This window comes from Camelus ferus, chromosome 7, assembly GCF_009834535.1.
Source record: "Camelus ferus isolate YT-003-E chromosome 7, BCGSAC_Cfer_1.0, whole genome shotgun sequence".
In the NCBI taxonomy this organism is placed as follows: Eukaryota; Metazoa; Chordata; class Mammalia; order Artiodactyla; family Camelidae; genus Camelus; species Camelus ferus.
Window position 1 is genome coordinate 54,544,770 of NC_045702.1, and position 288,358 is coordinate 54,833,127.

General features: G+C 36.2%; 3 protein-coding genes and 1 long non-coding RNA gene across 4 annotated transcripts in view; 1 reads left to right on the forward strand and 3 right to left on the reverse strand.

Moving 5' to 3' along the window:
- Positions 1–14,255: 14,255 nt before the first annotated feature.
- SCIN (scinderin) lies at positions 14,256–80,844 on the reverse strand. The gene is made up of 16 exons (XM_006194096.2): positions 80,513–80,844; positions 73,898–74,052; positions 69,633–69,794; positions 57,691–57,840; positions 39,472–39,564; positions 37,188–37,320; positions 36,694–36,782; positions 35,875–36,090; positions 33,578–33,699; positions 27,481–27,571; positions 25,121–25,291; positions 20,704–20,881; positions 20,282–20,403; positions 17,599–17,676; positions 15,859–15,919; positions 14,256–15,250 (listed from the first exon to the last, which is right to left on the reverse strand). The coding sequence occupies exons 1-16, from the start codon at positions 80,709–80,711 to the stop codon at positions 15,123–15,125; spliced, it is 2,148 nt and encodes a 715-aa protein (XP_006194158.1). The 5' UTR covers positions 80,712–80,844; the 3' UTR covers positions 14,256–15,122.
- A 5,861-nt stretch (positions 80,845–86,705) lies between these two features.
- Positions 86,706–140,882, reverse strand: LOC116664953. The gene is made up of 8 exons (XR_004321509.1): positions 140,697–140,882; positions 138,943–139,067; positions 126,029–126,215; positions 113,908–114,046; positions 108,055–108,206; positions 97,054–97,194; positions 87,905–88,125; positions 86,706–86,803 (listed from the first exon to the last, which is right to left on the reverse strand). It is a non-coding gene; the product is annotated as an uncharacterized LOC116664953 (long non-coding RNA).
- Positions 140,883–173,607: 32,725 nt separating this feature from the next.
- VWDE (von Willebrand factor D and EGF domains) lies at positions 173,608–230,753 on the forward strand. The gene is made up of 30 exons (XM_032483933.1): positions 173,608–173,929; positions 179,355–179,539; positions 180,667–180,898; positions 186,433–186,498; positions 189,655–189,902; positions 190,482–190,571; positions 192,183–192,327; positions 194,907–195,124; positions 195,382–195,455; positions 196,532–196,802; positions 198,889–199,097; positions 199,265–200,232; positions 202,499–202,635; positions 205,341–205,496; positions 205,625–205,729; positions 207,268–207,382; positions 209,017–209,267; positions 210,209–210,428; positions 211,754–211,891; positions 214,734–214,874; positions 217,443–217,997; positions 219,389–219,484; positions 219,566–219,661; positions 220,662–220,757; positions 221,346–221,441; positions 222,688–222,783; positions 225,960–226,055; positions 226,160–226,255; positions 226,994–227,089; positions 230,002–230,753. Exons 1-30 carry the CDS (start codon positions 173,794–173,796, stop codon positions 230,142–230,144), a joined length of 5,571 nt encoding a protein of 1,856 aa, XP_032339824.1. The 5' UTR covers positions 173,608–173,793; the 3' UTR covers positions 230,145–230,753.
- A 52,573-nt stretch (positions 230,754–283,326) lies between these two features.
- TMEM106B (transmembrane protein 106B) overlaps positions 283,327–288,358 on the reverse strand; it is a 20,651-nt gene continuing 15,619 nt past the window's right edge. The window contains exon 8 of the mRNA XM_006191163.3: positions 283,327–288,358. This exon is cut by the window's right edge and continues 918 nt beyond it. The gene's annotated coding sequence lies outside the window, so the exon portion shown is untranslated.

Genomic DNA, 288,358 nt, shown 5'->3' on the forward strand with positions numbered 1-288,358 from the left:
GGTAGCTACATCAAAATGGCACATGTTCCCTAGCACATGTCTTATCCTCACTCCAGACATTGCCAGTTCAGGGAATCTCCTGACTCTGTAGACAGGTCCAGCTACCTGACTTTTTGGCTCCTAATTTTTAAAGATGGTATTAAAATACAGCCAAGTCTGTATTTACCTTTCCATTGTTCACTATCCATAGAGAAGTAGATTAGTCCATCGAGAAATGGGTGATCCAATGTGCTCTCAAAAAACATAAGCAGTGGTGTCCTTCCCTCTGTTCACACAACTGAATTTAAAAATATGACAGCTCCAAGCAGAGTACTTCATACTCCGTGGCAACTACAATTTCTGTTCCTCATATTCCATGAGTTCCTAGACTTCACTGATACCCTTGAGACAATCTGTATCTAAAAGAAATGATGAGATGGATACAAACATTTCCAGGACTCCTTCCCACAGACAAAAGGCAGGATGTAGTGCCAAGCTAGAGAGAGACCATACCAGAGAGTCCTGGCATCACCCTTCATCACAGGCATCCTTGCCAAGCACGTGGCTCCTCTAAACTGACGGGGACAGTCAACCTTACCTCGGCTGCCCCACTTCCGTGTTTTACCTTATGCCCCATCCTCTATCTCCATGGACTCCATCATGCATGGCAAAACCTGAAGTGTGGAGCAAGGCTTTCCAAAAGGTGTTAGGTTACTGAGGACTCCATGCTTCGCTGCTGTTTCAGTTCAGAAAGGGAATGTGTCAGGAGGATTTTCTAGCTCCATAGCATCTTTGATGGGTCAATGGTCCAGCAAAAACTTGTCCACATTCATCTCTTCCTCTGACCTTTCTAAGGCATTACAGGCCATTCCCTGTCATTCTCACTCCATTCCAGCTAGGGCTCATCGGTCCTGCAGGAGAAAAGGTCTGACAAAACATATTCCAGCTGCAGACCTAGCACAAGCTAATACCAATGCCAGGTAATTAGAAAAACTAAAATTAGTTCATTCTTGTTTACTTGTTTACCGAGGAGTCAGCATTAGCCAGAATGACTGGAATAACATCAACATTAGTCTTAATTCATGAATTATTAAAGCCTTAAACTGAGTCATAGTAAATTTGCAGGAATAATGTTTTAATTTGGTACTGTTTGCAATCAGCACAGAAAGAATGGGAAAGCATTTTATGATCAAGCATTTGTAATAAAGGTGTCATTTTTATTTTAATAGCATTAAAAATAATCCCTCTAAATATGATGAAATGTGTCTTGTTAACTGAATTAAAAGACCCATTTTTCACAGGTAATAGAAAACATTATGACTACTGAATTCTTCTTGCACTAGAAGAAAACTATTTTACAAACCATCATTCTGAAGAGATGGAGACCTGATGAAATACATGCAAATATCACAGCCAATTATATGCTGAAAAGGACACCTTAATAGAGACTTATGTTTTCAAATAACAGTTGGCTGCTGTTCATGTTATTATGAAAGAGAGAAACACAGCACAAGTTGCAAAGCACAAGGGTAAATATTAATACCTCTGATTTGTCTTCCACTGATTGCTTTATACAAGGAAATTGCTAATCGGTATCTCCATTTCTTTGCCAATGCACAAAGAAATTTATCACTTAAAAATTCAGTGACTTTCTTTGATGCACTTTTGTATGCATTTCTGCAGGGTATTTATCATGGAGTGGAATTTCTGGGCCATAGGGCTTGTGTATGTTCATTTTAATAGAAAGTGAAAGTTTTTCAAAATCAATGTGTCAGTTTCTTACTTTGCCAGCCTTGGATGAGTGTTCCAGTTTCACTGTATCCTCACCAGTGTTTTCACTTGGTATTGCCACATAAAATATTTGATTTTGACCACTCCCCTATGAATACTTGGCTTGAACCACTTTTTATAGGTTTAACGGCTTTTTTATATCATTCTTTGTGAAGTGCATTTATACGTCTCCTCCCCACCCACCTCCCCCACGTGTCTGTCTTACGCGGGACAGCAGCAAACTGGAATGAATGATCATTCTATTTTTAGCACAGGCAGGCTTTAAAATTCAAACTCAGTTCAAATGCATAAAAAATACTTATTTTTTTTCCTTTTAACTCAAATAATCTTCCACTTATTTTTTTAGTAGAAGGGCCAGTTCCTCTATATGACGATGTATGTTGACAGTGTGTAGCTTTGGAAAATAACGGGTGTGAAAACTGCTGCACGACTGATGGTGAGCCCGGTGGACAGATGCTTAATGTTTAAAGCTAGAGAGGGTTCCTAACCATTCCTGGGGGCCGGGCATTACTACAAATTACAACATGGAGGCAGTTCTCTTTACCAGGACAGTTAGAAATATGTGGTGTGAAAATTTACTTGATAAGCTTGAGATAGGAGATGAGAATACCAGGAATTATGCTTATAGAAAGATAGATGATCTCTAAATGGCTCTCAAGGCAGAGGGTAACTGCAGGATTTTTGACTGATGGGGTAGGGTATGTACCTGTGGGATCAGAGAAGAGGTATGAGGAGAAAACAGTAGGTCTGGATCCCTGCGAGATCCAGGAAGAGGACCTGCCTTCCTTGCCTCTGATTATGTATCAGATAACTGTGCCAAAAAATCAGCTTGAAGGGATGTTACCCTATTAGCTTACTTAGGAACACATATGTTCCTCTCTCTTCCATGGGTACCCAGCCTAATGTCTTTGATTTTCAAGCGGTGCATAATTTGATAAATACAAAATTTTCAGGTATATTTTTTACAAAAATATTGCTGCACTATAGATCAAATGTTTTGACCAATTTATATACCCACTGGTAGTTCATTTGTGAATCTGTGTCCCTCTACTTTGCTGACCACTAACATTTTGATATTTTAACATTTGCTAATTTGGTAGATAAATAAAAATGTTTATTCTGTTTTATTTTGAATTTATTAAATTATGAGTGTCACAGAACATCTTTTCAATATTTATTGGTCATTTTCACTCTTTCCCATGAGCTGCCTCTTCATGGACTTTGACCATTTAGCTCTTGGACTGTTGACTCTCTGTTGATTGGTAAGCGTTCCTTTTCAGTGACACAAGTTAGTATTTGTGTAGCTATAATGTTCACTGTATGCATTACACATTAATTCCTGTTTCTTATCTGGTTTTGGTAGCATGTGTGTCATATTTTTATGTAGTAAAACATATCATTTCTGCCTTCTGAGTGCATGTATTTTTGCTGTGATTCATTCAGAAATTAGATAGCTCTGTTTTCTTCTCTTGCCTTCTCTTGGGCAGGTGAAGACTGTGACAAAACTGAATAATCATTTTAGTTCTCAAAACATTCTACCTTACCTTGCCACCTGTCCCATTTTTTAAATTGCAATTCAGTAAATATGAACTGAGACCCAACTACTTGCCTCAGTCCATGCAAATTAGAGATGAGAAGAGCCACTAGCAAGACAGTGTCAAATACAATCTCCAGCAACTTGCTCTTTACTAACTTCTTGATGTCTTTGAACATTTCCTTCTCACTAGCCTTAAACCGGTATAACATTAAGCTTGCCTCATAAGATACTTATAAATACATATTTCTGATTATTCTGTACTCCATTATTTTTCCTAGAAGTAGTTAAATGCCTTCCTCTATCACATTTGTTGAATGCAGGGGAAGGGCTACCTTTGTTAGCGTACAGCTTAAGCTGCTAGAGCAAGAAGATTACTTTTTAGGCAAATATCTTATTAGGTAAATATCAGCCCTGAGTCACATGGCCACAATCAGCTCCAAGTGAGGCTGAGAAATTTCACTTCTACTTGGACAGCCACATGTTTGCTCAGATTTTGGTGGGTTCTATGATTAGAAGGAATTAAGAGATAGTGAATACCAGGGGATGCTCAGCAGCTTCTTCCATAACCCATGTGTGTGGCCACTCAATTATCTCATTTCTTTCACCCCATGCAAAAGGACACAACTCTATTCCAAAGGTGAACAATGTAGAGGCCAACCCAGTTTCGCTCAAAGTCTAGAATCTTGCCTGATGCAAAATTCTTCCCATGAGTCCTGAGGATGCACCTTCTGGTTCTGTGACTGACAAACAAGTAGGTAATTTCACTGTCACTCCCCCAACCCCCATGTCCCCACACACAAACACGTAAATCCACTGATACACAGTAGTGGGAAGAACGAGGATAAAAATTCCTACTTGGAAACAGAAGAATGGGAATCACACAGAACCACTTGTCTACAGCAATGCTGAAATCTTGTTGGGCAGAAACCCCAAAGACTCCTCTCATTAGCAGTGGAGTGAGTTCCTTGATGAAATTCTGACTCTGCTCTCTGGGAAAGTCCCTTGTCTGTTGTCTTTTTGGTCTCCTGGCTTTGTCCTTTGAGAAATTCTCCCCTGCCTATGATCTCCTGGGACACATCTACAATGCACATTGGAAAGCTGACCCTCTGTTCCCTTTAGCCGTGATGCTGGACAAGGAGTTCTAGGTTTTAGGTTGAATGCAGCAAAAGTTTGTCAGCAGATGCAGGGTTAGGATCTCAGGAGGTGCTTTATGGTCAAACAATCTCAAACTTTTGTAGATTAGACTTGCAAGTTCTTCAGCAATATAATTTGCTGAAAAAAAAATAGTTGACTTCTTTTCTATTTGGTTCCAGGTAGTTGTATATAAAGAAACCACAGGCAAAGGCTTTATCTGGATGTAACTCTGACGATGCTATCATCTCTCTCTCCTTTGAATTAACAGCAGCTACACTGGGTATGAAAACAACACCCTTAATCAGATTTTGGGCTGACTCACATTCTTGGTCGAGAACACTTAAGGGAAGGCCCTTGAGGGAGGTCCTGGGTGACAATTTTATCTACTGTTATTTTGTTTACAGAAACAGTTGGCTTTTCCAAGTTACTAATCCCTGAGTCAGTTTAGATTAAAGGCCACCTGCCGAGAACAGAGCAGAGTTAGAGTCCCCCTTCATCTCTGCTTTAAACTGGTTAATTCTTGCCTGACTCATCTCTCTCTTTAGAGGGCGTTGCTAAAAGCTGCAAGGATCAGCCAACACACATTATCATTCTGAATTTTCCTAACCCCTTTCCAGGAGATACAGACTTGGTAGGCACATGATCTGCCTTCTTAGTTACCATGGGTAACAGTTTTATTTAATGTTTGCCATAAAAAGGATTACTGGCTTCCCAGCCTGCACTCTTTATTTACTCACTCTCAGCAAGCCTATCATTAAGGCAGGGCCACAGATATTAGAACATTTTTACAGTAAAACTCCTTTTCTGATACCGGTTTTTCTATTAATTAGGGTACAGGCTGAACTGCTCTAAAAAGGAGACTCAAAAATACAATGGCTCAGATAAGAATGTTCTTTCTATCTGCTAGTCTTAAATACGCAGATCGAGTCATAGCAGGGAAGCTCTACCAGCTGCTCCACGTGGCGTCCATCTCGGAGCCCAAGGTGGCTATTCAAGCCATTTCGCAGCCAGTGGAAAATGGAGTAGGACAGTGGAGGACAGAGAGCTTCCTTTTTAAGGAAATGACTGGGCACCTGCCTTTATAACTCAGTGAACTTCTGCTCACGTCATTGGCCTGAATTTAGTTCCGTGACCTTGCTGCTGGGGACACGGAGAGTGTGACCTGCTAAGTCACACAGGTGGGTTTCTATTACTAACAGAAAAAAGGGAAGGATGGATAACAGTGACCAGTCAGCAGATACAGATAGCACACTGATGTATTTTGCTCTCCCCTTGCTTGGTTTTTTGACATCGCTTTGGGGGAAAGAGCATGCATATTTAGCAACAATATTTTTAGCTTCCAAGTTACATATGAAATTACGTATTTTCAATCTGCCTTTTGAATATCTTTTAACATTCATATTACAGTCTTAATCTTTTAAAAATCTTTTTAATATTCAGGCTGTTAATCAACACCAAGTCACTAATCAATAAAAACATTTTTTTATCTGTGATATTTGCTGCTTTTTTTTTATTGGTCTTTGTCTTGTAGGTTATACTCTGTATTTTGTTTTTTGTTTTCCAAAGCTCTCTAAATTTCTACCTTCTGAAATGTTCCATAGAGCCGAAATTTCTTACTGATGTTTAATGGTCAGAGACTACATATGGCAAATGCAAAAGATGAGTGAATACATAAAAGAGTTGATGGTATTTATATAAGAGGTGGGTTTTTTCCTTCCAAAAAAGAAGGAATTTTGTCTACCTTCTGCGTAGGTATTGTTCATCTTAATTTTTACTTCTCACCTCCGTATATATAACTCATCTCATTGAGCACAAAGTACTGCAAGCTAGTAATACTAGTTTCTGGCATTCAGTTTTCTTCCCCATCATGCCACCCTCACCACCATTATTGTTTTATTTATTCTACTCAATCCTTGAGCTTTTCCCAATATTCCCTCCTCTTCTCCCAGTTTCCCGAAGTTCTTGAACAATTATGTTTACAATTCCCTTTCTCAGCATATCCAATTTTTGACATATCTGTTCATTTTGGCTTTGTTCAGAGTCTCTCTTCACCATCTTCTCCACGTCCAGGCACTGTGCCACACTCTCCTCCTCCTCCCTCTTTTCTCACTGGGCTTAACCTGGGGGAGCAGCTCAGCCTCCACCTCCTGACTTCCAGCAGCCATGCTGGTTTTTTTCCAGCACCCACACTAATTGGTGAAGACCATCAAATACGTGGATTGTAGGGTGAGTAGGCAGGCAGATGCATGCTTTACCCTTAGAGAAACTGAGGTTAAAAGACAATTAAGTGATTTACTTAATACACTTGGCTCAACTAGTAATGGTGGAGCCAGGATTCTTCCCATGGTCTTTTAATTAAAAGACCTATCAAGACACCACACAGTGTTCACTGTTGGTGGGAATGTATTTTGGTGCAGCCACTATGAAAAACAGTATAGAGGGTCCTTTAAAAAACTAAAAATCAAGTTACCCTGTGATCCAGCAATCCCACTCCTGGATATTTATCTGGGAAAAAATCTAATTGGAAAAGGCACATGCTCCCCAATGTTCATAACAGCACTATTTACAATAGCCAAGACATGGAAGCAACCTAATTGTCCATCAACAGATGACTGGATAAAGAAGATGAGGTATATACATATATAATACAATACGACTCAGCCATAAAAAAAAGAATTAAATAATGCCATTTGCAGCAACGTGGATGGACCTAGAGATTATCATACTAAATGAAATCAGACAGAGAAATACAAATATCATATGATATCATTTATATCTGGAATCTAAAACATGATACAAATGAACTTATTCACAAAACAGAAACAGACTCATAGACATAGAAAACAAACACATGGTTACCAGGGGGGAAAGGGGGTGGGAAGGGATAAATAGGGAGTTTGAGACATGCACATACTACCTACTATATATAAAATAGATAAACAACAAGGTCCTACTGTATAGCACAGAGAAGTATATTCAATATCTTGTAATAAGTTATAAGGGAAAAGAATCTGAAAAGATATATATAGATAGATAGACAGATATCTCTCTCTATATATATCTGATTCACTTTGCTGTACGCCATAAATTAACACAGCATTGTAAATCAACTATACTTCAACAAAAGTAAAAAATAATTTAAACAATTTTAAAGACACCATACAGTGTTTTTAAGCATTGCACTGTTACTGTAACCAACCGCACTGCTTTCAGACAAAGCACAGGAAGTGTGACAGCACCAGTAATCTGTCAGTTACATTTGGCTATTCCATGTCATAATGGGGAGGCCCCGGAGGGGGTCTGGTTCTGCCAAGACTGAATAGTTTACTTTCCAGGGGAAAAACTCCGCCTAGAAAATTGAATGAAATTACACCTTTTTATTTTGGGCCTCACTCAATAATCATCTTAAAAGCCAAAAGCACAAAACACGTTTTAAAAAACTCATATAGCTGGAAATCTTAGGATCAGAGAAGATTTTAACAAACTACAGGGTACCTATAATCCTTATTGGGAAATAGAACATAATTTCCATACTTTTTTGTTATGAACTCTTTTTTCATTAAAAATTGGAGAATCATTGTCCTGTGACTATTTTTCTGAGATGCTTCTGAGTTTGTGGTAGTTCTGGTGCTGGAATATGGAATGATTTGTCCTGTGTATCATTTATGAAATTCCTTGAGAAATAGATTGTGTTTATCTGTGACCTCTCCTCTTAGGGACCATCATCACGGGAACACAAAGAAGGAGGGTGTGTGGGGCCTACAGGGACAGTCGGGCATTATGCAAATGTTCTGCTTTGACTAACTGATAACCTCTTGGTGTCCGAAACATGACAAAGGGAAAAACAAAATGCAGACTCAAATAAGCAGTTGATTCAACTGATGTATAAATAAAGATGTTATCTGTGGTGCTCTCAATAAAAGTTCATGGAAAAATAACACTAGACCTTATAAAACAGGACCTTTTTTGAAACACGTTTATATTCAGAAGTTAAAAATCTCAAATAATGATGATTCTTCTCAGTCCAATATGGGTTGGATGTTATGGACCATTAGAAGACTGCTGGTTACCCTCACGGATGACCTGCTGAGAAGACTGTCATTCTAACAATGTCCCTCCTAGGTCTTCAGATACACGACTCACAGGGATCCTACGACTGGGAGTAGAAAAACTCCACTCAAACACCAAAGCTCAAAAATTATCTTATTTAATTAGCTGTTTAGTTGTTCAAAATATTTTGTTTCTGTTTCAAACAATCTGTCATACCAAATCCTTTGTTTCCAAGTTGGCCCATGTATACTTTTGCCTTTGCAGTAGTGTTACCGTTCCTGTGAAGACAGCAAATGCCTTATGCAAACCTAGCGTGGGAGATTTCTTTCTGCCTCTGTTTAGAAGATTGTCAGGTTGGGACAAAACTGTACCTTGCAAGGATTAGGAAGGAGATGAAATAAATGTTGGCCAGATTTCCCCTCAGCTACAATCACATTTATTTTCCACTTCAGGAATAAGGGTCTAGGCTGAAAGTGTAAATGACAGAACAAAGTGGAAAAATCTACTGGCTTTCCAGATTATCAGCTTTTATCCAGTACATCAACTGACTAGACTACTGGTTTCATTGTATACTTTTCTACCCAGTGTGGTGGGTGGAGAACCAACTCCCCAAAGATGGCTACACCCTGCCCAGAACCTGTGAACGTATTACCTTACAAGACAAAGGGACCCTGTAGATGTGATTAAATTAAGGATCCTGAGAAGGGGACATTACCCAGGATTATTCAGGTGGGTCCAAGGTAATTACAAGGGCCCTTATAGGTGAAGATGGGAAGCAAGAAATTCAGAGTCAGAGGAGATGTGACTGATGGTCACATAGCAAGGTCAGACAGGGAGACAGAGAGATTGCTGAAGAGGCTTCTAGCTTTAAAGATAGAAAGAGTGGCCGCAAGCCAAGGAATGCAGGAGGCCACGAGAAGCTGGGAAAGGCAAGCACAGAGATGCTTCCCCAGAGCCTCCGGAAGGAAGGCAACGCTGCTGGCCCACTCTAGGATTCTGAGCTCCAGAAGAGGAAGGCAGTATGTTTGTGCTGTTTTAAGCCACATCATTTGGGATCATTTGTTACAGCAGCAATGGGAAATGAATGTACTACAATTCAACGATACCCATTTTAAACATACAGTATCAAAACTGCAGCATTAAAATGTTTTTTTAAGTATTACCTTACACATATAACTGTATCCATATATTTTGTATCTGTTAAATAGTTAGGTCTTAATTGTAGGGTCGCTAATGTCATGATGACAAGAATATGGCAAATTTCATTCATTAATTAAGAGCTCTCATTTGGTCCTTTATGTGAAACATCATCTAAAAAAAAATGAAGCAGCTGTTCCACAACACGGTATTATCTCATTTTAGCTTGTTTCCTTAAAATTTCTCTGAAGTAACACATTACTTTATTTCCATTTTGAAATGCAGTTACTCCAGGTTAGGGATTCAGAGCCTTGGCACTACTGACAGTTTGGACGAGACAGGCCTCTGCTGCGAGGGGCGCTCCTGTGCCCTTACAGCGTTGGGCGGCACCCCTGGCCTCTGCCCACCAGATGCCAGTAGAACAAGATGTGCCCCAGCAGTGACAACCAAAACTGTCATCAGACATTGACAGGTATCCCCAGGGGAGCAAAATCCACCCTGGCTGAAAATCACTGCGTGAGGTCACGCACAGTTTGGGGAGAAATACCCCATAAGCATCCACTAGAACATTCACCAGAGTATTTGGTTATATTGTTAGGAAATCATCAGAAAGGCAAAGGTTGTTGCTTCCTTAAAATTCACGCTTGTCCCTAAAGGAGGTCGCCAACCTCAACAAAGCATTCTCTCAGGGACTCCCGTGGTCGTCTTCTTGCCTCACTGAGACCGTCGCATCCTCCTCGCCGGCTTCGCCTCACCTCCCGCATCCCTGTGTGGTGAGACATCCCCAGGAATCAGTCATCCTGTCAGATCTTCCGTATGTACACTCACATCCTAGGTCATCATGTTCATTCTTGTGTCTTTAAATGTATCTATATGCTGACCCAGAGCAAATATAGGTCCCTGGCCACGGACTCTCTGTGGAACTCGAACAGCTACTCGGTAACTTCAATTAACTGTCCAACAGGACGGGCACCTCAAAAATGAACATGTTTAGCTCCTGTTTCCCCAACCAAACCTTCTCCTTCCACAGCTTCCCAGCTCAGTAAACGGCAACTCCTCTGAGACTCGACTTCTCTCATTTTCTCACACCCTCCATCAAATGCACTGTCCTCCTGTGGGCTTCATACTCACAACACACAGGAATCCAGCCCCCTTCTGCCCCCGCCTCCACCAGTTCTGCCCCAGGTTATACGCAGAGCCTCCTAACTGGCCTCTCCTTCCTGGCTTGTCATCCTGTCGTTTCTGCTCAATTCAGGAGCCACAGTGAGCATTCCAAAACGTCAGACAAGTCATGTCACTCCACTAAAGCCCACCCAGAGAGGGAATGAAAATGCCACAAGTTCTGTGTGGTCTATGCTTCCAGGACCTTCCTGACCTCACCTCCCGCACGTCTCCATCTCTCTCTATCACTCTCACCAGGCTGGCTTCCTCACAGTCTCTTGAGAGAGACAACCAGCTTCTTAACCCTCTGCATGGAGGGCTCTGCTGTCCCACCCCCTCCCCAGAGATATGCCCAGGGCTCTGTCATTAGTCATGGTTCTCCAGAGAAACAAAAACCAAAAGGATGGAGAGGTAGATGGGGGGGGGGGGGTGGAGAGAGATCGCGGTATCTAGCTGTATCTATTTTTTTTAAATAAGATTAATCGTAAGAAATTGGCTCACGTAACCTTGGAGGCTGAGGAGGCCCACAATAAGCTGTCTCAAGCTGGAGACACAGGGAAGCTAGTGGTATAAATTCCAGTCTAAGTCCAAAGGCCTCAGAACAGGAGGTCTGATGGTATAAGTCAGTCCCAGGGCAGGAGCACACAGATGTCTCAGCTCAGGCAGGCAGAGAGAGCCAATTCAACCTTCCTCCACCTTTCGGTTCCATTCAGGCCCACAACAGACTGCATGCTGCCGGACCCCAAGGCCGTCTGCTGTAGTCAGTCTCTGAGAAACACCTTCACAGGCAGAGATAACGTTTAACCAGAGAGCCGGGCATCCCACGGCCCAGTCAAGGTGACACGTAATAGTAACCATCACAGACTCATCCCCTCACTTCCTGCAGATCTCTGTCCAAATGTCACCTTGGAGAGGCTTTGCCTGTTCACTCCACTTAACACAGAATCCCTCATCTCACAACCCCGATTTCTCCCCCTGGCCTTACTGTTCTTCCTGACACTTACTGTGAGATGGCAGACTATGGATGTTCATACTTATGTCTTTTCTGTCTCCACCCACTAGACTGTAGCTCCCTTGAGGGAGGGCATCCTTAACTCTCTGCTCTCTGCTGTATCGCCAGCACTAGGCTATGTACCAGGATATACAGAAAGAGACAGATACATACATAAGTATCTTTCTCTCTCTCTACATACATATCAGGATAACATGCCAGGATAGCGTAACAGGTTGCAAATACATTATAAGAGCAATATGTGATTGTATTCTTTTGACCCTCAAAATTGGAAAACAGTATAAAAATACTTCTCGACTAGGAACACAGCCACATTTGGCCTGCCTGGAAGCATTATTTGTTTCCAATCTAAAATAAAAGGAAATACGGCTGTATCGCTCGGCACTTTCAGGAACTAGCGAATGCTGTCACCATTAACAAGGACACAGAATGCCCTCTACTGTGCTGTTTGGATGTACCCATCTCTTTGAGGAAAATCAAAGACAAGAAAGCAATCTAATGTTTCATATTAAAAGTTAAAGCAATAGCACCATTCAAGAAAAATAGAAAATTAACTAGGAAACTTTTATATTTATTCATTAGGCTGTATGAAGCTGCATTTCAAATCCCAAAGACTAAACCTACATGGGTTTACATATAATTGGACTTGAAGACTCTAGAGTATCATAGAACAATGGCCCTTCTGTAATGCAGCCAATGTTCCCTTTTTACAAAGAGACTGGTTCCCCTCCCCAGCCTGGCAGCACAAGGGTCATAGGTGTTTCTTTGAGCCACACCAGCTGCGGGTGGAAGTGCAAACGGCAACTCCCTAGCTCACCCTTCCAGGTGATTTTTACAAACCCTCTTCAGCGCCTCTCTCCACCAGCTGCCCTTCAGTTTACTAGCCACAGGCCTCCTAGGTCTCCTTGGTACGGCTGCCGTTGCTGGGAATTTCCGGGACCACCCCCACGGCGTCGTCTTCCCCACACTGCTTGTGCTGGTGACGCAGCCATCTCCCCGGGTGTCGCCGTCCCTGCCTCTGAGTACGCGGGTGTGGGATGGGGGAAAGCAATCCGTCCACAGCTCAGACTTAAACAGCAGCTCTGCGTAAGGTGAAGGTTTTGGAGTCCAGCGGCGACAGGAGGAGAGAACCCCAGGGATCTCCCTGCTTCTTTAGACGTCAGTGTATGCGGCACGCTCTCACCTCCGGGGCCTCGGTTCTCGGCGTTCCCTCTGCCTGGGTGTGATCACAAGGTCCACTCCCTCCTCCTGTCCATTCTGTCTGACCATCACCTCCACCTGCACTGCACCTCACTCTTCACTGTTTCTTGTCCTCCCTCCCTCTTTTCCTCCACAGAACTTACCTTCTAATATATTTTTATAATATATCTACTAATTGATTTTGTTATTAGCCTCTTCGTGAAATGACAACTGGGATTGTCTGTTTCACTCACGTTGGAGCCTAAGTGCCCAGAACAGCACCTGACGCCAAGTAATGCCGCACAGATAATGAACAAATGAATGGCCCCTGGGAGTGAAGCTTCTCACTGCTTCTTCTCCACCCACATGAGCCCCAAGTCCGCAGCAGACCAGCTACCTTTAGGTCAGAACGGGCCTGGGCCCACGTCCCCAGGCCAGGACCGCGTCTGAAACACACAGCCCTTCCTGCCTCCAGCGAGAGGGTGCGAAGTCCTCAGACCGCTCCTCTCCTCTGATTCCCCTTTCCACCCACGTGTAGCTTTCCCTCCTCAACCAGCCATGCCCAGCTTACCTGCAAAGTTGGTTTCTACCTTACTGGAGCTCCATCTTCTGCCCCAACTCCTGTTTCCTGGGTGCTGTTAAGTTACTTAAAACAAAAAGGCCATTAGACTGCGATGGCTCTAATGCAGTGGCAGCCGATGTGAGCGAACCAAAATCTAAGCCTGTAAATGCCTCACGATTACAAAATCAGGGAAAATCAGTCACAAACAGCCAACGCAGCTTGAAGCTGTAGCCAATCAGTGATTTCCTTGCTTTGTTTCTGCCTTTTCTCGATGACCATCTCTCCCAAGTGCTCCATTTAATGCTGCCTGCCCTAAGTCGAGTTTTGCTCAGAAAAACTCTTAAAACTTTTCCTAAGCTTCCGTTTATCTTTTAACAGGGCCCAGGTTTCATCTGCACTATGATTTTTAAAATTGAAAATTATGGGTAAACACTAAATTCTTGAGCAAGGACACTAAATATCTGGCACTGAATTATTCTCTATTCGAACGGAGACCTACTATCTGTTAATGCGTTTTGAAATTGAAATTTCTATGTCCTGAGCATGAAGGGCTTAACAAAAAGGTACACACACACCATACACAACTGAGAGTGTCTAGCTGTTTTAAATTGAAATGTACAAATCTTATTTGGAACAGTAACTTTTTTTAGAACCTATCATATGCCTACTGTTCAAAAGAATAAAGTTCATAAACAGGAAAAAAAACCAGAAAATTTTGTAACCATGGAAACGTTTAATTTTGACTACTGAATATGGATGAATTAAGAAATATTAAATTCATATTTATTTATGCATAAAAATAATTTTAAAGTTAACCATGTAATTAACTCACATATCACATTTGAATAAAATGTCACAACCACCTTTCCAAAAAGAGATGCGTTTTAATGATGAAAGACAAGATAAGTGAATTTTTTGGTATGTATCTTTTGTGATAGTAAACATGTACTATCATATATAGAAACGTGGATAAGAACACAAATTATTTTGTCAGGAAAAAGCTGTGCTTTCAAAGTCTTTTTAAAAGGCCGAAAAGGTAAAGTTTCTCTTAAAAAATGACTCTTAGGAGTTAATGGTATCAAAGTCACATTGGCTAAAGAAGGAAAACAAACTTTCAAAGCCATCTTAACAGAAATCTTACTGCAAATATACGATTCTTTTGAACACAACACATAGAAAGGAGACTGACCTCAAAGGCATTTATAACTGTCTTCTCTGGTACATTAAAGAACAAGTTTGGCTTATGGGTCCTGAATTGTAAAACTTCCTGACAAACTCCCCTAGATTGTGCATAGCGTTTCTCCTTTAAAAGGTCATATGAAAAGATGTAAGTTAGCTTCCATCAGAGCTAATATTGGTCTAAACAGAAGTTTAAGTTATTTTAAAGTATTAACATAAGAAAATTCTAGTTTGAAACGAATTTCAAACCAATACTAGGCATTAAAGGATAGCCTTACAGCTGAGGTTAATTTTCTCAAGTCAAATAAACAAACAGACCCTCCCTTTTTTCCCCAAACACAGCAAGGGGACAACTGCCCCATAATGTTTGTTTGTTTGTTTGTTTTCCTACAAAAATCACTTTACCACCTGCTGGAATCCCAGCCCAGGAACCAGCCTGTGAATGTGGGTGGCTCATGGCCCTGTTTTATGATAACAATTGGTGTCCTCTTGTCTCTTCCAGAAGGGTCCGTCTCAAGGTACATTTTGGCTGAAAAGAGTTAAAAAGATGAATTCAGTTAGTTTCAATTACAGTAAAATAACCATAGAATGTAAAGTCTTCCAACAGAAGTAGTAAACCAAATTTTCCTTGCCCCAAAGGAGCCAATGTTACTCCATATGAACAATTCCTTATTGATTTCTCTCTTCTGCCACAGAATGTGCGGGAGAGTCTCATTATGCCCTGAAAAAATTCCAAACTTTATGGAATTATCCTGACAGCATAATTATTTTTCACTTTGCAATAACACACACACACAAAAAATTGTGCCAGAAAGAGCAGCGTTACTGAAAAGGAATTTTTTTAAAAGCTAGGTTATGACAGTTAGGGAGGTCTTACTATTTCCATAATAAAAAGTGTTTAAGTGAATTAAAAATTTTCAGAATAAATTGATATATTCTAAATTAGGCAACAAAACATATTTTTCTTATTCCTACTCTGAAATCCTTCAGTTAAAAAAAATTCCATTATTCTTTACTTCTGAGGATGAAAGCTAAGACTCGTAGTCAGTTGTGGAAGCTGTGGTGAGAAGGGCAGTCAGGAACTTGGGAACGACTACTCGGGGTTACCGGCATTGCTGCCCACGGGATCTAGCTTACCAGACTTCAGAGACTCTGTCTTCTCAACTTCATTGGCATCCTTGCCAATCCAAATAAAAATCTGAAAAATGAAACCATAATAATACGTATCGTTTGGGAGTGTTGACTCGGTGCAAGCCGTATGCAAAGAGCTTCTCACACGTTTTCATTGAATCTTCCAACAACCCCAGAGGTTAGGGATGTGGAGATGGAGGCGCAGAGAAAGCTGATCACCTTCCCAAAGTCTACACCTACTAGGAGACATGGAAATTTATATCCCACCAGTTTGCCTCCAGATTTCACATTCTGGTATTTTATGTTTATGCAGTATTTTCCAGTTGATAAAGTGAACTTTCCCCCAAACAACGTACTGGCTGGTTTCCTGCACCCACCCCTGGGGTGTATGAGCCAGTCAATATCCCCATATTATTATCCTACGTTGGGGCGGCCACACGTAGCTTGTTTGTGGGCACCCCAGACTCCCTTTAGGATCCCTAACGTAAACCTAGTGTTCCTCTCTGATGGCATTCTATCCTATAATACTCTGCTAAAAGTGCTATATTGATTTTTTAAAAACTGATGCATATTCTATATGTATCCTTCTTGTCAAATGTATAGGCTGGATACCTCAATGGCGAAAAATTCTCCTGAGTTACTTTATATTTAAATCACTTTAAGACGACTTGTTGGGAGAGAAATTTTGGTCAAATTAGTTTTGACTGTACTCTAATTCACATTGAAAGTGCTAGAGCATTTGCTTGCAGAGCACAGAAGCAACCACGACAGCAGTGCTAATGAAAATGAAAAAGCATGATTTACAAAAATGAAATGCAGCACAGGAAATATTCTAAAGTACGCATAAACACAGAAGCAAGAGTTAACCACTAACGGAAATACATTCTTCTGAATAAGGAAATGTCATTCTTATTTTATAAATTCTTAAATACACAAAGGTATTTTATCGACACGAGGTTTTACATATCATATCTAGAAATAAGTGACCTGTTCACCTGAGGAGAATCCGTGACTAGATCCCAAATTCAAATATGGTAATTCTAGACCAAGCTAAGGTATGATATAACTGAGTGACCTAGCAGTTAAGAACAGACCTAAGTAACACTCTCTGTGGTTGACTCTAAGACTAGGCCCACTTCAGATAACTGTTTCATAATTTTTCTGTATAATTTAGTTCCTAACATTTATTTTTCCCTTTCACTATTATTAGTTTACAGAGATTAAAAAAAAAACTATCAGATATAGTATGTCAAATCACCATTAATTTTCTACCAAATAAAGATATATATAACAATAGTAAATTGTACTGTGTAGATTCAAAACTATCCTGTGTCTGTTTCTTCCCCAGGGAAGGGGACCCCATGACTTCTTGTCAAATTTCAAGAGAAATTCTGAATATTTCAGCTTCCCCTGAGGCATTTACCCCCATGGTATTGTGCCCACTAATGCATTTATTACTTAAATGAGTGGATGGAGGAATGGATGAATAAATTAGGAATGAGTGAATTTTACAAATAAATAAAAAATCTATTCAAGATGGTAGCCATGGAACCATCTCCACCTTAAGAAGCCAACTTGCCACATGTATCAGGTTTACTTTTTGCCAAAACTGTGGTGAGTTTCTTTTAAATACAGCCGAAATCCATACATCTGTTTATTATTAGACTTGCCACTTCTCAAAGCAGGTTTTGTCAGCTCCCAACTGTAAGGACACTCTCTTGTTATGAACAAAAAAAAAAGTTTTACCTGTTCCCAAGCATCTAGTAACATGACATCATCTTCTGCTAAATCATCCTGGGTGAACTCTCCTGGAACCTCTTCAATCTGAAAGGGTATGAAAAAGCTTTGTGACCCAACAGCCAAGCGGTGATTTTTCTAATATATAGAATACCAAATGCCTTGTATTTGGAGCATAGCAAAAATAAAGTTTGGCAGTCATTTTTTCCTTCCTTTTGGGTAATAAAGATTTAAATAATTGTTTATCTGTTTAATGGTGTATCACAAACTGATGGTTTGTGCTTCACATACGTATTGTATCTGAATGCCTTAGGGAGGCCATATACAGTCGGTTCTGCCACAGCTGTCTCTACTTCCAGTTCTTTATGACAAGTTGCCTCACAGATTTATGTTGCCTTCTTAGTTCCTAAAGACATTTAAGTTTATGATCTGGGTATTAAATTGTCTTCCATTTAATAGGTCAAGATTATTTTAATAAAATCAATAGGTCTGGTCATTTTTATGAATCAACAATTTTCAATAAGATATTATAACACTATTCCATATGCAAAGCGTCATTATTGTTATTTTAAACAGGTTAAATTGTGTTCTATGTAGTTAACATTAAAGGGTAATGGAGAGGGTTTGTTTCATGCACCCAATAAATGGGTATACATTAATCTAAGTTCAAAACTTTTAAAGAATTCTGGATGAACCACCCCCTCCTCCCCGATCCTTAGGAAAGATTGGATTATGGATTATAGTCTGCAGTTCTTCACTCCTTCCCTCTGCTGTGTGACTCTGCAATACAGTGGAGCAGGTGAGGTTGACTGAGGCCTTGGCTGTGTCATATTAGCACATGGGACTCAGCGGGGCCCTCTTGTGCTGCTGGGCTCTGTCCTGGGAAAAACAGGCACGCACCTAACCTATAGCCCCCTGAGCATGGCAGTACATATGGTTGTAATTCAATGAGATTTTTAGACTGTTATACAGAAAACAAACACTAACATTTACAGAAGGCAAGAAACTGGTTTAGCTCATCTTTTTACAGAATAATTACCAATCACATAGTGATTTAAAAAAAGCAAAAAACCTTAATATCACTCAATCTATGCCAGGTACTATTCTAATCTTTTACATGCAACAACTAATTTAATATTCACAGGCCACTCTACAAAATAAGTACTAGAATTATCCCTATTTTTCAGATGAGAAAATTATAGCTCAGAGAGGGTAAGCAACCAGCCTAAGGTCACACAGCTAGAAAAATAATATCACCAAGTAAGTGATATCAGGCAGCCAGACTGGTTCTAAAAGGTTTGCTTTTAACCAACAGGTTCTGCTCTCTTGTATGAATCTATGTGTCTAAAGCCTGCTTTCTGTTGGTGGTAATAAAATCAAACAGTTGTTAGTAATACCCCTTTTCCTTAAAATGTGAAGGGATTAGAGTTCAAAATATCAAACAAGGAAATCAGTAGGTGCAAAGGGAAAGTAAATTTCTCTTAAATATATGCATGATAAAACCCCAAAATTAATAATTTTTTTTAAACCTAAGAACAAAGTCGAGGTATAATTTTTTGTAAAATATATCTTCATTGGAAACAAACATGTTATTTACATCAATATTAGCAAATAATACTAATAAGAAACTATAGGAGCATTGTGCTGAAAAAGAAGTTGTTTGGATGCAGTATCGAATTAACAGTCAAAAGAGTAAAACAACAGACTTTTCTGACAAGTATATAAAATACAGGGATTTCCTGCAAAGTAGGTGAACAATTGTGCCCAGCAACCTAATATTTATCACAATCTACCACTTAAATCTTTAATTTTTAGACCAAATCACTCATAAGCTTCAAAAGTGGTTCACCCATGAGCAGTTTCTTCTTCAAAGCATTTTACTTCTCGCACGCAATGTACCTGAAAAAACACTTCGGCAATTTTCATGTCTGTGTTGGAAAGCAAAACTGATATTTACCAAGACATGGTGACCAAACCTGCAGATCAAATTTTATAGGCAAGGAATTCACTCTTTAAGAGAAAAATTTACACAAAAGCCTCACATGTCAAACAGAGAAAGCCGAATTTTTGTGGTCAAACAGGACATATTTCAGAGCCCAGTAGAAAAATCCCTCTTGTACACAGGTATTTCTGCTTCGGATTGCCTGGAACTCCAAGCCTGCAAATGACTAGGAAATAAAATACTCCTGCTGATTTCAGTTCATTTGCAGGTGTGTATATAGCTTTCTGTGATTTTGCCCCATGAGCATAGTATTTCCATAATATTTTTTTATTCAGTCAACATGGTGAAACTTTTTATTCCCCTGGGAGACCAAAGTGCACAGTTTACCTAGTTTGATCAGAGGAACCACTACTGTTGCCCACAGAAAGTGTCACAGGTTTGCATTATCAAACCCAACCACACGCATATTCGTACAGCAGTGACCACATGCTGACACAGGTGCAAAGTGGCTGCTATTTCTAAGAGCAGCCTGAGTCACAGAGTACCTCACGGTACTCCCATGCTTTCCCAACCATTACGTTGTGGGCTCCTAAACCAACCCCGTGCAGAGCAAAGACTATCATCTGTGATTTTCGGGGAAACTAAAACTGAGACTTGGAGCAGGAACATGGCTGGAAAGAGCCAGAGCCAACACCAGAACACCTCTTCCAACGCGGCTCGGATCTGCCCAGTGTTTCCTGAGACACTCACAGTGAATCTTCCGGTCTTGTTGGAGCAGCCGTAAAGCCGAGGAGGGTGGTCTTCTGCCTGGGTTTCTAGCAGGGGAGAGGTCTGGTAGCCTTTTTTCCCTCCAAGGGAACTCCAGAACTCCTCTGTGGAAAACACACCGAGTTATCCAATGAATCTTCAGGAGCATGCGGTTGGAATTGCTTTACATCAATAAATAATAATATCTCACTTTGACTCCAGTGTTAAGAAGTTATTTAAATATAACAGGAGAAGTTACTCAAATCCAGCAGGTACTGTCACCCACTTTTGCAACTAATGAAAGGGTTCTTAAGGCCCTATAACCAATACAAAGTTCCCATTTCTGAAAAAATAAATAAATGGCAAGATTAGCAATTATCCCAAACCAAGTTCTAGTGAGTGTCCTTGGCCCCACCTGTACACACCTGGTTCCTTGCCTTCCTGAATCCTCGTGGTTTTGCATTTAAGGACATTTGCCACATACTCTGCTCCTTTCTCCTCCTCCCGGCTGGCACCCTTTCCGAGCCAGGTGTAGCCGTTGTTTTGCCGAAGTTTCAGCACAAAAACGTCATTGGAATTCAATGAATTTGCATCAACATCGACCTAGAGTATAAAGAAAAAGAACACAATGATTTAAATTCATTGCTGCTCCCTCAATAAACATGTCCAAGAAGCTGTGACAGTGCCAAGCCACCTACAGGCTTCTGTCCTGATCCCAGTGTGTTAAAGCAGGGCGGCACCAGGACCCCACAATGGCCTTAGTAGCATGAGAGCACGAGCACTTTTGCTCTGTGTCACTTTAACGCTCAACTGCCTGCAGACAGCAGCACAAGTCTCTAAGCATAAAATTAGCCCAGCTTAAGTGATAAGTAACAAAGATAATGTTCAAAGAAACCATGAGAACGAGGATGGGCTATAACACATGTTTGGAAAGAGGATGTAATATTCACAAATGATGCATGTAAAGCACAGAAGTTCAGCTTTTCTCTCTCCCACTGAAAAGGCTTAGCAAATCATTAAAGGTACACCTAAAAATCTTAAACAGGAACTGGGGTCCATTTTTGGTAAAAATATAGTAACACAGAATCACTAAAAAGTTCACCAGGTCATACTTGATATAGCTCAAATTATAAAAGACTATTTATGGGGGATTAAAAACACAGCACTGACACCACCCCTTCCTTTCAACCGAGAAGTTTGGACATCGCCTGCAATAGGCCAGGTGAGCAGTTCCAGTCTGTGTGGCCAGAGTGAGAGGCACCTGGATGAGACCAGACTGCAGCCTGAGGGTGAGGTTACAGGTGGAACCCTCTCTGGGCAGGGACAAGGCATGTGCTGCATCTTGGGCTTGAGTAAGCCTGAGGGCCAAGGATGGGCTTGTGTCTTGGACCGTATCTATGACCTTGTCATTGTGTGTCTCTGTGCCGGTCTTTGTGAGACCCTCTGTGTAGCCATATGACTGTGTGACTGTGACAGTATGTGCGTGACTTTCTGTGGGACCATGGGACTCAGTGTGATGGGTGCTAACAGGGAGATGAAGGAGAACCAGTAAGCAAGACAGTGACAGAGCAGCCACGAGAAGGAGGAAGAAAGCACGAGTGCAGCGTCCTGAGGCCAAGCGAGGGGGTGGGGGGCTTTACAAGCGGGCTGGTGATCAGCGGTGACAAATGACAGCGTTTGACCACCCGTGTGGAGCTAACAGATGGAGGCATCAACAGCATGGAGAGCTGGGTTTCACCACGTTCAGTGGGGACCCTGTCCCCAGAGGAGCAAGGAATGGCTGATGGAAATTTTGAAGATGTGTCCCAGGTGTTGGTAGCATTCTGGGATGTGGTTATCATCCTCGTCCAGTAGGAACGAGGCCCGTGGATCAAACTCAAAGGCATCTATCAGATGTGATGATGGAGATTTATAGGAACCATGACTTCCAGTTTCTAATCTAAAAGGAAAGAGCTTGGATGATGGTGAGACAGGTGAGAAGAGGCCCACACCCAGACTGCTGCGGGGTCAGGAAGACAGTTCCCGCAGAGCAGGACAAAGCTTTAGCCTCCCAGTAGATGAAAACAAAAGTCTTCCAATGTTTTGACTAGTGCATTTCAGAGAGGCTAGGAATGCGAAGGCTGGTTTGAGAGGCTGCAAGAAGATAAAGCATTTACATCGCAATCAGCTTACGATGCCCTATGAAGAAGCGCCCACTGGGAAGATACTGGGAATGTCATGATTCTTGGTGATTCCCACGTCTGAAATCAACTGAGACTGCCTATAGATGAGAGCGTAACTGTCACTTGATAGATTAAAAAAATCAGTCATAATCGAACACATGAGAATCCAGGTCCCAGAATGTTCTGGAAGCAATCAGTACATAATGGAATGTAAACTGTATGAATGAGATCACTCTGAAGAGGGCCAAGACCGAGCCTTGGCAGGGTCCAAGGGCTTCGAGGACAAGCAGAGGAGGAGGATCCAGCAAAACCGGACTGGAGTGAAAACACCTTCAGAAGAATGGCCCTGAAGTGTGGAAGAAATCCCGAGAAGTGTGGGCTTTCAGAAGAGGCCTAGTGAGAAAGAAAGAATGTTTCGAGAACAGAAAAGGACGACTGTGGCAAATACTAGCAGGAGGCTGAGCAAAGTGGGTGCACAGAAGAGAGTTTTGACGGCAGGCTATACGCAGGTCATTGGCAAACTAGGTGAAAACCATCCAGGTGGAGAGATGGGAATGGAGGGCTGAGGAGCGGCTCCTGGGAGAGTGGGCCTAGCAAGGGGGGGGGGGGGAGGCAGAGGGCGACTGAAGACAACTGTTTTGAAGATCCATACTCTTAATGGGGGGCAGAGAAGGGACGTGGTAGTTGGGAGGGTCAGGGTCAAGAGACAGTTTTTAAAGAAAGGAGGGGAGTGTTTAAAGGCACATGTGTATTTCAAAGGAAGTGATCCAGGATAGAAGATTAAATTGGTGATACAGAAGAGAAAGGAGATGACTGCCTGCAATACTGATAAACTGGAACTGCATAAGAACATGAGACAGAGACCCAGGAAAGTCCTTAAAAAGGCCAGGACAGGGGACCCTGGACAGAAGTTGGTGATGGTGTGGGGCCAAAGGAACTTGGCCTGAAACATGAGTCACATTTATTTATGTAATAAGTATATATTCATTTCTATCAATATATTACTTTATACAAATGCTATTATTTTTATTAATTTATGGACAAAAATACATTGACATTAATTCATAATTTAGTATGTATACATAAATAATGATTATAAAATATTTATTAAATGTTAAATACAAGTAAATTAACAACTTACATTTATTTCATAAAATAGGCAGGAAGGAGAATACACAAGTACAAATGCAGACAAGGGGGTGAGCTTGGAGGGGAGCAGATAAGGTGATTCCTGTATGATTATATCTGTGTTCTCCGTGAACTCAGAATCCGTGGTCAGTAGAGAGCAGAGATGTTGGAGATTTAGAGAGAGAGGAGGATGTGAAGCATATGACAGATGGAGAGGGTTCATGGACTCAGGTGTGAGACTGGAGAACTGCTGGAGTGTGAATCCTGGAGAAAAAGCGCTGACGGACAGGAGACGGTTGTCAGAGACGAGATGTTTGAGGTGCTAAAGTTACTGCCAATGGCAAAGTTTAGTACAGGACCACGTGAGTGTGAGAAGAAGTGGGGTCAAGGCGAGTCTGCTGGGTGAGAGAAGCCAGAGTGATGGGGAGAGTGAGGCAATGGCTGAAGGCCGCAGAGAACAAGACGGGAAGGACTAGCAACTCAGCAGATGACAGCACACGGGGGTGGGGGCGGGAGACTCCAGGAAGAGAGTAGTCAAAGGGGCCAGGGCGAGCAAGGAGGGGACCCCGCCACCCCATCCCTGGTAAGAGGACACTGAGGAGAAACACAGCTTGCACTGGAGAGGGCCGTGTGGGAGTCTGCGTCCTCAGAGGACAGCCACAGAGCAAGAAAGGAAGGCAGCTTAGAGAAGAGGCTGCAGGTGGAGGAATGTCACCTGGTTTTCAGGGCTCAGCGCAATGGTTGGGCAGATGGGTCCAGGTCTGGGGCTAGACAGAGAGGGCAGGGCAGTTTGGGGTGATGGGTTTCAATGGCAACTGAGGTGACTGGGTTATGAAGTATGAGGAATCCTCCTAGAGGTCAAAGCACTCAGCCATTTAAAAACCTGGGCCTTCCCGGTGGGGAGGGTATAGCTCAGTGGTAGAGTGCGTGCTTAGCACGGGCGAGGTCCCGGGTTCAGCCCCAGGTACGTCCATTTAAAAACAAAAAAGGTATAAAAAGCAAAACAAAACCTGGGCCTATTGGCCTTGCCCACACCTGGAGGTCTCGTCTTCCGACACTGTGATCTGGGGTTTGACTTTTTTCACAGCTCCTGTCCTGGAGACAGCTAGTTTGGCCTGCTGAGTTATGGTCTCGGCCCAGTGTGGCGAAGCTTGCTTTCCACGTTGGTTACACTTGTTCAAATAAGGGCCTTCCCTCTGGAACTTCACAGTGTGGTCACCTGACCACCACTTGCCCTCCACCTTCCCCCAGGCCTTTCAAGATAGAGCTTAAGCTGCCTCACATCTCTGACAGCTTGATTTGTTACATTATTGTTAAAATTAATTTGTTTCGGTACAAGGCAATTGAAAAACACGAGAGGCCTGGTATCTGGACTTCACTTTCTACTTGATTCTCCTGCTTTTAGTTTTTGTGTGTGTGTGTGAATGCTCGACTAATTATAGAAATGGAGGGGGTTGACTTGCCAGTTTTTTAAAGGCTAATATTTGTTAATGGCTCAGGTCCACTGGGAAGCCCATAGGCAGGGCAGGTTTCATTGAATATACGACGTTACCTCCAAGATTCTGGTGATGGATGCCAGGTTTCTCCGGACTTGAAAGAGGCGTGTAGGGGGGGCCGGCGCCTGACCTCCTTTCTTTGATGTTCCATTCTTGTAAATAATGAGCGGTTTATCTTTGAACAAACTCAGCAGGTGAGCAGGTTCTTTGCCTTGGGAGACTCGAACCTGGGAGCAGTGGGGATAAAAGAAGCATAATAAAGCGTGCGGGCAGGAAGGCTATATTTCCAAATGCGTTCTTATTTTTCTTTTTGAAAACAAAATTAGAAATAAAAAGTCAAGAGCAGAAGGAACGATGATTAACAGAAAATATAGGTTAATGATAATCAAGCAGCATCTCCTTGCTGACTTAGGAATTGTCTGGGTTACTGCAGACACAGCATCTTCTCAGGGGACCCGGCACCATACTGCACAACCCTCTGCTCCCAGAAAGCACCAAGATGTAAGTCTGTTCATCCACATCTCCAAAAGGGAAAAACAACAAAGTGCTGAAGTGTGCCATCTTTTATTTGATGACTAAAATTACTCTTTCCTCACGGGCACCAACACTTTCCAGATGCTCAGGGCTACACCTGTTGCTTACATGTTTCAGATCTTGTTCAGAGGGTGAGATGTGCATTCATTCAAATACTTCCAAAAGTAAGACAACAAAAAAGCATACTTGTTCTTTCTACATCTCTACCACTGTGAGATGAAAAAATGTAATCAAGTAATCATAATCTAGGGATGAACAAAGATTTCGATCCAAACATCAAACACTGGCAAAAATAAACAGAACAGACTTTCTACTTTTTAACTTATCTATGGAAATGGTAATAGTGGATTTGCTTAATATAACACTTTTAAAAATACAATATAAGGACTTTTCAAGATAAGGAAATTGAAAACAATAAATGGTAAATTACTTAATTTCACCTATTAGTTAGTTTAATATCAGATATTGGATTAAACATGAATTCCCTGTTTCTTCCATAAACTATTGAGGCATTAATTTACATGAAGAGTTCAAACTTTGTGTCAGTCCCCTATTTCTTCAATTATTTTGCCCTGTGCTAAAATTGAACTGTCTCAACTACCCTGGTCTGTCTTTTTCTAGAAGCCAAGTGAATGGCACATGCCATTGCGTAAGGAGGCTTAGGGAACGCTGAAAGTAACTAACTCCACAGGTATCTTTCACTTAGCAGACATATGAATAAGTGAGTAGCAAATTATAAAAATGTCTTCTGAGTCACAGCCCTGAGCTTGGGGTGAGGTTACCTGGGAGCACCTAAAATTGCTGTTGGATTCACATTTCACATAACATTGAGAAAATCTCAACTGTCAACTTGGGAGAAAGAAGGCCATTAACTAAGACCCATTCTCCACTGCAAAATGAAAATAAGACAGGGAAAAGTAAACTGAAAATCTTTCAGTACTGTAATATAGTCTACAAAGAAATTGCTTAAAACAGCAATTTAGGACTTTTGTTTTTTGCATTATTGTAAACTACTGCCATCTAGTGATGAAACTAAGCATTACCATTTCATTGTCAATTTAGGATTCAACTGGCTAACAGAATGGAAACTCATTCATTGGTTATATCAAATGTTTAACTATGAAATATAGAGTTTATAAGGCACAGATCATATCCTCAAAGTTCTTGCATGAATTGGTAAGAAACAGCTGAAAGATCAATTAAGTGACATAGATGATTTCAGTTCTTAGAAATATTTCATTCAAGAATGTAACAGTTTATGGGGAAATTCGTGGGGAAGTTCATGAGGAGTTAGCACATTTAAAGAATTCAATCATCTTGTTAATTTGTTAATTTACAATGAACAAAGTTGGTTTATTTTTTGAAAGTTAATCTGTACTTTTAAATTTAGGTCTGACCTGCTTTACATAGGTACTAAGTACTAAGATGGAAAGGAAACCAGCTGGAAGACCAAATTCAACCTCCACATCTTAGATTTTATGTACTAAAGTATCTGACTTACATTTCTACTTAACTGATACTTTTGAAGAAGCCATTACACTTTCATAAAGATTTGAAAACTGGAAAGTGATCAGCTGGAAGTGGTAACTCAGAATGGTTTTAATTGACATCTGATGTGATTCTAAATGAAAGATTGGGGGTGGGGCTCCTAAATGTGTTAATAGTTTATTTTTTAAATTCTGTTTGCTCCTTCTTTTCCAAAATCTAAGAAAATTAGTATGGCATGAGAATTGCAATAGTTAAGTTCCAAAATGAAAAATAAAAAAGGATAATATTTAGAAAATGACAAATTCCTATCCCAACTTGGGGGAAGGGTTTTAACTAGACACTGGGCTGGCAGAACTTTAGCGTGTGTGAGTTTTGGGGGTAAAAACATCCCAACCTGCACAGCCTGTCCTCCAAGGGACCTGTCCAACTGAACAGTCAGGAACGCCGATGTCGTCAGCTCATCCCCCGTGGCATTTGCTCCCTGCCTGGAGGAACCAAAGAAAAATAAATTAGCTTGTATTTAACTTTTAAGATCATCTAATGTAGGCATTTCAAGCAGAAATTTAATATCATGGAAGATCAAGAAGAAACTAGCTGTTTTGACACGATACAGCGACAAAAGCTATTGCTTTTGGAAAGTACCAACACTGAGCCATGAACTCTCCCGTGCACTGTCTAGAACTACACATGGGAGGTATTTTAATCTCTGTTTTCTAGGTCTATTTGCAGTTCTTTATGTAACTTAGCTAAGTAATCAAGTCTGTTTGATTTCACGTTGGAGCTGCCTATTTTGGGAAGCCATCTCCATAGTGAAAAATAATCCACTTGAGTAGAATATAAGCCAGATCTATTGGGTTGAGTATTAGAGGCATTTTATCTTTCCATGATTATTTGGTGAGCATGGTAACAAATGTCTGCACCCAGAAAAAGCAAGAAAATAATCATCAGAAGTGGGCAGTAGAGAGGCCCCATTCTGTCATTCTAGCCATTCTTTAAAGGAATTATTAATAACACGGTTAGAGTTTAGACTACCAGTCACCCAGATAAGAGACAATCAACCAATGCATCCCATTCATCTGCAACTTCCCTTCCTAGGGTAGCCTTTGTATCACTCCAGTCAGTAGCTTAACCTACAGAGCAACCTCTGGGAGATCTGCCTATTCGACGTGTTGTGGGAGGGCAAAGCCAGTCAAAGCACTGAGCATTGTTTGTTTCTAGCCAACCCTCCCATCCCTATCTGACTGGAGGTCAGCAGGAGGAACACTAATGCTGGGGCTGGATTTCAAAAGTTAGTTATATCTTTTCTTCTGCAGCTTTGGGAGAGACCTACTATTTCATATCCAGAGCAGACTAAAGACAGCCCCCCAGCCTGGGCAACACACCCAAACATGCACATATGCACACATGCCCCAAGACACTGGGTGCGGGGAGCAGGTCCTAATTATCTCAGCGTATTTCCTGCACAGAGTCAAAGGGTTGATACAGAAATGTCCTACAGTGGGGTGCCGAAAAAGAGAGAAAAAAAAGGAAGGACATACTCACGTCAGGCACAAGTCTAAAAAAATTAAAAATGCTTTCCATTATATATGGACGCTCGCAAAAATACAGTCTTTAATGCTAATTTTAAGCCTAAATTTTCCAGGAGCCTATCCCGCTAACAGTCACTTCCGGGAGCACCGGGTGAGGAGTAACACGGAGCTGAGGTAACAGCAGGAGTCTGTTCTCCCCCGTCCTTCCTTCCTCACATCTGTAAGTTCCTGGCTATTTTTCCATTTTCTTTTTTTCTGCACGAAAAAAAAAAATCCAACCAAGCAATAGACAACATCTCTGCACTACTGTTGCCATTTTACCTTTTTTCCCTGGTTTTCCCCTGGAATATTTCAACCAGCAAAACTGGAAAACCAAACTTCTGCCTTCCGGACACTCTTAATAAATATTTCACTGCTTGTCTCAAGCCCTTCTTCTTCTTCCTATAAAGTGACCTATGCTTCCATCCACGCAGATTCACGTTATTCTGTTTTACGGACCTATGACCCAGGCCGTCAAGGACCCCACTACAACAGCGGCAGGACGGGTGAGCCGGCCCGGGCCGCGCTGCGGGGGCGGGGGCGGGGGGGGGGGGTACTGCGGGGCTCTTTGGCACCGGCGGGCAGACAGGGCAGCGCGCGAGCGGGAGCCGTGCGGGGCGCCGACGCGGAGGGCGGGGGAGCGCGGCCGCCGCAGGCACGTGGCCCGGCGGGGGGTGGGGGGGGGCGCGGAGTGACCGTCCCGGAGTCCCCGGGGGACCCCGCGGGGGTTGCGGGGAGACGCTCCCCTGAGCGCGGGCGCGGGGCCTCGTTCCTCCGCGAAAACGCAGCCATCCGGACGCGCGTGTCCAAGTCTTAGTTGGTTTACGGGGAACTTGGAGGTTCGGACCCTGGGCCAAGGTGTGATGCCAAAGCCTACCGGCCTGTAGTCCAGGTGAGGCTACTGTCCGAGAAGACGTTAGAATACGGTTGAGTGTTTTCACGGGGGAACTAAGATCATTTTGATTTTTAGAAAAACAAATAAACAAAGGACACCACTACAATCAAGATATAATGAAGTTGCTCTTTGTCTCTAATTTTGAAATTCTATGCGTCGAAACAGTCTACTTTGGTATGACTTCTTCTTTATAAGTATGTGGTACTTGTTACTCATTAAAAATAAATACTGCATGAAAATGGAATTTACTGCTTCAAGGGACTCATCACTGCCACTGTCCAGAGTCTGTTCAATTTCAATTACTTGACATTTCGGAGAAAAGATCACTGCTGAAATTATTTTTCTCCTATCATTTTCGAATACAAGTGGTTTCAGAAATAAAAAGACAAATCTGGGTACTGAGTAGCTGATTGAATTCTAGTTTGTCACCTTTAACTCTGCCTCCTGGACTTAACCCATTTACACCCCTGCAGTGAAATGAGCACATAAACTGGAAAGCTGTTTAATTTGAAAGCCAGGCTTCAAGAGTTCTGCCTGTTTTCTAAATGTCCTCTTCACTACCTTTATGGAAGCTTTTGAAGTCCCACAAATCATACGACAATAACAAACTGACATATTTAACATCCATATTAAATGACAAAGACTCACAGAAGGACTCTGAAGTATCTAACTTGTATTCTTGATATCTCAAAAAGTCATACATTCTCATCATGGAAATCTTGAACACATCAAATTGAAAGGAGACAGTATGTCCCCTCCCCCACCCCCAGTGCTAGTCCAAAGGTAATACCTATTAACAGTGTGGCACAGTCTCATCTTCCTTTTCTCTTTCTTTACAGTGAGGGCCAAATTTATCCTCCCCGAGTTTCTTATTTCCACAAAAAAAACACTACCCACCTGTGCACAGATCAGAAATCTGGGGTCACCCTTGCCTTGGCCATCTTCTCCGTTCCCCGTAACCAGTCATTCAGATGTCAGCATCTTAATACACTGCAACTTGTCTCACCCTTTCCCTTCCCATTTCCCTTACACAGTTCTGGCCACATTATCATTCAGCTGGATTACTGCAACAAATCCCCCACAGCCTCTCTGCCACCAATCTCCTCCCACTAGTCCTTTCTTCACACGTCAACCAGAATAATTTCTCTAAGATGAAAACCAATCATGTCATTCCCCTATGCAAACTCTCTGACTGGCTTGCAATGCCCTGAAATAAGGTTCATCCTCCGCAGGATAGTAACAAAGCCGTTCACAGCCTGGCTCCTTCCAATTTCTCTGGTTTTATGTTTTGCTCCCTAACTTTGCTCTAGTGGTACCTCATTACTAGTAGGTCAGAGCACACTTTTCCCTGCCTTGCTTGGGATAGCGTCCATATTTGCTCGCCTTCCCAGCTCCAACTTCGATGTCCCTTCTAGGAGCTCATCACCAATAGCTTAGGAGTGGGCTTGGGTGACTGTCCCTAATTTCCCAAAGATCACTCAGCTTGGTCTTATCTTAAACGCTTCATACTTCATTGAAATGCCCGTTAATCATCTTCTTCTCTTTAAAGTGTAAGTTCTTCAGGACACAGGCTGTATTTTTTTCCCCTCACTGTATCTGTAGTATCGAGCACAGTGCTTGGCACATAGAAAGTGCTCAGTAAACATTTTCAAACAATTTAAGGAATAGCTACTGCATTTAAAATGTATAACCTGATTTCGTCTGTTTAGTTATATCCACATAGTCATTCATGTGGATTGTAAATTGATGATTCCTCAAAACATTCTTTTAAATTGCTCAGTCTTTCCTGTTTGGTCTAAGTGCCACAATCAATTGTAGTTTTTACATACAAAAGAGAATTAAGAGGAAGACAAGAAACAGTGTAAAAGAAAAGCTGGCTGGGAACAATGAATTTACCCCTATGAATGCCATGCTTTGCACAAACACTTTTCTGAATTAAACTTTAGGAAGGGAAATTGCAAAACAAGGACACAGCTTCTAGCAGGGCATAGCTGCACTCAAGCTGTAAAGAAAGCTGCCGATCAAGGTGTGAAATGTTACTTCACCAGTTACAACAGTTATGACTGTGGGTTCAATTACTTCATCTGCCTGATTCCCCCCTCCTTTTTTTTTTTCTTTTGAAAATAATCTGTTGGTGAGGAAGAAAGATAATTCATGGAAACATCCAGCTTTTTGCTAGTGCAAACATGCTGATCAAAAAAGTGGTTGCTCATAGATGGACAGGTGATCGTCATACTAAGTAGCCAGAAAGAGAAAGAAAAATACCATATGATATCACTGATATGTGGAATCTAAAAAAAAAAAGGACACAAATGAACTTATTTACAAAACAGAGACAGATTCACAGACAAACAAACTTATGGCTATGGGTGGATGGGGGAGGGATAAATTAGGAGTTAGGATTTGCAGATACTACTATATGTAAAATAGATAAACAACAAGGTCCCCCTGTACAGCACAGGCAACTACATTCAATACCTTGTAATATTCTATAATGAAAAAGAATAGCAAAAGGAATATATATATATGTATAGCTGAATCACTATGCTATACACCAGAAATTAACACAATATTGTCGAATTGACTTTACTTCAATTTAAAAAATGGTTGCCGTGAAGATGGCATCTTAAACACACAACTAAATCCGAAATACATTCATATTTGAAAGGGTATGATGTGACTGTGGGGTCAGAAACGTCCCTGGGCACAGTGGTTCTCATTAATACTATGGTGTATATTAGAATCTCAGGAGTCCCTGTGGGTCAGGCATTTGAATTTGTAAAAAATTGTCCAGGTAATTATGTGCACCTAGTGTTTAGAACCATTGCCTAAGGCAGTGCCTGTCAATCATTACAGCACATATGAATCATCCTGGGATCTTGCTGAAATGCAGGTTCTGCTTTAGTGGGTCAAAGGTGGGGCGTGACATTATTTCTAACCAGCTCCTGGGTGATGCCAATGCTTCCAGGTCCCAAATCACCCTATGGCACCAAGAACCTAGGGGACAGGGATAATCATCCCATCTCCTGAACTTGGTTAAGCTCAAGGCATTGGTGAGTGTAAGTGGTTACACTATGAGGACAGAGGTGGCTCTGTCATCTGGTGGGACGCTCACCACAGAGAAATGTCACCATCTCAGCAGAGACCTGAGGTACGTTCAACGTGCTCACTGAAGAGCACCATCACCAGGTGGGCAAAGTTAGGATCCTGCTTCACCCTTGCACCTTCCACCTACACGTCTCAGCTTTAAGATCTTTTTTAAAAATTATTTTCTTTTTCTCTGTCTTCCCAGAAATAGTCTATTTTACCTGATTTCACTTAATAAAGTTTGAGAATCCCACATGAGATGACTTGTTGCGGAATACTTGTCCTTTTGGAATAGTCCAATGGTAGCTACACCTAACTTATTTGCTGGACCTTCCCCATTGGCAGTGACTCTCTTTAAGTAAACTTAACCCTCAATTAACTAAAATCATTATTCAAAACCATACAAGATAGGCTACACTGGCATTTTCTCCATTATTGCTAAGAATTTCATGGGACCGGAGAGTAAGGATGCATCAATTTGAGGTCTCTGGAGTATGACATAGGATCATAAATTATACACCTGTGCCTTAGAGGGTTTGCCACCTTGCAGTGCTGCAGCTCCAATCAGGATGGACCACTGTGAATTTCAACGATACGAAGACATGGTGCCCACGATGCTGGCCAGATGGAGTGTTAGCTTGCATAGGAGATGAGATACTCAACTACATACCCACCAGGAGAACACTACCCTTTGGATACCAAAACCTTTTTCCTAGATTAAAAAGGATGGCTTTTATCTAACTCCTCCCTCTTGTGGATAGCAGCTACAGAATACAGTCAAAATCATATTGAAAGAAAATACTGCAGGCATGTTATACAAATCTCACTGGGGTAACTACAGGGTAATTCTACTCCACATTGCCTGGAATTCAATGAAATTTAACTCTGGAGCAGAACCTGGCCTCTGTGGAACTTGAGATCTTATGAAAGAGGGAACTTACCACGTGTAGATAATCTGTCCTCGGGGGTAAGTGTAGAGTATAATGTAGCAGTCACCGCCATAGAATTCACCGTATGAGTTCTGGTCAATTTCCACCCTACCATTGTGTTCTACCCGCCAGATCTGAAGGAAATAAAACATGCATACTGAAATTCAAATTTCCTTGATCTAATAACACTTCTCAGAGCTCTAAAAATTTTTTTTGGTTTAGATCTGTCATTAAACAACTTTTAAATTCCTTTTCCAAATCAAGCAACAGGAAGAAATTTTATCAATCTGGCAATTTGTTTACTGACTTTTTAAGCACTCACACTTCCTTTGTACCTTCATAGTACTTAGTTCAGAGACTGATGATTAATAAGTAACCGACCGTTTGATCAATATGTGAACATAACGGGACACTCAAGTGGAATAACAAACCACAACATTCAGCTCAGAGATACATCTCTTAACTTGTATAGAAGTTTTCGTCGGTTGGGAGGTAATTTTTCACAACTCTCTTTCCTGTCCTGTAAGGCGTGAGATAGATGACTATTTCCCAGGTTAAGTGGCAGACTGTGACCAAATAATAAAGATGCCCCTTGTGTGACCTCTATTTTCCAAAGGTGCCATCTAAGCATAAGACCGATAGATAAAAGCAGGCAGAACTGGTTCTTTTTTTTTCCTATTTCCTCATCCTCATCACAGATTAAAGACAGTTTAATTAATGATGAAAAGCTGGAGAGAGAAGAGCTGTAGATGAAACAGTAAAGTAACATATGAGTGAGAGACTGCCCAGCACTGTGAGCACACATGCCCTCCAGCCTGGGTCCTGGGGAGGCCCAGCACAGATGGGCCTTTTGCTTTGAGACTGGAGTTAAGCAAGTGGGGAGGAGCGGAGCAGTGCTGTCTGAGAGCAGCCCTCCCACGCCATCCCGGAGGAGCACAGCAGCACGGCCTGGCTAGACCCAAAACCTACAGCGAGCCCTGAAGTCAGCAGCCCTGGGGAGGACATCTTGGAGACACTGGGGCCTGACAGGGAGACTGCAGCCGGGACATCCTTGGTGCTGGGGAACCACGTCTTCACGGGGCTGTTTGGCTGTGCTGAGCTCCGGAAAAGGATGTCGGAGCAGCAGACAGACCCAGACCTGAAGCTGCTACCCTTCTGACCACCATCGTGGGAGGCACTTCCCCCTTTGCGGTTCCCACAACCCCCTGCACAGCTTAGATTCACACATCATGTCTTTGAAAAGAGGAAAAACTACTTCCTAAATCTCTTTACTAGATACTCCGGCCCAAACATTGTGGTATGCTCTGGGAGAACAGAGATAAATGATTTTAATTCCTTCCCTTGAGGAACTGACAAGAGGTCTAGGAGAACAAATCTGTAAGTAAATGAACAATTTTGTGGTACTTACATGGCAAATTCTGTGAAAAATATAACTTACGGTTTGAGCACAGAGAAAGGTCACTTTAGGGAGGAGGGAAGGCTTCATAGGAGAGGCAGCTTGTGACTTACTGAGTTACAAAGGGGGAGTGGGACTATCAACCAGATGGTGGAGGGGAAGCGGCCTCGGGGCAGTGGAAGGGTGAGGCACAGAGGAGAGGAAGGACCCACCACAGAGGGTCTGTGAGGCCCCGCTGAGGATGGACGTTCTCAGAAAGACCATGGAGAGCCATCAAAATATTCTAGAATAGGAGTGACATGACCCAGTTCCCCTTAAGTTAGATGATTCAATAGCAGATTGACTGAAAAGATTCTAGTTAGGGACAGTTCTTAGCTGGGAGTTAATAATTTTTGTCAGAAAAAAAGAAGCAAAAAAGAAAAAAAAATCAACAAACTCAATTTGAATGCTCTAAAAGTATTGGTGAGTTTGGCATATAACACATGCCTGATTTGCTTTCGTGAATGCCTCTGAGATGCAAGGGAAGCACCAACTTCCGGTGTCGGTGCTTTCAAAGCAACACACCCTCACTGGGCAATCCCAGGTCTGAGAGCAGGGGCAGTTCAGAGCCAGGAAACCAGATAGAGATGACTGGGTTCCTTGCAGGCCTCTAAGGTGACAATAAGGTAATCTCACACAAATCACTTAACTTCCTGGAATTCCAAAATATACATTATAAAACAGAACTAAAGGTCAGACAACATCTCTTCCAGCTTTAAATTCACTAATTAAATATATAGTTTGGGACCATCTTTGTTAATAATTAAAAATTCACGTTTTACAAAGTTTGCAATTTCTTGAAGTTGTATTTCCACTTATACTGGCATAAATGGGCTTGATAAAGACAAACAAATACACAAAAACATGCAAATACCTTCACTTTGCCAGAACCATCATCCACCATATTATGCTGGGCCGCCATTTGTGGAGAAGTGTGTAATTTGGAGGCATCGAATGGCACTTGTTTTATTCGAGCCACTTTCTCTGTGACATACACTTTCCCAAAGCCATCGCTCTGATCTTTATCTCTCCAGTCTTTAAAGAACTGTTTGAAGATTGGTGTTTCACCTCCTTCCGGAAGCACTTGAATCTGAAATTTAAAAACTAATAATCATTATAAACAGGAAAATAAGAGATCAAGGAAAAACATGAATCCAGTAGTACCATTACAGCCAAGTAAGTCTGAGTGTTTTTTCTACATTTGGTTCCTAAGAGGGCTGTGGCATGAAAGAAATGATCTCACTGTGTTACTTGCACCGGGACATACAAATGAAAAAATGAGGCTGAGAGATTCAGAAAGGAAGATTAACTAGCCAGTGTCTAAGCTGATCTCCATGAAGCCAAATATTCTCTGGTCATTCATCCATGTCTACACAGCTTGCTCTATGGTAAGTCTTCTTAGTTAATTCAACTATGGTTGATCATCTCGACTTAAAGTCTGGGAAGAAAGTGGATGGGCTCTAATTCCCAGCATGCAGCCCCATGGAAGGTCTGATCTCCAGTGTCTGAGAAATTCCATCTTCCACACAGATACAGTTCTAGGGACACATGACACAACACTGGACGCATGTAAGTGAAGAATGACTCCTATGCATATGTTGCTTGGGACCAAATTCTTTCATGAGATTTGTGGAGATGTCCTGAGCTCTCATGTTTAACAATGTTTTCCTAGCCAGTTCATTTCCACACATACTTGAGTATTTTTAGAATAATTCATTTGCTCCAGGAATTCTTCAGCTGTCTTCATGGCAGTCTTTCTCTCCTGGGGATTAGCAGCTTTACCTAACATGCAAGATAAATGAAAGAGACAGAATTTCAGAGAGACAAGATACTCCATGATTAAGAAATACTTGTGCACCAAAAAAATAAACCTAATTATAATTTAACTACAACACTGAGAGAATGACAAAAATTTCCTAGTACACTAAATACATTTAACAATATCATAATGAATGCTATAAGAAACAGATTCTTTTTATGGCAACCAAAGGCTTTCTCTCACCCCATCATCCCTGGCAAATGATGCTCTTAGAAAGAAAATATGGTTTGGATGTCTGCTTTTTACAGATCATGCATCATAAAGATAGGCTTTTTTTTTTTTTTAATCAGAAAAGATGTTTTATTTACCTTCCTGAAAAAAACTCTATAAATCTGAACAGCATCGACAATGTCAATGGCAGTTCTTACCTTTCCACACGAAAATTTGTTTGGCGGCTCCATGGTCCAAAATGAAGCATTCTTGGGAAAGCAGCATTGCCATGGAGAAGGGGTTTTCTTCTGCCACCACACTCACCTTCATGGACCCACTGGCATCTGAAACCTAACATACAAACCGGGAGCTCATTTGAGGATGATAAATATGTTGTAGACTCTGATCACAGTGATGGTCACACAACTCTATAAACGTTAATAGCAACCACTGAAGTGTACACTTAAATGGGTAAACTTTATGTTACATAAATTATATCTCAAGAAAGCTATTTCAAAGAAAACAAATGAGCAAACAACCCCATGAGCCCAATTACACCCTAAAAGGCTTTTATAAACTCCGTTGGAGTAAAAGTCTACTAGTAAAAAAAGTTAAGTTTCAACACAGAACATACCAGTGATAATAATAATGGATAAAGTTTGTTGATTTTTCATATCTACTAGGCACCATGTAACAAACTTCTCATGATTACTTCTTAATTTTTACAACAATCTTTTCAAACAGGTAATAATCTTACACTCATTGCACACACACAAAAAACTGAAGCTTAAATATTCATTCATTCATTCAACATTTACTGAGTACTACCACATGTAAGGCACTGTGCTAAGGAAGGCTTTGATACATTACAATTTATGCTTACAAATTTTCTTCAATATGGATCCTGTAAGTTAAGTGTATTTTGTGTAAATTATCAAAGTAGATTTCCTCTGTCATATATAAATTGTTATTTACCTAGACTCTTGAGGTTTGGAAATGACAACAGAACATTTTTCATAAGTTGGCAGAGGTCTTACAAAGTTAAAAGTATACTTAATGCCCAGGTTAGAATTCACTGTTTTTCAAATGCCAGCTTGTAGGCTGCAAGGTAATCACCTGGGCACTTGCTAAGTATGCAAATTTCAGGGCCCTCCCTAGACCAGTGGTGGAGCTTTCCTGCACTCTGGTGGGGCTTGAATTCTGTATTTTTAATTCTAAGTGACTCTGCCTTTCAGTTTTGTTCAGAAATCCCAAATTAAAATATTTTCAAACAGGACTTTAGACTTTAGATGTATGCGATATGTTACAGGTCCACTAGAGGGAGCAAGGATTCAGGATTAACAAAGTCACATTTTAAAATATTTCTTTAGACCTATAATGCTGTCCAAGAGGGAGAACAGATTCATTTGCTAATGTATCATAAAAAATATCTATTAAACTACTGAAATTGGGTTCTAGAAACAGTAATAAAAATAAGCAGCCACAGAATTATTTCTGTATGGTTTTATATTAAAATTACCAGTATTTAGGAGTGGTAATCACATTTTCCTTTACCATCTAAGAAGAAAAGAATCGAGTTCCCCTTTATAAAGAGGAAGTTATTCTACACAAATCAGTAACTCGATCTTCATTTGAAATCACAGAGTTTCTGAACTAGAAGGTCCTTTAGGAGCAGCAAATAGAACTCCTTCCTTTAAGAGATAAGAAAACCACTCAGTTCTGCAGAGAGATTAAGGTCTGTTCTAAATCACGTGCTTGGAAAGTTGTGAGGGCAGGGAATGCTTGAAGGATCCCATGTGAGCAGTTTCCTCATCTGATACATCTTGTCACCAGCAATAAACTCATAAAATCATAGAGCTGGGAGGAACCTGAGTAATCTTCTAATGTCATCTCATTCTCTCTGTTTCTCTCTCTCTCTCTTTCACATAAGGAAGTAAGACCCAGGATGGTCACATCTTGCGCAGGGTCACCCAGCCAGTCCTCCCCACAGAGCTGACATGGCACCAGGTCCTCCAATGCCCGGGACAGGGCTGTTATTACTCTGTCTCCTTCCAGCTGTTTGATTTGACAGCCTTGCCCTCCTGAATAAAGCAAGCCCTCATGATGGCTGAACAGGATATTTGAAATAAGGTGACAATGTTATAGCATCTCAAGATTTTATAAGAAAGAGTTTATAAAATCATTTTCCTCCAGGAAGGGAACGTTTTGCTGAAGGCACTATATCAAACCATATTGTTGCAAAGTAGAACAGCAACAACATGTAATTTTATTCAAATCACAGCAATAAGTTCACTTATTATTTTTTAATAAAAATTTTCAAAGTGATAGAAAGAGGAATTGTCATTAACTATACTAGAACAAAGAATGGACTCTGCCCACATACTTCTCTTTGAGGGCAATGAAGAGAATTATCAACTGTGGCGAAGAGAGTCCCCTCAGTGCAGGCCTCCCCGGAGCATCCAGTCCAGTAAAACAGTAGAACCCCCAACAGTGAAAACTCACCATGTAGAGCTTGGCCATTTTCCTGTTGGTTATGTCTGCTCTGGTGTCATCATCATCTTCTCCATCCCTAAGCTCTGGCTTTTTCCCTAACACCTGGAAAAAAATTGAACAGATAAAGGATAAAGACGTCTTATTAAAGAATGCAAAGTTAAAAAAAAAAAGTAAACCATCTTACATTTTGAAAGACACAGATTGTAAAACAGGAGCAACTGAAATGGCCAGGCTCAGACATTTCTCAGCCAATCACACTACATTGGCCTTTTTCCAGGGGTCAAATCAATCAAGGGCATTAAGTAAACAAACACCGCGTTCACTGGTGATGTGAACTTTCAAGGAAGAGAAATCCCAAACTTGAAAGTGTAGGTCTCCATATTATGGAAAATCAGCAGGAATTAATTAAAATATGAGTTCTAAGTTCAGTTCTGCAACAGAATTTCTTTCACAACAATCTATAGGTTTTATTAATTTATTACCACAAAGACCTGGCCAAATTGCTACTTAAGGGCAAGGTACTCTTATCATTACTGATATGAGCTAAAGTGCAAGTGAACCATATCCTGCTTTGTTTCCTGCTCTATTTTTGGCACAGAACAGAAGAATGTCAAATGAATGAACGAATGCATCTATTTATCCTTTGCATATCTGACGCAATCCAAAAGTTCAAGTAAAACACTCAATAGAAAATACATTTGAATCGGCTTTGAATTTCTGTGCACTAAAATCACAAAAAATATGTCTAAAGAGCACCTTAATTAATTAATTTAAATAACTGACACAAATATAGGATGTTAAGGACAGGGATCAAATATAAACATTCTAAACAATGTGAGTTTTATAACAACATAAATACAAACTCAAATTCAGAAAATGCAAAGAAGTTATTCATTTAGATTCCATAAATATTCAATATACAGGAAAATTCCTTGCATAATGTGTTTTATATTCGGTATCCCTTACAATATGGTGTGTGAAAATACATAACTGCTAAATACCAAACAACAATGAAAATGTATACAAATTCTAATCCTTGCATGAGTACAGCATAGGCTCGATTTAGAAATAATTTAAGACATTTCTTCTGGGAGCATGTCTACCTTTCTGTTTAAACAATGATCAATAAACCATTTTAATTATCGAACATACTACATGATTGTAATACAGTTTTTCTTTTCTGCTAAAAGTAGGATTAAGGCAAAAATTAAAACACTTGCAACCAAAAGCTTTTTTTTTTTCTTTAACAGTTTTACCTTGGTAGAAGTATGTTTATCTTATAAAAGCAGTAAAAGGTCTCATATACACTCTTGAAATTCTACTCCAACCAAGAGAGTAGTTTGGAATCAACAGTTTGGGTTAAGGCCATATTTAATACTGGGATGTCTCCCAGCGGACTAAGCGAGTCTGTGATTTGGGGCATACTCCAACTTTTAATTTTCAGATAATCATTCCCACATTAGCTAGGGATCTTATTTATCCTCTCAAAGGACTGTAGCATAGATGTGAAGTGAACCTGGGGGATTTACTAGAAACAGGCTTAACTCCAGGGATACAAGGATGCTATACATTGCCGGGTGTCATTTTAAAATTCAGTTCAACAACTAAGCATTTACCAAATACCTCACTGGGATATACAAAAGAGCGCCCCACCACCTCACATAACTCTTAGAAACTTTAAACCTTTCCTGGAAAGAGGAAAATAATTTAAGGTCTGCACTTCATCCACTATGCCATATATTTTGATCTTTGAAATAAACCATAAATACAGCTTTTCTTTTCTTTTTTTTTTTCTACAGGAAGGATAATGCCTAAATTTAAAACACACACTTTTAAGTTTCTCAAGTGATAAGCATTTAGCTCATATAATCCCTTGTGTGTGAAACAGTCTATATTTTGATAATTTAAAGAGGAAGGGAAACAGAGAAGACTCCTCTGAGGATGTTCCATAAAAGTTTCATCTATTGTTCTAGCCAAGACCTGTCTCTCAAGCTTGGAGCTCCCCTTTCCTTCAATTATTTTCTGTAAGTTTCCACTTAAAAGTATCATCGTCCTCTAACAGGTTCCAAACTTACCTTATCTTCCTACAAAACTGACCATTCTCGATTTTCCCCTTGTGTTGGTGAATCTCTACTCCTCTGCTCACCTGGACTTAAAATCACGCTGTCCGTTTTGAACACTCCCTGCCCTCCACTTTGAACCTCCCAGCTGCTTAGTCACTAAATTCTACTTCTTGATGCTGATGTTTAGAGTCCCCAACTCCCGTCTGCATTAATTCCCACCCTAGCAGAGTGCTCCATCACCCTAGCCGCGGGTTACACCTCCTCCTGGCAGTTCCCGTCTGCCCTCAGTCCCACCTTGTCTTTTCATCCAGAAAGTTATCCTGGGCACCGGCTGGAAGGCCCCTTATTTCACTTCACTCCAGTGTTTCAAGAATAGGACTCCAGGTAAAGATTTATATCTTTTATCAGCAGCCGTGATTCTTAGGGTTCATTGTGTCACACCTGGGTACCTTGAGAAAATACAGATTCCCCACCGCCAGCTATTAAGTCAGCAGGTCTGGGGTGAGGTCCAAGAATCTATGCTCCAGATGATTCTGAACTGGATGCTCATGGACACAGCCCACACTCTCCTGTGTGGGTGCCAAGGTCCCTTTAGAGGCTGGATGTGACCTACCTTGCATCATTTCCCAGCATCTTCTGCCGAGTAGCCTTCTCTAATCCGGCTAATGTTCTCGGTGTCCCCTGGGAGCCATGCACTTCCTTCCCCAGGGCTGCACCTAATGCTGCCTGTAACTGCTACCTAGGTGGACTGGGTGTGGCAGAAGCAAAACTAAGCAATTATTCCTTGGTTCAGCTAATTATAACGAGCACAGTAACAGTTACCACTTACTGAATGCCTACAGAGTCACACACTAGATCAGAAGCTTCAGACACATGTAACTTCAACCTTGCAAGAGCTCCCATGAACCAGATACTGTTACCATTATTTTACAGTGTTCAAAGAGGTGAAGCAAATGTTTCATATAGCTGCTAAGTGCTGAGGCTGAGATTCTGGCACAGGGTCCTTTAATGCCATTTCTGCAACTTTTAGAACAACTGGTTGCATACTTTCCTAAATCAAGGAAAGCTGGGCAAGGTTTTGAAATGGACAAAAAGATTTTTTCCATGGATGGTGCCTAGGGGACTGTTCTGATGTGATCTGATGTGACCTGATGTTATAGAGGTCTGCACCTTTCCTTTTTGCAGAGTTATTTTTTAATTCAGTAGAAGACTGATAGCAGTAAATGATTCAGTCCACAGAGATGCACAGGAATTCTGTCCGGTGGAGTTGAAAGTAATTTCTGTGGAAGAGGCCAGTTTTGCAGTTATTAGCAAATTCATTTCAACACCGACTGCCATACCTTTGTCTGTTCTTTGGATCCTTCTTTGAATTTGTTACAGTATCTTATTAGCAGTTCTTTTATTAATGAATACAAAATCTTTGACATGGGTGATTTTATATTTGCCTGAGATACATGATTTTACTTCTTTGAAAACCACTCTTTAACATATAGTGCCCCTTTGTCTAAACCTATTTATATATTTGTTGCCTTTTATTATGTTACATGCATTTAGCTAATACTTTTCAAGTGTTATTACCTGCCACGTTAAGAACTTTAAAAATATAATATAATCAATGCTCATATATCACTATGTACCAGACCCCATTCTAAGCCTTTTACATTTAATAAGTCATTTCCTCTTCATAACAACCCTTGGAGGTAGCACTGTTATGAGCCCATTTTAAGGCTTAAGAAACAGACTACCTACGTAGCTTGCCCGAGGTCATGCAGCTAGTAAGTGACAAAGTCGGTATCTGCCCCGGCTCCAGAGTGTGTTCTAAACTAGCAGCTGTGCGCCTCTTGGAGGTACTTCGGAAGATCTTCACTTAACTCTTTTAGCCTCATCCCTGGAGATGAAGCAGAAGTTGTCTCACAGCGGAGATTGTGCAGGGACCACTTCTATTCCCCCTGTTCTGATCGGAGCAATGGAAGCAACTACCCGACGCAGCCCACATCCTACACACTTTGGTTAGTGTTCTGCCTTCCTCTCCGTATAGCTCTGTTTCCATCTTTCTCCAGATCCCCTCTGTCTACTTTCCTTTCTTCTTGGTTCTGTCTACGCTGTGGGCATGAAAGGCTGAGAGACAGAAATTTTTTTATCATCTCATAGTGTTGTGGGAGCAAGAAGCCCTTAATAAAAAGATAAAACAGGATTCAATAAACAGGAAAGAGCTACCAAAAGAATGTAAAATAAAAAAAATAACTTTTTTTACTTGCAAAATTGTCAAAGGTTAGGAGAACACTGACAACATCCAGTGGTGGCAAAGATTCGGTATTCTGCCAGGCACTCTGGTGAGAAGCAACATTCTTGAAAATGATGAGAAGTAGGTAACAGAAACCTTAGAAGCACACCAATCATTTAGTCCAACAATTCTATTCTAATAGTTTAGTCTAAGGAAATAATTAAAATATATACAGAAAATTAATCTAATGAGCATTCATCACAGCATTTTATAATATTAAAAAACAGAAACCATCTCAATGCCCAAAATGGGAAGAACTGATTAAATAAATTAGGCTATATCCATACAATGGAAAACTATACAGTCGTTATAATATTATAAAAATTACTGAATGACCAAGAAAATGTTCATAACACTTCAACTAAAAATTTAGGCTGCAAAGCATTATTTACAGTATGAATTCTTTCTTGAAAAAGCACAGAGATATGTAGGTGAAAACAAAGATTAGAAAAAAATTGGTTACTTTTTTTCAAAGGTGGGACTTGGAGTGATACTTTTCTCTGTCATGATTATATTTTGTAAAGTTTCAACAATAAGCATTTATTTCTCTTAAATAAAGCTGTAAAATATTTTACTAAAAAAGGCTGACCTCCTGTACTTGTTCTCTGTCCTAGTGGTGTAAACAGTGATATTTTGTTACTTTCAATAGAGTAATTATTACTTCATTTTAACTTACATTGTATCGGGGGCTTCTGCCTCAGCTTTCTTCACTCAGTTCGTCAAAGGATACTAAATTTGCTTACTGGATTCCTACCTGCTCTAGGCATTTTGACCAGAGAAGCATTTGTTCATGCTTAGACCTAGAAGGCGCCACCACGGGTCTAGAGTTCTTGAGTTTTCAGCTAGGGGAATGAAGTGGTTCCAAAGATCACAGGTGCTTTTTTGCAACAGATGTGAAATGAATTCAAAAATGGGAGTATCTATCTCTTTTCCTCTCTGTCAGTAACAAATTGGAAATGTTTAATAACATCTTTTTTTTTTTTTTTTTTTTGAGTGAAGGTAGATTTATTTAGAGAGATACATACCGCATAGAGTGTAAGGCAACAGAAAGGCAAGGAAAGAGGTGTGGGAATTGGGTGCTCAGGTTAAAGTAAAAGTAGGTACGCACTCCATAGAGTGCGGGCCGTCTCCGCAGAGGAGGGAGTGAGAAAGGGCCGCTAGGCATGGTGTTGCCAGTTTTTATGGGCTCGGTAGCTTCACACACCTACAGGTGGGACCATTTTAACTACCCTGGGGAAGGGGCTGGGATTCCCAGGAACTGGGCCACCGTCCATTCTTTGAACTTTTGTGGTTTGCCTGTCGTGGTGCCTGTCAGTGGAATTGCTTAATAACATCTTAATGATGTAAGGCACTACTCCAAATACATGAAATGAAAGGTTGGAAATGTGTGGAAATACAATTGTTTTCTGCTTAAAGAGACCTCTTCTGCTGTTTGCTCTGCCTTCAACAGGAGTTCAACTGAAAAGAACTCAGAAGATATTTATATCAAATCATTAAAGCAAATACACAGTCTAGCTTTAGATTCACAGTCCCCTAGTTTCAGAATTTCTAGGTTTTCATGACCTGTGTCGAGATACCCTCTTATGTTTTTTCTGTGTGACCCACCGTGACTTTCTTTTAAAACATACGCTGGCCTATGTGTAAATTTGTTTTCTTAGAGAGAAGGACCAGGCAGTTAAGAGAAACGGAGGCTGTATTTTCATAATTCTTTCTGAATTTTCACATTTCCATCTGTCTTTATTTAGCTTGTACCTTTTAGCCAGCCCAGCCTACTCTGGATGTGAAACTGCGATACATACAATCTTGCTTACACAAGATGCAGTTAGCCTCCTTTACCTTTCTTCGGAAAAGTCAAGATGCTTGGACACTTTATAGTAAATATTTGAAGTGAATAGCAGGAAAAGAGGGGATAACACATGGTCTGGAGGAAGGACAGTGCGTAATTCTAAACTACAGATCACTTTGGATAAAAATGTTCTAAGTTGGTGTCAGGTCCTACTAAAAGCATTTAACATAGAGGATCTTATGTGCTTCTCAATGTGAGTTCAGCTTGATAGATTAGAAAAATGAGGCTGAGGGAGTCAGGAGTTTTGCCTGAGGCCCAAGCCTTGTAAATTCTGCCAAGGGTACGAACCCCAGGTCTTCCTCCTCCTGCTGCAGTGTTTCATACAGAAAATGAGACATGGCATTGTTCTCACTGTAACTATTTTAGCATAAATGGCTCTGCTTCTTTTTTTCCCCTAAGAACAGAATAAGCTCTCAGGTACTAAGAGCTAAAATTTTAACTGCTCAGTAATTTCTGTGTCTTGTTTCCTGTCTTATTTCCTTTCCCTAACTAGGGGAAAAAAAGTCAATACATTGCCAGCATCTGGTGAATAGAAATACATTATGAGGTATAGCCTCATCGTTGTTTACTTGCTTCAAGATATTTTATACATTTGGTAGGACAAATATTTGGTAACAGGGAAGAAACAGAGATATAAAATGACAGGCAATTCTGAGAAAAGCTGCGTCCTCATTTAACCAGCCCCGCCTCCCCTGGATATGTTTCTAACATCGCTCTTCTGCTCTCTCTTAGCGATGTGCCTCCCTGCCCCTAAACGACTTCATCTCCTTATTGACATATGGAATTAAGAGTAATTTAATATATCAAATAGTGGATAAGCTATTTTAGACCTGAGGAGAGCATGTGAAATACATGTTTGAATAAAAGGACAAAGTGAACCGAGTCCCTGCAAGAGAGGTTCCGCTACATCACCCAGCTCAGGGCTGTCCAGCACAACTTTCTGTGGCTGTAATATTCCGTATCCGTGTTGTCCAACACGGTAGTCACTGCTGAGCACCTGGAACGTGACTCGTGCGACCAAGTCCCTGAATTATTAATTAGATTAATTTTAATTACTTTAAATCAAATCCTAAATGGCCACACACATTTCACAGATGCTGTATGTGACAGTGCAGTTCCAGAGGACTCAGAGGATGCCGTGGCCTTACAGAACTCATCGTGATGCAGGCCCTAATCTCAGTATTACCGTAACGTCAACGTAGCAGAGATTAGGTTCACAGGGTCAAACTTATGAGAAAGTCAACTCATAAATTATTATAATATGGAAAGCTAATTCACGAGTTATTATTATGAAACACTAACTTTAATTTCTTCTGTATAGCACAGGGAACTAACTATATTCAATATCTTGCAATAACCTTTAATGAAAAGGAATATGAAAACGAAAATATGTTTGTGTATGCATGACTGGGATATTGTGCTGTACCCTAGAAATTGATACATTGTAACTGACTGTACTTCAATAAAAAATACAAAACAAAACAAAACAGAAACTCCAGTACAAAAAAAACCAAGTATGATAACGCGGAAAGTGAACTCACAAGTTATGAAAATGCATAAGCCAGAACGTCAGCTTATTACACTACAGCAGTTGTCTTCACCAGCTGCATATTAAACCTGCCTGGAAGTCAGGATAAAAGAACACTGAAGGCGGAGAATCCCAGCCCCAGAGAGTCTGACTGAAGCCCCTGCACTGTGTACTTTAGAAGCCCCCTGGGCCTGGTTTGGTGGTAGGATTTCGGCCTTGAGTGGCATTAGCTTTGTTAGTCTGGCTCATCCATTTCAACCATCAGGACGGGTCTGCCAAGCATTTCTGATTTTCATGTAGCTTCACATAAAGAATTTCTCCTGTGGACAAATGATCATGACCTGGAAAAGATTTGAGGCCATCTGCTTTTTCTGGGGATGATGAATCCCATTTCTGTTAGGTCTCAAACCCATCGGGACATGTCTACTTGGCCAGTGCTTGAATGGCACCTCCATCACTTGCCTTTGGGGTTCCTAATCTCTATGTACAACGATCAACCCCCTACTTTGCCTTTCTGATAATCCCTTCATTGCTAAGATCAAGCCATCTCAGCTGGATGGACCCACTACTCAGGGACTCCGTGACCTCGCTCCCATATTTAAAATGGTGTAATAATTAATACCACTCACAATTATGATGATGATTAAGTGAGGTAAATAAACCTGATTTACAGATAACATTTAATCAGATTAGGTGGAGTTTTACAGCAAGAGAGTTGTGAAAACTTCCTCTTTATCTACATAATTCAGAACATTTCCAAGCACCAAAATTTAATTGAGTGAACTCAAAATGGCTTTCATATACTCTGAAGGGCTTGAAAAACATTTGCATATATTTCATATTTCCACTAAAAGAATGTATTTTCTTTCAAAAAAGTCTGCCCAATAACCCTGCACCTAATGCCTCCACAGTATGGATAAAGGGTTGAAAAAGAGATATAAAACCAAGGGGCAGGCCAGCCCACTGAGCACAATATTACTTATGATATAGTGTACACAAAATAGGTATGACTGTCAAACATGTGGCAACATTTTAGAAGTTATAAAATAATTTCACAGCCTACAGGATTCCCATCTCCCTGCATGTTCACGCTTTACAAAGCTCCTGGAATGAAGACCGCCTGGCTGTGAACCACAGCCCTCCCACCCCACTCCCACCTGGGCAAGTTACTTGGTCTCTCTACAACTTACTGTCTTTGTGAAGTGAGGATGTAGAGATGCTATTGGGGCCCTGCCCATCTCACCTTGGTCCCCCTCAGAGGTCATCTGCAGACAATCCCTTGAATGTCAAGGCCTTCTGCTCCCTATCTGATGGCATTCTCTGGCCACTGAGCTGTACTGTACCCACACTCAAGGCAGGCTGGGGGTTCTGGGGAGTTAGCACTCAACAAGACTCTCAGCCAGGGCAGGATGGGAGTTATTGGCTAAATCCCGCAGCCACTTCAGCCTTCAGCGGGCTAGTCCTGAAGTGTTTTCCATACATTTTCTCAGAGGGGTCCTCTGGGATTAAGCCCCAGTTGCCTGCAGCAGGAAATGACTTATTAACAAACTATTGCCTCGTTTTACTCCTCCTCCCTGCTTCCAGGATCATCTTCCAAATAACAACCTGCTCCCAATCCTTGCCTCAGGGTTGTTTTTCAGAGGAACACAAATCAAGGCAGGGAATAATAAATGTATGTGCTTCACAGGGCTCTTGTAAGAATTAAATTAGCTCATCCACGTAAAGCCCACAGAAGAACACCCATCACATGGTAAACACTGGATGTTTGTCCTGGTTGGGCTTGTTGTTACCTCCTCTGCAGCAAATAATATCCATGACCAATTTGTTTCTCAGCGTATGGAATTTCTGTATTAATGATAAGAAGCACTTGTGTTACATATAGAAAAATGCAACTAGAGAGAGTGAACAGAAAATTCAGTGAGCCATCTGCCTTCAGCCTTGCAGAGCTTCACAAAATGAAATCATGTCTTCATCTAGCAGCAGAGCGCCACGCCAGTGAACATCACAGCGACCAACGTTCCATTGTAGCGCATTTGCTACTTGCTTCAGGATACTTTTTAATCCGCGTATTTGTCTTGTCCTTATGTCCTCTATCAGATTTCATGAAGATTTATTTTCAGTTTGGGTTTGCTTTTTCAGTCACTAGCATTCATTGAAATAGAGCATTGGTATTTAATTTCACAGCTGTGCTTGGTACAGGACTTCACTCCCCAGTATATTTGTACGGCTTCTTGTGTGTCTGCATACAGACACGAACGTAGTTTCTTTTTAACTGTATGTTAGTAATTTTTTCCTGATGAGTAAAATGTCATGGAATATCCAGAACTGAGAATTTCCTACTGGTTTCCACTGAGAGTATACGTGTTTACACGAATAAACCATGCTCTCCTGACAAAGTCACTTCAAATCCTTCTTATAAATGTGTATGTGTTATGTTATATATCTATGCATATGCAAAACAAGGTAACCATAAAGTTGTGATGCAATTGGGTACTCATGTGAACATAACAGCAATTCTAATAGCAATCACATCACTTTCTCATTTGCACAAGTACGGTCAGTATAACTCAATTCCACCACTTGGCTCTGGATAAACAGGACTTAAAAGCACAATCCACATGGCCTCCATTTTAGGGAGTTCTTACCAATATGTGAACACATTTCCTCATGATATTAAACAAATGTTAATTACAAAGCAAATACTAAGGAGCTGTGAATCACTGAATCTTGAAAAGTCAATTTTTTAATATTTGGGTTTGGCTTACTCTTAGCTCAAGATGTTAGGAAACATACAAAGTTAATATTACTGCTAATTATTATTATATATTTTATACTATTATGTATTTTTAAAACTACTTAATTTACAAAGTGGATGTCAAGGAATTGTGAGTCACTGACTCTTAGAGATCTGGCCCTTTGATATTTGAATTTAGCTAATTCCTGGCACAAGGAATAAGAACAAATTAACCTAAAATTGCCAAAAGAAAGTATAGTCTTACTCCTGCTTTTTAATTATATTTTGTCACTAATATTATAACAAACAGGAGGAGCAATATAAATAACAAAGAGACTAGAAGTCTGCCATTCTAGTTTAATATTTGTGTTAGTTTATCAATTCAGAGATAGATTTTGTGGGGCAAAGATCCACCCTTCCACACAGTCCGTCTGTTTTAGAATCACATTATCCTATTTACACTGTTCCTTCCCTCCAGCCACAAACTAAAGGATAAATTACGTCATTCAGAGACGCTTGCCAAGTAGTTATCAATTTGGACTGATTGTATAAAAGAGACACCTTATCAGTCAGGTCACAAGTCATCATGTGGAACTTTGGTGGACAAAGTGAAAGATTATCTTATTGTAGTATATGGCTAACTATACTGTTACTATATTTTGTATCTTTGTTCAGAATATTTCAACTTCACCCAGTGGATGAATTGATGAGGAGCAAAATGGGTATGTGCACTAAATACTAGAGATTCAAATAAAAGTTCCATTAAAATAAATGACAACAAGTGAACAGTGCCTCAAACAGTGTCTGGCACATAGTAAGCTACCAATAAATGGTAGACACAAGCAGCTGCAACCACAGTGCTCCTGAGAGCATCAAAACCTTGCAGCATGCACTGCCTGGCGCTATAAGTCTTTGGATTTGGGGTGTGTACAAAGTATCATTGCCAAAAAGCAGAATGGAGGAAATGATTTAATTACAGTGCAACAGAAAGAACAGGAAAGATTCGTATCTACTGGCACTTCTCTACTCCATATGTAATAAGGATTAATCTAGAGAGACTAGCAAATACTTTGGATCCCTTTAACTTGAAAATCTTTGAATGGTAAACTCAAACAAATCTTCTCTCTCCACGTGGCTACTGCCATGTCAATCAGACGACAAATCCTGGTGAACACCTCTGATGTGTCACACCTCACATGACATGAGTGGGAAATTCCAAAATATGTAAGACATTGCTCAATTTCCCAAGAACTTACAAAAAGACTCCGGAAAATAAAGGAGAGGTAAACAAGGAGCCTAAGCCAATTAGCACACAAAGAGAAGTGTGCCTCTCTGACAACACATTTTTTTGTTGTCTCTTAACGTTAAGTGTTTACTCTATTGGCCAAATTAATATCCCAGGCAACTCAAATTTCCAACTTTACAAAGTATAGAGTTTTAACAACAATGAAATAAATAAGAGGGCAACAGAAAGTAGTTTAATGAGTGATGTGTGTGTGTGTGTGTACGTGTATTACAAACAAACTCACAAAATAACTTTACATCTCATATTAAGGAATTCAAAACACCCATATTTGTTCCCTCATGCTAAAAAGCAATGTGATTTTAACTTTCATTTATTATTAACTTTCATTTCTTTATTAACTTTCATTTATTATTACTATTTATCCTATAAATCTTTAAACCTTTTAAAAATACTGTATACTCATTATTCCAAAATGGTCATGAGGAGGATTTTCAAAACAGCTCCCCATTTCTATTACTAGTACTTCTTTGGCTCATTCTACAAAGATAAATGGGGACTGATTTATCTAATCAAAAATCATCCCCAGAAAGTAACATTTCTGCCGTTCTCTATGACATCATTTTCAGACTGATCAAGCTTGATTTAAATATACAATGTTATTTTAGTTAAAAGATTAAAATATCCCACGTAAATCTGGTAAACTCAAGATTATGCTATGAAGCAAATGTTTCCACAGAGAAACTTTATGGAATGTTGACAAATTCTAAATTTCCAAATTCCAACTTGATCTCTTGATCTTTTACTTTACATGCTGACAATGTATGTCTACTCCAGTACTTACATTATTAAATGCTTAAAATCACTCTTGATTTTACTTTCTGTAAATTTAAATTATGTAAGACCTCGGGAAGCGTTAGCATATGCACAGCCCTCTGATGTTAAGTCTGGGGGAAGAATAAGACAAATATATTGGGTGATCTCAAAAATAAAGCTCTACATCTGTATAGTTCCTTGGTGTTCGTGGACCATGTTCACTTTTAACCCAGTGGTGAGGAGAGGCAGCTCCGGGACCATGGACAACAGCCAAGCAGAGGGGTCAAGGCCAATGGACAGCAGTGATGAGTGCTAGAGAGTGAGGGGAGTGGGCTTTTTGGACACTAAGTGGTCAAACATAGAAATGGTGACCAATTTTGCTGGACACTAAGTTGGCAGTGGCGGGAGGGGGGCGGTGACCTGATCTGGGAAGGAAGATTTTACAGATGGCAGAATCCAACTACAGCTCCTGGGGACATGTGCTTTTATTCACAGGAGGAATAGTTTTAGACATGAGCCATTTATTTCCTACTGTGCCAGGTACTTTCACCTGGAAGAAATGCAATTTACCTAACACATGGGAAGTAGATAAGCTCAAGACTCAGATATTACTTTCCAAGATGTCAGTTGGAACTCTCCATCTGTAGAAAGAAGACTAGCAGAATACATGAATCATCCTTATCTAAACACTAACTGCTCCTATACAAATGCAACTGGTTTTAAAAGTTAATCAACAGTATGGCTTTGTCAATATCTTTACCATCACTATCATCTAAAACACAAGGAAGTTTTTAAAGCAACGCTATTCTCTAGAAAACAGAAGAACAAATGTAATTGGTTTTCTGGCACCACAAAGGTCACAGTTAACTATATTAACTATAAAATATTTATGAGCATGAATTGGAACCTTATATCTTTATACACAAATATAAAGACGGTACCCGGCCTCAAGGAACTTGGAGTAACCCTGATAAGATATAAATTTTATTTGGCCAAATACTTCAGAGAAATATGACTAACGTCTTACTCTTTGCCTTAACAGACATCGCTAAAGGATAATTTAAGAAATGTGTGCACTATTCAACTCCAGATTTTACTTACAAGATACCCAGATGAGCACATCATAAATATCTGATCAACTCGTCAAGAGAATAATTAGATAAATTATTTTATTTTTGATTAGTCAATTATGACTTCCAAAAACAAGATGAATACAATTCTTATAGGGAGATTCTTTTGAGATTAATCTATCTTATATGCTATTATCATATAATCTAAAATATGTAAGTTTCATCATGAGAAGACTTCCAACCATTGGCAGTATCATTCCAGTCACACTGTCTGGCATTTGAAGACCCTCACAATCTGTTCCCACTCTTTGACTCTGCTTCAGAGCTAGTGCATGCTTATCTTCTCAATCAGACAATAAAATAAGCAGAGTCTTTGAACTTTATTGGGAACCAACTCAGCCATTTAAAAAATATGACATTCTCATTTTTCTTCCAATTTCCTTTTATTTCCTGTCCAAAGTCTAACATAACGATGGTGTATATGACTTTCTAGGGAGCCTTAGTGTTTTCCTAAAAGCAAGAAATCTAACAGTTCAGCAACATAGCATCTGCTTCCAATCTCCCTGTAGTACTTTTACTGCCGGTATTCCTCCATTAGCACTTGCAAATGATTATAGACTTAACAAGCTCATCAAATGATACTGAAAAAACTCTCTGGGTTAGAAAAATTAGTTATTTTGATGTTATTTCAAACAAGTTGTCACTTCTTCCTTCTCTCTTTGATGTCTACGTGATACTGCCTTTTTAAAAATGAAAGTCAATTAAACTGATTGATAAATTATTGACCTTAACAATTTCTCCTCACGGGACTTTTCAGACTCCCTTCCTAATGATTAGAGAAAGAATAGAGACAACAAAGAAAGTTTGGGAGCGTAGGGCTAGTGACATACTTTGTTTTCCTTCACATTCATTGATTATTTATTTTAAATAGGAAAAGAAGAAAGAACAAGAAAAAAGCTTTACATAATTTATATGCAGCTTTTCACACAAATATGTTTACAGTGAGGAGAAAACAGGCACAGGGTAAATGTGCCTTTAGTTACCGGCTTAGTTCTTCTTACAGATTACTTCCATATTTAGGCATATGAGCTTTTAAAAGTGCTGATGAGACAGATAAGAGGCTGCCCACACATCCTGTTTCCCCAGACGGTCTTGTTACTACATGCTGGGTCCTATCTGGTTAGTGCCCCCTATTACTCTCCAAAGTGTTTTAGGTTGGAAGGATAAGCTGCATTAAAATTGTGTGAAAATAATATTGTGATGATAGATAGCTGAATCACCTCAAAATAAAGATCAATTTTTCAAAAAATTCTCAGAATAATTATTTTTCAGTATTTTCAGTGTTGAGTACTTTAATGCATTATCAAGACATGTTCCAAAAATTCAGCACTGAATGTGAAGAAATGATAATATAATCATTTAACCAGTTGAAAAGTCCTTGGTCTCAAGCCGTTACCAACCTTTATATATAGACTTTCAAAGTTTTTGAAGATAAATAATTTTAAAAGATTCTCATTAAAAAAAATAAGTCAGTTAAAAGGTCTATTTTAAAAGACACTTTGAAAGAGTCTTAGATTTTTAGAATCCTTCAGTAGCAATGTTAACAGTTGCATCAGAGTCTCAGAAAAAGAAATGACATTCCATCATCTCAAATGAGGTAACCTTTTGTGTGTGCTCCATTGACCACTTTGGACCACTTTTGAGTATATGAACCCCAACTAAGAAAAATATTTTTACACATATAAAATAAAATACATAGTATTACAATAGAACCCAATTATATTAGAATACAGCTATCAAAATATCAAAATATATCCAAAAAACACTTGTGATAAAGTAATACATAAGCTTCTTAGTTAACTCATTAATATTACTGAATAGCAGGTCCAATAACTGTCCTAATTACCAAGTTGTGATGAACACAAATGATACTTCGAGGTTATGCATGATACAGTGTGATCTGAAAAGTCACAGGTACTGCTCATGTTACTGTGGTATGTCAACTACACTCACAATCAGAGAAAATTTCCATTAAGAGGTTAGTGAAAATGATGCTGCAATATCTTCCCAACCAAGGTCATGACCTCTTTGAATTTTACTGTTATAGGTACAACATTAAGAAAGCCTAGAGGTCAAACTAGTTTATCACAGGTGCATAAATAATTCATTAAACAACTACCTACCCTTGTAATCAGGCAGCAAAAGAACATTTATAAGAACAAAAATCCCCACTGAATGCTTTTTAAGAAAAAAAAAAAAATGAAGGCTTTCAGTGAAAACTTAGTTCAGTTCAACAGAGTGAGAGCTGTTCAACCATAATGCAATAAACACTGAATGTGCTGAATGGAAATAAAGTAGGTGTTTTCCAGGATAATTTAGAAACCAAAAAACTCAAAAAGCTCTAGAACACAGATACAGTGTTTTATATGAAACAGTATGTCCCTTATTCCTATTAACAATATTTTAAAATCAGTTATATTTTAACAAACTTTTTTCTTCTGGTTTGCATTCTCTCATTTTAATTTAACAGCATAATATAGTAATTGACTATTTAAACTTTTCTTTCTCAGATTATTGACTGAAATCCAGTAAGCAAGGACATCAGAAGTCTACATGCACAGTTAAGACCTCAGCCTCAGTGGCTTCATTTCCTGGAACAGACTACAAATGACTGATAGTTAAACACAGCTACTGCCTAAGTAAGGGACAAGGTTGAATCACAGATCACTGGAAACTAAAGGGACCAGGGAAGCCACTTCATCTAACCCCTCACTTTACAAATGAGGAACCAGAGACAATCAGAGGTTGAGGGATTTTCCAGGGTGACCGTGGTAGTTAACGCAACCTCACAGTTAATGCAACACATGAATAGTTAATTCCCTCCAGCTCCTGACAAAGGCAAATCCTGCTCCTGGGGCAACTTCTGTCAAAGCATAGCTATTGAGATGTGAGGTTACCGTCAGTTAGAAATACATCTCATCTTTGCTACCAAACATGAGAATTAGATGACTTAAATGGTGATCACATCTCTAGAACAGAGGCCTTCAAAAATACTGAAAAATTAAGAATTTGCTCTAAATAGTTTTTGAGGTCTAATTTATTAGCGATGTTATTCTGACTACTGAAAACCCAGTTAAGCCATCCCTAATTTTATTTTAGTTTTTCAGATGGCCTTTTTTTCTGATTATAAAAGGAATACACATTCATTATGATAAATTTTGAAAACACAGACAAATGAAGAAAATAACAAAAAGCCACATCCTCAGAGTCAACAATATTATTGGTAATAGTTCAGCACATTTCTTTCCAGATATAAAAGTACACATATATACATACATATGTACATATAAACATGTATTATTAATATAGTATATTAAAATTTTTATATCCTGCCTTTTCCCTTAGCATTATACTGTGAGGGTATTCCCACGGAATTAAAGTTGTTTCCAAAACATCATTAATGTGACAGTCTGTGTTCAGTGGTTATTAAAGTCATAAAGTTTAAAGACATTATAATCAATAAAATGATCTCATTATTATTTTTTGATTACTGGATTGTGTAGGTTTTCACTGGATCTGGTAACTCTAATGCATTAAATTGCTCTAAATCAAACAATTAAAAATATGTTTACAAGATAGCCTTTTGAAAATTTTAAGTGCAAATGGCTAAAATCATTGGGGAAAATGAACAATATCCCAGGAAATTAGAGAAATGAAAACTCAAGATACCACTGGCTACCATTAAATGCAGGAAGATTCAGAAAGGTATTACAACAGTAAGTCCTGACTGGACTCTGTAAAATCATGAAGGAACACAGGGCTTGTGCAAGGAAGCAGCAATTGGTAAAAGCACTAGGGCCTGGCTCACAGTAGGGGTTAAATAAATAGTTGTTGAATAAATAAATGGGAGTCAAATTTACCAACATGTACTGAGAAACCTGAATATGATTATACCCTTTGACTGATCATTTTACTTAAGGGAATATATACAATTTATAAACTCAGGTACTCACTGTAGTTTTCTTAAAGGGGAAAAACTGGTCACAGGACTTGTATATTTGTTAAGTGAAAAACATAGAGACAATTCAAATTAATTTAACAACTATAGTAAAATTATAAGTATTTTGCCTATACTATAATTCTTAGTTTAAAAATGATTGAAATATTTAAAATATTGGTTTATTTAATCTCTTGGAATAAGACTTTATTTCACAAAAACAATTTTTTAATAAAATTTTTTAAAAATTTTATTTCATTTCTTTCATGAACTAATTATTAATTTTAAAACTGAAGAAAACCACTGCATTAAAAAAAAAAGTTGAGAAGCCCAGATGAGGAAACTATTATTTTTCTTCTAAAATATTTTCTTATAGCCCATCTCAAAAGTATCGCCCACCTACGTGTCCTAGAAGAGCACAGAGGACAGGGACAAGGCTTCCTTTCACATCACACCAATGATGAGAGAAAACAGTCTTGATGTTCTATTTTCCTGGTACCATGACTCTGATGACTCTAATATTTTCTCTTATCTAATCTTAGCCTAAGTATTAGAGCATTTGTTAAAACTAACACACACAAACACACACACACACACTCACACACACACCTTAGAGCGGCAACCTTCTAAAAAGACAACTCACTTACCTCTATAAGCTCTGGCGGTTCGCTCCCTTCTTCCACCACAATGAGCTGAGCTCTTCCTTTCCTCTCATTGTCCCGAATGCCAACGGCAACCTGGCTGGCCTTCAGACGTTCATATTTGTTGCACGAGGATCCACACCACTGGTAAATTTCCTATAAGAAAGAAACAGGTCTTTTGACCACAGAAATATGTGGAGGACATTCAGCCCTGGTATACTACACACTGTGGCTAATTAGGAAAAAAACAAAAAGGCATAAAAAATAAAATTAAAGCTATCTATTGCTGAGGTATACATAATTTTACATATTTAAGTTATATCTCATTCTGTATCCTGTGGCTTTCTGTTAGCATTATAACGTAAGCATTTTTTTAAACATGGAAAATATGAAGACACATCTCACCATTTATTGTGTATATAATCCACTAAGCACAATTTATGAAAGTAACTTTATGTAGATTATTTAAATTCAGAATAAGTTCAATATTTCAGAAAGTTAGTCAAGAATCTGTTATAGTAACATGTTCTCAATGATCATAAAAAAATGATATATCTCTTTTGTAAGGCAATTTAACCATTCTTATCAAGAGCTATAAAAATAGCTTAAACCTTTGACCCAGTAATATCACTATCTGGAATTTATTTTAATAAATTATTCATAAAGAGAAGAAAAAAACACATGCATAGGGCTTGTCACTGCTGTGTGATTATGTTAGTGAGGCAGTGGGAAGACATTAAGTGTTCAACAATAGGATAATAGTTATATAAACTACAATACTTAGAAAAAATTACTAAATATCAAAGTTATACTTTAACAGAAATTTAGAAAAATAGAAGCAGAACAACAGTTTGATAAAGCTTTAAATTAAATAGATTGCATTAGTTGCCATTTAGATTATATAGTTTAGATTTAGGCACAGTGTTCAGAAGATACACAGCTACAAATGTAAAATAACAATAAAATATCATTGTCTCCAGTAAATGTGGTTTAACAAAAGAAAGAAAGAAAGTTCCTGGCACGGAGGCCTGGGGGGATGTGGGAGTGCACATCATCACACACCATGTGGGTCATATGTCCTGACACAGGCTTTTTCTGAGGGCAGTTTGACATCATATCAAAAAAAGTATATGTGCTTTTAGAAGGAGGAAGTTCCATTTTTAGGAATTTATCTTATAGAACTATTCAAGTGTGGGAGGCAAAGACAAAAAGAAACAAACAAAACAAAGTCAAATGGCCATCAGTAGGGAGATGGCCACATATATGTCCTTATTTGTGCACTGCAGACGATTCTTCGGTGGTTACAAATTGAGGAAGATGCTTAAATACTGACGTAGAAATATCATAAAGAATAAAGGAAAGCCACAGAACAATATAGTTCCCCTTTAAGTAGAAACAAAAATATAAGCTCTGTTTCTGCCTTTTCTGCATTAAAAGATTTTTCAAGATACACAGTTTTAATGCATGGGGAGGTGCACGTATTTGCAGAAAGAAAGCCTTCAGTTTTTACTATATCTAAATCAGTGTTTTTTCTTTTTTTTTTCCAAACGTAACTCACTTTTACTAGGTGCCTATTATGAGCTAGGCGCTGGGAACAGAAAGACAAATGAGGGAAAACTAACAAGGAGAGACTGACATGCAGACAACAACGCTAATACTGCCAGCTCTACACTTGGTTTTCAAAACATTTCCACACATCTGTATCTGGTCCATCTGGAGAGGCGGGGACATCGTGGTTAAGTGTGAAGGAGACAGACCGGCAGCCACTTACTGGCTATGTGACCTTGTGTTTGCACTTTTTAAAAGGGGAAATAAATCAGTAACAGCAAAATAAAAGAGCACCCCAAAATTCAGAGAGTCCGGCTCTTTCCTCTGATTATAAGACATTCTCAGTCCAGAGTCATTTCTTCATTCAAAAACTAGTTAATCGATTGCATGACAGTGGGCAGGTCCTGGAGGCACAACTTTGAAGCACAGAAGCCTGGGGCAGTTTCTCTGACCTCTCGTATCCCCTTGTTCCTGACCGACCTATTGCATATTCCTCTTTAAGAGCAAAATACAAGTTTTCAGAATTCAAGCCTTTATAAGAAATAAAATAAAAAGGACTTAGTTATTCAGTGTGGTCAAGGGGTGTTTCTTTCCTGCCTTTGAGAGAATTATGTGTTGCTATGGTTTCCTCTCTAAGCTCTTTTCTGCAGCTGGGCATCTGACTACAAGGCTCACATTTGGAGGCAAGTCTGAAGACCAGGCCCAGGTTAGCTGTTAGAAAGTGTGAAAACAACTGGTTCCCAATGATCACCCAATGCCTAATCACTGAGCATTAAAATCAGGTGGGGGAGCAGGGGGGTGACTTTTAAAAATACAGATACCTGAGGCTACCCTTAGGGACTCTTGGGTGTGTTCTGGGCAGCCGTGTTCATTGAACGCTCCCCAGATGATTCTAAACATTAAACCATCTGAGAACCCCTGCTGGTCCCTGGGCGCACACTGTACACGACAGGTGTTACAGGGACGCTGTAACTTCTAATTACCCACTTCAGCCAAGCCTGCTCCTCTGCTAGTACACTTAGGCTCTGAGCTTAGATTGCTTTTCTACTTTATTCCATGATATTGTGCAAACAATTCTTTTCTTAGTTGGTCTGAGAAAGCCAATATTGCACTACAGTGAAATACAGGATGTGGATCCAAAATTAGCTCTCTAGATTTCTCAGACTTGTCAGCAGCTTTTATTACTGGCTTGCTCCGTATTTTTATTTTCATCTGACAGATGTTTAGAGTCTCCCTACCTTAGTTGTATGAACGACCTCTCACCTACTTCAGAGAGATTATATAAAATCACGCTAAATTTTATTAGCACCTGTAAAGCATTATGGAAGCCTGGTAAAAGGTGTTTAAAAATGAATTATGGATAATGATAATTTTATGAACATAATTACTATTCAACATAGAATTTTATAATATTCTTTGGGTCCCAAAATATTTTCTACGATATTACTTTGGGTTGGGAGTTTTTATGTGCAGTATCAATTCACAAATAAATTTATTGTAGAAAATATTCCTCACCATTGCTTAGAGACCACAATTTCAATCTGTAAAGTAGCAAAAACATACCCAGTAAATACTTATAAAAATAATAAAACTTTTAAAAGTGAAATTTTCCTTTTAACTAAAAGATGACTAAATCACTAAAGAGAGTGTTACAAAAAATTTCTTACTGAGCATGAAAATGAATGTTTTGTGTTATGCTTACTCATTACTTTCACCTTATTTTATGCTAATATTTCTATAAGTGATATATAGTATCTTATGCACTAGAATTTTCAGTGTTTCACTCAGATAGGAAATATGATAAAATATGGACTTTAATTTTAAATTACTAAAAGCCAGAACTGTTTAAAAGTTAATTTAAAAACCTGTTTCATTCAATGCTAATTAACTTTTTATGCAAACAGTTTGATTATGGCAGCAGCACATTAAAACATGCTTTAAAATTTTAAACAGAATTTGAGCAATTCATTTAATTTGAGCCATTTATATACCATCACATGTAGACGATGTCTTTAAGACATCTCATTTTAACAGTGCTCTACCAGGATGAAATTAGTTTGTATAGTACTATTAATAAACTGTACAAGCCCAACACTTGCTCTGTTTAGAGGTAGTTGGTTAAGACTACTTCACCACTCTGTGCACAAGGAAACTTTGTACTCGGTTGGCCCTATGCTTGAAAAACTCTCCTGTAATTCAACTTTACTGTTTTTTAAAGGGAGTGGGCTAAAATAAAGAAATTCTGCATAGAGCTGAAAAAGCTGATAGATTTATATGTATTAAATTACAACAGAAAAGGTTTTATTGTTTTACTTGTAATACTTTAACTTGATTTAGATGAAAAACGCTTTGTAAATCTGGTTTATGTGTAATAGACACTGAAAGTTGTAAAGAAAACATGGTTTCAGAAGCAACTATTTTACCATCCAAGAGCCTAAGGAATTTAACAACTCAACACTATATGTTATATTTCTTTGGGGAAAGGATATATAAAACCCCCCTGTAAACACAGAAGCACCCATTCAATTCAGAAAACGTCCACTTAAATTTCGGCCAAAATTTGCCGATATGCATAATGCCCATGAACACCCTCTGGTAGAAGTCTGTGACACTATAATTAACTCAATATATAAACTATTAAAGGAAAACAAAATTACTCTGGATAGTTGGAAAAGGAAGAAATAAGGGAGTAAAGACAATCCATTACTGGCAATTAGTTTGGACCACTAGTAACAAGAAATAAAAGCAAGCAAGCGATATTTATAGAAACAACCACACTGGGCAAACCAGAGATTTCTAAAATTTCCCTTAAACTACATGGTCAGAGTTAACCAGTAAAACATCAAAGTACAGCCAAACTTCATTTGGGGACAGGAAATAAGAACAGAAAAAACAACAGTCAACAATGCCCTCGAAGGGAAGCAAGATTTCAGAAGCTGAGTTTAAAGGCAAGCCCCCAACAGCCATGTGATGCTGGCTCATACATAACATGTACAAAGAATTCAGTGTGGACTTGCTCCTCTTCTGTCCTTTTCTAAGTTATTTATTCTAAATACACCTAAGTTTACAAAAGGAGGAGGGGCAGACCTCCTCCCCTCCCTTGCTTCTGTTGGCTTTATTTTTACTCTGTTTAGTTTTAGATCTAGTTAACTAAACATAGAAGTTTATTCAGAGATCCCTTTGGGTGGAGGTTCTTTCAGCACTGCTTAAAAAATGATGACTTGTGTGATACTTCCAGGAGTCCACTTTTTTTAACTTTAAAACATGACTCTTTTTTTTAGCTTTTGGATACACAAATGTTTATTTATATTCTATTTCATTGTTGTTTAAAGCCAAGCCAACTCAACATCCTTCAATGACACATACACGTGTTTTAAAAAACATCTCTGACTGAAGGATGGAAGACGAACACAGTGAGCGTGGAAGGTCACTGAAGGCTTGGCACAGAAAGGGAGGAATCGCATGTGCGGTAGGGCAGAGCAGTGGTGATGGAGAAGCAGAGAAGACAGAGGGATATTTAGAAGGTTAGAGCCTACAGGGTTGGTAAACAATGCCTTTGGACGGATACTGGAGGACTAGGAAAGGGGGAAATGACTCGGACAGTTCCAGCTTGGCTGTGGCAATGACTTACTGGGTCCAGGTGATGGCTTCTGGAGCACTCCTTTGGTAGCAAGAGAAGATGAAATTGTGCTCCCTATATAATCAAAGTATTTGGCAAAGCAAGGACGTTTTACAGTCACATTTTATCAAAAAATAATTTCTGCCAGCCACATAAACTGGTGACTCAACTATTTTTTACTGACTTAACTGGTACTTCAGACATATGACCCTAAATTTTCCAGCACCTTTAGACATTTCCCATCCTGAAATGGTCCTCAACAGTCACTGTACAATGTAACAGCCTGGGGGTGGGGTTTAAAAACAATCTACCTCAAAGTTCCATCCCAAAAGCTTAAAATCAGAATCTTCAAGAGTCAAATCAAGGCACCAGTATTTTTAAAACCTCTTCTAAATGATTCTAATATGAAACCATGATAGAGAATTCAAGTATAAATCCGAACACAATGAGAGTTGTCTTCCTAGTGCCCTCGTCCGTTCTCCGGTTACAACGTGTGTGCAGTTCCATTCCAGCATCTCTCACGTTCTACCTGTCAAACTCCGCCTGGTGTATGCGTCTGTGTTCTCACCGCTTCACAGTGCCTAGAGGTCGAAGGCTATCTGGTTTTCATCCTTATACTCCATGCGTCCAGCACACACTAAGCACAAATGAAATGCCATTCACCCACACTTTCATTTTAAGGTAAATTTTAGAGATTGAAAATTAGGCTTATCTTTCTCATTATCTTTTCTTGTTGCCTGAAGGCTCTCTCCAATAAATCTAATGGAATGCATTACTTTGGGGCAAGGATAAGTTATCTAAAACACAGAAGATTTTGCTCAGTTTTTAGTTTAAAGTAAGCCTTTTTAAGTAACAGTAGAGACCAAGTCTGAAAGCCAACATAGCTTTAATTTAAAAGAACCTTGATTTTGCCAGAGTTACGTCTTTTGGGGAGAGGAGTGAGGATGCAGTCTAGAAAGCTGGTTTTGCATTTCAACAACCAAAAGTCTCGACCTTAGGGGCAGAGTATATTGCAGGAAGCACAGAGTAGGCAACAGTGTGAAACAGTGTTAAGACTAGTTAGGTCCAGAAAAAGTAGGTGATTACCAGGGAACTAGGAAACTTGATCAGATTGAATGAGTCTGTGAGAAGAGTTTGGTAAACTTCTACCTATTTGTCATACATTCATCCATGATCCTGAGCATTGGAGCACAAACAACTCTGGGCAGTGACTAGGCAGTTGGAGTAATGGGTGCTGGTACCATCTGGGTACAGTGTCCCCACAACTCCAGTGTGATGTGGGAAAAACAGAGCAGAGTTCCTGAGAGGGGTGCAGTAGAGGTTAACAGAACCAGCGAGGGTCTTGAAGCAGAAACATGGGTGCAGACATATGGGCATCTCAGAAGACCAAAGTGAAGCTATGGATATTTTCCAGCAACTGTCATGGGACAGAGGACAAAGCCCAAAGCTCAAGAATGAATGAAGTGACTTCGCCTCAATGAACGTTAGAGAGGAAGGAGGCTGCATGCTGCAAACCAGACTCACACTTCCATTCTTAAACCCGTCCCCTCTCCCACGCCATAATACTACAGATGCATCTCCTGGGATGGAAAAAGGGATGAATGGTGTAAGCTTGATTTGCTTTAATGACAAACAAAATCTACCTTCATAAGGCAAGATTATTTTATTATTAACTTTCCTGGGGAAATAGAAGAAATTTGATAAACAGATTGAATTATAGGTGAAAAAAATTGCATCTCTATACACATGACTGCGTGAGACTGCATGCTTTATATCGGACAGATATACATTTGCTGAAACTTTGTCAAGTGAGTCTAAGTTCTGTGCCTAATACTAGGAAAAAAAATGAGGGAGGGAGGTCAAGAAGTGGATGAACAGGCAGTGCGGAAAGTGCTGAGAGACAAGTCTCCACACCATGATAGGAAAGTGAAGGACCTGCCCAGCTCTTCAGGGTGAGACATGGAACAGGGCAAGGAGAGAAGGGGCGTCGGGGAACACATTATAAAGAAGGCACATCTGAGTTGAATTTGAGGATGAGATGATATGGTATGCTTGCCAGAGAAAGGTGACACAGAAAAGGAGAGTACTCTCAGCTAAAAAAAAAAAGTGCAAAAATGCAAAAGCGTGGCGTCTTGAAGGGAAGTGTGAGGCACAGGGCCCTGAGACAGTATTGTGCTGTTGAAGAGGACAGGAAGGATTCAGGAGACACTAGGAGGTAGAACAGACGGGGACAGTGACCAGCTGAATGGGCAGCACTTGGGACAAGCTGTCAGGATGACTCCCAGATGTGGGGTTTGAGGGCCTGAGTGATCAACGGTTCTATTCACAAGGAAAGGACAGTAAGAGGAGAAATCTTTTGGGAAAGAGAGGGTGAAGTTGATGAGTTCTGTGTAGAGACTTGTTGAATCTGAGGTTCTCATGATACACACACAAGCAGAACTACCTTGGAGGCAGTCTGAAATACTGACTAAGAGCTCAGGCAAGAGTTCTGAGCTAGACTGTAACACTGAGACTTACCAGTGGGTGAGCAGTTGAAGCTTTGGGTGAAGACGAGTTTAAGCAGGAGGAATCCATAAAGAAAAGACAACGATCAAAAGTAGAATCCTTAGAGAGGTGGGCAGACCAAGTGAAGAAGAATGAGAAAAAGTGGTTTGAAAGGGAGGAGAAACAGGAAGCCAGAAAAGGAGTGAGACTGAAGGAGAAGGGAGTAATCAAGAGTCAACTGTAGCACAGAGGTCAAGTGGAAAATGATCAAAGTGTCCACTGATCTAGCAGAAGGCAACGATGCTCATAGGAAGAACAGTTTGAAAGAAATGATGGGAGTCAAAGTCCAAAGAAGTGGGTTGAAGGCCAACTGGTCGATGAGGAAGTGTAGGCTGCCATTTCAAAGCAGCATGACTGACCACGAGAGAGGACATGACAGATTACAGATAGCCAAGGCAGTAGAGCAATGCTGTAAAACTGACCAAACAAGTTAGCGAGGAAAGAGACCATGCAGAACATCACGATTAATCACTCACCACAGACTCCTACCCCTGTGAAATCTAAATCTCCACCAGTGGATGGCTCTGACATATATTTCTAAAAGAGTTAACTCCAGACCCCAAACTGAGAATATGGGCTTTTTTTCATTATCATTCATATTCTGGAGTTACTGATGCTTTGTGGCAATATATTTAAATGTGATCTTATTAGTTGATTTCACAAATACCTCATGTCTTTAAAAATAATGGGAAAGTAATGATTTATAAATTCACCAACATTAAAATATATAGCTCAAAAGCCTAGTTCCAATGATCCAGTAAATTCCAAATTGCTGAAATCTAGCAATGTCCCTTATTATTTTCTGAAAACACATGAAATATAAGACAATTTATGCAAATTACCCTCAAGAATGTTGATGATTTTCTTCACTTTCAAAATGAGTAAGTGAGTAATTTAACAACCCCGTGCTTGAGACTGAAGCAGTTGCATTGTCACGTCTAGGGAGTATTTGCTGTAGTCTAAGATCCTATCACAGCAAATGTCTCTAAGCCATTTGGTGTATCATCTTCACAAAGGGACTGTTTACCCCACAAAGCTCACTTCTCTCAAACACAATCAAGATACGGGATTTAGGCTACACCCGTCACCTTAGTGTTGGTCAGCTGCCTTTAGCTGGGTGACACCTGTAGATGTCTAACCTACCTTTTCCATACCTGGGTAATAAAACAAACTTGAAGAAGTGACACTGGCTTCCCTTCGTGCCCTCTAAGCAGAAAGTGATCATGAAATAATTAACTCAGTAACTGCTATTAAAATACTATGGTAAAGAAAATTTTGACTCCATTCTTCTTTACTGTGACACACCCCAAAAATAAAGTTCCCAAGGTAACTGCAAGATCTTATCACCATCTAGAAACTTTTGGCGACATACCAACTGGTTAAAGGTTAGTAACATAAACACAGGTCACATGGGTATTTGCTCTAATGTATTCAGGAATCCAGGGCTTAAGTCCTGCCATGCTATCCCTTTAGGGTGTGGGAAATTTCAACAATATGAAAGATCATCCGCTTCAAGTGTCTCTGTAACAATACTATTCCAATATCCCTAACCAGGGCACATGAGCAAAAGACAACCTGAAAGTCATTAAAGATAATTAACGACATAGAATAAAGAAAATTTACTATTGAACAGGTTCACGTCCTTGAGCCTTATAATAGATGCTCTGTCCCTATTGTATGAGCCTGGATTTGTGGGTCACAGTCCTATGGGTAGATATTACCTGCGGGAAGAGAGCATATGCTACTAGCACTGCAAGCGATCTACCACCACATTCAACTGTCTAGCCCGTTGTGGAAACTCAGTACTTGCTCAAAAAAATAATAAATCACTTCAACAGTAATAATAATACCACTTTCAGTAGACTGTAAGCCAGATCAGACATAATCGATTCTGAAACTGCTGAAAGACACTGTTACAGAGCCATACCATCTTCTACGCTACCAAGTTCACCTATTGGAGTTAAAAGGATGTGAACCAGGAATAAACAGAAAAACCCCGGTCCGACCCCAGGTCACCACTCAACCTGCGCTGACGCCAGTGACCTGTTCACACCTCCTAAGGCTTTTTCCCTCCTGTGGAACTGGATGATCATTGCCGTTTCCAGATGTGACTGTGTGTCAGATGGGACTGAATCACAGCCAGCTGAGGTCCGTAGTGTCTCAAGAACCAGAGTTAAGATAAAAACAAAACAAAAAACCAAGGCAGTTAAGGCTCGAAAGGCTCTGAGAGGTTAATGACTTGCTCAAGATCAAAGGGTAGATAGTTGGAAAGTTGAACAGGGCATTGTTCATGACAACTAAATTGCATTTGTAGAGCATTTACATTACACATTAATAGATGTTTTTCCAAAAAGAAATACTTTCCAGGAATGGCAGTGATGAATCACATTAGCAGTGGGAAGTGTCTCTCTTGTTTAGGGGCCCCAGAGAATATCTAATCAAATACCTGACTTTTAGAGATGAGAACCTGAGGTTACACTAAACTTGGATGAAAACTGAGGTCTCCTTTTTCCATGAAAAGTACTACATTGTGTGTAAAGATAGTTTATAAATTACACAGGCATAAAGGGCTATACTGTAAGTGTTTGAGAAAGACAATTACCGTGCAAGGCTCTGAGAGACTGCAGTAACTGCTTCTGCAACCGTGCGGCTTCATATACTTGATTATCTATCTGGGTAAGTCATGGTTCTGGTTGTAGGGAAACGGAGGGATAGGACAGCATCTGCTTTCTGCCTAGATCTCTAAGTCAGGGACTTAAGCCTGTTTAGGGGAGCAGGTTAGTATTTCTAATTCAAAAGGACATTTCCATGAAATTCATTGCAAGACGCAGGGCAAGACCACTGCCATTTTGGGATGTCTAAGTGTGACACTGGGAATTGTACTTGGGGCATTAACGTTATGCTCTCAACTGTGCACACAAGCTGGTGTCATCCAAGACAGTCAGATTATTCATCAGCAGTAATAAAACCAGAGGTGTACCCTAACTTAGAGAAACCAGTGACGTTTCTAGCTTGGGTCATTTTCCAAACCATTCCTAACCTTAGCATATTTAATCTCTGTGCTGTTGCTAAATTAATATTGTTCAAACAGAACCTTGATTGTGGAGCTCCATTTTCCAAACCCTCAGTGTCCCTTCTCTATACATAAGGAATAAACGTGGCCTCCATCTGACACTCTTTCCCAAAATACTGCCCGCAGGGAGGCAGTAAAATGCTTAGGTGGGAATGTGACATCCATAGGGTGTAATCCTGACTTCACCACTTACTAGCTGTGCAACCTTAAGTAAGTTCTCCAGGCAGCCCAAGCCTCATGCTGACTGATGTAACACAGGTCAGGTCAAGTCCCTGAACAACTGCTGACCCAGAAGTGTGAGGGGTGGCAATTAGAATGCTGGTGGAAGTGGTGTGATGAGAATGACAAGCCGGAGAAGAAGGACATCATAATCGTGCTCTGTGAGTCCTTGCCTTCTCTATCTTTGCATGCAGGATTTCCATGCTTTTACATCCTTACAAAGTGTTAAAGACACAACTTAAATCCTACCTGCTAGAGTCTAGCACAAGACCTTGCAATAATACTTCTTCGTCATGACAAGAATAATAAGTATACCTGACATTAGAGAGGCCTCTTTTCTTGGGAGAAAACATAAATCAGATGCTGCCCATACCATTAAGACGAGACTCGTTACTTTGCACTTGTGCCTTTCCTTCTAATAATTCTGTGAGAATTAAAAAGTGTGGAATAATATGGTGTGTGTGGATGAAAGGGAAAAAATTAATATTTGTTCAAATATCTTCCCCAAATTCTTCAGGCAGGCTGTTTAGACTCAGCCTATGTCCATTTAAAATTCCAGAATCTTTGCTTCCTGGGGGAATCAATTTCCCCCTTGTGCAATGTTTTCCCACACATACTTTATGGACAAAAATAATTGGAGGAAGCTCTGTTCAGGGAGAAGGGGGAAATTATGAAAAATTATTCAATTTCTGTTCTATAGTAGGAAGAACTAAATCATGATTCCATTCTAAACCTATCAAAGAAAATAAAAACTTCAAAGTCCTACTTTATGTGTCATTTAATTCCTTGCCAATTATTCATACGGTGTGATTGCCTCTCACATACATAGACGTGACCTCTTTCTAGCGTGTAGAAAAGTGATTGTCTTCCGTGATGCGTGCATCTGATTTGAACTGAAGGCAGTTTACTTTCCTCTAGGGGTCTCCATGTGTGTATAAAACTTACAGAGCCAAGGTCAATGATGAAGCAGTCACCCCTGTTGAAACTGTCCCAGCTTAAGGGAACTTCCGTGGCCCTGACCACTCTCCGGCCCTTCACATGCAGGAGCTTCTGCGCAGTCAGGTCGTTAGTGAGAACGTGATTCAGTCCCGACGCCACACCTCCAGCCTGATGAGTGGGAGGAGGACAGAAAACGAAACAAAATGGATGAGGCTTCAGACTAGACACAGAAGCTTCTAAAACCACAGGTGCTGTTGCCAAAACGGCCTGCTGGGCCGAGATAAAATAGCTACCTAAGTGCATGTGGGAAATGAAACATGCAGAAGAGAAGTTCCCGGCAAATCAACAGGTTCCCGATTTGTCCTGTGTTGTTTTAGGCTCTTTGTCCTGTCTATTTTAACTATTCAGTTTAAGATTGCAAAAATGTATTGAGAGACTTCAGTGTGTAAAACGTGCGACATAAACAAAAAAGAGTTGTAGCTCCTGTCCTTTGGGAACTAATGATTCTCGACCACTGAGGGAGAAGGCAGACAAGGACTTCAGACAAGAGGGTGACAGGGGGTTACAGGGGAGTCACAAGCACAGCCAAGGAGGGCTCAGAACCGGGCAGCCGAAACTCACACCCTCAACAGCCTTAGGACCGAGAAGGAGCTGAGAGCCTGCATATGGTATGGGCTGCTCCTAATCATGGTGTGGTTTTTACATTAAAAACTCACCTGTCTGTCTGTCTGTCTGTCTTTCTGTCTTTCTGTCTGTCTGTCTGTATGTATGTAAGTAAAAGGAGTTTACAAAATATGCCAGGCCTAAATATTTATACTCTAAATTTGGTTGCATATCCCCAAATAAAGTACAATCACACTGAACTCAGAAATGCTGAAGAAAAAAAATTGACTGTATCAAGTATATTTAACTTCTTGCATTATTTGAAATAGGCTTTTACCTTTTTTCCCCGCTAATTAAATGGTAGATAATCTTGGGTTTACTTTCACAATTAATCACTAGGTAATGTGCATAATAAAGATGTGGTGTAAATAGATCTCTTATTTATTGATCAAAGGTCTCCCGCAATAAGCAAGTTAGCAGCATACGAAACTCTAAGCAAGTTAGCAGCATACGAAACCTGTAAAATAACCCAGCTCTCAAGTTACAGAAACATATACAATAAATGCAAAGAAAGAAGTCAGGCTGCCCATGTAGCAATCATTAACACATTCTTTACATTTCCACTGAGTTTAGATCGCCTCCCTTCTCCAAGAAAAGGCCCTCATGAGTAAAAAGGTTTTATTGGTATAGGCTAAATGCTGACTTGAGGACAATTATAACCACAAGTTTTTAGAAATATATAATAATTTCCCAGTTCATAATTTTACACAGGTTGCCATATTTCTGACTGCACAAACTCAGCATTATACAATAAAAATAAATACAAATTTTCCATCTATATACTACTGTTCTTGGCCATTTCAATTTTTTTTTTAAATAAGAAGTACACTGTGATCTGATTAAGAAAACAGCCTAAGAACACCGTGGTCTGAAGAAAAAGTTATAAAGCATAGAGTTGACTTAGACTGAGGAGCTATATATATAATACATAATACATATTTTTTATTATATATATATAAAACATTTAGGCTAATTTCATATAGTGAAGTATCAGAGTACCATGTAGTATGAGCATTTAATAGTATTTTAAAAATTAATTTGTCTGTAATATTTAATGCCAAAATGCACAAAAGAAAAACTTTGTTTCATATATGTCCCTATCAGACAGTAAGTCGTTCCTCTGTGAATACTGTTTAAATTAACCCTAGAAACTCCCTGCCTCTTTCCATCTATCCTACAGAATGAAAACCAGGTGGTAGATTCTCCAATCAAGGGCACCATAAATACACTTTTACTGGCTGACAGATGCCTGCCCGTCCCTATTTATAATCACGGCTGAGGGCTGGGTCTTGTTGAGCTTGGGAAAGCTGAGCTTAGCCCAGGATTTAAAATAAGGAAGTTGTGGTAAGTCCTCTAAAATCCTTCCCCAACTTCCTATAAAACCTCACAGAGTGAAAAACCTCAAGTCAACTAAATGAGATGGGAAGATGGTTTGAATGTTTCCCAGTTCTGTCTTTACATTACACCTGGCAACTAAATTTGGTTGTTGCTGGCTTGGTAATGGTAGGCTTCGCCAAGTTCTGGCATTCTAAATCAACACAATATCCTTTTCATAGAGTAATGTTAAATACAGAATTCATCCTCACATTTGAAACTTTACTTGCCTTGAGAATCATAGGATCATGGTCAGCAGCTCAGGTGCTGGAGTCAGATGGTCACCCCGTCACTTACCAGCTGGGAGACCTTGGCAAGTTCCATCGACTCTCTAAGCTTCCATTTACTTATCTTAATAGGATGATAATCATAGAACCTGCATACAGAGCTGGTGTTTGGCTTACACAAGATCAGATGTGGGGATGACTTAGTACATTAAGCAAGAACTGAAATATAACATCAGTCTTTGCTCTTCTGGGTGTTAATGATCTCTGCTTCCACATTTCCTATGAAGTACTGGTGCATCTGCACACACTGTCATCCACTCAAGGCCACTAACGATAAGATAGTAAACTGATTTTTTTGGCTGATAAATTTGACCTCCATGTACAAACATCCTCTTTCTAAAAAAGGCTGATTTGTGGTGGTTTGGAAGTTGATAATTTGAAGGGAATTATCCAATAATTCTAAAATTACTCTTATCAGGTCCACTTTTAAATATGTGCCCAGAAGTTTGATTTCAGAAGTCCTGCTTTATTAACCCAGAAGAATTAATAATAGCCTAAGTCCCAAATGACTGCATATGTACTACAAAATAGGTATTTTTATTGTAGTTATTTTATTATAATTTATTATAATTTAATCCTCAAGCCTCACGACACCTCTACAAGGAGGCGGTTGTTATACCCACCGCACCTGTGAGGAAACTGAGCCCAAAAAGCTTGTGTACTCGCCTGGAGGCAAACCAGTCACATGTGGCAGAAATGGGTTCATAGCCAGGATGACAGCACAGTATGTGCTTTTAGTAACGACAAGTCCCGGCTTATTCACAATGTTAGGTGCACTGCCATGAAGGATGTTTCAGGAGCATTTGACAAACTGTAGTAACTCGTGTGAATTAAATAAAATAAGAGGGACGAGTTTCATATGTAGGGTGGCTCCTAGTCTAGAGTCAAAAAATGACTTCAAGAGAGAAAAGAACTGGTAAGTGTTTTGTCCTGATCTCAACAGCATCACAAAATATTCAACTAAGACTCTGATCAGGAAAGAGTAGAAATAAACCCTAGCATCACAGTAGGCAAATCTAGTATATATTCAGAGTTCTAGTTTAGTTCTGAGATTTTGAGTCTCTACTGGGTTAATATGCTGGAGGGGTTGGGTGGTAGGGTCCGCAGAACCCCTGTGGAAGCACGTTTGATTTTGAAAAAAGTTGTTTCTGAAGTGTCTGTCTAGGGAAGGTATCCCTCACACTTTAACTGAACACTCCTGGGGGCAGAGGGGATACTGAAGGATGGCCAGTCTATAAAGGTCACAGAGAGTATTCCAGAAAAAAGCTACCCTTTACTGAAGGTTGCCTTCAAAGGATAGAACTATTTAACTATTTGGGTTTTTCATTTGTTTGAGAAGCAAAGCCATTTGATGATTAGAGCTTCAGGCCAAAACAGATAAACTCTGTGTGTATGTGTGTGTGTGTGTGTGCGTGTGCCAGTGTGTGTATATTTGAGTCTGTGAGGCTGAATCACACATATGTTCAACTCAATAGTTTCATTTGTATCATTTCCAATATCAAACCACATTATTTGGGAAATGTGTGTACAGTTCTTTGTATTAACTGAAGTTATAATTGTTATAAGTACTGGATTAATATATTCCAAAACAATTGAAATTCCCAAGTTGTGGGTTATTTGCAGCAAATTAAGAGATTCTTTAGAATAACCAAAAAAATTATTAATGCCCAAGTTGCCTGTATTTACTTAACTTTATTAAAAACTAATCTATCAAATGAAACTAAGTCTATTTTACATATTATATCATATATTCAACAAACATTTATTGAGCCCCTGTTGTGTGTCTAGAAAGTCCTGGGGATGTATCAATGAATATAGCAGATTAAAACAAAAACAAAACCAAACCGAAAGCCCTGTCTTCTATGAACTTTCCTTCTATAAATATGTGAAGTGTAGGGGGATCGGAAGAGAAAGGGGGTCATAAAACGGCTGCAGAGAGCTGCTTACCTTATACTTCAGACCTCCTTTGAAATAGCCAACAAAATCAGTGGACTCGTAGCCTTGAAGTTCTCTGTTCTGTACTGGCTCGCCACCCAAATAGTCATCCATCTGAACAGTAAAGATGGCAGCAGCTGTACTTTCATCCTGAGAGCACTCCTTCCCTGAAATAGCAAATGAAAGCAAGGGGAAGGAGTAAGGTAAATCTTCTAGTATGAAGAAATTCAGACTTTGAATTATATACCAACACAATAAATTGATATATATGAATTACTCATCTTCAACAGAGCAATCTTTTAGCAGAAATGGTGTAACATAAAACATTATTTTGCTAATAAATAAAAGAATTGTTTTGCTCCTGCTTTCCAATTCTCTCTCTCTCTTTTTTTTTTTTTTAATTTTAAAAGAAATAAAACTGTCTGAATAGGTTCAGGAAGATATGAAAATATTTTTCAATTTTTTTAGCCATTATCAGCATTAATCTCTAGGTTTCCAATAAATGAATATGTTAATATCTGCAAGGAATACAAACACCATAGGCCAGAGCTAAACAACACTCCTGAGAATGGGAAAATAAATGTACCTAGACCTTACCCCTATTTTTGAATCCCAGTGTCCCCACTTCACTATCTCACTGATATAAGGTAATATTCTCTGAAGGAAAAGGGGCGAGTAAAGGAACCTGCATGCTACATCTTTTGAATGTTAATGCATACAGGATTACCCCCAGGAAGTTAACACACAATACACATTTAATTTTCACAATTTGAATACAGATCCCATCCAGGCAACCTCACAGTGGTTGTGGCTGGAACATCAATTCTTAAGACCCAGTGTCTTCAATGTACACGAAGATCAGAGCCAGGACAGTCCTGTGGGAACCTCAAAATTTATAAGACATTTTTAAACTTTTACTACCTCTGACCTGTGTGAAAATCATTAATGATTCTAGAAATAATAATGTCTATTTCTATGTCTGCTACGGGCCAGACAATGTGCCAGTGTTTCATGTGGATGACCTCACTTAATCTTCAGGTGACCTAATGCAGCAGAAGCTATTTCCTTCCATGTTACAGCAGAGGCTTAGACAGGCTGGGTAACTTCCCTGAGGCCATAAACTTGGCCTTTGGTGGAACATTACCCAGAGACAGGTTTCTGTGACTTTGAAGTACAGGCTCTTAGAAACCATAACACTAGTAGGTATTTTTTGTACTCAGACTCTCATTAGCAGTAAAATTTTGCAGAAATTGACATATGTTCTTTTCCTCTAAGGATGACTGATGCATAAATGTTTAGAAGCCGTAACCATAACTATAGTTCACCTGGAACCTCAATTAAGAGTATCCGTTAAAGTTGAAGAAAGAAAACCAGTCAGATGTATTAAAGAACATATTGGATTTATTTACAACTCCTCTCTTACTCTCAAAGGGGACCTGCGTAGCAAGTGTGTTCTCAGCAATAAATTCAGTAGCTAGAAGAGTATTTGACATGATATCAGTTTTGCGAACTTGTTGTGGTCAAAGGAAATGATTCAACAGATGTGAAAAACACATGCAATTTTGCAGTCTGAAGGGGCTCTGGTGTCATTCTTCTGTCTACTTTCCCATCCATAAATGAGATTACTAATAAAGGCAAAGATGGAGATTTGTACAGAGATGCTTTAAGAGGGAAATTTAAATCAAGGTTAATATGAAAGGTGTTAAGGATGACATTTTTGATATAAACATTCTTACTTGAGTACGAGTTGAAATGTGAATCTCTTTAGGTAGATGCAAATGAACAGGCATGCAATTAATGAATGAACTAGAAGTAAGTTAATTAAAGTATGCTATCATTTTGATGCTTATGTTTTTGTGCTAGGCCAGGGAATGTCAGTATGAATTAACCAAAGTCCTTGCTCTAAAGAGGTTGAAAGGTCTTAATGAAGCCAATACTAGCTCTTGACTGTGAAAACTAGAATCAAATTCAGTTGTATCATGATGAAATTCTAGTAAGTGTTCGATAACTTATGAACTTTCTATATGAGTTCGGCCTACAACTTCATTTATTTTCCCCATGTTGATCTCCCCAATGCCTTCAGTATTAATATGTTGTTTTGTGTTATTTTATATTGTTACCTTGTTGTATTTGTATATAACCTGTAAACTTCCTAAGATTATTTGGAGGATGTGATTATTATATATATGAAACACAGATAAAAAGGGAGGTTTAATGACTAAGTTAGTTGAACATCCATTCACAAAAAAAAAAAAAAAAAAAACTCTCACCAACTTAGGAATACAGGGGAAAATCCTCAATTTGATAAACAACATCCACAAAAAACATACAACTAATACAACTCTTAATGATCAAAGAGAATGCTTTCCCCCTAAAATCAGCAAGGCAAGTGCCCCTACTCAGCACAACACAGGAAGTTCTAGTCACTGCAAAAAAGTTTCAAAAAGAAATAAAAAACATAAAGATTGGAAAGGAAGAAAAAAATATCTCTATTTAGAGGTAACAAGATGGTCTACATAGAAAATCCTAAGGTATCTACAAAAAACCTTCAGAATAAGTGCATTTAGCAAGATAGCAGGATAAAGATTAATCAGTAACAAAGAACAGTCTCATTTTTATATGGAAACAATGAACACGCAGAAATTGAAATTAAAAAGGCAATACCATTCACAGTCACTCCAAAGAAAATGAAATACTCAGGTAATATATTTAACAAAACAGTTACATGCTCTACATGCTAAAACTTACAAAACGGTGATAAAAAATAAAAAATCTTAACAAATATGAAGACATAGTGTTCATGGATTGTAAGACTCAATATAATAAAAATTATAATATATTTATGTATACAATATAATAAAGATGTCAATTTTCCCCAAACGCATCTAGAGGCTTAATGCTATTCCTATCAAAATCATAGCAAGGTTTATTGCAGATTGTATGAGTTTGTTATAAAATTTATATGAAAAGGCACACACCTTGGAATAGGTAAAACAATCCTGACAAAGAAAAATAAGGTAGGAGGACTACCTCTGTCTGATATTAAGGTTTACCCCACAGCCTCAGTCATTAAGACAGTATGATAGTGGTGGAACGACAGACATAGAGATCAATAGACCAAGTTTCCTCCAATGCAACATTTTGTAAAACTAGAATACGTATAGTTTGGTATACTACATAGCATACTGCAGAATAAGCACGTAAGTGTAAGACAGCACAAAATGCCGCAACCACGATATTGACATGGATACAATGCATTTATGTTTTTCAAATCTCCCCAATTTTACGTATACTCGTCTGCTTGTACTCATTTACTTGTACTTGTGTACATTTGATTCTACACATTTTATCACATGTGTAAATTTATATACCCACTATCATAGTCAAGATTCCATATAGTTTCATCACTAAGAAATCTCTTATGCTGTCCTTTTATAACTACACCCACCTGCATCACCCCCTCCCTATCTCATCTCTAACCTCTGATAACAATGAACGTTATATAAATGGAATCATATAGCATGGAACATTTTGGCTTTTTTTTTTTCACTCAGAATAATTCCCTAAGGGATTTATTTGAGTTGTTGTGTTTATTGATAGTTTGTTGCTTTCTGTTGCTTGATTAGTATCCCTTGGTGTAGATGTGTCACCTGCTTAACCAGTCACCTGTTGAAGGATATCTGGGCTGATTCAAGTTTTTATTTATTCATATAAAGCTGCAATGGACATTCATGTATACAGGTTCTGGCATGAATATAAAATTTCATTTCTCAGGAACAAATGCCCATCGGTGCAATTTCTGTGTCATATGGTAGTTGCACATTCAGTTTAGTAAGAAAGTAATAAACTCTCTTCCAAAATAGTCATACATTTTATATCCCCCCACCCAAAGCAATGTATAAAAATCCAGTTTGTCAGCATCCTCTCCAGCCCTTGTATAAGTTCCTTGTATTATATGCTGTATATTGTAATCCAATTCTGTGGGTTCCCAGTGCTTTGCATAGGGTTCAGCACAGACTAGTTGGTAGGTGTATTGAAACTGTTAGATATAAAGCTGAAATGTTTTTCAGGAAGGACCAATGCAACAAGTTTTAAGTTCTATGCAACAAGTTCTTACTTTGTAAAATGAATAAAAGAAAAAAAAATAAAATGAAAGAATCAGATCTGCAAGGAGATTATGCAAAGACACTGAGGGAAAGATGTCTTCCTCCGTTCTCCTCTTTTAGGTCCCATTTCTTGTTTCCCCTTTCTACCTTTTACTTGGCCTGTTTTGTCATTTCTACACTATGCACCTTTTTTCATCCTAGGATGATTTTAACTTCATTCTCTTTCATCTTCCTTCCAATTGATTTCCTTTAGTCAGACTTTGTTTTCCCTTGAACTTCTGGCTGGCCCTCTTTGAACTTTCTCTCAATCTGTCCCTCTGATTAATCCTCATGAACTCATCCAAATTTAGTTCTTAGAGCAGAATATTTAGAGTGAAATCCAGCTTGCTTCAGAGAACTGAAGTAGAAAGAGCTGCTAAGAATTCCATCCAAAGGTCTTGCGGACAACTGCACTCTAAACTTTTCCACGTTTCCCATGGTTTTCCCTTGGCACAAGATCCTTCCCTATTACCCTCATTCTCCCTTTTTCCATCAAGGCTTCTCTGCTTCCCCATAATCACAGACACTTTGCATCTCTTTCATGGTGCTTATCACATTTTACCTGTGCTATATCAATGTCTGTTTTATTGCACCTTTGAGACTGTAAACTGTTAAGGAAGGTTTATAAATTATTCACATGCAAAAATGCCTTACACAATGCTGGGCACATTGAAAACTACTGAATTAACCTATTAATTAACACACTATTAAGTTCAGTTTTAGTAGATCTTTAAGATCATACAATGTTTCTACCCAAAGTGTTTTCTATTATATTTTTTTTGAAATTGGTGACCACTAAACAAAATAATTAAGAGTTAAATCTGTAAACCCTACAAAACACAGTGCTTAAAGAGCTTATATGGATAAGAAAGAACTTATAGAATTAAAACAATTCTGTTCAAAGCCCCCTTGCAGTCCTTTGACAAAGTCAAAATCTATAGCAGGATATGAAGTTTTTTCACATTTTAATTCACCAAAAAACAAGTGTGGCACTTCAGACACTTTTACTCGTTCCTGATCCAAGTTCTGAATAGAAAGATAAGGTGAGGACATTACTATTCTATGTGGCATCATTCATTCATGAACATAATATGCATTAAGCTTTCAGACTATTTTGGTACAAAATATAAACAGGTAATGAGAGTAGTGATGTTACACTAGGAAAACAAAATGAATTTGGAATTCAGCCTCAGCCTCTTCAAGCAAGAAAGAACAACATTTCAGTATCAAATGCCGTAATGAAAACAGTCCTGTCTCCCTCTGGGTATTTCTCATTTGGAGTATTTGCTCCAGGTGTTCCCTAACACTGAGAATATCACTTCTCAATGTTTCCTACCATTTTGTTTCTTAAAATCTTTTAAGTGGGGGAAAAAATTACTTTCAGGGACTTCAAAATGTGTATGTGTGTGATTTTGTGTGTTTTCCCCATAAGCTTATGAATAAAACTAAAAATAAACCCAGTCTAGGGGAGGCAAGCTAGTTTTAAAAGCAGGCAGTAAGGCTCGGATAGTCAGTATGTTGTTAGACCGGGTGTGCCCACTGGCACTGGATCTCCCAGGGAGAGGTTAGACACTCAGGATGTTTACGAGTAAAAGTAGAAGGTGGAAAAAGTGGAACACACAAGACCCAGTGTCCTGAGAGCCGGACTCGGGTGCAGCCCAAAATAATTACTACTGATGAAGGAGCCGTTTTGTTCCAAACTGTGTCCTTGTTCAACTAGATCAATAATAAAATTTAAAAATAGCCATTATTATAAAGTAGTTCATCTAAATACAAAAATATGCCATATAGAACTGTTTACTTATATTGACAATATCTGTACTTTTTTCTCCTGCTTCCATCCGAGGCTGCCAGCGTCCTGATCCACAGGGAATTTCTGTTAGCCAAATCTAACAGGCAGGCTCCCAATATAAAGCGGCCCAGAACACTAATCGTCGCAACTAACAGAGAAATGTAAGCAGATGCCCATGGGCAAAAACACTTTTTTAAAAAATTTCAAGGCTTCTCGCCAGCTGCGGTGAATGCCCACAAACTTGTTTGACTTCATCTCCTCTCTGTCAAAGAAACCAGGACTGAACTTGTAGGAAGGTGAACGGAACTTGGCCAGCGCCAAGGTGCGGCGCGCAGCGGCCCTGGGCGGGCGTGGGGTGTGGAGACTGGAAGGCGAATAGGGAAGAGGCTAGAGGAACCAGTCCCATAGTCCGGGGAGATGGACACGACAAAGGCCAGTGGGGTAAGACTCTCAGGACTTCCCTGCGCCCCGGGTTCGCAGCCGCGTTTGCAGGAGCGAGCTCCGGCCTGGGGGAAGGTGCCCAGCCCCAAAGGGGAGGCCCGCGGCGCCGCAACGAGGCTGCCCGCCGGTCGGATCTGCACCGCCCTCCCAGCGAGCCCGCAAACCTCAGCCCCCTGCGGCCTCGCCCCTCCGCGACCTGCGCACGTCGGGACTTCAAAACGTGTATGCGTGTGGCCCTCCGCTCCTTACCCAGCCAGAAGTGCAGGCGGTAGGTGAAGCCCCGGCTGGCCTTGGCCGTGTGGAGTACCAGGTAGGCATCCCCGACGTAGAAGTCGCCGTAAACGTTCTCGGGCACGGGTACCAGCTCCAGCTTCTCGATCCTCCAGACCTGCAGCCCCGCCTGCTTGCCCGCGCGGGCGAATTCCTTGTGGTACAGCGCCTGGGCCATGGCTAGGGCACGCGATGCTTCGGGGAATTTGTACGAGACCTCGCAGACCTTGGGTCAGAGTGAACCGAGACCGGCGAGAAGAACACTGTTCGCCGCGGTTTTATAGGGTTTGCTCCGCGGAGAGGCGGGGCCCCCAAACGGGAGGGGCTAAGTGCCCGGGCAGCAGTTGCTTCGGAGTAGGCGATCCCTTCCCAGCCCGAGCGCAGCGCCTGGTACCCACCTCCTACGCGCTTCTGCGCAGCCCAAGGGGAATCGGGGTTTCAGAAATCGTGAGATCCTGAGGGAACTTACTGAAACTCATGGAAATTCCTCCTCCAAGGAAGGACATTATTACCTGGCAACCGATAGAGATCAACAATTAAAACTCTGGTTGGAGCATCTTTTTTTTTTTTTTAATGGCTGCCCAGGTAATAATCGTCAACTCCATCATTTTGTCAGCCAGTCTCTCCATTCCCAAAGACCAAAGTTCCTCTGTCTTATCTTCCCAATTTGAAAATGCCATGAGAAACAGCATGTCAGTTTTCTTGGAAAGAATAAAAACTTGGAAGGCTGGCGGTCTCACCCAGGGGAAAGAGCTCTGTTAATCCCCGGGGGGTTCAGGGAGCTGTGGTTAAGCTCTTTGCCACCTGCCTCCTTTGGCCAAGGAAGTTTTTGAAAACAAAAAACAAAAAAACAGCAGCAGTCTTCCTAGGGTATTTTCAGGCAGAGGTGTTTGTGACTATTATGCTTAGTCTTCCCTGTGAGTTACCTGTTACTTGGCTTCAAGGTGCTAATTTTCTCATTGTTGCATCATGGGCAAAGCCCCATAAGATACAAATGGAAATTTATTCCTTATTTTGCATTTATTTAACTGAAGCTGATCTGGCAAAGGATTTTCTTGTTTTTGAGAAAGCAAACCGATCATGGTGTAGAGTAAGCAAGTATGATTTTTATGCGTGTACATTTTCTGTCACTGTTTTCCAAATTACAGGAGTCCCTGGAAGGTCACTAATAATGTACAATTCAGCTTCTTCCTTAATTAATTTATGTTTTAAAATAGGTATTACATGGTACAAAATTCAAAAGTACAAGGTGTGCAATAAAAATGTATCTCCATTTCACCTGCTATCCAGTTGCTTTCCCTGGAGGCAACTGACTTAGCAGTTTCTTATGTTTTTTTCCAGACATATGTGATATTCTTTTATCTACAAGAATATAGATAACATAGTAATTTTTATCTTCTAGCAGGAATAGTAACATACACACTGTTCTGAACCAATATAGCAATAAATGTCACTACCCAGTACTCACAGAGCTGCCTTTTTACTGACCACATGGTATTCCATCTTATAAGTGTACTATAACTTATTAAATCTGTTCGTGTTCATAGGCATTTAAATTTTGTCTACATTTTGCTAATTTCTTGTTGCAAACAACTTTGACTGTAATTATGCTCATGCATTATAACTATGAGATAAATTCCTGGAAATAGAATTGCGAAAGGGTCTGGAATTCAAAGGTTTTGATGGCAGTGATAATCATGAAACCAGTCACTGCCATTTATTGCCATTTAGTGGGGTGTGGCACAGATTGCTTTCATCCAATTCCTCCATTCTTGGTTCTGAGGCTTTTGGCAAATCACCTAACTATACAGCAAGCCTTAGGTTCCTCATCTATAAAATGGGAAGATAATAGTTTTCACCTGGAAAGACTGTCATTTGAATTGAATGCACAAGTACTTGTGTCTGTTACAGGGGAAATGCTCAGGAATTATGAGCTATTATGATGTGGTGGTGGGCTTCCTTTTGCTCCTCTAGATCCCTTCTCTGTCCTTCTGCACCTTTTCCCTTCAGGCCAACCCACATGGGCTAAAGCAACTGGGCTTCAATGCCCTCTAGCTTAGGGTTTGGTTGGAAATCAGGGGGAGAGATGAGAGTAAGGTCAGAGTATTTATTTTTTCCCTCCACCAAAGGTCACTGTACTTTCAAAGACAAGTAACTCTATCTGCCCTTTTCTCTTCTTTGGATTAGGGCTGCTGTCCTCTCAGATGCACTGTCCCTTTTGCCTTCTCTGTTCTACTATATATAACCTCTAAAAAAAAAAAAAATCTCCTGAATTTTCCTGTTTGGTATGTGCCGTCTGTCAAAGGTTGAGATCCTAATTGATAAATATTATCAGCTACATTCTCTTTTTTCTTTCTAACTCAATGATAGGTAGGTATGAGACGGCTTATTTTATGAATGAGGAAACTGAGGCTTTGGAACTTGTCAAAGATCACCCAGCTAGTGAGAGTGAGTGGCCAAAGGAGAATTCAGGCTCACTGTGTCTAATTCACAAGCACATGTTCTTTATAAAATTTTATTCTTTCAATCCAAATTATCTGGCCAAGATTTGTTCATATAAGGATACTTTTTAAATTTTCTTGTTCTTCAAACTTGTCCCTAGAGAAGCTTCTGATCTAGTGTGCCCCATTCAGCACCAGGAAGTTTAGTTTTAACTGTGTCACTGAGCCATTACATGTCTTGGGTTTTTTTTTTTTTTTTTAATCTGTAAAGTAGAAATCATTTGTTCTCTTCCTTTCTCTAGGGGAAAAATATGAAACTGGTGATCTGGACTTAAGATAATTTAAAAATCAGAGTTATCACTTAAGTTCAGTTTCAGTTTTAGTGATAATTCCTTTCCTTTTAGTGAAGGAATTCCTTTTAGTGAATAAATAAAAAGAAATGGAAATAATTTCCTTTTAGGGAAGAAATAAAAAGGAACTTTGATAGATGAATGAAATTCCCTCTTGCTTAGGCCAAGACTAGCTGGAGGCAAGTGAGGAACCTGCCTGGGATGCAAAACTGACAAGGGCACTGGAAAGTTCAGTAACCAAGGTCAATACTATTTTAAGGCAGTATTTTTAAAAAAATCAACATTCCTGGAAAAAAATGATAAAAATAGCAAAATTTCTAATAAAGGCAGAATTGTTAACAATGCCTGATGGGGGGTGCATACTGGAGGCTGAAGCAAAGGAAAAATACTGATCTTCCTTTACTTAAAATTGTGATATTTTAGTTCATCATTGTCTGCATTACTTTTGCCATTTTAAAAAGTATCACATTAAAACCTTCTTGATCTTGACTACTGTTTTTGTTTTCCTTTTTTGGCCGTCTCTCTTAAACTGTGTTTTTGGCAAGTGCCTCACTTCTGTCATGCTAGTTCTGTCCTGGCTAAGTGGCCTCCAGACTCAAAGTTGAAACTTCCTGGTGGAGGTAACTAACTACTTGATCCCACCAAGGTCAAGTTCAGCATGTGCAAAATTATCTCATCATTCCTTCAAAACATTCCCTTCTCCTGTCTTCCTAATTTCATTACACATGATTTAGTTATGACTCAGCACTCTCACTTCATCTCCACATTCAATCAACTAGGCTGTCCAAAGTCTTTCTCATATCCAGCCCTCCGCTGCCCACTGGCCAGCCGTGACTCCGAGTCCCCCATCTTCAGCGAGGCAGGCAGTGGGGTGGAGTGGCCTAGCTGAGAGCGCGGCTTTGGCCTAGGTTGACTCCTGGCCCCTGCACTCCTCAGCTGATTAAACTTGGACAAGTTCCCTCACATTATTGTGTCTCATTTTTCTTATCTATGAATCGGGAATACTGACAGACATTACCCTTTCTAAGATTATCGTGAGTATTAAATGGATAAATAAATATAAACCTGGAATAGTGCCTGGCATAAACTCAGCTGAGACTGAGGGGTGGTTAACTCACTTCTCCAAATCCAGTCCTGTAAGAATCTTTCTAAGTCTAGTTCAGGTAAGGATTGCCCATTTCCTGTACAAAAAAGTTCTCTAAGACCAGAAGCCAGTTTCCTTTCCATGCCCTTTTTTTCTCTTTCTCATATCTGAAGTCCTTAAAAGTAGATTATTTTCTCTTCCGCATATTATTGCCTTGCTCCCAATATCTGTCTGTTGAAAAAGTTTTTACCACTGCTTTAAGGTTCAACTAAAAAGCTACACATCTTCATCATCGTCAGTCCCTTGGCTCCATCAAATGTCAGCATCCTCTGCTCCCACTCTTCTTGATGTGCCTTACATTACAGCAATCACCACACTCTGAAGTGTGTTTTCTCTCACAAGCCTGTAGACCCTCTCAGAGACTTAGGTCCCATTATTTTATTCCCTGAGCTTATGGCAACACATGCTGAAAAAGTGCGATTGAATAGTTGATTTTGAATTAAATTACATTTTGGGGAGGGGGGGAGGTGCAGAGCATAATTTACCAATCCTCTCTCAGTCCAGTTAGAAACAGTCAAGGTGAAAAAGTTTTGTTTTGTTTTGTTTTTTTAACCAAGAGTCTGGAGGTTTGCAGTGTGGGGCCTGTGGCTGAATTCAAGGTAGGTGTTCTTCTAGAATGTTAATGCCCAGGGGGAAATGCTACGTAGTTTAATACTGGAAATAAATAACAGCATTAAATAATGTAATTGATTCATTGTGCAATTCATTGGAATGAGTTATTAAAAAACAAAACAAAACAAAAAATTGGCTTCAAGTGGTCTACATTCCCCAAATCATAAAATTTTACATCCATTACTGCATCAGGACCACAGAATTGTTGAACTTAAATATATGTGAAAGACAGGAAGTACATTTGTTTTCCCAGAGAGGGGAATGCTTCAACTATGCTATTTATTTGGTTTCTTTTGATTATAAATAATGAAAGAATGTAATTAAAAATACATTTCTTTTCCTGGTTATCCTGCTAAATTATAATAACATGTTTGATTTACCGAATAATTTGAGGGTTTAAGCGTGGAACCTGGAGTCAGAAGACTTGAGTGCTGTGAGGATTAAAAGAGGTAATGTATGTTGAAGCCCTGGAAACACAGTCAATAAACATGGTTAATAATCAGCAAGAGCCCTTAACCCCAGTACTCATCAAAACCAGGTGATTATTAAAAGTGAAAATTCACTCTAAGGAAGTGTGTTTTCATCCCTCTTGTCCATACCAGACAAACTAGGACTTTTCTTTTAATTCACCTATTTTTTTTTTTAGATCAGCCAGGATCTAGGACTTTTTCTTTCACCAATTAGTTAGATTAAAATCGCACATAATATTATACCTATAAAGGCATGGTCATGGCTCAATACCACAGTGAAGGTTGTTTATTGGTCTTGAATGTCAGCTGTTGTGATAAATAATTCATTTCTTGTAAACCTTTTTAACACAGCAGGTTTATTCAGCACTTTCTTTTTAATAATTTTATCATATATAAAATCTATTATTATTGTTGTTGTTGTTGTTATTATTATTATTATATAGGAAATAGCTAGCTCCTATGAGATTACGGACAGAAGACATCATCATTGCTTTGGGAGTTTACATATTAGGGGATGCCTATGACCAAATGAAAGATTGAGGATCGAAGGTCTGAGAGATTTATGATCTAAAATGACAACTTTTGCTTCATGTTTATGCAAATAGAGATCTGAGGATAATTCTGGTTTTAAAGCTATGATGAAATTGAAGCTAACACTGCTTGAGACGATAGCAGGATTTTTTTGGCTGATTTTTCTAAATGTATCTATTTACTAATAATCACAATTGACATTTTATTCAATTTTTCTTGTTTGTAGCATTGACTTTAACAGCTTGTGAGAAATAACTTCAAATTTTCAAAGAATATGTCAACAATTACTTAGAACATTTGAATGTCAGAACTGTGTGACCATAGAAAAAAACGGAAATCAGACATGATCACATCATGGTTTTACTGTATAGGTAAAAGGTTAATTAATTCATCTAAACCAAATGGCAGTTTGTTGAAAAGAGTTAAGGCTTGAAGATATCCTTCTCACTGACCAGAAATCACTTCCTTTAGCAAATTAAATTCTTGACTCATTAGCTCTTTATATGATTTTAAATTAAGCAATTTGACTGACATTCCTTTTACCCTTAGGTTCCCCCGATCTCAGTATTTTGGAGCTTCCCTAAAATCACAAGGTTCTATAAACTATTCAAATTGATTCAAAGGTTTTTGTTAGATGTTTTATTTTACATACTTCAGAGAACACTGTATTCCAAACCTGGCACAGGGAGTTTCACGTCTTCCATGTCTACCCAGTCCGTCTCCTGAAATGACAAAAATTAAAAATAAGTCATTCAATAACTATCTCCTGTACACTTGGTTCCCATGCTTCTGGCCGAGGCTGAAGGAGGAAAAACGAAAAGGCAACTGGCCTCACCACAGAAATCGTGGGGCACTGAGATACTTGGGAGACTTTTAAAAAGATGCGTGAGAATTCTTTTAATTTTTTCCCACTATTTTTTATTTTAATATTTATTGTACATTTTCTGATTACATTAGTTACACATGTTCACTAAAGATGATTTTGAAAGTACCAGCTCTGAATGCGATTAAAATTATCCCTAAACACACCACCTACAGATAAGTTCTGATAATGTTTTAAACAAAATTAAGGTATTATATGAAACTACATTTTGATATGCAGTTTGTTTTATAATCTATAATACATGGATCTTTTCACTGGGTGGGTGGAGCTGAAGATAATGAGAATTTTCAGAAGTTCCATCCTCCCCTTGGAGAAACACTGGTTTGTTAGGCATGAACAAATCTGGTGTCATTTTATAATTTCTGAAAGTATAATTTTAACTTTTATTCTCATTTGAAAAATTATAAAGGAATTACACTCACCCATAATCATCACATCTATCTTGCTCTATTTTCACAAACATTATAATATTTAAGAAGTGAATCAGCTACACTTCAATAAAAAATAAGAATTAAAAAAGATTAAACTAAAAAGACATCAGGACCAAAATGGAGTCACTTCTGCTTAACCGCACATCGTAAAACCCAGACTTATATACAGTTTTGGCTCTCCCAGAAATGAAATCTTAAACCAGTCAATCAGGAAATCACCTGATCAGCAGTGGTTAGGTAATAAGCCTGAAAACCTGCTTCCATAATCAATCTGCTTTTTGGTCTAGTATTATTTTCCTTGTTCCTACTCCCTTCTGCCTGTAAGTCTCTCATTTTGTGCAGCTCCTCAGGGCTACTTTCTATTTGCTAGATCAGATGTTTCCCAATTCATGAATCACTGAGTAAAGCCAATAAGCTCTTAGGAAAAAAAACAAGAAAGAAGTGAATGCCCCTCTTGGCCCACTGAAGTCCACATCTCAGAGAACACATTTTAACAGTTTGATACATACCCTTTTCAAAGTTTTGCACTGTTACAGATATATCCATGCATCACTTTTCTGACTTTCGAGCTGTCCATTTCTGTTCATCCATCCATCCACCCATCTCTGTCCTTGCTAGCGGTTAAAGAGCACAGGCTTTGGAGCCAACTGTCCTGGGTTCAGTTCCTTGCTCTGCCAATTCTAGCTGTGTAACCAGTCGTGTGTTACTCTGCAGCTCAGGTTTTTCATGTCTAAAATGGGGGTACCACAAGATAGGATCGTTGTGTGGATTAAATGAGTTAATACAGATAAGGTTCTTGAAGAAATTCTTGCCAGATGGTAAACTCTCAATAAATACACATTATTATTTCATACACACACACACATACTCACACACATTTCAACCAAAATGGAGTATATATTCATATGCAGCTTGCTTTAAAAAAAACTATGAATAGATTATAAACATTCCTTCAGGTAAGGATATACGGAACCTCATTAAAAATAATACGAGCTCTGTGTTCCATTGTATTAATATGCCATTTTCCTAATTATATACTTTTAGTTACTTCCAAAAGCACCAATTCAAATATGTCAGTAAATAACCTTCCATACATATTATTCTTTATATGTACATGACACTATTTCTGTAGAACAGGTTTCAAAAGTGGAATTTCTGGGTCAGATGAAGTCTACCCATGTCTATGTACTGATTTGAAATATATTATTATACATAAAATTCTTATTTCTAGATTTCTACTCAATCTACTGATTTATGTATTCATTTATCTGTGGCATGCTTCTTTTATTACAATACTTATATTTTCCTTTAATTTCTGCTATGGCAGATCCTCACTATTTTTTTCAAAATTTTCTTATTAGTTCTTACATAATTTTCCATGTGAAATTAAGAATCAATTAAACATTAAACTTTGAAAGTGACATTTGTTTTCTTTCTAATATTACAAGAAATACATAAATGCATAGAGATCAACAATCACCCATAATCCCCACCCCACAGAGATAACCATCATTAACATTTTGATGCACTGACTCCCAGTGTCTACATTTTTTTTTAACTGAGGTATAATTGGCCTGCATCACTATGTTAGGCCCAGGTGCACAACATAGTGATTTGATATTTCTATATATTACAAATGATCACCATGATGTGTCTGGTTGCCATCTGTCACCATACAAAGATATTACAATAGAAGTGACTATATTCCTCATGCTATACATTTCATCCCCATGACTCATTTTTTTGGAATTCAATCTCCCTCACCTACTTCACTCATTCCCCCAAGCCCCATCCCCTCTGGCAATCACCTATTTGTTCTCTTAATTTATAAATTTGTTCTGTTTTGTTATGTTTGTTCATTTTTTTTTTAAGATTCCACATATAAGCGAAATCATACAGTATCTGTCTTCCTCTGTCTGACTTATTTCACTTAACATAATACCTTCTAGGTCCATCCATGTTGTTGCAAATGACAAGATTTCATTCTTTTTTTTTTTAAGGCTGAGTCATATTCCATTTTCTATATATACCATTTTATCCATTCAAGTATCAACAGACATACGTTGCTTCTTTATCTTGGCTATGGTGAACAAAAAGGTGCATATATCTTTTTGAATTAGTGTTTCTTCCTTTCTTCAGGAAAAAAACAGTTCTTCCAGAACTAATTGCTGGACTATATGGTAATTCCATTTTTAATTTTCTGAGGAAGCTCCATACTGTTTTCCACAGTGGCTGCACCAGTTTAAATTTCCACTAACAATGCACAAGGGTTCCCTTTTCTCCACATCCTCACCAACACTTGTTATTTTTTGTCTTCCTGATAATATCCATTCTGACAGGTACGAGATGATGTCTCATTGTGGTTTTGACTTGCATTTCCTTGATGATTAGTGATGTTGAGTATCTTTTCAGGTGTCTGTTGGCCATCTGTATGTCTTTATGGAAACATGTCTATTAATTTTAACATTAATCTACTATTTTGGGAACATGGTATAATCTTGGCATTTGGTCATGTCTTGGTTTTTAAAAGTCAATATTATTTCAGAATTTTTAAAAATTCTTATTCTTAGACTTTTTATAATTGAATATATGATACCTTTGTGTCTTTAACTATATACATATATCACTAAATATGTATATATTTAATTTTTATTTATGTTTGCTGCTATTCCAGTAATAGGTTCATCTTCAAAAATAAATGAGTAAAAACTATACAATTACATTAATAGATGATATAATAGGATTTGATAATGTTTAGAAGTTACTAAAAGTTATATTTAGAATAATATAGAGTGATTGGAAAGCTTTTCATAAAAAGTGAATGAAAGAAAAATAAAACAAGATACAAACTGGTAGGATCAGATTTGGCTTTAAATTTTAAATATACATATATTACTTTGAGTATTTTGAGTGCTATGTACTATTTAAATGTTTTTCCAAGCATTGCCAACTCAATCACACAACAATCATATCATGTGGGTGCTACTATTATCATCTCCCTTTTCATGAAGGGAAAACTGAGATGGGCTAAGAAACTTGTCCAAAGCCACATTTGTGCTCAGTGCTAAGTTGGCAGCTGAACCCAGGCAAGTGGAGTTGTGACTTCACCATCTCAACCACGAGGATCATGTCAACACCTGCTACAGTACTAACATATCTAGGCCCTAACCAGGTGACATAGCCTAATTCATGAGGAACAGTAAATTGATTTGACACGTATTTAACTTTACCTCAGCAAGACTATGTTTTTTTTTAATCTTAGAATCAAAGATAGAGATTGAAAGTTGATAGGACCTTGGGGAATATGCAGTTTTCAGTTCCAGTAAGTAAGATACAATTTGTAAAAGTAATGCTAAGTACAGAATAACATAAATTATTTTAAAAATCAAAAAATATTCTAAACAAATAAATATCAATAAATTTGAAATTCAAAAAGTAAAATCAGTGTATTTCTAGAAAATGTAAAATGCCAAAATTAACAAAAGAAGAAATAGAAAATCTTAATTGAATAATATATGTTAAGTAAGCAACACTCCTTAAAAGGGAAGAACTTTTCTTCAATAAAGTGCTGAGTCCAAGAAGTTTTATATGTGAGTTATTGTATATTTTCTATTGTATACAAATGTATCTGGAAAACAGAAATAAAGGAAAGCTGCTAAAACTATTTTCATGAAGCAATTATAACATATAAACCCCAACATGGGCAGTTCAAGAAAATAAAATTACATTTCAGTTTCATTTACGAAGATCAACACCAGTATCCTATCTAAAATTTTATCCAACCAATTAAAAAATGTGTTTTGTTTAAAGGGAAAAAATAAGGTAATCTCAATATATTAAAAAAAAAATAAAATCCCTTCTTGTCAACATTTTTAGAAAACTAGGTAGAAGGGAACTTTCTTAACTGAAAGACATAATGACAAATGACATCAGTAACACATCAAATGGAAACATTTTAGAAGGATTCATTTAAGATTGGGGAAAAAAACAGTAAGAAAAGAAAAAAGGAACCCCAATATCTCACTACTGTTCAACAGGGTACAGGAAGTTATGGACAGTACAGGATCAGAAAAAGAAATAAAAGATACTAGGAATTACTAGAAAGAATCTAAACTCATTATCTGCTGATAATGATCCGAATGTTGAAAGTCTAAGAATCCTCCTGACAAACTGACAGAACAAGAGAGTTCAACAGGATTATCAAATGATTAGAATACTGTGATGTAAAGTGAAACACAAATTCAAAAGAATTAAAATACACAAAATTGGGTGTGTCTGTGATTTCAGAGTAGAAAAAAATTTCTTAAAACAATGCCAAAAAAAATAGCATGAAATATGAAGGGAAGCGTGGATAGCTTTGACTGCATCAGACTAAAGATACGGCCTCCAAACAGGACAACAAAGACAAACTGAATGATGGGCGGTAGACTATGTTAAAATCTTTCAATGTCTATAATTAACCAAGGACATCCAAAATATGTACAACAAAAAGAATGCAGCAAGAATAAAGTCAAGGAACTTTATGGAAAAGCAATGTAAAGATACGGAGTCATCTGGCCACTAAACATACAGAGTCTTCATTGATTTGGGCCTCACTATTAATTGGAGGAATTAACATTGACAGCAGATACTTGAGTTCTTACTGTGGTCAGCCACTATTCTAAGTGCTTTTAAAGTATCACTGTTCTGTTCTGATCCTTACAGCAACTCTATGAACTAGGCAGCATCATTCTCATTTTACAAATTACGAAACCAGGAACAGAAAGTTACACAAGTATTGAGTGGTAGAGCTAAAATCTGAATCTAGATGGGGTGGCTTTGCGTCCACGCACCTTACCTCCATGACCACTATGGCCTACTGCTCTATTACACAATTTTATAGCCATCAGGCTGTTAAAAATTAGAAAGGTAACATCAAAGGCTGACAAGGATGTGGAGAAATAAGAAATTTCATATCATATTGAGAGGGGCAGCTCTACGACGGTGTAGCCATTTGGAGAGCAATCTGGCAGTGTTTAGTGAAAATTGTAGGCATACACTTTGTGCCTCCAAATTCCACTTTTGGGTGTGTATGCTAGAGATGTTCCTTCACAGATGCACAAGGAGGCATGTGCAATGATGCCCCCTAAAGCACATTGTGCTAGAAAGAAGTCGAAGGCAACCTAGGAGTTCAAAAATAGGTAAATGTATAAGCAACGTTTATTGTATGGATACGCAAGAGAGGAATACAAGTGTCAGAGGCAACGATCCACATGGAAAAGAGAGCAGTGCAGACAGATTTCAAAACTACAGAGTTGAATAAAATAGTAAGAAACAGAATGTGGTGCTATTTGTGCCATTAAAAGCATAGCTACATTAATAAAAATAAATTTCATCAATGAACATATTGCAAATGACCATGAACCATGTGAAATGTGGAAGAGCATATGTTAACTGCATGTCAGTGTGCCTGCTGGGGGTGGGAGGGAGATTGATGATGCAGGAACGAATGGGAAAAATCATAAAAATAAAACATAAAAGAGAGAAGGTGCACTGGTTGACAATAAAAATGTGCCAGGAAACAAGGAGTATAATCAATTCAATTCTGTGCACCTGAGATACAAAAGCCCAAAGCAAACAAAATTAAAGATACCAACAAAATTTTAGAAGTCTATCTATCCGTCCATCTAGCCATGTGATCGATTTTTTTAAAACATTGGTGTATCAGTATATAAAACTTAGACTTATTATAATAAAAAATTATGTAGGGATTTAAAGAAATTTGGGGCCATAAAGAATAGCACAGAGAAAATTACTGGGGATGAATACAGTGGTTTTAATTCCATTTTTACCGTATATTCTTTTAGCTTGTGTAACAAAAAGAAAAATCTTTAACACAGTAAGTGTTTCACATGACTTGTAAAACCTGGATTACTAATGTACTATCTTATTACTGTGTGATTTCAGAATGTGTAGAAAAATACTTGTTTCTATGACCTGAAATCTTGCATCCTTACAAACTACCATGACAAAAACGTCCAAATGATTAAGGATAATGTGCTTTGTACTGAATTTATGTTGGCCTTTCATTTTTTCTAGTTACAAAACTTTTAATGACCAGAAAACATATTTACTTAATGAATCAAGGAAATTGCAAGAAGGAAACAGGGTGCTGAGTACTTACAGAAAAGGCAGAAAAATGGGAAAAATTTTTCTTCTCTTTTAGCTACATTTTTTTCCAACAGTCTGAATTACTTTCCTCTTGTATTTATGGCCTACAGTAAGTATTGCAATATTTAATTATTTAAATAATGACCAAAAATGCAATGTATATATTCCTTAACAATAAGAGGTTAAAAGGTAAAAGCATCTCATTCTCACTTAGAGATATAGTAAAATATTCATGAATTAAATGACCCAATGTCTAGGATTTACCTTGAAGTACACCAGGAAAAACGCTGGGGAGGGACAGGTGAAATTGGCGAAGTGGTAACAATTGTTGTTGAGTGACAGGAATACAGAAGTTCATCCTTCTTTTGTATAAGATTAAAATTCTTCATTATAAGAAGTTTTTCTTAAGAAAATAATAAGCTTGGGCTTTGTGTGGTTTTAAAGATCATTTTGCTGTAACTGCTTTATGAAATATTTATGAAATGAACAAAGCTCTCCGAGCTGCATGGCTGGATTCACGTGGAAGAGTTTATGATGCCGGTCCAAAGGCCAGCCACATTCAGGGTGAGGTATATGGCCTGACACATGACTCCCTTTTCCAAGACAACTGGCAAGCGTGGGCTGCTTTTCCACATGTGTGGTAAGCACTGGCCAGATTTCTTCTCCAAGTTTGTGTGGGGCAGTTCCTGTCTAAGAACACTACTTTCCCTCTCGTTGAGCAGTTTAAAAATTAAGCTGTCAAGTAATGAACATTTATTATAATCAAGTAACTTTGCAAAGGAAGAGGAAGGTTTTTGTTTTGTTTTGTTGGTTTGTTTACAATTCCCAAAAGACAGTACAGAGATCAAGTCCCCAAAAGGAGACTGGTGAGTGAAATTGGTTAATGTTATTGACACAGTTTAAGCTTATGAGTAATTTGTTTTAGGGAGAATTTTCTATACTGAAATATCAGTTGAAAATTAATAACATTTAGTTTGAAAGTGCATGATAATTTAAATATTTTAAATTATGGGTACTAAAATCTGAAGGAAAATGTTGAAAGGCTGATGAAAACAACTCTGGAGGTTTCTGCCAAGCAGTCTATCTGATATGACTACATAACTAGTTGGCATTTTTCCCTTGTCATATCAAGTAAGTTAAGCTAATTTTTAGAGAAGTGTGAAATCTTTCCAAAGGGCACCAGGAGGTTAACTTTCTTTTGTCATTTGGATAACCAGGGCAGATTTTCGACTTATATAGCCTTCAACTTTCCTGTTTGAGATTAGGAGAATAAAAGTGAATCGTTTCTACAGAAAGTGCTCTGCCCATCTGCTAAAAGAAGTTTTCAAGTTTCATGATGAAATTAAAATAGAAAAAAAGCTTAAAGTTCTACCTCAATAAAAGAAAAAAAAAGGTTGAATTTTGAATATTTTAACTCTGTATTTCAACCAGTGAAATAATTGAATGTCCCCCCACAGTCATTAAGAAAAAAGACAGTTATATTTGCTTTGTTTTTTCCTTCTGTCCTAGAAAACACAGAAAAGGCATTCTTCAACTCAAAGAAAAGAGTGAAAACCCCTTTTCTGCATCAAATTTTGTAGACAAATGAATATGTCAAATACTTGGTAGTTCAGAAGATACAGTTTAGCTTGGTTTTCAGAATTGGTTTTCCACTGATAAAATTAGAGAGGAACAGACACTTGAAACCTGTTTCCCGCCCTTTGCATGCTCTATAGCTCTTAAAGGCTCTGAGCATAGCAGTTAGGAATCTGGACTTTGTGTTAAAAAAAAAAAATCCCCAAATGACCTGGGTTTGATTTCCACATGCTCCATTTATAAGCAAATTAGTAACCTCCTCAACCTCCATCTATAAATTGGTGATGATGAATATATACTGAATACATATACAGGAAAACAGCTATATTGTTGTAAAGGTTAAATTAGATTGTGCATAAAAGGTACATAACAAGTAACTAGAACATTCATAGACATGCTTAATAAATATTAAGCTATTATTTGCCCTGGGACAGCATTTATATTTAATTTAAAATATATAGTGATGTAGAGGTCATTATGCTAAGTGAAGTAAGTCAGACAGAGAAAGACAAATACTGTACAATTTCACATATGTGTGGAATCTAAAAAACAAAACAAATGAACAAACATAACCAAACAGAAACAGACTCATAGATGCAGAAAAACAAACAGGTGGTTGCAGAGGGAAGGAGATGAGAGGAGGAGAGAAACAGGTGAGGGACATAAAGGGGTACAAACTCTGAGTTACAAAATAAGTGAGTCATGGGTATGCAAAGTACAACGTGGAGAATATGGTCAATAATTATGTAATATCTTTGTATGATGACAGATGGTAACTAGACTTACGGTGATCACTTTGAAACAAATTGCTAACAAATTGCTACGTTGTGTACCAGGAACTAATATAGTGTTGTAGGTCAGTTATACTGCAAAAACAAACTAATAAACAAATTCATAGAAAAAATGATCGGATGTAGTTACCAGAGGCGGGGGGTAGGGGTGGAAGTGGGAATTGAACAAAGGTAGCCAAAAGGTACAAACTTCCAGTTATAAGATAAGTAAATACTAGGGATGTGATGTACAACATGGTAAATATAGTTAACACTGCTGTGTGCCATATATGAAAGTTAAGAGAGTAAGTCCAAAGAGTTCTCATCACAAGAAAACATTTTTTTCTACTTATTATTTTGTGTCTAAATGAGATGATGGATGTTCACTTAACTTACTGTGTAATCATTTCATGATGTTTGCAAGTCAAATCATTGTGCTGCACACTTTAAACTTATACAGCATTATATGTCAATTATACCTCAATAAAACTGGAAGAAAAAATCAAAATAAATAAATAAAACATAGAGCAATGAATATGTATGACTAACAAAATAACTCTTTTGAAAAGATTGAGAGGAAAATCCAGCATGTATCTGCACAGTTGAATGGTTCTAAAAGCTGACCTGAAATTTCCTGAAAGAGAAAAAGTCTTATTATTGGAAAATTACATTCTCTGAGTTTTAAACTACATCTGGTTTGAATTAGCCTTGGAAATCACTGCTTTGTTTTTCTAAAATAAGTGCTGGATAATCTCCACATAATCTTGATGACGGCATCACTTTGTTTTTTTGAACAGATACTTGATTTCTCAAAACTTTCACAAAGAGAACCATAAGTAGCAGGCTGTACCTGGGCCTTTCCCAATTGTCAGAGCAATTGTTTGTTGACTAGAAGCACGTGAACAGGTCCCTCTCTAGCTCACCACTGTTGTGTAACTGTATGCAAATGTAGAACATTTCTCCTCTCCGCTTTCAATTCTTCATTATCAGTATTCCCACCAACCTCAGAATTAAACGAAAAGCTTCACACAAGTGACAGTATTTTCTCCATATTTTCCCAGTATTTTCTCACCTAACAGAAACTTAATAGTTTAAATTCATTGACCTTCCATTTTACTTCATAGAGGTATTAACTGAGAAATCAAAGACAGGATTCAGCTTACCTGTTGTTGGAGAAGAAAAGGAGCACAAGCCTTTGAAACGTGCACACGAGCTCCCAGAATGCTCATGGAGAAGGGAGTCCAGAGTCCGAGGCGTCAACACTGACCAGGCTGTGTGGTCTGCTGTCCTGTTTCAGGCCAGACCTATTCAGGCAATTTTAATGAAAGGTTTAAGAGATGCAGGTCCTGCAGAACAACTGTTGAAATAAGTCCCAGCTCTGTCACCTGCTGTGTGACCTGGGCAAATTGTGGTCTCCTGAAAAAGGGAGAATACCAATCTCTAGCTCGTTGGGTAGTTCTGAGGATTAGTTAAATCAATCCATATAAAATGCTTAGGATAGTGCCTAGCACAAGGTAAGGGTCTATGAAATATTAGCTATCATCATTATAAACACGCAGGGTAAAGCATGTATAGATATATAAATATACATATGCACATATATGTAAATATGCCATATGCACCAGAATGGTAACCTTTTGGTTTTATCTTGCACTACTTACTTACCATAGACTACTTTTTCGGGTAAGTACATGTAGATTTATCCCATTAAAAAACTGCTGTCTTCTAGCACATTATATTGATGTAGTTCTCTTACACTGGTATACCTTTAGTTTTTTCTTTTTGCTTTACAAATAATACTTAAAGCTACAATGTTTCTATACATAACTTTGCATATGAATACCTCTCTTTCTAATGAATAGATTCCTAGAAATAAAACTGAGGGAACAAATTATATTTCTATTTTTTTAAAATTGATATTCTAAAGTATTCTCCAAGTATATTATGCTCATTTTATATTTCTAAAAACTATAGAAGACTATCCATTTCCACAGACCCTGCCAGCATTTAATGCTATTAATTTAATTACTGCAAATCCAATGGGTATGATATTGTGTTGCATTTGGTTTTAATTTGAATTTCCTTGCTAATAGTGAAGTTGAGCATTTTTCCTTATATTCATGGGCTGTCTATAGATATTCTATGACTTTTATGCTCATTATTTATATATTTATATATTATGTGGTTTCTTTTCCTGTATTTCTTTAATCATTGCATATACTAGAAATATTAACTCTTTGTCTCATATATGTGCTACAAATATTTTCTCCAAGTCTGTTGCTGGTTGCATCTAGACTTTTACCCTCTTTAAATAGGCCTTTCCACACTGGGCTTAAAATATTCTCTCGTATTGTCTTCTAGCAATTTTATAGCTTTGTTTTTGCTCTTTAGATATTGAATCTACATATAAAGTAACATTGCATATGGTGGCTGTAAATATATAGCTTTATATATTTTGGGCAGCAAACTTCCTCATAGTTAAATAAGTGTGAAATCAGGGCTAGAAACTGAGAGGTGGATGAGACTTTAAAGATTATTCAGTCCATAGTCCCATCTTGCTATTCTGATGACTCAGGCATAATAAGAGAAAACCAAGTCATTTACCCCAGTGCTTAGGGGAATCTGATGTGAACGTTAAGGCATGACGGCTGATCTGAAGTTGCTTCATCTGATCAGATCATCTCTTCTCACGACATTTCCTGCCACGTGGATCTGTATTAAGCAATTTGGCTAGTCCTACTTTCTTGTTCGGCTTCCCCTTCTAGATATTTTCGCCCTTTCCGGAAATCATAGGCCTTTATAGAAACAGTAGATTAGCAGTAGACAGTAGATAGATAGAAATGATTTTGAACCCCTTTTCTTTTTAAACTTTTTTTTCCCAAAGCTCTCACTGAGAGAGCCAACTTTTGGTTTGGTACAACCCCTCTTCTGAAAACAATCAAGTTTAATATTCCACCTATAAATATATCTACCTGACTTGAAAATATTCGCTTTTCTAGGCCAGACTCAGGTAGAAAACATACAATTTGATTCTTAAAATAGAGGAACGCTTGACAAAAAATTTAAGGGGTTAATTTGTGGTACAAGTTTATTTTGAGAGGGATGATTTTAATTTGGTCTTAATTTTCATATTAACATTATTTACTGGCATTTATTCTTTCTACTTGCTAAAGTAATACATATGAATTAAAGAAAATTTAGAAAATATATAAAAATAAAAAGAAAAATTCTATTCTGCATAATGACTTTAAATATTTTGATACATATTCTTTAATCTTTTATGTATACATATGTGAAATTTTAAACAAAATTGATATATATTGAACCTGATTTTTCTTTTTGAAGTTTACTTTCATTATTTAAAATAGTAGTCGAAAATTATGAGATTTAACATTAAAATCTGGGAAGATTTGTGTCAACTCAATTTATAATCTCCTGTTGTCCTTGGGGAGAATGTATTTCTTTTACATGATTTTAATTTTTAAAACTTTTCTCAATGCTTAACTTTTATATTTTGTGTCTCACATTTTGAGAAATCTAAGTACATACAAGAGCCAAATTGTCAAAGAAGGTCACACTCTAAAAGGGAACCATAGTATTTTGCTTCAACAGGAATCTGGGATGAAATGAAAACGCTGTATATCAAATCCAGCTTATTGAGCAATTTTCCCTGTGAGGGAAGTATTTGAAAAAAATGAAGAACACCAGACCAATGCAACAAGTAGAGCTAAGAAAATATAATGAGGTCTTGTAGAATGTGTGCTTTTCACTCTATGAGACAATTCAAAGCTAATACACCAGTGAACAGAGGTAAATATATGGTTTTGAAAACGTTAGAGAGTAAAAAAGAATATTAATTATCAAAGTCTTCAAATAAAGAAGATAAAAAAAGATTAACAGAATAAACAAGCAACAGCAAAAAAATGAAACAAAGGAATAATAAAGATAATGTCATTAAATGAAATGGAGACAGAGATATGATTTACAAAACTGAAAGCTATTTTTTCAAAAGATCAGTAAGTCAGACATACATTTCAAAAAATTGATCATCAGTAAAAGACTGTGAATGCAAACAAACAACACTCAGAAGTAAGTGAAGTAACTAGACATAAAAGACCCATTGAAAATAACACGTTGTAAATTATAATTATGTTGTAAATAATAATTTTAACCGTACATTAAAAAGCCAAATTAAATGGACAGTGTAAAAATGTAGTGACAAAATTATAAAAAATTAAAAAAGCAGCTTGCATAGCCACTAAATATATTAACTGTATTAACTAATTGAAAGTTTTCTCTCTTAGAAGACCCTAGCAAAGTTTATAGATAATTCCTACCACATATTCAAGGAACATTGCTAATCCTTATTTTATACAAACTGAACCAAAAAATAGGCAAAGAGGAAAAATGTCAAACGTTGTGAGGCCACATTAATTTTCCTTGGCCACATTTTCTCAAGAAGACATCTTTAAAAAATCATTAAGAAAGGAGCTTTTTCTAGGTCCATTTCAATATCAATGTTCTATTTCCATTTCATTCTAAAAGGTCTTTAAAATTGAACTTTGTGATAGTGAGAATTAGAACTAATCTTCTTCCTATCAAAAAAGAGCAGTTTACAAGCCAAACCTATAAAATAGAACTGAGACAGTCCTTAATTTTAATTTACATAATGATGTATAGTTATTTAGCAAATAAGGTTTGAAGGAGTTAATTCTGAAGTCATTTCTATATACTGCATATTAATACAATATGCAATTAATAGCTTAGGCTTTGTGGTTAGAAGCTTGGACCTTATTTCCAGTCCCTCCTTAAAAGCTGTGTGGTCTTTGGTAAGTTAATGTAAACACTCTTAGCTTCCCCATCTTGAAATGCTAGTAATATCTTAAGGAATTTTTGTGAGAATTAAATTAGATAATAAATATGAAGAGATTTAGAGTAGCCGACTCAGAGTAATTCTCAATATGTGTTAGTTACCATCTGTACTGTGATAGATCTTGTTAGAATAGTTCAATTACAATTTAAAATAAAGAGTATTTAACTAAAATCTTAAGCAAGATATGATTGACAGGAAATGTCTTTAAAATAACTTTAAAATACATTTATTGTACTAAATGAGGTAATGCTGTAGAAAGATGGTATTTGTTATCATTGACTGCCCTGAGTTCTAATAAAAAAGACTAAAATTCCTGGTGGAGAAGTATTCAGTAAAATAACTCAAAACTTGGAAATAAAGCCAAAGAAGTACAGGATGACCCTTCAACAGCACCCTAAAATAGTACTGTTTAACAAGCCCATCCAATGATTATTTAATCATCTAGAGTTACACTGTCCAACACAGTAGCCACTCTCCATATGTGTTTACTGAGCACCTGAAATGTGGCTTGTCAGAGTGGAGATGTGCTGGGAGCATAAAACAGACACTAGATTTTGAAGATTTGGTATGAAAAAAGAATGCAAAATATCTCACTAAAAATTTGTTACATTACATGTTAAATTGGTAATATTTGTGATGTACTTGGCTAAATAGAGTTTATTATTAAAATTATTTTTCTTTTTCTTTTCTACTAATGTGCCTACTGAAATTACATACATGGATGATATTTTATTTCTATTGGATGGTGTTGATCTAATGAGAATATAGCCTTGGATGATTCACCAATTACAATTAATAAAAGCCTGGAATCTATGAAGTTACATAGTAACTGGCAAATTTCTTTCCACTAGGGATGTAAATGATTTCCCTCTGATAGAAAAGATAGCCCTACAGGTTATAACTTCATTGTCCTGAAGGACAGAAAGCAGTTGTGTAAACAAGCTAGAAATCTTATTACAACATTTTAAAAATCATGTGTATAACTATCCAGAATCTCAAAATGACCTTTTAACCAGCTTTGCTATCTTCTTGACTCCCTCATTAATAAATTAGTAAACCTTTGCCAGGTGTTCACTCTAGAGGATTTAATAGATATGATTTAGAAGAGTTTATTTCCAACTAATAATATACATGAAAGAAAGCCTTTTTAATTTTCTGAAAAGCATACTTTAATGGAAAAAGTCCTTACTATGTTGTAAAATCTTTGAATTAGTTTGGCTTTTACTGCTTTTCTTCAGTAAACTTGATTGCATGATACTTTTCTTAAAATTCAACTATGACATGTGTAATCTAATATTTTCTGAAAAGTCACTTCACAATTCACAAATCACAAAAATTGACAAAGAGAAGTTCAACCAGTTTATAGTATAGCTTTTATCCACTGTCCACAAGGATGTGAACACAGATCTCATAGAACTTTATGTTAATTAGACCATTTCTGTCATTCAGTTTTGAGCAGTTAATCATTAATGTTCTCAGCAAGCCTTAATGGCAAGCCTGTCTATGGCGCTAATAAAAAGAATTACCAATCATTTAAGTGCAAGCATTTTCCCTAAAGGCTTCATTTCTTACCTCGTGGCATGGTATTTCCATTTCAGGTGCAATACACAAGAATCTTACAATTTTAACATTCCTGCCAGATACAAGACAGTGGATGTCTGTACTACTCTACATAGGTACTCTAATTTCACTTAGAAATCAAGGTTAGTTTCCACCTATTGTAAGCTGGAAGAGAGTGGTAAATAGAATATATACATATCCCAGTGCTCTTCAACTACTCGTGGATAACTTTAGCTTCACTGGCTCTGAAGAGAATCAATAATTTGGTCATCTGTGTATGCAGCTTCCAAATTATTCCAGCAAAGTTATTCATTCAGCAGATATTTAATAAGCTCCTACTCTGCTTGGCACTGGTATACAACAGTGAACACACCGACAGATTCTCTGTCTTCATGAAACTTCCCTATTAGTAGGAGGACCCCAGTGCTGGGGAAGAGGGCAGAGAAATAATCAGGACCAGACAGCAAAGGACCATGGAGGGTACTGAAAAGACTTTGGCTGAAGATGTAAAGATACTGGAGGGTTTTGAGAAGAGAAATGACATAATAGGAACTGCATTTTACAAGAGTCAAACAGCTCTGTCGTTGTGTTGAGAAGACTTAGGTGGGAGTGGGTCTGCAGGAGACTTCCCGATAGGAGGCTGCTGCAATATTTCAGGCAAGAAATGATGGGGATTTACATCAGTGTATTTACTAGACGTGGTTAAAGTAGACGGGGTCATGGTATAATGTGAAGTATAAAAATGACAAGATTTGCTGATATAGAATAAAGAACAGAGACAAGGATAAATCCATTTTATTTTTACTTTTTTCCTGAGCAAACGGAAGAACGGAGTTGCTCTTTAATGACATAGGCAAGATTGTGAGAGGACTGGGGAAGAATATCAGGGCTAAGTTTTAGATAAGGTACGTTGGAAGGGCTAGTAGACATGAGATGTCAAGCAGTCTGTCACGCGTAAGAGTCTAAGAGTCTGGAGTTCAGGAGAGACACAGGGCGAGGAATACCCATTAAGAAGTCCTAGGGATGTGGATGACATTTAAAGCAGCGAGAATGAAGGCAATCACTAAGGGAGTCTGTATAGATAGGAAACAGATGAGGGCCAAGAACTGAGCCCTGGAGCATTCTACTCTTTCTGTTCACATGTCCCAAGTAAATTCACCGTCTGATATCTTTAATTCACTATCTACATTTAAATTTTTCTAAAGAATACATTTCATTTTCATAAATCACCTATTAAAATTCCAAGAAACTTGAATTATGCAGATCATCCTCTGGGAAATGAAATAACTCATTGCTTCATCTTTCCACTTAATATTGCTTATGTAAACAGAGCTATCAAATCCTTCTTTGACTGTATTCCAATTAGTTTTGAAATTGGAAATTGGAAAGAAGGTAGGGTAATTCACTTGATAAAAATGCCAGTGACATGAGGTACTATCCCCTTTTTGTTTTTTATTTAAAATAATAATTATCAAATCTTGATCAGAAACAATGAAGAAATTTTAAGTCATTTGTTTTTTTTTTTCCTGCAAGATTTTTAAACAGAATTTTAGAAAATGATTTCAATATGTTAAAAGAAAGACGTTTTTTCCCCTCTGGAACTATCAATTCTCCAAGGCTGATGATCTTCAAGGTGGACATATTTTGTCTTTATTAGTTGAAGATCATCTGTCTTTCAATATATTTGAGTGTCTCAAGTAAACTTCAAAAAATGCATTGGAAAAAGTGAAAAATAAAGATTCAGATTTTGCCTCAATACGCAGTAAACATACAAAGTAAATTTTGACTGTCATAGCCTCTGTCACCTTTTAAACGTGAACAAAAAATTCATACACAAAACTTTTGAATTTTTTTTTGAGAAATAAATATTATCACAGATCACCTGGCATCCTAAGATTCCTGAAATAAAATCTGCTTCCAGGAACAACTTAAAAGTTTAGTAAAACATTGCTGTGCCACAAATTAAACTTCCTAATTTTTTGTCTTTGAATAATATCCCCCTTCAAAAGTGTCTTATTTATGTGTGAGTGACTTCAATTCTTATCTCTGTTACAACAAAGGACTTTCGAGTTAGGCAATTTTTTAGTTTGAAAATTTTGCTGGCTTAGAACTTTTTTGGGCCTCTGGGAGAGTGCATATTTCCCTAGAATCAAGGTTGATGCTAAACCATTAATTTTTCATAAGGGAGCACACAGAGGATGAATATTCAGGAGAGATTTCAGGAAGCCCTATGTCACTTTGTTCCATCAGCTATTGATTGAAATGAACAAAAGAGAAATGTGAGACCAGGATTTCCTGAATTAGCTTCTGTAAAGAGTGACACATGATGACCTGAGGCATCACTCCCGGAACCAGAAACTTTACTGCAAACGGAAGATGTCCTCTGTTCAGTCCTCTTATCTCCTTAAGGAGAAATCCATCTAAAACCAAGCTCATAACTCCATGATAACAAGAAGGAGTAGTTGAACAGGACTAAACTATGATGCGGAATGAGAACTATACTGTGCTAGCCAAACAAATTTATTTTGGGTTATTTAGCAGAACGTACACACGTGCCACTGTGATCTGCCTCTCATTGTGAGTGTTTTGGATTGACATCTTTAATAAGTGCTGTGAACACTCTATTTCTAATGAGGACTTCAGTTTCCTGGTTTATAAAATTGTAATAGTAACACTTAACTAAACATGGCATGCGCTGGAAAGAACTGAGTGAAGCTATGCCTATGAAAGGAACTGCACATTGCTGAATTTGATGTGTAAAAAGCTGACAAAAGGATGCACAAATCAAGGACTCCTAAATACATCCTGTCTCCCACAGTTAAATATTTCCTTCTCCATCAGCAACAGGATGATGGAAGAATGCTGAGGAGTGTTACAGTGGACCATTTTACGTCTAATTCCTGGGAATCTATATCAGTGAACCTCATCCAGTTTCCAGCATTCATTCAATAAGCAAAGATTCGAGTATCATATTCCACGCACTTACCTACAAAACAAAATCAGACAACACCATGTTTCTGAAGTTGTTTACTATCTAGCTGGAGAAAGAAGCAGTACATCACCTACAAGCATGTACATACCTGTCAGCATGACTATCATCAAAAAGAACACAAAAAATAAATGTTGGCGAAGATGTAGAAGAAAGGGAACCCTAGGAATGTAAACTGGTGCAGCTACTGTGGAAAACAGTATGGAGGTTTCTCAAAAAACTAAAAGTAGACTACCACATGACCCAGCAATTCCACTCATGGGTATATATATCCCCCCCAAACCCCAAAAACATTAATTCAAAAGATACATGCACCTCAATGTTCAGAGCAGCATGATTTACAATGGCCAAGATATGAAGCAACCTGAGTGTCTATCAAAAGATGAATGGATTAAGGAGATGTGGTATTTATATATATATATATACACACACACACACATACACACACAACAGAATACTACTCAGCCATAAAAAAGGATGCAATTTGACAATATATTTCACAGTAACATGGGTGGACTTGGAGGGTATTATGATAAATGAAATAAATCAGACAGAGAAAGACAAATACTGTATGATATCACTTATATATGGAAACTAAAAGACACAAGAAACTAGTGAATAGAACAAAAAAGAAACAGATTCATAGATACAGAAAGGGAAGGAGGAGGGGTAAGATGGGGGAGAGGATTAAGAGGTAGAAACTACAATGTATAAAATAAATAAGCTACAAAGATATATATTGTACAACAGGGGGACATAGACATTTTATAATAATTATAAATGGAATATAACCTTTAAAAATTGTGAATCACTATTTTGTACACCTGCAACTTATATGATACTACACATCAACTATACCTCAATTTAAAAGAAAAAAGAAAAAAAGCTATGCTAGAGGTATGCTCTGGATGGACAAGGGGTATTCAAGTAAAACTAGTGGGTGGGGAAAGCTAGCAGAAGGATGTTGGGAGAACAATTCCCAGGAAACTTCCAAAGGCACGTGAGGAGTTGAGAGCCAATGTGCCCAGACTTCTTAGGTGACAGGAGGTAGGAACTCACTGAGGCAAGGAATACAAGTGTTAATAGCATGTGGATATAGGATGTTTCCTGTTGTCTTGAAATGAGGCAAAAGTCCCAAAGCTGAGAACCCAAGGAAATAAGTACTCCTTGTAAGTTCCACAAAGAAGCTGCTAGAAAACTTACTCCTATTGGATTTTTTAAAAGGTGGGCAGGTCAGACCTGCTACTCTCACCCTCTACTGCATCCAGATTAAGCAAATGATTAAAATTCTGAAGGCTTTTTTTTTTTTTTTTTTTGAAGTAGGCAAGGTTATCCTTGGGGAGAAGCACTGCAGAGTACCCATTCTGGGTCCTCTGAGGAAGGAAAGAAGGGTGATCCCTGCCAAGCCAATTAGGAGGCACTCAGAATTACCCTTTGTAATTGGAGACTGGAGGTGCCTACAAGAGGAGGAAACTGGGAGAAGCAGACACTTAATAGGGGTTCTAGTGAAACCAGAGGTGATCCCCAAAATGAAGGTAAGAACTCAGGCTGGTGATAAAGGAAATGAGAAGAAGCCAACAAAAGGCAAATAACTAGTGAGACAACTGAAGTTAAACCCCCTTGGGGAGCCGGGGGAACACTGTAAAACAACCATCTCAGATACTGCTTCAGGGCAGCTGCTGGGAGACATCAGGCTGCTAGCCGCTAGCCCAGTGAGCCACCGGGGTCAACTCAGACAGCCAGAGAACCCCCTCTGGCAAGGAGATGCAGACGCTGGCTGTAGGAAGTTAAACAGAAATGCTCAGGAATAATGAAAGACTGAGGGGAGCTGGCTGGCACCAACCACGTCTGCGAAATTTGAAACTGTGACATGGTCACTAGCAGTTTTCCAGAATTCCGCTGAAACCTAGGAAAAATAGTACCTGACCATAAGACTGAACTCTTTCAGACTCCACTTAAAGTGGTTTAAATACCACACAAATACTTCATTTAAAATTCCTATGATAACAGTGCTTCTCCAGGATGAAGTATACAGTGTTGAAAACAGTCATTTGAGTAGTAAATCCATACTGAATGGCAATGTTCAGTGACAAATGTTAGAATTTTTGCCCACTGTTCTTGCACGTCTTAGTAAACTTTTCTTCCACATGGTCGATAAAGGCACCTTCTGTGTCTCTTAAGGAAGATGGTACAAAGGAATTAGTGAAAACAAATGTATTGACCTTAATTTTTGTTCATCTTTTTAAAACTGCTATTTAATAGTCTTTGCTTTAAAAGCTTGCTCTGTAGGTCAGATGCACATCTTGTTCTGCCTGGTCATGTAGGGCTATTCAGAGGAGCCTTATTTGTCCAGGGTAGAACTTGAGCCTTAAACTATGTGTTTCAGCATCTTTTTATGAGTGTATGGCAGAGTCTTCTCGTCCAGCCTTCTTACTCGAGTGCAATTCACTCAAAATGGGCTGCTCCAAACAAGGTGGGAATAAATTTGGGGGAAAATTCTTCACAATACTCAGGCCTCAATCCACCATACCAACTACCTTTGTAATAAGAAAAAATATCCAACATTCTGGATAATCTACTATTTGCATTTTAAGAAAAAGCAGAAATCTGCATGCTTTACTTTTAAGATTAGGAATATCTTTCACCATATACACTACAACAAATGAGAAACTCCTGCATTAAAGCAATCATTAACACTGCTGGAGGCAGACCCTAAGAGATACAGAGAAAGAGCAAACCCACCGTATATGAAGCAGATTTAACTGGCCACAGGGCTTTGGGTAAAATTAGCTTTGAATCCCACAGTTTTCATGAGGCTTGTAGGTGATAAATCTCTGCACTGTTCTTCTGTTGGCCATATTTCAGCAACGGACACCCATGTACTAGACTGTCGACTGAAATAAAATCACACAACGTGAGAGTTGTAGGTTAAGTTTTATTTGGGGCCAAATAAGGACAACAGCCTGGGAGCCAGCATCCCAGAAAGCTCTGAGAAACTGTTCCCATGAGGCAGGGGAAAACTCAGTATTATATATGATTTCAGTGAAGGGAACATGCAATAAACACATTTAGGCAGAGGCTGCTGCTAATCACGAGGAGCAGATGTCACCGTTCATGATTTTAGTGCTTCTCTAGATATGAGATGCAAGAACTGGGGTCATAAAATCTCCTGAGATAAGCTTCAGAAACAAGCTTAGAGTGTCTTCTTAATAATTCAGTTAAACTTACAATAATATAAGAAAATAATAAGAAACTATCTGGGAAGTGAGTCATAGGCTGTAAATACAGACCTCCATTAACAAATCTAGATTTAATTTTCACTGAAACATAATCTTTTTCTCTCTAAAGTTACCCTCATTTTTATCAAATATAGCAAAATCAAGGTAAATTTGTCCACAAATTAAGTCTGATTATTTGTCTTATAATAATAAATTAATATATAATCTATTATAATTTAATGTATTTATTATATAATTACATAATTTATAATTTAAATTATATATAACTTAATTTAATTTATAATTTAATTTATTACTTATATATAATAAATTAATATAATTTTAAAATTGGCTGTGCCAGAACTTTTCATGAGTCTCAGGTTGAAATTTTAAGGTCTCCTAAGACTAGGAAAGCCACATCAAAGGCATGTCACAGATTTTTGCCTTATGATTTAGGTGAATTCTTTTCTTTTCAAGGTCCCCAAAATACCTTGATTCCTATACCTGTTAGGAGGAGATCTTCCTAATTTATCTGATAAAGCCACTGGGAACCTAAGGGTTTCCAATCTCTGGAGGGATCACATAGAGAGAAAAGATAACCGTTCCAAGTCTGCTTACATAGGTATAATTAACCAAATTGCTGTGAGTCATAATTAGCTTAAGGAGAAAGGTTTCTTTCTATCTGGAAAACACAGATGAAAAGCCAGTAATGTTTCAGACAGGAACCATAAAAATTATAACGATTATTTCCCAGTTCACTCAGTCCTATGTAAATAATCCTTTCTGTTAATAGTTTTATGAAGCAATCAGGTTTTCCATTAGAATTCTTTAATTTCTTATCCAGTTCAACATATGGTCTGGAAGTTATCAGAAATCTGTATTTATCAAAGAAATCTTTTCTATAAACCTTCTTGAAGAGGAGGTATTTTGCAAAGACATCAGAGTAAACCATAACTATCTATAGAATGGTAAAAAACTTAGGGCACAGTTTAAAACCTTATTACAATGCAACTGATAAGAACTTAGGTACTGATGTGACATACAACATTTTAAGATAACCAGAATTATGATTGATAACATTTTACCAGGATATACCGGATTTTTTTTTAATTCCATATAATTTCTAGAATATCTGTATTAATAATGTTTTCTCATACAATATAAACCAAGAAGATTTATTATTCATTTGATAATACTTCCCATGTAGTTTAACATACCAAATGAACCTTACTGGTTTAAAATCTCTGTTTGGGATATTCAGGGGCCCTCTGAAATATCCCAGAATTAGCTGAAGGTCAGAAGAACTCTTATTAAAATTTGGTATTTGGGAAGCTTATTAAAAAGTTTCAAAACACTTGATCAGATAAAAGCATAGGTCACTGTGAAATAATACTTATTAACAATAAAATATTTTAAAGGTAAATACAGAACAGATCACTTAAGGGGTAAAAGAAACTTTACAATCTGTTGCTAAAGGCAGATTAACATTTTAAGAAACCTTTGTCCTCTTAACAGGGAGAAAGAGAACTAAATCTAGCCTTGTACCTTCTAACAGTCATTTACTCGACTAAATTTATTCTAAACTTAGCCAATCCCGACCATGTACAATACTATTTTCTCAGGGTTCCTCTTCCACAAACCTTCCACAACTTTCTATATCCGTATTATTTTGTCCCTTATTTTCTTTTCCATTCAGAAGCAACCAGCTTTAGGATAAAAATCACTCTTTTTCCATTAACAAAAGGTAATTCCATTCCTCATACCTTCTTTTACTAAAAACACATATCCTACTTTCCTGCTATATACTAAACGTTTCCTTTATGTTTCCTAGTAGCTTTAATTAAATTTTTAAAATAGAATCCTCAACTCTTAAAAATCTAATGAAAACTAAGAAGTAAGCAATTATGAGTTGCCTTTTACATTAGTATTCTGTAGATTGGCAAACAAATATCAATAATAATTTCTAAGAACCGTGTGCTTTCTTATAGACAGTATCACATTTTGGCAGTAAACATATTAATAGTCCTAGACACCTTTAGTTTCTCTGCAAAGGGAAGCCAATATTCAGTAATTAGTGATTCAGTATGTTACTATATTTGGGAATGACCTAGTTCCCACCATCACCAATAAACTTTCACCATTTAACTTAATTTAGCACAACTCTAAAATTTTAAGTTACCAAATATCTGGAGAATTTATTTTAAAGTAGACATCTTTAAAATATATCACTCCTAAAGAATTCATCCAAAGGCTCTTATCTCATTTGCATTCACCTCACTTTTAAAAATTTCACCATATCAAGTTACCTTCCTTGCTGACAAATTTGTAACAGATATAATAAGATCTTATTTGACTTCTATTAAACCTAGGTACAACAAAGGTATTATACTTAATGTTGATGACTCTAGGGACATGCCTATATTAATTAAATCAGCAAACTTTAATATCAGGTATTAATTTAATACTGAATATTGCCCAGTTCACGTGAACCTGAAATTCATTCTGGCCAGTTTCCTTTTATATTTCTGAGAATTTATATAAGAGCTTATTTTCCTTTAGGCCAACTCCGTAGAACTTATTTACAAATTAGTTTTTATAATACTATCCAAAATTAAAGGCATATGCAGTACACACACAGACATGTAGACAGACACAACCAGAGATCTCATAGTTTCATCTTCCAAACTTGGTCATGAATCAGGTATTACAATGTAAAACTCACTAGTTTTTTTTTTTTTTTTTAACTCACTAGTTTTAACAGTTGGAACAAGCTAAATTTAAAAGTCTTCATTCCCCCACCTCCCCACCCCCTACAATCTCAGGAATTAGAGATGGTCTACGTAAGATAGATGTTCCTGAGAGCCTGGTCTTAAGGCACAGGGAGAGAAAAAGCAAGTTCTCCTAGAAGGACTTGTTCCTTCTGTGTCAGAATTCTGAGGTGATTTTCTAGGTTGGCTTTCATATCTGGGAGAAGTAAGTGGGGCTTTCAGTTATAGCCCTGAGGCATTACAGCCCACGTATATTGCCTCTCATTCCAAGTAAAGGCAAAAAGACTGATCATCTGGATGTACAGGAATACTAAAAAAAAAAAAAAAAAAAAAAAGTGCTACAGAGCTCTATCACAGAAAAGAAGTCACTGTTCTTAGGAATATGGACAATGAGGTATGGGGGTTTGGCACTACAGAATGATGAGTATTTTAATGGGTGACGCAGAATGTGTTCTTCCAATGTCGGCAGAATCAAGTGCCCATAGTTCTTTAGGTGCTAAGCCTAACAGTTTGTCTTGTTCAGTGTCATCCTCATCATGAGTCACAAACATTATATGATGACCAAAGTCTGATTTGGTCTTTCAGATCTAGAAATATTTCTCCTTTAAGAATAAAGGAAATATGGACTTCATAAGTTTCCAGTAGATCTCTGCCTGTCAGGTGACTGGGAGTACTTTCTACTAGAAGAAAAAGGAGGGCCTTCCTTTATGTTCCCCTAAGTAGAATTCTAAAGGTAATGATTTAAAAGCCTTAATAAGTGCATAGAAACCCCTACCATCTGTACTGAGGTATTATTCCGAGGGAGAGAGCCTTTAATTTTGGCAGCGTTCAAAACTGGAAAGGTGGCTGGCGCCTGTATCTATGAGCGCTTTGATTGTTCTCCTTGTATAATCATTTCTCCTTCTCCTAGGGTGTTAGAGAGGGGAAGCGGAAAGAGTCCCCATGTTCCCCCGGAGCAGCCCTATTCTTGCTGAACTCATAATTCTGGTCTAAAACCCAGTTTTCCTTCTAGGCTTCTCCTTCTTAACTTAACATTTATTTTCTGATGCTCTGGTTTTCTGCAGTAAAAGTAAACTTTGGTTTTCTCTTTGCAGTTGTGGATTGAATGGGGATTGGTTAACCTTTGACTGGCATTGAGTACTTATTTAGTCAACTGACGGTTCATGATTTCTGTAGATATTCCCTGTTCTTTCTTTTTAACGGTCTTAAAAGTTGGTGAGCCAGTGTAACAAGGGCGTTTGTAGGTAGTGTGAACCAACCTAGATTGTCTTTTGACCAGAATAGTCAATTCCTCATTTAAGCCTTCTAAAAAGGCAGAGTTAATTAAAGGATCTTTTTGGTGATTAGAGAATGAATGAGTCAAGCCAGAATATTACTTAAAAGTTTTCTTTTAACCTTCCATAATAGTCCAGAATTGATTTATCAGGTCTTTGCTTGCACTGCTGGATCTCTGCCCAGTCTACAGTTTTTGGAAAAAGCTCTTGGATAAATTTGAGTAATTTTTGAGCTAATTCTTTGCATTCAGTGTGAGCCTGTGGATTATGTAATTCAAAGTCCATTAGAGGTCGTTTCCAACCTGCTTTCTCTGTCCATTCCCCCAGTTTGCTTTCAGAAACTAATTGATATAGACCTGAAAACCCAGGCTCGTAGATCCAGATGGTTAACTCAGACTCCTTAGCAAACCCCAATGGATCCTGACTTGGAGTGGGAAATTCCTTAGCCAAGGCTCTAAGTTCTGCTTGGGTCCAGGGTGTGTACATAAGTACTGAGGATGGTTCACATATCCCTGTAATAGGTTTCTCCTTAAGGAGAGCTATAATCACCTCTGATTTTTTTTTTAAATACTCCTTTACTGGGGAAGAGGGAATAGCAGGAGGTGGAAGAGGCAGAAAAGAAAAGGAGATTACCTGGACCAGACAGCTCGGGTAGGAGAGGATACATGGGAGGAGCAGAGGCAGAGACAGTGTCAGTGCTAGCGGCCTTTTCTAGTTCTGACATAGTTTCAAGCAACTTCTTGTTGGTTTCCTGCAAAGAAGTTATTTTATCATGTCCTCTTTTAGAAGCTTCTAAATACCAATCAAGTAAGCATTCCATTCAGTCTGTTTGCTCTTAAGGCCAGCTTTTTCTAACTGTACATGCAAAAATATCAATATTGGAATATCAAAAAGAACCCCAACTTGGCCATTTTAGATTGAGATCTCCTTTAGTATAATTTCCCCAATTAAGTAGGTACTTGCAAGTATGAGCTCCAAACATGGATCAGGCCAGGGTGTTAGTCCGAGGCTGGTGTTCTGATGCCCTTCGTCTCTGTTTGAAAGACTCTATTTTTCATTTTAAAGTTGAATTTGTCAGGAATAAAATTTTACATTTATCCTGACAAGTTCTATTGAGGTAGCCAAACTGAGGAAAAGCAGCAGCTCAGTCTCTTACCTAACCGCTCAGTCCAGACCCTGATATCTTTCAACCAGGCCCCACCCAGTAAGTCTCCACTAGGTGAGTATTTCCCCCCAGTATCTCTCTGCTAGAGGGCCAGGTACCTGGATACATTGCCAAACAAATCTCAGTGTCATCAACCAATATAGGAGATCCAAGAATCAGTAGAGACTCACCCAAATTCATCTGGACTCTCCAAGGAGGCGGATGGGTGCAGAGGGCCTCTGCTGGTATCAAGGCTCCAGTTCCTTGCAGAGTTCAGGCGAAGGAGAGAAGTCTGCTCGGGGTCCCTTTGTGGTCACCAAAAACTGTCAACTGAAATAAAATCACACAACGTGAGAGTTGTGGGTTAAGTTTTATTTGGGGCCAAATGAGGACTATAGCCTGGGAGACAGCATCCCAGAAAGCTCTGAGAAACTGTTCCCAAGAGGCAGGGGAAAACTCAGTATTATATATTTCAGTGAAGGGCGGACGTGTAGTCAAACACACATGTAGGCAGAGGCTGCTGCTAGTCACGAGGAGCAGACGTCACCATTAATGACTTTAGTGCTTTTCTAGAAATGAGAAGACGCAAGAATTAGGGCTCATAAAATCTTCTTCTGAAAATATCTAACTATTTGAAGGCCTGTACAGTCAGTCTTCCCAGAGCACAGAGCACCTCATTCCTGATCTCCATCCTGAATGCCTTTCAGGGTGTGTTGGAGGTCAGCAGCTGCAGCGGCTTGTGATTTAATCCGAGCAGAGGTAGATGGCAAGTGCCAACGTGATCCTATCCTTGTAGAGGGAGATGGCAAGTGCCAATTTTAAGTTAGCAAGACGTGAAGAAAAATGAGAATTTAACAATTTGTTCATGATGTCTCTCAGAACATGGTCTCATTTCTGAAGATCAGGATCCAGGAGTAGTAAATTGCTGAACAATTTATAAATGAGAATCTAAGTAAAATTTTGCTTAATCTCCCCACCATTTCTGCTTGAATTAATTTTGTCCTTCAAATTCCAACTCAAATCCTACTTTATTTCCCTGGAAGTGTCTTTTAAAACTTCTCATTAGCGCTTTGGAACTTGAATAGCACATTTTGTATTCTAGCCCATAGTTTACTTAGATGTTTCTTAACATCAAAGGGCTTGGTCTTACAAAATATTCTTGGCATCTTCTTCCATGGTGACTGACATGTGAGAAAATTTGACGGGTACCATTTTAATTACACACCTAGACAAGACCATTTAAATTTAATTCATGCTAAAATGTATACATTTTTTGCAAATAAATTATCTTAATTTACAATTATAAAATTATTTGCTTCTCATTGTGAAAAGACAATAAAACTCAATCATTATCCCACTATTGAGAAACAACCACTGTTAAAACCTTGTTTTGTTTATAATTGATATGTAATTATAATATGTAAATGTAATATGTATTATTCATCCTTATCCAAATAAAAAATGCTGGATTATACAAATTAACTCTGCATAAACACTATAAAAATGGCACCCTAATAATAATAACAGTGTGTGTGTATTGATCTTGTGCCAGAGAACATGTGCTTTACATAATTAACCAAGTGCTTTAATATGTGTAACAAATTTAATGCTCACAATAATTCTGTGATGTAGATTCAATTATTATCATTCCCATTTACAGCTGAGGAAACCAAGACAGAGACAGTTAAGGCGATTAAAGGCAGTAAAGCCAAGATTCAAAGCTACGCAGCTTGCTTCTGGAGTCTATATTTTAACCCACTGGCTCTCTACACAGAACACACTGAGTTACAAACTCAATCTTCAATAATATATTAAAAGTTATGAATAACAAAGCCATTCATTAACTGGGCATTTAAAAAATTTACTGTATCATTAAAGGTGACAGGTAAAAAAATACCTTTTATATTATTTGCATTTGCAAGTATTACTATTAAGATACAATGCATAAAGCTTATATTTTTGTCATATTCCTAACTTTAGAATAATAACTTACCTGTACTTAAGTGTCATGACTTGAATTTTAATCCAAAAGGGTCGTTTTCATAAGTTGTCTAGAAATTTGGCAGATTACATTGGTACCAGATATGCAATTATTATTATTAATTAATAATTATTAATTATAATACTGTTATTACTACTATTATTAATAAATATTGTTTCTTATTGCTAAACTTCTATTTGGAATTTGACTTTTCCAAATATTGAATAATTCACCAGTAAAATTCAATTTTGAGGGTTTTGCTACAGCATTTAAAACTTGCATATGAAAGCTTCATAGATTGAGCTAAGATTCAAGATACTGTATAGCCCATTCATTTTACAGTGGAGCGTAGGACTTCAACTACCCTTCCGTGAATAATTCAGAATGATATTTTAAACAGGATGAAATTAAAGCAATCTATTCAAAATTTGGCAACTTAATCATAAATGCAAATAGAGTTACATGTTTTATTTCTAGAGCTGAATTTACTTCACGCAATAGAAAAAATATTGAACAAAGCTAAAATAATTTGCTGAGGCTGGAATAGAATAAATATTGACTGTTGTTAGTAAACTATAAAACAAAGGTTTTTTTACATGGTTTAAATGAAGCAATATGAACTGAAATAGAATTTGTACACTTCCAGAAACTAAGCAAATAAAACACCGCAAATGTCTGCTTAAAAGCCGAATCAGTGTGGTACAAAAAGAGTGAACTTGGGGATATCAAACAAGTTAGACAGGGTTGTCTTCTTAGTGACTGATTCTAGGTCCTGCCACAAGCAGATAATAAAATATTAAAAGTACCAAAGGAAACTCCCTAATACAAGATTTTTCATCTTTAATCAAATCCAATGTGAGGCAAGTTAGTTTAGAAAATGCTTTAGTTGTTTCCATTTGTAACAATACTGACACCTGGTGGTTGTACAATTTATATCTTGCTGCCTCCAATTTACTCTTATTTAAAAAACAAATAGAGTTAAAATTAAAAAGTTCCCCATACCTTAAACTTTTACTTATCCATGTATTGTAATTATAACTGTAACTAACAAAATATTTAAATAAACCAACGGCATTTGATATTTAATTGACCTCTCCTCATCTCCAAAATGTAATATATTTCATTTACTACAAGTAGAAGTGCTTAGATGCCCTGAACAAGTAAAGAAGGTTACATATGAATCAAGGCCTCTTGAATTTCCCAATTTTATCCTAATAGCTCCTAAGAGTTCACATTTATTGAATATCTCGCTATTTCAGACCCTGTTTTAAGAACTTTTTATATAATTGTCTCCTTCATTACATAATATGTTAAGTAATGTAAAACCATTGTTATTCCAATGTATAAATTGTTATTCCAATGTATAAACAAGGAAAAAGGCTTGTCCTAAACTACTAAAAAGTAAGAAAACTGGGATCCCAGTGGCCATGCTGTTAACTGCTTTCCTATATTTTCCCACTGGAATAAACTTTTAACTTTTTCTAGATTTTTTTTGGTATTATCTCTCCTATTGCTCCTCTGTTTACCCAGCAAGAGTCACATTTATGTGTGAAGCTATAGACCTAAGTATAGGGTATATTCATATTCTATGGATTATATTTTGACTTCATTTTCATCTCCTTAAAAAATCCCCTCCCACCATTTTAAATTAGAAATCTAGTTCTTGCTCAAATATTATTTAAATTGTTAATCATTAGAAAATCTATTTTAAGCAATACAATATCCTCTCTCGGTCAGTTTTCACTCATTCATCCATTTGTTCCATGAACTGATTTCATTACTACTAGATTATAAACTCCTGGCAACTGAGCTCTGTTCTCCAATCACAGCTCAGTCCAAAGTCTTCTCTAACCGGAGAAAAGCCATCTCTGAGTTGGTCATTCCACCTGGCAGATAAAACTCCATCAGAAACATTAACCAGGATCTTACCTCTCCTTTGTCATTTATTGCTGATTTTGAATTGTACTGTTCCATGAGAAATAAAGATGCAACTTTGTACATATTATATCCACAAATACTTTTTTTGCTCATGTAATAGTTGTCATACTTAGGAAATGAATAAAAATAATACATATTTCCCCATATCTGTTTTAAGTTATTTAGAATCAAATGTTCTTTTTGTACCTGTCGAAAGTCATGTGGTTTTGGACTGAGGTATACACCATTTGGATATTTTCCACTCTCCACAAACATGAACTTCACCTTACGTGAATCCAGCTGTGGAAATGTAGTTATAAATTTAGGAGATACGGCCTTCTTGGGATGATTCCTTAAGCTCCAATCACTGTTCCTGGGAAACTGCTTTTTATTCTCCTTTCTCCTTCCTTAATGGTCCTTGATGGTTTTTCTGGAAGTCTCAAAGATGTATACAGTTTTTAACTAAAATCAGGAGGCTTTATTTCCCACATTTTGACTTTTATTTCAGATTGTGGTGGCTGCAGGACATTTTTTTCTATTTGGGGTTGTGATCTTAGGTTGAACACTCTCTTCTGCAATATCCCTGCCTCTCCTGCCTTTCTGGATCTCAAGGGCATTTTCCCATGTCAGAATCTGCAACAGATGTAGACATCGGTGGAAGATATGCCACTGTAGTAATGGTGCATCAAATATTATCCCTATGGGCCTGGGTGATCTCTGAAAGATTTACAAAGCAGGAAAAAAGCTCAGAAATGACAGGGTGTGTGTGGGGGGGAGGGGAGATGGAAGAAAGCATCATGGCTAGTACAAATATTCATTCAGCAACCTTGTCACCGCAGTCAGGGCACTAGAGGCCAGGAATTCTAAATGACTAACTTGAAATTCATGCCCCTAAGTAACAGAGCTATTGGGAGAAAGACATGAAAACAAAAAATAAAGCTTCATCTAAGGCAATGATATTACGATAGTGTTATGAGAAACAAGGAGAGGGCTCAGCTAACACTATCGGGAAAATAGAAGAGACATCAAAAGAAAAGTTATCATTCGAACTAATCTTGAAGGACAAGGAGAAATATGCCAGGGGGTAAAGGGAGGACACAACATGTCACCAAAGCACAGAAAGGACAGAAAATTTGTCATAAACTATTTCTAGGATTCTACGGCCACCTAAACTGTACTAAGTGTGCTGTAGCTCCTACTGCTGGGATCTGTGGACAAAAAGCATGGATTTGCTCTCTGCTGATCAATGACAAGGAAATGGCTGGCACACTTCTCGACTTTAAAGCATGTATCAATATGTTACTAGACAAAACCAATGAATGTGAAATCTCATTAGAAAGAGGGATAATTATCAATTAAAGTATATTTGGCTAAGTGGAAATGTAACAATCATGGTTCCTGGGAAATAAAGACCTGAGGTGGGGGTGAATTTCCTTGTTTTGTGTTAGAATTTTATGTTGTTTGATAATAGCATCAAAATAAAGGATCTTCAAGATTCTAAATGCGATTATGCAACAATTTCAAGTTGTGAATGAACAGAAACTACTCTGGAGAAACACTGAAAATGTCAACTTGAAAAGTTAACAATAAATATTTTGTAACATAAAATAAATTGTTGTCAACTTCTAATATAAATATATTTTTTTAAATTTTTTTAAATGACCATGGCCCATTGAGAGAAAAGCAAGAAGCACTCCTGGCAGGAGCACAGCATAGGTAGGTGAGCCGGCAGTGGAATACAGAGCTAGAAAAGTCAGTTGGGTGACATCAGCAAAGGTCTTTCATACCACACCAAGGAATTCTAACGAATCAAAGATACGGCAAAATTTCTTAACCAAGATAAGAAATACAAGAGGAGGAACAGTTTACAGGAAAACATCATAATAATAAGTAGATTTAAACAAAATATATGTCCATTATTTAATTGGAAGTGTAGGCTTGTCGCTAAGTCAGATTTTGCTGTAATAATGCTATCTAATAAACTGCCTACAAACTCAGCGCCTTAAAATAAATTTAAAAAAATTTTTGCAACAGAATGTGGGGAAGAGGGAATTTGGATTCTGCTAACAGGTATAAGATTTCTTTTTGGGGTGACAGACATGTTCTAGAATTATACAGAGATGAAAGTTGCATAAGATTGTAAATGTACTAAAAACCACCTAATTATACACTTTAAAATGGTAAGTAGTGAAATTATTTTATGTAAATTTAATTTCAATTGGAAAAAACCAAATTAATCATTAAATCATGTTGTATAAATTTCAATAAACATAAAAGACAAACTTTTTCTGGGAAATAGAAAGAACAAGTCTATAGGCATTATCTGAGTCTATTTAAATACTGCAAAAAAAATAGTCAAGGGACAGGAAAGCTGCACAACAAAAGAAGCAAACAAAGTGAAAAGGCAGCCTGTGGAATGGAAGAAAATATTTGCAAACCGTTTATCTGATATTTAAGAATTCCTTCAATACAATAGCAACAAAAACAAATAACCTGATTGAAAAATGAGCTAAAGACTTGAATAGACATTTCTCCCAACAAGATGTAAAAATGGTCAACAGGTAAATGAAACGATGCTCAAGTACATATGGCACTGACTACGTACAATTCCTCAACTTTCTCCAATGCTAAAAATCATCAGCCCAACATCATTAATCATCAGGGAAGCACAAATCAAAACCACAAGCTATCACCTTACACCTGTTTGATGTCTATAATCAAAACCACAAAAGACATTGCTGATGAGGATGTAGAAAAACCGGAACACTTGTACACTGTTGGTGAGAATGTAAACTGGTGCAGCCACTATGGAAAACAGTGTGGAAGTTCCTCAGAAAATTAAAAATAGAACTACCATATGATCCAGTAATCACACTTCTGGATATTTATCCAAAATAACTGGAAGTCAGAATCTTGAAGAGATATCTGAATTGCCACATTCATGCAGCATTATTCACGACAGTTAAGATATGAAAACAATATAAGCTTCCATTGCTGGATGAATGGGAAGAATGGTGCTGGAGGAGGTCATCATAAGGATGTGACCACCAGCTAACCCATGAGCTGGACTTGGGCAATCAGAGGTCTCTCACTGCCTCCCTTGTCCTGGGAATGTGGATTTCACTGGCATTTCCTACTCTAGAAGCTGCCCAATGACACAGCCTTGAGATAGGAACAGTATTCTCTTGAATGATATGTATGTAAAATTAGGCTTCTATAGTATATGAATTATGCATTAGTCATTGCAGTCCCAAGACACTCTGGCAGAAAGAAATCAACTGGAGATCTAGTTGAATGATTGAAGCCTGCGATGGCAATATCATATTATAATCCTCACTCTACATGGAAAAAACTAAGGTACAGAGAAACATAAAGTTATACGACGTATGGCTGAGAAAGTAAGGAAAAGTAAACTAGCAATAGTTTCATTCAGTCAGACTTTTAGTGGAAAATGTTATTATAGGAGCTATATTTTGGCGAAGATACCACATTGGAAATAAAAGAATGGCTTAATCTGCATTCAGGAAGCACAGTTATTCTCCATTTATGAAATTACACTGGTTTCAAGGACCCAGTTTAAATACTATCTCCAATAAAAGCATTCCCATTTTGCCCGATCAGGATTCACCCTTCCTTCTGAATACAGCAATGGAACGTGGAGCTACATTTCCCCTGTACCTGGTGTAAAGCTAATTATTTACAAGATCGGCCACTAAATTAGATTATAAAATTATTGAGAAAAAACTCCTATCTTTACAAAACTATGTAGGGTTCTGCATATTTTAGGTTAAGCCATATGAAATTCCTTTTATTCAATCATTTTTCAACTTTACAAAAATGTCAGTTTTATAAGGTTCAACAGTAAGAGAAATAATAGGAATTCTAAGTTTGCCAAATTCTGGAAATTACAGATCTCTCTGAAAATTATATCTAAAAGATGAAATATCTAATTATATTTTTCTAAATAATTAATCTTCTAATAGTGGCAATATAAAAAATAAATTTTCATCTAAATTCCTTCCTCAAATGTTTTCTACTGGAAAGACACAAAATATTTTTCTTACCTGCTTTTATAATCTGCTAATTAAAAATACATTTCCTCAGTTATCAAATCTATGCAAATATAAGCTTCTTCTGCTTACATATCTGAGTTTAATTTTGTAACTAATTATTTGGGAAGATAGATAGATAGACAGACAGACATAAATACACACCTGATATCTAAATGCTGACAACGTAAGAAAGAGCATTGTAAAATAGTCTGCTATTAAGATTACAGTAAACTCTTTAGATCACAAATTCATGCACATTTATAAGTTCATGAAGAAATCTAGCACCTTCCTTCAGCTGGGCTTTCTCCTTCTTAATACATTTTTCATGATATTATAGAGAAAGAAACTGTTTCTCTCATAAATGAATTCATCTCATGTCTAACTTACAAAACACCTAGATTCCAAAGAGCTAGTCAAATTGACAAACTAGAATAATTCAAAATAAAAACAAAAGCAGGAAGTATTCATTAGAAAATCGATAATTTCACTCACCATTTAAAACTGAGAGTTTTTATAAAAATGTCTAGGGAAATATGTCTCAACAAACCTTTTCTGCAAAGCCAGTAAGACTAAGCAAACAGTTTATAAGGGAAACATTCAGCCTTTGCTTTACAAAAGAATCCAAAGTATCCTTAAGTTTTATGCAGCTGGGTTGCTAAGAGACTGAATTAATTTTCTAAAGGACTCAAGTCAGAGTAGGAAAGCACAGTGAAAGCAAGACATTAATGTTGCCTAAAACCTAGCAACAAGGCAGTACGTCCTGAGCTCTTTTTTGAAAGGTTAGAAAATCAGCATACAATGAACTCAATACTCAATAAATATCAAGACAGAGAAAGATAATGAATAATTCCACTCCAGAGCAGTTTTACTAAATAACATCTTGATGATTCACCGTTTGTATTTTATTTAGTAATATCTTTTATAAGTCGACATGAGTTTGACATTTAATATAAACACGATTTGAGAAGCAGTTTCAACTTTTATTACCTTGGGGGTCAAGAAGTTTTGAGTTAATTTCCTCAGTGTTCATTTTATAAGGCAAATGAAGATTACAAGTTCTTCTTCCCTAGGGATGGCTTATCCTACTGATTTCTGCAAAATAATTGATGAAAAAAAGCTATCTGTTTTTACTGATCAAAACCTACACTCAATGATATCTCCTGGTGAGATTTAAAAAATTGTTGTAGAAAATTCCAAACATGTATAAAAGTAGAAATGTATAATGAATCCTCATGTAACCATTACCCAGCTTTAAAAATGATCGATTTACAGCTCAAATTGCTTTAAATATACCTCCAACTTATCTCCCTCCATTCCTAACATAATTTTGATGCGTCACATCAATTTATCAGTAATTATGTCAGAATGGTTCCACTAAAAGATAAAACATTTTTATTTTAAAAGCATAAGCATAGCACCACTATGACATCTAAAAAAATGAACATCAATTCATTGAAATTGAGTATCTTGGCAAAATTCAAGCTTCCAATTATCTCATAAAAGTCATAAATAATTTTGGTTTTTGCTTTTTTCTTTCCAGTTTGTTTGATTTGGGCTAGTTATTTACTCTCATTTGGTCCAAAATTTCCTATGACCTGAATATTAACTTCTCCTTTCCTCATATTTTTCTAATGAGGTAAAAAATTTCCTGAACAAATATCCTTAATGGTTAAAGTCTTTTGACTATTTTAACTAGTATTTTATTTGAAGTGAAAAGTTTGCCACTAGGTGGCAGTGCATTACTTATTTTATCCCAGTGTATAAACTGAGACTTAAAAGATAAATTTGCCTGTACTGTTTTCCCCAATATTCAATTTCAATTTCGTTGTGGTTTTTGCTCAGGGAAATGACAATGGCGTTGAGCTTACTCAATTTCTTACAGTTTTGGAAATAAAGTTAACCTATCTTTATGGTATCTGATTCTCTCTCTCTACATAGAGATGCATACAATTCTTTCTCAAAAGCATATGTTCAAGTGCCTATTTATGGTTGGTTCCATACTTGTTTGGAATGGCAAAATACAAATGATGTGGTCTCAGATTTCAAGAAAATTATAAATAATTGGCTAGAAAAGATACAAATCTATAAGAATACATTTCAAGACAAAGTATTAAATGACAAATGAACAATCCTGACAGTTACCTTCCTAGGAAATTAATGATGGGGTAGGTTGTTGAAGTGTTGAAGTTTGATAACATCTCTGAAGATTTCTCAGAGCAACTAAGATCAATTCTATTCCTTGACAACGGCACGGTTCTTAGTAAAAAAGAAGAAAGGAGGTGGTTTGGGTGGGTAACCAGAATAAAAGCTACCGGAATCCTCTTTAATGCCTGCATGAATGCTTTTCCAGAAGTTTCTGATAGGGAAATATCGTTTGATGGTTAAGTGACTCGAGTTTTATATCAAACCATCCAAATATCTACTCTTCAGTAGATTTTAGTAGGTATTTTGAGTGTACAATAACATTTTACCACACATGAATATCTATGGGATGAGCAAGGATCTGTTGCTCAGCTTCCACAAATTCAGGAAGGTAAACTGTTGTGGCAAATAAAAACCTCAACACTCTGACTTCTATGTCTCCATAAAAAGAACACGTGCATTTTTTAAAAAGCCACTTGAATAACATATGTTTACACAAATGAATTAACTTAAAATTTATTGTGTAATAATCTTATCATGTAACCAGTAATTGTAGTTTGAGATACTCCATAAATTAATAAGGAAGTGAAACAGGTTTTAAATTAGGCTCAGAATAAGAAAACAAGAATGAGGGAGTTTCTTGGGCAGAAGAGTAACATTAATGGATGCCATAACGTAGCCGTACAGCTTCGCTTCTATTTCATTTCCTTCTTTACAAAAGGGAGAAATTTCCACAATGAAAATAGCAAATATGAATAGGAACAAGTTGAAGCTTGAGTTAGATGAGGAGATAATAAAATAGCACAGTTATGTACATGAATTCAGGTCCAAAAACCATAGAGGGTACATTTCAGAACAACAAGAGAACTGGCAGTGGGAAATGAGGTGGTACTCTTTGAAAACTTGTTGAGAGGACAAGGTTGTATAAGGGTGGATACTGGAGGTCAGACACACCTGAGTTTACCCTTGACACAAAGTGGACAGGAAGCCTGCCTTATGAAAGGGAAGAAGTTCTTAATAAAATTTTGTAATTCTTATTCTTTCAGAAGTTTGGATAGATATGTATACATATGCAGGGAAGAAGTTTTCAATTTTTAAAAGATTTACTATTTAAGTCGTGTCACACAGAAGAAGCACAAAATTTCGGGCTTAACCTAGAGAGTTCTCTCTTTAGTAACTTAACCCAAATGGCTAAAACTAAAACTCTTTAGTGATTAATTAAATGTAAATTCAATGGTGTTGATATGAGGAAGAGGGAGCTGTGTCTACTGAGGAAGGAGTCAGAAGAAATAGAATACATATAGATGTCTTCAGACTCATTTTGGAGTTTGAATCAGCTATGACGTACCCAAAAGCTGGAAACACAAACATTCATACCTCTCAGTGCTTATTCAATGAAAGCTGCATATATGGTCTTCTACAGAAAAAATTTCATTTACATATACTACAAAGTCTTCTTGATACAAAATTACCTAGAACATATTGGAAAAGATAAGCCAATCTGCTATTTGTGGATTTCAAACTCCCAGTGCCATGAAAGGTCTTTATGGAATCCACGGGGACCTGTGGCCTTACCCAAGTCTTGAAAAAATCTCGTCTAGTGTTCCTGCTGTAAACCTCTTGCCACAAGCAGTTTTCGCGTACAACTAATTGGCCATGAGGCCATTTTGTCGTAAAAGATAAATCACTGGTTGACAGTTACACTACGCTAGAAATGATAACCTATCAGTCTTTGCAGATCCTTAGGTGAGCTAACCTAAGCCAGTTTCTGTTTAAATTTCACCGTTTTCATGAAGTTTATACTCATCTGGAATCAAATAATCATTTCTTTTTGAGAAGATAGGAGGAGCTTGATTCTTCTTTTGCCTCCAGCTTCTAATATTGTGATAAATTTGGTAAAAGAGAGCATCTGAGAACAAGTTGTGGCATCTAAGTTAGCTAACAAATAGATTCATTAATCTTGAGGACTCTCGAGGATTATTGTAAATTTGTAGCTGCCTCTTTTATATTTACAATTACTTTGGTAAATGTTCAGTTTTGATGGGTGGGAGCAATGACTGTGCTCACCAAAGGGTTTGCAAAAACAAACATGTTATCACACTGAGGTAGGCATTATCCTATGAGGAAAATATAATAGAGAAAAGGTATCTATAGAAAGTAGAGAATGATTATCTCTAGTGTGTAAGGAAAATAAATGTGCAGAGAGAAAGGCTGACTCACAGCAATGGATGAGCACTACAGAAGTTTCCAAAAATTGTGGCTGTTGACCACTACAGGGTTGCCTTTGATTCACCTGGTCTTGGCTTCTGTTTCTGGATTTCCATGACAGTATTTCTTCTTGATCATTCCATGTGCACTCCATATGTTGTTGCACTGGGTAATCAAACTATAAATCAGTTCCTTTGAGCTAAAAGAGTATAAATAAAAGGGTGAGTTACAACTTGAATGGTTTGTAATGGAAAATAATACTATTTAAATGCCATTAAAATTTCTCCTAAGAAAGACTTTATTTTGACATAAATATATTTCTTAGGCTCCCTTTAGTAGCATTAATATGCTGTAATGTAGTGAGTCACAAACCCTGGTCCCTAAAAAGTTGTATCAGAATTGCCTGGGAAGGTTATGATGTAGATTCCTGGGTTCCATTCCTAGAGACCATATTCAGCATGTCTAGGATAAGCCTAGGAATCTACAATTATAAAATGTTTCCCAGATGACTTTGACACACAATTAAATTTAGAAAAAAATACGGAATTTGGATTTAGAAGGCAAAACTCAGGTCTAGATAATTCTAGACCAATCCTGTTGTCTCTTCAAGTTTAGACTTCCTCATCTTTAACCTAGCCATATTCTCTTTCAGGGTTGTGAGGATTCCTGAGATAATATACACAAAAAAGTAAGGCAATTCTGGGATCTAAAATTAATTACCTAATTATTGAAATTTCTTCTAAAGGCATTGATGCCTTTTTATACAGACTTTATGAAATAATCTCAGAATGCTTGCCATTCTGCAGCCCATTCTAAGGAATTCCCAGCCTGAAGCCCATTTCAAGGAATTCCCAGCCCACAGCATCATTACAAAAGTTTCCCATGCCAATAGGCCCCATGCCAAGAGATTCCCATCCCAAAATCTTTCTAGGCATTAGTACCAATTTGGTTAGTCATTTATAAGTAGTATTAATCATAAAAGACTATCCTTCTTTAATTGTAAACTTTTATTTCATCTTTTATTTTGTTTAGGTGAGCTCCTTTTTTTTCTTCGATAATATAAACACAGTTTTCAACCATAATTCTTTTTGTTAATGGAGAGACAGGTTAACAATAGAAGAGTGGTTAAAAACCAAGTTAAACCATAAAATAAAATGTTATTAAGCTATTAAGATATGAGAAATTTCTCACATGTAACTTAAGTGCTAAGGTTGCATAAAGCATAAAGTATACATACATCAGCACCTTCATAATATAATAAATTACACTCATACACACATATACTTATATATGTCTGTATGTATGTATATATATGTTTCAAATCCTGAAAGAATGTATATGAAAATTTTACCTGTGATTATATCAGGTTCACTTCTAATATTTCTGTGTTTTCCCAATTTTTTACACTGTGTATTATTTTGCAAATTAAAAAACAATTACTAAAACTGTTTTTTAAAATTAAAAAATGAGCATACTAGAGGATATAAATGATCCAATGATATCAGACTTCACTATGGAAATATCTGCTGTGTAATTCATGACTCCCTGTGTAATTCATGTAATAGCATAAGTAAGACTTCCAGCCTGACCTAGGAGACCAGGGGGGTGTGGGATCCCCCAGGGTGACGCAAAAGCTTGTATGTCTGTTCTACACTCTGAGAGTAGGTTCCAGTTACACAATTATCTAAAGCTCGAGATGGAAACATAGCAAATACCAGTTTTTCCCAGCAGAGAGCTTAGTCTCATCTGACCTATGATAAGTGAGACTGGTCCAGCAGTTCCCCTACCATATAAGAGTCTAGTGATACTAAAACATAAATTGGGGCACCTATGTGTAGACAGCTTCAGACTATTAGTAAACCAAGTATGAGATGAAGTAGAAAACAAATAATTTGAACAAATAATAGAAGTAATTCAGAGATCTGTGAAATATTTTTTAATTGACTTTCTAGGGCCATAATACAGAAAGGTCATAGGATGTCATAGGTCATAGATGGAATGTCATTTCTTGTCGTGACTTTCAGAATCTAAAAGTTGATATGAAGAATAATGGAAAGAAAACCAGAGAGGGTGCTGACTTTAGAGACAGAAGAACCAGGTTTGAGTTTCAATTATACCACTTGAGTGCAGTTGACTGAACTTAGGCATGGATAGGGACCTCTCCAAACCTTCATTTCTCATTTGTAAAGCAGAGATAATTCTACTACCTACTTTACAAAGTGCCCTGAGAATGAAATAAACGATTGTGTATGAAAATGTTTTATAAAGAAAAAGTACTCACACATACATGTGCACATATTCATACACATATCTAGCTTTTTCCCCCACCCTAGAAAAGAAACAATCTACTTATATACAATTTATTTACAGTTAAAATGACTATTTATCTTTTTGTTTCTTTGTTTAAAAGCCAATAAGGATTTCACAGATTCAGAGATCCTGAGGTGTAATATATTACAAAAATATTTTCTTCCCCAAAGCAATACAACTCAAGATTTAAAAAGAGTAGAATCAATTCAAATCTAGCAACAGATTTCAAAGCTTTTAACTTAGAGCTTCAAGTCATTTACTGCAGCCATGCTCTAGAGAAGAGTCTCTGTTGGAGGGAAGTTAAAACACAAGTTGAACAATTTCCTGCTAGGACTTCATCGTCAGCAACTTCCCTCACATCCTATTTGGGCATGACTTTAACACTTCAGGGGGATGAAAAATATTTCTTCAACTTGTATAAATGGAGACCCTGGATTGTGTGTGTGTACGTACATATGCCAGTATATATATGTTTGCACCTTATCATTTACCATCCTGACCTAGTAACTGAAATTAGAAGCAGAATAAGACTTTAATCTGTATATCTGAATACATTTCCCTGACATACATACACTTTCAACATATAATTTACATTTAAAAATAATTACATTAATGACTCTCTTTGAAAAAAAAGAAAAATGTTATGCACAAATAGCCAAATTATTTATTGTTCCAAGTCTTAGACTAGATCAGTGTGATTTTGCTCATCTAAACCAGAAGATTCTCAATGACCTGGGAAGTCAGATAACAGAACTACTTTAGTCAGCCAAGGGAAGCCTTAGTATTTTTTTCAGATTTCTATCACAATAGGCACTCCAATACAAGTACTAGTTATTTAAATGTGTTAATATTTTTCACTACAGAAGTCCTGGAAGGAAGATATCTTATCCATCCAACATCAAAATTAGTGCTTTTGGGGGTGGGAGATGAGCAGGAACCTGCCAGAGAGAGAGAGAGAGAGCACACAAAACATGTAAGTAAACAAAAACAGAAGTCCATTGAATCCATGATAAGGACGTACAAAATATTTTACATTGGTCCTCCTCTTCTTTGATTCTTTTCAAGGCAGATAAGTCTCCTGAATGGTTGTTGAAACTTAGAATTACTCAAGATCATTATAATTGAGTGGCCAGAGGGATACGCTGCCATTATGTCCTTCACCACAAAGAACCACTGATTTCCGTGAGGAATATTGAATGTTACATTTGCCATGAAGGCAGCAAAATAAGAAACAAAGAAGCAGAAGAATGTTATCACTGTTCTTAATGCATTAATATGGGCTTCTGTGCTGGCATTTCTAAAACCATGAGATCCGTTTTGCATCCGATGAGTATGCTTGCAGAGAGAAATGAATAACGTAACAGTACACATCACAAATATGGCTAGAGGAAGTACTAATGCCAAGTTGACAAGAAACAGTTCATTAATTTGCTTTGTCTTGAGTTTAGTCCTCTTTAGCGTGGCATTCCTGAGGACATCACTATCCAAGTTTTTAGGGTAATCCACCTTGATGCACAGAGTTGCAATGCTCACAGACGACAGCAGACTTCCCAGAAGTAGCCAAGGCATTAACTTTGAGATCCTGAATTTCAGCCAAAGAAAATGGGACTGGGTGAAGCCTGATATCTTGAGGCAGTAAAATACAGAGAGACAGGTGGCAAACCAGAGACTGACAGAGCTAAAAAACATCCAAAAAAATATCATCGCTGTGCCATAAATTTTTACTTTATAAAAGAGTGGAAAGAACACAGAAAAAAAACTTTGTACCATTAACACGACTTGTAGACCAAATCTAGACATTCCTATACATATAAAAAGAAGCTGTATTGGTGTTAGCTTTCTGCTTTTGACCAATTCGTTACAATTGATGATTATAAGAAATCCATTTACTGTAATCCCTGTGACAAATTCTGCTGACATGATGATAACATGAGGAATAGCCGACCAAGGGGAAGCCATGTTTCCTTCCCTGTGGATGGTGTGAAATACCTCCTCGAGATGATCTTGCAGATAAAAACCTACAGCACTGAGAAATCTGACCTTCTGCCAATTCCTGGACGGTAAGTAGACGCTTACACTAGACTTTTCCCTTAAGGAAGAAAATCAGAAGGAGTAGTTTTTGAGTCTGGTGCCCTTCATTTGAAACAGTGGGAATGCAAATCCAAAGATTTGAATGATGGTTAAGTCTTCTAATTTTATCCTAGGAAAAATTGCCATATTAGCATTTTTCGGTTCTCATACTTACTCAATTTTGCCAAAAATCTGATTATAAATGTGCTTTATTTAGGTTACTACTATTTCTTTTTGTCCTTTGTTTTTTCCTAATGACAAATTCCACGTCCTTGGGACAGAAAACTATTTCTTATTATTGGCACAAGTATCCAGTCTCAGATGTGGCTTTTTTCTTCAGTGCTTTTTTTTTCCTGATAATAATAATAATTTCAAGACACTTAATGAATTCTTCCTGCCACCTACCCCCACCTCAGCCCCACGAAAGGCAATTTCTTCTGCATACTTGAAAATCATTTCCTGGTATCTAACTTTGTATAAGAATCCTTCGTTACCATAAATGATCTCTCATATTTTCAAAATCTTCTTCTAAAATTCTGACCTGAGGATCAGCAAACCACAGTGACAAAAGTAATGCATAATTATCCACATGCTGAAATCATCTGATGCTCATACTGAAGAGCATCATTTCAATAGGTAGATGGTACAGAATCTTCTAACCACCAGCAGAGGGCATAATTACCTATGGGTTAAAGTGATTTTCCTCCTTTACTACAAAGAGATATTCATACAATCCTGATGAACTTTAGTTACATCACACATAAAATGTAAATAAATCATTACTACTTCATAAAAAATATATGGTGCTCATACTATTTAGGCTGGTGGTGGCTAGGTCATACTAAGCATCCAACACATGTGAACTGCTTATTAATACTGTTAAATGTCTGTCTTCATATTGTGTTTATTTCAGCAAGAAAATACTGATTCTACTAATATTTTCAATAAGGTAGTTGAAATATTTTCCATAAGAAATAAGATTATAAGAGTATAGAAAATAAAAAAGCAAAGAACTGGATTTGCTACCCACTGTCCACACCATTCAGGGCTTTCAAAGTCTACCAGTTTCATCCACATAATGTATATCCACTAGCCCATGAAAGCAAATGTCAGTGCTACCTGTGTGACATTCCCTGTCACCTTCATCACTCTCCCCATTCACCTCTACACGCCACAGATATCCGAAATGTGTTAAGATTTACCCCATCTGTATCTCTTCTAAAATGCTCATTTTGTGACGAATACATCAATTTGCCTATTGGTTTCTGGACTTGCCATCTTCCTTATCTGTAAACCATGACTTTGCCCAGTTAATGGCAATTGTCTTGCTCCATAGCCTCTAGGGCCTATTCCCAATTCTGCATACAAATAAAGTATCTTCATCTCAATTCCCAGCTCTACACTAGAGTCATGATCTGGAGTGAAGGAGAAGAAACGGGATTTTTACACCTTCTAGCATAGTGTCCTAAGTTACCTCTCTGAGGCTGGGTTATATCTATTGTGTGATTGCATTTAAAAGGATCTAATAACTGAGTTTTTAAATACTGTAGGACTCCACAGAATCTGCTCTCAGTTAGAGTAAAAAGTCAATCAATCATAGTCTTCCATTTACCAAAAATTCTGTTTTAATTAATATTAGACTGTGATCACATTTTACTGAATGAACTTGTTGAATTAAAGGTGCTGGAGCAAATAATGGCAATAATTTGGCATATACATAATCAGCCAGATGATACTTGCATGACAAATTATTAATTAAGTAATGTTAGACTAAAAATCTTAGAGCGCATACTGACAATTGGGGTAATTTATTTTATTGGATAGATGTTCATTGCTTTTTGACTATATTGTTGTGAGGCATTATGGAAAGTATATTTGAATATGCTCAAAATATATTCTATTCTAGTTCAGCAATGGAGATATTTTATATTTTAAATATCTTCACCAGGATAACCAGTATTTGGGGAGACAACAATCACATTACCTTCATTCCCCATTATTTCTTTTCTATGGTCCTTTTTTTCAATTTTCCAAAGTAAACTAGGGTAATAAAAGATGGAGCAATATATATGGAAATTTATTAGCCAAAAAAAATTAACAAATTGATTGTAATCAAGATTAATTTCTCATAATCAAGGTGAATTATAATCATAGTTATATTTATAAAAAGCACTTCTTTTTAAAAAATTATGTATTTATAGTAGGTCCCTAGGAATACATGTATGCTGTGGATACATAAAGCCTTAAAAAAACATGAAATTACACAGAACATTTTATAAGCAGTAACTTTCTCTCTCTTTTATTAGATAAATACATAATTTATAAGCTGGAATCTATTCTCATTGGGTATCCAATTACTTTAAATTTTTTTGCTGAGTTAGTTTTAAGCAACCTTGCGTTTGTCACATTCATACAGGTGCAGCTGGAGATATGGCCTGTGGATTATATGATTCTGCTATGAGATTTGAATTTATAAAGAACTTATTTCATTTTGAAATCCTGGATTCCAGCTCTCATTTGCCTCTCTAAATGCCTTATTACTTAATTGAATAGAAAGTTTGCATTTTCCAAAAACTATTCCAAAGGTGTAACTGGAGTTCAGCCACTATTTTGCTGGTTTGTATTTGCATTTGTGATTTTCCTGTCATATGTGGATTGTTTTGCATTTGCCCTTGTTGAATCCTGTTTTGGAAAAAGCGTTTAGTGAAGAGCTCTTTCTCAGCTCTGGGAAAAGTTCATGGTGAGTGAGACAGTGTTGAAATTAATAACTCATAGGCTTGTGTCGAGATCTGGGAAAGGCAGAGGTCAAGTGGGGGAGATGATTTTCAAATTAAACAATCTTCGAAAGTTTTACTAAAAATGGATTTCTTTTTAAAGAGAAATAACAGTATCTACCAATAGATACTGGATATTTATAATTCATTAAGTGATTTTCAGTTTAGACTTTTTTCAGCCAATATATATGCATCTAAATGCTTACATGAACCTTGAGAATTAGTGTTACACTGGAGTTTTTTAATTTGTTTGCTTGCTTTGCTTTTGCTTTGAACAACATGGTAAGAGTCACCTGATTCTAAGATGATATTCATAAACTGCTTCTAAAATTAGGATAAACTTTAAATACTGTTATTATGACCAGGTGTATCCCATGCACAGAGATCAGCTTATTTGGTTTTCACTGGTTATAACTGCAGACATGTCTGAATTTTAAAAACAAGCACATTGAATTTCTACTACTTTTCGGTGCTTAGGCTGGATAGTTTATAGATCACCAAGAAGATTGAAGCTGTTTTCATTCTTTCAGTTGAAAATATTTTTGTTTGCAATTTTTCCACTAACTTTGCTTTCATATTGAAGTTTTTCAGAGAAATGACTCTAAAGACTGAATCCTTTATAAATCCAAGTTAATCCATTGGATTGGCTTATTTCCAGGAAAAATACTCAAAATGTTTTTTGGCCTTCTGTAAAGAACTAACTCAGAATTTTACTTACAATCTGTCTTGTTGTCATTATATAGTCTTGGGAGATGAAAAAAGAAGTTTATGTGGTTTTAAAAGATAACTTGTTCACATGTTGGCAGCACGTTGGGCCAGTTTCCTTGCTGAGAGCAGACTCCAATCACAGGAGAAACTGTTCTAAAGTCCATGAGCTATATCTTCATGTCTTTTTATGTTCAATATAGTTTTTCTTTTATGTTTTGTTGATCTCAGTTTTCTAATAGGTTGTCTGGATGGATTTTTAGCTTGAAGACAAATTTTTAAATTTAGTCTCTGAATTTCCTCTCCAAGTTTTTAGAATAAGTGTCAACTGGATGAAGAAGAATCCAACTAGGGATCAAGCTCATAATCCAAACTGTCAACATTTTTTCCATATGTGTTGTACTGTATTCAGGAGATTAGTCTCTGGGAAAACAAGAGTTTTAATTATAGAGGGGAGGGTATAGCTCAGTGGTAGAATACATGCATAGCATTCATCAGATCCTGGGTTCAATCCCCAGCACCTCCTTTAAAAAAATTAAATTATAAAAATTAAGTAAATTTGCTAATTATATTCAGAGTTAGCAATAATATATCAGTTAATTTGCCACAATATTAACAAATTGTGGCAAATTATTTATATTTATTTGATTCTCAAAATACATTATAGCCATTTCTACATACTTGTTCTACGTACTTACTATCATTTAATTCATACAGAAAAACTATGGAATTATCTCATTTGATGAACACAGTGAGGTTAAGAAGACTGAAGCTCCCGGATAGCGTAAATAAGGATTTGAATACAGGTGGTCTGCCTCAGTCCAGAGCCCACATTGTTGACAACTATATTCAGATTGGAAAACTTTGCTTCACTGAAATTGTTAGAGAACACATGTAGAATCAACTGGAAAATTGCAGTTTATTAGTCATAATCCTTTCCTTCTTCATATACACTGATAAGAAAAAAATAAGTATAACCCATTTGTATAGGAGCACACCAGTGAAGTGATGAAGCCATAGAAAACCTGTATTATTAGCTTATCTGACTGCATCTGGATGTCATGGAACTAAGGCAGCAAAGTGCAAATAAACCTAATAGCAAGTATTCAATAAATACTGTTACTGAATTTTCTGTGGGAAATGAGACACAACTCAGTTCACTGGAAAGTTATAGAATTTCTTAGGATTCATAAAAACCTTACCGGTAGGAGAAAGGAATCAGATTCCACCAGAACCGTTGCTATTTTATAGAGAAAGATATCTTTGGAATCCTAAAAATTGACTTATTCATGGTTTAAATGAGTAAGAACTGGCAGACTTTCTATCGGTCATTTCACCTTTCTGAGCTTACACTGCCTCACAGGCAAAATACATGTGTAAAAAGAAAATGAATATCTACAATTTTGACTTTGTCAGTGTTTTCAGATTCATCTTCTGCCAAAACCTTGAAGCAGTTGATCTGTCTTTGCATGAGCTATGTTACATCTGGTAGGACAAAGGATTGGATTTCATGATCCACTGATTAATATATTGGATTAATATCTTATTTTAGACTCATAGACATAGAAAACAAACGGTTACCAGATGGGGAAGGGTTGGGGGGCGGTAGGGATAAAGTAGGAGTTCGGGATTTGCAGATACTATTATACATAAAATAGATAAACAACAAGGTCCTACTATAGCACAGGGAACTATACTCAATACCTTGTTTTTCTGTTTGTTTGTTTGGTTTTTTTGTTTGTTTGTTTTGGAGGGGGAGGCAATTAGGTTTGCTTATTTATTTTTAGAGGAGGTACTAGGGGTTGAACCCAGGACCTCCTGCATGCTAACCATGTGCTCTACCATTGAGCTATACCCTCCCCTCTATATTCAATATCTTGTAATAGCCTATAATGAAACAGAAGATGAAAAAGAAGATATATGTGTGTGTGTGTGTGTGTGTATATATATATATTTCTGAATCACTATGCTGTACACCAGAAATTAACACATTGTAAACTGACTATACTTCAATAAAAAAATCCTATTTTTGAGGCAACTCTTCTCAACTTCCCCCACCCCAGTCAATGTCATAACACTTACCATAATTCTACTGTGAAGACCTTTCTATGCACAAATTATAATTTGTATATCAGACAATCAGTGAATGAGGAGATAGAGGAAACCTCAGTTTTTCAAGGAGGCTATGTAATTAAGAACTTTATTATCTTCTTACCACATCACTAAAATTCAACTTTCATTGTTCCATGGGACAGTTTAAACCAACAGAAAATTAAGCATGCAATATTTTTGAAAATTGCATAAAGATGCAAAATGTAAATATAGTTGCTATGAACTGGCTGAATGTGACAAATGTGTACCTAAGAAAATAGAAAAGAGGCAACTTTGGGTTGGGAGAGGGACATTTTAATTTTTTCATTGCAACTGAGTAAATGTTAAATAACCTAACAGAAGCAGACCAAAGAAGGGCTTAGTCCAAGGGTCAGAGAGAAGTAATTAGAATAGAGTACTAATAAAAGAGAGATATGCTTTCTATCATATCTCCATCCTGAAACGGACCACAGCCCACTTTCAGACGTATCACATTCCTTAGTAACATGCATGCAATCAGGAAAAGTGGCTGACAGCAGAAAATATGGTAATAAAAATAAACGCTCTCCCCCAAATTGAGACTTTACAAAATAATTTGTAAGAGAGTAAGTGGGGTATAATTAAATAATACATTTTCTACCAAAATACTGAGTGCAAAAAGCCCATTTAATTTTTTTAAATGTTCTGCTATTTCTAGAAGGTAGAATTATCTCTATTGTTGAGAAAGGAAACTATAGTTTTGAGATGTTAAATAATTTATCTAAATTTAACCAGATAATCCATAATCCATGACAAAAGTAGAAGTAAGTTTTGATCTCCCTATATACAAACTGACACATTTGAGGCACATTAATCACATGTGCTACATAGTTAAGCCATTTCATATTCAGAAATAGAAAAAGAATACAACTGCAAATCATAGTTCAATACACACATAGCAACAATCAAAACAATCATGAAAGGGTGATATTATTTAGCCCAATCTGAAGACCAAATTGTTTCAACAAATTTAAATAAACATACAGTGTTTACATATGTTGACAGTGATCTGTCCCTTCTTCTAGTGACTTTTTTTCAATATCTATTTCATATACAAAGGACCATATTCCAACATATGACCCTGTTATACCTTTATATTTCTAGAGACACTCTGGACTCAAAATGAAAAGAGGTAACAATTTGTTGAAGAATGATATATTTGTTACTATCTTCCTGATTTTTCCAAGGATAAATTCTTAAAAGGAAAGATTTGCAGCAACTAGAAACCAATCAGCAATGAGTTAAAACTCCAACACCATCATTTATCTTCTTTAGTTTTAGTATGATACTTTGGGCTGTCCTTATGGACAAGATCAATTTCTGTCCTTTGGGTTTTATTTTTTTCATGTCCTCTGTTCTTGAGAGATTTCAAAAGCTTAATCAAATAATATTTTTTCCTTGTCTGAGATCTAGCTGATGTTACCTTGAGACAATTGTAGAAAATAAAAAGCACTGTGCCCAAATTTGGCAACACTGACATTTCAGAAGAACTCCTGATGAATTGGAATGGAGATATATGAACTTTTCAGAAGGTCATATGAACCAGTCTATCCACAGTAGACAAAAAGTGGCACAAACTTCCCTTGATTTACATATGGATGTGATCATATGGGCCTTCTGTGCAAGCTTAGAGGGAAAAAAACAGATTACATTCAAAGCAGTGTGTATAAGTTGAGCTTTACCCCAAAAGGTATCCACATATAAAAATGGCAACACTTCTAGAGACATATTTCTTCTGAAACTGAACTATGAAGACAGCAAATTTAGGACCATGACATCTAAAAACTAGTAAATATAGTAGAAATGTTTCCTCTTCCAAATTATATACATAGTACGTTTGTGTGTATGTATGTGTGTGTACAGCAATATGTGTAATTATTTAGATCACCCTGCTGATTCTGCCCTTGGAAATATAATAAAGATTCTAAGAAACAGATTAACCAGTTAATATAAAATTTTGAAGACTGGATTTTTGGAACTGAATTTTTCATTTGGGTTAAATGTATGTTTCTTTTTTTAAATTCATACATTCTGATTCTCTAACATTTGGTGATCACTGGTAATAGGTAGAGGAAAATGGGGGAAATTCGTAAGAGACTTTATGTATTTACATAAGATCAGTTCTGTCTCTAAGTGTAGACAAGTATATGTCTATCACTGTAAACGTTGCAAATTAAAAACAGTAGCCATGACTGTTTTGTATCAAATCACTCAATAGTTATCGGTAAAAATAAATATATATGACCAATTATGAAGTGACCTTATTCCTTCTAGGAAGTTTAAGAATATGCTAAAAAGGTAATTCAAAATAACCATGGGTTCTATTACACAGATTTTTCCACAAAAAGAAAAGTAAAAGCAAAGTCAATGGCAAGTGTCTCTTTCTCTATCATTTTTATTAATTATGTGGGCATTGGTATCTTAGATTTTATCCCTGTGGTCACATCATAGCTTTGCAAAGGCCTGCATCCAATTATTACATTTGGGATTAAGGTTAACATAACATTTAGCTTGAGAAATAAGCATCAAACCAGGTTATAACCTTGACACAGGCCAGCAAGTATCAGCATGTGAACTGGTATCAGCATGTCCTACTGCTTTTTAGCGTCCAAATCACATTCCCTTCTACCATGCTCTGTCTCCTGAGTGATCACTGACATTGGAAAATTGGGTAGATCTCAGTATTCTGGTGTTGGTTAAGAGAACATTTTAAACATTTTCTCGCTGGCAGTATCCCAAACGAATGCTAAAATCTTCAGTGAACCCTGGGCATAGTTTTAAGAATGTGTAAGTCCTATTATTGTCAAATATTTTTTGTCAAATATAGATTAGTATTTAATCTAGGTCTGGAATCATAAATGCATAACTTTCAGTAATTTTACATTGTCTTTCTTTTGAAAAGAATGAAGTTGTTATAATCATTCTACATACACTTACCAGGGAAGGAGTTCCATATGTATACGCAGCATTAATTGACAACACACTGGTGCAGCAGCTTATTTCTCTTCCCATTACATCCTGAGCACTTTCTCAAATCATGAAATAATCTTCCCAAATATTACCTACAATAGTTAAATAAAATGTTATAATACATTCACATATAATAATTAATTATTCTTTATTTGTTGGGTGTTTAAGTTATTCCCAATTTTTGATAATGTAAGTAATACTAAACAGAACATCTGTGCACGAGTGACTTCATTTCTGATTAGCCCTTTAGATGGGGATGTAGAAGCACATCAAAGTACATGACTATTTTTAAGTTCACAAGCTATACTGCCATATTGTTTCCAGAAAAATTGTACTAGTTTACATCCCATCAGCAGAATATATAAGAGTTTCTGTTTACATCTAGCATTATTTTATGTAAAAATGTATTTTCTAATTTGATAGGGAGAATGACATATGATTTTATTTGCATTTTTAGTAGATGTGTGGTTGAACAATTTTTAGACTTATGTCTCATCCACTTAAATTTTCTGCAACTCATCTCTCTGTTTATATCCACTGCCTGCTTAGTCTTTAAATTAAGGGAAATAGGAACTTCCTTTCATCTTTGTGCTTTAAACAGTTTCCTAATGAGAAAAACAAACTTAATTCCCTATATGTAGCAACAAGTCATTATATATTTACTTAGTGAAATATGAACTCCTTGCATCACTTGTAAAAGCAATTCTAATAGAAACTTTAATTTAGCTATTATGCTTTTTGTACTTTTTGCTTTTTTAATCTGTTTTGATACCTTTTAATACACTGTCTTCAGAGGGAGCTCAGAATACATCAGAAATCTCTTAGTGAGTATAAGATTGGTAACATTTTGCCAAGAGTTTAAGCTCCTCTTGCTTATTTGGGCTACATTTATCTAGAACATTACAGACTGATGACGTAAGCAGTGCTTCATCCAGTTCCTTCATATGCCTTTCACTGTTTGTTAATATCTCCAATAGAGAATAGAGTTTTTAAAATTTATTTTTATTTGGGGAGGTAATTAGGTTTATTTATTTATTTATTAATGGAGGTACTGGAGGTTGAAGCTAGGGTTTTGTGCATATGCTCAGCAGGCACTCTGTCATTGAGCTAAACCCTCCCCCGCTTTTTAAAAAATTTATTTTTTTTTGAAGTATTTTTAAAAAGTGGAACACACTTAATATTCTCTGTAATGTTGAGTAAGGAAAAAAATCTTAAAATTAGTGTCTAAACTCGTTTCTTGAATTATCTATAGACTTCATTAAATTTCTCTTACATTAAATCAATAATTTATCATTGCTAGGTGAAAAGTGGCTCTAATTAAGCCAGATTTTTTTAAATGAATCAGTTTCTATACCTTTCTTGAATTAAAGGAAAAAAAAAAAAGACACAACTTTGCACAAGATGCCGGTTAGTGTTTAGTGTGTGTTTTATGGTGGGTAAGATTGGATTTCGCTGTTGAACTAACTGCAGGGCTGAACTCCTGGAACCCAGGAGAAGGTGTTCTGGTGGTGGGTGTGGAGTGTATTTCCCAGGGACTAATTTCCTTTTCAGAAAACCATGCTGAGGTCAGTCAGAATGAAGATTAAATGAAAATCTTGGGAGAGGCAGTAAAGTCATCTACACAAATATGACTTAGAAACTGCATGAGCTGACTATCTTATATACACAATAAAACTCATGTCAAAAATCTGGTTTTTTAAAATTTGCAAATACATTCTTACTTTTCTGTGGACTTTATTAATAAGAACTCCTTTCAGGCTGGTCTTCTGAAACAGCTCACATTAGGAATTTACTGAATTAAGCCTTCTGAATATTCTCCAGTCATTCCAGGCAGCAGATTCATGAATAAATTACAGAGAAATTATAAAATGCTCTAAGCTATTCAACTGGTTTTAATCAGTCATCTCATATAGCAGAGTTCAGACAATTTCACAATATTAAAATCATATATTGTTCAACATTATAAAAGGAAAACGGACATATTTTTTCTTTCACTAAAACTTTTTAAATAATTTTTTCTTGGTTGAAGTGTATACATATTTTATGAAGGGCAAAATTATCATTCAAATTTAAACTTTTTTTAGGATAATGTAGCCAAAAATTTTTCTAAAAGCTCTAATTTTTAATCTCAAATGAATTAATTCAGAAAATGAGTGTCTGATGAACAAAACCATCTGATAAGGGTGGTATTGCTAGCTTACAACAACCTGGTAGATGCAATACACTATTCTGGTGTTCATAAACAAAAAGGTTTTATCTACTTTGTACTCTCAATTCTGGCTATTCTAATATAATTTTTAAATGCAAGTATCAGTAAAGTACACATTTTATTTTCTTAAGAAATTGTGTGTGTGTGTGTGTGTGTGTGTGTGTCTATATGTATTACATCTCTGGATCCTATACAAAACTAATTGGAAGCCAAAATTAGCCCCATGAGGGAAAAAAATAAAGAAGGTGTCTTACTCACTTAGGAATAGCAAATAAAGCAAAATACAGCAAAACAAAATAATAATAAAGATCAATACCCTTTTCAATTAATGGGAAATTTAAAATGCAGCAAGGAAGTTTTCGCTTTTTAAATGAATCTCTAAAAATAACATCTTTAAAGATGAAGTCCTGCCTGTATATGTTGGTGGTTTCCAAACTGTCAGTTTTAACAAGTTAAATATCAATGAACACCAATAATTAATGTCTTGAAGAGGATGAAAAGCAAATTACAAGGACTTTTTAGGAAGTAGGTAACAGACAGAGTGCTGAAATGCTAAGCCAGAAAACCGAAGATAGACTATATATTTATGTAGGCTCTTCATTAGCAAATGACACACACACCACACAGAAGCAAAAAGCAGTGCTCATTTCTTATTTTTTGAAGTAGCCTATTGTGTTAGGTATAACAAAATGAGTAAACCAGTTTGGGATTGTTTTTTATTTACTTTGAATGGAAATAACAGTTCTTGTTACACAATTATTTGGAACTGAAAGAAAGACATGTAGCCTGAGAGTCCAGTAGCTTTCAGAAATACTAAGAGAAAATTTCTGTATACTTCTTCATTTAAATATTTTCTGTGATACGTGACTGGTTTGCAGCAAAGGAAGAGGAAAATCTATTTTGAATGAAGCAAAGAATAAGTATAAATAAAATTAACTTAACATGAAATTTCAGTTGGATTCAGACATTCATACATGATCTCTCATGGCTCCAATGATTTTCTTAGAAAATCCAAATATTTTCTTTCTAGTGCCTCACTTTCTTACAGTCCAGATGTCAGTGATGTCAGTTAGTCAGGTATTGACATCTTGTGCATACAGAGTATTTTAAGAATCTGATGCACACAATGAACTACCTTCTTTTAACAGTTCCTGTCCCCCTACTAAAAATATGGATATAATGTCAGAAGTTTCACAGAATCAAGGTTGGTTCATGAATTATAGACCCAGATTAAGAGCCTTATCTTAAGGGGTAAAAAGACCTATATATTGGGAGGTTATAATAGCTAACCTTTAAAACAACTTGCTTTTAACATGTTGGGCACGGAAATAAAAATGTGGTCATTTATGTATGAGATTTAACTTTTAAAAAATTACACCATAAGTAGAGTTCAATGAAAATTTGAGCCCAAAGCAGTGGTGAGTCAATCCAAAACTTTGATCAGAAGTGCAGTTACTTATTTTCAAATTTAATTTTAATTTCAAATAAGTTTGTGAAACTCTAATTTAGTATTAGTTGAATGAGATGTGGTGGTTATACATTTTCTTTGGCATATTAAAAAATACTCTAAAAAGATATCAGTTGTGAATACCAAGATGGATTTCTATGGAATACCTTCTCAAATCAATTTTCCTTCCACAGGAAATCATCCAGACACATACATGTCCACTGTTTGATTATATGAAACAGTTTTGTGGTGTTATATGATGTAAGTTCACAAAGTTATCATGTTCAAGAAGCAGTGTGAACCAGTGGATTTATCACTAGAATAAAGTGGTATTCTGACTGTTTTTTTCTAATTAACTAACATACTATTGATCTATTGAGATTAACTGCACTTAAACAAAAATCAGAATACTTATTGTGTGCCTGTTTATAACTCATTTTCATATTTCTTATATATTATATTTAAAAGAAAATGATCCAATTATAATATTTTTTAGAACAGAGATAGAAAGGCAAAAATACACATTTTCTTACCATTTAAATTTTGGGGGGGGTCAAAATCCATCATCAAAATACAGATTTTTTTTGGACAAGGAAAATTCTTATTTTTTTCATTTACTCTCAGTGAGTTTATGTTATGTGCCCAAGACTTAACAGCTAGTAAGAGGCAGAACTGTCATTAGAACCCAAAGAGTTGAAGCCTCAAGCAAAATACAGATATTTTTATAATTAACTATTGTATTGTTCTTCTTTCATAACTACTACAATAATATTATTTTGACTTTTATCATTAGTAACTAGGTCATAAAATAAATCTGTGATATAATAGATTAATTTTTAGGTTTCAAAATAATGCTTGAAATTGCCTAAATGGCATATTTATAAAAATAGAATGGTTTTTACATACTATGGTTTTTAATCAGATTTATCTAATCTTCATTTTGTTATAAAGGTAGTCTGTGTATACAGAATGACACATATTTACATGGGGGAGGGGTTGTAGTTCCTGCTGGGTCTGCTCAGACATTAAATCACCGTAGTGTAGGTAAATGCAGGTTTTGTTCTATGTAAATAAGTGAAGTGATGGGTCTTTTTGCTAATCCATATTTACATGTATTATCCAGATTTTTACTGGTGACAGTGAATCTAGTTAATAGCCATGGTGTTTTAGGGAAATGTACACTGAAAAGTTAAAATACCATATAAACCTAGGGAAACGTTATTATAGGTAAGTTAACTATTATCATTACTATTATTTGCCATCATAATATAAACATATGATCATAATTTAAACCTATAATTTAAACCCATTATTAAACTTTCTAGTCCAATACACTGAAATACTGAAATAATCTTTGGTGTGGAAAGAGATCTACTTAGCTGAACAAATACTCATGAAGCTCTGTGGATGCTTTGTGCCACACAGTTCTGTCAGTGTCTATGAAGAGTCATCATCTTTGGGTGAGGGAGGAATTTCAGGAGACTAGCTGTTGGTAAACAAAACACGACTGTCCAGGCAGAGATGGATTTACCTAGAAACTAACGAAGCACAAGCTTTAGAGCCCTTTACTACCACTGGCCTTTTACTTCCAAGGCCCCGTGAGGGAGCCTAGCAATGCATGTGAGCACATGCTTTTGTAATATTTGCAAAAGTAAAACATTTTATCTGAAATCTGCTAAGACCGTTCTCTCTTCACTTTGTTTTCTTTGTACCTTCCTCACAGTAAATGGGATTGGAGTGATTGCAGCAATTAGCAAGAATTGTCTAGAAGGAAGTTGAGTTGGGGATACACTGAGACTAAGTCTAATATGATACAGATTTGTGGTTCACAGCGTCTGGCATGGGTAGAGACATCATTGCTAGCAGTCTCTGTGGAGGAATGGCTTTCTACCATCCATCATGCCAATTAAGCTGGTGCCATGTCCCAAGGACGTTAGCACTGGAGTAAGAAGCATACTACTCTATAATCATGTTGAAAAACATCTACATTAGAAGTGTAGAAATGGAGGGTAAAATATTGGTCTTGAAATGCACATACTCAAAAGCTAGTCTGTAAAAATTTTCCTAGACTTACAGTTTATAAATGAAGGGAACAACAACCCTAAAACTTTATATGATAGTGCTAGTGGTAAACTGTGGATCTGAAAAAACTGTTCTAAATTATTAATAGTAACAAAAAATTTCAATCAACTAAAAGACTGAATTATCTTCCTATTCTCTTTATGAAAGTGTTATATTATTGTTTTATGTGAGGGGGTACTCAAAGAACGTGTAGCCAAAAAAATGTAAGGAAATGTAGAAGCATGTGAGGCAGTTATTAATAAAAGTATGCATCTTATTTGCATTTTGTGATGTTTATGGTATTTGTCAGCTTTTTAAAATATGTAATGATTTTTGTAAATCATTTTTTTGTAAAGTGTAAAACATACGTAAATATGTTGTGATTTTTCTTTCTAAGTAATTCTCACTTTTGTATCAGATTTCATATGCCTAATTTTGTATTCTTCTTTTAATAAAAAGGGTCCAAATAATTTTTAAGCTTTAAGCTTCATAAAACCTGGCTCTGCTCCTTGAGAATTTTACAAAGAACGCTACTTGGAGAATGTTTAGGAGGGAAGTTGTCCAACAGCCCTTTGTTTATGGCTCTCTAACTTGATTCCCAATGCTGTCACCACAGTCAGCCTACAGGGAAATAGGATTCTTTCTCTTTTGTTAAATCTCAGCACCCCACCCTTCCCACCCATCAAAAAAGGAAGTTTGCATCAAACTTGTTACATTTAGTCGTCTTTGTATGGTAGAACTGTGGATGGTTTTTAAAATTCCTTTGACATTGCTTATATGCATCTTCTACATTGAAAAGTATTGCTTTTATTTAAAAATTAAAATTGTAATTTTAATGAACCTGACTCAAACACAAAGCAAAAATTGTCTTTCTTCTTATAAGCACAGTTCAAATAGATATTAAACTTATATGATCGAATATTTACTACATGCCAGACCCTAGAATTAACTAATTCATTATGATGTTAATTTTTAAATGCATAAAAAAGTAAAAAGAAGCTGGACAGAAAATCATATGATATGTGCTAAATATTTAATCTTACCGAGCATTGTTTTCTGAGGGAAACACAGCTTATTTCTTGCATCTCTTACCCTGTTTGAGTGATCTGTGAAGGGAGATTTGAGCGATTATCTCAGGAGTCTTCCTCCCCCTCTTCCTTCTTAGTCCTTCCTTCTTGTCCACATAGACCCCCTGTGGAGAGAAGTGAGGGATAATTGGGGTTAAAGGCTGCCACGTACTAAATGCTTGCATCCCCATTTCTCATGGTGAAATTCTAACCCCCACTATGGTTGTATTAGGAGGTGGGGCCTTTGGGAGGTAACTGGATCTAAATTAGGCCATGCGGGTGGGCCCTCATGAGACTAATGCCCCCGTAGGAAGAGACAGCAGAGATTCTCCTATCTCTCTCTTTGCTGTGTGAGGACACAGCAAGAAGGCCACCTGCAAACCGGGAAGAGGGCCCCCACCAGACACGGATTCTGCCGGTGTCTTGATCATGGACTTCTCAGCCTCCAGAACCATTAAGAAACACACACCTGTTGTTTAAGCTACCTGGTCTATGGTATTTTGTTAGAGCAGCTTGAGCTGACCAAGACAGGAAGACCCATCTCTGGAGGCCTCTGAAAGGCCACGCTCCTCCAAGTCTCCACAAAAGACAATCTTCCAGTTACAAAAGAACCACCTGCTCACATCACCTTGAATAACGGTTATCCTCTCACAGGGAGATAATTTCCACTCACATGCAGGAAGCACTTCACTCTCTTAACTGTTGGCAAGAAGACCCCTTGAAGAGAGGGCTTCTCTTTGTTCTTTGTGAAGGAGACGAGTTAGTGAGGCAACTTTAGAGTTCAAACCAAGCATGTAATCAGCCCCTGTGGGGCGTTCCTGGGATAGACACCTCCCCTCCCCACTATGTCTTCTACCTGCCTCTTGTTTGTAGAAAACTTTAGCCTCCTAGGCCTTCCCCAAGTTCCAAAGAATAAATTTAATCAGAGAAGTGAGAAAATGCAAAAGCAAAGGAAAACTGTCAAGCAAGACAAAATAATAACAGGTTAGCCGCTAAACAAACTCAAGGACCTTTAGTTCCTACTGAAGGGCTAAAGATAATATTCTGAGCCATATCCTGTGAGCTGCTTGGCAGATACTGAAACCCCCACCAGCTGAAAGATGTTAACTGTATACTGAGCACAATCACATTAACCCCTAGGTGGGCTGGAACCAGAAAGTCGATGACACTGACTCCCGGTTACTTCACCACCAACAAATCAGAAGAATGTCCATGAGCTGATCACGCATCCTGCTACACTCTCCCTCACTCTGTCTTTAAAAATCTTTCCCTGAAAGCTGCTGGGGAGTTGGGGTCTTCTAAGCACTAGCTGCCTGGATTCCTTACTTGACCCCTTCAATAAATGCTGCACTTTCCTTCACCACAACCCAGTGTCAGCAGATTGGCTTTACTGCACAGCAAGTTTGGTTTGGTAATAAGCCTCCAGAGCCTGCCCTGCCTGAATTTCAAAGAAAGAGGGATTTTGCTAGAGAGAAACTTGTCTTCCAATGGGAAACTGGAAGGAGGAGGAATGTGAGGGGCTGAGTTTTTGACTGGAAACTGAAAAGTGCTGGAGGATACAAGAGGCCGAATAAGAATTTCTGAGTTATTTATTATGCAATGTGCTGTGTAAGCCCTCTCTTTTGGCTGCTGGGTGAGAATATTAAGAAAATGTCTTTGGCTTGGTGTACAGGCTTAAAGCGTCTACTATCCTTTGGGAAAAGAGGTTTCAAAAAGAGCTGAGACCTGGGTTCCATGGATGCAGGAGCTAGAGGACAGCAGGAGAGCTGACACCCAGGTTACGTGTGATAAATTCTGGGGAACTAATGAATGATGAAAATCAAGGAATACATGGAGTATTTTAATAAAACTGCAAGGAAGTGTACAGAGATGTAGGTAGAATATGAAGATGACTGATTTATTGTAGAATGGATATGGAATTTATGACCCAAAATTTATGGATCTGAGGGCTCTTTATGTTGTTTGCGTGTGGGATTATCTTTAACATGTAATTTCAATTTTCCAAGTCTTTGCTTATCTGTAAAATAGGAGCACCGATTTGAATAACTTCCCTGAACAGGTCGGGTTTTTTTTTTTTTTTTTTTTGGTAAGAATTTTTAATAAATGGTGTGAAAGTACATTATTACCAGACTTGTAACCCTTATGTCCATGGCCACTCTAGGTCTTTGATCACAAAGTAAGGTGATATTTATTCAAACTATACTGTAGCACTAAACCCCATCAGTTCAACTAATAGAGTTAGCCCTAAGCTTCTTCCTAGTGTTTTAAGTTTTTCAGGATATTGCCTCATGTGTATCGAGGATCGTCCACAGCCATCCTTCTAAGGGGACCCCCACTGATGCTTTCTCAAGCCTTGGCACAGGGAAGACACTGTGTACTCATATTTCCCACAGTACAACTGAGAATGGGCTGTGACTTAACATCTAGAATTTGTTGAAGTGTTGAGTCAAAATAGAAGCATTTCTAAGGTAATTTCCAACTTGCATTAGAGTCCGTTAAATTAATTAAACAATGAGGCTACTAGATTGAGGTGTCTCTAATGCCATGGCAGCCTATTGAAGTAAGCAAACCAAAATCTAAGCCTGTACATGCCTCAAGGTTACAAAATCAAAACCCAAGGGCAACCAGTCACAAATAGCTAACAGGCTCTAAGCGACAGTCAACTTTCTCACTTTACTTCACTCTTTTTTCTATGAAAGTCTCTCCTGGAGCGCCAGTCCATCCATGGAGAACTCTTCACTGCTTCCAGTTGGCACTGCCCGGTTCCAATTTTTCCTCGAATAAACTTTAAAAATTCTTAATATGCGTCACTAAGTCTTTCAACAAGCCCTTCAGAGGGAGGAATTCTCTCTAGCTTTTGGCATTCCCTGTAAGGGAGAAAGCAATTCATCCATCACTGGATGGTCGAGGCATTTTTCTCACCTAAGAGTCTGGGCCCAATTACCTACTATTCTCTAAGGAGAAAGCAAATTCTCACCTCCCAAGGCCAAGGCTTGTCTCCTTTCCTATCCCACACTTCAACCTTTCCTGGATTTCTTGGCAGTGACAACATATCCGTTCCCTTTAGGTGGGTGCTTCCACCACAGGGAAGAGCCTAGTCCCGTAGGCTGGCAAAGACTGTCAAAGTCTTTGATGACATGTTTACCTAAATTTGGCTTACTGTGTACACACACAAACACACACACACACACACACTAAAATGAATGCAGTACAAACAGTCCAGTCCACACTGTGTGCTGTTCTGTTCAGATTCACCTCTGTTCCTGCTTACAGTCTTTCCTCCAGGCTGCTGTGCTGGAGGGAAAACAATCCCTGAGAAGAACACACGGTGAAGATGATCTCCCAGGAGAAAAATGACGGTTTTCAGGGCATGGCCTGTCCCTGAGCTGATTTAACATGTGTTTCTTAGTCTGAAACATCTGCACTGGGCTATTTTACTGCACTGTGATTCCCCAGGAACAATGAGGAAGCAATAATTCCTACTAAAAGGCCCTACCAAAGGGATTCTTCCCAGAATAAAAGAGCATTTGCCTGGAAAACAAAGCACTGTCTCTATCTGAGGAAGCAGGATCTGTCTGAATTTCCCAAAGGGCAGTTTTTCCAGCTACAGAAAAAATTTAGCTGTCATTCTCTGCTCACTTTGTTACATATTGTGTAACCACTGGCTACTATAATTTAAAAAGATAAAGAGATGAAATAACAGAAAATACACTTAATATATAAACAAATTCATGATTCAACTTAAAGTGTATCTTTGAATAATTGTGCCTTTTTATATCATCTAGAATAAACAATAGAATAAAGAAGTCATTATTTACACTATTAACAAACATCAGAAAGTCAAACCTGTTGGCGTTTTGTATGAATATCTAGTAAGCAATGTGTAACAAATTTTTTTTTATTATTAGGTTAATTAGTGTGCGTTACTCTTAAACGTCTAGATTAAAATCTGAGTCAAAATTTTTAGCCCAAATAATTTTAATGCTTAGTATCCTGATCTGAAAATAGTTGCAAATTTCATTTCCGAATATACTGATCAATGACTTAGTAGGGTTTTTCTGATTATTATGTCATTTTAAGCACAGTACAATCGTTAAAAATTTCTTCACACTAAGTACTAAAGCACAACCATTAAATTACAAAAACTTTAAACCTAAATAATGATAGAGCATTTTAAAATCAAATACTACATCCATATAATCCACACAATGATATAGGAGTACACAGCCATTAAAGTGATGATATATAGTTTTATCTATTAAAACAAAAAATAATGAATTATAAAAACTTTGAAGTTGGCTACAAAGCACACAAACAGTAGCTTTGCTGTGCTAAACATAAGTCATCAGTCGCACAGAAAAAATACTCAGAAGGATGTACAGTAAATATTTTTATTAGTTATCACTAGCTAATTTCTTTGTTCGTACTTTCAACTTTCTAGTTCAAACCTCTATTACTTCAGCCTTAAAATGTAGCTTCTAGTCAAAGCAAAAGTGAACAAAGTATAAAATCAAAGTGAAGAATCAGAATAACATTTTTAGGAGTTCAGTATAAACATGTAAGTCCAATAAATACAGCTTTAAATTACAGCCTACTCAATTGTTAACTGAGTCTTCAGTTGTCAGAGAGAGTGTTTGTTTAAAGGATATTGAGGCCACATTTTCTTCCTGATAATTTATATTTTATTCTTGGATCTCAAAATAATTTTGCCTTCTGATACCTCTATCTAAAACTAGCACCAGTATTATTTCCTTTATAGTTGAATGGAATAAAATTATTGACTTTACTTGTTAATTATCAGTTTCCCCTAATAGAACATAAGTTTCATGAGGTCTAGAACCTGGTCTTGTTCACCTCAACACTTCAGGTTCATGTATGGTTTACAGCAGGCATCCAATGAGAAAACTGGTAAAAAAAAAAAAAAAAAAAAAAAAACTGCCTATGAAAAACCTTTTCATTTAGATTAGCTTGCTTTGGTCCTCAAATGTTTCCTGTTGGTGCTTTGCACTGAGCTATTGATATGTTTTCATCTCACTATTACTATGAATCCTGTTGCTAATTTTAAAACCTAAATACACGTTCAAAGCTTAGATACACAAAACCTTATATTATTCACTGTGTGTATTGATATTATTCTTGGCTTAATTTTATTTCGTATTTTTATGGTCTTTTGAACTCAATATATTTACCTTTTCATGTTATCACAATTATTTACAAAAGTGTGTCAAATAATTCTGAAAATGAGAAAGAGAAGGAAGAGTGGATGATCACAAAGAAGAGCATATGTTTGATATACATTGATTATAATTAGAGTGACAGTGCAATTTATCATCCAAACCATGGCATCTTTTCAAGAGTGAAATGGAAAGCCTATAATACTTACATCAAACAAGAGAGCCCACTCCAGCAAAACAGAATGTCACTCTAATCGTAGTAACTTTGTGATTTGGCAAGATAAAGAAAAATGTTAATACAAAAATAATGATGAGTCATGAAACATTTGCTTCTCTGGTCCAGTCTCACCTTTAGGATGATGATAGAGAACACGGCCCTCCCCTCTCTACCCCTGTTCCCTGTGCACACAGCATCACCCTTCTTTTTCTATGCTCTTGTCATGTGGAATCCACTAAATTCTTGAACTTGAGCAATTAAGACAAGACTGGAAGTGTCTCAGTTCATTCCAGCTTTCTGTCTCGGAATTCTCCTTCAAACAATGAACACAGAGCAGATTATGCACTAAAAAATCTAAGCAGATAAAAGGCAAAATATTGGAAGAAAGAGAAAGAAGATAGAATAATATTTCAAAACATGATTCTGCCGAGCCTTTCGCAACGGGGTCCATTCTGGCCTATCTTCCTCCTTCCTGTCTTTCCACAAGCAGTCTCCCCTGCATGTGGGCTCCTCCAACACGCTCTGACCAGAGACCCCCTTCTCAGAGCACAGAGTAACTTTCCCAGACCCACCAGCAATTCTAACATCCTTCCCTCAGGTTCCCACAGCTTTTTACTCTGGTTTGAAAGTCTTGTAAATCTCCCCGGTTAGACTCCTGGCTTCATTTTACATTTCCTACTCTCAGTTTTCCCTTGTCCCAACTCTTTCCCTCAAAAAAAATTATGACGCTAATTTGTTTATTACTAAAGAAGAAATACATATGTATTCTAACAGTTTGAGTTCTATTAAAAAAAAATTAAAGTGCCCTTCCCTACTCTAATCTCAACTCCTTAAGATACCAAGTGTAACAATTTGATAAGTATCCTTCTAGACATTATACTAAGCTAATACTAAGCTTCAAAATACAGACATAAACATTTTTATTTACAACAATTGCTATATATATGTATAATGTATTTTATACATACACACACACACACACACACACACACACACACAGAGGCATACCTCGTTTTATTGTCTTTTTTTACAAATTGAAGGCCTGTGGCAACTTTGTATCCAGCAACCATTTTCTTAACAGCATTTGCTCACTTCATGTCTCTGTGTCACAGTTTGGTAATTCTTACAATAACTCAAACTTGTTCATTATTATATTTGTTATGATGACATAATCAGTGGTCCTTGGTGTTACTATTGATTGTTTTAGGGCCCCATGAACAGTAACCATGTAGGATGGCGAACTTGATTGACAGATGTCATGTATGTTCTGACTGCTCCACAGACCAGCTGTTCCGCCATCTCTCTCCCTCTCCTCTGGCCTCCCTGTTCCCAAAGACACAATATTGAAATTAGGCCAATTATTAACCCTACAGTGGCCTCTGAATGTTCAAGTGAAAGGAAGAGTCACATGTCTCTCACTTTAAGTCAAACATTAGAAATGATTATGTGAGGAAGACATGTCAAAAGCCAAAAGCTAGGCCTCTTGGGCCAGTCAGACAAGTAGTAAATGCAAAGAAAATGTTTTCACGGGAAGTTAAAAGCACTACTCCAGTGAACACACAAGTGGTAAGAAAGTGAAAAGCCTTATTGCTGATATGGAGAAAGTTTTAGTGGTCTGGGTAGAAGATCAAACCAGCAAAAGTCTAATCCAAAGCAAGGCCCTAACTCTTCAATTCTATGAAGACAGAGAGGTGGGGAAGCTGCAGAAGAAGAGTTTAAAGCTCACAGAGGTTGGTTCATGATGTTTAAGGAAAGAAACCATCCTCATACCATAAAAGTGCAAGGTGAAGCAGCAAGTGCTGATGAAGCTGCAGCAAGCTACCCAGAAGATCTAGCTGAGATCATTCATGAAGGTGGCTACACTGAACAACAGGTTTGCAGTGGAGACAGAACAGCTTTATATGGGAAGAAGATGCCATCCAGGACTTGCACAGCTAGAGATGAGAGGTCAATGGCTGACTTCCAAGCTTCATAGGACAGGCTGACTCTCTTGTCAGGGGCTGATGGAGCTGGTGACTTTAAGTTGAAGCCAATGCTCATTTACCATTCCCCAAATCCTAGGGCCTGTAAGAATGATGCTAAATCTACTATAAATGGAGCACCAAAACCTGTATGACAGCACATCTGTATACAACATAGTTTACTGGATACTTTAAGCCCATTGCTGAGAACTGCTGCTCAGAAACAGATTCCTTTCAAGATATTACTGCTTTGACAATGCACCCAGTAACCCGAGAGCTCTGATGGAGATGGACAATGAGATTAATGTTTTTTTTAAGCCTGTTAACATAATACCTACTCTGCAGCTCATGGATCAAGGAGTCGTTTTGACTTTCAAGTCTTACTGTTTAAGAAACACATTTTGAAAGGCTACAGCTGCCATAGATGGTGATTCCTCTGATGGGTCCGGGCAAAGTAAGCTGCAGGCCTTCTAGGAAGGATTTACCATTCTAAATGCCATTAAGAACATTCGTGATTCATAGGGATTCTAGCTCTTCTGCTGTTTGCATCGCATCTGCTGTTACTTCCTCCACTGAAATCTCCTTCTTTGAAGGAGACGATTATTCCTTCAAAGTCATCCATGAGGTTTGGAATCAACTTCTTGCAAACTCCTGCTAATGTTTGTACTTCAAATTTTTTGCTTCTAAAATCTGTTTCCTTTTCAGCATTCCTACTGTGACCCTTACTTGTACTGGGGAAATTTATAAAGATCTTCACATACTAAATGTAAGACGATCCTTTGAGCTCTTGCAGTGGAATGGAATGAGAAACAGCTTGGATTTGTCCATCGTAGAAACTTTGATAGTTTCTTATTAAAATAACGCCAATTATGACTTTGATTTATATTTAGGCCTTACTGTATTGTGGTGGTTTTAAAACATAAACCAAATTATTTGACTCTCTTCCCATGTCAAGGGGTTGGTCAATGCCCCTTCTCTTGAATCTGGGCAGCCTTTTGGTTGATTCTACCAATAGAACACAGTAAAAGTAATGCTGTGTGACTTCTGAAAAGGCCATTTGGCTTGCACCTGGCTCTTTTAGGATGTTTCCTCTGGGATAAACCAGCCAATATGTAAGAAGTCTAAAAATCTACTACGTTGAAACAAAAGAACACTACAGGAAATTGTTATATGCTGAAGGATCAAGTATGATGTGAAAAGGGGAATTAAAAAAGGAAGTGAATAAAAATAGAGTATGTTAGTAGTAGTTGCCTCTGGCTGTTGGGATTATAAGACATATTTCCTAGCTTTTACTATCATGTTAGACATTCTAAAATATTTATCAAAAGTATGAATTTCCATTATTATCAAAACAAAATAAGCCAATAAGAAAGGGAAAAATAAATCATATTGTTCTAGGGAAACTTAAACCTTAATATTATTTGTTACTTAAAAATGCTTTCAATTGCCATTCTCAAAACATACAGGTACTGACTAATAATAAAGCAAAATTTTAAAAACTGGGGATAGATGAACTAATTTACATTTATTATTCCTATCTAAACTATGGACAGAGATTAAAATTATCTATTGAAAACTTAGCCTCTTTGTGGGGCCTATTAGCTAAATGAAATATTTTTAAATGAATGCGCAATTGATGACCTACAAGTAATATAATAATCAAAGGTGTTTTATAGCATGTCAGAATTAAAAGTATGATGAAATAAGCCATATGCCATAAAATAAATCAGAGTAGGTCATATAAGGAGTAGATGCTAGCTCTATAAGTAAATATGCTCCATCTTTAAACAAAAGTTACTTATAATGTGACTTGACACCTGCACACATACGAATGCACACACACAAATGCACACACAAACATAAACCTATTTTCTTCTTACTCTGTTCCATCTAATTGAAATGTTCTCAAACTTCATTTTTTTTTCTGGAATAATTCATTTTTGTTTTATGATGTAAGCAATACTAATATAATAATTTCATTAAATAATGAAATAAAATTACAGGGATTCAAATTTTATATGCAAACCAGTGAGAGATGATATTACTGCAATAGGTATTTTCTTAGTAAAATAATTGGCAGTATTAAGTCATGTATCAGAAACAAGAGACTATGAGACATAGAAGACAAATTTACGGTTACCAGGTGGGAAATGGGGTAGGCAGAGATAAATTAGGAGTTCAGGATTTGCAGATCCTAACTACTATGTATAAAATATATAAACAACAAGTTCCTACTATATAGCAGAGGGGATATATTTAATGTCTTGTAATGGCCTATAATGAAAAGGAATATGAAAAGAAATATATATTTGTATATATGAATCACTATGCTGTACACCAGAAATTAACAGAACATTGCAAATTGACTATACTTCAATAAAAAATATAAAAATAAAGGTAAGATGATCCTGGATTAGGAGAAATACAAAAAAAAAAAAAAGGAACAAGAGTCTAATGCTGACTTAATCAAATAAAATAATGTTAATGCTTTGTTCTTCCAAACAGTATTGGAAAAGGGAAAAGTCCTGGGTAATTTTCTCGTTATTGCTGCAGTGTTGCTGTTGCTTATAACACTGTACTGTGTTATTACAGAGTCTCATTACTGCTTCAAGTATAAAAGGAGTTGAAAGAAATTTAGGAAATAATTCTATAGATAATAAAATTTCCCAGAGCAGAGCACTGACATTCCTGCGGGGACAAGGGCAGTGTCAACAGAGTACCGAAAGCGCTCCAACACCGCCTACTACGCACTGCACCTCAGAAACGAGTCTGGAAGCCTCCATTCCAACAAAAGGGGAACAGACCCAGCCCCTGTCAGGGCTGTGACAACCACAGAACAAAAAGGAGGCCCCACTCAACAACCAGGGCAGGCTCTGGTCACCACAACACCTGCCACACCTCCAAGCAAAGGGACAACAGCCAACACACGCGAAAGAAAGATGTGGCAACCATCCATACTAAAAACAGACCTCACAACACAATTATTAGAGGTGCACAGTCTACACAGGAGTGTATCCTCCTAAAAACACAAAACAAAACAAACAATAAAAGAAAAAAAACAGCCCTTCAAGACCAAAGGCATTTAATATGTTGACGTCGGGGAGGGAGTAGAATTCTAGGATCCCATAATCTCAGTGTTCATTGACTGAATAAATGATTAAAATTGGTAACTTGAAAACTGTAAATATCCAGTATATGTCCACTATTAGTGTAGACACTATAGCAGATATAAAGAGTTTCTATTTGAACCAATGAATACTAGATACAGAATTTTAACAGCATAAAATGCTTTGTTCCTCTCTTCCTTTAGAAGAAAAGAATGCCCATCATCTTCTGATTACTGTTTTCTTTAAACGTCATGATTATCCTTGATCTTCATCTTTAGTAAACTATTCCTTGTTCTACCTGGTTGCTGCACTCTCTATACTGTGTAGATTATTTGTTATGGGAAGTTTTTAAATGTTTGTAATTTCTTTGGGAACTTAGGAAAAAAGGACAAGCATCAAATTTTACTATAGACTGCATCTATCAGTAGTAACAATAGAGCTATTTATGACCCCATTATTAAAAAAAACAATTTCATAAATTACTAACAAGTGGCTTTGCCAACAATATTGTTATTGAATTAAACAAAAACAGCTCCTGACTTTTGTTATAACAATTCTGCAGACTATGCCTTGACGAAGAGTAGTTTCCTGCTTTTGCGGTGGGAACAGACCTTGGAAGCATGGAGAGAAGACTGGTCCTCAGGGACTGAATGGGACAGTTGCACTGAAGATGACATTTATTTGGATTATGCGTAAAGATCCAGCTCAAAATTTGGACTTTCCACTTGAATTATATACTAAAGCAGGGTGCCTTGAAGTAGTCATAAAAATGGTCAAGGAGGCATTAGTAACACTGCTTTTTCACCAGTCAGGTCCAAATGAGAGCCTGGACCACACAAGTACATGAACTTCAGGGAGAGGAGTTTAAGATTAGAGGAAAGAGCAGCTCCTTCTTTCTTCATTGCACCCAAAATATACCTATACCTATACCCATACTCATATAGAAATCTGTATCTTTATTTATCTACCACTACCATCTACCTACCTATTTTTTTGTGAATGCTTTTAACTTCTGGACAGATGATGTAAGTAATATTTTATTAGAAATTAATTTGTGCATATTTCAGGAAGACTGATAAGGAATGAGTGATAGATACTTCTGTCAAGGAAAAAAGATGTCACCAAAAACGAATTAAAGCTATTTGACATCTTCGCTCAGCGATCCCCAAACAAAAATGTTGGGGCCAGCACGACAGCCTCTACGTAGAATAAGCTGGAAGGAGTTAGACAACGAGGCTTTGTAGGTGACTATGGAAATATTAAGTAATAAGGACAGAAAGAATATTCAGTTCAGGGAGCTCCCAGTTTAATAGATTGTGTTCTCTTTTCCTTAGTATTTCTGGAAAATGAAAACTTACGCAGTTGTTAATTATGTAAAGGACAAAATATAAATTAGAACGTGTCAGTTTAACTTCTGTGATCAATTACGTCAGCACACAGACCGTTTTCCTCTTTATTTTAGGGGCTTGCTGCCACCTATGGGTAAGAATGGAGTATTACAGTTTGCATCAACACTGCCCAATATGCACCCACAAGTTGTAAGTAGTGAGTTTCAGATGTAGTTTGAGATTCACACACTTTAGTTCAGTTCAATTCAGTTTAAACAATATTAATCATCAATATTAAACACTTAATTATATGAGTGAAATAATTATCATAAATGATATTAAATTAATTTAATATTGTGCTAAAAAACTTGACTCATAAAACAACATAGCTACATATAGGAAACAAGCTTGCACTGCCAGAAAAGTGTAGGTAAGAATAATGTAACATTAGATTTTTCCAAGACTCTAAGCTGAATTCATTTTACAACATTGCCTTTGTCCTCAGATCAATAACATCTTCTTTAGCGAAGTCTGTCCTACCAATGATGATTGCCAGTTGGCAGCTGCTCTGGGAACTGTGGGAAGAGCTCCAGGACTCCCTCTCCATCTTCAATGAAAGCTCTAGAAACACCCAGTTTTCTTTTATCTTTAAAAAGCTTGAAAACCACTGACATAGATGGTATCTCCAGTTCTAAAAAAAAAAGTAATTTTTTGTCCAGATATTAGAATATCTTTTTACTCTGGTTTATTACTGTATAGATTAGAACACACAGAAGCTCTGAAATACGAAGATCTGACTTGTGTTTCAATACAGCAAAAAATAAGACCATATAAAAATTAAGGAAAAAACAGTCTTGGAAGACATGTTGACAATTATTAATGTAATTTGCAAGAAGTCTGTCAACAAAATATCAGCTGGCATGCCAAATAAAGCTGGGTCCTGTAATTGTAAATAAGGTTTTAATGGAACACATTCTATACCCATTTGTTTACAGATTGTCTGTGGGTGTTTTGCCTCACAATTGCTGAGATAAGTAGTCACTGCAAAAGATTAACCAGTTAAACCAAAAATATTTACTATCTGACCCTACCAAAAAAGCTTGCCACACCTAGAACAAAGCTAGACAGCACCCTTAGAGCAGGAGGATTCTAGCCCAGTATTTGGAGATCCTTGGCTGAGTGTTTACGGAGACAATATCTCTGTCCTCTTAGATCTTATATTCTAATTAGCACATTTACCCCATCACCAACAACAGAACAGGGTATTTCAGTCACTGTGCTTGTAATAATGACCCAGCAATGGCACTGCAGTAAGAACTGCTGCTAATTATTGAGTACTTGCTAGGAGTTATGCTCAACGTTTCCTATGTATCATTTTATTTAAACTTTATACGAACTTAGTTGTGAGAGAGACTATATTGTTCCCATTTTCAAGAGGATAAAATGAGGCACTTTATGTGTGTAACATACTTTGTGTAACATGCTCAATGTCACATTTAAACCAACACCATCCATATCAAGGATCTCCAACTCTTAATAATGAGACTAGGGGTCCGGGGAGTAAGTAGTGGAGGATTGCTCATACGCGGCCTTCGAGGGCAGTCAAGTTTGCTAGAGGTGATGTATTAGCTAATTCATAAGGGAAGCAGAAGAGTTAACCAGAAAAACAGAAGAGAGGATGGGTATATGAAGGCCATAGGCTATCTCTAAACTCCCTAACAATTTTGCAGAGTCATGTGTAATGTAGTCTTTGTCTGGCTTCATTGATTAAATTTCCTCAGTTAATGAGAGTTCACTGAGAAACCATGTGAGAAATAATAATACTGAAAATAACAAAACTTCATTTATTGAGCACATTCTACATGTATGCTAAAGCTCCACATGTATTGTTTGTTTCATACAGACAGTAACTTTATTAGCAAATACTATTACTATTCCCACTTTACAGATGTCAAAACAGGTAAAGACAAATTATACAAATTGCCTGGAGTGACTTGGTTAGCAGCAGAGTCAGTTTTCAAAAGAAGTCATTCTGATTCCCAGACTCTTAATCACTGCACTGAACTGCCTTACCTTGTTCCTCCTTGAGTATAACCCCGTAGCTGTCAGAGCAATGGCAACCTGGCAAGAATTCACCCCTACCCAGCTGACTTTCCATGTCTTGAATTCAAACTCTCCAAAGGTGAAGACTTACTGGGTTTAGAGAGAATTCGTTCTACCTTGGAGCCTCCTGCTATGGACTGATTTGAGACTGGCCCCTCGCCCGCCAATTCATATACTGAAGCCCTAAGCCCTAGTGTGACTGTATCTAGAGACAGGGTCTTTAGGAAGTAATTAAAGTTGGTTGAGGTCAGAAGGAGACTTGCAGATGGTCATTATCCTCATGGTGAAGAGAAAAAACACTCTTCCTCTTCCTATAAAGTCACAGTATAATCAGAGTAGGGCCCCACACTGAGGACCACAAGACAGATGCAGTACCAGAATACAGAGAGCACTAATTCATAAAATCTTCCTCTCCTCTGCGCCAGCCCCACAAATGGTCTGTCCTGGTTGCCGGGCACTTGTTTGGGTTGAAGTAAAAACTTGCATGGGTCCAGGCAAGCACTTGTAACCCATAAGCTAATATCCACAGTAGAGCTGTCGTGCCCTTCAGAACCAGCAAGAGCCTCCTGGCGGCCAAATAAGTGAACTTCCATCCAGACCTGTAGCATCTGTGCAGCGCTCTGATGGTGTTGTCTGAGTTGTGGACACAAGGATCAAGTCTGCTTGGATCTCCCTACAAAATTTTGGTATGAGCTGCTTGGATTGTGTTTATTATAAAAAATCGGTTTACTTTCAGGAGGGGAAAAGAGCTAGGCAAAAGATTTCTGTTTGAGTTGAAGAATATTGTGGAGTAAGTGAGAAGATCAGACTGATCATAGAAGACTCTAAGCCCTCGAATCATTTGTAATGGAGGCCACTCTTCTGAAGTCACAAATCCTGTGCCTGGTAGCACTTGGTAGAGATATGAACAGGTCCCCGAGCGATACAATAAGCCTTCTCAGCAGAGAACAGGAAGGAGTTACAGAAAATTTCACTTAATGGAGTGATGGTAGGTTATCTCTAAAGGCAGTCACGATCAATTAAAGAGGCATCAAAATCTCTACAACTCAAAATAACTGAGTCAAAAATAACTTAAAGTCATCTCAAAAGCGTATAGAACTGTCAGAAAGGAATGGTGGTTTTGAATGCAAACACTCAACCTCGGGAAGGTTAAAGCTCTTTGCCCAAGAAGATGCTGAATGACAGGAAAGAATGTGGAAGCTAAAGGAACAACAACAAAATGCTTGAAAATCTCAACTCAGGATGGGAACTGGTGGTAAATGATAAAGAGAGTTAGTTAAAATCTCTGATTGAAGCTCTCCTGAACATAAGTGTGCCTCATCTCATTAGAGAAGATCACAATGATGATGGCAACTTGGAATCAGAGAAAAAGAAAGTGACTGAGAAAAATGAGCCCAAGATAATCAGCCAGAAGTGGATTCGAAGTAACTGAAATCCTTCTTTACACAGACTTAAAAGAGAAAATGATATTTTTAAAGTTATGTGAAGACAATCAAATGAATGAAACAATTCAAGGTCTCAAACTGAGAGAGCATCTTTACAAGTGTGAAAACACACATTTTGAACACGAGGTTCAAAAGCTTCAGCTGAGACTTCAAAACCTGTATCATGAATATGAACCACGGCATCAGCTGAGGAGGGGATTTATAACCCAAAGTGGAGCAGAGCACACGGAGGGGAAGGCAGTGTGACGACGAAGGCAGAGGTCGGAATGCTGTGGCCATTCAAGCCAAGGAACGCTGGCAGCCTCCAGAAGCAGGAAGACACAGCGAAGGAGTTCTCCTCTAGAGCCTCAGAGGGTGTGAGGCTTCGCCAGCTCCCTTAATTTCAGACCAGAGAACCGATTTCTGGCTTTTGGCTTCCAGAGCTATGAGAAAATAAATTCATTGGTTAAAAAAAAAAAAAAAAAGAAGAGAGTTCAGACTTTCCAAAATTTATGAAAATACCAGCTTTACACATTGAAAGCTTGACACTGACAGCAAGATGGCCAAAACCTGGAGAAACAATTGGAAAGCACCATTTATTCCTATCACAGGATTTTCTACAATTGACAAAAGAACTGAAGTTGCTTGGCAGCTCAGTTGACTGAAAGCTCGAGAAACTAAGCAAAGAGTATGATGAGAACAGGCAAACCTGGGCAGAATCAGAGCTTAGAATCCAGCTTTTGCCAGGTGGCTCTTTTGCACTTGCAGCTCAGAGAGGGTCAGGGCATTCCCTGCATCCCCAGGTCCCAGGGGAGGAGGGGGAGTGAGAGCACGGGGATCCAGGGTGATGTGCAGGTTTGATTCAGGCACAGAGCAGCCAGCTCCCAAACATCCACATGCACAGCAGGTCTGATGTGTTCTCCTCTCTTTAAAGTAATTTTGATTGATCTTTTACTGGTGTAACTACGGCCCTTTAACTGATGATCCATTTTCTCTCATTAATGCTTTATATATTCTAATTCCTAAAAGAGTAATTCCAGAATACATATGGCTGAAATTATAATTCTTATTAATACATTATTTTTATTTCATTGAACCTCCTAATATTAGATTTTATAAGCATTGTATTTTAAATGAATAAATTAGTCCATGATTACTTTAGCCACAATTGAAGTTTGACATGACCAGCTGGAGATATTTCAAACATTAAAGTCTATTTCCATATGCTATCAGGTGTACTAAGAAATCTGTATAAATAACCTAATAATTGATGATTGGTTTTGAAAATAACAGGAAAAAAAAACAAAAAAATACTAAATCAACAACAACCAAAATTACTAGTGTTTTTAATTTTTCATTCTCTTTGTTTTTGTTTGTTTGTTTGTTTGTGTTGGGGGGGTACTTAGGTTTATTTTACTTATTTACTTACTCATTTTAATGGAGGTACTGGGGATTGAACCCAGGACCTCATGCATCCTATGCACTCTACCACTGAGCTATATACTTCCTCCTATTCTTCACTCTCTTTAAGAATTTTTCTCATTTTTGGATATGCTTAGTCATTTGCAGATGAGTCCAATATAATTTAGTTGCACTTCCCCTGCAGCTCCAGTGAGACCTGCTATTAAGATTTTTATTGATTTAGTAAAATTTTATAGATCAATTTAGAGTGAGTTGACATTTTTTTAATGTTGCCTCATACCCAGAGAAAAACATACATGAATGTTTAATTAAAACTTCTTTTATATTTTCATTAGCGTTTTGTTCATCCACATGCTGCACATTTATTTTAAGACTTGTTTTTAGGCATTTTAACTTGCCAATAATTATGCAAATTTTATTTTAAGATGTTAATCTTTGTTTCCTTTCTTTCTTTCCTTCAGTTAGCCTCTTCATCTAATCTCTGGGAGAATGAATAAAACAGGAAGATAACACATTTGTTTGCTATATTCTAGCTCTTAATTTTGAAAAGCTTAAACTCTGGAGGAGAGAGAGTACTTGGTGAAAAAAATATCCTTGGCAGAAAGATGACAAGAACAGTATGTTCCCTGTCTCCTGTCATCCCCCCAAACACAACGACACATGGGCACACCCCGACCAGAGTCCTCTAGATTTGGAAAAGGGAGAAGAGAGAGGTAGAGGCAGAGTCTTTAAAGGAGTGGTTGTAGGGCAGATCTAGGCAGAACGACCAGGATCGGCCTCGCAGAAAGTTTCCAGTGCCCCCCAAATGGCTATGAGGCAGCAGCGAGCTGAGAGGACCTGAGGGTGCCTGACGAGCAAGGCGACGTCTGCTGCAGAGGATGGACCCCAGGGCCGAGCCCCTACCCTGACAAAGCCTTGCCGCTGCAGAAACTGCAGGACCTTGGCAGCACCAGGCGCTGTACCTGGCGTTGCACAAGAAACAAGCACTCTCCTGTCTTCCAAAAGACACACACACACACACACACACACAGATTAATAACTTTTGTTATATTGATAATATGTTTCCTCATTTCACCTGAATATGCCCCACATCATTTTGTGGACTTATTAAAAATGAGGGCATGATACCACATCCGTCACTTTGTCATTTCAGGTGAGAAATAAATACAGTGACACTTCGGTTGCTGCTCTTTATTTTTATGGAATTCTGTGAGTGACTCAAAATTTATGGATTTATGTGTATTATCACAGAATTTGCCATTTATTTGTTCCACATTTTACTAAATTTGGCATGTATTTTCATGGGTTGATATTTAGGAATGAGGTTATTTGTGGCTTAGTTTTTTTAGTTCTGTGAACTTTTTAACATCACATATTACACACATATATAAAAGTAAATTAACCAGAGGTACACAATGACTGCATAAGTACAAAGTGATCTACCTATTACAGCCCTTAGTCAGGAGAAAGTGTTAACAGCAAGTCCTCCTGAACTGACTCACCCCTTGCACAGCTGGAAAGCTTAAGGGTATGAATCACCCATGTGGTGGCTGCCCAATTTTTTTTTCTTTTTTCCTTTCAAATTAACATAATTTCCATACACTAAAGATACCCTCTTGGTGTACAATTCTGAGAGTTTTCATAAACAGAATCCACGTGCACCTACCTCTTCAAGCAAAGTGTGGCGCCAAAATCTCGCCCCACAATGTACCTTTTGTCTATTTGAAATCAACACGTATCCCACTGCCAGCCCCTTGGAAGCTATTTATCTGTTCTCTGAGCAAACAGTATTGCCTTGGAATAATGTCATATAAATAGAATCAAATAGTATGTAGCCATTTAAGTCTGTCTGCTTTCACAGAGCATAATGCAACTGAGACTAATATTTAGAAAAATGCCATATTTGCCTCACAGCTCTAGTGCTGCCTGTTCAGCGACATTTTCCCCAAGCACAGCCTGCCAGGGCCACTTATTCACAAGAAATAAATCATTTTTAACACTGGGGAGAGACATACAAAGTTTATTAAAATATAGCTTGACAATTACTATGCAAGTATAAATGAAGATTAATGGATGCAACAATGAGGGGGCATAGAGAGTGATGAATGTGACACTCTGGAGATGACTTACTTTTCTTGGCATTGAATTTATAACTCCTTTATCACTGGATTTATTTCACCTGAATCATGAAGACGCTCTTTCCAATAAGAAATAGGGGGAAAGGCAGTTTAGGCAAAGGAAACTGTGAGGAAAAGGGTTTGGTCGCGTGAAAACATGTGGTACATTTTGATGTCACAGTGCAATAGACTGTAATTACAGGAAAGGATGTGAATCAATCTCAATTTCCTAATTCAGGTACAAGATCTCTCCACCATCTGATGTTATGAAATCTAGATATAATACCACTGAGTTGTGTCATGCTAAGTAACTGGAATAGATCATGCTGTGACTTGAAAAAAGATGCTAGACAAATTTTTGAGACTATGATTAATTAGTGAGCATTTTGTTAACCAGGTAGGCAATTAGAGACAAATGACAATGATTGGGTATCAACTTACATTTTGTCTTTTGTTTTTTAAATATTAGAGGGAGAAAAATGAAAGGACAAAGCAGTTGTTCTGAAGCAGGCTATTTGGTGCCCTCATGTATCAAAGCCAGGTCTCTCAGCTGGGGGTGCAGAAGCTACTCTGTCTTCTGAGACCAATAATAAGCCTTATTCCTAACTCCCTCATGAACCTACTGAATAACTGTATCCATTCAGACCCTGGACCTACCTTTCTTCATCAGCACAATTTATACTTTTACTGGGTTCAATTTGACCAAGCAAGTACTTTTTGAGTGTTATCAACGTCATGTCAGTTATTGAGCCATCTTCTGTGAATAGCATGTTGATCCACACAATCTTTGCCTTCAAGGACCTCACAATTTGGTGGGGTAGGCAGATGGGGAAATGGTGAGCTTTTGTGTGATGGGTAGAGATAAAAGCTGTGAAAATGTTAAGTACATGGAGCTATGGGACTCCTTATTGGTACGTCAAGAAATCACTGGAAAAATAGATGTCTCAGCTGAAAGCCAAGACTGAGTAGGTGATAGCTAAGTAAAACGCAAGAAACAGAAAAAACAATAAAATAATGCTATTTGCAGCAGCATGGATGGACCTGGAGATAGTTATTCTCAGTGAAGTAAGCCAGAAAGAGAAAGAAAAATATCATATGCACTAGTATATATAAAATAGATAAACAACAAGTTTATATAGTTGTATAGCACAGGGAACTATATTCAATACTTTGTAGTAACTTTTAATGAAAAAGAATATGAAAACAAGTATATGTATGTATATATATGACTGAAACATTATGCTGTACATTGGAAACTGACATAACACCATAACCTGACTCTACTTCAATTATTTTCTAGTTTACTTTGTACTGTCAACAACAAAAAAATCACTTCTTTTCTAATGTCTCATTTTTACACTTGGATGCCATCTGTAATTCCAGAGGACACACAAATTGCTGGGAAGGAGGATTGATTAGAGGGAAGAACAAAGAATCAATTGAGGTAAGTGTGGGAGTGATGGAAAGATGATGGGGTCTGGGTAATACTTTCTTTGCTCATGGAATTAGCTGGCTTCTTACCTTTGTGTTGGTTATTGACAATTGGCATTCAGTTTTCAGTCCCATCACTTCCTCACCGACTTTTGACTTTCCTTTACCATAGCAACTAAAAAGCACAACTGTCTTCCAAGCCCCTCTCTAGGCAGCTTACTAGATGCAGATGCAGTTTCCAGCGTTAGTCTCATGTGGGATTTGGAAGGCACTCCATCTTCTATCAAAGCCTTTGATACATACTATTTTTTAAATAAATTGTTTATCTTAAAATAAGCATAGAAACCATTGATCTCGATGGTTTCCCCAGCTCTAAAATGAATAACTTTTACTCAGATATAACTAGAGTATCTTTTTTACTATTTTTATTATTAGGCAGGTAAGAAATACAGAAATTCTAAGGGGCTTAAAATGTTTCAGTAAAACAAAAAGTAAGACCATGTACTTAAAAATTAAGGGAGAAAGAAATAAACTATGGGCAAGGCAAGTGGTAAATAGTACATACAACCTTTTAATTATCTGTGAGGGATCTGCAAACTATGGCCCACAGGTCAAATCTGACTGTAGTCTGTGTTGGGGGATAAATCTTTATTGTAACACAGCCATCCCCAGTCATTTACCTATTGTCTGAGACTGTCTTCATGCTATAATGATGGTAAAGAAGTCTCAACAGAGACTGTATTGTCTTAAAATTTACCATCTGCCTCTTTACAGAAAAAGTTTGCCAGACCCAGAGCAAAAGCTGGGCTAGCACCCATGGTTCTGGCTCAGCTGGAACTAAGTACATAGATCTGTTAGTGTTCAGTGATGACTAAGACAGTGTCCCTCTCCACTTAGATGTCATATTCTAACTGGTACATTTACTCGGTCACAAGCAACTGAATAGGGTATTTCAAACACCATGCTTGTAAATAGTATAGTAATTTACAGAAAGTAGCTCTGTCAGTTATTTAGTATTTAATGGATATTTTGCTATTAAATATTTGACTTAATTGTTACACCATCACAATGATAAGCACTAGTGTATTAGCTCTGTTTTCCAGTTTAAGTAGCATGCTTAATGCCACGTCTGAACCCGGGCATCAGTGTGACAGTGCGGTCACAGGAGTGCATGGTAGGAGGAGGACTCATACTCAGCCTTTAAGTTCAGGGAAGTGTGCTAGAGGTGCTGTATTAGCTAAATTATAAGGAGTGTACAGGAGAAGGAAAGGTGAGAGAGAGAGAGTGAGGATTTACAAAGGCCGTAGGCAATGTCTGAATTTCCTGACAATTTCCTGTAATTTTATCTTCTTCTGCCTGCAGGGAATAGGTACAGTAAGGCAATGGGGTTGCACTGATAGGCTCCGTGACAAATAATAATATCAAAAATAACATGAGCCTCAGCCATTTGTTGAACATGTTCTAAGTGCCATGTTTGTTAAGATTTGACATATATGTTGGTTTAATCCAAAAAGTAACTTTGTTCAGCAAATACTATCATTAACTCTGTTTTACAAATAAAGAAACAAAGGCAAAGATAAACATCTTACCCCAGAATTACCTAGATGGGAACTGGCAACGTCGCTTTTCCAGGCAAGGTGTTCTCATTCCGGAACTCATGGTCTCAGCCACCGCACTGAATGGCTTCACCGTGTTCAGCCTCCTCAGTGTAACGCGGTAGCTCTCAGAGCAGTGGAGCGCTGGCAGCTGACTTTCCATGCTGAGAATTTAAATTCTCTGAAGGTGAGGATGCCTGGTTCAGAGAATCAGCATTTGTCTTAGAGTCTTCGTCAGGCAGAGCTGTGATGCCAGGTCCCTTCCTGTGAATCAAGCAGGGATCCCTGATCTAATCAGTAGCAACCAAGAGTCAACAGATTCAAAACATTAGGAGGCATGAGGCTGAATGTGGCTATCAATTGGAGATTCTTGAATGCCTCTCTATTTAGGTAGTTATTGGATTATGAGCCTCATTTACATATCAAGAAATTAATTTTATGAACTATTAAATAAGTTGCCCAAAGTCATACAGCTTTTAAAGTATCAGATTACAGTTTTGAATCAAAATTGGTCTAATCCAATAATGTTTGTTCTTTTTTCCCATACCATGATAATTCACATATGTACACAAAATTTAACTTCCTGATACCTAAAATAGTCAGAAAATCCAGGAATTTAATTAAGTAGACTAAAGTCTATGGTTTTTCTTTGAACTTTCTAAGCATAATTTGATGTCTGAAAGGGTTGCTGACAAATCATTCATGAAGAAAAACTGCTGAAATTTTCAAATATGTTAACAATATTTTCATTGGCAATATTCATAAAAGTTTGAGAATCTTTTAGAGATTGACTTCAAAATTTGTTATCCAAATTTTATGCAAACATATCTGTATGACGTTTTACTTTGCTTCACCTATTATCAAATGGATTGCATTGACATTTTTGAGGTATTCAATTTTTTTTAAATCATGGCTTAAAGTATTATAACAATTTTGCCAATAAAGTTTCAAAATTTTATCATGGAAAAAACAAAATGATCAGATTTTTAGTCAAAAAATTTCTGAGGGGTTTTTATTTTGGAGAAAAATAAATGCAAGCCAAGAACACACATACAATATACAAATTTACTTTCTCTCCAAAAGTAAGTTTGTTTAGAAAACAATATGGAAATTTCTTTAAAAATGAAACACAGGCTTGTCACACTATCCAGCAACTCCATTCCAGGAACCCTATCCAAAATAATGAACACATGTGTACACCCAAAGAATTACACTCAAATGTTAATGGCAGCATTATTCACAATGACCAAAAAGTGGAAACAACCCAAATGACTGTCAACTGGTGAATGGACAAACAAAATATAGTATATCCATACAATAGAATATTACTTGCCAATAAAAAGGATTATAAAATACTGATAAAGCTACAATATGGATAATCTTAAAAAGTGAACAGAGCCAGTCACAAAAGAATATGTATGATTTCGTTTATATAGAATAACCAGGAAAGGCAAATATATATAGAGAAAGGAGATTAGTTGTTGCTTGAGATTGCAGATGGAGAAAAACTGAAGGCAGCATAAGATTTATCTTTAGAGTGACAGAAATGTTCTAAAATTCGATTGTTGTAATGCTTGTACAGCTCTGTAAATACGTTAACATTCACTGAATTATACACTAAGAACAGGTGAATTCTTCATTACATAAATTACATCTCAGTAAAGCTATTTTTAAAAAATGAGTTTGCATCTTGTAAAAATCTGGCTTATTTCAAATTGGACTAGGGTGGTGGGTGTTTGGGACAGTTAGACAAAAATGAAGTATCTTGACAACTATTAAGTTGCTTTGTAAATCTATCCATTTCCTAAATAATGAAATTACTGCTCTAAAATATCAAGCATTCCTTCTATAGTTATAGAATTTAACTAATTATATATTACAAGTTATAATTGTGAGACTCAAAATACTTCGAGATTTAGAAAGGGATGACAACATAAATCATATAAACAAAAACAAAAATGTCACACAGCTTTGCCACCTGCTAAAACATTTTATTTAAGGCTTCTAGAAGAATCTAAGTAACATTCAACTATAATCATGACACTAACTAGCCAGACATTTCAATTATAAAGGTATTGTATAATATATACTTCAGGTGCAAACAGTATTACTTATGTATATGGATGGCTGTGGAAAGGGAAAAAAAAACACCTTTTCCAGCTCCCTTCAAAGGTAGTTTAGTATTCCAATCTTATTTTTAAACAACATTGTGGAAAATAGTAAGTTGAAACAAGTTATTTTATTAAAATAATGATTTTTAGAAGTTGCTTTTATTGTTGTGCACCAAAAACCAACTTAGCACTATAGGTCAATTATACTTCAAACAGAAAACTCTTAGAAAAAGAAATCAGATTTGTAGTTACTGGAGGTGGAGGGAAGGAGGACTGGAAATTGGATGAAGGGAGTCAAAAGATACAAACTTCCAGCTATAAAACAAATAAGTACTATGGATGTAATGTATAACATGATAAATATAATTAGCACTGCTGTATGTTATACACAAAAGTTATTAAGACAGTAAATCTAAGAGTTCTGATCACAAGGAAAAAATTTTTTTCTTTTTCTTTTATTTTGTATCTATGTGAGATGATGGATGTTTACTAGATTTATCATGGTAATCATTTCATGATGCATGTAAATCAAATCATTATGCTGTACACTTTAAACTTATACAGGGCTGTATGCCAACTATATCTCAACAAAACTGGAAGAAAAAAATAAAAATAAGTAGAAATAAATATTGCTTTTATTGTATAAAAATGATAAACAAAAACTTTGAAAAGTAGTAATTTCTCAGTCTTTGTAAAATATGCTGATCTGCAAGATAGGAAAATTGTTTAGCTGGTAAAACATGGTCACCATGTTGTAATTTTGTGCTTTTGCATAGTTAATTGATATGTAATCAGGCTGTCGCCTCTATATGATTTTATGTTCAAAAGTAAACTCAGTCAGGGATTAAACCATTTCTATTGAATATTCCCAAGAAACCTGCTTGAAGTCAATGATGCTGAGATATGTTTAAATAAAGAGCTTGCTTTCTGGCTGCTAGGTATCCAAAAAAAATATTGCTATGATTTATGTCAAAGAATGTTCACCCTATATTCTCTTCTAGGAGTTTAATGGTTTCAGATCTTACATTTAGGTCTTTAATGCATTTTGACTTATTTTTGTATATGATGTAAGAAAAAGGTCTAATTTCAGTCTTTTACATGTAGCTGTCCAGTTTTACCAGCACCATTTATTGAAGAGACTGTCTTTTCTCCATTGTGTATTCTTTCCTCCTTTGTCATAGATTAATGAAAGATTCATGCTTATAACCAACATTCATGCCAGGCACACAGCTCCCCTCCCCCAGCTCACTGACGTTATTTCCTAGAGGCATGCCATAATAAACATCATAAAATTCACAGTTAATGGATGCCCTCAATGAATTTTCTTTAATATATCAAGTCTCTAGTTGATTCTTCATTAAGAAAAAGGAATTTACTATTTTGGGGAGCAAAATGTCTGTTCCATTTAGTGTCTCTGTCTGGGAGCAATGTCTTCCCAAATATAAACTCAGAGCCAGAACCAAGACATTAATTTGTGAAGATCAAGTTTGATCTGGTGATGCCACTCTTTTCCCTTGATGCTATTTCTATCACCATCCCCCCAACCCCTCCCCCAAAAAGATGTATCCAGGTGAGAGCCAAGCTCTCTCATTTAGTAAAACATACACAGGCCCAGGAATTCATATATTCTATAAATGTGTGTTTTTCAGTAACTCTAAATTATACTGATCACTGTAAGAGGAAAACACTGAGGAATGATGCCCCTGTCTGTAAGAACAAAATATGAGAAAAAGCAAAATTATGTGGTATTGCACTTTGGTTTTATTAACTGTAAACTACTATATATATATATATATATATATATATATATATATGTATATATATATATAGTAGTATATATATATATTTATGTTAGCTACCCTGTGCCAGACTAAGTGCTCTCTCTCCAGACCTCTCCTCCTCCATACCCGCTCCCACACATACACTATTGTTTCTTAAACTCTACGGGGTAGGTATTATTATCATCATTCCCACTGCACAAAAAAGCCAGGTTCAGAGGTGTTAAGTGTGCCATCTAAGGTGACACAGCCAGTAAGTAGATAGCAGGTCTAGAATTAGAACCCAGGTACCCTGACCTCAGTGTTTGTGCACTTAATCACTGTGTTTTTCTGTTCCCTGAGTTTGGGGGTTTTGCCCAAATAAATTTACCATAATTTTGCAAATAAGCCTGACAAGAGCTGAGTTATTTCCCATCTCAAGGACATTATCATTTGAAACTTTCTCCTGTTAGGCTTTTCTTTTCCATATATGGTTACATTGTACTTATATTACTCTTGTTATTTTATGTTATACAAGTTGTATCATAGTTATCAGCTCTAAGCTTCATTTTATCTTCTACACAGACATTCTGTATTATTTCTCTCCTGGTGATATTCACTGCATTTTACACATACCACTGATTTTTATAGTTAGGGCACCATGCATACACTGTTTTTTTCTCCTTTTCAAAAATTAAAAAAAAAATTTTTAAAGATCTGAATATTACACCAAATTGTGACGAACCTCACTACATAATCTGTTAAAATATTCTTCTTATTTCTGTTCCTCCAGTCCTCTAATTTTTATTCAATATATTCTTGCAGACTCAAGCCAGTTGAGATGAATTTTCCCTTGAGATTTGAAAAACAATTTTAAGTTGTTTTCAGTTTGTTTCCATCTTAACTCAAGTATACGGAGGAAAATTTGTTCTCTGCTACAAGCCTGTTGTAAACTCATAACCTGGTATTCATCAATCAAAACTGAAGGGGAAAATGAGCCCATTATACTTTAAACTGTATGCTCAGAGTTTGCTGGAAGTTAGGTAAGTGATGTTGTCCAGGAAAGGATAAAAGTTGATTGCATTTCTACAGGTATTGATGGACCATACATTTACAAAAAAGCCTGATATGATTTAATCCTGATTATAACCATTACTTTAATTCTGGTGATCTCAAAAATAGACTGAGAAAAATGATGGGTTTTGTTTTTTTTTTTTCCTGTACACTAAAAAAATCTCTGGATTTTCAACCTGCTCACATTAAATTGTTCTTCCACAATTAGGCTCTAAGATGAAACTCATCTGTCCATCCCCACCAAAAACATATGTTTCATTTTTTTTCTAGAAGATTGGATGTCATTTCTGTATGTAAAAGGTGGCTAAACACAAGTTTGGTACACCACCAGGAAATTTTTTTCCAAGATAATTTAATATAGTTTTGGAAACAGGTTTTAAACTTTTAAATGGTAATTTCTTTCAAATAAATTATAAAGTTTCTAAAAGAACTTCTTTATACATTAGGTCACTTGCTGTCTTTATCACCATACATAGTCAATGCCTCAGTTCTCCAAATCCATAGATGAAACAGTGGCCTGAATCCTGACACCCACCAGGACCCTGGGACTAACCTGGTCACTGGGTCACCACCGGACTAGTGAGAGAGCTCTGCAAATCCTCAGCAAATATATAACTGCTCTCACGTATTTGGAAAATGTTTAAACGCCCTCCCATTCGTTTCTGAAAACCTGACATATAGACAGAGGAAGAGAGCTACTAATGTTGCAGCATTAATCTCTATGTCCTCCTCCCATTGTTCATTACTGATGCCTACAGTGGCAGGTGCAAGTTTTGAGAAGCACCTTTAGGGGCAAACCAGCACTCCGGATTACTGGGTTAAGAGTCCATCTGCAGCTTTCATCAGGGTCACTGCCCCTACCAACATACCCTGCAAGGCTCCTTTTATTGGAGGCCCATCTTAACAGTTTCTAGGATTACCAAGTTTTCCCAAAGCATTTGTTAGAACAGCGAGAGGTAAGACAGCAAATTATACCCTGGGAATTTTCCCCTTGAATGTGTAACTAATGTTGGAGCCACAACTGCCGGGTCTCCGGGGACAGGCTGGGAGTGGCTTTCCGGCAGGCGGGTGGGGCTTGGGAGGGAGGAGTCACCAGGCTCGCGCGGTTATCCTTGGAAGAGCCCTGCGCCCCAGAGCGAGGACACGCGGCGACCCTGAAGGGGGAGCAGGAACAGACTGAGTCCTGTGATAGAAGAACTGAGGAGGGGCTGCGATGGCCCCTTCCTACCCGCACCCACAGCCAGGGCCCTGCGACGCCTTCGTTCCACCCGCGGCAGCTGCGATGCCTGGCGGAATCTGGGTGCTGGCGCTGGCACTGATGCTCCTGGCCCCGGGGAAAGGTTGGCCAGGTAGGGCGCTGGCGGATGGGAGCGCAGCGGCGCCACCTGGGCCTTTGGGAGAGGGGGGCTGACTTCCTGGATGACACGTGGAGAGTGCTTGCGGATCTAATGGCCTCATCTATTATTTGTCTCTTATCAACCTCTACTCTGCCCTAACACAGTCTTTGGAAAGGTCACCTCACAATCTTAGTGCGCTCCAGTTTTCCTTTGCGCACAGGCGGTTGTTGCCGCCTCTTCTCCTCCTCTTAAGACCCCCAGTCCCGCTTTTGTTCCTTTGTCTGTTTCCTGATGATATTCTGCTCCTTAAGGTCCCTTTAATTCACTGTAAGAAAGAAAGTTTTGCTGGATCTGCCAGGTGTCCTATGGACAAATGGATCTGAAATATCCGAAAAGAGCTCAATTCCAAAATGCACGATTTCTACACCACTCATCACCCCCCGGAAATAATAAATTGACGAACAGTTTATTTCTATAGTAATTCAATAAGTTTTGTGTATAATATTTTTCGTTTATCTGTTAGAATCTGTTTTGCTACTGTAAAAGAGATCTCTAAGGAGAGATTAGCTCTCTTCCCACTTCAAGACTAAGGACATATAATTTAAAGTACAGTGAAGTTAAAACAAAACAACATTCATTAGCCCTTCCTGATCGTTTCTGTGTTCACACAGATGGGAATATTAAATGAAAGGTGACTTGTTCTTAGACAAGTTTACTTAATTTTCAGAAATGAATCTGATCTGTGTAAAATTACCTGACGCTTAAAAAAAAAAAAAAGATTGTGAGCAACATTTATAAACATTCAAGGTATAATTTTGTTTTATCACTTTGTTGATCTTAATCTATTTTACTAAGGTAAGTTTACTCTGTAAAAAAGGGAGGGAGAATAAGCACCCCGCCATGTAAAAGTGTAAAAAGAATATTAGAACCCAATTAAGTTATTTCCTGAAATGCTACACCTCAACAAGCTATCAGTGGTCTGTGTCTTCTTTGGTTTGCTTACACATTTACTAGATCTTCATGAAGAACTGTTAAAAATACATGTAATAATATATTAAATATGCAGTTATTATAGTTAGATAATGTTTCCAGAACAGTGACCAATATTTATAAAGGAATTTGCTTCAGTGTTTATTAAGATCACGTAACCACTTCTTGTCTCTATAAAATAGCCTTGTAATCCCTTTACTGAAGGCGAGCAGTGCCGTTACCAGGTTCTAAGCTCATACCATGGTGGAGTTTAAAATAAAGTTTATAATAAACTTCTATATATTTACTAGAGTTAGCACAGATAAAAGGGGAGACAAATGGAAAACACAAGACTTTTTGCATACAGCTTTGTTACAATATAGTTCATATACCACACTAATCACTCATTTACAGTGTACAGTGGTTTATTACAGGATACAATGACATGGGTTTATGTATATAAACACGTGCAGCCATTACTATAGTCAATTTTAGAACACTTTTGTCACCTTCAAAAGAAATACCATACTCTAGCTAACCTCTCTCTACCCTCTCCTTCACCCTCTCCATCTTCCCAACTGTAAGTAATCACTAATCTACCTTCTGCTCTATAGATCTGCCTACTCTGGATATTTTATCTAAATGAATCACATAATGGATTGTCTTTTGTGCCTGACTTCTTTCATTTAGCATGATGTTTTCAAGGTTCATCATGATGTAGCATGTGTATTGGTACTTCATCTCTTTTTGTGATGGAAGAGTATTCCATTGTAAGTGTGTACCATGTTCTGTATAAAAGTTCATCAGTTGATGAACATTTGGGTTATTTCCAACTTTTGACTATTACAAATAGGTCTGCTATAAACATTCAGGTACAAGATTTTGTATGGACATGTTTTCATTTCTTTTAGAAATATACCTAGGAGTAGAGTTATTGGCTCACAGGGTAATGGTGTTTAACCATTTCAGGAATAGCTAGGATATTTTCCAAAGTGACTACACTGTTTTATATTCCTGCAGCAGTGTATGAAGATTCCAATTTATCCACAGCCTTGTTCATCAGCACTTGTTATTACCTGAAATTTTGATTCTAACCACTCTAGTGGGAATGAAGCGACATCTCACTGTGGGTCGATTTGCATTTCCCTGGTGGCTAATGACGTCAAACATTTCCCATGTGTTTACTGGACATTTACACATCTTCTTTAGAGAAACACCTACTCAAATCTTTTGCCAATTTGTTAATCAGGTTGCTGGCCTTTTCTGTTATTGAATCATATGAGTTATTTGTATAGGTACATTTTAGGTACAATGATCTTAGCAGATATATGAATTACAATTATTTTCACCCATTCTCTAAGTCGTCTTTTCGCTTTCTTGATAATGTCCTTTGAAGTACAGAAGTTAATGTTAATGAAGCCCAATTTATCTATCTTTTGTTGCTGTGCTTTGTTGTCATATCGTGAAATATACTGCCAAATCTAAAATCATAGAAATGTACCCCAACGTTTTTCCCTAACTCTCATAGTTTTAGCTCTTGTATTTTGGTCTCTGATTGATTTTGAATTAACTTTTGTGATTGGTATAACCAAAAGGTCCAACTTCACCCTTTATTGAAAAGACTGTCATTTCCCATTAAAATTAAAGACACTTAGCAAACCCATCGCTCTATTTAACCGTGCCTTTTAGGCTTTTGTGTTGTTGTAGAAACCATAATACAATTTTGAATATCAGAAACTTAATGATTAAATTTTTATTTCTCAGTGAATTTGGAGCTCGAAGGTGGTTTTCCCCTTTCCTACATCTTTGGGGAAATTACACAGTTTTTTAAAAATTCACAAATATTTAAAATTCCCATAGAGCAATATAACAAAGATTTTATAATTATAAACTCAGCTATTATGAAATGGCCGTCCTTAGGCATTAAGCACATTCATCTCTTAAAAATACATTGATTTATTTAGTTTCTTAACATACTTGTTTGTCACCTAGTTATAAATCTTACAGAATGCTAGTCTTAGCCAATGTATTAAACCAGAAAATAATCTAATATAGGTTGCTTACATCTACAAATAAAACTAGAAAACTGTTTGCATATTGTATCATTATGTATCCATTACTTATAACCTGATGCACTTTTTTAAAAGTATTTGAAATCCAAGTATTGCAGATTCTATTACATACTGCCTAGCTTCTTTAAATCTTATTGGGAAGAAGATAGAATAAGTTGAAATGTAAATTTTAAAGTATATTTTACATATGCTTTTGTTTTGAGAGAAAAAAAGCTACATTGAGTTTGCTAGAAAGCTTTGTACATCATTCATGTCATGAAATTGACTAATGAAGTAGGCCTGTAGAGTTATTCTTTCAGTACTTGGGGAGCTAGGCCCCTAAATTCCCAAACGAGAGCCCAGACCAGCTATAGTTAACTATATCTTCCATTCTAGAGTTAAGGTTGTAATGAGGTTTTTAAGAGTGTGGCTTGTTCATTGCTGATAAGATTTAAAATTGTTCTATAAAGACCTTGAACATCCTAAAAGAGACAAGTAGATCTGGAAGGAAAATTGTGAAATAAACAGTACAAAGAATGAGCTAGTATTAATTACACAAATCAGGGATTTTCCTCTAAAATAAATATAAATTTTTAAACATCTCTGTTTAAATATTCTTTAGTATTGTTGATGTCACACTGTAATTTCTTCTACATTTATTACATCATTAGCTTTGAGTTAGAAAACAATTATTCAAAGCAGCAAAATCAGAGGAAATGTGAGAATTACAGAAGCGCCTAGGAAGAAGAAATACTGCACAGAATAAAGATGGAGTTACTGACTTTTTCCCCAAGACAAAATTCTATTACAGGGTAAGATCAGAGAAAACATTTGAATAATTCATGCAAACCTCACTAGTAATCTCTTTTTAAATATTTTCCTTAGTTTCTAACCAGATGCAATCACCTGATATTGAAAGGAATTAGAAATATTTCAAAATTAAATGAAATGATGGTGCAGCCCCTGACTTCTACCCACATACGTTTTATAAAATATTTATCTACTGTTGTCAGATTGAGATAGTCAGAGTCACTGGAGCATTTTGGGGCATTAATAACTGGTGAAACTAGAGACAAAAGGAAGAAGAACCTTTTGTGGTCATTCCAAATATCTTTTACTAAAAAAAAAATTCTTCGGGGAGATCTTTTATCACACAAAACAGTATCTTTATAACTACAAACAACAAAATAAAAAGCAAAAAATTATAATAAAGACAGTTTTCATAAGCTGCACTTGTGAGACTGACTTACAAATTAATATCTCTAGCTTATTGTGCTCCTTGTTAATTTGTTTGCAAATTGATTTTAGTTCATAAACACTCTGTAACCTAAAATTATATAAAAAAAAGTTTGAGAGTTTTGTTCAGTTAGATAAAAATTTTCTATAGTGAGGTAGCTTAGTAATGATTAAACTTTTCTTCCCCATTTCTGTTTCATAGATATTATCTTTATTAGAGTGTTTTTCTTGAACAAACATAGTATCTAATATTGGGAGATTTTCTGCCCACTGTGTCAACAAGATGCTCTGGTGTCTAAATAAGGACAGTTCCTTGTGTTTCTTATGATTTGGGAGACAGGAGCCTCAAACAAGAGCTGTATTTCTAGGATAACTGTTTTCATTGTCTCCTGTTCGCTTCTCTTTCATGCTGGGAAAAGAAACTTTACGTTTTGCCTCTGTGGGTCTGACAGAAAAAGTATCTTGCAGGCCAACTACTGCTCAGAAAATGACTTTCCTAAAAAAACTACAGAACTGTCTCTTTCTACATGGTCTTTTCTTGTTTTCCCTTCAAAACTTTCCCCCTCCACCCCATTCCTTTTCCTGTGCTTAGAAATAAAAATTAACTTCAATACTTTCATCTTAAAAAAAAAAAAAAGAAAGTTGAAAACTTTCTATTTTTTCCAGCACTAAAAATTGCAAGAGCTCCAGAACGAAGGCATTTTACAAAAACTGTATTGGCATTGAAAGATTGGTTTCATTCATTGCATTCCAGAATCTGCCAGAGATGGGATCTGGGGGGCATGCAGCTACTGTGGTGCAAAGCAGGTCATGGAGGGTCAATAATGGCATTCAAATCTGAAGGACCATTCTCAAGAGAAGTCTTTGTAAGGCCTCTGCCTCCAGATAGTAGGAATACACAAATCCTGACTCAACAGCAATCGGCAATTTTGCTTTTCCAAATTAAATGAAAACAAAATCCTTGACCCTCAAAAGTACATTCTAAAGAGTTTTTGATTTGTTTGTTGTATTTATGGGAAGTTCAGATTAAGTCATCTTGGCACCTGCTAGTTCAGATGATCTTTTTGTGCACTTATGGGTTTATCTGCTCTATTTTTGTTTGAGGACTAAACTTCAATTTAGGACTGAACCATGCTAAGGTAGGGAATACACACATAAAGACATCTATCTTTCCATTCTAGTTCAGGAGTGCACTCCTGGGGGACACCAGTTGCTCCAGAGCCCTTACAGAAGTGTCCACTTTGACTCCTTACACCTCCAGCAGTCAGCCATCCAAGACCTGATATGTGACCATTCCCTGTCTCCCGGCTGGTATCGGTTTCTCCTCTTTGACAGACCTGCTGAGATGCCAACCAAATGTGTAGAGGTATCAGCTCACTATTGTGATCTACATGTGATCTTTCTTAAGTGTTTTTTTCATATAAGGATTGAATCTTGTTACAGCCGATTTGTTTCTCATGCTGAAATACTATTTTAATTTTGTGTCAAGATTGAGTTAAGCCAAGGGAGTCCTCCCATATTCCCTATTCTGAGAGTAATAGTAATAGTGAATACAGTGCTCAATGGTCCACCCAGTGTTTTCACTTACGCTATCTAACTGTCACAACTGTACAAGACAGTCTCTCATCATGACTCCTATCGTACAGTACAGGAGGCCTATTTTTAGGTGTAACACTCCTAGAGTCACCCAGGTAGCAGTCAGACAGTCAAGTTTTGATCACAGGCAGTCATTCTCCAGGGCTCATGTACTTAATCACAGTAGCTTGCAAACAGTAAAATACTGTGTATTTTAAGTGCTTCAGTTCTTGTCTGCTTAATAGAAGGATTATGTCTTAATGGGATGTTTTCCTTATCGTTACCTACATTTTTAAAATTATGCCGAAGTGAAAATTATTTTCTTCTTTACCTATATAATTCAAAAAGAATTCAGGAAAGATATCCCAATTTGGCTTCAAATAAGGCTTTAACTTCATTTTTTTTTTCCAATTTGCCAACCTGTTGGTCCATCTCCAGATTTTGAACAATCCTCTCCTTCTCCCCTGATTTTTTGATGCTTCTTGAACTGTGTGTTAACTTCTTACATATACTATTTCCAGAAATTTTTCAAGAAATCTCCAAGATCAGTCTATCTTTGTACTATATGTTAGAATGACTTCAAGTTGACTTATTCTCTTTTAGAATATTTCAGCTATTTTAGTAAGTCAACTGATACTGAATTTGTCTTGTTCACAATATAAATGCAATAAATGGGATAAAAATATTATAACTGAATAAGATTATATTAATTATGAGGACTCTATCCTTAAATTTACTATTCCATAAATGTACTTTACTATACTTTTTCTTTTATGCTACAGTACAAGTTATTCGATTTTTTTAATGATTTATAATTTAATATTTTATAGGTTGTTTAAAAGAAAATGCAAAGTTGATTTATCTACCATGTATGAAAATACCTTGAATTTTCAACTTTTTTTTTCTCTGATTCAAAAGATGAATCACTGTGGAACACAGGCCCCGATCTGGCTGTCTCTGAGAGATTCAGAAACACTGCCCCCTCCTGGAGAGATCAAGCAACTGACAGCTTGTGCCACCTGGCAGTTTTTGTTTAGCACTACAAAAGACTGCTGTCTTTTTCAAATCCCAGTGTCTGTAAGAAACTGTGGGAAGTTCTTTGTATACTTACTACAGCCCACCCAGGGATGTATGGGATATTGTGCAGAAGGTAAGAAAACATGTGTAATACACATGAACTGCTAGTGATGGAACTCTGTGTGTCGGTGTGTTTGTGCCATCTTCTGGATGGGGTGTATGCAATTAATGCAAATCTCAGTAAGAGATCTGGTTTACTACTATTGCTAGAGTGAGGCTAAATTCCTGGTTTCAGTTGGGCCAGATTTGTTCAGAATTCTTTGCCAAGATCTTAAACTTCTCAAAAATATTTGTCAGTGTGAAAATATCAATGGTTAACGTTGGTAGTGATAATATAATGAATATTGGTATCATTTATCTACTGATAACGTACAATAAGGACCCTTCTCCTTCGTGATATTCTTCCTCAAATGCTGTAACCCCAGTCTAATTATGAGCAAATTCATATAAACCCAAGTTGAGAAACATTGTATAAAATACATGAATAGTACTCTTCAAAAGTGTCACAATCATGGAAAGCCATGAGAGAGTAAGAAACGAACAAAGACTGGAAAGGGCTAGGGGAGTATGAGTAATGCACTGTGATGATATCCTGGATTGGATAACTGTAACAGAAAAGAACATTTGTGGAAAACTGGTAAAATCTGAATAGAGTCTTCAGCTTATTTTAAAGTAGAGTCCTAAAGTCAATTTCTTAGCTTTGACAGATGTATCATGGTTTTGTAATATGTGAACATTAGTGGAAGATGGATAAGGGGTATGAAGGAAAGCTCTACACTATTTTTCAACTTCTATGTAAATCTAAAATTATTTTAAAATAAAATGTTTATCACAAAACAAAAATAAAATAAAGAATAAAATTATTTTGGAAAGCAATAGGTGTTATAAATTAAGGAAAACAGGTCAGTATAATAGGGGTTGACTGGCACAGGAATGCTGTCTTACAAAGGCACTTGGGAAGGTCTCTCTGAATAGGTGATGAACTTGAGCTGAGCTCCGAATGAAGAGAATGAGCCAGTCATTAAAAGGTATGGGAAAAGAGCATTTCAGATAAAAAGAAGAGCAAATGCAAATGTCCTTAGACAGGTGTGAAGATAAACATTCCAGGAACTGAAGAAGAAACAGCTTGGTGGGAACAGACTGAGTGCGTGAGCCTTGTGAGATGCTGTCAGAGAAGCTGGAAGGTAACAGGGTCTGCAGCGTCTGCACGCTGTTGGTAAGAACTTACATTTAGGCACAATTGCAGTGTAAAGTCTTATGGGGTTTTAAGTAAGTTAATAATGCTGTCTGAGGGTTGTATTTAAAAGGTTACTCTTCCTGCACTGTTTACGAGGCTGTTGCATTAATTCAATAAAAAGGTGGTGATTTAAATGTTGGGGAAGGCGGGGATGGCTTATAGCAGAGACAAAGGAAAGAGGGTCCTGAATTGGGATGTCTTTTGGAGGCAGAGCTCATGCACTGGCGATGAGAGGAGATGGAAAGAGAAGAACCAAGGACAATATCTAGAATGAAAATACATGGAATTATAAATTGCAAATAATTGGAATTAATTAAATTATGAATGAAAAGATTAAAACTTATTGTAAATGGGAAAACTGGAGGAAAGAGGAAGATGACATTATAATGTGGTGTGGCTAAAGAAAGCCTTTTCTGAGAACAGGCCTTGGCACTGAGAACTGGAGGGTAAATGGTCCTGGATCACATAAAAAGTGAGGGGAAGAACACCCCAGACAGCAGCAGTAGCACGTGAAAGGCCTTCAGGTGATTAGAGTACGGTGTGCTTGCAAGCGTGAAAGCAGGACAGAGATGCAGGGTCTCACTGAGCAAGGGAGAGCATAAGGAGACACAGGTTTGGAAGAGCAGCCTGGCCTAATATTTAAGAAGCTCTGTGTTTTATTCTCTGTGCATTGAGAAATCTTTGGAGAATTATCCTGAGAAAGTTAGCCAGTAAATCTTCACATTTCTTACACAGCTGCTGGCCAGCTAGTCCTGGCTGGAAGCAGCATGTTCAGTAAGGAAGGGCAGCATCTGCTCAGTTCGTAGAGCTAATGTCATTCTCTGGGAAGGAGAAAACCCAGACAGGTGCATTAGCTTCATTGAGTGGCCATGCTGAGAGATTCTGAAAAATGTCTTTTTAGTATTTTTTAATATTCTTGCCATCAAAAAGTAGTTAATTTTTATAAAATTTCAAATACTATTACCAAATATGTGTGTAAAATTCTGCAGGTGTTTCAACAGAAAAAACCAACAATTTATCTACATCAGTTTAACAAATACTGACAACTGTTAACAATGAAAAAAAAGAACTACGCCAGAGAATACATAAAATACAAATAATCACTTCAGCAGAAATTTTGTTTTGCTATTGTTTATATTGAATTTTTGTTATTGTTGTCGCTTACATTGGATTTTAACATTCAGTATTTAAAATTTTCATTTTCTTGACATGAGCTTAAAACGTAAAAAGTTATTTCCTGCTTTGTTAATGTCATTACAACTTACTCAATTTCCCAAGCTTAAATATTCAAATTTTTTTCTCTCATTCTTCATATTAAAGTCATCCTACTGGTTTTAGGGAAAACAGAATTTCTGGGAGATGATCACCATTTTTGACTCAATGTATAAGTTATTAATCAGACATACCCATAATACTATATACATGAAGAGGCAACATATCAATTGAAAATAGGCTATGAGAAATTAAGAATGTATACCATAAACCCTACAGCACCCACTGAAAAAAATATAGCAAATCAGCCAACAAGGGAGATAAAATGGAATCATAAAATACACTCAGTTTTTTTAAGGGGCAGAGAAAGGTGAAAAGTGCCAATAGGACAAACACAGAACAGCAACATGGTAAATTTAAACCCCACAGTGTCAATAAGCAGTTAAGTATGTATGGTGTAAACACCCACCTAAGAGTCAGAAATTGTCAGATTGAACAGAAAAGCAAGACCCAACTATATAGGCTGCCCAGAAAAACCCACTTTAAATATTTTAAAAATGAGGTTGAGAGTGTAAGGATAGCAAAAGATATACTTAGGTAACACAAATCGTAAGAAATCCTGGGTGCCCATATTAGTATTAGCAGAGCAGATTACAGAGCAAAGAGTGTTACCTGGAAAAACAAGAGTCATTCCCTAATGATAAATGGGTCAATTCAGCAACAGAACATAACAATGCTAAACACTTATGTCCCTAATAACAGATTCAAAATACATGAAGCAAAACTTACGGATTTTCAAGAAGAAATGGACCAATCTACAGTTTATGTTGGGGATTAATACCCATTAATCAATAACTGGGTTTATAGAAACAGAAACAGCAAAAATGGAGGAGAATAGAAAAACTCTTATCAACAGCTTGATCTAGATGACATTTAGAAAAGATTCTACAAATAATAGAACAATCTATATTATCTACAAAGGCACGTGAAACATCAACCAAGATAGAACACGTTCTGGGCCCTAAATTAAGGAAATCAGAATATCACAAAAAATTTTGAAGTTAATTCAGAGAAACACTCAGGAAACAGCTATATTGGAAAATAAGAAAGGTCACAAATTAACTCTCTCAGCTTATACACTGAGACTGGAAGAAGGAGTACAAATGAGACCCAGGGTAAGCAGATGAAAGGAAATAATGATCAGAGTGAAAATCATTGCAACAATACACAACACTGAAAAAAACTCAGGAAAATCAAAAGCTGGTTCTTTGAAAAATTCAATAAAATTAGTAATTCTCTAGCCCATTTAATCAGTAAAAAAGGTAAAATAAAATTACCAGTATCAGGAATAAGACAGGTGATACAACTACAGATTCTACAGATATTACAAGGGTAATAAGAGGATTATTATGAATAACTCTGCCAGTGAACTCAACTTAAGTGAGGCAGACAAACTGAAATTCACAGGAACCAAAGCTCACTCAAAATAAGTGAATTTCAATGACCCTATATCCTTTAAATGAATTGTATTTCTAGTTAAATTCTATCCCACAAAACAAACAAAACCCCATGCCCAGATAGCTTGGGAATTCTTCCCAACATTTAAGTTGGAAAGAATACCAATTTTACACAACTCTCCCCCTCAAAATAGAGAGGAGAGACTACTTTTAAACTTCTTTGAGGTGAGCATTATTCTGAAAGTAAAATCAGACGTAGGCATTACAAGGAAACTATGAAACAATATCCTTCATGAACATAAATGCACATGACATGATCATCTATTTAGAAAATCCCATGGAATCTACAAATTAGCTGCTGGAGCTCTTATGTGAGTTTAGCAATTCTGAAAGAAAAAAAGATTAACTTTCAAAAACGATTTGTATTTCTTTACACTAGCAATGAAGAGTAAATATGGGAAAAGGTGTACAAAATCTATAAAGTGAAAACTGTAAAATTTTGCTGAGAGAAATTATAGAAAATCTAAAAAAATAGAGATAAAACACGTTCAGTGATGAAAAGACTCAATGTTAAGATGTCAAATCTCCTCAAGATGATTTCCAAAATAGTACTAACCAATATCCCAGCAAGCTTTTTGGTGGAAATTGGCAAAGTTAGTCTAAATTTTGTATGAAAATACAAAATACCTACAATATTCCAAACTACTTTAACGAGAAAAAATATTGGACAAATTATACTATCTGACTTGCAGACTTATTCTAAAGGGACAATAATCTACAGGTCATTATTATTAACATAAAAGATAGACAAATAGATTTTTAAAAATAGAGTCCAGAAGTAAACCAACACATAGATAGTAAACTGATTTTCAACACAGGAATGTAGTCAATTCTATAGAAAAGAATTGGATCGTGTTTTCAACAAACTGGATGTCTATATCGAAAAATGAACTCTGATCAAAATGCAAATGAAAAAAATAATTCAGAATGGATCATTACTTTGGGTTGCAAGTAACAGAAAATGAGTAGAAGTAATGTTTAAAAAAAGAACAAACTAAAGATTATAGGATATGTCACTGAATCTGAGGAAGAGTTAAATAGGAAGGTTTCAGAAGGAGTGGGCAATAGAGAGCTCCATGTTCTTGGAAACAGGAATCTGTAGACATCCCTGTGGTGCTTCATCATTAACTTGACTCAGGTTTAAATTCTGAATTCTTCCAAGAAGCAACCTGATGAGCTAATCTGTTCAGGTAATTACTCTTGTTCCAATGAACTGAGTTTGGCATTGGGTTATAAGTATTACCACGATAGTTGTCGACTCATTTCTGTAATCCTGTACATAGTTATGGGGTGGTGAGAGGGGAACTTCTGAGGAAGGGCTACCAAAGCAACTGTTGTATTAATTTCTGGAGAGTGTAATGTTTCCTCACTTAATAATGCAGACTAAAATTTGGAATCTAAGATATGAAAGCTTTAATTGTTTCAAAATATGATCCCAAATTATGTCCATTTGATATCATCCTGAAAATGGAAATAATTATTATGAAAAAATTTGAGAACAAGTAAGCCTTAGTCTGTATTAAAACATATTTTTCCAAAAAGGAATTGTCACCTCAGATATCTATCTATCTGTTAATCTATTATCTACCTATGTATCTTTATGATCAGGTGAATAAATACATAAACTTTAACATTTTGCAGCTATTTCTGATGCAAAATTATACCCATGTGGCCCTGACGAAATTGAAATTGGAGGTGATTGTGTTCGTAAGTATCACATTTTATGTTTTAATAATGTATTTATAAACTAATCATTTTAACAGGTTTTTATGTTCTGTGACTTACTTTATGTGTTGAATTATGCTAATGTTTGACAATGCCCCAGTCTAATGAATATCAAAAAATTAAAATCACTTTATTATGCCTTTAAGAAATAGTCTTGGAGCTGGCAAAGCTACAGAGGCTGGGCATATTTATATCCTACAGATATGTGTGTATATTGATTGACTCTTTTATGAGAAAATTTGCAATTTATCTCAATAGTCTTAAAAGTTCACATGCATTTGTTCCCAGGAATTCCACTTCCAAAAGTCTACCTAGAGAAATATTTGAAGTGTGCAAACACAGTATTTGTAACAGCATTTTTCAAATAATATAAAAAAATAAATTGCAAATATCCAATAACTGCTGATTCAATATTTTTGATGTATCCATAAAGATAAAATATCCTGTAAACAATATTAAATGGAGGAATAAATTCTTCGACATTAGTAGTATTCATGGTATATTGTAAGTAAGAAATCAGATTATGCAACACAACCTTATTTTTCTTTTCTAGGGAAGACTACATTTGTACCAAGTAAATCTTGAAAGATAAACACCAAAAATGTTAATGGTGGTCACAGTTTTTCCCTGCCTTCAATCTGTATTTTCTAATTTAAATTTTTAAGTTATTTCATCTACGAAACAGAAACAGGCTCACAGACATAGTAAACAATCTTACAGTTACCAAGGGAAAAGGGGTGGGAAGGGATAAATTTGGGAGTTTGAGATTTGCAAATGTTAGCCACTATGTAAAAAAATAGATTAAAAAATTTCTTCTGTATAACACAGGGAACTATATTCAATACCTTGTAATAACCTAGTGAAAAAGAATATGAATGTGAATATATGTATGTATATGCATGACTGGCACATTGTGCAGCTCACCAGAAACTGAAACATTGTAACTGTCTATACTTCAATTTTTTAAAAAAGTAATTTCAAATATTAAGACCCCCCAACTGTAACAAATCACTGTTAATAGATTGTCTAATAAAATTCATGATGCCTACCTAAATAGTGGGCAGAAATTAAAATTACTGAAACATTAACCCTTTTGGGGGGCCTGTTAACCAAATATATTGATGATGATATGGTGAAACATTGAATGAATGAGGAATTGTTGACATATCATTAATATAATTGAAGGTGGTTTTAAAGGTAAAATAAACCATAATGACATAAAACAAATCAGAATATATCATGGTACCAGGTATAAAAATTATTATGTTTTGTCCTTAAAAAGTACTATTAGAATGATCCTCACAATAAATCATTTTTGAGTTGTTTTCTGTGCCCAATTCCATTTATAAAGGATTTTTCAGCCCATTTTTCTAGTGCTTTCTAAACAAGTTATTACTTTATCTTAAAGTCTCTGTTCAATTAGTTGCGGTCATAAAGAATAAAACAATATCCTTAATAACAGTAACATTAACCATGAAGTATAATTGTTTGGATATTCTGCTTTATAACTTTGGATTTTCTTTATCAAACACATATATTAGAGTAAAATCACTTCTCTCCTTGAATAAGCAGTGAATTTAAGCTACTGTTTTGCTATTCAGAACGTTTATGCAATTAATTAGAAAAATTGCTGTATAAAATCATACACAGTTTGGGAAAGTAACACTTGAATGAAAATATTGAGTCAAAAGTCAAGAGATAAAGCTTCAGGATAAAATAGAAAACTTATTAACATATTTAGCACATGCAAATGTTAGAATTGACGAAGTGATAATAATTGTGCTTTTCAAGCAGAAATAATTTATCTGTTGTTAATTTTGAAACCTTTCTCTTTAAGTATATTTGAATGACTTTCTTTGATCTACATTGTTGCTGGCAATGATCAGCCTACTCAGATAGTTGATACCATTTAAAATATTGATTTAAAAAATTAATTTCATAAATTATTTTTTCAGTCACTTATTATCTTATTCCTAATAATCACTTTCATTGATAGTCCCTCCCTGTTTTGAAATAAGTTCAACTTCTTTTTCTTAGTTTATTTAAGAGGAAATTTTTACTCAGATACAGAATTTTTAAAAAATCATATATACTCAAAAATAGTCTATTATTTCCTTCAAATCTAGATACAATGTTCTGGTCTAATGTTTAAAATATTTAGCAAAATATTTATTACTCAGATTAATTTGAAAACAATTCGTTTGTTACTGGGATTTTGTAATTGGATACTAACAAAATAACACTTTAAAATATTTGAAAGTACATAAGGTTTGTTCCCCTCACATTAGGCTAAGGTCTCAGAATTTTCCAAAATCTACATGACAGAATTGAAAAAAAATTTTTCTTTCTGATTATCATAAAATTACAAAATATATCATAGAAAAATACTTGTATATTTTAGCACACTTTTAAAATCTTACTTTTACATTTTATCACTCAGATATTTTTCTCTTTTTTAAAAACAGAACAAAATTAATCAAAAACTCATTTAGATGCATTTTAGAGCCATAGATTTAATCTTGCAGATGCCCAAAGATAAAAATTATAAAATCTTCCTGAGTTTCCAGAGGAAACTTCAAACCTTTTTAACCTCAGAAAAATTAAAAGAATTAGACTATTGTTTAACACTTAATATGTTTCACTAAGACATAATAATCACTTCCAGAATGAACAGCTCTTTCAACACAAAGTAATGATGGATTGAGTTATCAGAATAACTTATAAAGTAAAATAGTAAGTCACTTGATTTTTCATTGTAATGACTATTTTTCTTTATAACAAGAATTTGTAATGTAGAAAACGTTAATTTTGTTTGTTCCATTTTTTAGAAAAGATAATTGCTTAAAAGAAGGTAAATTACTTTTCTATTCAAGAGCTAGACTTTTCAAGAGTAGTCATATTCAACATCATTAATATAAGCTTGATGAGCTGAAAAATTACTATCAATATTTATATGATTATCAGTCAAAATAAAAACGTGCTACTTTGCTGACTGCTAGAGAATAATTATTTTTCTAAATGTATTTTATTTTTCCTTAATATAAATCCCTGAGTTACAGTTTTCATGAGCTGTCCCTTGTAAGTCAGTCTCTTGTCTTTAAGATGCCCGAGTGAAAACCATGCGTTTTCTCCCACCAGGTCAGCTGTCGGCCTCATTGCCACCACCACCTCCAGGAAGGCCAGAGGTTGTGGTGGAGCTGATTGAGTCCAGGCTTTTCTGTAGGTGTGCTTTCGATGTTTCCCCTACAAACAACTCAGTGGGATTTCTCATAACTTGGTCTAGGCTTTCTTCTCAAGGAATCAAAGAGGAGCTGAAACAAGAGACCACAGTTCAGGCATTCTCTCTTTTAGAACTGGATGGCATAAACCTCAGACTTGGAGACAGGGTATGTTCAAACAGAGTTGAGTTTTCTTTTATTTTCATAAATGTATTAATTTTCAAAAATGGACTTTTAAATATATTCTAAAATTAGCTTTTGTCCCCAGAATATAAGCACAATGCTTTCATTTTTATTTTTTTCTTGGCAGTTGATCTAACTCCAGTGACAAATGGATGAGTCAGCAATCTTAGTTACTTTGTATGAATATCTTCTTTTAGCAATATACTAGTTATTATCAATGAACTTTTATGAATTTGTCTTCTTCTGGTTTTAAAATGATAGATTTTTATTCCAGAAAAAAATGTTTTTATTTTTTTCAATGATAATATCATTTATTATCCACTTTAACATATATCTTAAATACAAGGTCTACAACACTGATTTATGTTGAGGTTTGAATAATTAATATTTTATAATGATGGAATTTTTCTCAATTTTCAAGTAAGTTTTTAAATTATTTTGTTTTCTATTATATCTTATGCCGTATCTCCCAAAAAGTAAAATTAAGTACTTAAATATAATAATTTCCACATATTTCCTCCATAATTATATTGCTAAATGATTGTTTGTTAACCATATTCATAGATATTTTGTAGTGCTTCCATCTTTTACTTGGAGAAACCACATGTACAAAGTTTAGCCATCAAAAGCCGAGAATTTTTTGCAGGCATTAAGGTATGTAGCTGTGGGGATGGATTTGAAAAATTATTCTACTGGAATTGTGTTTTCTATACTGTGACCTGTGAATGCTTGTTCCAGGACCTCATCAGAGACATCATGAGATCCAGGAGTTTGTATTTTTGAGAAATAACTCAAACAATTCTAGTGCCAGTGAGGTTTGAGGGTCTGTTAATGGACTAAAGTTGTAATATACCAGCATTTTTTTTTTCACAAATAGCTCAGAGTAGATTAAAGCAAAAATCCTGTTTCCATAATTAATTCTATCATGTATCCAAAAGTTAGAGTATCAAAATTTATTATTCATTTCGGAAGACATATACCAGGTCAGGTACTAGAACCTCTGACTAGAGTAGAATTGACTGAGAAATCTAGGCTTTATGCATAAGATAGCAAAGATTGAACTAACTAAACAAGATAATATCTACAGTCACTGCTGGTAGCACTGGGGTCCAAGAACTAACGAGCTATTCCAGATGAGCAGCAGTGACAGGGAACCCACAGGTGATGGAAGGAGTGTGGCCAGTATCAAGAGGTCTAGGCAGGCAAGCACTGTGCACCCTCTGAGGTCTCAGCCACGGACTGGAGTTTGACCTGAATTCATCTCTAGTTCAAGGATAAGATAGGATCATTCACAGACTGAAGAACAGGACTTAGAACCAGGGCAAAACCTGTTTCTGGATAAAGTCCATTTTTACACAATAGGGAGCAGAGAGAGAAGTGAGGAGATTGAACTATGTTGTCATAACAGCATAAAGCACAGTGGAGTGGGAGTGGAAACAGAGCTCAGACCTTGGGAATCTGAACCTTGGCATCTACACTGGTAAGAACTCAGCAGACAACATTAGTGCAAGTGGTCGGCCCCCAGTTACTGTTCCTATGCTGGGCATTGGTGGTTCAGTAGTAGAATTCTCACCTGCCCAGGTACTGTTTCTGATTAGGCTAACAGGGAGAATATTCAAAGCCATCTGTTTTGAGAGCCAGCCAAGAAAGGAGACTGCATAAAAATTCTGACCTCAACAAAGGACTGACCTGTGAACTGGGGCAGGACCAGTCCTAGGTTTCAGTACTCAGTAAGCCGAACTGCGGAGAGCAGAGGCTGAGAAATAAGCTAAAGGTTGGGACATTTCATGTGACAATAATATTTTGATTTATGTATTAAAATACTTAGATTTCTAATTGATATTAGGGATGATATTAATCCCTAAGAACAAGTAGAATCTTCCATTGGTGTGTCAGTAAACCTTGGCAAACAAATGGAAGAATATAGGAATCTTTCTGTCTCCTCCGTTCTCCAGTGCCCACCGTGAGCCAGAATCACTAAGGCAGGCTCCAACCAGAGTGCCTAACATGTGCTGGGGAACCAGTTTGTGTCTAAACTCAGAGCATTACAGTGACTCCATGTACTCTTCTGTTCGCTGCTGTTGTTTTTAAGGGTTTGGTTTTAATCGATCTTGTATAATTAAAAAATTCTAGTGCTTAAATTATTACTACCAGCTCATTTAGCAAAATATGAGCTATTGAGGAAAAAATGCCCTTTCAAAATTATTGTACCTTAGAAATAAATTCTATTTGAACATGACTGCTCTGCATATTTTCTTATACCAGTTACAGCCTGAACTGAGCACTATATCGGAAGATGGAAAAGAATACCAGCTGAGGATGGAGAGCACAGTTCCTGTTGTTTGTCCTGAATTCAGTGACCTTGATCAGGAATGCAAAATCTCGGTAAAACTGACCACTGTTGATCAAGGTAACATACTAAATCCATTTAATTTTATTATTACATTTCAAAAAGTAACTAATGTTTTTTTTTCTTTCAGAAAGTCATTGGAATGTAGTTATGTAATTAATCATGTTGCATGTTTCTATCAAACTAGAGCTCAACCATATTAATAATACTGGACCAAATTTATGATTGCCAAAGCAGTCTATTTTACAGTCCACATTTATCCCCCCTGGGCTCAAAGCACAAATTAGAAAGAAAAAACAATGCTGAACAATCTCCTCCTTTTCATTATCTTTCTTCTCCTCTGCCTCTTCCTCCTCTTCATTCTCATTTTTTATTCTCTTCCTCGTCCCCCTTGTTTTTCCTCCTCCTTCTCTTCATCTTTCTACTTATTCTTCTCTTTGTTTTATTTTCAGAGATTGAGGGGTTAATTGCTCTTCAAGATTTTCCAAATCATCCCTCATGGGGGAGGTGTGATTAAGTTATACTAAAAGTTCATGCTTTATGCAACATGGATCTCATAATGCATACTTCACACTTCACTCCCTAATGTAAGCTCATGTTTGAGATTTTTGTGTTTTAAAATTCTTCCATTTAAGTTACTAGTTATATATATTTTATGATACATGGCCACATAAATGTCCACTGTTACAGCCACAACGAGAGCTGAAATTCTGCCACAGAACAAGATAGAATATGAGAGGACAACCCATGTGCAGCCATGATTGGGTTGGTTGGGTTCTTTTTTTCCCCCAAGCCTCTTGTGTAGAGACCAAAGCATGTAAAAGATACATAAATTAAGATACAACTTTTAAGAGAGATTATAATTCTGTTCACATACCTTTTCACCATAAGGCATAAAATTTTATTTAGTAAATACACTAAATACGATGTAGCTAAGTCTTCATGTCTGTATTATACCTAATTAAATCAGAGAAACAAAAGGATTAAAATGCCAAAGAGAGAGAGTCTCATGGGAAGGATGTGCCCAGAAAAAGAGATGGATACAGGGTGAGAAAGGAGAGACAATCCCGGCATGCTTGACAGGCACCAGGGTTAGATAACAGCCAGCTACTCACTCAGCTTTCAGGAGCCCCACGAGCAACACTTCATTTTGAAGTACAGCCCAGAAATATGAAATTAAATGCTCTCTCTCAAACTGTTTGACACAGTTCTACTTCAGACTACCTCTGAAAAGCATAGTAAACCAATTTTACTACAGTTTGTGGGGGAGAATAGGAAACAGATGATGTTATTGACATATTTCAAAATTGTGTTAAGCAAAGATTTCCTTCCAAATATACTTTAAACTATATTTCATGCACTCAGTTCTTTCAACAAGATAATCATTGCTATCATAATATAAAAACAACCTAAATACATTCCTACATTTTAGAAGTTTGCATGTTCTGATTATTTGTCAATTGAAAACAATTTCCTTTTTGGGGGGAAAATTTCTGGATTTCATTCTGATACTCTTTATCTTATCTTCTTTAAGCGTATTTTCATTGTATCTTGACTTCCATAGAGAACAAGTTGGTGTTCCCTAGTATATTTCTACAGAGACAATGCTGCTTTTTCACAGGCTTAAAGAGAACAGCACCTGGCCCTCATACCATGTACCAGGGGAATGATGTCAGGGTTCTATCTATGCCAGATATATTCCATATCCACCTTAGGGAGCTAGTTAAGAGTTTGGATGTTTCTGTTATTTTTTATGTGTATGGGAAAAAATGCATGAAGAAAAATTTTGTTCAGGAATTTTGAATCTAGTGCAGTGTACCTATGTCAGACCAATGTAATTTTATAACTGAAAGAAAGTGTTTAATGACTTCTTTCTTCCTCCTTGATGTCAGATGGACTTTGTAGTCATTCATTGGATGTGAGAGCAAATTCTTTTGTAGCCAGTTTTTTAGAGGACTCTATCCTTTTTGTTTAAACAAATCCCTGGAGTTCCTTTCTTTTCTTCTGTTACCATTTTCTTTCCAAATTATTTTTGTGTGTGTGCTCTTTGTTCCATAGATAAGAAAGCTTCTCACAGTTTTGAATATATTAGGACATTTGGGAGGTGAAAGAGGTAGCAGGTTATTACTCAGTTGGTTTTGATTTTTCTATTTTTTAAAATGATGAACTCTGTATTAATAATTAAATCTGTTTGATGAACTCTATCAGTGATTGCTGCTATCACTCAATGGATAGAACATGAGTTCAAGTCCTAAGACATATCTGGACCCAAGGCCTAATTATTAGGCAGAAAAAGGTTAATTTATGTTTCTTAGTGTTAGAATTATAATTTTTTTACAGAAACAAAGGTAAATTTAATATTTCTTCTGAATTTTATCCAGGTGCATATGAATTTATGACCTATTGAAAATAGTTACATATATATATATATATATATATATATATATATATATATATATTGATTAATTATTTGTGAAGATCAGGTAGAGTTCAATACACTTGGTTTCATTTAGGCAAATATTACAACCATAGCTTCTAAGTAATCTCTCAATTCAGTGTTCTGTGTTAATCGAGTTATGAGATGCTTTGTTAGGTATATTATCTTAGGAAAAATTTCCATGTGTTTTTCATTAAAATAGGCAAAGAACATCTAGGCTTAAATTTGGCACTGTCTTCCTGCCACGTGGACCTTCACCGGACATCATCCTGTGTTAATGGAACATGCAGCCTTGCTTTTGTGTACTACACTGCTGTAACAGACTTTTCTCGAGATGGAAATAGAGTTACAAGTATTGTAGTGGAACCTATAGTTAGTGACGATTTCCTGTGGAACAGCTACATTCCAGACAGCATCCAGGTTAAGAAATTACAAAAATACCTTTATAAACGAAGCTTTAAAAAAAAAAGATATGTGTATTTTATCACTATACCTTGTAAACGTTTCATTTCAAAATTATTTAATATGCTATTTCAGTTTTTAAATGATTCCATTTTCAGTAACTGTGATAAACACAACAGTTAATTGAAAATTCATTGCAATTGCTAGGAAATTTACTGTATATCACTAAATAACAACCAATGGTAATATTTACTGACAATTTCTTTGCTTTTAAGATCAGAGTAAACGATGTCCCAACTGCTTACTGCTATTCATTTACTGACCCACATATAATTACCTTTGACGGCAGGTAATTTCCTGAAAGTTTTTTCTTTTATTAGTTTGTGTGTCTTTTGGATTTTGTTATTTTGTTTTAAATATCATATTATTTCTACATGATACTTAAATAATCTTTAAGGTTTAGGCAAGATGATTAAACTAACACATTATAATTATTTAAAAAACTAATCACTTCTAATTCACTGCAAGGATACTCAGGGGAAATTTTAGCCATCATGAATACCTGGATATCTACCTTTGGAACTTAAAGTAAAATGAGCAAAATGACCAAAAAGTAATCTAAGCTATCTTGCTATTAATAGCTGCAATAGAAGGATTTAAACTCAGTTATTCTGTTCTGGGGAATACATTTGAAGATGTCGCTATAGAAATAATAAGAACACCTCATTGCTGAATCATAATTTCCCCTATGAAGCAAAGTAATTTATTCTTTTAAAAATTGTAATGTGATCATTGTTAGTAAAATTATTCAATATGAGCTAATAGATATAGAACCCCTCCAATAACAAATGAAATTCCAAACGTTTGAACAACTATTGAAAAGTTGTAGCAACTGATCCCACATGCAAGATCCTTTATGATTATAATCAAAGGCTTAGACATTTCAGTGGAAATACCTCAAGAAGGCATAATGGTGATTAATTTGTTACAATTCATCAAGATTGTGCAATACCTAAGTGACAAACCCTGTTCTAACTACTGGAGGTATGGCAACAAACAAAACAGACATCCGTTCCCTGCTCACGTGGAGCTTACCTTTGTATGGGTGAAGAAGTGTACACAATTAATAAATAAAAGATACAGTGTATCTGAGAAAATGGTTACTATGAAGAAAACTAAAGCAGTGGCCAAAGAGAAGGCTGACAGTAAGGACTGACAAGTGATGAAAGAGAAGGAAAGAGTAGTGAGAGGTTTAGGTGTCGATCATGACTTTGTTTCATTCGGTACTCTACAAATAATTGCCTGCGGTATATAAAGCTATTAGAAGCATAGATTTTTTTCATTTTTGCATCAAAATATATTGAATGTGTATAAATTAATATACATTTTGGTTTGTATAATGTAATCGACTTTTGTTAATTATAGGATGTATGATAACTTCAAGACTGGAACGTTTGTGCTTTATAAGAGTATGTCACGTGATTTTGAAGTCCATGTACGTCAGTGGGACTGTGGAAGCCTTCACTATCCTGTGTCATGTAACTGTGGCTTTGTTGCCAAAGAAGAAGGTGATGTAGTTTCTTTAGACATGTGCAGTGGTCAGCTACATGAATCACAGCCATATTTATTTGTAAAGAGCCACGACGTAACCAGCAATATCAAGATAAGTGAATCTTACTTAGGAAGAAAAGTCACAGTATGTATAATTCTTTACTGTTAAAAGTATTTTTCATTTTTTATACAGATTTTGGATTCAAGTCTTGAGCTTCTTTTCATCTCTACTAAATTAGGAACCATTATTTTTCAGTATGAGTTTTTTCAAGAAAATAGCTTTCAATTAACACTGATCTTAGAAGGAATAAAATTTTTTTTCACTTACCACACACAAACAGACACAACATAGTTAAAATTGTCAAGTCTAAAGTGTCTTAAGATTTCAGTATGATAACCTGGTGGGTTATTCATAAAAAATATTTTTGACAGTGCCTAATAAACGGTATATTAGGTGAAGATAATATATATAATTAAGAATAAATATTCAGGAATAGCTAACCTATTTTTGAAATGAATACAGATGGTCTGCCTCAGGAATAAACCGGTAGATGCACAAAAGGGATTAGAAAAATCAAGAAACAGATCCAAGATTATATATACATTAATATTTTTAAAAAATACTTCATATTTGTGAGCTGACTATTTGCATTCTAAGATTATCTTTCTTTTATCTCCCAAAAAAATTCCAGGTGGATAAAATTTAAATTTAAATGAAAGTAGTAGAAAATGCAGGAGAATGTTTTTGTAATATTGAGATGAATAATAATTTTTAACATAACTTTCTATACTTGAATTCCATCATCAAAAAACAAAATGCAAATCACAAGCTGGGAAAATATTTGCTACATATAAAACATTCAGTTAATGTAGAAAACACTCATCTATCACTAATGTATAATCAGCACTCCAGTTAAAATGAGCAAGTAATATAAACAGGCAGTTCACAAAAGAAATAAAACTGACAAATGTCAAAAAGTACAAATAATCAACAAAAATATGAAAATCTCAACCTCATTAGTTACCAAAGAAATGCAGAGCAAACGCTTCTCATACAGTATTGGCAAGAAGAAACAGCTACAGCCTTTCCGGAGGACGTATTCGTATATAATAAATTGAATCTGTGCATGTCATCTTTCAAGAAATTTTAACTATAACTCAATAAAAAAATGTAAAAAAAATTTTACTTCTAAAAACTTATCATAATAAAATAATTAAGGATGTGCAGAATCCCAGTGGTGTTCATTGCATTTCTCCAAGAGAGAAAAGTTACAAGTAATCAGGGATGAATGAAAGAGCTTAACCAAAACGCTAAATATAATAACATCACATAATAGGTTACTTTTAAGTCATGAAAATTTCGGAATAAATGAAAATTTCGGAATAAATAATCAATAAATATTTATTGATAAGTAAAGATACTAATGGAATATAGGAGATGTTTTGAAAGAATTTGCACCAAATATAGTAGCTACCTCAGATTGAGTAGTAATGTAAGGTTTGTTTGCCTTTTAAATAATTTTCTGTAATGAACACTTACCATTTTTATAACAAGGAAGAAAATGCTATTTTTCAATTAAAAAATTTAAGAGGGGGAGGAGGGACAGAGGAACAAACACAGGTGGCATATTTTCAGTGATTTTCAATAGACGTCCAAGTCCCGGATCTGGGAGAGGTGAGCCTCCTGTGAGGAGGATCTTAGTCAGATAGCACGGATGATTCAACAAACCCTGTGCTCTCCTTCCCAACTCCCCAAGCAAGTTTCTGGTATAATTTGGCTTCTGATTCTGTTTATCTACTGGCTGCAAGAGAATGCTGGTTAACCACAGGAATACACACCCCCCTGGAATTACATTTATCTGTGTAAATTAATTACTTGGCCATCTAGGTCTATATTAAATAATTATTATCAGAGACATTACTTGGTAAACATTATCCTCAGGATTTCTAGCTGTTTTAATTATAAAATATTTACTTTAGTTTAAATTATTTAAAGAAAGGGGTGTAAACAAAATACCTCAATGAAAGGATCAATGTGGAGACCAAATTTTAAGCCAGCAAAATGCAAAAACTCTTTATTTTGACATATAGTGTTAAAAGGAAAATTGTGGTCTAAACTATTCTATTCTCTTTTTATATTAAAGGAATAAATTAATTTATTTCTTAAATACTAGTTTTTTCCTTAATCCATACTGCATATTGTTTAAACATCTTTTATTTCTGTATTTCAGGTCTGGTTTTCTTCTGGAGCATTTATCCGTGCTGATCTTAGTGAATGGGGCATGAGTTTAACAATCAGAGCCCCTAGTTTAGATTACAGAAACACTCTGGGACTTTGTGGCACCTTTGATGAAAACCCAGAAAATGATTTCCATGATAAAAATGGGATCAAAATTGATCAAACTTTTAATAACTGTTTTGCTTTTATTAATGAATGGAGGTAAGAAAGTAAATTATTTTCACTTGTTATTGTATTAATATTTGACTTAAAGTGAGTGGTGAGTGACTCAATACCCTGCTTTTTTGGTGGGGGGGGGGGGCAACACATTAGTGAGAAAAAAATGCTCTTGTCCAAATTACTGTTCTTTTCTGTTTTCCATCTGGAAGGATATTGCCAGGAAAAAGCATGTTTGACACAATGCCAATTTCTCCGCCATCACCTACAAAACTATCCTACTGTAGCTGCTCATTGAACACTGCTTCATTGTACCCATCTTCTAATCATCTGGATAGTGCTTCTCAATCAGAAATTGGATCCGCTTGCAAAGACCCTAGATATGTCCAATTCTCTTCCTTAATACCAGAACTAGATGTCACCTCTGAATATATTAATTCAGAAACTCTTGTTAGAGGAATAAATAAGCGTAAGTCTCAAGAAGAAAATAATTTAGATTTCTTTCTTCAAGAAAAAAAGTATGTGAACCTAACCAATCTGGACTTAAATTTACAAAAACATCCTGAGAATGAAAAAGAAGATGCACCAAAAGCTTTGGACAAGGGGAGACATACACAGGAGCAGGGTAATCACAGCCAAGAAACAAGCTGGGATCAACAAAACAGAGGGAAACGGCAAAACTTCCATGAGTTTCTTCCATTGTTTGCATTCCAAAGTCTCAGCCAAAGTGACCTAGAAGAGTTTGCTTACTTTTTCCCTGAGGACCACACTGAGGACATCCACCAAGAGTTTGTCCCCACGTGGCCCACACCATCTGGCCTCACCGAACACAGCACGTTGGCACTGTGTCAGCAGACTCTTGCCAATTCCAGCATAGGAAGGCTCTGTCTTGCCTTTCTTGGTAAGAGACTGGACAGTGTTATAGAGATGTGTGTTAAGGATGTTCTCCTAAAAGATGACCTTAGCTGGGCAGAAGCAGGTGTGGCCCTTTTAGAAAATGAATGTGAAAAGAGGATTTTGGAAGAGGGGAGACGTAACAGAAAAGAATACAGCAAGTCAATTGAAGACATTCTCTTGGTATTAAAATGCCCCAATGTATGCAGTGACCACGGGCAGTGTATGGAATGGGGGTGTGCATGCTCCCCAGGCTTTAGTTCCTATGATTGCAGTGATTCGCATGGTAGGTAAATACTCTCCAACTTTGATATTGTGTATGTTATTTGATTATGAAAACTTTGTTCTTTTATAGCTTCAGTATCTTAACAGGCTTTATTCAGCTTATATACAGAAAAGAACTCAAATTATGTTAATTAATATGTTAATAATTTTCCAGAAATGTCTCATCTTACTCAGAGTAAAAGCTGAAGTACTTATCACAGCCTATAAGACACAGCGTGATCAGGCACACAGCATCTCTTGAGGCTCATCCTGTTACTCTCCCTGTGGCTCATTCTACTTCACCCACTTTGGTTTCTGTGCTGTTCCTTAAAATGCCAGGTTCTCTTGCCCCCAGGGCCTTTGCACATAGCTGGTCCCTCTACTTGCAGAGAATAATCAGTTTCTTCAGAACTCAAATTTTAGTATTTTTAAGCACAGCGTTTATAATATTTTCCTAATTATACTAATTCACTTAATTTTTCTCTAACTTATCTAAATGGTACAAATTATTTTGTCCCATTATATCACAGAAAGACACTTGAAAAAGTCAATTTGATTCTGTTAACCACTAAACCAATAACTCCTGATTTTCTTACTACCACCACCAACCTGCCCTTTTCCATCTTAATAAATGCAAGCTTCATTCCTCTAATTGTTCATATTAAAAATTTGTAGTCACTTTGATTTTCTTTTTCATTCATGCCTTATGTTTGATCCATTAGCAGCAAATCCAGCTCTAGCTTCAAAGAATTTCATCTCTTTCCCTGTTACGAACTTAGTCCAAGACACTGTTACCTCTCACCTGGATTATTATAGATTCTCTCAGTTTTTTTTTCCATGCAGCAGCTAAAGTGATTCCCTTGGAGATGCAAGTCACATCATATTACTCCTCTGCTTAAGTCCCTCTATTGGCTTTTCATCTTAGGAGTAAAATTCACAGGCCCTACCATGGCCTAGAAGATCGTATATAATCTGAGACTCCTCTCTCACTGAATTTATTTACCATTCTCTCCAGTATTCCTTCTCTCCAGTAATTACCTTCCAGTATTCACAGTGGTTGCTTTGCTCAAAAAGGGCAAGCCTGCTTCTACCTCAGGACCTTTGCACTATGGCTCCCTCTCCCTGCAGAGCAATCTTCTATCACATATATTTATGACTAACTTCCTTCTCTATTCAAATATCATATTATCAGAGAATCCTTCCATTTTAAATAAAATGGTTTTTCTCACACAACCCCATGGCTTTTATCTTCCTTAACAGAGTTAATAAATTTTTTCTTCATTGCCTTGAAAACCCTTACATGGTTTACTTTATTTTTTCATTTGCTTATTTTTGTCTTCTCATATTAGAATGTAAGTTATGTGAAGTCAAGGACTTTGTTGTGTTTATTACCACATCTCCAATCTCCAGAATAACACCAGAAAAACAGCAGTTGTTCAATAAACGTTTGTTAAATATAGGAAAGAGAAACATTTTTTTTTAATTTTCATAAATATTTTAGGGTTCTGAATACACATAATTTAGGATTTTTATATCCTACCGCTAGTAAAGCTATTTCACCTAAATTTTGCCAATACTTAGACAAAAGACTCGATTACTTTTATATTGCATTTATCTATTTTGACAAACAGATCTTGCTGATAGAGATAGTGAATGATCTTACCAAAACCAGAACCACAGATGTAACCATGTGAAGGTCAGTTAATTCTGACTGCCAAAAGAAATTTTTTTCTCCTAGGACTGAGAAGTACACCTAAGATAATGGTAGTATGTAGGATAGCAATGATAAAGTATCAGCAATACTGGAACAACAGCATGCCCAAAGTTTGATAATTGTTTTCTAAAGCTTAAATGAAGATTTTTTTAAAAATTTTAATACATTGCATGACTAACTAGACTATCTTATTACAAAGGTTTTTTTTTCTATAAACTGTCTCCATAACACAAACCAAAATGGCAAAACCAAAACATAGGCCATTGTAGTAGTAATTTGTTAATACTTGTACTTATTTCATATGAAATATTATTGAAACATTAAATAAACCTGTATAATTAGGCACTGGTGGTATCTGTAAAGCTATTTTTATTGGTTTGAATAGTAGGTAACACTTCTTTTAATATCAGATTACTCTTAACATGTAATAGTTTAATTAATGTGCTAATTAATATTTGGGGTAGACTTTAAAATACTATGTTGCATATGCTTTTAATTTTAGTCTTGAAAATAATTAGCTTTTTTTCTGGAAGTAGAGAAGATATGTCCTAGTTTTTAATCTTTTCTTCCAAAGACAGGATTCCTGAAATTATAGAACTTGAAAATGCTGGATTCTGTGATATTCGAAAACATGACTGTATGATGGTGAGAGTTTTTGGTCAAGGCTTCAAAGAATCGCCTTCAATTAAATGTGAGGTGACTAAACTGCAGGTATGTTAATTATAGTGGTGAAAACAACTAAGTTTATGAGTTAGTCAGATTGATTTTATCTTAGATTAATTTGGAGTATCAATTAGGCAAGATTATCCCAAAGGATGTTGTATCCTCTCAGAGAGCTGAGCAGGAAAATTATTAAGTTGCTTAACCTTAAAGATTCCTTATTTGTTAACTGTATTAAACTGTTTTATATCATTTTTATTGAGGTATTGGCTCACTATTTCAGCTATAGTAAGAAATTAAAATAATATCAAATTTGATATGTAAGCTTCTGTATTTATTGAAATGTAAATTCAGAAAGAATGGAGGCCATCTTTATCTAAGACACTGTACATGAACTATAGGACATAGAGAAATGAACAATTTCCTCTTACAAACCAAATGTGCTTTTCTTTCTTCAGGCCACAAAAGTCAGACATGATCATTCAGTTTGAACATTAGTGTATCAAAATATATCTTATTTTTTATGATTATTTACAGGGTATACCTTTATTCACATGGGAATTTGTTTTAAGGAAAGTGCTTTGAATTTAGAAAGTTCTTATTACATGGATAAGCTGAAAACTTAAAACAGTATAAATCATATTTTTAGCATTCTTTTTACTATGTCTCTAAACTGATTATGAGATTGAGAATTTAAGAGGGAGATAACTTTAGTATGTGTCTTTATCAAATAGTTATACACAAGAAGTATGCTTATTTCAAGATTTTATGAGCAGAGCCTTTCTAAATGAGCCATGAAATATTTTAACCCCAATGAAATAATGAGACAATAGAAAATGTATGTATAATTTCATCACTTCAGTATTACTCGAGAATAGTCATTATATTGTTCTTGGCAGAATAAACCATATGACATCACATTACAATTAAGTGATTTGTCAACAGGGAACTTCATACGTTTATATTCTCTTGGAAAGTACATTTTGTACTTACTTTAAGAAACATTTTTTGCTGTAATATTTTTTCTCATACTGCTTCCTTTCTCCAAATATCTGATAAATAAAGAGTACATCTGGGATTCTCTAACACTATACAGAACTATAGAAAGAAAGAAAATATATTCACTAGCCAAAACCAAACTTACCCAGATTAGCTATTTTCTTTCCTACCCTGTTCAGAGTGTTAATGTATTTTATTTGTGATACAGTTAGATTTATTTTTTAATATTTGTATTCCATTTTAAATTTCCATCACATTCTGGCTGATTTTAGTTGATTTTAGTTATATACTTATTTGGGTGGTTTATTCCACATTTAGCGTAGGCTTTCCAAAGAAAGGGGTGGAAATAGCCCCTGTATTCCCAGTCATTGCCTGAAGTTTTGTTTCAGCACACGAAACCAAGAGACACTGCACTCATCTAAGTGTCAGTGTCATGACTACACTGAGACACTGTTACCAGTCCCCTCTGCTGGAGGGGAACCACTGGTGTATCTCTCAGCCCAGACTACATACCCCCTCAAATATGGAGATTTATTCTGGTGCTCACTCTTTCAGCAGGATAGTTTCTACCAGCCACAGACTAGGGTGTTCTTGCCTTCCTTTTCTTTTTCCTGCTGACTAACCATATTGAAGCATCAGCCTGCTCCTTTCCATTTCTAAGAAATAACATTCTACAGCCATAAATTTTTTAAAAATCTAAATTTAAATTTTGGTAATAAAATACATTCTTTTAGTTTTCTTTGTAGTTACCAGTACCCAGAAAATTACTCTTGCTTTTCTTCTTTAGACACCAATGCATTTCAATGCTGAAAAACAGCACTTAAACTGTAAATCAAGAATAATATGCCAATGAGTTATTAAACAGGGTGAATTGGTTAGAATTTATTTAGTTTCAGGATACATGAATTTATTTAAATTAGCTTGAGCAAAAATGATATCTATTATGAGGATAGTGCATTTTTTCACAGAATGAGGAAAAGAATGTAGTTTCTGAATTCCCAGGCAAAGTCTTAAACTGAGGACTCGAACACCACAAACACTCAGTATGTCTGTATTTGTGTATGTGTGTATCTGTCTGTCACAGTTCTGCTTTCTTTCTTTGTGGACTTCATTTTTCCCTTTCACTAGATAATGAGCTTTCTCCACATAGTGAAAAACATGGCCGCCAGCAGCTCCATAATTTTTTATCTTCCAGTTAAAGCCAACAGAGGCAGACTGGACCAACATCCACTCTGATACAAAGTTAAAATATCCTAAGTATTTGAAGCATCGGTTTGGCTTAGGTCCACCCCTGGACAAGCCAAGTGTAGTCGGGAGGTGGGTCATATAAGAACATTGAGAGGTCCTATGAGAACCATGTAGATGGAGGCAAAAAAGGGCAGTTTTAAGGCAAGATAGGAGCAAGAGAAACGAAGGATTTTCTGAACAGAAAATCAGTCTGCTGTCAACTATATAATCAAATGTTTCTTCTTGCTGCAAAACTCATTGCATAGTGACTCATCATATATGGCCAATATTGGTTTGATTTGAGCCCACAAGAAATGCGTGAGTCATTAGAAGCTGTTTACATCAAATTATGATGCATATGTTTTTCATTATTCTGAATAAAACTCATTGTTGGTGTCACATTTTATTCATTATATATTCCATTATACCAGGCATGTATTTTAAAATTTGTATTTTGATTATATGTAATTCACTATCAAAGTAGTTCCATAATCTAACAGAGGTTAATTGCTTTCTCATTATGCCTTCAGTACAATAACAGTAAATGGATCCTTGGAGAAGCCGTCTATGCACATACTATTTTTCAAAATAGCAGGACTGTTGATTGTCAGCTGCCCACTGATGTTGAGCAGTCTGGTACCATGCATCTGATGGGTGAGATGCCAATTGTGAAGTGGCAATTAAAGGTAAAAGAGAAAAGACAGACTCATATTTATAAACAAAGTGAATACTTAGGTATTAAAATTTCATAATGAATTTGTGAAACTACACTTAGAACAAATTAGCTTATTATGGAACTATATCCATCTTACAGGTATCTAATGATGGTTATAAATTTAGTAATCCCAAACTAATGACCATATATGATGGGGCTTGTCAAGTTTGTGGTCTCCAGGAAAAGGACTCATGTACTATAAAGGTATGTATCTTTCCAATTATTTTCACATTTACATCATAGGTATTTTCGTTTCTCATGCTGTTGGCATATTAATGTGGGTTTTCACTTTCATATCAGAAATACTAATAGAGAAAAGCCTTCCTCAAGTTTATGCAAAGGTAATCAAAATTGTCCCTCTGTCCACTACTCTTGTTGAAAACACAAAGAAGAGGTGTCTACCTTTAAAATTTTGAAGTCGGAGGCTGTTTATTCCTAAAAAATAAAAGGAGTAGGTTCAGATTGATTTTCCATTCCTATGTACATTTTTCAATATTAATAGTGATTTTCGAATAGAATATCACTTTATGGTTACTCAGTCTTCTTTGTGGCAAATGACATGCGTTTGGATAGAGTTAGTAAAATGTGAGAGGCTAACACTTTTACAGGAAGTTTCTTGTGGCAACTGAGATCATTGAACCAAGCAAATAATCTCCTACCACTTGAGGGACTGCAGAACAGTGCACCCTGAGCTGACTCTTCCCCCTCAAACCTCTTAACATATATCCAGTCTACCGAGCTTATCAACAGGTTTCTTTCACATATCAGTTGCTGATTTTACTGATACCATGGATATAATATCACTTGACTCTTTAAAAGTATATCAAATAATATTTATGTATATGGAAATTAAAATTGTTATTATTTTAAATTTTTAAATCTTTTTTCCTTGAGACTAGTAATCAGATCATATCAATAAGAAATTTCTGTTTTTGAGAAGTTGTTTGATTTTTATTTTCTCCCACATATTACATTTCCACATGTCCTACAATATTTACTTTTAAAATGTTGCTATTCGGAATTATTTTAACCTCTTGGGACTCTTTTGTTCTTATTTTTGTGCTATGTTCCAAGTGATGTCAAAAGAGATTTGTTAAAGTGAGCAAAGTTTACATATCCTGAACAAAAGTTGGTCTTCTTCCCAGGTTAAAAATCGCTACGTTTAGGATTATTTCTTTGCATATCAGCACCTCTCTCCACTATTTTGTGTATTGATATCCATTATCAAGTATGGATAAGTATGCCATGGATCTGGTTTAGTTTTTCCATGTTCAGAGGACATTGTGGTCTCTGAGAAGTAGGGAGGATAACTATGAACTAACGTGATACTTAGATGTGCAAAGGAAAATAGTCTTTTTAATATCTTTACATATAAAACAATTCTAGCATGAGTTTAGCAGTGAAAAGACAAAAAGAAAAGAGGTGTTTTCCTCCATGTTATTTATAAGCTATCAATTATAATTCTGCACAGAGATGCTATTATATGTATTTTCTTACTCCTTCCATGTTGATCAGTTCCATACGTATTTACACATGAAGTAAATTATTTGTTTTCTAACATGCATTTATGATCAGGACACATGAAAAAAGGTTTCCCAATCAAAACAGATTTGTAAAATGCATTCACTGGAATCATCAACTTACATGCTACTATCCTTCTATGTACACTGCGGTTTTTTTCCTAAACACTAACTACAGTTTTATCTTGATTGATGTTTTCCTTTTTAAAAAATTTCCATCAGGAAAATGTTTGCCTTATTGATGGATTCTGCTACACTGAAGGGGATAAAAATCCTACCAGCCTTTGTTCGATTTGTAGACCTGAAATTTCAAAATTTACTTGGTCATTTTTAGAAAGTAAGTTATTCTTTTTTAATCCAAATATTTCCTCTACAAGATGATTTTTAAAATAATTTTAAACCATGAGGTACACAAATGTGTTTAAGATGAACACAAGTAATTTAGGATTTTCCCTAACTGAATAATTTACTTTGTTGAAAGGAAATGTAAGATGAAATGTTTTTAGTTTATATAATCTGTATGATTATAGTACAATAGGGTATGGTATTTTTATTTTAATATTTGATAAGGAATACAAATCCAGCCCTACCATTCTGTGACTCTGTGAGTATAATTTTGGGTATGGATGATTTCTGGATACTTTGTTCCACCTCAAAAATGCCAAATTATAATCATGATCCATATAATTTCTTCCCTTCCTTAAATACAGCTGTGCATGATTCCACATAGGTGTTCCTCACATTCTTTTTCCTCAGTCATAAGACCAGGACATCATAAGATACAACAAGCTATAATTACTCCCTGGTGCCTTGTAATTTTACCTAAGGAGTCATAAAACCTTATATTTACACAGTGCTTTGTAATATCATTATATATGTTACTGTATGTGCAAGTTTCATTACTGTGTTAGACTCCATGTCAGATGATTCATTGCTCATGGGATATTATGGGAAGATAGTGGGAATTTGGGAAAGAATTTAGTGCAAGAGACAAGAGAAACACACTATAATTTCTGAATTGTTTTTTACGTTTATTCTGGTTTTAATAGCTTTGTTATGACTGATTCATCATAGAGTCACAATGTTCAAAGACATAAGGGGTCTTGAATTACCTGTTCCAAGCCCCTCATATTGAGAGGTGAGGAAGTTAAAATCAGTACATAGTATAGGGATGTACAGGGGCAGAATGGGAGCCAAAACTACGGTTTCTTCCATCAGTGGTTTGTCGACGCAAGCAGTGTGTGCTCAGTGCAAAGAAAAAGGCTATTCTTTCTATCTGTTAAGCCAGCTGGTAAGGAGGGGGGCATTTTTTAATATGGCAATGTAAAAATATGTTTTTAATCATTTCATGAGCATAAAGGAAGCTCTGTGCACTGTTATAGCCACATACCCTGAATAGCTCACATTCCAGTGTGTCAGCTTGGACACTAAAAGGACCACTGCCAATCTGACTTGGTATGTCTAAGTGGCTCCCAATTATTATAAACTAGGGAGGCAGGTATAGTGAGGAAAGGTTCAGAGAGTCAAATGAATAATTCAGTCTTGGATAGTAAGGATAGAGAAAAGGAGGTGTAAGGGCGAAAGTAAAGCTGAAAAGAATAGCTGGCCAAGAAGAAAGAGTGAGAGAGCAAGAAGCAAGATGGTCGACACTGAGAAGTAATTTCAGGCAGAAGAGGAGGTGCATCTAGTCTGGGCAATGCAAACGTACTTACGTATTTTATGCCATATCCAAAGTGCTTTTACACTCTCATAGCAAAGCCTGGAGACTTGCACCTGTCAGTTTTACATTTCCTAAGAAGGAAATTTAATTTATTTGGAATTTTTTTTAAAAAACAAATGAAAGCAGGTAATGGAAATTTTAGAAGAGTTCAAACTTTATCAAAACGTCTGCCTCAGTTGGAGTTCTCAGTATTATACTTTTCCTTTTCCTTTTCCACACAGGTACAAAAGTAAATGTTTTCTCTGTTACAGAAAACCAACCCCCCGTTATTCAAATACCACAAGATAAATTACAGACGTTTTATGGAGAGAACTTTATGTACCAGTTCATGGCTTTTGATCCAGAAGGCTCTGACATCCATTTTACCTTGGATTCTGGTCCTGAAGGAGCAAATGTTTCCTCTGCAGGACTTCTTAAATGGAAAACAGAGTCACAAACTCCCCAGAAATTTACCCTCCTGGTTAATGATGACTGCAATGCTGAAACTAGAGTCATGATTGAGGTAATATTTATAATTCATAAATGCTGCTTGATTAACAGTAGTAGTAACAATTTTAAATTTAAAATATAATTTATATTCTTAATTTGTCAAGAGGAACTAAATAATTAAACATTTCTTGGAAAATTAAACTGCCAAAATTTTGAATATTTTTTGCAAGAATTTAAAACCTTAGAGAAAGTCTCAACTTCAGAGCATGGATTTAAATTACTAATTCCTAGACCACTTTCTTCTGTAACTAACTTAACTAACTAAAGATAAAGAGTGAATTCATGTCCATCTCCATGAAAGATCTGTGACAAACCTAAGATCGGTAATTATGTCCTTTTCTTTCAAGTGAAAGAATCTGAATTAGAAGTCAAGATTATAAATATTATCACTTTGCTGTACACCTGAAACTAACACAATTTTGTAAGTCAACTATAGTTCAATAAAAGATTACAAATATTGGAAATAACTAGTTGCAAACTGTATTTTCTTTCACTTTCATTGTGTCCTACATTCACTTGAAACTTAGGATACACTCTCACAGAAAAGTAATGGCATGAAGGACAATTGTGTACTATGTCATATTAACTAGATAATTCAAGTGATTGTTTACTTGCTAGATTTTGGGATAAGTCAGGTGACCAACTGCTGTCCAATTTAAGGATTTTTTTTCCAGTTGTTCTGCCTACATGATAGAAATTGATCATCTTGTAACATTTTAAAAATGTATCCCTAGCATTTATATTTTGCCAATGCTCTTTAGTGGGCATAATTGCTGTATTAAACTGCCTTTTAAAATACTATTTTACATTAAATATATACATATATAGGTTTTTTGTTTTTTTGCAAAACAAGTAATCTGGTCCTACTTGTACATAAATATACATGCCTATCATGGTTTCTGGGACATAAATTTTATGACAAAATAAAACATTTACTTTTTATTTCTTTTACAGGTGACTGTGAAGTCTTGTGATTGCTTGAATGGGGGATCATGTGTGTCTGATACTAAATTTCCTCCAGGAAGTGGGGCGTACCTGTGTGTCTGCTTGCCTGGTTTTCAGGGCAGTCTTTGTGAAGTGGATATCACTGAATGCCAATCAAACCCCTGTGGCTTTGGCAGATGCATTAGTGGTTTTCACAGTTATTCCTGTGATTGTCCACCTGAGCTCAAAGGTAAGTTTTGGTTCCTCATGAATGAAATTAGGATATGAACAAATTCAAAAGGAAAGCTCCTTAGCTTCCCATGTAATCTACACATTAGTCAAGCAAATGTATGGTCTTAAAGATTTTAATGCACATTTTTAAATCTTAGTAAAACTCATCACAAACACATTTGGTATCCATATCCTTTTTTTACATATACTCTTATAATTTCACTCATTTTTATAATTTGAATGACAATATTTTATGTCTGTATTGTATTTTGCAGGTTTCTAAACATTTCTATCTATGTTGGGTAGGTAGAAATGTATTTAAATATATTAATACTGAAATATAATGTAGAATAATAAAGCTATTTGCTATGGGAAATAGAACATTATCATTTAAGAGAAATTTTATTGACAATTCATTAATTTAAAAATATCATGATCTTTAGAGTTGAAATCAAATGAAATGTTAGAATATTTGTTAACTCATTAATTATCCTAAAATATCTGATTCTAGAAACCCCAAATAAGTATATGACTGACAACCTTTAGCCTCCCAAGATTTTTAAAAAATCTCATACCAATATTTTAATTAAAACAGATATAAATATTAAATAAGTAAATATGCAGATATTGAAGCTGATATTTTCCTTGAAGGCATCTATTTTAACATTATAATGGAACTAAGCAGGATATTTAGGTGTCCTCTAATTTTCTCCAGCATTTTAAAATAAAAATGTTATTATTTGGGGCTACTTTGCTACAGACCACATTTGAAAGAATGCAAATGTAGTTTGCTTCATGGATTTTAGTATAATAGGGGCTACCATCATTAACGACTGTGAATGTATTCATCAAATAAGTTGTTAAACATTTCCAAGAGCAACACTTCATCTGAAAAAACTTTATTGAGGAAAGACTGGAACATTGCAAAATGTTCATGGATTTTTACAGCCAATACAATAACTGGACTAAGTTGTTCTTAAGCTAAGTAGACAATCTTTCTAATAACTTCTTAAAAAATACTGAATTTTTTAACAAAATAGAAATTACTACTATCATATGGACATTTTTGTCTTAACATATTAATGTCCTTCTTAAGTCTTATTTATAGGGAAAATCTTATAAACTTGTAGGGTCTCGTTTATTGTTAAATAGAATCTAATTAATGACCTAATGTTTAATTATAAAGTAAATTTTAAAAGCAGCACACTTCTCTCTATATATGACAGCTTTTGGGGAGTTACCAGGACCATAAAGAGTAAAAGAAATCAAATAATGAGCTTTTGATTTGACACATAGTGTTTTGCAAGTTGAATAATTTGAACTCTCGATCTATATTTTATCTAGGCAAAAACTGCCAGGAAGATGTTGATGAGTGTGAATCAGGGCCTTGCTTTCCAGGAGCAGAGTGCCTCAATACTTTTGGTTCCTATCATTGTGGTTCATGTCCAAAAGGACTTTATGGTGATGGAAAAACATGTCACGGTAAAAGTTCCTATTTCCTGCCATGAAATGTTTGTTTTCTGTTTTTGGGTTTTTGAGGTTTGTTTTTGTTTTCGTTTTTTGCTGCATTTAATTACTTCAAATCACTCAATTCCATTTTCTCTCGTATTCAGCATTCATTCAGGGTCATACACTAAGCTAGATGCAGAGGATGTAGACATGTATAAGATGTATCCTCTGACCAAGTAGGTTTGAGCATAATAGCAGGAAATATGACAAGTAGTCACAGTTCAGTATAATGTTCTGTGTCTTTTGATAGAAGTGCCTAGAGGGAGAGGAATACGACACAGGGAATCATGCCCCTCTGGAGGGATAATGCAAAGGTTTAAAAAGGAAGTATCATTACCGCTAAATTTGATGTATCTGATCAAGAAAGAGAAAAGCATTTCATTGTAGGCAGAGGAAACAACATGAGCAAAGGCACAGAGGCAAGTAACATCACAGCACACCTCGGGCCCTGTGAGTAATTCAGTGCGCTTAGAATAGAGAGGAAGGGGGGCTGCTACAAGAGCAGCAGGGGTACGCAGTGGACAACTCCCTGACAAACGATGAGGAACAGGATAAGGTTTACATCTGAGAAAGTCTACTTAAAGCAGCGTGCAGGATGGACCACTTGCAGGTAAGGAATTGTGCAAGTGTAAATGTACAAAGAAGCATTTAAGACAATATTACAGACATAGGAAAGATATAAAGATATTCTGACCTAAGATGAGAAGATGATGGATGAAAGAGACACTAAAGAAGCAAGCTGAGTCTGCTTCTGCAGACCCACAGATACAGAAAACAAACTTGTGGTTACCAAAAGAAAGAGGGAAGGAGGGAGGGACAAATTTGGGGTTTAGGATTAACAGACACAAGCTACTATATATAAAACAGACAAGTGACAAGGATATACTGCATGGCACAGGGAATCATACCCATTTTCTTGTAATAATCTATAATGGAGTATAATCTGCAAAAATGCTGAGTCGCTGTGTTATATACCTGAAACTACCACAACACTAAATTAACTATTCTTCAATAAAAGAAAAAAAAGAAGCAAGTTGATAGTATTTATTCAGTGATTTGGGATTATCATGGTGAGAGAGTTACTAAATTTTAAGTGCTTGGTTTAGGCAAATTGAGTGGGCAGAATTGGCATTTACATTGCTATGTACTAAATTATGTCCTCCCAAAATTCATACATTGAAACTCAAACCCAGATTACGGTTGTATTTGGAGTAAGGAAATAGGGTTGAAGGAGGTCATAGGGAGGAGCCCTGATCCCATAGGATTAGTGTGCTTTTACGAGGAGACACCAAAGAATTCACTCTCTCTGCCATGTGAGGACACAAGCAAAATGCTGCTGTCTGGGACCCAGGGAGAAAACTCTCTCACCAGGGACCAAACAGGTCTGCACCTTGATCTTGGAGTTACCACCCTCCAAAACGGTAAGAAACTAAATTCCTGTTGTTTAAACCACCCAGTCTGTGGTACTTTTTTATGGCAGCTCAAGCTAAGACACACATGAAATATAAGGAAGAATAGTTCGGGAGAGAAGAGATAATAAATTCACCACCGAGGTGACTGTGGAATATCCAAGTGGAGCTCAGGAGGGAAGGTTACATTAAAGATGTAATTCTTAGGTCATCAGTTACGGATGACATTTCCCAGGGATAACACTTAGAAGAAAAGAGCAAAAAAATTGGTGAACATCAACACTTTAAAAACTTAAAAGAGAAAAGCAAATTATAGAAGTCAGTGTCTAAGAATTCTATCTCTGGTATTATCAAGCAAACGAGACCTATTTTGGTGAAGAATACATATTAATGACATAGTATCACCTTGTGCTTCGAATTGGGCCGGGCCTGTCTAGCACTGGAGGTAACCACTTTGAGGAGCACCGTGCAGGATGGGGAAGGGAATTCCCCACCAGTTCAGCTACTCACATTTCCCCCTCAATATCCAGTCCCCAATACTCAACCATCCATTCTATGCACTAAAGTGATCTCACGTCTGTCTTTTCCAAACAATGGCGCATTCTCTCAATAGGACCTTTATCAAGTGGAACTTGAGAGGAAAGCAAGTTGAACCAAATTCCATTACACACGAGTGACTAATAGGTTTCTTAACTCCATTAGAGACATTTGTGTATTTTAGGAAGATGCTTGTTAATACAACATAGTTTTTTAAATTGTTGGTTGTTGTTTACTTAGTTTATAAGCTCCAAGTCAACGACTATAAAAGCAAATATACTTGAAGTTGCTAACTAGTGGAGGAAAGAGACACATAAGTGTGAAGGACAAAGTTCTGTGGAATGACACTGAGCACGTGAGTGTGACTATAGGAGCAGCTCGGGCTGCCATAGCAGAATACCGCAGACTGGGTGACTTAAACAGCAGAAATGCGTTTGCTCACAGTTCTGGAAGCTGGAAGCTCAAGATCAAGTTGCCTGCAGAGTTGGTCACTGGCTCTCTGCTTGGTTTGCAGATGGCTGCCTTCACACTGTATTCTCACGTGTGCATTCTTCTTGTGTCTCCTCCTCTTTTAGGGACAACAGTCTTATAGGGTTAGTGCCCCACTCTTATGACCTCATTTAACCTTAGTTAATTCCTTAAAACTACTTCCAAATACAGTCACATTTAGGGCTAGGGCTTCATCATATGAATTTTGAGGAACACAATTCAGTCCATAACAGAAGCATCTGCTAAAAAGGTGACATTTAACATAGTTCTCTGATCTAATTTGCAAGGAGTTCAATACAGTTTATTATATGTTCTTATTCACAGTGCTTTGGCTTTATAACAGTTTAATTCTGACCTGCTTTTCATTGTGTAATTTACAGTTGAAACACAGCATTTAAATGACTCTACTACACATACTGTGGCTCTCACAAGGTCTGACAAGAATGTAACTAAGAAAGAGGATAGTAAAAATGCCAATCAGACAGAGATGCATATTTGGCCAACAAATGGAAATGCCTTTAGTAAGTAACGATCTTAGTTAAAATCTAATGACAAGTAATACATCTCATCTGTTTTCCAGAATATCACCTAAGATTATAAAATACAGTTTGCAAAGTAATCTTTTTCTTGCACATCTGTTGAATCCTCTGGCTTATACTCCAGAAAAATGATTCATGTTATACAATGAACAAATTATATCACTACTTAAGGTGATTTCAGAGAAGCTTATGGTGGGAAGTGATCATTTCAAACTTGCATTCTATAAATCCCTGGTCATCCATTATCTACTCAAACCCTGAAAGTATGAGAAGCTCATTCTTTCATAAGGCCTTTCCCTCTTCGTAGTGTTATCTTTGTAACTCTTGTTTTATTCAGTAATACTCTACAATTGTCTTCATAACAATTTGCACATTTCTCATTAGCTTTCTTTATGCCTTTGCCTTCTGTAGTATCAGCTGATTATCTTGCAAGATATCATTCCGCTTGTTCCTTTTGCAAGGCATCATTGTTGGTTACTGCAATATAGGAAAGCTATCTTAATTTTAATGTTATTCACATATTCAGCTGCCTTACTACTCTTAAGTACACTATTTTTTATAGTTGATTCTCTTCTTAATTTTATAGGTAAACCATAATATTTTTTGCAATGAGTTTGTCTCTCTTATTTACTTTCTTATAGTGACTAAAATTTAGTCTATATTTATGATATGCCAGCACTAGGCAAGTATTTTTAATATATTATCTCATTCGATCCTCATAATAGATATATACAGTAACTTATTTCCATTTTACAGATGAGTAAACTGAGTCATTGATGGGTTAAGTAATCTGTTCAGATTTACAGAGTTTGTAAATTAGAGAGGCGAAATGTGAACCTGAGCACTCTAACAGCATGTCCCAGCTTTCAAATTTAGGTTCCAATTGTAGTGGGTGGGACCTCCAGAGCAAAGTGTGTAGGGGTGGAATAGCTTTGTTTCTTAATGTTTTTAATGGGAATTATTCTCATGTTTCACCATTGAATATGATATCACTGTGGATTTCTGCTAGAATTTTCCTTTTACTGATTGCTTTCTCAGAATTCTCCTTACTTTTAAATCAGGAGTACATTTTAAATTTTATTAAATGCTTTATTAGCATCACTCATTACTTGGTATAATTTCTATTAATGGTTCCTTAATTTTTTCAGAATGTTTTAACAAAAAAAAATTGATGGATCAGGTTGCTTTTAACATTTTATTTTACATTATTTTCTTCATTAATACCTTAATGTAATTGTTAATTAAAATACAAGTCTGTTTCATCCTGAAGTAATCTGTAACTAAACTGCTGCACTTGATTTAATTTGATTTAAATGAAATGCCAGTATTTCATTTAAATTTTTATATATTTTCATAAATATTGGCTATAGGATTATGCCACTCTGATAAAGTATTTATTAAATGTTTATAAAATATTTCATCTTTTTGTGTGTTGCAACAGTTTTTAAAATATCCCTTTCTTGATTATTTGATAAATTTTTCTCCTTTAGATCTGCTGTCCTGTTTAGGAGGTGATTTTAGATTATTTCTCTATTTCTTTCATAGTAATTTTTCCATCATCTGTTCTATCTCCTCTTCAGTCAATTTAATCATTTATAATTTGAAAGTCATTTATCTCCTTGAGATTTCAAACTCTTAGTTTAAAATTATATGTATTATTCTTTATAAACTTGTGGTTGCCAAGGGGGAGGGGAGTGGGAAGGGATAGACTGGGAGTTCAAAATTTGTAGATACTGACAGGCATATGCAGAATAGATAAACAAGATTATACTGTATAGCACAGGGAAATATATACAAGATTTTGTGGTAGCTCACAGCGAAAAATATGTGACAATGAACATATGTATGTTCAAGTATAACTGAAAAATTGTGCTCTACACTGGAATTTGATACAACATTGTAAAATGACTATAACTCAATAAAAAATGTAAAAATTTTTAAAAAATAAAATTATATGTAGTTTTCTTGTATAATTTAAAATTCTTTTCATATGTGTAGCTTTCCCTGTTTTCTCATCTTCAACGTTGTTTAGTTATATCGTTCCACTGCTCTTATCTGGACAGAACTTGCCAAAATTTATCTATTCAATTGTGTTTTTTCCCAAATAATCATTGAGATTTGCTTTTCTGTTAATTATCTGTTTATAACTTTACCTTTTTGTTGATTTGTAAGGGTACTTTGCATATTCCAGCCACTGATCCTTTACATAATATGTACTTGAAATTACCCCTTTTATCTCTGTGGCTTGCCTTATCTATTTGTCTTTTAATGCAAAATTTTTTAATTTTTATAGTCAAATACTTTTATACTGCTTAATAATTTGTGGTGTCTTGTGTATTCAAATATTATAATATATTTGAATTATAAGTTCCTTGAAGGCAGGAACTGTGTGTGATAACTTCTTATTACTGCATGGCTCTTAGTATAGTGTTATACATGTAATAGACATTAAATGAAGAAATGAATTACCTAATATTAAATACTATGGGTAGAGCAGAATATTAACAAATGTTATTAACTAATATTTCTTTTTCTTTTTCGGTTGTTTAGATATAAATTTGCAGCAACCATCAACTGGTGCAAGCTTCATCCACAGCCCTGCAACTATCAAAAAGTTCTTGGATACAACAAACGACATCTCACACTTTTCATTAAAATCAGTTACAACTCGAATAAATCATTCAAAGAAGGCTATTTCCCATCAGATATCAAGTTTTAAACATGCAGATCACACCCTTAGTACAAACCTCAGTCTGCAGGATTTGGAAGTTCCTACAAACAACCATAGTTCTTTAAGCATTAACCAAAACAGTTCTCACAGCAAAGTAAAGGATGTTATCCAGGGCACCATCCAAACAGAAGCAAGAGAGTATAATTTTCAAACCAACAGGTCTGCCCAAGGTTACACACAGTATAAGAATGGACTTGCATCATCACTTACTAGAGCCATCACTATTTTGCCAGAAAAGCCTAGATCGACCAAAATATCAACTTGTGCAGAATCCCCTTGCTTTCTTGGTGTTTCCTGTGTGCCAACCACAGATGGTCACTCCCAGTGTGGACGCTGCCCCTTTGGATATTATGGGGATGGTATCAGTTGCAGAGGTAGTATGAAAATTCTTCAGAAGATACAAAGAAAACTATTTAGTTCACATTTAAGTAATTAAGAAGATATGTTCTTCTATTTATTAATTTCAGTTTACACCATTCAGTTCACTAATTTCTATTTATTTATTATTTGTGTATATTCCCTTCACATTTCAAAAACATTAACAGGTATTTCTGAATTTTTTAATAACATTAATATTAAATAGCATTATAGCTATATAATCCATTATAAATATATTCACTGAGAACATACTGTGTTGTAGGGTCTGTGGAAATACTCTGTATCACTATGTCATATAGTCCACAAGGACCCCAGATATTGAGTGTTATTTTTCCCATTATATAGACAAGAAAGCAGAGCCTTACAGGGCTAACTGACTTTTCTGGCATTAAGCTGCTAGAGATAAAATATAAGATGTGAATAACACTGTGGTCTGAATTGTTTTCAGCTCACAGAGGGCATTTAGCACTTTAAATGACTAATTCTGGCATATTTGCTTATTTGCATAAACTAGGTTACTCTGTAATTCCTCCAGCCTTGAGAATAAAACAAATTGGGAATCACTTTAAATTTGAAAGGAGTGTTCACTTCTTTTCACAATCATCAGCATTGTTTTCTCTGATGCAAGTCAAATTTCTGGCTTTGACAAAGTAGAAGCTACTTTTTGTTGTTGATACTCTTACGTTGTTACTGTTTTGTTTTGTCTGTGTTTTGATTTATTTAAGACCCACTTAAGCAACAGAGCTGTTGGAGTGTTTCTTTGTTCTCCAGAGGAACCTAGAGTTACGGAGAGGAACCTTGTTTTTTCCTTTCTCTATAGGAATAATGATAATAACCTTCAATACTTACATATTTGTAATATAAAACTCATTGTTATTAACAAATAAAACAACCTCATGTATTTCAGTTACCTTAGGAAGTGTTCAATGCCTAATAGTTAGAATATATCAGGTTGTTAGACAAGCTTAAGGAATACGAACCTATAAGCTTATGATGTGTTCCTGGTGTCTTGCTCTTTGTCATTATGACTATCCCTGCCACTCAGCAACATTTACCTAATTAGTATCTGAAATTTCATTGCTCTGGAAAGACTGTAATCCCATTTATGGTTAGCAGCCATCTCCAACATCAGTTTTGCTATGGGAGTTAATTACCACATATGATACATTTTTCTTACACTATCAATCATTTACCTCGGTCATTCTAGTAGTAAAACAAATATAAGCGGAAAAATAATTTTCTGGATATATGTAGTGGTTATAGTTTAATAGCGGTGTCAAAATTTTCAAATTTCAGGAAATTTTACTTTCATTGTAATTAAATCTATGGGCAACGTGCATATAGTGTATTTACAGTTCAGCCTTTCCTTTCCCACTTGATTTTGCAGCCATTTGTAGACATCCATGTGGAAGAAACAGGGAGTGTGTTGCCCCAAACATATGCAAGTGCAGACCTGGCTACAGTGGTTCTAACTGCCAAACTGGTAGGTATAGCATTCATTCGTTTGCATAATGAATTTAATTGATAATTGATATTTCTAAACCATGAATTTTATTTTATACAGCTATATGCCATCCTGATTGCAAAAACCATGGAAAATGTATTAAGCCTAACATTTGTGAATGTGCCCCAGGGTATGGTGGAGCAGCCTGTGATGAAGGTGATAATTCAAAATAAAATTCAAATAATAAAACCAAAATAAAGCAATATTTTCTTTAAAAACTTTTGAAAAGATAATTTAGTTTTACTGTGTACACATTAATATATACTTAATAATGCTGGTGAGGGAGTCTAAGTTTGTTAATGCTTATTAAAAAAAATTTATTTGAAGATTTTGAAAACAAATTTACAAAATCAGAGAGCCAAAGAACAACAGCTTATTCATCCTTGGTAAAAGTATATTTAGAAATAATTTTTTTTTGAGATTTAGTTTTATGGAACCATATCTCTACAAATATTTTAGCTTCAAACAAAGACATCTGCTTATTGAAAAGCTTGTCAAATATGGTTCCAAGGAACTGTTAAATACAAAATAATTAGAAGGTATCAGGTAGTAAGAAGAAACCTAAAAAAAGGTTTTTAAAAACATGTCTACAGCCATGTAATTTTATTGCTTTGGTTGAAATCTTAAGTGGAGAGTTTAAGAAATGGCATTCCTAAAATGGATAATGTTTTCAAGAAACAAATTTGTTATTTTTAAAATAATATTCTAGTAGACTGTACGCAGAGAATTATTAAACTGAGAGCCACGTTAAATGTTTTCATGACCAAGCAAGATACAAATTAATAAATTACAGTAAATATAGAGTTAACTAATAGAAACATTTAATATCAATAGCATAGGGAAATACAGAAGTGTTCTATTTGTAAAGCAGGAATGCATAAGTCCAAGTCTAATTTTTCAGAAGAAACCTAAGATTGTATATTTCCACCCAGTTAACTGAAAGTTTTATAAACCAAAACATGCTGAAGAGTTGTAGGCATTTTCAGAGTGTGAAAATGCCACTTAGTCAATCCCACAGAACTAAATTTCATGCTAAAATAGAACTGAGTTTTCTATAAATTGCTCTTATAAGAAGTTTTTATTACGACTGTGCTTCATAAATAAAAACTGACTTTTTCTTAATTAAGAACTGACTTAACATAGTCTGTGTCCACAGAACACTGTAGACCACCTTGTCAACATGGTGGCACCTGCTTGGCTGGAAATCTCTGCACTTGTCCTTATGGTTTTGTGGGACCAAGATGTGAAACAAGTAAGCAAAGCTCTTTTGCAGTCTAATATAATGAAATTTCTCCTTTGGACAGTTGATTGCTTTAATGCTGACTGAGATAAACCCAAATCCTAGGTAAAAAATATACCTTCATGATTTATTACGATGATTACCATTTTGCATACCACTGGGTGCCAGTACTAAGATAAAGACGCTTGTTCTTAGAAGCAACTATTTTCTTGACCTTATCCATGAACATTTTTTTTGAGATAATAAGGATTCTAATTTGCTGGCTTATATATATATATTGATCTCATTTAATTTACATCTATGATTACTTTCATCAGTAACTAATAATTTTCCCAAATAGCCAACTCCTGTTTACCATTCAGGTCAATGGTTTTCTGGTTTCCCCATCTCTATTAACAACCACAACAGCAAAAATAACTGAAAGTGAAAACTGGAAACCATTTAAAGCCAAAAGATAATTTGTTTTTCTTTTTCTTTTTCTTTCTGATCTTGTTCATTAGATGATGTTATTGGCAGTTATAAGAAAATAGGTAATAGCCAATAATATGACCAATTCCAAGCCTAATTTATCTTTCTTTTATTTTTATCATATGATCTTAGTGGTTTGTAACAAGCACTGTGAAAATGGAGGTGAATGTCTTATACCAGATGTTTGCCAGTGCAAGCCTGGCTGGTATGGACCCACCTGTAGCACAGGTAAAATCAGAAAATTTTTCAATAAATATATTAGTTAAAAGAAATTTAAAATGCACCAGTGTCCTAATACTTGCACCCAAAAGCATAAAAGTAATCTGACAAGTTTTTATTATAAAGTTTTTATTTCAAGAAGATTTTTAAAGCCCTCCCTCTCACTTTCATTCTTTTTCTTCTTGTATTAGGCCAGAGTATATTCCAGCCCGACCAATACTTTCTTTTTTGGCCTTTATTTTTCCCTCATCTATTTGTCTTATGGTGGAGAGAAACATAGCTGTGCTGCATATTCAGGTCTCTTTCAAGTTTTTTTTAAACAGCACAGACATTCTATTTCATTAAACATTCATGCAATTCTAAGAGTTAAGTGGACATCATAACACAGTATTTATTTATTTACACAGTATTAGGGTTACTTCTTTGGCAGTGTGGTGTTTGCAATTATCTCTGTTTAATTTAATCCACTGTAATCTAATGACTTTTCTCAACATAAATTTAATTCAACATTTACAGCTTGACAACTATGTGTGAAGCACGATGCAAGGGGAAACAAAGATCAGTTTGATTTTTGCCCCAATTTCAAATAGATCATTAGTGAAGGGGACATGGACACAACTATAGAAAAGACTGTGAAACAAGTTGAGTTACAATAAGTAATATAATAATTGCACAGTTCCTTGGAAGCAGACAAAAGAGAGATTAATTCTAGCAAGTGCAGTTTGGAAGAAAATTGTGTAGACTTTGGAGAATTGGTAAAATCTGGGTTGAAAAATGGTATGGAGGGTGACTTTCAAAGTGGAAGAAAGGTAAAGAAGGAAAAACAAAGAATGTTGTTGAGTGTGGTACGACTTGAGTTCAGTGTTCATATTTGACTTGGGAAGTAGACATAAAGAGGTACATGTGGCCACATGTATTTGAGCAGATTACACATTATCCTGCTTGTGCTGTTGAATTGCCTTCTCCTAACTTCCAATCATTTTTTCCAGCTTACCAAGGGCATTCTGAATTCTAATCATAGCCTCCACACTCTTGGCTTAGTAATATTTGTAAACTTAATGAACAGAATTGCAAAGCTATTAACCAGTTATTTCACCCCTCTTATGTTTGGCAAAGTCTAATTAATTATAGGTTATGGATTTTACTTGCAGTAAAAATAAAATATTTCATTATGCACCATTTTGTACTTCAGTGCAGCTTTCATTTTTTAAATAATAAAACTTTTATGGTCTTTCTCCCTCCTGCTGTTCATTAGCTTTGTGTGACCCCATTTGCCTCAATGGTGGTTCCTGTAACAAGCCAAACACTTGCCTCTGTCCAAATGGATTCTTTGGTGCACGGTGTCAAAATGGTAATTATTCTTTCTTTATAAACATAAAGGCAAAGGGAAAGTTAGACGTAAACAGAGCTCTGACAAGTTTCAAGGAGGAAGATGCTATTTCTTCTATTTCTTGTGATGTTGCAGTCTTGGTCACCAAATGATTAGCTCATAGAAATACATGAGTTATTATGCAAAATGTTTATTTATTCAACATACGTTGAATAAAAAACCTTGTCACAACCATAGCACATTTGTAGGACCAAGTTGTTGAAACAAATAAGCAAAGTTCTCTTGCGGTCTTTCATGTGAAATGGTGTCATTTTTGCTGCCCTCTCAGCAAAAATGTTTGATTTACAGTCAGTCTAATGTCCACTGTTATCTAATGTGCTTTCCTGACTTTAGTTTCACTAAACATTTATGAAGAGTCAGCTGTGCACAGAACTATGCAAGGAGATAGGGGGACGTAAAGATGCATCATTTTTCCCCTTCACGGACTGTTATTTTAACACTTTCCCTCATAAAGTTAATGCTACAGATTTTATTTTGTTTTGTTTCGTTTTTTCCAGAATATGAACATGACCTGATGTTGAACACATAGGCATGAATTAATGCCAATAAATGAAATTTAAAATGTATTTTCTGCATCTTCATACTTTTGAGTTTATGCAAACTAGAATAGACTTTTAGTATAAAACATACCAGAATATGTATAATTTAAATTCTAAAATATGTACTTTCTATGTCATGTTATACTTTGATTTGCAATCCTTTTTTATTAACTTGGAGGTTGGCTAGGATTCTGACATTAAAACTGAGGTGAAGAAACCATCACTCTAATACTAGGCATGCAGACATACGAAATGAGTTCCTCGAATTCAGATTTCTGTTAAGAAACTAGTTTGCAAAAACGGGAAGACTAAATTAAGACAAATCTTGAAAACCAGGAGACTACGACTAAATCCACGTTTAAGAGTTTTAGGTAGGGTTTTGAGTGGAGAACATAAAGAGGAAAATAAAAAGCTTATGCCTCTCATGCTATTTGCAGTAGATGTAAGTATAGTAAGAAAAATTCTCTAAAATTTATATGCCAACTATACAACTGGGTAAAGGAGGGACTCTAAATTACTAAATTGAACTAAAAGTTATCTATTGAACAGATGTCATGTTACAGTTTTTGGAACTAGCAGTCTCTGAAGTTTCCTAGTTGGCATAGATGTTGAAAATTTACTTATAGTCTCCAGGCCTCAGGCTTCTTAACTTTCAAGTTTGAGCTAGACAGTTGCTGTGAAGTGCAAATGAGACAAACAAGAGGACCACCTGCACACACAGTCAGCACATGGCTAGCTAGCATTAAGTAATGGTACTATTGTCATGTAAGACATGTTACAGAAAAGAGCAGAAGACATAAAAATATTATTTTTATTCTTATTAGATTACATTCTCTTGTGAGCCCAAAAGCTGGGAAGGGAAGATGCTATACACATCGAAAGCCATTGAATAACATTAGGCAGAGTATGGTTAAAAGTCAGTATGAGGAGAATATTCTGTGGGTTCTACTGGGTTTCAAAAGAGAAAGATAGCATTTGAGCTGTAAACATCGTGAAAGAGATAAACCACTCTGTGAATAAGCAAAGATTAAAACGTGTGTCTGAAGAGCTTCCAAGTTCCTTCATCCATTTGCCATGAGCCCTTTCCATATGGAACATGAGGCTGGATAACAGCTCACTTTGGAGTTTGATGGAAGATCCATCTGAGGCTAGAAAATCTCATAAATATATGTGTGAAGGTGGACTTTCTCCTGAACCTCCTTTTTCTAAAATGGGATCGGGGTGGGTATGACCAAGCCTAAGTTTATATGTCATTTCTCTGTATTACTTATATACTTTTTTGTATAAATGTAGTATTTATCTCACACGCAAGTTTTGTAGCGTAGATGAGTATTAATTATAACAATGTTACTCACTGTAAACAAGTCTTTTGTTCTTTTTTTGTTTTTTAGTTTTAAATTTCTAACCATGGTATTTCCTATGATGTTTCTGTAATGAAAAGAATACATTTTTTCCTAAAATAATCTCAACAGAAATAATCTTAAATCATATAAAGATTATGAAACAGAAGATAGAGCTTTTCCCAGTAATAAAAAATATAAAAATGCCAGAGAAAGTAGATTCAAAAGGCTCGGTCTAAAATAGTAGAAATCATTCATTTCCTAAAATCATTCAGTTATGTTGTCTTTGTACATAAAGCGCTACATTGTTTTCATTTATAAATCCATTAGAAATCAGTTGAATTTTTCTTACAATGTTTAGAAATTTTAAAAGCAGCTATTAAAAACAGGTCTAATTTAACAGGAAGCCCATCTACAAAGGCCTTATTACCAAAACCAGTTAACCTGACATTCACTTTAAAAATACAAACTAAAATCCATCTAATTATCATTTAAGGAAAAATTAAATTTAAAAATTTCTAGGCAGGTTTGCCTATGTATTATTATTTTTAAAATAACTGCATATAATTGTCATATTGGGAAGAGGCATGAAGCAATAAAAATCCTCTCATAAAAGATAACAAAAATTAGCTTGTGAACTCTATGGAACAGAATCATGTATGTAGAAAATACAAGTACAGTGTTTTCAAGATTATTCAAAAACTATTCTTAACAAAGCCAAGGATTTATTGTTTAAAAGATTTTTTGCCAAGCATTCACAGGAACAAGTCACATAAAAAGCTCTGCCTTCATGACCTCAGTAAGTATTCAAAAGTTCACTTTAAAGTATTTACTGAACATCACGTGACTGATTGCTGAGTTTTTCTAATTTCCAGTAGGAACAGATATTCTTATTTTGAGCTAAGTTTTGACTTATTTTCTTGGTTTTTCCCATATCATTTCACTTTTTACTTCAAAGTACAGTTTAAAAAAAGATAAGGTGCATAATATATGCACTATAATACCGAAGTCTCTATTGGTTATGAACACTTCACCAATACATTTCAGGTTGTGCTAACCTACTAGCAAATCACAGCTGTAAGCATTATATTTTGTGGTTTAGAAAAGACAGTTTTAATGACTTGCAGTTGTGATGTTTTAATTTAATAGCACATTTCTCTGCCTTATGGCCCCATAGATAACAAGCACACGATACAATATATAATATATAATAATTGCATAGCTGATATTCACAGACTGCTGCCATGTGTTCTTTTAGCTATCTGTCATCCTCCCTGTAAGAATGGTGGTCACTGCATGAGAAATAATGTGTGCACCTGTCCTGAAGGATACACTGGTAGGAGATGCCAAAAAAGTAAGACACCATTAAATGTATTTGCCAACTACCAGTAAAGCAAACATATTAAGTAGAAAAACTATTGCTATTCAAGGGCTCACATTTCATCCTTTTACCTTAAGGTATCTGTGATCCCATGTGCATGAATGGAGGGAAATGTATGGGACCAAATCTTTGCTCTTGTCCTTCTGGTTGGAGAGGGAAACAGTGCAACACACGTAAGAGGAGTATTCTTTAAATGCTAAAGCCTACATGGGAATGTAAAGCAGAGTTTAAAACAAAGAGCATTTTCCTTATTTTTTGTTGCTTGTTTTTTTCTTACTTGTTTCTAATTTACAAGATACCTTTTTGAAACAGGAAGAGTAAAATGCCGAGTCATTCTGCCAAGTTAGCAGAGGTAGAGAAGGTGCTGTACTTTCTAGTCTGTTCACTACAGTTGCCAGGATAAATGACAAGTCTTCAAGTTCTGGTCTCTCAGTCTTAAGTAGAAGTCAGGGCAAGGTTTTTTAAAAAATTACTGGTTCCTTGGCCCCTTCTCAGACCAGCCAAAGCAGAACCTCCTCTGATGGGGTGCTTTCGATTCTTGCTAGTTTTTGAGATAATGGTAGCTCTCCTCATTCAAATGTTTCATGTATTTCCTTTTTTATAAATTATTATTTAAAATTACTAGCTAACATAATGTATTGGTCAAAGTGTAAAATGAGATGCAGTATAAAAGTTCAACAATTGGGGAAAAAGTAAATCATAATATGTTTGATCAATGGAACATTATACAACCATTAAAATCACGTTGAGAATAAGTAGTGACAATACAAAGTGTCCTTGATAAAATGTTAAAGGAAGAGATCCTTAGTTAAGTAATTTTTAACTATTTCTCTTTCTTTAATGGAAATTTTTATGGTTTGTGATAGGATTTGACTAGTGAATTTTTAACTTGTTTATGTTTCTGTTTGCAGCTATCTGCTTCCAGAAATGTAAAAACGGTGGCGAGTGTATTGCTCCTAGCGTATGCCATTGTCCTCCCACATGGGAAGGAGCGCAGTGTCAGACACGTAAGCCTACAGCATTTGTTTTCTACTCTATGTTCTGAACTTGAATCTATCATAATTATTGAACAAAATATAGCTTTAGCTAAAATCTATAAGGGCAAATAAATCCCAGTATGCTGATCCACTTTTTAAAAGTTTTAGAAATAAAAGGGTATCTTAACACTTCTTTTTTTCCATTTTTTTCTCCCTCTTTTTTTTTGGGGTGTGGGGAGCATAATCAGATTGATTGATTGATTGGTTGATTGATTTAATGGAGGTACTGGGGATGGAACCCAGGATCTCGTGCATGCTAGGCATGCACTCTACCACCAAGCTATGCCCACCCCCCTCTTATGTATTTCTATACCCCCTTAAAAGAAGAAAGTATATTAATATTTTGTGTGACACAGTTAATTCCAAATTATAGCCTGTGGGTTGCCACTGAAGTTCTTTTAGGTGGGCTAAAGAAGATTTTTTTTTTCATTTAAAAAAACTTTATTTTTCTTCTAGTATTATTGCCGTATAATTGACATTTGGCACTGTTAAGGTATACAGCCTAATGATTTGACTTACATAAATCATATGTTTGCATAAACCACAGTAAGTTTAGTGAACATCCATCATCTCATATAGATACAAAATTAAAGAAATAGAACAACGTATTTTTTCCTTGTGATGAGAGCTCTTATGATTTATTCTCTTAAAATTTTCATATATAATATACAACACTGTTGATTGTATTTATTGTGTTGTACATTATACTCCTAGTAATTATTTAACTTATAATTAAAAGTTTGTACCTTTTGAGTACTTTCATCTAAGGGAGAATTGGATGAAAAAGGTTTTAACACACAGTTTAAATATTATTTATATTATAAGGTAAGGATATAGCTATCATGGGATCATAGAAAATAAGAAAAACTTTAAAAAATTAATTCATTCCAAATTCCACCACCCATAACTAGTTTCTGCTTTGATAGTAGCATTTTAGTATATTTCTATTCAGTTTTAGTCATGAATTTTTACATAGATGAGATTTCAGGGTATAGAGGAAAATCAAATTTTAAGCAGTTCTGAAATTTATGAAAACTTGAAATAATATGTGAAAATATTAGCAAAGATTGACCTCATGAGAAAAACTGAAAATCTCCTCAAAATATTTTCAAATGATCAATAATTACATATCAAAGCTTGTGATCCAAGTAAGTGAATTGTAAACTGAAATTACACAGTTGTAAAAAGATCATACCTTAAAAAAAAAAAGACCATGCCTTATTACTAGAAATACCTGCCCTGCTTTTCAGTGTCTTATGAACTATACTTGTTTCCATGTATCAAAGATTTTGCATGTAATTTTAATGACTCAGACTTTATTTTGTTAGTAATTGCTATTATAATTTATACATTCCTCATCCTAGGAAAATATTTTCAAAGGGTCCATTGAATACTAGTACTCACATAAGAAATATATGTTCAAAATCAACAATTCTCATTGGAAGTTAGATATGATAAAATGCTAGAAAAAAGAGCTATCAGCCTCAATTTAATCTACTCACTCTGGAGAGGTCTGTGTGGACCATGAGAGAGAATGATGAGCTGCTAAAAGCATACTAATGTGGAAATATGCTCCAATGATTGTGAATTGAGTTACCCTGAGCACAGCCTAAAGATGTACACCTATTTTTGCACCTTGTAGCACGTTTATGTGAATCTTAAAAGTCCCCTTCCTCAGAATTCTTTACTTCCAATTGTCTGAGAACTGCCTAAACTTTGATGACATTATTTTACAAGAAGTATTACTGCCATCTTCTGGAAAATTGTTGTAATAAATATTTAAATTTATGATGTCTGTGATGTGAATGGTGCTTCCTTACCTGTGGAACCTTGTTCACTACACAACCTGCTCAGTCATTAACAACAGCCCTGATGAAAACATACCTTTCATTGTTGTATTTATACCAAAAGGAATATTATTCTTGAATTATACAATCTTCCATTATGAGTTATTGAAACATAACTACATAACTCTCCCATGAAAAATAACTGCATTGTATATAATTTTATATTATGTCTATTTTTACTCAATATTACTTGAAAGCATTTTACATGTCCTTAAAAACATAATTTTAAATGATATATTAAGTTCCATAATATAAACAGTATAATTCACTTGATCTTTCCCCTCATGTTGAACATTTCAGTTACTTACAAATTACTATTATTATTATGAGTATTTTTTTCTCTACAGGTGGGTAGGTAGATAGATGATGAAAGGAAGGAAGGAAAAGAAAGAAGGAGAGGAAAGGAAAGGAAGAAAGAAAGAAAAAAGAAAGGGAAAAAATTGAGATAGATGAAAGATAAGTAAGTATTGAGATACATACTGAAATAAATAATTTTAAATTTTTATTTGGAGAGATTTTAAAGAAGAAATTCCTAGTACAAACAGTGTGAAAATCTTTAGGAAACTTCCAATAGAGCTGTTTTACATTAAACTTTCTCCATAAAGGAAGTTTATGGTATAAAATAAAATTATCTGTTTTTCCATACACTGGTCAATACTGAATTGTCTCTTAAATTTTTGCTTAAAAATGTTTATTAAAAAGCAATTATGAAAGCTACCTTATGTTACTGATTTGAATCTTCTAGGAAATCAAATATATATTTTTTAAATTAAATGTAGCCAATGAAAATTTTGTTTGCTTTAATAATATCCTCATAGAATAGTGAAACTGTTGTGTTGAGTTTGGGGTGTTTTGTCTTTTGAAGTGTGTGTGTATGTGTGTGTTTGAGCTGCTTGCAGAAATAAAGGAGTGTAATTGGTCATTAACAGATTCTTATGACTATTGTTTATAGCCGAGCTATCAGATCACTGGAATAGAATATGTCACAAGCATTTATGTCAAAAGATTGTAACTATAAAAATTTGCGTATTATAGCAATTTGCAATCAAAAGTGTCTTTATGGAGGCAGATGTGTACTCCCCAACATATGTTCTTGCCGCCCTGGATATTCCGGAGTCAAATGTGAAAAGAAAATACAGGTATTTTACATTTTAAACAAAACATATGTTACATATTGACATCTGACATTTACTCAGATATTCTACTTAGTAATTCATACCTATCTGTTAACGTTTTATTTTCTTTTATTTCCACAAAGGAAAACATACAAGGTTTTACTATTTGCCTCTAAAACCAAAATGCTATTGTTTTTGCGTCATTATAGTTATCTTATTGTTCAAAATTTTGATGTGCACTTAAGGAATGTCACTGTGCAGATACAGCCATCAAATGTAATGCAGTATTTCATGGTACCAGGGTTGAAAGAGAGCAATAATCTCATAATATGGATTTAACACACGAATAATTTATATTTAGTCAAATACTTGATAAAAAGATTACCTTTAGTGTCCTCAAAAAAAAAAGTTCACTACTTTTAGATCAGTGAATCACTACTTCATTGATTTAGAGGGTGGAGGGTGTCTAAACATTTTTGGTGGATTCTATGCCACTGAAGTCTTGAATATCCTCATTCTTTTCCCTGATACTAGTTCTTTCTCTTCATTTACTCTCTATTAAAATCCATTTCAGGGATAAAAGCTCTTCACATCATTAGAATTAGGATTTATTTGTATTTCAGAAATCAAGAAACCAAAGGAAGAACAAGAGCTTAGAGTTTCTGAAATTGTCCCACACTTACTAGTAAGGCCAGTGCTGTATAAATACCTATTTTAAAAGTTTCTGTGATCATATTTGTACTTATAAAACGAAACTGAATTTTTTAGGTCTCCAATCTTGAATTCCTATCAACAGCCAAGATTTTTTTCAGCCCTAATCCTATACACACCAAGGTGGCTCTAACAATCAACAATCACACACACACACACCAAAAAAATGCAATAGAACTCTCCAGAAGTTCTTAAACTGTATTAAATTTAATTTTAAAAGCAATTATATGCTATTTAGCACTTCAAAAAACTCAGTGGTCATGCATATCAAAGTTTGCTGGAGTATTAAAATTTCAAAAATGATAAGGAATTTTCTTCCTGAAGCAAGATACTGAATCAGTCTGGCTTAGAGGCAAAGTGCATATATTTATGTTTTTCTCCTAGCACTGGTGTTCATCCTGGAAGAATATGGCCCCCATTTTGTAGGGGGAAGAAATGATCATAATAGTACTATAGTTTGAAAACCAGGAAACAGAATTTATTGAGTAACTATTTGATCAGCTATTAAGAAAAAATAAACATAAAAGTTTGAGTTTCCTAGGTTTGAAGGCAGCCTAAATATATTTTATTTTATTTGAGATTTTTATGGCACAGAAAACCCTATCACCTCAAAAGCTTTCAACTCCACTTTGACATACTAAACTAGGTTACTTCTCTATATTCTATTTTTATGTATTCCTTTACTGTCTGAATCCTTCCTCATATGATTAATAGGAGATCATCTTCATCCCCATTCATGTTGCTTCTGAGACTGCAACTGGAACCACATTAAGGAAAGAAAGAACAGAAAGTCATGGGGAAAGAAAAAGAAAACAAAACAAAAAGACTAGCTCAAGGACCATATGTCCTGCTTTACTGTAACCTGCTCTCCCAAGTTCTTATGGATTGCTAGAATTTCAATGAAAAAGACAGAGAATTACTGACTAGAAAAAAAAAGACAGAAAGAGGAAATAAAAAGGGGAAAGGAGGTGGTAAAGAGAGTGGGTTGATAAACAGCTTTGAGTGGCTTCATAACTTGCTGACTAGATGCTAAGTTCATTTATCATATCCCTGCCACTTGTTTGCTGTGACCTTGAGCAAGGTATTGAACCCCTGAGCCTCAATTTTTTCATCTATAATATGGGGCTAATAATAATACCTAATCATAGGGTTATAAGGATTAAATATGTTAATATATGGGAAGTACCTAGAATGCAGAAAACACTATGTACTTTGTTATTGGTGGTGACACTGAATAGAGGAATAGAGACGTGGAGAAGGAAACAGATGGGCAAAGAGACTTGCAATGCATTTTGAATATGTAAAGTCTATTCCTGAAGGATACCAGACAAAAAAGTTATTCTTTTATTGAGCATGGATGTTTCTTGAATGTAACCCTTTGCCAAGATGGAATCATGTAGTATCCAAGCTCCATTCAGTCACAACTGCTGTGATGTTTAAATACTGATTAGATCTCAATTTTATGAAAGCAGTACTTCGTCTCTAGTGCCGAACATAGAACCAAAAAAGCTTTATGTATCATGTCGGGGGGAGGCAGCAAATAATGAGTCAGAGTTAAATTGTTTTCTAATATCTTTGAAATTTGATTTCTCTCTTCCTACTACAGATAAAACGCCAATAGCAAGTATATGAATTACAGACCTGTATCTTAAGAACATAAATTTTTATTCAGAAAAAGTTGAAAATAACTACTTGAAATTTATCTGGACATCATTTTTGAAACTATTTTAAAGACTGAGGAAACTAATAAAAATATAGAATGGTCTTAGTTATCACTGTTAGAGAAAAGCAAAGAAGGAATCCAGATCATCGAAATTTTACTTTGAAATATGATTTAATATTTACATACTGAGATGATGTTTCTGATATTCCCAACATTCATAATATTTAATAAACTGAATATTTTCCCAGTCCTTCCTGTGATGGTGTATTTACTTATTATCAGGATCAGTCAACATAACAGAAGCCACTTGATGTACCCAGATATAAAGTGTTAATGCGGAATTAGGAACTCTCAAGACTGTTGGAAGTGCTGGGAGCGGGGATGGGGGAGGACAGGGTAGAGTTCAGGAAAGCACCTGCTGAAGGTCAGAGAGGTTGAGAGTGAAGATGTCAGCCTAAAGCACCAAACAGGGGCTTTTCAGTTTTTCTGGAGCTGCTGCAATACTTGTGAATCTTTGATAACTACCACCAGAGTAGGTCATCATAAAAAAAAATTGCAGGAAAGCCACTGTGAATCTTTCACCTATCCAAGTATCCACCTGCAAACACCTCTGAAAAAAATAATGGCTTCCTATTCATTTCCATCTTCTAACTCTCTAGAAAGCTTTTTTCATTGGTAAACTCTAACCCCAAATCACAGAGAGAAGGGGATTCTGGAAAATGCAGTTCCCAGCCTTAGAAGGAAGTGACAGTGGTGCCAAGGGGACAAAAGTGAGCTAACACAAGATACACTAAACATTCTGCATCTTATTGCTTTGGACTATATTCCAGAGAGTAAAGCCATTACTTTTTAGCGATAAAAATACCATATTTAGCTTTGTCTTTGTTTTTCCTATTTTTTCTGCTGTTCTGACCTGTACCACTTCAGGACAAGGTGGAAGAAATAATGAAATTTGGGGTTTTAAAAGACTTACTTGGTCATTATGCTTATGTGTAAAAAGATACTGAAAACGTCCATTCTATCTATCCATTCTTTTGGTACCATGATCTGTTTTGGTGCAGAAGCAAGAGAGAAGCTATCACAAAATCAAATCCTTCTACAAATATCAAAAAGAGAAGTGGATGCTTAATAAAGGAAAAATTAAATTACATGAATTGTTGAGTAAGTGGGAATGTCAACAAGGAATACACAAATAATAGAAAGATCTGTCTCAGAGATGCAAATAACCATATGTTAACTACAGTTATAAAACTTCCTTTTCTTTACTGTCTTATATTTGACCTCAAATTTTTCATTCATCTTTTTCAAAAAACATTTTGCTTTCATTTGAACATACCTATTTTATTTTATTTATTTATTTTGTTGTTTTTTTAATTGAAGTATAGTCAGTTTACAATGTTGTGTCAATTTCTGGTGTACAGCACAATATTTCAGTCATAAATGGATATACATGTATTTGTTTTCATACTCTTTTTTACCATAAGTTACTACAAGATATCAAATATAGTCCCCTGTGCTATACAGTATAAACTCGTTTATCTATTTTATATATACCAGTCAGTATCTGCAAATCTTGATCTCGCAGTTTATCCCTTACCCACCCCTTCCCCTCTGGTAACCATAAGTTTGCTTTCTATGTCTGTGAGTCTGTGTCTGTTTTATACATAAGTTCATTTGTCTTTTTTTTTTCTTTCTATTTTTTTTTTTTAGATTCCACATATAAGTGATATCATATGGTATTTTTCTTTCTCTTTCTGGCTTACTTCACTTAGAATGACATTCTCCAGGGCCATCCATGTTGCTGCAAATGGCATTATTTTATTTTTTTTTACAGCTGAGTAGTATTCCATTGTATAAATATACCACAACTTTCTTTATCCAGTCACCTGTCGATGGACATTTGGGTTGCTTCTATGTCTTGGCTATTGTAAATAGTGCTGCTATGAACACTGGGTGCAGATGTCTTTTTGAATTAAGGATCCCTCAGGAAATATGCCCAAGAGTGGGATTGCTGGATCATATGGTAAATCTATTTTTAGTTTTTTGATGACTCTCCATACTGTTTTCCACAGTGGCTGCACCAAACTCTATTCCCACCAACAGTGTAGGAGGGCTCCCTTTTCTACACAGCCTCTCCAGCATTCATCAGTTTGTAGACTTTTGAATGATAAACATACCTATTTTAAATCATATGTCTACAAATTTTGTTTCGTTCATTTAAGTGGGAAGACTAAGCATTCTTAAGCTATGTCTAAAGTGTAAGATAAAGTAAGAAATTATTAGAATAAAATTACTGCTAACTTTGACAAGAATCAGTTTTAAGTAATAGCATTCAGTGTCAGAATTAAAGAGAATTATTTCATATTTGCTGAAATGTAGTTTTAAGGAATCATTTAAGAAAATACAACGTTTCACTGTTTTATTTTGTTACCAACAATATAGAAATAAAAATGTAAAAAAACCTTGACAATTAGTGTGTACTTAAATTTTTAAGCTCTTGTGAAAATATGAGTACTTGAAATTAAAAAGTACTCTAAATAAAGTAAATACTTTTCAAAGTCAATAATTAGAATTGAAATTCCTACAAAAAGTCATAATGAAATAGATATAATTTTATATCCATTTCTCCCTCCTTGACTCAGTACACAACATTGCAATTTTACCAGTAGCCTTACTAAGTTGATTTTTAATGTATACTTTTTATGGTTAAAAAGTTATAACAGCTCAAGGATTTATTCTGAAATGTCTACACCAATACTTAAAATCTTCATAAATATTTCCTAGATCCTCACCAAGAATCTCAAACTACAATTAAATTATTAATCAGTAGGCTATCCATTTATAATAGATTTAATGGACCTGTGTATGCTAATAATGAAGAAACGCTATGGTTTATGGTTTACAGATATTATATAAAAGCACTCCTTATGAAAGCTAACTGACTCATGCAAATGGAAGTAATGTTTTAGAAATATAATGTGAGTTTTTAAAAGGAAGTAATTTGATAAATTTATGGAGAATAAATTTAACTTTTTTCTTATTTCTTGGTGATATTTGCACCTATTAACTTGAAAATTTTTTATCCAAAATCTGTTGGAAAAATATGTTGAAGATAATGATTGCAAATTTAAGCAAAAATACTATGTGTAATTTTCAATGTTTACCTTATAAATCATTTTTTGAAAAGAATTCAGATCATTGACCTTGTTTAACATGCTTGGCTATTTTGTGTTTATTCATGCTAACATTTAAATGAAATGTCTGAGTTATCAAATATTCTTACCCTTTCTTTGACCCTCTAAGATACTGCACTTGTCTAAACTTTAAAACTATGCCTAATAGCCCTTATTATAAAATATTAAAGTGTCATAATGTTTTTGATAGAATTACAAATGTATCTTATTTTTCATATTCACAAATTATAATACTTTTAAAAATTCTTATTTTTTTATTGAAGTGTCAATTTACAATGTTAGTTCCAGGAATACCACAAAGTGATTTAATTATACATATACATATTTTTTTTTCAGATTCTTTTCTATTATAGCTCATTACAAAAAATTGAATATAGTTCCCTGTGCTATACAGTAGGTCCTTGCTGTTTATCTTTTTTACATATAGTAATATGTACCTGTTAATCTCAAATTCCTAATCTAGCCCTCCCCCCACTTTTCCCCTCTGGTAACTAGTTTGTTTTCTGTGTCTGTGAGTCTATTTCTAGTTCGTAAATAAAATAAGTGACGGTATATGATATTTGTCTTTCTCTGACTTATTTCACCTAATATGACAATCTCTAGGTCCACCGATGTTGCTGCAAATGGCATTTTTCATTCTTTTTTATGACTAATATTCTACTGTATATAAATACCACATCTTCTTTATCCATTCATCTGTTAATGGACATTTAGGTTGTTCCCATGTCTTGGCTATTGTAAATAGTGCTACTGTGAACCTTGGGATTTATGTGTCTTTTCAAATTATAGTTTTCTCCAGATATATGCCCAGTAGTGGGATTGCTGGATCATAAGGTAAGTCTATTTCCAGTTTTTTAAGGACCCTCCCTACTGTCCTCCATAGTGGCTGTACCAGTTTGCATTCCAACCAACAGTGTAGGAGGGTTCCATTTTCTCCACACCCTCTTCAACATGTATTATTTGTGGACTTTTTAACAATGGCTATTCTGACTGGTATGAGGTGAAACCTCATTGTAGTTTTGACCCACATTTCTCTAATCATTAGCATATTGAGCATCTTTTATGTTCCTGATGGCCATCTGGATGTCTTCTTTGGAGAAATGTCTATTTAGGTCTTCTGCCCATTTTTGATTGGGTTGCTTGTTTCTTTTATATTAAGCTGTATGAGTTGTTTGTATGTTTTGGAAATTGGTCCCTTGTTGGTTGTGTCATTTGCAAGTATTTTCTCCCATTCTGTAGGTTGTCTTTTCATTTTGTTTATGGTATCTTTAGCTGTGCAGAAGTTTTTAAGTTTAATTAGGTCCCATTTGTTCACAAGTTATAATACTTATCTGAATTGCAACATAATTATTTGGGGTATTTGGAGTCCATAATGAAAATGTATACATATTATATATATTGTATCCACTTTATAAACACCATTACAACTATGCAGTTGTTTTTAAAGTACTTATATGCCAGAGTTTAAACCATGTATATTTATATTAATGAAATTAATATAATATTTGCTTTCCTTTATATCACTTAATAATTTATTCCTTATGATATGCATGCCAGTTGCTTCTAAAATGGGATGAAGTGACCCAAATATTAAACATCATATTAAATAGGGGGGAAAACACAGTATTCAGAAGTCCTAAAAGGAAAAACACTGTTTTGCATATCTACAATGCTATAAATTACAAGTAAGAAGTAAATAATAGGCAGTTATAATACTTTTTTTAAAAAAAGAATAGCCATTTGTCTATAGAAAGTAAAGTAGGTGATCTAAATGGAATGTATTAATTAGGTCTTCTATAACAGGCATTGAACAGCCCTGCAGCTGCCATTTCCTCAGTCACTGAAAATGATGCTGAAAATATCAACTTAATTATCGCTTATAGAAAAAAAAGTCTGAAAGACAGTCTTGAGATTTGTATAAGTCTTAAAGATATTTTCGTCATCTGATGAAGTGGATGAAATTGTATACTTCTAAATAGCAGTAAAACAGAGGTGTGCTCAAATCATTAGTATTTAATGTTGAATAAGGAATGCTTTATAAATCCTATTCCTAGAGACCTTCCTAGAACTCAGCACTTAATCCCTGAAAACAGGTGTAAAAATGAACCGGTTAATTAGTTCTGTCAACATTTCCCCCCTAGTTTTCCACTTGCATCATGAGGACTCTTTCTTGATGTTAAAAATAATGGACAGGATCCTTGACCCTCTACATCCTCTCATCATCATGTTCACAATGGCCTGGAGTGACCTGGACTTCACCACGGACAAGTACGTTGAAGTGCTATCCATCCCTGGCGTTGAAGAGTGCGTAACTTCTTTCAGTTTCCTTCACTTTCTATCCGAGATCTCACTTGATGAAAACTTCCTCCCTTCTCTCTGGTTGAGAGACATAAAGTTGAGATTTACGTAGGATTCAACTCAAAGAGTATGGTGATTTATTAAAAGGATACAGAGAAACCTCACAGACCTCAAGGGCCAAATATAAAGCTGGGCTTAATGGGAACCCGTAAGCAATCAAGAAAAGAGATCCACTCTTTTCTTCTTGTGAAGCTGCGTGGATTATTACCTCTGCTTTGTGAATCTCTGGTTCTCTCTGCCCATTGCTGTCCTTTATTGATCTTTCTTAGGATCCAATCTTTCAGTTCCTGTAGCTGCCACCCACTGGCTAGAAAATATATTGTTTAGTTCAGAAGTCTTCTGTGAGAAAATCTCAGAGGGCAGTGACCAGTCAGTGGATTGAGTAGGCTTGAGCCAGTGTCCATCCCTGGGCAAGCAGCCATGACCAGGGCCAGAAGAGTCAAACGGTGGGTGGAGCTGCCTTTGTGTTGAGCTATAGGGAAGTTCATGTTCTGATTTGGGCATGCAACAGATCTGAAGACAGGAAGTTCCCAGTGTGCTGTGGTTTCTGGAGCTTGAATTCTGTGATGCTGAACTTAACGGAGGTAAATAATCATGTTGGAATGGTCCCTAATCTTGAGAAATGATGGTAATTATAGACACGGTTGTCAAGGAAGGTCTTTTTTTGTTTGTTTTTGTTTATTTATTTAAGTCAGATAAACTAAAACTCGTGTAAACAAATATATCTGTCAAAGGATAGTGCTGGCTAAGATGTCTCTGGTCAACATCTGCTTTATTTCCATAAATCATTCAGCAGCACACATTCAGGAGTGTTTCCTTGACAAGAAATAGATCAATTATTTGATTATCAAATCATCAGACTGATTTGAGGAAAGAAAACTAAAATGTATTGAGCTTGGGTCTAGGTATTTTAACTAATATTAGTTATTTAGACCTCACAAATCTATTGAGAGAGAAAGAGTTTTATCCTCACTTTACAGATGAAGACACTGAAGTCTAGGAAAGTCCAGCTGTTTATATCTTGCTACTTACATATTGAAGTGGTTGTATTTGAATGCACAGCTGCCTGACACTGAGGCCTATTATTATTTCAAAGGATAGTATTACTTATTTTTTAGAAAGAACTTTTAATGGCTTTTAATGGCTCAAGACCACTTGATAACTTCAGCAAGGGGCCCTACTTGAGTACCTCTTCCCCCTTATCTTTTCAATCCACATTACGGGTTGTTAGAAGCCAACTATGCATGTTAAAATAAGAGATTTTAATTTATTAACTTAGCTGGCAAATAGAAAGGAACACGTTTCAAGAAGACTTTCTGAATTGATGTCCTGTTTTATTTTAGCCAGATACATATCTGTGTCAGAGAAGTGTCTGCTAAGAAAGAGCACCATGCAGAAATTGTACTGAAGGCAGGGGAGCAGCATGACGCACTGGGCTGAGACTTCGGAGTTAGGAAGAGCTGGGTTTTAATTCAACCCCAAATTCTCTCTCCACCTCTTCCCAATTACATGGACTTGCACAGAGAGCTTCACCTCCCTCTATATGTAATTCCTTCACTTGTAAGGTAGAGATAAATAATAATTATTTCATATGATTACTAGCTAAATTTACATTTAAAATGAGATAATTATAAATGATTTTTCAAAGTGACTGCCATCTAATAAATACCCAATACATGGGTTTTATTAGTTTTTTTGTTGCTAAAAATGCATCAGTGGAACCAGCTAAGGAAAAGATAGATTCCCTTATTCAATTTTAGGTTTTCCAATGATTACTGTATATTGGTGTTTCCTGTTTCCTGGTTGAAGAATTTACGTTTAAAAAGCATTGATTAAACAATATGCAAATTAAAAACAAGATAAAATAAGTGAACGTAAATTTTAAATCAACACTGGCATACTCTTAAGTAAAAACCAGCCTAAAAAGGCTAAAAGCGGCAGGCATAGAGTGACTAAAATTTGTGAGCTGCATGTGTGCCAAGCCTGATTCTAAGTGGTTTGCCAGAGTTAAGTTGATTACATCTCCTGACTGTTTACTCCTTAAATAGCTACTGTGGGTAATCTGAGAGAATGAAAGAAAGGGAAGACAAAATAGACAGCATTTCAATTTATATTTTTATTGTAAGGACAATCTTGCCCATCGTTGTGGAAACAATTTTAACATCATTTTTGTAAAATTGTTTCTACTGCCAGATGAAATTAGCAGATTTTTGCCTGCAGATGGTGCTAGATCCTCAGTTCCCAGGTAACACACAAGAATTGCAAAACGACCATTTGGTAAGAGAGCATATTAAATACTGAATTCAAGTATGACATTTTTCAAAAATAAAATTCTTCATTAACACAGTATCAGCCTTTCCTGTGGGCCTAGACGTCTCTGTCATACCTGGTGATTAATTACTAATCACAGCCTCTGGGCTGACTGCAGTTAGTAACTTCCATATGCTAGTAAGGGATACGAGTTGCACTGCAAGATTTGGTGACTTAATCTATGTGCGATTTAAATTGTGAGTGGTATTAGGGTAAGCAGAAAACCTTTTGTTTTTCCCACATACATTGAACTTGGAAAATTCTAACAATTAAAATACCCAGTACTTTCAGTTATTTCAAAATTATACCTTTTGTTCCCCTGTCATTGACAAATAATCATAAGTTAATATGTAACAGACTCTGGGGGAAATAAGTCTTTGTAAAGGATAATGCCTTCCTAAATATGCTCTTTCATGGCACTATAATTTTGTCTGAGGTAAGGGGAGCCCCCCTTCCCCAACTATATGTCTTTTACACGACAATACCTGGAGAGTCCTTGACTTGAGACACTACGAACTTGAGAAAGTATTAAGACTTACTGGACACAAACATTATAGTGAGAATAATCTCTTTATTTCCCAATTCCCTCAGATACACAGACAGAAAGATAAATAGATCAAACATATATAGAGTAGATTCCGATATTAAACTTAAATCTTCCTAACCAAGAAATTACAGTGATCCTTGCTAATGCGGCCGAGATATTGCTATGGTCCAGTTTAGATTCTCATTCTAGCACCTCAGGACCTTCATCTGGTTTTCCTCTACTGTTTTGGTCCATTGCTGCCTGAGCTGAGATGCTCCTATCTTGGTTGAGGGCTCTGATTATGAAGTAAAAGAAATTGTTACGGTTTGCTTTTCCATGGCCCCAAGTTGTGTTTTTAGCCACCAAGACCTGTGATTCATTTCCAGGGAAGGTTTTGATGATGCCTCCTGTATTAGTTGATGGAGAGGGCAGCTGCGGGACGCCTCCTCCCCCTACTCTGACTCTCCGTGGCCACATCAGTGTTCTCTGCTGATGCATTCTCCTGATGATTTGCAACTTCTGAGGAATCCAGAAATAAACCAGATTTTTTTTCTCAAATCCTTTCTTGTGATAATAGTCAATTCTTACCTTGGAGTTGACCTGAAACCTATCTCCCCATATCAAAAAAATCAATCCATTTTCAGTGTAATGCCATCAACATACACTGCCTGCAGCATTTTAAGTGAAATAAATAAAGCATCAGAGATGCTCTGCATAGTCTGACCATATCATTTCCTACACAGTAGCCTACACAGAAAAGTAGAATGGTTCAACCCAAGAAATAATCACAAGACAGCAGCAGAGCTTGGAGAAAAATGTGGCAGCTTCACAGGGAGAACGCATCATGTCTCACGCAAGTGACAGGCAAATATTTTCGTTTTCTTAGTTTTCTTTTTCTCCCCATAAGAGAATAAACAGCTAAAGGAAATATAAATTGGCCTTACCAGAACATAAAACCTGAATTGCTCGTTTTGAAGTTGGCATATAGCTAGCTGTGTGCCTGGCTCTGCAAAGCAAGAGTGGGATTTTTCTAAAGCCATATGGTTCAATCAAGAGAGGGAATGGGCTAGAGCAGACAGAAGGCAGTTTACAGATAATGATGAAGTCCTAATGCATAATATATTCTAAAAGGCTTCCAATCTTAGATTTACATTGAAAAGGAGGAGGCTGCCAAGAAATACACTGATGTGTTTTCCTCCTGAAATGAGACAACAAAGATCCCAGACTTGTCACCTCTGCTTAGATGACCTAACCTTCCAATCACTGTTAAACCAATCAATTAAGAGAAAATTCATATTTCTAATTGTTCTGAACACCATAATGGTCTTCCAAGGAGTACATATTGAGTTTTCACTAAAACACAAAAGTCCTTAATAAACCATGTAGACAGGCTGATTACAGGCTCTGCCAGTCTGTTCTATGAAGCACTAACTAACCCAGTGAGACAACTTGCTAGAGAGAGCTGTTAGGTTCCCCACCCCTCAGGGAAAACTGAAGTGACAAGCATGGTTGAAACCAAGATGGATGAGCAGTTGGTAACTTTTGATAGAATTCTCATGCTGAAAATACAAATGTGAGATTTTTAACTAATTAGACCTGAAGTTCTTTGTAAAAGCCACCTTGCAATTAAGATGATTGCTACTCATTATTTCTCAAAAAGCAAATTCTTTATCTAATGTGAAAAACTGTCAGAAGAGTAAACACTTTCACACTACCATATTATAGTTTTTATGCTAAAAGAGATAAAATATTTAAAATTAACTTTGCTATTTTTAAGTTGAGTTGAAACTGAAATAATATGATACTTTAGATAACATGTAATTATAACTGAATTAACAAATTCATATCAAGACTTGTAAACTTTTACTGAGACACAAATTTAAAGAACTTTTACACTCACTATTAAGAGCAGTGCTATGAAATGGGAACTGTCAGTGGAAATCTTAAAAGATACAGCCAATTAAGAGAGTACATAAAATTTTTAAATAACATCCTCTCATATATTACTATTCTAATAATTTATTTTAATTAGTTCGATAATTGCACCACCAAAAACATTTATTGTGGCACAGTTTCCAATACTAAAAACTAAAAATTATTAAATGATAAAATATTTTAAGTGACCATCTATAGGAAAATAAATTATATATCTAGGTATGTAATTTCCATAGAGTATATAAATCAGTCAAGAAGAACTATATCTTATATCTTGTAAAGATGGTTGTGTTACATTAAATAAAAATGTAAAAATGCAAATTTCTAGACAATAATTTTAATACATTCTCATTTTAAAAAGTGTATGTGTTTGCATACACACACGTTTTTAATAACAGAAAATTCCTACAAAGACATACCCAATTTTTAAAATTGGTTACCTTAGGAAAGTGTGATTAGGAGCTGAGGGGTGATTTATGTAGATTTTACATACTACTTTTTGTATATTTGTACTGTTTAAAAATTTTATAATGATCTTAAATTATTTTTGTAATGTATGCTTTTGCAGAATCTTCCATTAGCCTCAAACAATGCAGCTCTTTTGAAATACCAATTAAGAGGTATTCAGAATAATATGAATTGAAAAAGAACCACAGCATAGCTTTTCTTAACTGAAAAGGGCAACAAATATTTAAAAATTTAATGTTAGTTGGTTGTGGCATTTAAACTCTTTTCCAAGTAAAAGATTTTGCTAACTCAGTATTGCATATGTATTTAAGTTTTGAACGTAAAACTGTTGTATTTAAATTAAGGAGAATGGTTTACAGTCCCATGTGTGTTATCATAAGATTAAAATTAATTGCTCAGAATTTTCATCTGAGGCCAAACTAGACAGGTAATCAGTCATAAGCTAATGTTATTAGCTTGATTCATGTTATCAAACTGTATTTCTGATAATACCAGGCAAGGGGGAGGGCGGGAGAGAAATATACACTACATATAAAAATGATGGAACCAAGCTCTTTGTTTGCATGAGTTCAAATATTTAGAGGTCACATTTACAGCAAAGAGTTGACTTTGTTAACTGAATAATTCAAGCAAAGAGCTCGCATTTGCATAAATTTATGGTAGCAAATATACCACAAAATATTTTTTTCTACTTAGAAGTTTGTAGAGTGCCTTTTATGTGAAAATTTTAGAGCCTTTAAAGGATGTAATTAGCTATACTTTAAAATGAATTAATGAATATTTTACTTTAAAGATATATTAAAATGCATTACTCAATTTATATACATAATCTGAGGTGTGCAGAAATGAGGCAAACTTACCCAAAGGCTCATAAATCAGATAAAATGCAATGTTTATTTTTCAGAATCTAAACTTATTGAGGGTCAGTCTTGAATAGATAGAGATTCGTTTCAGAAAATGATCACTATCTTTCTTTTTGAAAAAATTATGTGACATTTTATACATACAAAATAAAATGGTACTATATCTCTAAAGTTATAAAGCATACCAAAATGGATACCTACAATTCAGTCGTCCAGTTCAGACGTATGCCAGTGCCTGTTACAATCCTGCTTCTCCCTACTTCAAACAATTGTCCTGTACTTTGTGTTTATTACCTGTGCTAGGCAACCTCTAAGATGGTCCCCAAGGACACCACTTCCTGATATTCACACCTTTATGTCATCCCCTTCCTTTGAGGGTGGGCTAAATTCAGTGATTCACTTCTAACAAATAGAATATGGCAGAAGCAATGGCTGTCACTTCTGAAATTAAGTTATAACTTCTCTCCCCACTCTCCTAACCCCCATCTCTTCTCTCTCTCCTCCCACTCCCCTTCTCTCCCTCTCTTGGTCTCTTGCTTGCTCTGAGGAAAGCCAGTTAACAAGCTATCAGTTAGCCCATGAAAAGACCTATATAGCAAGGAAGTGAGGGAGTCACCCAGCCAACAGCCAGGAAGAACTGAGGCCTTCAGACCAACAATCCAGGAGGAACTGAATTTTGACAAAAACCACATGAGTGATTTTGGAGTGGACCATCCCCGAGTCAAGCCCCAGGCATCAATCCTGACTGAAATCGCAAAAGACACCATGAGCCAGAGGCACTCAGTTAAACCATACCTGAACCCCTGACCCACAGAAAATGCGATATAAGAAAGTCATGTGGAAAAAAAGAGTGAAAATAAACAAATGAGACCTAATTAAACTTACAAACTTTCGCACAGCAGAGGAAATCATAAGCAAAACAAAATGATAACCTACGGAATGGGAGAAAATATTTGCAAATGATGTGACTGACAAAGGCTTAATTTCCTGCATACATAAACAGCCCATACAACTTCATAACAAATAAACAAACCACCCAATCCAAAACTGGGCAGAGGACCTAAACAAGCAATTTTCCAATGAAGACATACAAATGGCCAATAGGCACATGAAAAAATGCTCAATATCACTAATTATCAGAGAAATGCAAATCAAAACTACAATGAGGTATCACCTCAAACCAGTCAGAATGGTCATCATTCAAAAGTCCACAAATGATAAATGCTGGAAAGGGTGTGGAGGAAAGGGAACCCTCCTACATTGCTGGTGGGAATGTAGTTTGGTGCAGCCCTTGTGGAAAACAGTATGAAGATTCCTCAAAAAACTAAAAATAGATCTATCATATGATCCAGCAATCCTACTTTGGGGTATATATCTGGAGGGAACTCTAATTCAAAAAGATACATGCACCCCAATGTTCATAGCAGCACTATACACAATAGCCAAGACATGGAAGCAACCTAAATGTCCATCAACAGATGACTAGGTAAAGAAGTTGTGGTATATTTATACAATGGAATACTACTCAGCCATAAAAAAGAATAAAATAATGTCATTTGCAGTAACATGGATGGACTTAGAGATCGTCATTCTAAGTGAAGTAAGCTAGAAAGAGAAAGAAAAATACCTTATGATATCACTCATATGTGGAATCTTAAAAAAAGGGGAAAAAAAAGACACTATGAACTCATCTACAAAACAAAAACAGACTCACAGACATAGTAAACAATCTTATGGTTACCAGAGAAAGGGAGTGGGGGTTTCTTCTGTGTAGCATAGGGAACTATGTTCAATATCTTGTAATAACCTTTAATGAAAAAGAATATGAAAATGAATATACATATATATATATATATATATATGCATGACTGGGACATTGTGCTGTACACCAGAAATGGACACATTGTAATTAACTGTACTTCAGTGAAAGGAAGGAAGGAAGGAAAGAAGAAAGGAAGGAAGGAAGGAAGGAAGAAAATCATGTGTTTTTGAGCCACTAAGTTTTAGAATAATTTGTTGGTCAGCAGTAGATAGCAAATGTATTATCCTTGTCTTCACAAAGTTTTGATAGAGTACAGAAAGCATATTGATTTCTGTTAAATCAAATATTTAAATTGTGTTGTTCGATTCTTTGTCTTGTAAATTTTTCATCTGCTTAAACTTCTAAAAATTTAGAAAGGCATTGAAATCTCTTATCATTTTTTATATTTGTCTATTTCTGTAGTGTTATCAAATTTCCCCTTATACACTTGGGGCCATTAAATTAGATGACTACAAGTTTCTAGTACACTAAGCTTTTTATCAGGGGGCATAACATAGTGGTCAAGTGCATGGACTCGGGACAAATTGCCTTCTGGACCTGGAATCCTAATCTTATTCCTTACAAGCTATGTGACCTTGAACAAATTATTTAACCTTCATCTCTTTATTTCCTCACCTAAAAAATGGAAATATAAATAATGCCTACCTGAAAGGACTGAAATGAGGTTTAAATAAGTTAATACCTACAAGCATACAATAGTAGTTAACATATAGCTATTGGCAAGTCAATATATGTTTTGACTTCTTTATCCCTAATAATATCTTTTGCTTAAAGATTATTAAAGGTTACTTTTAAATTATTTTGAAAGCTACCTTATTTTTAAAAATATTTTCCTGAAGAAAATATATTTTCTTAATTAATCTTTTTCTACTGTACTTTTGACCTTTCTGTCTCCTTAGCTTTTAAGTGTACCTCTGGAATTCAGTGTACAGCTGAATTTCTTTCTCTTTTTTTTTTTTTTTTTTTTGATACAATTAGTCATTCTGTCTTTCAACTGGAAAAAAGTAAGTGTGTTGTGACTATAAATATTTTGACATTTCTACCATTTGTTTTTTCACAAGTTGTCCCACTTTTGCTATTTTTTTTCTCTTGTGCTTTCTTTGAGATTCACTGAGATGTTATATTTGTCTGATTCTTGGTTCATCATTTCCCTTTAACTGGCTTGGGAGTAATATGTATTTTGATCCTTTTGATTACTGCCTTTGAAATTCTCAACTGATGACAAAATACAAATCATTTTTCACTCTCATTTCAAAAATATGATTTTTCAATGGTTTAACTCCTGTCAACCTCCTTCCAAGTAACATGCTTTTGTGTTTTAATTTTAATTTTATTTTGCTTTAGATACCAAATTAGAAATTATTACTAGTACTTTGAAAGGACAATATTTGCTTAAGTTTAGTTGAATGTTTACCAATTTGCTCCCCATTTTTTTCTTGCCTCTTGACCTTCTATTTAGAATCAATTTCTTCCTCCTAAACTATATTCATTTTGAAGCTCCTTTAGTGATGGTAAATATTCTATTTTTATCTTAAAGTATTATTATGATTCCCTCATGCTTGGAAATAACTTTGCTGGATACCTAATTCTAGGTTTACAGTATTTTCCTTCTATACACTGGAGCATCTTTCCACTGTTCTTAAAATTTCTGTTATCAACCTAATTGTTGTTACTGTCTTTTATTCTGACTCTCTTTCTATTCTTCTTTTTTTATTTGGTGTTCTGTAGTTTGACTAAAAAGTGTCTAAATGTCATTTTATTTTTAATTTATGCTGCTCAATAATTATTGTGCTTCTTTTATCTATGAGTCATCCTATATCTACTCATGAGGTTTGTTACAGGATTAAATTAGTTAATACCAAGTGCTGTGAACAATACCTGGTACATAGTAGATGCTATGTATGTGATTTCCATTATTGTTAAATAATTACTACTTTTATCATCTTTTCCTTTAATATTGCCCCCTCCCCCATTATTTGTATTCTCTCCTCTAGGATGCCCATTAGAAATATAAAACACTTGTCCATTTGAATCTTTATGTCAATTAACTAATCTTTCCCACTTTTTGAATCCTTGTTTCTCTATGCTACTGGGTGATTTCTTCAGACCTACCTCTGAATCACTAATTATGTTTTAAGTTTTGTCTAATTTGCTGTTTAACCCATCTGTGCTGGTGGTTAGCCATTCTCTGCCTAACTCTGTGCTCTGCATTTGATCATTACAGTGTCCCACCTCGGCTTCCTGCCCTGTAGTTCCTGATGGGGCCAGAACAAGGGGAGTGAGCAGCAGATCTAAGATCAGGAGGAGGAAGATGTCAGGATACTTAGTCATTCTCATCATCTCCAACTCCCAACCCCCTACCCTGTCTCCTTGTGTTATCATAACACTTGCATTGTAATAGGGTTAACATTCACTTCTTTGTGAAACTGACATTTATTCTTTGATGTGTGAAAGATACACACACACACACACCAAAAAAAAAAAAAAAACCACAGAGTATTTTTCCCTCAAACAAGCCTGAATCAAATTCTTCAGGATCATAACCAATGCCCAAATAAAGCTGGAGAAACAAATCATTTTTGCATCACCTGAATATTGTCCATGCTCATCATCACTGAATGTTTTATATGAAATTGTTTCAAGAATGTCAAAGATAAATAAGCAAATCCTTTTCCACTCTTAGTAAGAGAGGCAGAGCAGTTCTCTTTAGATGTAGCACATCTGGTAATAGAACAGGCATTGCTGAATGAATATGGAAAATTGATTACAAGAAAGAAAAAAATCTTCAGAGATTTTACATAATGTGATCAAAAACTTTCAGAATAGTAAAGAATAAAGACTGCCAAAAAGTGAGTTTATGAACTAACATGTTTTCTTCCTTGCTAACATAAAAGATGATGATTATAAAAGCGCTTTGCTACTTTTCTATATATTTTATTACTTATTTATATGCAATTACTACAATATTAATGACATATGTAAGGTAGAAAGATTGTGAGTTAACTTCTAAATTTAAGAAGGGAGAACAGAACTTTAAAAATTAAAGAAACTAATTACATAAATAAAAATGCTGCATTAGCACAAAACTCCTTCACCCCTGTCTATATTTTACAAATATTCCCTGACCACCTAAATTTAATATGGCTGAGGATGGGCACTGCCACAGTCCAGGCTCCTTTTTGTTTTCTTACAAATTTCAATGGAACTGAAGCACGTGTACATCGTTCCCAGAATGTCTTTTCTCACTCTCAACACCCCTACACTGAGTTAGTAGCAGGAAGTCTTAACCAACTCCCCTAGTCTGCTCAATGATCATTTTACTTATGCTAACCTGTCAAAGTCTTGCCAAGGTTCTTGTGACGATAAATAACTAGATCAGTTTGCCCATTCCAAAGCACCTCTAACCATTCTTGGGCCTCCAAAGACCAAAAAGCATCTGAGCTTTCCACCTGACCTAACTGTGCTTTCAACTGTCCTACAATGACAAAGATAAAAGAGCAATGAATGCTAGAATGACAGCCATTTACTTTGATATGTATGCATGTAGTCGTTAGGTCAAAGATGTTTTATTACTTACACAAAGGAAATTAACTACAATATTTCAGCATATATTAAACACAGTTCAACTATTAAATTATAAAACACTTAAGTCAGAAAAAAAGTATAATGAGATATGATCTATCACCATTCAAGAGGTTAAAGAGTAGTGATATTCATGTTTTAGAGTCTCCAAATTAAGCTTATCTCAGAAGTGTCCAATTTATCTAAAAAGAAACCCTAAATTCAGGGTGTATTTGACTAAAGCAACAGTGTATTTCTTTTGAAAAGATAACATTTAGATGAAGGATTAACAAAGGTGTATATTGTGTGTCTTGAAAGTGCTGTAGAGGTTGCAATAATGAATATTTCTAAAACCAAAGCCAATTTATTCTAATTTTATATAACTTGACGAGAGTATAACATCAAAGAGATAATGTGACACAGAACTTTCTATGTTGCTTAAAGTTAGGCAGGGAAAACAATGAACAAATGTCTCTGTCTCGAAAAATATATAACTGGACTCAGCAAACTAGATATTTTTTATCAATTATTAATGATACATGTAAAGGGAATTTTTCAGCATACTTTCCTTCTCCCCTCTGCCTTATAAGTTTTAAAGGTTCTTTGTTCCTCTGATTTATTGTCCTGTGCGTGCATTCCAGCCCCAAGTCATAGCTGAGGGGACAGCTAAAATTAAGGGACTAAGGAACAGTCTGTCAATCTTTGCCCCTTGGGTAGAAGCCTGCTATAAAGCAAATGAAAAATGAAGCATCATTAAGACCAAATTGTAGGTTTTGAGTATGTTCCTTTATTCTCAAAATGGGTTTTCTTTTTTGAGAATCGTCTCTTTCCATTTGAATTGGCTTGTATTATAAGCTGATTGTGGCATTCTGTTTTTGTCTGAGTCTGCCCAGATGTTCCTTCCATTTACAGGAAAGAAGTTTTACTTCTAATACAAAGATCTGTATTTTTAAGCCCCATCTGATGAGTTAGGCTTCAGAGTCCTAGAAAAGTTTTAGAAACTTATGACTTTTTAAAAAATTTGAATCTGCACTTTGCTTTCTAATTTGAAAATAGCCTCTGTTGACTTTTTGTTTTATTAAGCTTTAAAAGCTTTCTTGTATTTTACCAGTCAGCTAAATTTTACATTTCAAAGCAGCATCTTCATGTTAAAAATTGTAACTTGATTATTCAGTTTTGAAATATAGTAATAGCTTTATTTTTACTTTTTGTTTCCACTGATTATTATTATGGATGGAAGTTTTAATAAGTTTCCTCATAATTACACTTAATTGATAAATATAGAAAACTATATATAAATATGAATTAAATAGTATCGTGAGCTGAAGATATGATGAATTCACATTGATAATTATGCATGGAAAAGAAGAGGAAAAAATAAAACCTAATCTTTCAACATTATTTTAAAAAGCAATTTTAATTAAATTTTTTATTAAATAATAATTCTAAGTTAAATCAAATCAAGAAAGTTAATGTATATATTTATTAAAGCACTCAAAAGTGACTAAAACCAAAAGGAGTAATTAGTCTATCATACATGATCTATTTCTTATCTATTTTCATTTTAGTCATAAGAGAAAGCCAATTTTGTCAATATCATTTAGTCCCTATCTTCTAATATTCCTTGAAAGGCAATACATAAGAACTTCTTAAACAGATGCAAAGCAATTTGTTAAGAAATATTAGGTAAAAGCTAAATCACAGATTAAAAAAACATTAATGAACTAAATTTAGAGAAAAAAGTTTCCAAAGTCCTTTTATGATACCTCAGAATGGGCTTTTAAAATTTAAATAAACTTAAGTCTTATTGATGTATCAAAAAATTACTTTATTGTGGTGATCATTTCATAATATATGTAAATATGGAATTATTATGTTGAACATTTGAAATGAATATGTCAATTATATCTTAATAAAAAAGTAAAATAAAGAAATGAACTACTTTGATCATTTGAATCACAGCTATACTGAGAAACACAAGAGAGGGCATCCTTGAATGAACAGTACATGCATTAATAAAAATAGATGTAATCAATACTTAGGTACCTTATAATACATAGTAAATGTAATGCTATCATATATGTACTATATATGTAATACATGGAATACAGGTAACAAATTCAGAATAATTTCTTTTACACATGATATGTACTTAATGATAGGAGCTCAATTTCTATGAATACACCCAGATTCAAAATTATTTAAAACCTGCCTCAGTGTGGGTATTTTATGGGAGGAACTGCACTTTCAATAGCACTTCTAGTCACAGATGTAGAAAGGGGTATTTTACACATCAAATTTATGCATGAAATAAATATTAGCCCACCAATGTTATGTAATATTTACTACTATTCTACTGTAATATTATTTTTACTATAATACAATTTTTCTCTAAAACCCACAGAAACATCAAAGTAACATGAAATTATATGGAAAAAAAGTTCATCAGTGCCCCAGGGTTCATAACAAATGTTAAATCTAGCACTAGAACTAATCAGTGTCTGGAGACCTAAATATGCACACTAAATTTAGGTCACAACCAAATTTTTCAACAACAACCTATAGGACATATAAAAACTTACCATTTTATTTACCTTTTATTCTTAAAAATTCAAGTGAACTTAATTCATTATATTAAAGATACTAAATATTAGTACTCTAAAATTTAGAGAATTTTCATGAAATATTTGCTGACTTGGAGAACACATGTAGATTTTAGTTTTCAACTGCTCATTATGAATCTGTACAACCTTTATCTCAGTTATTGTCTCTCAGTCCCCTGGGATACACGTGATATCAGTTCAAACCAATATCATACAACTTCTACGAAACCTTGGGTGAAAAGAGAATTGTTGCTGCAGTTTTGTGGTAATTCCTTCATGTGCACATGACATCAATTCAAGCATTGTACCACTTTATCTCTCCCTTTCCAACTAAACCAATGATGCAAGAGTAGAAATTTTGCTGGACAACTACATTGCAAAACAGTAGATAGCAAACTTCAATTGGACATGTGTTCTTGACTATTTCAAAACCACCCATACCACTAAGGGTTTTTCTATTTTACCCCACATAGAATTCAGCCTTCCACTTTCTCATTGTCACATTTTTGTTCCTCCTCTGTCCTTTCCTCTTTTTTGTTTGTTTGTTGTTTGTTTTTTCCCTAGCAAGAGCAGAAAAGCTTAATAAGGTCTTTTTCTTAACAGTGGCAGCTCCTTCCTAGTAAAGATTTGATTGGCAGTTAGTGGGGTTAAATGTTTTCTCTACTGTGTACAAATCCATTGTTTCATCTGAGGGGGAAAAGAAAAAAAGGTTGGCAAAATCACAATATGAGTAGAAGAGAAGCTAGGTTTTATCCACAAGTAGCCTGAAAAATCAGAGAGTCTTAGTAAAGAATTTCTCACTCCAGTTATTATAGGAACATCACTGGGATCAAAGTCAGGAATTTACAATTTACAGAAGCCATTTCACCCATGTCCTAATATCCAAACATAGGGGAAAGGAAACATCTTTAGGAGAGCCCTAGAAACTGATGGAAGGCTAATGTCCAGACTCCTGTGACGGCAGGAAGGACTGTATGTCAACAAGAACAAAAGAATAATGAAGACTTTCTAATAGCCCAGGCACCATGACACAGTATGGCCATCCTCCAGGTTTTGTCCTAATAGCCAGAGTGTCTTCTTTCCTCTCCAGATTTATCTCTTTCCTCCATTGCCCCAGGCTGACCTATCTGCGATTAAACTACTGAAAAACCACTGACCAATTTTTATCAACCCTTTTAGTGTGGGCTCAAGTTTTACTTCCTTAGTAGTAATTTCCTGGCTTCTCCAGGCAGCTTGAGTATTTACATTCCCAGAGACTTGTGCATATTTTAACTGTCTCTGTTGTCATGCTCTATTGTTAGTTCCTAGCACCAATCATCCTGCCTTGTGTGTAGAAGGTGATCAGAAAATGTCAGGTGGATTCATGAAGAAATCAACAGAGCAGCACTATTTATAATAGCCAAAACATGGAAACAGCCTAAATGTCCATCAACAGGTGACTGGATAAAGAAGATGTGGTATATTTAAACAGAGCATTTTAGTTCTACTTAAACTATATATTTACACAAGAGTTGAAAAGTTAACACTTGGTTAAGAAGCACTTGGTTATTACGGTAAATGGATGCTTATCTTTAAGGGTATCATGTTCTTTTTTAGAAAACACAATGAAACTCATAAAAACTAGTTGTTACTTTTACAGGAAAAAGTATAAGTGATGACAATATTAACTTTTACTGACTGAAATGCTGTTATAAATTTTAAAGAGGCAGTTCTCAGCTACCCAGTGCAAATTGTTGGGCGATCAGTTTTCACCATGCTGAAACTTAACAAGGCTGTAGAATTTTTGTCGCTAAGAGGCTCTGAGGCCAAATTACAAGTCACTTTACAAGACTTGTGTTCTCACTGTGACTTAGAAATATCTCTTAGAGGGGACATAAACTCATAAACTCTAACAATTTTTAGATAAAGTGTCAACTAGGAATCAGAAGAAACTGAACTTTGTTTCTGAGTGGACAACTACAAAGGGAAGCTACAAAAATTTTCATGTGTACAGAGTTGAGTCCATATTTGGAGAGAAAATGATTATTTTATATCTTCATAATGGATGATATAGAGTTAAGAGTGTTATCTTAGCCATATTTATTGACATGTGATCTTTTCTTTCACATTATTCTGGCTTGTGTATATCATCATCACAATTTTATGTTTTAGTGTTGTTATCCACTGGTATTTCTTTTACAGTTTTTTCATTGCCAAGATGGAAATAAATGGCACGCAGTGGATTTACAGAGGTGAATTTCTCTTTAAGTACTTTACAGTTTTTCCACTATGCACTGATTTGAGATTGGATGACTTAAGTCTATTTTCTTCTTTCTTTACCTTAATGGAAATTAATACCAACCAGCCAATCCCACAGTCCTTATAATCTGTTACCCTATATCTCTCAAGTGCTAGTAATATTATATAAGCTCATGGATCACTTTCCAACTGCATGTCATCCCAATTCATCACAGGTAAAGGTCTTAGTAATGCTACAGCACCCCATGCACTATCATAACCTATTTGTCACCAGCAATGGGACACTGCTGGCATTTAATTTCACTTCTCCTCATCCCAAGTAGACCCTAAAACAAAGATTTGAGTACAGGTAGTTTACTGGAAGATGATCCCAGGTAGTTCCTGTAGAATAGTGGAAAAATGAGACCAAGAAGGAAAGAAAGTTGGCTAAGAAATTAACTATCGTGGTCAACTGAAGCCTGGTCTGATACAGTGGACTCACAGTTCAAACTTATTCACTGAAAATCTGAGGGGGGAGTGATATTTATCTACAAATTCCACCTAGTCATTGTTTGAAGAATTTTACAGGGGACTGGAAGACAAGCTTTAGTTACATTGCCTTTCAGTCTGCATGGGCAAAGTAGAGCAGCCAGAAAAATTCCCCTGGCAAAGAAATGCACATGCTGATGATTAGAATTAGGGCTTATATATCATGTTAGTTCTAGGAGCCAAGATTGAGGGACAGCCAGTAAGAGAACTTCTTGACTTACATAACCCCAAAATGTCAAGAGCAGGTGCGTAGAAGGCTGATGACAGCCACTATGATGGAAGAATCATTGATCCATTACCCAGTTTCTAGACCTAAGCCATTTCTCATTCTCAATTGAAAGGGATGTTCAGTGCCATTAAGGAAGGACTCTAACATCACAGCAGATAGAGTAGGTATTCTCCTAGTCTGCGCCAGAGGGATGCAAGCCACATCTCTGTATAACTGCATGTGGAAGGAAGTGGAAAGCTGAGACCCTAAAGGACTGTTGGATACATGGTCAAGCTGTAACTGATAGTAAAGACCTATTCTACGGCATATGAGGTACAGCAAAGAGCATATGACTGTCGACCCCCACTGGTACTACTATATACCTTATCATCCAAAAGCTGCCAGGCTAATAGAATTTTGTAATGGCCTCTTAAATGCCTAGCTGAGGCTTCAGCCCTTGGACGATACCCTGAGTGGTTGGAGGTTGGGCTGCTGTTCTTCAAGATTCGGTATATACTTTAAACCAAAAGCCATTAGTGATATTTTGTCAAAAGCTAGACTACATGGGGCTGGGTCCAAGGCATGCGAATAGGGGTAGACTCATCACCACTCCTACTCACTCATTTGGGGAATGTTTGCTTTACTCTCCTGCAGCGTTAGGCTCTACTGGGTTTGAGGTACTGGTTTGGGAAGGGTATTAGAGGGGATGCTTCTATCATGGGACACAGCAAGGGTTTGCCACTAAGCCTACAACTGTGGTTGCCACCTGGACATTTTAGATTCCTGATACCAAAAGACAAACAGGCAAAGAGAAAGTTACTATACTGGACAGGGTAATGGGACCTGATTATCATAAAGAAGTAAGGTTTCTGCTAGTCACAGAGGCAGGGAAGAGTATGTCTGAAATTTAGATGGTTCTGTTGGCTGTCTCTTCCTGCTGCATCATCTCCAGCAGTAACTTTGACTGGACAATAAACCACATACAATCAGTTATCACACTGGTAAAAAAAAAAAAAAAAAAAAAAAAACCTCAACATTGTGGTGCTAGATTGATATAAAAATTTTTAAGATACTGAGAAAAAAGAAGTTTTTAAATTAAATTGAAATTTAAAGAAATTCAACTGTCATCCTTATTACTTTTCAGTATCATTATCATTATGGAATATGATTTTTTTAATTAGAAAATGGATTATGGATAATGTACAATTAAAATGAGATAAAGCTGTATGTACAAAATCCGCTTTTCTTTGATACCAGAACTTGTTTGAAAAGCTACAGTGTAATATGTCTTTAATTGAAAATTGAGGAATTTAAGCTATTTGTTAGAGAACATCTATTTCTAATTTCAAAGGTTATTAAAATCAATTGAGGAATTCTGTTTCACTACATCCTTTCATTCCCCTTCAAAGCACTCATACTGAACCCCACAGGGCTTGGACAATCACAGCAAGTTGGTTATTATGCAAAATGTTTTAAAGCCTGTTGGCTTGTTAGGTAGCCATTAAGAAGATTGATTTTTTTTTCCTAAAGTAATTCTCACATTTCTGATTAAAACTTTCCATGAGTGTATTTAAAAAGTTGTAGGACACGTTGGAGATGTATAATAAAGTAAATTAAGCCCACGCTGAAGCCCCATTTAAACCACTATTTTATATTTTATTTTAATACAGTTAACTAATTTGCTCCTGTGTGAAGGAGTAATTTTATCTACATCTTCATTTATGTTTTGCTTCCACTGCAATGCTGACTACCTTCTGCATGTTTCTGCAGATACCCTGTCCATTTTTCCAGGCCCAGGGTTCTGAACCCAGGGTTAGGAACCCAGGATACATCAATGATACCCTTACACACAGGTTTTGTCGTCAGCCAGTGAGACAAAACCAGAAGACTAGAGAGTGTGGGGAAAGTAGTGTGAAGATATCATGCTTTCATATTCCCCAAGTGCCATCACCTCTAGTTGTTCATGGTCTGCTGACAAGTCACTTTCTCTATAAAGCTTCCTTCTCCAGGATCTGATCATTGCCACCCCCCGGCCTCTTTCAGCCGAGGGCTGGTAAAAGCACTCTGTTGTTAGTTGCACAGGCGTAATGCATCACAATTTCGATGCTTTTTCGAAACCATGCTCTCACCACTGTAAAGAGTCATTTTAACTATACTCTCCTTCATGGAAAAACTTGAACCCACATGTGTTTCTCATCAGGACCCTGACTGATGTAATTAATATCTCTCCCTTACAACAAAAAGCTAGAAATAAATAAAAGCCAATAATTGTTTTAGAATTAATAACATAACTACTACACTTAATTTCCTTAGACACACCCCCCTGCACTTACAGATTCAAGATGGAGGACTGAAGCTCCTCCTTTACAAACTTAACACCTTTCTTCCTACTTCCTCACATCACTTTTATGATCAGTTTACCCTGAACTCCTCTCTTGTGTTTCTCTCTTCCCATCCTCTGATTCCTCCAAGTGAATCAAGGATCTATACATACTGTATTTTCCCTTTACATCAGCTGTATCTCAAACTAATGCCTAGAATAAAATCTCTCTCAGTTTGTAAAAATCTTAAGCAGTCTTCAAGGTAAAAGTGCCATTATACGCCAATGACATGTTACTATATATAGAAAACCCTAAAAGGTCCACACAAAAACTACTAGAGCTGATCGAAGAATTCAGCAAGGTAGAAGGTTACAAAATTAACGTTCAAAAATCAGTTGCATTTCTTTACACTAACGATGAATCAACAGAAAAAGAAAGTAAAGAAACAATCCCCTTTAAAATAGCACCCAAAGTAATAAAATACCTAGGAATAAATCTAACCAATGAGGTGAAAAAATTATACACAGAAAACTATAAACCACTGATGAAGGAAATTAAAGAAGACTTTAAAAAATGAAAAGATATCCCATGCTCTTGGATTGGAAGAATCAATGTTGTTAAAATGGTCACACTGCCCAAGGCAATCTACAGATTTAATGCAATCCCTATCAAATTACCCAGGACATATTTCACAGAACTAGAACAAATCATAATAAAATTTATATGGAACCACGAAAGACCTAGCATTGCCAAAGCGTTACTGAAGAAAAAGAAAGAGGCTGGAAGAATAACTCTCCCAGACTTCAGACAATACTACAGAGCTACAGTAGTCAAGACAGCATGGTATTGGTACAAAAACAGATATATAGACCAATGGAACAGAATAGAGAGCCCAGAAATGAACTCACAAACTTTTGGTCAACTCATCTTTGACAAAGGAGGCAAGAATACACAATGGAACAAAGACAGTCTCTTCAGCAAATGGTGTTGGGAAAACTGGACAGCAGCATGTAAAGCAATGAAGCTAGAATATTCCCTTACACCATACTCAAAAATCAACTCAAAATGGATCAACGACTTAAACATAAGACAAGATACAAAAAACCTCCTAGAAGAAAATATAGGCAAAACATTATCTGACATACATCTCAAAAATGGTCTCCTAGAACAGTCTACTCAAGCAATAGAAATAAAAGCAAGAATAAACAAATGGGACCTAATGAAACTTACAAGCTTCTGCACAGCAAAGGAAACCATAAGTAAAACAAAAAGACAACCTACGGAATGGGAAAAAATTTTTGCAAATGAAACCAACAAAGGCTTGATTTCCAGAATATATAAGCAGCTCATATGACTTAATAAGAAACAACCAAACAACCCAATCCAAAAATGGGCAAAAGACCTAAATAAGCATTCTCCAAGGAAGACACACAAATAATCAACAGGCACGTGAAAAATACTCAATATCACTAATTATCAGAGAAACGCAAATCAAAACTACAATGAGGTATCACCTCACACCAGTCAGAATGGCCATCATTCAAAAGTCCACAAATGACAAATGCTGGAGAGGCTGTGGAGAAAAGAGAACCCTCCTACATTGCTGATGGGAATGCAGTTTGGTGCAGCCACTGTGGAAAACAGTATGGATATTCCTCAAAAGACTAGGAATAGACTTACCATATGACCCAGGAATCCCGCTCCTGGGCATATATCCAGAAGGAACCCTACTTCAGAATGACACCTGCACCCCAATATTCATAGCAGCACTATTTACAATAGCCAAGACATGGAGACAGCCTAAATGTCCATCAACGAATGACTGGATAAAGAAGAGGTGATAAATTTATACAATGGAATACTACTCAGCCATAAAAACCAACAACATAATGCCATTTGCAGCAACATGGATGCTCCTAGAGAATGTCATTCTAAGTGAAGTAAGCCAGAAAGAGAAAGAAAAATACCATATGAGATCGCCCATATGTGGAATCTAAAAAAAACAAAAACAAACACACAAAGCATAAATACAAAACAGAAATAGACTCATAGACATAGAATACAAACTTGTGGTTGCCAAGGGGGTGGAGGGTGGGAAGGGATAGACAGGATTTCAAAACTGTAGAATAGATAAACAAGATTATACTGTATAGCACAGGGAAACATTCACAAGATCTTACGGTAGCTCATGGAGAAAAAAATGTGACAATGAATATATATATGTTCACGTATAACTGAAAAATTGTGCTCTACACTGGAATTTGACACAACATTGTAAAATGATTATAAATCAGTTAAGAAAGAAAGAAAGAAAGAAAGAAAGATCTGCTTTAACCATACTTGTGCTGACAATATCCTCAGTAAAATATATTTTTACAATATAGGTTATATTTTGCCATTTGTTTTTTTCTTCAAAAAAATTTTAACTGACATATAAATTTGTATAAAACTCTGAAAATTCATGCTCTTTAATGCCTTATAAAGGCTTTTGTCTTCCTAGTTTAAACATGTTTTGATGTCTAATTAAAGATAAAATAAGCATCTCTCATGTGGTTAATTTTCATTTCATTTTATGACCACAAGAAATAAAATTAAATTTCATAGTCAACAGCCTGATAATTTTTGTGGTTTAGTAATAAAAGCTTAGATATAATGAAAACATGTAGTGATTTACATTCTAAGTAAGAAAATGATCAAAAAAGATTTATAAGGACATAAAATAATTTAAGGACATAATTTTTAACATAAAGTAATTCGTATTTTGTTACTCTGATAAACAGCTAATCAGTTAAGACATTACTTGTTAAACTTTAGGGAGTATTCAAAAGTCCTTAGCAGTAGCTCAAATTTCAAATTCGCTGTATTTCAATAAAATGTTAATTACATAATGAGACAGAATTTGAAAGATAAGCGACACATGCCTCTTGGGTAGAGAAAATATGGATCGGCCTACATAATACAGCTTGAGCTTGTCTCTCCCAGGACACTCCAGCTTGTTACTCTATCTTAAATTCCAAATAAAGAACGATTCGATCACCCAAATATTTGTTCATTATCTACTACGTACCGCACTTTGTTCAAAGATTTGATATTCAACAGAGAACAAAAATGAAGACCCATTCCATTTTCCTGAAATCTTCGTCATTCAGTATCACCTTGATTAGGTTTACCAAACATATTCACACTCCCTCTCAATTCACACTTCCTCTCAAATCAGCCCTTTTTATCTTTTCCTCTTTCTGTCCTAAAGGGTGGTATTAGTGCCATGAGTCACTACTCTCAGGGGGCAGCACTACTTCTTGTAGATTGCCTATACATTGTTCACACACTTTAAAAAAAAAAAGTCATTTTATTAAACACTCCTCAAATTACTATACTATACAGAAATTCTATACTATTATTAACTTAATACTTTTATTTAAAGTGAGTTATTTTACTTATATTTATACAAGAATGAAAAGATACCAGTTCAATATATATTAAGCAGATAGCACTGCCTCTAATAGGCAGTAATTGTAAAGAAATTAATACAAGGAAACAAAACAACTTTATTAATTAATAGATTCCAGTTGGTAATGGCTATGACCTTGATGATTCTGAACGTGTGGAATGCTCTCTCCTTATTTAAAGGAAGAAATTAGAAAATATTTGAGAAGTGTTAAAGACTACAAGAAAAAACTGGAGGTTTTCATGTTTCAAAAGAATCACCAAGTGGCTTGTTTTTTTAATGCCTAATCTTAATACTTAAATTATCATCACTTTGGAGAACAATAATCTCCCCTAAAGTGGGTTATGGCTGTGAGGATTTGTTCTCCTGTGAAATTTTCTTATAATATACAAAATATTCTGAATACATCACTTGTATTGTGAAAGTTACTCTGTATTTTAACCTCATGACCTCATCATAAGAGAGGAAGTCTCCTAAGGTATTAAGACCCTGAGTAGGTGATAATAGAAGAGACCCACTGTGCTCAGGCCTCAAACCTCTGAGAGTTTAATAAAAGGGAAAGGCAAGAGTTCAAAAGTAAGGAGAAAACGGATTTAATTCTCTTTACAACTTTGCCTTTGAGTTAGCTAGAAAGTCAAGATAGAACAAACAGCAATTTCCATTTTCAATTTGTAAAATGATTTAGTTCAGTGGGTAATTAATACATTCCTAAATAATTAATATATTCCCATATTAAACTTCACTTTAGGAAATAACTGAGGTATAACAAATATTACTCTTGTGTGTTGTAAATGTATAATCTCATTTGAGAAAAAAATAAGTCCAAGCTGAAATTCTTATTAAGGGGCAAAGTGTCATTGTTGTCCTGGAAATCTTTTTCCCAACTAGAGATACTCCTCATTTATCTCCACCCTACTCTGTATTCTGTAAGACTGAACTTGTACGGATTACATCCACAAGCTCCCTTGTCCTCTGACATCCTATTCAATTGGGTAAGCCCCAGCAGGAGCTTAGAGAAGGGAGGAAAATGAGGTCTTAAAATGTTTTTTGCCCCTGGCTTCCTTCCTCCAGGGTGAAGTGGGTTGGCGAGTCCCTTGACTAAAGATCTCAGCTCCTGTCAAGGAATTCCTCTCAAATCAGCCCTTTTTATCTTTTTCCTCTTTCTGTCTTAAGGGTGGTATTAGTGCCATGAGTCACTGCTCTCAAGAGGGCAGCACTACTTCTTGTAGATTGCCTATATATTGTTCACACACTTAAAAAAAAAAAAAAAAGGGCATTTTATTAAACACTCCTCATATTACCCACTTTGAATGTACTGCTTTCTTCTTTTTTTCTTTTTTTTTTTTCCCCTACTTTCTGCTAGGTCCCTAACTAGCTCAAATAGTCATTTAGCTTCTCAAGAACTTCAGTGGTTTGGGATCAAGTACTCAGCACACAGAATTAATCTTTCATAAGAAGACCTAGTTTTAAAATGACGTTTTCTTGTAATTGTTTTATATTTCAGAGAAAACAAACACTCCGCACTATCATTAAAAATATGAGTTCTTGTTCTCTATTCCATTATATGCTACAGTTCTTATTTTGGGGGGAAAAAGTTGTAGACTAAAATATAAAATTTCAAAAACAGCTAAAATATTTTATTATCAAATTGAAAATATATATTAAAGTACATTTTTTTTTCTCTTGCAGAAGATTTGTTTTCAAATTTAATGACTGGTTCTGGCTACTATAGTGTAGCTAGGAACAGATTTAAACTCTCATTGTGAATATAATAAAAACTGGAAAAAAATTCCAAATTTAAAAAACAACAATTTTTAGGCCCTGGAAAGCTACCACAGAGAGCCATCTATGATCCATGCGAGAAGAGAGGAAGATGAGGTGAGCCCTACATTTATTGGCTTTCTCACCTAGGCTTTTTCCAAACTCTCATTACCCAGGAAAATAGAGCCCAACCAGCGAGTGCCACGTCACCGAGAAAACAAAGATCATGTTCAGGGTTACATAGTCAGTTGGAATTTGAGGATCAGAGTACTAAGAGGAGGCCAATAGAGGGAGGCCAAAAATACACAATAAAATTTCCCTCTGGTGTTTGGCCAACTCATAAGCTTTGCGTGTTTATTATGAAGCACTGAGAAATCTAGTAGAGAACAGCTGTTTGGAATACTGAAGGGCTGAGTAGAAATGTTAGAGGCTGCAAAGTACTGTGAAATGGGAGACTGGATTTTGGACCCACCAGAATAGAAAATCCTTTACAAACAGGGCTTTTAGTCAAAAACCCAGAAAGGTCAGTCTTACAAGTAAAGACAAAAAACTAAGAGCCAGAGGATAACCAATGTAGACCAAGGCAACAAAGCCTTGAGCTATTTAAAGTCGGTGCTGGGATTTCACTGCTTACCAGACCAAAATATGATGAAATCTAGAAGAATATAATATAGTCCAGAACTTCCACATAAAATAATTCAGTGCTTAACATAAAATAAAAAATTACTTAACAAGCAAAAAAAAGATAGTGACTTATATTTAAAATGTAGAATAGTCAATAGACTCAGACCCAGAGATGAGATTAAGGAAATAGAGTTGCAGAGAAAGACTTCAAAACTACTGTGATTAATATATTAAAAATAATAGAGAAAAATGAGGAAATAAGTGGAAAATAAATGATTTTTACAGAAATTTAAAATCTATATAAAAAAAGATTTTAATGGACACCTTAGGACAACAGAACAGCGAAATATAGTATCTGTAATTAATAACATTGAATAATTTCAACAGCACACTGATAGAGGAGAAGACAGGATTAGTGATTATGGAGATAAAACAGATAAAACCCAGGAAAAGTGTGGGGATCCTCTCTAAAGATTGGGGCCCTCAGAAGTGTCTCCTCCTTACCCTCATTTAGGTCTGCTTCCCACAATTCATCAAAGTGTCATGTAAATGTTCTACTAGTTTGTAGCTGCAGCAGATTCTGCTCCAGGTAAACAGATTTTAACTATGATTCTTTATATTTGCCTGTCTCTCCAGATTTTGCATGGTGGTTTGCCCTGTAACCTCAATTCTCTGATAAGCCCAAAATAAGTCATTGATTTTCAGGTTTTTCCATCATTTTTCTTGTGAGGATCAAAGTGATGACTCCTAATGTCCTTACATGTCAGAGTTGAAGTCTGCTGATACATTTGAAAATAAACTTCTTATAATAGAATATTAACATACATTTTTCAGAATTTCTCTCTTAATCCAAAACTAAAATGTAACCTATTAAATAAAGATACATTTTCAGAATATCCCTTTTTCTTTTTCATTTCTTTTTTTTTTTTTTGGACAGGTTCAGTCTCCTCCAAAAGAAATTCTATGTCTGTACTTAGTTCTTGCACGTCTCTTAACTGCAATTTGGTAGAGATGACAATCTTCTCAATAATGGTACTGGGTTAATTGGATTGTGCATATTTAAATTTAAAAGAACCCGGGTCTGTATTTAATACCACATACAAAATTACCTCAATACTGGTCATAGGCTTAAATGTAAAAGTTAAAACTAAGCCTCTACAAGAATACAAAATAAAATATATCCATGCAGTAGCTGCAAAAAATTGACATTTGTTAAAATTAAGAAACTCTGCTCATTAAAATAAATTATCAAGAGAAGAAAAGTAAGCCAAAACTGAGAGAAGATAATCTCAATACATATGTATCAATAGGCTCATATTCAGAACATACAAAGAATTTCTATTAAATGAGAAAAGAACATTCAACTGTTAATGGGTAAGATTTAAACAATACTTCCTAAAAGAGAATATTAAAATAGTCAATAAATATATTAAAAGTTCCTCAAAATATTAATTATCAGAGGAATGCAAGTTAAAACCACTCCATATTCCACCAGAATAGCTAAAACAAACTTGCTTTCACTTTACTATGCCTTGCTCTCGAATTCTTCCCTGTGCAAGGCAAGAACCTATTCTCCAGCAAAGCCTACACAATCAATTTTTTGTTCTGCTGAACAGACAAAATGAAAACATTATGTTCAAAATACTAAACATATTTTCCTTTAAAATTTAATTGCTAATGTATTTTTCATAATAATATTAAGCTTCCTTTTAAGTTTGTGTTGTAAAAGATTGAATCAGCCTGTTGCCAAGTACATACAGAACTGTCTACTCTAATGTTTCTGTCAAATTTTGAGAAGTGGGAGTGTGACACTAATCAGACATCTAAAGCAAACATATTTTTAGGGTTGAATGGAAGTTTCTGCTGGATATTGTCCCAAAAATAAAATGCTAATTTCGTGGTCCTTTCATTGCCTACTGATGAGTCCTTGAATTAAGAACCAAGGACCGTAAGTACCAGTTAACCCTTATATATGGTTTTCCTTAGGTTTGCAGAATATTTACTTAGTAATAATTGATCAATTCCAGTTAAACCATTAAGCAACAATGTAACAAACCAGGAATCTAGATATGGGACAGGAGAAAGTTACACTAGTTTAACAGAAATATAATCTGTACTTAATATTAAGTATCCTTTGGGGCATTTGCATTAATGAATGATCAGCCATTTGGAAGTGGTTACAGCAGAAGGTTCCTTCTATTAGAAATTTGGCGGCAACTTGTTTAATCATTGAGCACTGGCTGAAGTTTTGGGTCTCAACTTCCTTCCACACATAAAATAAAGGGTTATATCTAAAGTTCTTCCATTCTATTGCCTATTAGTAAGTTCCAAAATAATTTTTAATACACTGTATTATGACCTTCTTCACTTACATATGCAGTCTTATTAGAAATTTAATCGTCTTTTCATTTTATGTATAGATTAGTGCTTTGCTAACTATGAGAAAAAGAGAATCATTTTGATACATGTGGCAGTACCACTTTAAGAAAACTTCATAGTATTCATTAAATTTCTCCATTCTCTCCCCCTTTTTATTATGTAGCATGAAAATGTTCTAAATCTTGATCAGGATAGTGACTGACTACACTATGCTCACCACTACACACTATAGTTGATTAGAAAAATACTCATCTGAATCAGTAATTGCCTCTCAATCCTATACCAAAAATTGTACCCAAGAGAGTCATAAGGACCCTATTTCACAATCAGGTCCAGCCTTTCCAGATATAAAAGGTAAAATAAACAAGCCAATAAACTGTTAAATAAAATGTTTTCTACCTTTAAAAAAACAGATAAAGCTTTACAACAAAAATGTTTTAAATTTGGTGATGGATCAGTGAAATGAATAGCACAATTTCAAAATTAACTTTATTTCTTGCCAAAAACAGTGTGAGGCGATGCAGCCTAGGCAGGGAAGGGGAATATTTCTTGGAGGCTTTAAGGTTTCCCTTGGGGTCAGGTGCGAAGTCGCTGTGCCGGGCACTACAATCTGGAGCCAAGACCGGAACTCGGCTCCAGCCCTGCTTGAACTCATCTCCTCCCCACTGATGGGATGTCTATAAAACAGCCCCGCCCACAGCCTGAGGGGGGTGCAGTGGCGGGAGCATGGGCTGTAGAGTGCGAGCGCACGCCTTTCCATTCTCTGATCAAGGAACAAAGCTTCCCTGTGCTGCTGAACCGAACTCAGTCTCGTTCTACTGGCATGAGCCACACCAGACAGGACGACCCCACTTAGTGATCCGAGCCACCCACTCTGCCCTGAAGTTGCAAGGGATCACTCCAGGGGGACATTGCACTCAAGGGAAGAGGCCTCCAAGCCCCTACTTCCGGAGAAACAACCTGGGACAACAGACCCCTTTGACTACCTCTCTCTCACCTGAAGCTTCTCTTCCAAAAGATCACAGACGTGTGAGCAGGGATCATCAGGCCCAGGGAGTGAGCCTCCTCAACATCAGGGCACGCTTGCCTTCAGGCAAAAGGCAGAGATACCTTCATCTTTAGGAAAAATTTGACATATGACCGTTATTCTCTTGCTAATATTTAGGCCATGCATCTTAAATTGTCTGGTGTCCTTTGTCTTCAGATGGTTAGACAAATGGTGGTCATTCAGGGATAGGAGCAGTCAGGGCTGACACATCTAAAGGCAGCTGGGGAGCAGCCCTGCTCCTCAACCGGGGGTTATGACGACACCCACAGTCAGCAGGAAGCAGTTACCGAAGACAGAACTGCGCCCCTCAAGAAAGAGGGGCAGGACAAAGACAGACGAGGGGTCTGTCACCAGCAAACTCCATTAACAATTCCCAGAAATAAAAACAGAATCTGAATAAGTCTGACCTTTTCTCCTTTCCTTTGTGCTTCGTCTGGTTTCGCATGCTCATAGACCTTGCGCCCGACACTGCAGACAGGAGTTCTTGGTGCAGAACCGGCTGTGCGGGACACCGCAGGTCCGGGGCAGTGTCCAGAGACGCGGCAATTCAAGATGGCGGCGGCTGGCCGGGCGCAGGGACGCGCGCCCGCGTCTGGCACTGCCGCTGGAGCGCGAGCAGAACGCCTGCGCGGCTGGCAAAAGCTCCGCCCCACCCACCAAAAAAAAAAAAAAAAGTCTCTGTTTATGCCCCGCGTCCACGCCTGGAATTCTCTGGCCACTTGGAGACCCCAGGCCCTACCCCCTGTGCTCTTTAAAAGTCTAGGAAGAAGCCTGAGGCTGAGGCCAGGTTTTATTTTATTTTATTTTAAAATTTTTTCTTTAATTGAAGTACAGTCAGTTTACAATGTTGTGTCAGTTTCTGCTATATAGCATGATGTTTCAATCATACATATACAAACAGGTATTCATTTTCATATTCTTTTTCTCTATAGGTTACTACAAGATATTGAATGTAGTTCCCTGTGCTATACAGTATAAACTTCAGGTTTTAATTAAGGCTTTTCAGAATTTTCTTCTTATTACAACTGAATGTGATGATGGCTGTCCCCTGTCTCCAGCTCTCCCCACTCCACCATCCACTCCTCCTCACTGTCTCTTCCCACCCCAACATCACTCCACACTTGAGGAGTCTCCAGGGCCCACAGGACACCCTCACATCCAAGTTCCATAGACATCTCTGCTAACAGATTTCTCTTGACCACCCCTGGAGTCAAGAGAGGAGGACACCCACTGCAAGCAGACCTACAGGGAGACTCCAGGAAAGACCACCCCCTCCACGGGGCTGAAAAGTGGGCTCCGTCTGCGTTTGTGGAACAGACAATCCAGAGCTGCAGCTACCATGGTCCAGAACGTGAACACAGTCTCTGCGTGGCCACATGCCATTGGTCCTGCCGGAGTGACACGGAGAAGGGCATCTTCAGCACCTGCTAGGGTAGAGGGCCCTGTTGTCCCAGTCTAAGAGTTGTATTGATCACAGTACTAGTGGCGTGACAAAATTTAGGATGTCCAACTAAATTATAAGGTAGTAAAAATATTAACTGTGTACAAAACATCAACACCGTAAATAAAAAGCAGAACATTGGCAAGAATATTCAGTGAATGGAAAATAAGCCTATGACTCTGAAGCTTCTAGGCAATCACATCTGGTCCTAGGCAGAACATAAAGAATGTAGGCTTTGCATTAATGTCCTCCCACCTCTGTATGTCCCCTCTGCCTTCTCTCAGGATGAGGAACCTACTCAAAAGTTGATGCCAAGTTGTCCCACTCAGAATTACTCTCCTTGTGAAGAGGTGACCTTATTATTACTCCTAGTCTTCTCACCCCTGAAAGCTCCCTTGGTCTTGAGGAAAATGATGTCTGCTAGGTGGAAGGGATTTTTTTATTTTAAAAGATGATGCTCACTGGAAGGAATGAGTCAATACTGGAGATAGAGGTATTACAACAAATTTTGTTGAAGGTATTCTTTGGGCCACTGTATTTTATCTTTAGCTACCTCAGCTGAAATTAGGGACAGTATTACAATCACAGTGGTGCATTTTGGAAAACATGATAAAGCTCTACAAGGTTGTAAAGATATTTTTTAACCTAGGAACATTAAAAGTACTATCACATTACATAAGTAATGCAGGTGATGGAGGGGAAGATGAAAAGGCAGAATGGAAGCTTAGTATAAAGATAGTGTATACAATATCTGTTAAGTAATAAACAGAGGAGACATGATTATAATTTCTTCAGTATGAGAAAAACAACTAAAATCGTAGCTGTCTCCTCTATAAGAAAAAAAAATTAGCAAGGGTTTTTTCAAATTCATTTTAGACATTTATAACTTGTATCTATTCCAGATTTTCATCTTTCTACTTTACAACCTAAGAATGACTTTTTAGGGGTGCTAATAATGACTCCATTCTCTTTCACTAACATGACAGTATAATTATTTCATTGGAAATCACTTATACATTATTTTCTACTTTATTTCTTCCATAACTTTGTTCATGTATTAGTCTCATACAGTACCTACCTTACAAGATGTTACAGGATAAGAAGTTATCAGGAGAGATTTAATGCAGAAATAACAAAGGCATATGGTGTCCCTACTTATTCATTTATGCTTATATAATGTTGGGGGTGTTCAAAGGGTTCCACAAATATTGAGTCATTAAAGCTCAATACCCCTGTGAAGCGCACTTGGCTATTATCATTATAGTGTTTTATTATTCAGACAGATCAAGTTTCCTCTGGAGTGCTGAAGGGCTGTTGCAGAAAGCATTGGCTTTTTAATATTCTGTATCTGAGAATAACATTTCAGTTCCATAAAATTAGCTCATTTTTCCTAGGACTATCTACTGTGAGTTACTGGCCATCATCCACTTCAGGTAGCATAGCAGAACTAGTGCTCACCCAGCATTTATAAAGTTTTCTAGGTGAAAGGTCATTTTGCTTCCTGCCAGAGACACGGAGAAGAGGCAAAAAAGTTGAGGGATGAAAGTAATCAGTGGGTGGTTTGCTTTCCAACACCACTAAATAATGTTCCAATTCTCAGTGAAAACCTAAAACCTATAAATTTAAATTCCAACTCTGTCTACCTGGACATAGTGTCACCCTTGCTCAGCAGCCCAGGTCCCAGGCACAGAAACTGATTTTAACCATGCAGGCTAGTGGTGTTTTATCAACAGAATGCCACAAAGACCAGACTGAAAGGTCTAGATCTAAGACAGTGGGCCAAGTAGGATAAAGGTCACCGCTTTTCTTGCCTTGATTTATCTCTGGGTCTCCATACCAACCCCTGAGAGCTGAAGGACATTTGCCCTGATTCACCTCTGTGTTTGTTTCAAAATTATCAATGTTTGGCAGAGATGCTTTGCCACTGCAATCTGAGGGATATACAGTTGTCAGTCACCCCAAACCAGCTCTAACTTGACCACAGGAATGCACCTGCACAGATGAAACCTGGAGCCTAGAAGACTGTGTGTGCCCCAGCTGTCTCCAGCTGCTCCTGGAAATCTCCACCCTTTTCTGGAGCCCTGAACACCTGTCTGCCTCTTAGCTCTTAAAAGCCCCCTACTTTCATGCCTTCGGGGAGAAGGTGACTTTAGAGCATGAGCTCCGCCTCTCTTTTCTCTGGCCACTGAATAAAAGTCTGACTTGGTTGCACCAAACTCAAGTTTCATTATTGGCAGTACGAAAATCAGTGGGAAAGAACTCCCTGACTGAGCCAGAGGGCAGGGGGCTTTGGTTTAGCTAAAACCCCAGGAATGGGCACTCATGTCTCGTTCGATAACAATAGCGTCAGATCCCACAGGTTAAGGGCTCAGTTCCACAAGACTGCCCCTACTATAGATACCAACTGAAATCCACATTGTCACCTGTACTTCTGACTCACTGGCTAAAAACTGAGGTTTCCACTGAAAGAGTAGGAAACTAACAAGATGGCTATTGAGTTGTTCAGGTCTGTACTTCTAGCTGATTTGATCTTATGACTAACAGGCTCCCCTCCCTGTGCATACTTTTCTTAGAATAACTAACTTATCCTTTTACCCTACATGTCTTGAAAGAAAGTCACTGGACTGAACCTCAAGAAAATGGGCAGACCCTCCTAAATTCCTCCATAACAATGGCAAGTTCCTATCAAGATGAAGAGAATGTAACACCCTGTAAAACATCCTGATTATTATCACCTTTTCTGTTCCATTCAGTTTCTCTGTAAAACCTCAAGACCCTGACCCCAAGATGGGCTCACAGTCTTTAAGGCATGAGCCTGCTGTGACTCCCTTTGCCTGGCAAAGCAATAAAGCTATTCTTGTCTATCCTCCCCAAACTCTGCCTCTGCCTCTCAATTCAGCTATTGGGGTATAGAGGCCACTTTTTCAGCAATACCAACACCACTTCTTTGAATTCAGTAATTTGCTAGAATGGCTCCCAGAGCTCAGGAAAACATTGACAGACGTTTACCAGTTTATTGTAGAGGATGTTATAAAGGATTCAGATGAACATCCTGATAAATTCACACACTGGGTAAGGTCCAGAGGGTCCTGAGTGCAGGAACTTCTGACCTATGGAACTGAGGTTTGCCACCCTTCCAGCACGTGGGTGTATTCACCAACCTGGAAGCTTTTCCAAACCTGTCTTCTAGGGGTTTTATGGAAGCTTCATTACTTACACATTGTTGATCACATCATTGGCCCCACACCCTTTCCCAAAGTTCTCGAGGGTGGGCTTCAAAGTCCCAATCCTCTAATCACATAGCTGATTAGAGGCCATCAGGCCCCATCCTTGGAGGGGGTTTCAAAAATCACCTCATTACCATAAACTCAGGTATGAATGAAAAGGGCTTATTATGAATAACAAAAGGCACTTTTATTACTCTGATCACTTAGGAAATGTCAAGGGTTTTATGATCTCTGTGTCAGGAATGAGATGAAGACCAAATATATATTCCTTATTAAAAATGACAATATCACAATGGGTGACATGAAAATTATCGGTATATTTGCTAACATTAATTGAAAAAATATAGCATGTGCCTGGATTGTGCTACATTAATTCCAGAGACAAGGGAACTGAGGCTTTGAAAGGTTAAACAAAAGCACAGCTCCCTACGTGGCAGTTAGTCCTAGACCTCTAGGAGGCAGGTAGCCCTATATTCTAATCCCATCCCTGAATTTCCCAAGGTGTTACATGTTTGCTAACACTGACACAGGTCTTAATTTTTCTCTGTACATAAATATATTTAAACTTAATAATTACATATTTTTTGTAACAGTATGATTTCTCCATCAAACTGTGGATAGCCTAAATGTCCATCAACAGATGACTGGATAAAGAAGAGATGGTATATTTATACAATGGAATACTACTTGCCATAAAAACCGACAACATAATGCCATTTGCAGCAACGTGGATGCCCCTGGAGAATGTCATTCTAAGTGAAGTAAGCCAGAAAGAGAAAGAAAAATACCACATGAGATCGCTCATATGTGGAATCTAAAAAAAAGCACAAACAAAGCACAAATACAAAACAGAAATAGACTCATAGACATAGAATACAAACTTGTGGTTGCCAAGGGGGTGGAGGGTGGGAAGGGATAGACTGGGATTTCAAAATTGTAGAACAGATAAACAAGATTATACTGTGTAGCACAGGGAAATATATACAAGATCTTACGGTAGCTCACAGAGAAAAAATGTGACAATGAATATATATATGTTCATGTATATCTGAAAAATTGTGCTCTACACTGGAATTTGACACAACGTTGTAAAATGATTATAAATCAATAAAAAATGTTTAAAAAAAAGAAAAAACCCCAAGACTCCACTAAAAAAAAAAAAAGGAAACAAACTGATATTATGTAAATTATTGCTTAGGAGAAGACTAGAGTTGGTAGACTCTGTGGTTGGAGGTTAAGTGGTGTACACGAAAAATTAATCAGTCTATCTAAGAAAGAAGTGGGAAATTTTATTCCAGCCAAATTGAGGATTATAACTGGGGAAGAGCATCTCAGAAAGCTCTGAGAACTGTTCCACCCATTAGAAGTCAAAGCACAGTTATGTTGCTGATTCCAAACTTGTTCTGCTCGCCACACTACAGGCCAATAAATTGGGAGATGAGGTGTTGGGGCAAGGAATAGCAACTTTATTCAGAAAGCCGGCAGACCGAGAGGATGGCAGACCAATGTCTTGGAGAACCATCCTGCTCTAGTCAGAACGCAGGTTCCTTTTATACAAAAAAATAAGGGAGGGGGTGTGGTTGATTGTTGTAATCTTCAAGCTACAGACATTCTTTGTTCTTGCAGCCATCCCCGTGGGCTAGGTCATGGTGTCCCTGTAAACCTCCAACAAAACAAAGGTTATTCTCTACTACATTCATTTTAAACTTTTAGTCATGAATCAGATAGAACAAAGTAAAACCCATTGGCTACAAAGGAGGTTGGGTTTCAACTGGGGTTTTTGGCAGATAGAACAAAACAAAGTTGTCCATTTAGATGGCTAGGCTTCTTCACTAAGATTTATGAAAAAGAGATAAAGTTTTTACTTGTCCTTAGCAAATTAAGTTCCAAATTATTTATCCTCCCCGCCTTTTTTTTTTTTTTTTTTTTTGAAGTTTGCATTTTAAAAAGATGGTTAGATCAGAGTTCCCGGAGATGACAAGGTAGAATATTTGTATCTCAAAGGCAATAGGAAAGCAAGTTTCTCCTAGAGAAACTTTGTTTTTTAAAGGCCAGGAAAAAACATCTTTTTTAATACTTGTCTCTTAAGGTAAATACATAGGGGAGGTTTGGGGAGTGGTGGAAGAATTGCTGGGCTTTGTATCAGTTTTGGAATCACACGTCTGGTCCTGTAAAGACTAGAGTTGTAAAACAAAGACAGTTTTGTTTTTTCTCATTTCACTTAGGGGAGACTTTTCCAAAAACTTTTTATTAGGCTCTGAATATCAGCTATGGTCAATTCAGTACAACCGATGGCCTCCCATTTAGCCATCTATTTACGAAAACTTTTGAGGAGCCTTCCTGGGTTTGAGAAGTTTTTTAATTAAGGCTCTTGGTTTGGCCTTAGATCTGAAGAGGCTTGCCTGTAGCCTCATGTGGTCCTGTTATGGAAACGACAGGCCAGCCAAGAAGCAAGCACCACTTGGAGGGTTGGAGTACTCAGATGTATTACGCCTGCAGGCTCAGAGGGGCTTCTGCTCCGAAGCTCTGAGTGCCTCCAAGACGTGCACATGAGGTTTTATAGGGTAAAGTACAAGCTTAGGGTATTTGGCCAATAGGCATGGAACAGCTTTAGCAGCATCATTATCACAAAAGTGGAGGCAGGGAGGCAGCAAACCAACATTCCAAAGCCAGATATGTCCCTTTGAAAATCTAGCTGGCTAGCAAAAAAAACATGGACAGGGAATCAGCAAACCAACACTAATTAACTTAGATTTACAAATTAGTCCAGCAGAACTCAGATCAGTATTCCAATACTTAGATTTGTGAGTTATCTTGTTAGCCCAGCCCAGCCTCTCCTTCACATTCCTAGACTTGTGAGTTATCTTGTTAGACCAGCCCGGCTTTTCCTTCACAGTCCCATTTCTGATGATAACCTGACAACAGTAGCTCTGTCAAGGACCTCAGTTTCCCAGACAGCAGGGTTTCCCTGAGAGTCAATATGGGGTAGAAGGGAGACCTCTTCCAGCTTGGGACTGAGGCAGGCTTCCAAAGCCAAGAGCAGACAATTTTTGGGTGTGTGTGTGTGTCTTTCATGTAAGGGTCTTTGAATTGGATTATTTCTTGGGATTTACTGAGCAAGTAGGTCCCTTGCTAATGAGGGGATGGGGTACTCAGCTACCAGCAAAAACTCCTGTGTAAAAGTAAATTTTTAGTAAGCACCTTGTTGGGCGCCTTCTATTGATCCCATTGTTACACAGGATTGGGAGGACAAGGGTCCAGGGAAATGAGTCAGCACAGAGGAGGTGGCTCCCTTATCTAATTAGAAGACAACTTTTCTACCTGCCATGTCAAGGGTTATCCAAGGCTCCGCCAGAGAAATGACCCGTTGTCCTGTGCCCTCTATAAAATTGGTCACCTGGAGGCATCATGTCACCATTCTAAGTCTTCCGAAGAGAAAATAATTCTGTTGCTTCTTATCAATGCTTTATTATTTGAGCTATGACTATATAACCACCCCACCCCATCTCCAAGGTGGGTTCAGTTTTGATGGCAGTAGTCGTCTGTGAATCCCCTTTGCCCGGCAAAGCAATAAAATTGCCTGTTTTCTTCTAAGCTCCAAGACCTGCTCTCTGGGACAGGGGTCGATCTTTCAGCAACACTGCCGTAAAATATGAATTTTATTTCACAGTGGGAATGATGACAATTGTGTGGGTGTTACATTAATGCCTAAAGTTCAGGAGATCTACTGTGTATCATTTTTGAAATAAAATCTCTTTGTTCCACCCACTGTGTATTGGGTATCTGCATCATGCATAGACCAAACCTCCCCCACTGGCAGAAAGATCTGCTTAACGAGAAAGAGCAACATTCTATCAACAAGACAGCTCCTTAAAAGGTAACATTCCTTCTTGAGCTTGTTAAGGGGTCACATGATGCTTAGAAGATGTCATGATAACACTTAGATCTGGATTATGTAAACTGTCAATAATATGTAATTTGATATACAGCCTTTTGTCTCAAAAAAAATATGTAACTGTGCCTTGATTTCTAATGGGTAAAATAATTCTCAGAGCTTCCTGAGGTGCTCTTTCTCGGGTTATAATCCTCAAATTTGGCTCAAATAAAATTTTCCATTTCTTTCTTAGATTGACTAATTTTTTGCTGACACATTCCACAGGCTGTTTAAAGTGGGGGTTGTAATGTAAAGAGTGGGTACAGTTAGAGTAAAAGGATAAAGAGGAGAAAAGGCTGGTAACTAGCTTTAGTTTCTATTTTCTTGTCTATCTTCTGTTTTAAAAATATTTATTTGTATAACTTACCATTTTCCTTTTCCAATGAAATTATACTAATGCCAGAATTGGAGTGGAAAATGATGAAAAAGTGGTATTGCTTTGAAGATGATCTCACTCTGGCAGGTTCCTTCACTGAGCTCCAGTCTGCCGTATTCCAGATCTTGGTGTTCACCTCTTGGGAAACGCTTATAGAAGATCTGCAGCGTGCTGAGCCTGGGTTTGAGGGTTCACAGATGAGGTCCCTCCCGAGGGACATTTTCAACCCACAGGAGTGCTGAATGACCTTTGTTGCACTTATTCCATAGCTAAAGTTTTTCCTTTCTTTAGGTAGATCCAAGTTTCTGATCTATATCTTCTCTTTGAAGAAATTATGTCATATTTCTTGCAGGGCAGATTCTACCAGCAACAAATCTCCTCAATGTTTGTTTGAGGAAGTCTTTATCTCTTGTTCATCCCCTTCAGTATTAGTTTGTAATTCACAGTTACTTCATAGTCCGAAAGAGCTGCTACGGCTCCTGTCATTTAGTCTGGGTTCCAAGCAACAGAAGAGAGGATGGGCGAGAAAAGTATGCCCTTTTCCTTCAAAGGCCATCCATGAGTCCCATATATAATGCTTCCACTTACATATTACTGGCCTAGATTTAGTCACATGCCACATCTAGCCACAAGGCAGGCTGGTAAAGGTAGTCTTTTACTTGTTGGCAAGGGGCCTACCTAAAACTCAGAGCTCTAAAAAAGAAGAGAATAGATGTTGTGAGGCAACAAGAAGTTTCCAACAGAGGAAAGAGGAACATTATCTTTGTGAGGAACTGTGCTGTTAGAACCATGAGTCCCAACAGATGGATGACTAACGCACAAAGCCACCACCCACACAAAGGGCAGCTGACTTATTAGTCCTCTAGCTGTGTTGTTCTTTGAGCTCACATAAACCCAAATGCTATGGTCACCTGCACTGTGTCAGCACAATTCACCTACCTTAGAGTGCTGGTATACAATTCACGAGTGACATATTCATAAACCAATTTCTATAAACATACTTCATGTAAAGACTAAGAAATGTCAACTTAATTTCATAATCTTCAGTTGTCTAGATTCTTGCTGCATGAAAATCACTAATATGGAAAGCAAAACATGAAACTGTCTTCATTTAGAAAATAGATTTTATCATAGGTATGCTTTATGTATTATATTGCACCAAATAAAATAAAACTGATGGTAGAAACCAAGTTTAAGTGACATTAAATATCTCTACACAAAATTAACATGGACTATCTATATAGTACTTTTGAATTTGCTCTCTCAAAGTAATTACAAGCAGATATAAAGTTAAGTTTTAGTAACAATATTGTTCCACTGAGACTAAAAGATACGCATGGTTGAAGTGACATCTTTTAATTTTTTCTTTTTTTTTTTTTTTTTGAGCACTTCAGATATCAGTCTCTGGAACAATTCTGACTGGTAATCTGTGAGTATATTTCTTATTTTAATTGTACAATTGATGCCACCTAATTACAGAAAAAATAAAATTAATAGTGTTGGGGAGGAAGAAATTTTTCTCTCTCTTGCTAGGTTATTCTCACTGTTCTAAGAATTAAATTGACATGAGACGGATTAACAGGAGAAAAGCAAACAAAGTTTAATAGCATGTATACATGGGAGAGACCTGAGAAAACAGAGTAATTCCCCCAAATGGACAAAGCCTTCACCTTAAGTACCATTCTCAACCAAAGATACAAGATGATGTTAAGGGTAGGGTCAGTCAGCTGTGGGAGGTTACCAGGAAAAGCACAGTAAACGACGGTAAGGGCCACATGCAGATTTAAGTCATCACTTTCTCCCTAGATAAGCTTCGAGAGATGTGGTTATCCTCTTCCAAGCACAGAAAGAGAGACACTTTTACAAATGGAGATTTCCCTTACAAATGTAAATATTTCTTACAAAAGGGCCTCTCCTATGTGGTGTTCAGAACTCTTCCTGTATCAGCTTAAAATGATATGGAGAAGAGACAAAGTTTATGGTGGCAAAATTCTACTCGCCTATGGAATCTAGAGCAAGTCTTCACAGTCTTGCGGGGTGGAAGGATTCTACACTCCTAAGAGACGGCATGGAACAGAACAACAATCTGCTTAGGACTGGAACATAAAGTGAGAATTAAACTTTTATTGTGAAAAACTACTGATACCCTGGGGTTATTCGATGTAGCAGTTAGCCTACCAAAGTAATTCAGCTACCATAACCAAAAGTCATAAACATATTCCTATCTTTTCACCCCCTAAAAAAAAATGCTTTTTGATTGTTCTTTAATGTCTAAATCAGGGGTCAGACACGTTTTTCTTAAAGGACCAAAGAATAAATATTTCAGGATTTATAGTCCAAATGGTCTTTGCTGCAGCATCACAAGTCAACTCTGCTCTTACGTGAAATACAGTTCACAAATCAATAGGGATGGCTGTTCTAATAAAACTCTATTTACAAAAACAGGCAACCAGCCCATGGATCCAAGTTTTCCGACCTGTGGTTTAGATCATTAAACTCTCTGGACTTATTTCTGTGAAAATTGTGAGGCACAAATTTAACTGTTTTTTTACCTAAATGGATAGTAAATCACTCTGATACCCTTGATTAAACAGTATGTCTTTACCTAACAGTTTTAAAGGAAGGGACTTTTATGAAACTGTTATCAGTCCCTAAAATTAATTTTTCTATTTGGGTCAATAATATGCTGTTTCGATTTCTATAGTTTTAAAATACGACCTAATACATGATCTCAAATATGATTTCATCACTTGTATGACAAACTCAAACTTTAGGATTATTTTTCAAAATTTTCTTAGTTAATCTTGCCCCTTTATTTTTCAGAGTTTTAGAGTTAGCTTGTCAAGTTTCATGAAAATTTTTGTCAGGATTTTGATTGGGATAACACTGAATTTATAAATCTACAGGAGGCTTTACTGTATTAAATCTTACTCATCATCACAATGTACTATAGATTTCTCCATAAGTAAGCTTTATATATTTGTTTGGTTTACACCTAAGTGCTTTACCACTGCTACTATTGAGAACCAGGTTTTGTTTGTATTTTATTGGTCTTTGATAATTAGTTTTAATGTAATATCAGAAAGCTACTTTTTTGTGTGCTAAAATTTAATTCATGTCCTTTATGAACAGTTTGTAGTTTTTGAGTTGATTTTCTTGGAATATCATGTTTCAATAATGGTGTTGTCCTTTCTTCCTTTCCATTCTTTACCCTTATAATCCACATACATGGCTACCCATTAACTAAAAGCTCCTACCCAGGAAACCCTCTCAGATGCAACTGTGGAGGACAACGAAGTGAGATCCTCCCAGACAGCAGAATCAGAACTGCCAACTTGACTTAACAAGGAACACAACGCACTCCGAGGGCAGGGATGCCACGTGGTTTGGGGCCAGCAATACCTGATATACGCCATGCACTAGTTAATTGCGTGTTAACTCCATCTCTTCCCTTTGCTAAATGGCAGTACTATTACAGTCATCCTGTACGTTGCCTGTGTTGCGAGAAAACACTTGCTCATTTTAACATATAGTTCACCGGAAAATGAGAGGTTAATTCTGAAACTGAGGGAAAGGACACCTCCTCCCCTGAAGATTTCAGACTTCCAACTGAATGCTGAAACTCAATGGGGCTTTGGAGCTGTCTGGGGTTTAATTTTACTCTCCTTCCCTTCCCTTTCAGTCTTGTGAAAGTTTGGCAAATTTATTTTCTGTCTCTTTTGTTTTCCAACAAATGTATTAGACACTATCGTATTTCCCTTGACTAATTCCCTGATATTCGTAATCCTTTTGCTATCTCACACACTTTTTGACATGTAGTGCTTTCTTAGTCGTGCCATTCTAAGTGATTTTTGCTCTCTGGGGAGTTCCTTCTCACCAGCCTAGCCACGTATTTAAAAGTAGTTTTCTAGTGTTCTTAGAGCTTCTGTACTGGGAAGGTCACCAGAATGCTGGAAACAGAAGCCTTAATTTTTAGAATCTATTTTTAATAATCTCTGCATTAGTCTAGTTTTTTGCTCTATCATCATAGATTTTTTTTTTCTCATTCTATTTTCTTTGGGACTATTTTGTTACTTTTTTTCTTCTAGTTTTGTGAGTTGGAAATACAGATTATACATATATTCAGTTTTTCTTATTTTCTGATGCATGTATTTTAGGCTGCAATTTTCCTGTCATTTTGCATATATCTGAAAGATTTTAAAAGGTTATGCTCTCAGTTCACTTCTAAATGATTTCCATTTTATTTCCTCTTTGCCTTGAGTCTTACACCCTTTAAGTATTTTTTTTTTTTTTTTTTGATTCCTAGTTGTATTGTACTCAGGTGAGTGGAAGTTACCTATGGCAAGCCATATACTAATGTTCTGACAAAATGTTACGTGTATTTGAAAAGAATGAGCACTCTCTGTTTAGGAGTTACCCATCTCCATAAATATGTTAGATTACAGATCATTAACTTTACCTAAATCTTCAATATCCTTAGCTTTCAAGGAAAGCTACGTTTAATTTCCCACTACATCATCTAAATATCGATTTCTCCGTGTCCAGTATCACTTTTTGCTTTCTACATTTTGGTGTTGTTTTGTTTGGTAAGACTCCCATTGTCTCCTTTCAAGATGATCACACTGGAAGTTTCCCTTGGGATCTCTCTTGCTTCCATTTCTACCCCTTCAGGCGTTCGGCCTCTTGTTCCCATCTTTAGAATGGTATTATTACATGGACTGGGTTCTCCCTTTAATATGATCCTTCTTTTTAATTTTTATTTGTATCTATTTCACAGAGTCTTCAGTTTCTAGTCAATTGCAAATTTCTCGTTTTTGAGTAGAGCTATTCCTTTTTTTAAAAAATCGGGTCTAGGAAGGATATACTGCACTTTGTATGTTTAATCTAACATGTTAAAATCTGAAACCATACCTCCATATTTACTTACTCATAAAAATATTCCAGAAAGGAAAAAATTCTGAGAGAGTGCCAAATCCAAACCACTAGACCACCAGGGAAGAATGGAAAAAAATTCTGAAAACAAAATTGTTAGGTAATGTACATTTAAAATTGAGAGATAATAACCAATGGCTCTCCAATAAGGCTATGTTCAGACCCCTGCCAAAAGAGTGCACAATGAAGGCCATTTCCAAACTTTTGCCACCAATGGCTTATATAAACCTTTTAAGTATTTTCCAATCTGAAAGAAAAAAAATCACGCTTTATTTGCATTTCTTTATTTGTGAGTTCAAGTGTAAAATCCAACTCATTCTGATTAGCACTGATATCTGAAACAAATGGATTTGATTTATAAAGGGTGGGTTTGCATTAGCCTCCTCTTTTTAAATTTAATCAAAAGATAGTAAGTGTATGAGTGGGCTGAAAAATCAAACCCAAATAATGAGATCATTACATTACCTACGACATGAAATAGAAAACAATGCCCATTAGAAAGGGTAAACAGACATGGTTACCAGGCTGCTGTAATGTTCCAACTTTTCAGCCACGAAGTAACATAGTCTTGAAAGATAAATACAAATGATTATCTGTTATTTGCCCTAGTTAAGAGTTCTAGTTCATTCTGGATACAACCAACTGGCCCTGAAGATCTGCAGCTCAACTGGCATCCTACTAGAGTGAACTGTCCAAAACGTAAATAGGTGGTTTGTAAAACAAGTCAAAAACTGGCACCTTGTTGCCAGGATTCGGTCTACAGCTCTAGATAAGCTAAATACAAATGCTTACCACTGAGAGCAAGTGTCCTTCAATAGTGTAATTCTACACTTGGAAAGTGAAGAGGATTTGAACAAAGCTACCAGCACTTAAAATCGTGTGGTTTCAAAAGAAAAAATGTTTTAAGTGACTCATTCTATATAAAGTTACTTTGCCCGCCTAGTTAACCAGTATGTGTATACACATAAAACTGGTATTTAAGATGGTGCACTCTTTTGGCAGGAGTCTGAGCATAGACTTATTGGAGAGTCGTTGGTCATTTTAAATCTACATTCACCTGGACCTAACAATTCTGTTTTCAGAAATTTTTTCCTTTCTGGAATATTTTATATAATATGTAATTTTTTCTTTTTTATTCCTTCAGCTATCTTTCTCTAGAACAATTCTCATAATACTATAGTCTATTGTAGGGAAAGATTGAGAAATATGCCACATAATTTTTCTGTCAAAGTTAATAGGGTTAACAAAGAGAAATTATTTTGTCCATCATTTCCTTCAAGTACAAGGCTTCCCAACATTTTCCCTCCATAGTATTCACAGAAAATATCTGTTCAGCCCATGAGGACAAACTAACAAGGATGCCTACAACTTGAGATGACCAGCAGCCGCAGGACTCACCTGGCTGCCAGAATGCTGGCACACCTGTAACCTATTTGCAGCACTCTATTTGCTTTGACTCCCAAGATCTTCCTTACTCTGGATCCCACACTCCCAGTTCCCCAAATGCTACAGTTGTCCTCCTACTCTGTTCCCAACATAGTACAGCAAAGAGCAGAGGAGGATGAAGTGCCCAAGAAATAAAGGTGAGGGCCACTTTATTCATAGCCACTAAACTGTCTCTTTTGGGGGGGTGATTAAGTTTATTTATTTTTAGAGGAGGTAGTGGGTATTGAACCTAGGACCTCGTGCATGCTAAGCATGCACTCTAGCGCTTGAGCTATACCCTCCCCTAAACTATCTTTTTTGAGGTTGGGACTGTATTACTTTTATCTTTGCATTCTCTTTAGTACCAGATGCAGTGCCTCATATACAGTTGTTGCTCAAAGTTTACATGATTGAAACTGGGTACCCAACACTGTATCACTTTTAGTCTTGTGATTCTAAGCATCATACTTAGGTCTTTAGATATACTTTTAAATATATGCTAAAAATAATTTTCACAGAAAGGGGATTGTTGTACTATTTACACAATACATTTGCCTTTAATAAATGTTAAGCTGATAAAAGCAGACCTAAGTTAAAACCCAGAGTAACAGGCATCAAAAGCAATGCATTACTTTCCTGACATTAGTATGTTATTATTATTTTTTTAAGTTAAAAGTTCAAGTCAAAATAAAACCCCAATTTGATCTAAGCTTGTTTTCTTAATTGTAAAATGGAAAACAGCAATAACAGTATGCCGTCATATGGTTGTAAAGATTACATAAAATAATGCACAAAGAATGCTAATTATAGTGTTTGACATAAAAAAAGCTCTTAACGTTTTAGCTGTTACTTTGATAATCAACTTCATTCGACTAAACACATAGGCTCCTGAGGTAACTTTCCAAAGTCTATTATATGACATTTGTATTTCTTAACAAATATTCAATGAATACAAACATTCCAAGAGTACCACTAATTTAAAAACATTCTATAAATGTATGACTTTGTGTATGAGCTACACAATTTTCCCCTAATGTAAGTAAATAGCACAACATGCTTTTCTTTGCTATCCAGAGACAGAATAGAGAGATCTCAAGTACGAGGCAGATTCCAGATTCCAGAGATATTACATTCAAGTATAAGACAGATTCCAGAGACAGAACAGATAGAAGTAGGCAACGAATTGGAAGCTAAGTGGATGAAAGACAAAGAAATCAAATATGATGCTAGTGTGCAGCCTGGGAAATAACTTAATAACTTAAGCGCTTTAAGATAAAGGACTTTCAATATTTACACTGATGTGTTTATGCCAAGAGATTTTTAAAAGCATAACCAAGATACTTGACTGATACAAATTTTATTTTTCATGCTAAAATTTTTACAAATTTTATTTTGTCATACACAATTACAAGAGTAACAGTTACAAGTGAATTAAAAAAATAGCATTTTGGGGCACTTCTATTATTTTACTATGAATAAGCATGTTTTGTAACAGGAACGGCAACAAGAGTTACAATTACAGAATTGCTCAACTTGGAAATTTAATAAGTGGGTTATGATGGAGGCTAATACATAATATAAACAAAGAGTAAGTGCCCAAACATAGTCTCACACTGTGTATTATACTTTATTCCACAATTAGAATCATGGGTTAGACTACCCAGTAATGCCATCATTCAAATATGTGATGCAGCAAGTCAAGTCAGAAAGCATTTCAAACATTTTCCAAAATCTTTCTTAATTTAGTTTTATGAGGAAATATGAGACAAAACACACAAGACATGGCTTGCTGATATTTTACGCCTTAAACAAACCATTACACAATATAATTATGCATCTTTTGCAACTTGGCCTTTGTTTCATCTCACACATTAACTAAAAGGTGAATAGTACTTACATCATTTAGAATCATCTGTCTACAGCTGATACAGTACCTCCCAGATTTCTAGTTTCTAAAATTCTGGGGGAAGTGGGACAGTTTGAACTGTAACAGTCTACATGGTAGTAATATTTACCTCTTGGCCATTGGCCCAATACTAATCCTTTTTTTTTTTTTTAGTATACAAAATATGCTGAAAACATTTCTCTTAAACACATTTCAATTAATGTAATTAAACAGAAGGCAACAACTTCCTTCTAGAAGAATTAGATCTAGCTATGAAAAACTTGCCATATATTTGTTAAATTAATTTATGGAATATTTTTGGGTCAATACAAACCATACCGTATTTTTTAATTTGAAGCCTATGCTAAACACATGTAAAAAGAACTAAAACCATAATCACATTGGTAGTTTTTTTAAAATGAAAATTACTATTTTTATCCCTATAGTAACTATATAAATATATCACTTGCTTTTATCCAAATTAAGGATAAATCTCAAAAATCCACTATGAAATTTACATACTGACTAAGCACAAAAATACACAAATGTTAGTTCTAATCAGAAATTTCAGCTGACAAGTGAAAATTTTTACTTTGAAATACGCTGATCTGGGATATAGAAGTGAATATTTTGTTTGAAGTACACTGCAAATATATTTTGTTTTCATGTAAAAATAAATTTTTTTAAAGAAATAATGTTTAACAGTCTTTTTATCGCACCTTCTCAAACACATATTTTTCCTTAAAATAGTTTAAGATAAACATCTCATTTAAAATCTGAGTTGACAAAAAAGAGAAATAAAATTATTTTTAGATGTATTTGAGCCAAGCAGTTGCTGTTTCCAGATGTTATGAGCTAAAACTTATGACATTATGGTGAGTAACCTTTGGCTTAGAACCTAATAACCTGAAATTCAATTCATGCTGCTTTTCAGAGAAAACTCATATATATTTGTAAGTTTAAATTTTTACACCTTTTAAAAAGAAAAAAGTCCTAACAGGTAAGTATTAATATTTAAAGAATCAATGATACACACTTTCACTGTACTAAAAATCTATAAAATAATAAAGTATCCTAATAGCATTTTTGAAAATACTATCCAAAACTTATCTTATATAGTAAGTGCAAGAACCAATATATTTTTACAAATAAAACATTTTTATTTGTAAAAATGAGGCTAGAAAGAATATATGCTAATTATAAGAAGAATGATGCTTGAGTCAAACTGATCTGTTTTGAATCTCTAATCTGCCACTTTCAAGCTTCTGCATATTTTGTAAACTCAATTTCCTCAGAGATAAAATGGGGGGCCATGACAGTAACTACCTTAGAGGGTTCTTCTGAGGGATAAGAAGACAATGCACGTAAAAGATTAGTACAGTACAGTGTGTGACACAGTAAGTAACCAACAAATATTTACACTGATAAATGACATACTTTGGGGTCAAGTACCTAATAAACTGTTTTCTTAAATAAGATAGAGCCATTATATAAAGAACTGTTTAAAAACTTTAAAAAAGCAAACAAAATGGCATGGGAGAGAGCTGGGAACATGTCCTCCGATGAAACATCCAGAATTATATTACAATAATAAGAAGAACCACCAAGGATTAGTTAGGCTAATGTTTGAAGCCTCTGAAGTCACTTTATTGTTTTAGCAGTCACTTCTATTTTAACACTGCATTGTATCATTTCCAAACTACAATTCATAAGATCTAAAGTGAATTCTATTTTCTTGTCATGATTCTCAGAGAAAATAATTACCTCATTGGCCTAAACAAACAAAAGGCATAGAAAAAAAAGCACACAAATAAAGCCAGTCATTTATATGTTATGTGCTACAGTAAGGCTGGTTATTTAGCAATTTCAAGCAATTTATCTGGTATCTATTTTCTTATACCACTTTTTGTTCTTATTTCAAATCTCAAATATAATGAACTCGATTATTTATAGTCTTTTCAGAAATATATCTGGGATATCTATATTGGAATGATCAAGGAATACTAAATTTTAACAGAAGAGTTAAGCTACAGATTATCCTCCAAAATATTTCCTAAGTGTTCATTTCCCACTTAAAATATTTCTGGTACCAGTTTTTCAAGTTGCCTAAGTCTTAGTCCATCAGTATTACTCTGATTGTCACTATTAACTATGTGAATACTTTCTCTAATTTTTATTCATACCAACCTGAGTCAATAGTGTTTTCCAATGGATATTTTAAATGACATAGCACAGATATGGGAGACAGAAAAACTTGGTCTGGCCCCAGTTAACTATTTACTAAATACGAGATCTTCACCAAGTTCCTTAATTTCTCCATGCTTCTTCCTCTTCTAAAAGATAAGAATCCTACCACCCTCCTTTTCTGACTCACAGGACTATGGGAAATGGTATAAGAAAAACATATGAAAGTTCTAAAAAGAGCACAGTGCTATATACATGTCATCTCAAAACACATAGGCTTGTTACAGTATTAGACTTGGTTAGGATGACCAGCCTATCAAAAGTGTAATTTAAGAGAAAGTTATTCTTGGACGTATCAGAAAAAAAAAATTGTAACACCTTTACCATGTCCTCTGGGTAAGATCTGAGAGCAAATTTTTATATCTATAGTTAACCTATTACCATATAAGAAACTACACTGGACAATGACCTAAGAAAAATTAAAGTCTCATCCATTCTTTTCAGACATTTTTAGTGGCTTTAAGTCTGCTTTACCTGAATATGTTTTGATAGTTTTATTGGTTTGTAACGTGCTTTGTTCTAGGTTTATTCTGGCTGTTACTTAACCCTCTCTGAAAGGAGTCACAGGTGATATATTTCTCTACTATTGTGTTTTTACATATTTTAAATTCCAGTTTTTTTTCTGACTTAAACTCCATGGAAAGCAGGTACTATAAAGAGGTTTTAATTTAAAGAATAAAGAAAAAATATTCAAAACTAAGTCACTAAATAGCAAACGTTCCCTCACTGTCCTGACTCTTCAGCAGATATCCTGCATACACTCTTAAAAGGGCATTAGAGCCACAAATTAATACAAAAGTCCATTTAATTTACACTACATAATTTTCCAAGGTTAAAAGATATAAAGCAAGAAAGTTAATCAGGATTAATTTCTGAAGGAGGTAGAACTGAAGAATGACTTCGAAGAAATGGGACATGAGGGACAAGGTGAGAACAAAACAAAATATGATAAAATTTTTTTCACCAGTTTTTGATTTTACACAGTCACTGAAATACTGTTATCTCTAAGGTATTAGCTAAATAAGAAACTAGATAGGTGATTGGTCAGGTATGTAGAAATACATCTGGAAAGCCGAGTAGGTGATTGCTAAAGTCACAGGAGTAGAAAATCTGTGGCAGAAGAGGTCTAGATACTACTCATTAAAAGATATCAAAAGATAGAGAATGAAGAAAAATAAAATGAGAATGACATGACATTTATGTTTTTAATACATAAATAGAATACATACATTAGGGAATTGTGCAGTTTCAAGGAGAAGGAGAGTAGTCAAAAAACAGCGGAAAAAAATTAAAGATTGGGTTGGACTACGAAGTTCAGAATAAATTGAATGGGGTGACTTTAATAGTAAGGACAGATGAGTTAGCAATGCTAAGGGAAGACTAAACTAAGTAGTAAAAAAAAAAAAAAGTCAGTGCGTTTCACCCATTTTTAAATGTTCACTCAGGAAAACTTAGAGAAAATGATGTGAAAGGTAAGGGGAGACCTGAGTGTGTTTAAAGGCAGAAAGGAGGGCTTCAGTAGCTCTAATTAAAGTAAATAAAGCTTATGTTTTATAGTTGAGAGAGCCAGACTGATAAATGTTTCAGACCTAAGTTAGGCACTTTGGGGGACGGGGAGAGGAGGAACCTGATTCCTGTCACTAGGAAACAGAAAGAAATTAATCTCAAGCCACTTACTGTTTTTGGTATCATAGTCAGCCCCTATGCTCAGTGGTTTGTATTTAAAAGGTACTCCAAATTTGGTAAGTGAAAAGGCAAAAAGCCCAAATGGAAAATGGTATTGAAAAATATAAAACAGCAAAGTGAGTAAGTTAATAATTTACACCTGAAAACAACTTTAAATAAAATCCAAACCAAAATGAAGTCTTTAAAAATGTTACTAGAGGCATTATATCAATGTGATGTGCAAAATGATAAAAATTTTAAAAGCATAATATAGGTTTTATTTTGATCTAGCCACCATCATTTAATGGCAGGATTTCTTGGATAACTTCTACCAAAGAATTTCTTCCTCTAAAATATTCATAAAATTGATGACTTGGGTATCTAATAGTTGTGAAAACTTAAGTGTCTTCATGATTCTTTAATATGAAAAGCAATGTTAAAAAAGTGGAACATTAAAATATTCTATTTTAAATCTACTTTAGCCTGACCCAATATGTAACTGGAACCATATTCACATTCTTTAGGTTTCTAAATTTCATTTTATTTATTTTTATGAGCAACTTACTTTACTCTGAATCT

Excerpts from the sequence above, each read along its gene's own strand:
- SCIN (XM_006194096.2), bottom strand. The coding sequence starts at position 80,711 with ATGGCCCAGGCGCTGTACCACAAGGAATTCGCCCGCGCGGGCAAGCAG. Across the intron at positions 74,053-80,512 it reads CCGCCTGCACTTCTGGCTGG|GGAAGGAGTGCTCTCAGGAT; the intron begins GTAAGGAGCGGA and ends TTGCTATTTCAG. Across the intron at positions 20,404-20,703 it reads TCAGGAAGGCAAGGAACCAG|AGGAGTTCTGGAGTTCCCTT; the intron begins GTGTGTACAGGT and ends TGTTTTCCACAG.
- VWDE (XM_032483933.1), top strand. The coding sequence starts at position 173,794 with ATGGCCCCTTCCTACCCGCACCCACAGCCAGGGCCCTGCGACGCCTTC. Across the intron at positions 205,497-205,624 it reads TTGTGAAGTGGCAATTAAAG|GTATCTAATGATGGTTATAA; the intron begins GTAAAAGAGAAA and ends TCCATCTTACAG. Across the intron at positions 209,268-210,208 it reads AAACTAGAGTCATGATTGAG|GTGACTGTGAAGTCTTGTGA; the intron begins GTAATATTTATA and ends TTTCTTTTACAG.